Source organism: Oncorhynchus masou, chromosome 9 (genome assembly GCF_036934945.1).
Source record: "Oncorhynchus masou masou isolate Uvic2021 chromosome 9, UVic_Omas_1.1, whole genome shotgun sequence".
Lineage (NCBI taxonomy): Eukaryota > Metazoa > Chordata > Actinopteri > Salmoniformes > Salmonidae > Oncorhynchus > Oncorhynchus masou.
The window spans coordinates 53084579-53372936 of NC_088220.1; the positions used below are offsets into that span (position 1 = coordinate 53084579).

At 43.8% G+C, this 288358-nt stretch overlaps 5 protein-coding genes and 2 long non-coding RNA genes across 10 annotated transcripts; 5 read left to right on the forward strand and 2 right to left on the reverse strand.

The window, feature by feature from the left end:
• Nucleotides 1-3629: 3629 nt before the first annotated feature.
• LOC135545250 (ankyrin repeat domain-containing protein 13B-like) lies at nt 3630-43537 on the reverse strand. The gene is made up of 15 exons (XM_064972880.1): nt 43168-43537; nt 32712-32847; nt 29617-29741; nt 22907-22952; nt 22467-22610; nt 20271-20487; nt 19771-19837; nt 19395-19476; nt 18606-18670; nt 18046-18182; nt 7908-8065; nt 6793-6987; nt 6327-6496; nt 5726-5802; nt 3630-4940 (listed from the first exon to the last, which is right to left on the reverse strand). The coding sequence occupies exons 1-15, from the start codon at nt 43273-43275 to the stop codon at nt 4739-4741; spliced, it is 1929 nt and encodes a 642-aa protein (XP_064828952.1). The 5' UTR covers nt 43276-43537; the 3' UTR covers nt 3630-4738.
• Nucleotides 43538-44363: 826 nt separating this feature from the next.
• LOC135546199 (ARF GTPase-activating protein GIT1-like) lies at nt 44364-70541 on the forward strand. Its single transcript, XM_064974429.1, is given in 22 exon segments — nt 44364-44746; nt 47789-47922; nt 48821-48933; nt 49716-49821; nt 50088-50174; nt 51338-51468; nt 51774-51868; nt 52279-52321; nt 53348-53374; nt 54607-54655; nt 55185-55257; nt 57513-57610; nt 58553-58664; nt 59487-59614; nt 61383-61535; nt 64050-64355; nt 66530-66610; nt 66934-67010; nt 67263-67324; nt 67327-67438; nt 67565-67628; nt 67876-70541. Coding segments are annotated over 22 exon segments (2319 nt in total). The 5' UTR covers nt 44364-44694; the 3' UTR covers nt 68092-70541.
• LOC135546200 (uncharacterized) lies at nt 70422-79306 on the reverse strand. Of its 3 annotated transcripts, none has more exons than XM_064974431.1 (9): nt 78920-79306; nt 78601-78678; nt 78330-78362; nt 77956-78014; nt 77160-77238; nt 76909-77037; nt 76212-76391; nt 74914-75784; nt 70422-74090 (listed from the first exon to the last, which is right to left on the reverse strand). In XM_064974431.1, exons 1-9 carry the CDS (start codon nt 79016-79018, stop codon nt 73975-73977), a joined length of 1644 nt encoding a protein of 547 aa, XP_064830503.1. In that variant the 5' UTR covers nt 79019-79306; the 3' UTR covers nt 70422-73974. The 3 variants fall into 3 exon arrangements, with proteins under 3 accessions (XP_064830503.1, XP_064830502.1, XP_064830504.1); XM_064974430.1 differs by having other exon boundaries at nt 78330-78365; XM_064974432.1 differs by lacking the exon at nt 78330-78362.
• Nucleotides 79307-87356: 8050 nt separating this feature from the next.
• On the forward strand, nt 87357-90600 carry LOC135546202 (uncharacterized). Its single transcript, XR_010456553.1, has 4 exons — nt 87357-87430; nt 88176-88363; nt 88615-88712; nt 89197-90600. It is a non-coding gene; the product is annotated as an uncharacterized LOC135546202 (long non-coding RNA).
• A 5-nt stretch (nt 90601-90605) lies between these two features.
• Nucleotides 90606-95805, forward strand: LOC135546201 (uncharacterized). Its single transcript, XR_010456552.1, has 2 exons — nt 90606-90861; nt 91778-95805. It is a non-coding gene; the product is annotated as an uncharacterized LOC135546201 (long non-coding RNA).
• Nucleotides 95806-98088: 2283 nt separating this feature from the next.
• On the forward strand, nt 98089-100189 carry LOC135546203 (putative uncharacterized protein DDB_G0292636). Its single transcript, XM_064974433.1, has 4 exons — nt 98089-98219; nt 98632-98732; nt 98886-99110; nt 99757-100189. The coding sequence occupies exons 1-4, from the start codon at nt 98198-98200 to the stop codon at nt 99781-99783; spliced, it is 375 nt and encodes a 124-aa protein (XP_064830505.1). The 5' UTR covers nt 98089-98197; the 3' UTR covers nt 99784-100189.
• Nucleotides 100190-103584: 3395 nt separating this feature from the next.
• On the forward strand, nt 103585-218745 carry LOC135546204 (immunoglobulin superfamily member 11-like). 2 transcript variants are annotated; one of them, XM_064974435.1, is made up of 7 exons: nt 103585-104208; nt 193772-193935; nt 203713-203920; nt 204348-204503; nt 205639-205761; nt 209869-210016; nt 212684-218745. In XM_064974435.1, exons 1-7 carry the CDS (start codon nt 104148-104150, stop codon nt 213207-213209), a joined length of 1386 nt encoding a protein of 461 aa, XP_064830507.1. In that variant the 5' UTR covers nt 103585-104147; the 3' UTR covers nt 213210-218745. The 2 variants fall into 2 exon arrangements, with proteins under 2 accessions (XP_064830507.1, XP_064830508.1); XM_064974436.1 differs by having other exon boundaries at nt 103585-103802.
• The last annotated feature ends 69613 nt before the right edge of the window (nt 218746-288358 follow it).

Consider the following 288358-nt stretch of genomic DNA (forward strand, 5'->3'; position numbering starts at 1 on the left):
TTAACACCCCTACAATAAGTGCCATGGGATCTTTAGTGACCATAGAGGGTCAGAAGGACACCCGTTTAACATCACATCTGAAAGACAGCAGCCTATGATGGGCAATGTTCCCAATCACTGCTGTGGGATTTGTTTTTTTAGACAAAAGAGTGCTTCATATTGGCCATCCAATACCACTTCAAGCAGCATCTGCTCTCTCATCCAGGGACCAAAGCTGCTTAGTTTCAGAGGCAAGTCAGCAGTGGGTTGCAGGGTGGTATGTCGCTGGCACGAAGTCCAGTATATTCAGAGATCAGCCAAGGTACTGGGTTGTCATAAACTGCAGTGAAGATTACGCTGGTTTATACATGTTATTGTATTTCCTGTTCTATGATGGCATCTGGAGTAATTCTTAATACTTTTTCTCATCGTACAACTTTAACAGAATGTTTAAGTTAGACACTGGTTTGGTGCTGGAGATAAGTCATCTGATGTTGAAAAGCTGTGAATTTGTCCTTTAATGAAAGAAATGGGAATACCACCAATGTTTTGCTTTTATTGACTTCCATACATACGCCACATTGTTCCATTACCTCTAGGTCCGACTTCGTGAAAACCAGCCACTTAAAATAAAAATAATCTGGCAAGCTAAACAATAAATAGGAGTATGAACCAGACTCCTAACTTGTGCTGATGTTCTAATAATATTTAAAAAATGTTTGTACTAAAAACCAAGCAACTTGTGACACCTGCCCATATATAACCTCCCCCCTCCCTCAGAGTTTGGCTCAGGTCAGAAATGAAAACCCACACACACGTGTAGGCTATGCTGGAATGTCATACAAATACCACAACTCCACACAGACAAACACATCACAACTCCATTCATGTCAGGTACAGATGCTTTTTCATTAGAATGTCAAATTCACAAAGCTCACCATGAAACGCGTCTCCACCAGTCCCCATTTGTCATCTCTATTCTCTCCATATCTCACCTCTCCCTTGATAACAGAAACCTACACTATCTGTGCTCCCTGTAATAACCTCCATGAAAAAGATGGATCTACACTGAACACAAATATAAATGCACCATGTAAAGTGTTTGGTGCCATCTGTTCAAATAAAAGCTCCCAGAAATTTTCCATTTGCTCAAATTTGTTTGTTTTTTACATCCGTTAGTGAGCATTTCTCCAAGATAATCCATCCACCTGACAGGTGTGGCATATCTAGAAGCTGACTAAACAGCATGATCATTACACCGGTGCACCTTGTGCTGGGGACAATAAAAGGCCACTCTAAAATGTGCAGTTTTGTGACACAGATGTCACACGTTTTGAGGGAGATTGCAATTGACATGCTGACTGGAGGAATGTCCACCAGATAACTTGCCAGAGAATTGAATGTTAATTTCACTACCATAAGCTTCCTTCAACGTCGTTTTAGAACATTTAGCAGTAAGTCCAACCGGCCTCACAACCGCTGACCACATGTAACCACGCCAGTCCAGGACCTCCATCCGGTTTCTTCACCTGCGGGATCGTCTGAGACCAACCACCAGGTCAGCTGATGAAACTGGGTTTGTACAACTGAAGAATTTCTGCTTAAACTGTCAGAAACTGTCTCGTGGAAGCTCACCTGCATGCTCGTCGTCCTCTCAAGGGTCTTGACCTGACTGCAGTTTGGGGTTGTAACTGACTTCAGTAGGCAAATGCTCACCTTCGATAGACACTGGCATGCTGGAGAAGTGTGCTCTTCACGGATGAATTCCGGTTTCAACAGTACCGGGCAGATGGAAGTGTATGGCGTTGTGTTGGCGAGCGGTTTGCTGATGTCAATGTTGTGAACAGAGTGCCCCATGGTGGCGGTGAGGTTATGGTTTGGGCAGGCATAAGCTACAGACAACGAACACAATTGCATTTTATCCGAATGCACAGAGATACCGTGATGAGATCCTGAGGCCAATTGTCGTGCCATTCATCTGCCGCCATAACCTCACGTTGCAGCATGATAATGCACGGCCCCATGTCGCAAGGATCTGTACACAATTCCTGGAAGCTGAAAATGTCCCAGTTCTTCCATGGCCTGCATACTCACCAGACATGTCACCCATTGAGCATGTTTGGGATGCTCTGGATCGAAGTATACGATATCCAGCAACTTCGCACAGCCATTGAAGAGGAGTGGGACAACATTCTACAGGTCACAATAAAAAGCTTGATCAACTCTATGCAAAGGAGATGTGTCCTGCTGCATGAGGCAAATGGTGGTCACACCAAATACTGACTGGTTTTCTGATCCCCTCCCCTACTTTTATGTTATCTGTGAGCAACAGATGCATATCAGTATTCCCAATCATGTGAAATCCATAGATTATGGCCTAATGCATATATTTCAATTAACAATTTCCTTATATGAACTGTAACTCAGTAAAATGTTTGAAATTGTTGCATGTGCATTTATGTTTTTCTTCAGTATATATTCATTTATGTGAAGCCATATAGTATGGCTTCACATAAAAGGTTATTTCAGCCCCTACGGAGTCCAAAGGGTGAGCAACAGCAGCTGCATGATGGTCGTACACATTGAAAGGTTTAGGATGCTGTAACTGTTTAGGATGCTGTAACTGTGAGCAGACGAGCTGCCAACGAACCAGTCTCCTGTCATAGGTTTATCATATTAACAATAACTTCTGACATTGTGTTGTCATGTTATAACTCCTGACATAACATATTAACATAACTCCTGACATTGTGTTATCATATTAACATTAACTCCTGACATAGTGTTATCATATTAACATTAACTAACATGAACTCCTGTCATGTGTTATCATATTAACATTAACTCCTATCATATTAGCATGAACTCCAGTCATAGGGTTATCATATCAACATTAAGTCCTGTCATAGTGTTATCATATTAACATGAACTCCTGTCATAGTGTTATCATATTAACATGAACTCCTGTCATAGTGTTAACATAATAACATGAACTCCTGTCATAGTGTTAACATATTATCATGAACTCCTGTCATAGTGTTATCACATTAACATTAACTCCTGTCATAGTGTTATCATATTAACATTAACTTCTGTCATAGTGTTATCATATTAGCATTAACTCCTGTCATAGTGTTATGTTAACATATTAACATGAATAACATACTCCTGTCATAGGGTTATCATATTAACATGAACTCTGTCATAGTGTTATCATATTAACTCCTGTATAGTGTTATCATATTAACTGAACCTGTCATAGTGTTATCATATTAACATGAACTACTGTCATGGTGTTATCATATTAACATGAACTCCTGTCATAGTGTTATCATATTAACATTAACTCCTGTCATAGTGTTATCATATTAACATTAACTCCTGTCATAGTGTTATCATATTAACATGAACTCTGTCTGTCATGAACTCCTGTCATAGTGTTATCATATTTGAACTCCTGTCATAGTGTTATCATATTAACATGAACTCCTGTCATAGTGTTATCCATTATTAACATGAACTCCTGTCATAGTGTTATCATATTAATACTAACTCCTGTCATAGTGTTATCATATTAACATGAACTACTGTCATGGTGTTATCATATTAACATGAACTCGTATCATATTAGAATTAACTCCTGTCATAGTGTTATCATATTAACATGAACTCCTGTCATAGTGTTATCATATTAACATTAACTCCTGTCATAGTGTTATCATATTAACATGAACTACTGTCATGGTGTTATCATATTAACATTAACTCCTATCATATTAACATTAACTTCTGTCATAGTGTTATCATATTAACATGAACTCGTATCATATTAGAATTAACTCCTGTCATAGTGTTATCATATTAACATGAACTCCTGTCATAGTGTTATCATATTAACATTAACTCCTGTCATAGTGTTATCATATTAACATTAACTCCTGTCATAGGGTTATCATATTAACATGAACTCCTGTCATAGGGTTATCATATTAACATGAACTCCTGTCATAGTGTTAACATATTAACATGAACTCCTGTCATAGTGTTATCATATTAACATGAACTCCTGTCATAGTGTTAACATATTAACATGAACTCTATCTGGTTATTATTGTATCTCTCTACTTATTAGAACCATTAACAGTCATCAAGTGTCCATCCACAGTCTAATTACAGTACTTTCAATTTTGTGCAAATCAGGGGGGGCAGCACACAGAGGGCAGTATTCACTAGGGCACAGCAGAATGATTTGCAATGGTAAACAAAAACAAGTGTTTCTATTGGACAATTTCAGGTAGTCCATCCCTGTTTCATTACATTTTCTTTCATTGGTGCCCAATGAATAAGACCCAGGTCTGTGAAGTGGACACAAACCCTATACCCCAATCACAGGGCCATTTATTAAAGAGTGGCCTTCACAAACACAATTTGTATTACCCTAGCCCACTGATGTGGTCGGGCAATGTAGCATTCCATTAAAAGTGTTTCTTCTTGTTTCTTGTTGTAAACTTGCACTGACTGCGAGTGCAGAGTGGCACCAGAGAGTAGTTGTACTGTAGCTGTATCAGCACTGTAGAGCCCTGTTGTGCCACACAGACAGGCTCTTATTGAAGGAGTGCAGTGTGAAAGGGGATATGGGATGGTCGGAGGAGCAAGGCTGTCACAGCCAGGAGTAGAGTGAACTTATTGACTACCCTCTCTGGACCTCCACCCTCCTCCTCTCCCATACCTCCTAGAGCCCATCTGGCCAATCAGGCTGTCATTTCTCCAAGAGTGACAGTTGGATGATCCGCTGCAGCTCCTCCTCCTCTTGCCGTCGCCGTAGCTCGGCCTCTGCCAGCTCCCGCGCCGACATTTCCATTGCCAGGCGGAGCTGCTGGTCGTAGCTGCAGGTTGTGGGGGGCTTATTGGCGGGCGTGTTGCAGAGGCTGGCTGGAGGGCAAGGCCTGTGCTGGGGAGTCCTGGAGCAAGAGTGCGGGTGGGTGGGTTGGAGACAATGAGGTTGGAAACCTGGTTATTGTATAAGGAGAATAGAGGAATTGACAGTGACAGTGGAAATGGTTGACAAATATGGTGGACCTAGATTCATTTTGACAGGACATAATTTGAGTAGGAAAGAGGGGTTGTCATGTGCATGCACACACGTACATGCAAACACACACACCAACACCGACACCGACACACACACACACTTTTGTTTTACTATCCTTGTGGGGACCAAACAATTGATTCCCATTCAAAAATCATAATTGTCCCTAACCTTAACCCCAAACCCCTAAACCTAACCACTAATTCTAACCCTAAACCTAACCCAAGACTAGAATAGCCCTTTTCCTTTTGGAGAATGGCGAAATGTCCCTACGTATCCTTATACTCTCCTTGTGAGGACCTCTGGTAAAAACCAAGGATAGTAAAACCAAAACACACACACACACATAATTGTGCTAGTTTGAGTTGATGTAACATGCAGTGTATTGTTCCCAGAGAGGGCATACAGGAGAGAGGCAGAGTTACTGTATATCAGTGGGGGCCAGTCACTCAGAGTGTATCTACTGTATGAGGTGCAGGGAATGCAGACAAAGACAACAGTGTGTGCATGACTGGGAGTGAGTCAACAGTGACATTGTGTGCTGTGAACGCAGCCAGGAAGCTCCCTGGCCTCCAGTGTGCTGGAGAAGGACGAGCCAAGGCTTTGGCAAACAAAGGCTGAGAAGGGTAGCGAGTCGAGCGCGGAGAAAGTACATACCTTTGCAGGCGACTGGGGTCACAGGGAAGAGTACGTGTGCTGGGCTTGCTGTTGGTCAGCGCCTCCCAGATAGTCACCTATACACAGACCAGGAAGTCGACAGACAGAGTCAGAGAGATAGTCCAAGTCAACAAGAAGACTCACCAAACTTTCCTGTCATTTCAATGTTTCAATCTCAGTGTTGACACTGGATTATGCCCTAGGATACTGAGTCAGCTGTTTGTCTAGCTAGCGGATTAGGACAGTCGTACACAAGTCTTTACAGTGTATATGGAATTTGTAGCTCTTTGCACAACTGTACACACTACTAATACAATGTGCATGTAGTTGATTAACATCCCGAATGAGCCCCCAAAATACAGTATTACTTCAGAGTTAAGGTTACAAAACAACCATACGATGCTTTATGTTCCACTGAGGAATGAAGAGGACTACCATCATACCATACTTTGTGTTCATTAGGCACCAAGTGGCAGGAAACAAACAAAACATGTAGGGACAACCTGGACGCTCATTTCCATTTTCCTTTGTGTTCTTTAATGGAGACGAGCCAGGTTTTGAGATGGCAGTTATCCCTATGAGGGGCCAGAGTGAGTCTGACCTGGTCGTACTCCGAGCCAGCCTCCAGCAGACTCTGTTGGATGGCAAACTGCAGCAGATCCTCCTCCTCATCACCACGCATGTTGTTGTCCCTCTGGTTGCCTCCCAGCACAGTGTAACCCTGAGGGGGCTCGAACACACATGGGGGGATCTCCCCTCCACGACATGATGCTGCATGGAGGAGAGACACAGGACAGGAGTGATGGGATGTTATGGGTCATTCTTGAATTTTCTTAGATTAAAAGAAAAATAACTTTGTCCTGAGCAAGTCATAAGGTTGGGAAACACTCCTGGCCCCAATTGTAGAGTAAATATGGATTGTGTGTGTGTGTGGGTGGTTGGGTGGGTGGTTGGGTGGGTGGGTGGGTGGGTGAGTGTGAGTGTGAATGTGAGTGTGAGTGTGAATGTGAGTGTGAGTGTGAGTGTGTGAGTGTCTGTGTGTATGTGTCCATGTGTGTGTTTCTCACTTGTGGAGCTGGAGCTGGAGACACTAGAAGAGTCACTGCCTGGGGAGGGGGTGTCTGTGTCAGTCCTGGGGCTGCTGTCCTTCTGTCCATCCACCTCCCCCTCCACCCTGCCCGGCCCTGTCACCGACCCCTCCTCACACCCGTTCAGGTTCCCAAAGGTGATCCGGGCATTCAGGATGTGATAGATGGGAATTTCTGAGAAGATGAAGAGATGACAGAGACAGTGACAGAGATGTTTAGGATTTATGATTATCACTGGATTCATAATTAATGTGCAATAGGTGTAAATCTTCCATACATGTTAAGAGCTCAAATTTCCACATTTTGGCATATCCCAATTAACCATATTTGAGGAAGAATCTGAATGAATTTAAGGAGTAGCCAGAATGTCCAACATGGCATAAGGACAGGTGGGTCTGCTTCAGTGGTGGAAAAGTCATTAAATTGTCATACTTGAGTAAAAGTAAAGATACCTTAATAGAAAATGCTTTAAGTAAAAGTGTAAGTCACCCAGGAAAAAACTACTTGAGTTAAAGTAGAAAAGTATTTGGTTTTAAATATACTTAAGTATCAAAAGTAAATGTCATTCCTAAAATACATTTAAGAGTCAAATGTAAAAGTATAAATCACATTCCTTATATTAACCATGTTATAATGTTATTGTTTTTTTAAATTGACGAATAGCCAGGGGCACACTCCAACACTCAGACATCATTTAGAAATTACGCATTTGTGTTTAGCGAATGAGCCAGATCAGAAACAGTAGGAATGAACCGGGATGTCCTTTTGATAAGTATGTGGATTGGACCACTTTCCTAAACATGTAGGAGTACTTTTGGGTGTCAGGGAAAATGTATGGAGTAAAAAGTACATTATTATCTTTAGAAATGTAGTGAAGTAAAAGCAAAAGTTGTCAAAAATGTAAATAGTAAAGTATAGATACACCCAAAAATGAATTAAGTAGTACTTTAAAGTATTTTTACTTAAGTACTTTACACCACTAGTCTACTTTTGATAATCCCCCACTCCCGGTTTTTTCCACTTTAACTACCATGATGTGCCATCTCTTTAGGATGCAGACTATCTGGTTACAGGAGTGTACTCTACTCTCTCACCGATCTTGACAGGGAATCCAGGTGGCAGTCGCAGGGTAATGAAATCCCTGAGCTTGGCGAAGAGAGCATTGGAGATGGCCATGAGGTCAATGATGGGTGCCACCTGCTCCGCGAGGGACAGAGGATGGGCCTCACACAGCCACAGCTTAGCCTTGAACCTGAGGAAACCGGGAAACATGTACAGTGCATTCGGAAAGTATTCAGACCCCCAAGAATTTTCCACATTTTACGTTACAGCCTTATTCTAAAATGTATTAAATACAAACAAATTGCCTCAACAATCTACACCCCATAATGACAAAGCAAAAACAGGTTTTTAGAAATTTGTCGAGGCACAGATCTGTGGAAGGGTACCAAAATATTTCTGCAGCATTGAAGGTCCCAAAGAATACACTGTCCTCCATCATTCCTAAATGGAAGAAGTTTGGAACCACCAAGATTCTTCCTAGAGCTGGCCGCTCAGCCAAACTGAGCAATTGGGGGAGAGGGGCCTTGGTCAGGGAGGTGACCAAAAACCTGATGGTCACTCTGACAAAGCTTTAGAGTTCCTCTGTGGAGATGGGAGAACCTTCCAGAAGGACAACCATCTCTGCAGCACTCCACCAATCAGGACTTTATGGTAGAGGGGCCACTTCTCAGTAAAAAGGCACATGACAGCCCACTTTGAGTTTGCCAAAAGTTTGCCATTGTTTCTCACACGATGAGAAACAATATTCTCTGGTCTGATGAAACCAAGATTGAACACTTTGGCCTGAATGCCAAGCATCACGTCTCGGGGAATCCTGGCACCATCCTTACGGTGAAGCATGGTGGTGGCAGCATCATGCTGTGGGGATGTTTTTCAGCAGCAGGGACTGGGAGACTAGTCAGGATCGAGGCAAAGATGAACGGAGCTAAGTACAGAGAGATCCTTGATAAAAACCTGCTCTAGAGCACTCAGGACCTCAGACTGGGTTCACCTTACAACAGGACAATGACCCCAAGCACACAGCCAAGACAACGCAGGAGTGGCTTCGGGACAAGTCTCTGAATGTCATAGAGTGGTCCAGCCAGTGCCCGGACTTGAAACCGATCAAACATCTCTAGAGAGACCTGAAATTAACTGTGCAGCGACGATCCACATCGACTCTGACAGAGCTTGAGAGGATCTGCAGAGAAGAATTGGAGAAACTCCCCCAAATACAGGTGTGCCAAGCTTGTAGCGTGATACCCAAGAAGACTCAGTGCTGTAATCGCTACCAAAGGTGCTTCAACAAAGTACTGAGTAAAGTGTCTGAATACTTACAGTGCCTTGCGAAAGTATTCGGCCCCCTTGAACTTTGCGACCTTTTGCCACATTTCAGGCTTCAAACATAAAGATATAAAACTATATTTTTTTGTGAAGAATCAACAACAAGTGGGACACAATTATGAAGTTGAATGACATTTATTGGATATTTCAAACTTTAACAAATCAAAAACTGAAAAATTGGGCGTGCAAAATTATTCAGCCCCCTTAAGTTAATACTTTGTAGCGCCACCTTTTGCTGCGATTACAGCTGTAAGTCGCTTGGGGTATGTCTCTATCAGTTTTGCACATCGAGAGACTGAATTTTTTTCCCATTCCTCCTTGCAAAACAGCTCGAGCTCAGTGAGGTTGGATGGAGAGCATTTGTGAACAGCAGTTTTCAGTTCTTTCCACAGATTCTCGATTGGATTCAGGTCTGGACTTTGACTTGGCCATTCTAACACCTGGATATGTTTATTTTTGAACCATTCCATTGTAGATTTTGCTTTATGTTTTGGATCATTGTCTTGTTGGAAGACAAATCCCTGTCCCAGTCTCAGGTCTTTTGCAGACTCCATGTTTTCTTCGCGAATGGTCCTGTATTTGGCTCCATCCATCTTCCCATCAATTTTAACCATCTTCCCTGTCCCTGCTGAAGAAAAGCAGGCCCAAACCATGATGCTGCCACCACCATGTTTGACAGTGGGTATGGTGTGGTCAGGGTGATGAGCTGTGTTGCTTTTACGCCAAACATAACGTTTTGCATTGTTGCCAAAAAGTTCAATTTTGGTTTCATCTGACCAGAGCACCTTCTTCCACATGTTTGGTGTGTCTCCCAGGTGGCTTGTGGCAAACTTTAAACGACACGTTTAATGGATATCTTTAAGAAATGGCTTTCTTCTTGCCACTCTTCCATAAAGGCCAGATTTGTGCAATATACGACTGATTGTTGTCCTATGGACAGAGTCTCCCACCTCAGCTGTAGATCTCTGCAGTTCATCCAGAGTGATCATGGGCCTCTTGGCTACATCTCTGATCAGTCTTCTCCTTGTATGAGCTGAAAGTTTAGAGGGACGGCCAGGTCTTGGTAGATTTGCAGTGGTCTGATACTCCTTCCATTTCAATATTATCGCTTGCACAGTGCTCCTTGGGATGTTTAAAGCTTGGGAAATCTTTTTGTATCCAAATCCGGCTTTAAACTTCTTCACAACAGTATCTTGGACCTGCCTGGTGGGTTCCTTGTTCTTCATGATGCTCTCTGCGCTTTTAACGGACCTCTGATACTATCACAGTGCAGGTGCATTTATACGGAGACTTGATTACACACAGGTGGATTGTATTTATCATCATTAGTCATTTCGGTCAACATTGGATCATTCAGAGATCCTCACTGAACTTCTGGAGAGAGTTTGCTGCACTGAAAGTAAAGGGGCTGAATAATTTTGCACACCCAATTTTTCAGTTTTTGATTTGTTAAAAAAGTTTGAAATATCCAATAAATGTCGTTCCACTTCATGATTGTGTCCCACTTGTTGTTGATTCTTCACAAAAAAATTCAGTTTTATATCTTTATGTTTGAAGCCTGAAATGTGGCAAAAGGTCACAAAGTTCAAGGGGGCCGAATACTTTCGCAAGGCACCGTATGTAAATGTGATATTTCCGTTTTTTTTTTCATTTCATACATTTGAAAACATTTTAAAAAAATTGTTATGGGGTATTATGTGTAGATTGATGAAGGAAAAAAAACAATTTCTTCCATTTTAGAATAAGGCTGTAACTTAAAAATTGTAGAAAATGTCAAGGGTTCTGAATATTTTCCGAATGCACTGTATGTACAGTACCAGTCAAAAGTTTGGACACACCCACTCATTCAATGGTTTGTATTTTCTACATTGTAGAATAATAGTGAAGACATCAAAACTTTGAAATAACACATATGGAATCATTTTGTCACCAAAAAGTGTTAAAGTGTTAAACAAATCAAAATATATTTTCTATTTAAGATTCTTCTAAGTACACACCTTTTGCCTTGATGACAGTTTTGCACACTCTTGGCATTTTCTCAACCAGCTCCATGAGGAAGTCACCTGGAATGGATTTCAATTGACAGGCGTGCCTTGTTAAAAGCAATGTGGAATTTCTTTCCTTCTTAATGCGTTTGAGCCAATCAGTTGTGTTGTGACAAGGTAGAGGTGGTATACAGAAGATAGCCCTATTTGGTAAAAAACCAAGTCCATATTATGGCAAGAACATCTAAAATAAGCAAAGAGAAACGAAGGTCAGTCAATCTGAAAGATGTCAAGAACTTTCTTCAAGTGCAGTTGTAAAAAACCATCAAGCTCTATGATGAAACTGGCTCTCATGAGGACAGCCACAGGAAAGGAAGACCCAGAGTTACCTCTGTTGCAGAGGATAAGTTCATTAGAGTTACCAGCCTAAGAAATTGCAGCCCAAATAAATGCTTCACAGAGTTCAAGTAATAGACACATCTCAACATCAACTGTTCAGAGGAGACGGTGTGAATCAGGCCTTCATGGTCGAATTGCTGCAAAGAAACCACTACTAAAGGACACCAATAAGAAAAAGAGACTTGCTTGGACCAAGAAACACGAGCAGTGGACATTAGACCGGTGGAAATCTATCCTTTGGTCTGAATTTTAGATTTTTGGTTCCAACCGGAATGTCTTTGTGAGACGCAGAGTAGGTGAACGGATGATCTCTGCATGTGTGATTCCCACCATGAAGCATGGAGGAGGTGTGATGGTGTGGAGGTGCTTTTCTGCTGACACTGTCAGTGATTTATTTAGAATTCAAGGCACACTTAACCAGCATGGCTACCACAGCATTCTGCAGTGATACTCCATCCCATCTGGTTTGCGCTTAGTGGGACTATCATTTGTTTTTCAACAGGACAATGACCCAACACCTCTCGGCTGTGTAAGGGCTTTTGACCAAGAAGGAGAGTGATAGAATGCTGCATCAGATAACCTGGCCTCCATAATCACCCAACCTCAATCCAATTGAGATGGTTTGGGATGAATTGGACTGCAGAGTGAAGGAAAGCAGCCAACAAGTGCTCAACATATTTGGGAACTCCTTCAAGACTGTTGGAAAAGTATTCCAGGTGAAGCTGGTTGAGAGAATACCAAGAGCGTGCAAAGCTGTCATTAAGACAATGGGGGACTACTTTGAAGAATCTCAAATATATAACGTACTCTACATTTTGATTTGTTTAACACTTTTTTGGTTACTACATGTTTCCATATGTGTTATTTCATAGTTTTGATATCTTCACTATTATTCTACGTAGAAAAATAAACAATGTATGTAGAAAAATAAACAAAAACCCTTGAATGACTAGGTGTGTCCAAACTTTTGACTGGATATCTACCATTCAAAAGTTTGGGGTCACTTAGAAATGTCCTTGTTTTCCATGAAAACATACATGAAATTAGTTGAAAAATGAATAGGAAATATAGTCAAGACGTTGACAAGGTTATAAATAATGATTTTTAATTAAAATAATAATTTTGTCCTTCAAACTTTGCTTTCGTCAAAGAATCCTCAATTTGCAGCAATTACAGCCATGCAGACCATTGGCATTCCAGTTGTCAATTTGTTGAGGTAATCTGAAGAGATTTCACCCCATACTTCCTGAATCACCTCCCACAAGTTGGATTGGCTTGATGGGCACTTTTTATGTACCATACGATCAAGCTGCTCCCACAACAGCTCAATAGATTTGAGAGCCGGTGGCTGTGCTGGCCACTCCATTATAGACAGAATACCAACTGACTGCTTCTTCCCTAAATAGTTCTTGCATAGTTTGGAGCTGTGCTTTGGGTCATTGTCCTGTTGTAACAGGAAATTGGCTCCAATTAAGCACTGTCCACAGGGTATGGCATGGTGTTGCAAAATGGAGTGATCGCCTTCCTTTTTCAAGATCCCTTTTACCCTGTACAAATCTCCCACTTTACCGCCACCAAAACACTCCCAGACCATCGCCTTGCCTCCAGCATGCTTGAGATGGCGTCAATCATTCTTCCAGCATCTTAATTTTTTTCTGCGTCTCACGAATATTCTTCTTTGTGATCCGAACAGCTCAAACTTAGATTCATCTGTCCATAACACTTTTCCAACCTTCCTCTGTCCAGTGTCTTCGTTCTTTTGCCCATATTAATCTTTTATTTTTATTGGCTAGTCTGAGATATGGCTTTTTCTTTGCAACTCTGCCTAGAAGGCCAGCATCCCAGAGTCGCTTCTTCACTGTTAACGTTGAGACTGGTGTTTTGCGGGTACTATTTAAAGAAGCTGCCCGTTGAGGACTTGTGAAGCATCTGTTTCTTAAACTAGACACTCTAATGTACTTGTCCTCTTGCTCAGGTGTGCACCGGGGCCTCCCACACATCTTTCTATTCTGGTTAGGGCCAGTTTGTGCTGTTCTGTGAAGGGACTAGTACACAGCGTTGTACGAGATTTTCAGTTTCTTGGCAATTTCTGGCATGGAATAGCCTTCATTTCTCAGAACAAGAATAGACTGACGAGTTTCAGAAGAAAGGTCTTTGTTTCTGGCCATTTTGAGCCAGTAATCAAATCCACAAATGCTGATGTCACGCCCTGGTCGTATTATATTGTGTTTGTCTTTATTTATTTGGTCAGGCCGGGGTGTGACATGGGTTTATTGTGGTGTGTTTTGTCTTGGGGTGTTGTTGGGTGTGTGGCTTAGTGGGGGTATCTAGCATAGTCTATGGCTGTCTGGAGTGGTTCCCAATCAGAGGCAGGTGTTTATCGTTGTCTCTGATTGGGAACCATATTTAGGCAGACATATTCTTTGAGTATTTCGTGGGTGATTGTTCCTGTCTCTGTATTTATGTTCACCAGATAGGCTGTATAGGTTTTCACACAGTTATTGTTTTGTTTAGTTATTTCATGTCGAGTTTGTTTATTAAAGAACATGAATAACCACCACGCTGCATTTTGGTCCGCTTCTCTTCCACCAGACGAAAGCCGTTACAGAATCACCCACCACAACAGGACCAAGCGGCGTGGTAACAGGCAACAGCAACAGCAGGAGAAACAAAGAGAGGAATGGACATGGGAGGACGAATTGGATGGAGAAGGACCCTGGGCTCAGCCTGGAGAATATCGCCGCCCCAAAGTAGAACTGGAGGCGGTGAAAGCGGAGAGGCGCCGGTATGAGGAGGCAGCACGGCGACGCGGATGGAAGCGCGAGAGTCAGCCCCAAACATTTCTTGGGGGGGCTCAGGGAGAGTGTGGCAGAGTCAGGAGTCAAACCTGAGCCAACTCTCCCTGTTTATCGTGAGGAGCCAAGGAGGAGACCAGAACCAGAGCCGGTGTTGGAGGTGAGCAAAGCAGAGACTGTGAAGGAGTTAATAGGGAAATTGGAGGAGAGAGAAATGAGGGAGTTGCTGTGTTGGTGCTTTAAGCATGGAATTCGCCCGACGGAGCGTGTCAGGATTTGATGGCACCTGGGTCAGCGCTCCATACTCGTCCTGAGGTGCGTGTTAGTCAGCTGGTGAAGATGGTGCCAGCCTCACGCACCAGGCCTCCTGTGCACCTCGCTAGCCTTGCACGTACTGTGCCAGCACTGCTCTCAAGATCTCCAGTACGCCTTCACGGTCTAGCCCATCCTGTGCCACCTCCACACACCTGCCCTCCGGTGGCAGTTCCCCGCACCAGGCTTCCTGTGCGTGTCCTCGGCCCAGTACCACCAGTGCCAGCACCACGCATCAGGCCTACAGTGCGACTCGCCTCTCCAGCGCTGCCGGAGCCTTCCTCCTCTCCTGCGCTGCCGGAGTCTCCCGCCTGTTCAGCGCTGCCCGAGCCTTCCTCCTCTCCTGCACTGCCGGAGTCTCCCGCCTGTTCAGCGCTGCCGGAGCCTTTCTCCTCTCCTGCGCTGCCGGAGTCTCCCGCCTGTTCAGTGCAGCCAGAGCCTTCCTCCTCTACAGCGCTGCCGGAGTCTCCCACCTATTCAGCGCAGCCAGAGCCTTCCTCCTCTCCTGCGCTGCTGGAGTCTCCTGCCTGTTTAGCGCTGCCAGAGCCTTCCGCCTCTACAGCGCTGCCGGAGTCTCCTGCATGTTTAGCGCAGCCAGAGCTGCCAGTCTGCATGGAGCAGCCAGAGCTGCCAGTCTTCATGGAACAGCCAGAGCTGCCAGTCTGCAAGGAGCTGCCAGTCTGCAAGGAGCTGCCAGTCTGCAAGGAGCTGCCAGTCTGCATGGAGCTGCCAGAGCTGCCAGTCTGCATGGAGCAGCCAGAGCCGCCAGTCTGCATGGAGCAGCCAGAGCCGCCAGTCTGCATGGAGCAGCCAGAGCCGCCAGTCTGCATGGAGCAGCCAGAGCCGCCAGTCTGCATGGAGCAGCCAGAGCCGCCAGTCTGCATGGAGCAGCCAGAGCCGCCAGTCAGCATGGAGCAGCCAGAGCTGTCAGTCTGCCAGGATCCGCCAGTCAGCCAGACTCTTCCAGATCCGCCAGTCAGCCAGACTCTTCCAGATCCGCCAGTCAGCCAGACTCTTCCAGATCCGCCAGTCAGCCAGACTCTTCCAGATCTGCCAGTCAGCCAGGATCCGCCAGTCAGCCAGACTCTTCCAGATCTGCCAGTCAGCCAGACTCTTCCAGATCCACCAGACTCTTCCAGATCCTCCAGTCAGCCAGACTCTTCCAGATCCGCCAGTCAGCCAGTCTCTTCCAGATCCGCCAGTCTCTTCCAGATCCGCCAGACTCTTCCAGACTCTTCCAGATCCGCCAGTCAGCCAGACTCTTCCAGATCTGCCAGTCAGCCAGACTCTTCCAGATCTGCCAGTCAGCCAGGATCCGCCAGTCAGCCAGACTCTTCCAGATCTGCCAGTCAGCCAGACTCTTCCAGATCTGCCAGTCAACCAGACTCTTCCAGATCTGCCAGTCAACCAGACTCTTCCAGATCCGCCAGTCAGCCAGGATCTGCCAGAACCGCCAGCCGGCCAGGATCTGCCGGATCCAACTACCTGCCTGAGCTTCCTCTGAGTGCTGAGCTTCCCCTCAGTGCCGAGCTTCCCCTCAGTGCCGAGCTTCCCCTCAGTGCCGAGCTTCCCCTCAGTCCCGAGCTTCCCCTCAGTCCCGAGCTTCCCCTCAGTCCCGAGCTGCCCCTCAGTCCCGAGCTGCCCCTCAGTCCCGAGCTGCCCCTCAGTCCCGAGCTGCCCCTCAGTCCCGAGCTGCCCCTCAGTCCAGTGGGGTTCTGGGTGAGGACTACTAGGCCATGGTCGGTGGCGAGGGTGGACTATCCAAGGACGCGAGGAGGAGGGACTAAGACATTGATAGAGTGGGGTCCACGTCCTGCGCCGGAGCCGCCACCATGGACAGACGCCCACCCGGACCCCCCCCTATGGTTTTTGGTGTGCGTCCGGGAGTCCACACCTTAGGGGGGTTCTGTCACGCCCTGGTCGTAGTATATTGTGTTTGTCTTTATTTATTTGGTCAGGCCGGGGTGTGACATGGGTTTATTGTGGTGTGTCTTGTCTTGGGGTGTTGTTAAGTGTTGGGTGTGTGGCTTAGTGGGGGTATCTAGCATAGTCTATGGCTGTCTGGAGTGGTTCTCAATCAGAGGCAGGTGTTTATCGTTGTCTCTGATTGGGAACCATATTTAGGCAGCCATATTCTTTGAGTATTTCGTGGGTGATTGTTCCTGTCTCTGTGTTTATGTTCACCAGATAGGCTGTATAGGTTTTCACACATTTATTGTTTTGTTTAGTTATTTAATGTCGAGTTCGTTTATTAAAGAACATGAATAACCACCACATTGCATTTTGGTCCGCTTCTCTTCCACCAGACGAAAGCCGTTCCAGCTGAATCTCCAGATACTCAACTAGTCTAAAGAAGGACAGTTTTATTGCTTCTTTAATCAGCACAACAGTTTTCAGCTGTGCTAACATAATTGCAAAAGGGGTTTCTAATGATCAATTAGCCTTTTAAAATGATAAACTTGCATTTGCTAACACAACGTGCAATTGGAACACAGGAGTGATGGTTGCTTATAATGGGCCTCTGTACGGCTATGTAGATATTCCCTTAAAAATCAGCCGTTTCCAGCTACAATAGTCGTTTACAACATTAACAATGTCTACACTGTATTTCTGATCAATTTGATGTTATTTTAATGGACAAAAAAAGTGCTTTTCTTTCAAAAACAAGGACATTGTGACCCCAACTTTTTGAATGGTGGTGTGCATATTATACAATACTCCTGACTCTTGTTTTGTAGGGCTCAAATTGTTTGGAAACGTAAAATGAAGGAACGTGTCCCACAGAACGAGTCTTTGTTGGTCATGCAGGCATATTGAAATACAGTGAGAGACTGGAGTTCTCTAGTTCTGTCTCATCCTAGAACATTGATCACATTTTGTCATTTGTTGCACTGGTTTCTGTTCAGACCAATCAATGTTTATGTTCAACTGATGAGATCATGTACTTGCAGCCTAGTGATCGGGCTGGGACACCATCTCACTGTTGTCTTGTCACAATCTATCCAATAACCAGCAGAATTCTAAATGGCTATTGATGTGATCTCAATTTTCATAGTAATTTATCAGATCACACAGCCTACATACTGTAGATTGGATAGAAAGAAAACATGTACATGCATGGGACAGAGCCAAAACACTTGACAGGATCAGAGACCTACAGTAGATTGCATCCAAAATTGCACCCTATTCCCTACATAATGCATTACTTTGGGCCCTGGTTAAATGAAATGCACTATAAAGGGAATAGGGTGCCATTTGGGATCCAGACATGTTGTATGGTTCTGGATAGGGCTATTATAGCCAAGGGCCCCAGGCATAGAGGGTGTTATACGGGCTTGGATGGCTGTCGCTGTCACCTCTGAGTCTTGGTGGTGAGTTGACAGGGGTGGCCAATATCTCGGGTGCCCAGGGGCAGGTTGGGATTGAAGTACTCCTCGGCTGTCAGGGCTGTGGGGTTGGTCACGGCAGGACATGACATCTGAGTCACTAGGGCCTGTTGAGAGAAGGGGAGGGAGGGGGATGGGGAGAGAGAGAGGGAGGGAGATATAGAGTAAGAGAGACAGAGTGAAAGAGATTGAGACAGAGTGAAAGAGATCGAGAGAGAGAGAGAGAGAGAGGGATGAAAGGAGGGAGGGTTAAGAGAGAGAAAGAAAGAGAGGGAGAGGATGAGAGAGGGGAATAAAGATTGTTCAAAGACAATTCAAATGGTGATCAATATTTGAGAGAGAAGAGATGCTCAGGGACCTCTTTACTTATGTCAAAATTGACAGCCACTCTGGCTATAAGGTAAAATCCCTATACAATGATGAGGATGAGGATGATGATTAGGATTGATGATGGTGATGAGGAGGATGAGGATGATAAGGAGGATCATGGTTTGGATAAAATGATGATAATGATGACTATGACCACTAACCCCATTGTTGGGCCCCATGTGTTGCTCGGCGATCCCTAGGAAGTTTTGCAGGGGCGTCTTACCGACTGAGAAAAAGGTCACATCAGTGGAACATTCATGAGAGGAACTCAGAACAAGTCTGTGACCATAGAAATAGGGTTAGTAGAACCTACCTGGTAGTGGGAGTGGGAATCTCTGTTCTACTAATACTATTTCTATGTCTGCAAACACTAACCTAAGAATTATCGACTGCTGTCTCTTGTCAATTTTGGAGGGATGGAGATGAGGCAAGGGACTGGAGGAGTTGGGTTCTTGGAGGGAGGGCTATGAGAGAGACGGGCCAGTGATCAGACAATAGCAAGGACAATAGTCTTCTCTGGCCTAGGAAATTACTGTGGAAAATGCTTTAGGGGCCATTTATTGGGGCTCCTGTGCAATTATCACCATCAGAGCTTCTTTATTAGGTCAAACCATAGCTAAATGTTTTGCAACCAAAACAAGCAGTTCCTATTGGACAAGTTCAGGTTAGTCCTTCCCCCTTCCAGCCTATTTTCTTCCGTTTGATTCCTCGTGAATACACTCCAGTTTATTTAGGGCCTGACTTGAGATCAGCACGCTCAACTCAAATCTTTGCACAATTCTCCCAATGACGTCAATGAATGACTTACATCAAAGTTTGTGTTGCACACGCTTGTCTCAGCTCTGAATTGCAACACTTTCACTGCATCGAAGCCAAGACGTGGAAGATTACCAGTATTGATGCAAGGGGATTTTTAAACTAATATGTAGAACTTCAGGAAAAAGAGACACCTTTGGGCTTCGCCTTGAGTGGCTCACTGAGATGGTCCGTTCGGGTTCGAGTGATCAGTTCCACATTGGAGGCGCCATACACCTAACAGAGAAGACAAAGGACAAGAAGAACGGTTATGGTTATGAGACTCTGGTTCCTAGTGCCAATTGGGACGCACATTCTGTGACTGCTTTAGGTTAGAGATGTCGTCGGGAGGTGGGCTAACTACTGAGTCTATGTATATCTGTATATTAATAGTGCCTTACCTAGAACCAGCGCTCAGGGAACAGATGACATTATATACTGTACATCTTGAACTTTAGAGTGTTTTAGGTCATTCGGGCAAAACCAAATTGAAAGCCAGGGATATAAGGATTAACGACTATATGTCTGTACCTTAGCCTCATACCCGTTCACCATCTCGGTCTTCTCACTGCGCCAGCCTAGGATGCCAGTCTTATTCCTGCCAGACAGACAGAGCCAAACACAAAACAACAGGTCTGACTTAGAGGTGGTGTTCTCCCTCCCTTCAATTCATATTCATAAATGGATTATTGGCATGTCGAGCATCCCCCCTGGCGCTGCCAAAACGACAGAGGTGACACTCAGCAAGCAATAAATGATGATTACACTCTCCCTCCATCTCACCTCTCACTCTCTCTCATTCTCCTCCCTTACTTTTTCATACTATCTGACCTGCATGAGAGATTTGTCTGGTCTTGCCCTTAGTGACCCCCTCCCTGCCTCTCCTCTTCCTCTCTTCATCTCCTCTCTCTCCTCTCCTCATTCCCTTATCCCTTTCTCACTATATCATTATTCTACTCCTCTTCATTTCCTACCTATCTCTGCTCCTGCTCAATGCTAACACTCCTTCTCTCGTTCCCTCCGACTCTCACCTCTCGAAGGTGATATTTTTGGTGTCGAGCTGGGTGGTGACCACGGGGGCAGAGAGGCGGGCTACCACCTGCTCCCCGCTGGGCTGTAGTGCCCCCAGGAGGCCCAGGCCGGCAGTGCCCTGCTGCGAGGTGGGTGACGTCAGAGAGGACACACACAGAGTCTCACAGAACACCAGCTGTCTGTCGTGGTCCACCTCCATCACCACCGCACTGGAGTCTGACGGATAGACAGAGAGGAGGAGTAGTTAGAGAGAGAGAGAGAGAGAGAAAAAAGTGAGAGTAAGAATAAAATTGAGAGAGCGAGAGGGTGAGAGGGATGGATTACAGAGAAAGAAAGACAGAGAGAAAGATGGGTGGGATAGAGAGAGAGGTGGGGAGAGGGTGGATTAAAGACACTGATAAATAGACAGAAATGGATTTAGACAGGGCTTGAGAGAGAGAGAAAGCAGGCTTAGAGAGAGAGAGAAGGAGAGGAGGAGGACGGGATAGGGAGCTGCAACAGACAGAGAAAGGAATATGGATTTAGAGAGCGATAGACTGAGAGATGGACAAAGAGAAGGATGGAGAAGAGAGAGAGATGGGAAAGGAGACAGGACAATAACCTCACACTCAACGTCAACAAAACTAAGGAGATGATTGTGGACTTCAGGAAACAGCAGAGGGAACACCCCCATATCCACATCGATGGAACAGTAGTGGAGAGGGTAGTAAGTTTTAAGTTCCTCGGCATACACATCACAGAAAAACTAAATTGGTCCACTCACACAGACAGCATCGTGAAGAAGGTGCAGCAGCGCCTCTTCAACCTCAAGAGGCTGAAGAAATTCGGCTTGTCACCAAAAACACTCACAAACTTCTACAGATGCACAATCGAGAGCATCCTGGCGGGCTGTATCACCGCCTGGTACGGCAACTGCTCCGCCCACAACCATAAGGCTCTCCAGAGGGTAGTGAGGTCTGCACAACGTATCACCGGGGGCAAACTACCTGCCCTACAGGACACCTACACCACCCGATGTTACAGGAAGGCCATAAAGATCATTAAGGACAACACCCACCCGAGCCACTGCCTGTTCACCCCGCTATCATCCAGAAGGCGAGGTCAGTACAGGTGCATCAAAGCTGGGACCGAGAGACTGAAAAACAGCTTCTATCTCAAGGCCATCAGACTGTTAAACAGCAACCACTAACATTGAGTGGCTGCTGCCAACACACTGAATCAACACTAGCCACTTCAATAATGGGAATTGATAGGAAAGGATGTAAAATATATCACTAGCCACTTTAAACAATGCTACCTAATATAATGTTTACATACCCTACATTATTCATCTCATATGTATACGTATATACTGTACTCTATCATCTACTGCATCCTTATGTAATACATGTATCACTAGCCACTTTAACTATGCCACTTTGTTTACATACTCATCTCATATGTATATACTGTACTCGATGCCATCTACTGTATCTTGCCTATGCTGCTCTGCACCATCACTCATTCATATCTTTATGTACATATTCTTTATCCCCTTACACTGTGTATAAGATATTAGTTTTGGAATTGTTAGTTAGATTACTTGTTGGTTATTACTGCATTGTCGGAACTGGAAGCACAAGCATTTCGCTACACTCACATTAACATCTCCTAACCATGTGTGTGTGACAAATAAAATTTGATTTGATTTGATTTGAGAGGAAGACAGGTTAGAGAGAGATAGAGAGAAAGGAGGAGGAACAGTTCAACCAAAGAGAGAGCTATAGAGGTGGGGAAGAGGAGGCTCAGACTGACTTACGTAGGAGGAGAGTCGAGAGAGAGTGAAGAGAAAGGTCACATAGACAGAGATGGAGTGAAACAGAAAGACGGAGGAGGAGGAGGAGGAGGAGGAGGAGGAGGAGGAGGGAGGATTTAAAAAGCTGGAGGAGTCAATAAAAGACAGTGAGAGGAAGTAATATCAAAACAGGATACAGTCCTGAGTTGGAGAGATTTGTCAGCCAGTGACTAACATAATGATGGCAGTGATAGGGGAGAAGAAGGAAGGAAGGAAGTCCTGTGACAATAGAAAAAAGGATTCGACCATACACACACACACACACACACACACACACACACACACACACACACACACACACACACACACACACACACACACACACACACACACACACACACACACACACTGGACCCCTGACCTTGACCCCGGAATATGAAGCTTCGGTTTCCTCTCTGCCAGGTCATCTGATCAAAGCCCATGAGAGTGGTGTCTACACGCAGACACTGGCCACTCTTCCACACGCGGTATGTGTCACTGGGACAGATACGAGACACCAGCGGCACTAGGAAAGAGGGAGAGATATAGACAGCCATAGAAATATAATTCCTAGAACAGGCGTCACTCCCACTCTAGTCAATTGCCCTGTGATGGTTGGCCTGGCGGCTATTTTGAGTGTAACTTTTTTATTGCCGTGATTTGGGGGTCTTTACCCATTTTAGTGATTCTATTTCTATGGAGACAATGCAGACCCACAGAGAAAGGAAGTCTGTCACCAAGCTCATATACAGTCAGGCAGGAAGCCATCATCCATGCAGATAAAAATCTGAGAGGCAGATAACATTATTTATTATGACTTACCCCAGCTTGTAAACTCCCATTTCATCTCCACGTAAAAGTCCTGAGCCTTGGGAGAGAGAGAGACAGAGAGAGAGAAAGAGAAAGAGACACACAGAGAGAGAGAGAGAGAGAGACAGAAAGAGAGAGACAGAGAGAGAAAGAGACACAGAGAGAGGGAGAGAGAGACAGAGAGAGAGAAAGAGACACAGAGAGAGAGAGAGAGAGAAAGAGACAAACAGAGAGCAAGAGAGAGAGAGAGAGATGGAAAGAGAGATGGAAAGAGAGACAGAGTGAGAGAGGAAGGGGGACACACGCACACGCACACACACACACACACACACACACACACACACACACACACACACACACACACACACACACACACACACACACACACACACACACACACACACACACACACACACACACACACGCACAGAGCGAACAGGGACAAGAGAGGGAGAAAGGAAAACACCACAGGAAAAAAGAGAGTAATTTGGTTAGGGTGGCCAGGAACAAAGAACTGTCGCTGTTTCAATCCCATCCCAGGGCTGATGGTGAGACAGAGACATATGGAGGGGGTGGGATTAATAATAGAATTAGTGGGGGGATTGCAGCGTTTTGGACTTGGGAGAGATGAAGAAAGGGGTGCACATCAATCATGAACTGTAACCATACACATTTTATAGCTGTATCCGTACACATTTATAGCTGTATCCGTACACATTTATAACTGTATCCGTACACATTTATTACTGTATCCGTACACATTTATAGCTGTATCCGTACACATTCATAGCTGTATCCATACACATTTATAGCTGTATCCGTACACATTTATAACTGTATCCGTACACATTTATAGCTGTATCCGTACACATTTATATCTGTAACTGTACACATTTATATCTGTATCCGTACACATTTATAACTGTATCTGTACATATTTATAGGTGTATCCGTACACATTTATATCTGTAACTGTACATATTTATAAAGTTCCAAAAGCTGGACCTACAATAGTATATCAAATATTTTGTTGTGGCTCTTGATGTGGACGATGTGAAAAATATTTGTTGGTTTGATGTGATTAATGAGGAGCATCCAGACGCTGCACTTGATTAATTTCTGAAATTGCTTACAATTATTGATGAACATGCACCTGTTAAGAAACTGACTGTTAGAACTGTTAAGGCTCCATGGATTGATGGGGAATTGAAAATAAGTATGGTTGTAAGAGATGGGGCAAAAGGAGTGGCTCATGAGTCTGGCTGCACATATGACTGGCTGACTTACTGCAAATTGAGAAAAGAAGAAGAAGCTGCATTATGAAGCCAAGATCAATGATATAAAAGAATGATGGAGAAAAAAAAGTGCAAATAAAAGATGGCCAGAAAGACAAAAAAATCTTTCATCGAATCAACAAAGAGTGAGCCATTGCATTCATGCAAAAAAATAAAGAAATAACTAAATAAAATTGTAAGTTTGGATTTTGTAACGTGAGTGTGGGAACTAACCTCCTGGAATTGACAACATAGACGGAAGGCTACTGAAGATGGTAGCTGACTCACTGGCCACTCCTCTCTGTCATATCTTTAATCTAGAATCTAGAGGAAGGTGTTTGTCCTCAGGCCTGGTGGGAAGCCAAAGTAATTCATAAAGCAGCCTTTCCTGGTTCTAACAGCAGACCTATCATCCTGCTGCCAGTTCTTAGCAAACTGTTAGAGAAAATTGCGTTTGACCAAATACAATGCTATTTCTCTGTCAACAAACTGACAACAGATTTTTCAGCATGCTTATAGAGAAGGGCACTCAACATGTACTGCAATGACACAAATGACTGATGATTGTTTGAAAGAAATTGATAATAAGAAGATTGTGGGAGCTGTACCGTTAGATTTCATTGCACCTTAGATATTATTGACCATAACCTGCTGTTGAGAAAACATGTTTTATGGCTTTTCAACCTCTGTCATATCATGGATTCAGAGCGACAGTTGAAGTGGGAAGTTTACATACACCTTAGCCAAATACATTTAAACTCAGTTTTCACAATTCCTGACATTTAAACCCAGTAAAGTTTCCCTGTTTTAGGTCAGCTAGGATCACCACTTTATTTTAAGAATGTGAAATGTCAGAAAAATAGTTGAGAGAATAATTTATTTCAGCTTTTATTTCTTTCATCACATTCCCAGTGGGTCAGAAGTTCACATACACTCAATTAGTATTTGCCTTTAAATTGTTTAACTTGGGTCAAAAGCTTCGGGTAGCCTTCCACAAGTTTCCCATAATAAATTGGGGGAATTTTGGCCCCACCAGAGCTGGTGTAACCGAGTCAGGTTTGTAGGCCTCGCTTGCACAAGCTTTTTCAGTTCTGCACATTTTCTATTGGATTGAGGTCAAGGCTTTGTGATGGCCACTCCAATACCTTGACTTTGTTGTCCTTAAGCCATTTTGCCACAACTTTGGAAGTATGCTTGGGGTCATTTGGAAGACCCATTTGCGACCAAGTTTTAACTTCCTGACTGATGTCTTGAGACGTTGCTTCAATATATCCACATAATTTTCTTAACTCGTGATTCCATCTATTTTGTGAAGTGCACCAGTCCCTCCTGCAGCAAAGCACCCCCACAACATGATGCTGCCACCCCCGTGCTTCATGGTTGGGATGGTGTTCTCCGGCTTGCAAGCATCCCCCTTTTCCTCCAAACACAATGATGGTCATTATGTCCAAACAGTTCTATTTTTGTTTCATCAGACCAGAGGACATTTCTCCAAAAAACATGATCTTTGTCCCCATGTGCAGTTGCAAACCGTAGTCTGGCTTTTCTTATGGCGGTTTTGGAGCAGTGGCTTCCTTGCTGAGTGGCCTTTCAGGTTATGTCGATATAGACTCGTTTTATAGATACTTTTGTACTCGTTTCCTCCAGCATCTTCATCTTGTACTCGTTTCCTCCAGCATCTTCACAAGGTCCTTTGCTGTTGTTCTGGGATTGGTTTGCACCTTTCGCACCAAAGTACGTTCATCTCTAGGAGACAGAACGTGTCTCCTTCCTAAGTTGCATGACAGCTGCTTGGTCCCTTGGTGTTTATACTTGCGTACTATTGTTTGTACAGATGAACATGGTACCTTCAGGCGTTTGGAAATTGCTCCCAAGGATGAACCAGGCTTGTGGAAGTCTACAATAATTTTTCTGAGGTCTTGGCTGATTTCTTTTGATTATCCCATGAGTTCGAAGGCCTTGAAATACATCCACAGGTACACCTCCAATTGATTCAAATTATGTCAATTAGCCTATCAGAAGCTTCTAAAGCCATGACATTGTTTTCTGGAATGTCCCAAGCTGTTTAAAGGCACTGTCAACTTAGTGTATGTAAACTTATGACCCACTGGAATTATGATACAGTGAATTATAAGTGAAATAAAACAAACAAAAATGACTTGTGTCATGCACAAAGTAGATGTGCTAACCGACATGCCAAAACTATAGTTTGTTAAACAAGAAATTTGTGGAGTAGTTGAAAAACAAGTTTTAATGACTCCAACCTAAGTGTATGTAAACTTTCAACTTCAACTGTATAAATCTAATATAACTAAGATGGTTTTCTTTAATGGAAGCCTCTCTAATGTCAAACATGTAGGGTGTGGTGTACCGCAGGGCAGCTCTCTAGGCCCTCTACTCTTTTCTATTTTTACCAATACCCTGCCACTTGCATTAAACAAAGACTGTGTACATGTATGCTGATGATTCAACAATATTTGTGTCAGCAACCACAGCTAATGAAATCACTAAACCCTTAACAAGGAGTTGCAGTCAGTTTCGGGAATGGGTGGCCAGTAATAAACTGGTTCTGAACATCTCTAAAACTAAGAGCATTGTACTTGGTACAAATCATTCCCCAGGCTCTAGACCTCAGCTGAATCTGGCATTGAATGGTTTGGCGTTTGAACAAGCTTAGGAAACTCAATTATTTGGTGTTGCCTTAGATTGTAAACTGTCATGGTCAAAACATATAGATTCAATGGTGGTAAAAATGTTCTGTTTTTTGACACAACTCTCCAAAAAGCAAATCCTGCAGGCTCTAGTTTTGTCTTATCTTGATTTTTGTCCAGTCATATGTTCTGCAAAGAAATACCTAGTTAACCTGAAGCTGGCCCAGAAAAGAGTGGCACATCTTTCTTTTCATTGTTACTAGAGGGCTAATACTAATACTATGCATGCTTGTCTCTCTTGGCTAAGAGTTGAGGAGAGACTGACTGATTCACTTCTTCGTTTTATAAGAAACATTCATGTGTTGAAAATGCCATATTGTTTGCATCGTCAACTTACACACAGCTCTGACACACACACTTACCCCGCTAGACATGACACCAGGCATCTTTTCACAGTTCCCAAATCCACAACTAATTCAAGAAAGTGTACAGTATTATATAGAGCAATGGTTCCCAAATGTTTTATAGTCCCATACCCCTTCAAACATTCTACCTCCAGCTGCATACCCCCTCTAGCACCAGGGTCAGCTCACTCTCAAATGTTGTGTTTTGCCATCACTGTAAGCCTGCCACACATACACTATACAATACATTTATTAAACATAAGAATGAGTGTGAATTTTTGTCACAGCCTGGCTCGTGGGAAGTGACAAAGAGCTCTTATAGGACCAGGGCACAAATAATAATAATATAATAATTTTGCTCTTTATTTAGCCATCTTATATATAAAACCTTATTTGTTCATCAAAAATTGTGAATAACTCACCACAGGTTAATAAGGGTGTGCTTGAAAGGATGCACACAACTCTGCAATGTTGGGTTGTATTGGAGAGAGTCTCAGTCTTAAATAATTTTCCACGCACAGTCTATGCCTGTATTTAGTATTCATGCTAGTGAGGGCCGAGAATCCACTCTCACATAGGTATGTGGTTGCAAAGGGCATCAGTGTCTTAACAGCGCGATTTGCCAAGGCAAGAAACTCTGAGCGCAGCCCTATCCAGAAATCTGGCAGTGGCTTATGATTAAATTCAATTTTCACAGAACCGCTTCCTACAATTTCGATGAGGCTCTCTTGTTCAGATATCGGGAAGTGGACTGGAGGCAGGGCGTGGAAGGGATAACGAATCCAGTTGTTTATGTTGTCCGTTTCAGGAAAGTACTTGTTTAATTGCGCACCCAGCTCACTCAGTTGCTTCGCTATATCACATTTGACATTGTCCATGAGCTCGAGTTCATTTGCACACAAACAAATCGATGGAAAGACCTGTGTGTTGTCCTTGTTAATGCAGACAGAAAAGAGCTCCAACTTCTTAATCATAGCCTCAATTTTGTCCCGCACATTGAATATAGTTGCGGAGAGTCCCTGTAATCATTGATTCAAATCATTAATGTGAGAAAAAACATCATCCATATATAATTTGTCATCATGCAAGCGGTCAGACAAGTGAAAATTATGGTCAGTAAAGAAAGCTCATCTCTCAATTCAAAAACACTTGATAACCAGCACACGTCTGTATGTTGTAAAAGCGTTACATGGTCGCTGCCCATATCATTGCATAATGCAGAAAATACACGAGAGTTCAAGGGCCTTGCTTTAACAAAGTTAACCATTTTCACTGTAGTGTCCAAAACGTCTTTCAAGCTGTCAGGCATTCTCTTGGCAGCAAGAGCCTCTCGGTGGATGCTGCAGTGTACCCAAGTGGTGTTGGGAGCAACTCTTTGCACGAACATTACCACTCCACTATGTCTCCCTGTCATGGCTTTTCGCCATCAGTACAGATACCAACATGAGCAGCAGCTACGTTTGGCTACATACGGACCTTTAGTGGAATTCCCACGAGAGAGTAACTGTTAATGTGATTGGATGTTAATTATTTGACTAGGCTACCTGTATTTGACATTGTGTTGTTATTTCGCTCAACACTAGATGGTTTACTTTTATTTTTGGCAGTGAAACGAGGCTACTCAGGCGAGAAAAAAACCTCACCTAAATGTATAGCCCCATTGGAAAAAAATAAATAAATGTGAATTACATTTTTATTTGACATACCCCTGACGGCATTGCATGTACCCCTGTTGGTGGGACATATTACTCTGTTTTAATGTTACTCCTTAATCGTTACGATAAATAAAGTGTTTTTTCTTGAGGGTACTTTTAACAAAGCTGAGATCTACTTTGCTCTGTAGCAATATAGGTGAAATCAGTTATTGACACAGACATAGTGGCGTAGCAGGAATTCTGTGAATCAAGAGGTTGTGAGTTCAAATCCCAGGTGAGGAAATGTTGAATATTAATTACTGTATAAGTGAACATGCACATTGTCAAACATGTAAGTTGAATACAATGTATGTTGAAAGCACTGTGTGCGTGTGACTAGTTCCACAGCCTTTTTTAAAGTAAAATGCCCAAATAGGAATTTCTAGTTGAATGAACATATATGAGACAATTTGAGCAAACACATCATTTTAAGTTGACTGAAATTTTGGGCCATCTAAAAGTTTGGGCCAACTAAAAATGTTAAGTTCTGGGTATCACTTTGACCGAATAGTTGAGTAAACAAAAAAAGGAACCAGTTAATTAATAATATTTCATTTAAACAACAATAAAACTTTTTTTACAGTGTTGTTCAACAAGATAAGTGCTCACGCAAAATATATCTACAAGTGTTTCCTAAATGCCTGTATTCTGACGTTGCTATTGTGCTCTGTACTTGTGTTCAGTGTCAGTGCCTCTCACCTGGTGCAGTCTCTCCAGGAGGACAGGGATTCCCGCCAGTCTCTTAGTGGTCCGCTGGTAGTCACGGTAATGCAGAACTAGACGCACCAGCTCCGGGTCTCGTGTACTGACTGCCTCCTGAAGCACTATGGGAGAGAGGAAGACAATCTTCACCATATGTATAGACACACACTCATGGGCCAGTTAATGGTTTGCAACTACTACTACTAACATTTGTTTTTCCTGCTCTAATTACGCTGGTAACCAGTTTATAATAGCAATAAAGCACCTCAGGGGTTCATGGTATATGGCCAATATACCACGGCTAAGGGCTGTTCTTAAGCCCAACGTAAAGCAGAGTATATTATTGGCCATATACCATGAACCCCTGAGGTGTCTTATTGCTTAAGTATACTTGTCACGCCTGCTCCCGCTCTCCCTCTCTCTCTCTCTGCATATCTTTACGCACACCTGTCCCCTTCATTACGCGCACCAGCGCCTCATTGGCCCCATGTGCCTGCTTCCTGTCTCCAGTGTCGTGCTTTAGAGAATGCTGACACCAAAATTGGAAGCATCGGGAGTGCTGGCGTTCCGGTTGGTGGTGACGTCTGTCCGGGGCCCGCCACCGATGGAACCATGGGTGCCTAGCCAGCTCGTCGGGCTTCCACACCCTAGCTGGCTCGAGAGGTTTCCTTGCACCGGTTGGCTCGGAAGGAGCCCATCCTACGTCGGGCCTCAGCCAGATCATCAGGTTTTTTACGCCCAGCTGGCTCCTCAGGCCACTACGTCTCCGCCGGATCATCGGGCTTCCACGCCGCAGCGGAATCGACGGGCTTTCACGCCTCAACCGGATCTTCAGGCTCCCACGCCTCTGCCGGTTCGTCGGGCTTCTGTCACGCCTGTTCCCGCTCCCCCTCTCTCGCTCGAGGGTGCCAGACTGTCTATCTTTACGCACACCTGTCCCCTTCGTTACGCGCACCAGCGCCTCATTGGCCCCACCTGAACTCTGTTATTATTTGATTGCCTTGCCTTTATCTGTCTGTTCCTCACGTTATTCCCTATCAGCATTGATTTGTTACTTTGTACCATCCAGATGCTGGTCCTGTCCTGTTTTATTTCCGTAGTTGATTAAATGTTCTCCATGTACCTGCTTCCTGTCGCCAGCGTCGTGCCTTACAATACTATACAGGTCCCTTCCCAGTGCCACAGTCCTAAATCAACTCTCTGAGAAAACTCTGACGAACCAACTCTCTGAGGAAACTCTGACTAGCCTACCCAATCAATTTCTATTTCATTTAAATCATCAATAAGTGCATTTAAAAGCAATTGTGCCTAATTACTTAATTAGATCCATCCATAGCGGCCATTTGGCTCACCATCAATCCACAAACAAATGGTTCCTATTCGTAGAATCCAATCACCTCAATCTATTTCTATAGAGATTCCATACAGTACATCCTACCAGCCTTTAATTGTGAGTCACTATTAGACTTATCCTAGTCAATTTATCTATGCTTTCACAGTACACATGCCTGTTGTGTTTTATGGATAATTCTGCTGAAAAACAATTTCCCCTTGAAGGTAGATAAAGTACTACTACTACTACTACTACTCCAACTCCTCCTCCTCCTACTACTCCTATTACTCCTACTACTCCTACTACTACTATTACTCCATCTACTCTTATTACTCCTACTACTCCTACTACTACTATTACTCCTACTACTCCTATTACTACTCCTCCTCCTCCTACTATTACTCCTACTACTCCTCCTACTATTACTCCTACTTCTACTACTCCTACTACTCCTATTACTTCTACTACTACTCCTCCTCCTACTACTACTCCTACTCCTGCTACTCCTCCTCCTACTCCTCCTCCTACTACTACTACTCCTACTCCTCCTACTACTCCTCCTCCTATTACTCCTACTACTACTACTCCTACTACTTCTACAACTCCTCCTCCTATTACTACTACTCCTACTCCTGCTACTCCTCTTCCTACTATTATTCCTCCTACTCCTCCTACTATTACTCCAACTACTCCTATTACTTCTACTACTCCTCCTCCTACTACTACTCCTACTCCTCCTACTCTTCCTACTACTCCTCCTCCCACTACTACTCCTCCTACTCCTCATCTTATTACTCCTACTACTACTACTCCTACTACTCCTATAACTGCTATTACTCCCCCTCCTACTACTACTACTCCTCTTCCTACTATTACTCCTCCTACTCCTCCTACTACTCCTCCTACTATTACTCCTCCTACTATCACTCCTACTACTACTCCTACTACTCATATTACTCCTACTACTCCTATTACTCCTCCTACTATTACTCCTGCTAATCATCCTACTATTACTCCTACTACTCCTACTACTCCTACTACTACTCCTCCTACTACTCCTCCTACTACTCCTACTACTCCTATGACTTCTACTACTCCTCCTATTCCTCCTCTTCCTACTACTCCTCCTACTACTCCTACTCCTGCTACTCCTCTTCGTACTATTAATCCTCCTACTACTCCTCCTCCTACTATTACTCCTACTACTCCTCCTACTATTACTCCTCCTTCTCTTCCTACTATTACTCCTACTACTCCTACGGTTACCCCTCCTCCTACTCCTCATATTACTACTCCTACTACTCCTATTACTTCTACTACTCCTCCTACTACTACTCCTACTCCTCCTATTACTCCTTCTACTACTCCTATTACTTCTACTACTCTTCTTACTACTACTACTACTACTACTATTACTCCTACTACTCCTATTACTTCTACTACTCTTCCTACTACTACTACTCCTACTACTCCTATTACTTCTACTACTCTTCCTACTACTACTACTACTATTACTCCTACTACTCTTATTACTTCTACTACTCTTCCTACTACTACTACTACTACTCCTACTACTCTTCCTACTATTACTCCTACTACTCCTACTACAAGTATTACTCCTACCACTACTACTACTACTACAACTACTCTTACTACACCAATGAAATCACATTTTATTGGTTACATACACGTGTTCAGCAGATGTTATTGCAGGTGGAGCGAAATGCCACCGTACTATTACAACCCCTCCCTGTCTCACCCGTCCAGCCGTTGCGGTTCTCCTTGCTGACGTCAGCACCATGTTGGAGGAGCAGACGGGCACAGTCCAGGTGACCCAGAGTGACAGCCAGATGGAGGGGAGTCCGACCCCGGGGGTCCAGGGTCTCCACGTCCACCTGAGAGAGAAGAGGAGAGAATTGGGGTCATTGCAATGTATGGTGTGCAGGGCTCATCTGGCAAGGAGAGAGATAGGGTGGAGGAAGTGTGGAGGAGAGAGTGATGGAAGGAGAAGAGACAGGTGATAATTGAGCTATCACATCCTCACATGAACGGAGCGCCAGTGTTCTAGACGGGTCAGCTTTATATAGTGAGTTACGCTGTAAGTGTCTAGATGTAACGTCTCTGTCATTCTCTAGAGTTAATTTCTCTCTCTCGCTGTCTCAATTTCAATTCAAGGGCGATATTGGCATGGGAAACATATGTTAACATTGCCATAGTGAAGTAGATAATAAACAAAAGTGAAATAAACAATACAAATTAACAGTAAATATTACACTCACAAAAGTTCCAAAAGAATAAAGACATTTCAAATGTCATATTATTTGCAAATAGTTAAAGTACAAAAGGAGAAATAAATAAACATGGGTTGTATTTACACTTGGTGTTGGTTCTTCACTAGTTGCCCTTTTCTTGTGGCATCAGGTCACAAATCTTGCTGCTGTGATGGCACACTGTGGTATTTCACCCAATAAATATGGGAGTTTATCCAAATTGGTTTTTTTTAGAATTCTTTGTGGATCTGTGTAATCCGAGGGAAATATTTGTCTCTAATATGGTCATACATTTGGCAGGAGGTTAGGAAGTGCAGCTCAGTTTCCACCTCATTTTGTGGGCATTGTGCACATAGCCTGTCTTCTCCTGAGAGCCAGGCCTGCCTATTTCGGCCTTTCTCAATAACAAGGCTAGGCACACTGTACATTTGTTATGGAAGGTTTGGGAATTGCTTCCTTTTAGGTGGTTGTAGAATTTAACGACTCTTTTCTGGATTTTTATAATTAGCGGGTATCGGCCTTAATTCTGCTCTGCATGCATTACTTGGTGTTGCATGTTGTACACTGAGGATATTTTTGCAGAATTCTGCATGCGGAGTCTTAATTTGGTGTTTGTCCCATTTTGTGAATTCTTGCTTGGTGAGCGGACCCCAGACCTCACAACCATAAAGGGCAATGGTTTCTATAACTGATTCAAATATTTTTTAGCAAAATCCTAATTGGTATGTCGAATGTTATGTTCCTTTTGATGGCATAGAAGGCCCTTCTTGCCTTGTCTCTCAGATCGTTCACAGCTTTGTGGAAGTTACCTTTGGCACTGATGTTTTGGCTGAGGTATGTATCGTTTTTGGTGTGCTCAAGGGCAACGGTGTCTAGATGGAATTTGTATTTGTGGTCCTGGCAACTGGACCTTTTTTGGAACACCATCTCTCTCTGTCTGTCTCAGCTTCTTCCTGCCTCCGTTTTGATACAGTAGCTACATCAGTCTAGGAGACTACTGCAGTGTGTTTGATGTAGGCTCTCTGCTCTGCAGTCTAGTTGGTCTAAATCAGCAAGTCTCTATGTCTAGAAATATGGTCTCTGGCTTGTGATTAAACAAAGTTCATTAGAGCACCTGGCAGGTTCCAAGGTCAAGAATAAACCAACCACACGCTGACATCCTAATGAGGGAGGCTGATAGAAGGCGACTGGGGTGCGTCCCAAATGGCACTTTATTCCCTCTTTAGTGCTCTACTTTTGACCAGAGCTCTGTGGGGGCCCTGGTTAAAAGTATATATAAAGGGAATATGGTGCCATTTGGGATGTACACAAGGAGATGCTCTGAGGAATCTGAATCTGCCTTACTGGTGGATGTGGAAAATGTATTGAAGAAATGACAACGCATGGAAATGGATGGATGGATGGATGCTGCTGTTGTGAGGGGAGGAGCAGTTGAAACAGGAAATAAGGGCAATAGCGTTATGGTACACTTCCATCCGAGCTTTGCATCTATTCATATTCGCATTGGAAATGTTTCAAATCACAAAGTACACACACTGTTGAGTTGTGTTGTGTGAGGGCTTGCGTTTTGGTTCACGTGTGCCCTAGTGCAGGTCAGTGCAGCCCCGACGGTTGGTGTGCTGAGTGTACTTTGCAGTGTGTTATTGTGGAGTGTGTTGTACAGTACATCAGAGGGATGAGGCTGGGTTGTTTTTCACCAGGAGCAGCCTCCCTCCTCCCACGTGGAGCCTCCTCATCTCCCCCGCTGCTCTCCCCCTCCTTCCAGGGGCCTCCCTGGGGGCCACGCCCTGTTCTGTAATTAGCAAGCCCAGCGTTAGTGCTAGTGACGCCACCGCTTGATCGTAAGCAACAACCAGGTCTCCTAATCCCAAAGAGGAGGTCGGGGGACGTCGGAGAGGAGAGGAGGAATGGAACGGCAGAAAAACAGGAGGAGGAATCCACACAGGCACTGTCAGAGGTGAAGGACGAGGTGTGGAGGGAATAGAGGGAGAGAATAGAGGTGTATCGCTATAGCAACCAAGAGAAGAAGAGGCGGGAGAGAGGGAGAAGGAGGAAGGTGTGCTATGCGTTGGAGCTGACTGGTTGAGTGGCGGCGGCTGCACTGTGAGATAGAGAGGGTGGTGATGGCGTAGGCTGTGGGCGTACTGAATAAGGGGTAGTGAGCGATTGATGTCAGTGTGGCTTTGTAGGGCCCTCCAAGTGGCCCTGGGGAGGACTCTGAGGAAAGAGAGAGAGAGAGAGAGAGAGAGAGAGAGAGAGAGAGAGAGAGAGAGAGAGAGAGAGAGAGAATAAATAGATAGATAGATAGATAGATAGATAGATAGATAGATAGATAGATAGATTTAAAAAAGGTACATAAACAGCAAGAGCAGAGCAGCAAAAGATTGTGGTAGTATTCTGATGGTTGGTCGATCGTTCTATCGGTTGCCAGAGACACGACCCAGTTGCTAATTATTTTTGTTCTGTATCTATGGACAGAACAAGTCGTTTGTTCTAAATGTTTTATTGCCATACTGGCTGGCAACATTCTTATCCCTTGCTTGCTAGCTAGCCAACTACGGCTAACTTACAGTCACGTCAAACAGTGCAGCCAGAATAACAGCAAAGTAGCTCCATTTGCATTTGTTTAAGCTGTTTTCTAGTGACATTTATTTGGGTACATCCATAATAATGAGCAAATGATCCGATTTCACCTAGCATAGGAAATGTGCTCTCTGTTGTTCAGAGGAGCTAGCCAACAACACAGCTAACTCAATCACTTCAAACTGAAGCTGAAAAGACTGCAACTAACTGCACTTAATTTAGTTTTACCTGTTTTCTACTGATATTTCTTTGTATATACAGTGCATTTGGAAAGTATTCAGACCCCTTCCCTTTTTCCACATTTTGTTACGTTACAGCCTTATTCTAAAATTGATTAAATAACTTTTTTTCCTAATCAATCTACACACACTACCCCATTTTGACAAAACAAAAACAGGTTTTTTGAATTTTTGAAAATGTATTACAAATAAAAACACGCTTGCTATGAGACTCGAAATTGAACTCAGGTGCATCCTGTTTCCATTGAACATTGAGATTTTTCTACAACTTGATTGGAGTCCACCTGTGGTAATTTAAATTGATTGGACATGATTTGGAAAGGCACACACCTGTCTATATAAGGTCCCACAGATGACAGTGAATTTCAGAGCTATAACCAAGCCAGGAGGTTGAAGGAAATTTTTCGTAGAGCTCCGAGACAGGATTGTATCGAGGCACAGATCTGGGAAAGGATACCAAAGAATTCCTGCAGCATTGAAGGTCCCCAAGAACACAGTGGCCTCCATCGTTCTTAAATGGAAGAAGTGTGGAACCGCCTGGCCAAACTGAGCAATCGGGGAAGAAGGGCCTTGGTCAGGGAGATGACCAAGAACCTGATGGTCACTCTGACAGAGCTCTAGAGTTATTCTGTGGAGAAGGGAGAAACTTCCAGAATGACACCAATCTCTGCAGCACTCCACCAAGCATGCCTTTTTGGTAGAGTGGCTCGGCAGAAGCCACTCCTTAGTAAAAGGCACATGACAAGCCCGTTGAAGTTTGCCAAAAGCCACCAAAAGGACTTTCAGACCATGAGAAACAAGATTCTCTGGTCTGATGAAACCAAGACTGAACCAAGGAAACCTGGCACTCTCCCTATGGCGAAGCATTGTGGCAGCAGCCTCATGTTGTGGCAATATTTTACGTGCATTATGTGTAGATTGATGAGGGGAAAAACAGTTTAATCCATTTTAAAATAATGCTATAACATTACAAAATGTGGGAAAATGGTTTTTGGTTTGCTGGATAAATTATTCAATTATTTATTATTCTGAATCAAAATGTTATGTTGCCTGTTTCTCTTTTTTTGCCAGGATAACACATACTGTAGATGGTGGACAATCTACTCTTACTGTAGTACTGACTAAATGTCTGAGACAGACAGACTGCCAGGTTTATACAAACTACACTGTTGAAAACGAAATGTTAGTCTAAAAAGAAATGTGAGATAACGTCTAGATGCTTTTTATAGCGGAGATCAAGTTTGTAAATTGCCTGGCTGGGCTGATGAGACAGTGGACTGCACAGTCAGATGGAACAGAGTAAATAGGCATGTTAACGTCATAGAGTTAGTCGGTGGTAACTTGTGGCATAGACACCGGCTGGAATGCGGTTTTAACCAATTCAGGATTAGACCCACCCGTTGTAAGAAGCTAATTAAGTATAAGAGCATAGAGCCTTCTAAGAAGTCTTGACTATGAAGTGGAGAGGTGAGGTAACTAAGGGGGAGAATAGAGAGGGAGTGTTCAGGAAACTCCTATTGTTTAAGACAAGTGGCCCCCATTGACCCAGTCTGATGTTATTTTTACACCATTGAGACACTCAAATAAAAACACGACAGCAGCAACTTTCTCACACAAACAAACATGCAATCACGCACAGACACAAGTCCTCTCTCTCTCTATCTGTTCAGTAAAATTAGATTAAAAAAATATATGTATATATTAAATAAGGAAACCACTCTTGACAAAAACACTCTGATAACATTATTGGTCAGTTACGGTATAGAACTGTCACGCTAAACCAATACACTCAAATGTAACACTTTTCTGCTGTGGTACAAAGACACACGGCACCTCTTAGTCCACACCTCCTCATCCTCACGTCTTCACACTAGTGCACACATTAACCCTGAAACACAGTGGCACACTTACTCATTCGCATGTGAACAATGTTGTTCTGACCAACAAACAGCGCACAAATAGAGCCATACTATCTAGCACACAAACTGGTTTTAGACCCACACCCACACACACAGGCCAGACATTAGCTGGAGTCTCAGTATAGACACTGATTTAATGTAGGATCAGTTTTGCCTTTTAGATCATAATGAATAAGATTGGGGGGACCTTATCCCAGATCAGCACTCGTACTCTGAGGCACTTACAGAATCGACTGGCCCAGGTGGTTACAGTAAGGATATTATGTCATACTGGGTCTCCCCATTCTCTCTGCTCATCCTAATCATCCACTGACTGACTCGTAGTGCCTGCTCACTCTCTTTCTCTTCCTCATTGGGTCCATCCGTGGCTCAATCCACCCTTCATTCTTCCATCCACCCTTGGTCCTCCGCTATCTCCCTCTCCACCTCCACCCTTCCTTCCATCCCTCCCTTGGTCCTCCCTTCTCTCCCTCTCCTCCTCCACCCTTCCTTCCATCCCTCCTTTGGTCCTCCCTTCTCTCCCTCTCCTCCTCCACCCTTCCTTCCATCCCTCCCTTGGTCCTCCCTTCTCTCCCTCTCCGTGGAAACTGCATAATTGATAGACATCTCTGTCTACTCCTGCACTCTCTCTGCTTTGCCTTAATGTTCTCTGGCAGCTACTTAAACCAACATCAATCATTTATTGTGAGACCAAAATATGTTTGTGGTGGGCGGAGAGGGCATGCACGAGAATCATGTGTGTGCTCATTGGGAGGGGTTAAAAGAATCAACCTGTACCCCTTATTTTCATTGTTACCCTTTTTAAATTCGGTAGTCACTATGCACAACTGTGATTGATCCATTTCCAACATGTGTTGGAGAGTTATAGCCTAGTTATAGCCAAACGTTGTATATGAAAACATGACAGCGCTTGGGATGTCTCTTTATGCAGTCCTTCTCTGTGCGAGTGTATGGTGTAAGTGGGGCGTATGCAAATGAGACCACACCATGAGATGCATGTGTGTGATCGGCTTATAGATATCTCGAAATAACTTCGATCATTACCATCCTTCTATCACCAAATCCAGGTCAGAGAAAGAAAATGAGGCCAGAGCGGGAATTAGTAGATGGAGCCTGACAGTCTGAGCCCAGTAAATTTGAGCGAGAGGGACGGCTGGGCAGAGGTGAGAGCAGCAGAGGGACTGATGGAGGATGGAGGAGGATGGAGCTGCGTGAACTAACTCTGCCATGGTCAGTGAACCTGTCACAGGCAGGGTAGGGAGAGATATGTGAGTCTCTCCCTCCTCCTCGATAACAGATGTGACAGCACTCGTCTCTGATACAACTGAAGAGACTCTAAGAGACTCTAAGCTCTCTCATACTTGCGGATGAGGGTGAAAATGATCACCTATACATTTATATTTGGGATAATATTCAAACCAATGGCAAACCATTAGGCTACAGCCTTTAGTGTTTAATCTGAATAACCACTAAACCTCACAATCAGCTACACTTGTGTTAGTGTTTTAAACCAAAGTCAAACCTTCATTATGCTACAGGTTTTACTGTTAAATCACTAAAACTTTTAAGACGCATTATATTGGCAACATGCCTTGTAACCATTGTTGTCACTTGTCAGACCACCACAAGACTAATGTAATAACATGTATTACCTTGCTCAGTGATAGGAGACAACAGGTGGTATTATGTGTGAAGGGAGGAGGAAGTTGTGAATAGAGAAACACTGGATAGAGGAAAGTCCCCCACAATGCAAAGCGAGGAGGAACCTACTCCTCTCTCTAAGGTAGTAACCTCACATTTGATCTCCTGCATGGAATAGAAGCTGAAAATACCCTGGATTTGCATAATCAAATGACAACAAGATACCATGGTTAAGCAAACATCAGTACAAAATGTCGGAACGGAAACTGGAATTGCTTTGGGGCGGTTTGTTCCAGGAAACAATAACATGACTATTGTGGAACAACTCTTTCCATGTCTGATCGTTGATATAGGTTAGGATATCACAAACAATGTCTGTGAACTGATGGAGAATTGGAGGTTGAATTCAGTACTAACCTCAGAGAGTTTTATGCATAGCTATTTACAACCGGTGTATGTGTGTGCACGCGTTTGAGCGTGTGCATGTGTGGTGTGTGTGTGTGTGTGTGTGTGTGTGTGTGTGTGTGTGTGTATGCGCATGCAAATATACAGTAAGTCTGTCCCTACGTTATGGTTTGCAAAGGCAGATATGGGCCACAAAGTACCATTCATTTCCTCCATGCCTTTTCAGGCACACAAATGCAACCCAATATTAGCAGGGACATCTTTTCAAGCTTTAAGGAGTACTGCTGTCTGTTTCTGTCCTCTCTCTCGGTTAAAAGCTTTCCGCAATTGAACTAAATGTAGACGAATCACACCCCTATCCCTAGTGACACTGCACTGCTGCAATTAGCATAGAGTTTCACTGCACTGTAGGGGTAAGTAGAGGGGAGAGGAGATGGAGGTATGGAGCACCATAGAGGGGAGTCAGGTGGAAACTAAGATACGTTGGGTGCGGGAGCGAGAAACTGACAGAGGGGAGGATGGATGTTGTGTATAACGGGTCAGGGTAATTTACTGTAGATTACAGGCAGGGATAGACAGATGGTACAGCAGGGACAAACTAGGAAGGAGGACAATGTAATTTGTGAGGCCTACACCCAGTATGATATCATTAGACTTCAAGACTGCTGAGTTGACATGAGCGCCCAGCTGAGACTGTGAGCATCGTACACATTAGAGTGAGGGTGGCTCCTCTTCACCTCTTTGGTAGAAGGTTAGGGCAGTTATTTTTTAGAAAAGGATCCTGTTCCATTTCAAACATATCATTTTTAGTGCTTGGATCACGATATAGTGATATGTTGCTGCACACTGCTGTTATTCATCCCTCCCTTCCTTCCAATCCTCCAACGTTTCTTCCTTTCACTATCCCACTTGCATCCTCATGTTACTTTACAACCTCTGGCTATTCCTCTCTGTATCTACCTTGTTGTCAGGTCTCTCTATTCCAAGAATCCCTCTGCTTTGTTTGATGACACTGCTTAAAGAAGCTGCATTGAGCTCTCCCTCGTCACTCTCCTCCCCGCTCAATTTATCTTAAAAAAAACAACTTTTGCTCTTTTATGTGCTTCTTCTTCTCCTTCCCGGATACCAATACCAATAACATTTTCTCTCTCTGCTGGCGCAGCACTTCTCTGTTCTTTCATCAGTGAGGCGCAGGCCTTGCTTACCCTGTGTGCACTCGCTCCCTACACCCTACACCCTACACCCTGTGCATTTCTTGTGTCCGGCACTCCTTTAGATACCATTGATCCTTGACACATATGCAACCACCGCCAGCCTTATCCAATCCACTCATGTGCACACTTGACCGTCCATACATCCAGCCAGTCAGTCTGGGAGTTCCAGACAGACAGTTGGCCAGCCAGTGTAACTCTTCCCCCGATGGAGCCATAAACACACCTCTATAAAGCCTGCAGGCTTTGCCAAGAGAGGCCAGGATTTATCTGTCAGCGCCCTGTAAATGACACCAACTGGGGGTGCGTTATATAGTTATAATCAATGGGGCTCAGACTTGAATCATCACCAGCATCACAGTGCGCTGCACAGCATTGCATCTGAGCCAAGAGGTGCTAAGGTCTGAGCGTTTACCATACGCTTTAACAGTGTGTACGGTCAAATAAAGTTATTCGAATGGAATTGAATTTGGATTAGTATATAAATATGACTGACAGGGTATGACATTCGAGTCAGGTTCGCAGATGCGAGTGAGAGTAAACTAGTCTTATAAAACTCCTAAAAAAAAATCTAAACGTAAATAAGGTGTCAATCACAGTGACCGGACATATGAAGGACATATTCCCCTTTAAACTCTTTTTTTTGTGCTCACATTCAGAGTGGAAAAACAACCACAGCCCTTATGTTGATGTGACAGTGTTACAGTAGGGAAGCCAAGCCTGTACTGCACATCAACCTGGTGTATAATAGGCAGCAGAACAGGGAACTGGCATTTCAGTCTACTGTCATTTACAACCTGCACTCTCGCAATTGCTTACCATTTCTTATCAATATTAAATGCATTGCATTATATGCTTTTTATTGTAAACACATGGGATTAATCTTACTTGAAATAATAAGGCACTGAAATTATGCAGATCCTCATGAGAAATTGAAATTAAATCTCCGCATAGTGTGCAGGTTTTGAGGTTTTTCGTTCAGTCGTATTCATCCTACTGAATTGTCCGTGTGCCTGGGAAACTGCAGGGAACCTGTGTTAGATATTCCATATTCCTGCAGAGGTGCACTGACTGTTCATTTAAGAGAGTATTTTCAGGTGTCTGTCTGTTATGCCTTGTGTCCATCAGTCTGTCCTGTAGTATCTATTTCCATTGTATGCATGCACCGTGTTCTAGATATTTATGGGTTCAAATAAATGGACTGACAGGCTAAAATGTTCCGACAGTACATCCCAGAAAGAATACATGAACACCTATGCAATCTAGTTCTGTAGGTATGGACATATCATAGAAATAGTATACATGGCATAGCCACACATCCTCTTCTGACAGCCGAGTCAAGACTGGTATTATTTCCATCACTGTGCATGTGCATCTATTCGCCCACATTATATCTGCATTGTCTCCCACGGTTTCCTCCTCTTCCTTTAGGTGGTGGGGAGGTACAATATTGGACACAACACGAAATAGTATTACTAGCAGCTTTAAACACGCACAGCTATAGCTTGCGAAAATGTAACAAATAGCAAGGAGATAGTAATGAAATGGATTAGGCTAGAGGTGATTTCAAGAATGATACAATTTTGCAAGTTCATGATGTGGTCGCTAAATGCAATGACATCATTATATGGAATTGTAGCAAAGCCTAGACACATTTTCTGACTCCCACTGAACGACAACGATGGAAACACATTTCAAACGAGGTTTACGGTATTTCATGGAATGGGCTAATTTGCAATCTCGAGGTAAACTCGTGGCAGGTAGCCACCTATTGAAACAAATGCAACTTCCACCCCCTCTTACCGTTCAATTCATTCTATGAGCCCACGGTTCGTGAACTGTGGTCACACTAGATGGCACACCTAACCTAAACCTATCCAAATTATATTGGCACGGCCCACGCTTTTTTTTATCAGATAGACGAGGACGTGTGGCCCGAAGACTCACCTGCTCGTTCCCGGATAGCGCTTTCTCTAGTTGCCGATGTTTGTCGTGCCACACCATGTAGTGAATAGGATAACGACTCTTTTCCGGAGTTTTCTTAGCAGAAATCATCTTCGGTCATAGTTCGCCTTCTCTCCACTGTTTTTTTTGTTCCGTATAAAAACCTGTCTTAATACTTCGCTTTTGACTGACTATTAGCTCATATTCTCGCTCTGTCGTGACATGTCACTTTACAAGACATGCCTTCCGCATTATAAAATGAAAGTATGAATACAATGTTTCAATGATTTCCCTTGCAGTCTGTTGGTTAAGGACAAAGACTAGTCAACAGCCCTAGATCTAAGAAGAATCTGCAAGAGAACCCTTACTTGTATTTAATCTAGCCTACCTCTGTTCTCCATGCCCTGCCCCTCTCATACCTTTCTCTTCCTCCTTGAATAAACTAGCGAGGCAGACGCCCATCTATTCTCCGCTCCCTCCCATCACAGCGAATGGTGACTGTGAGATGCCCTCTGCACTGTTGCGAGACAGTGATGACAGCCCGCAATAAAATGTAAGCAGCCAATCAAATAGAAGGGATGCTGATGAGAGTGATGTATAAGGTGCACGCGAGTAAAGTGGCTAGTGTGGCTACATACTGTACGCCCCCTGCCAGTCATTATGAGTTAGTCATTCACTTTTCACTTGATGTGAATAAACGAAAGAATCAGCCTATATAGCTTAGCCTATAACATTATCACATACAAATAGCCCGAAAGCCTACACCTTTGATGCGGTCTATTGGCTCATTGGCTAGGCTATAGCACGGCAATGTTTTTGCAACCTGAAGCTCTCTGAACATTTATTTTGGCTATTTGTAAACCTGCTTTTATCCCCATATTATTACAGATTAGTCACGGTCTAAAACATCAGAATTGCATTTCCAGCCACCAATATTTTCATTCGACAGCCTCGCCTGTAATATAAGCTAGCCTAAGCCACTATAAAGCTTTACAAAAGATAATCAAATAAATAATATCTAGAGACCTAGCTAAATGTGAACATTTATAGGTGGAGGCCTACATGAATGGGTATCGATGAGATTCCAAGCTTTGAGCGAATACGAGATGATTTTAGAGCTATCTCTATTCCCATTGGCATTGGTGAGAGAGAGAGAGAGAGAGAGAGAGAGAGTGGTGATGAGAGCAAGTGGTGGGAGAGCGAGTCGAGTGACAGGTAGGACGGAGCGCAGTTATCCTAGGTCTCGACATTGGCAATGCAGTGTGTGCTAGTGTCTTATATCCCTCTAGATATGAGCCAGCCAGTGATAACCATCCCACCGACGAGGACTGCGACTCACTGAATCCGGAGTTTAGGACTGAAACCGGTTAGGAAGAAAAGGGAAAGCTTCGAGAGAGCCAAAGACCACAACGCCGGCTTCCGGGGATTCAGGGCAGCATATAGAAACAGCATAAGGAGGTCTTCGGAAGGGGCGAGCATCCATTAGATATCATTTGGATATACAACCACTGCTGTAGTGGAACCCTAAACATGTCAAGAAAGGTCCACAGAACCGAAGTATGCGCCGACTGCAGTGCACCAGGTACGATGAAAACTGAAACAATGTGTTGTTTTAGTCTTTGATATGTGTGCTAGCTGGCGACATTTAGATGGGACGGCGGAGGCCTGTGCCCGCTGTCAAGTAGTACAATAAAACGGCGCAGGTTCACAGGCAGTTAGTTAGTCAGGCCTTTAAACAGAGTGAAATTTTCATTTTCAGTGCATGTGAATAAATGAAGTGACTAGAAAGTTACTTTGGTTTATTTGACAAGAACCATATTCTGTAGATGAATTTGAGTGTCGGATTTGTTTCGCCTACTTGACTTGCCAGCGCAGCTAGCTAAGCAACGTATAACGTTTGCTTTTATTTCTCGTGTTAACCGCCACATATATCTGGTAGCTAACTACGTACCTAGTTTGCTAACAAATGAGAAAGGGTGTCTAACTTGAATAGCTTGCTATCACATATGTCTGTAAAGTTGACTCTGTAGCCTCACGGGCTAACTAGCTAGCTGGCTAGGTAGCTAGTTACATTTGAAGACGACAGGCTAGCTAGTTTGGCATGTCTTCCTCCAGAGTACTTTTATGAATGTGACCAATTTCACGTTGTAATTTGTGTAACGTTAGATAGCTAGCTAGTGTGCTAACGTTTAGAGTCTAGAAGATTAGCTGAACGTTGTTACTTAGTTAGTTAGCTAGCTAGCTAGTTAAATGATCATAAAATAGTAGTTGAAGCTAGTTGGCTAGCTAGCTGCCTGCAACTAGCCAATGTTAGCAAGCAGTGCGGCGCAGAGTAGGGGCGTTGATAGTATATGTTGTGAATAGTGATTGAGTGAGTGCCTGTAATCTGGACCCCTGACCTGTCTAGACTGCTCCATCTGTAGGCATAAAACCTTTTTTTTAGCTTAATCCTTCATGTCATTTTTTAGTAGTTACTCATAAAATCATGAATACATTCTCCAACTCTGTTTTTCTACAACATTATTGTGCACCCACAACTCTGATGTGATGCCAATCTTGGCATCCTGGCCCTCCCTGCCCACATAGCCTTGGCCTTGCACATTTAACCCCACCTGCCCCAATGTTTTGGGGAGGAGGAGAGTTTGGGATGGGGGTTGGTTGGAGTGGGGTGCATGGCAGCTGCTCTCTCCTTCACAGCTGCTCTCCCTTCAGGAATGTGTTTCTGCTATCCCAGCTGATTGATGACACTCCTGACCATCACTCCTCTGCAGTTACCTGCGTTAGCCTGGCTTGCTTGTATACCTACTCTGTGTGTGCACTGTGCCGTTTCTTTTTCTTACTTACATTTTACTGTCAGCTTTCTGCTGCCTGGGCAGCCCGTCCCCTTCTGGGCAAAGGCAGCTCTGGAATAGCTACTGGACTCATGAACAACCTCCATATTTTGGAAGAAGTCATATAGCAACTATAGGCTATTAAATGTTGTTACTGCCAGTATGCTTGTAAGGCCTATTTGTTTTTCTATCATAATATGGTCAGTTTTATGGGCAGCACAGCATGTGGTAGAATGCTAGACTGAAGAGAGGGCTATAGCCTTCAGTAGTGTTGACTGTAGATATAGTGGTACAAGAGACTAGAGTGGCCCCATATGTGCTGTGTAGCCTAGGTCAGTGTCTGTGCGAGTGCATGCGTATGAAATCACATTAGGCGCTGCACACACTAAGTGGAAGGAAGTGTGGACATGGAGAGGAAGAGCAATGGGGTTGTTCTGTGAAGCATGAATTATGACGAGATTTAACGTTTAGTGTCAACGATTGGAATCTATACCAATGAAGAGTCCTGCTCCCCGCTCTTAACTTTTGATTTTGCGCTCTGCTTTGTCCTGTTCTGCCATGGGTACAAACCCAACAATTTTATTTATTTATTTAACCCTTATTTTTACGAGGTAAGTTGACTGAGAACACATTCTAATTTACAGTAATGACCTGAAGAATAGTTACAGAGGATGAATGAGCCAATTGTAAGCTGGGGATGATTAGGTGGCCATGATGGTATGAAGGCCAGATTGGGAATATAGGCAGGACACCAGGGTTAACACCCTCTACTCTTAAGATAAGTGCCATGGGATTTTTAGTGACCACAGAGAGTCAGGACACCCGTTTAACGTCCCATCCGAATGACAGCACCCTACAGGGCAATGTCCCCAATCACTGCCCTGGGGTATTGAGATATTTTTTTTAGACCAGAGGAAAGGGGACCTCCTACTGACCTTCCAACACCCCTTCCAGCAGCTTCTGGTCTCCCATCCAGGGACAACCCTGCTTAGCTTTATAAGCAAGCCAGCAGTGGGATGCAGGGTGGTATGCTGTTGGCTAAAGAGTTGCTGCTTTTCATAGATTATAATCTTTGAAAACAGTAGGCATGCTTTGTTGAGTATTGCCAATAGCTATTTGTTTCAGAATTGTCCCTCAAGAATAGATCTCTCTCTCTCTCTCGCTCTCTCTCTGCATGTATTCGCTCCTCCCCAGCCCAATCTGTAAGCTCGTAGGCCTACCAATTGAGAATAAATGCTCCATCTAGCTCCTGGGATAAAATAGGCCCTTTGCATGTCGTACACAGTTAGCTTAGCCTAATTGTAGCAGGATCCTGAGGGTGTAGACTAACCTTGCCCCGGCCAGACTTAATGACTAGACTGTGTGGCCCATGGTTCTGTCTGTGCCCACTGAACCCTGGACTTGTCTAGTATGATGATCTCATTACCACCTAAAGGCACAATTGGATGGTTCTGGAATTTATAAGGTCAGACTTGTATTTAGGCTATACAGTATGATGCTAATAATAAGTGTTTTGTTGATATGTATGGTCTCGAGAACTCCTCATTGTGAACTCCCACATGTCAGGCAAACTGTCAGTATATTCATCACTCTCACATTAGGCTATTTGATTATTTTAAATGTGTGCAGTAAACAATAATGTCAAATATTAGGCCTAACTGTATCACCGGTAAGAAACAGTAAAACAAAGCTATAGGCCTAACGATGAACCTGAGATGAAATAGCCTAAGTTGTACACACCTGACCCCCACCCATACCCTTCTCTCACTTTATGTCTTTCTCTGTGTTTTCAGATCCGGGCTGGACCAGCATCAACAGGGGCGTTCTGATCTGTGACGAGTGCTGCTCGGTGCACCGTAGCCTGGGACGCCACATCTCCATCGTCAAGCACCTGCGGCACAGCGGCTGGCCCCCTGCACTGCTGCAGGTACCTGGGGGGACAAGATAGGGGGCTGGGCATTGGGGATCATTACTGATGGGTGTACAAGTAGCCCAGTATTTGGCAAGCAGCTAAATGACAAGTAACCCAATTCAACCAATGTATTAGGCCTTTACCTGTTTATTATAGATTTCTAACATGTAAATCCATACGGATAAAAAACAGTTTATAAACTATATATAAATTAGGGCCAGGGACCTCACAATACGATATTACAATATTTAGGTGCCAATATGATATGTATTGCGATTCTCCCGATTTCTATATGTATTGCGATTCGATTGCGAATTGATGTCCCAAACATACTGCTCACTATATGTCTGCTGCAGAGAGACGAGTGAGCATGGAAGTGAACATGCTGTAAATATGTTGGCTCACTATTTAAAAAGATGATGGAGATCAAGCTATAGGATGAAAAATACAGGTCGTTTTGGCACATGCACAGCCAACAAACACTAGCTAACGCTACCTAGAAAAACTATTAAATACATTTTAAATAATGTTGCAATATTTAACAATCAATTGGTTTTTTTCCCTCCATCGCTAATATAACGTAAATGTTACCTGGCTGCTGGACAGAAAAGATTTGAGAAGACTTTTGTTAGGAACTGGATTTAAATGTATTCTTTTTTTTTTTTGTATTTTCGCTTTATTCAGACAGGAAGGAAATTAGTGGGGAGGGAGATGCAGAGAGTGGCTCTGGGGTCTGGATTCACACCCACGCTTGGTGGTGTATAGGTGCTGCAGGCGGTGACTTTACCCACTAGACCAGCCTTAGGCACTGGAAGAGGCTTTGATTTGCTCTACGAGGACATTCCACCCCAACATTAGATAATTTCATGTTAGGAATGTGTTGTCGTGTGTCTCATTAGTGTGTGTGTTTTAGATGGTGCAGACCCTGGCCAGTAATGGGGCTAACTCGATTTGGGAGCACTCCCTGCTTGACCCAGCACAGGTGCAGAGCGGCCGCAGGAAACCCAACCCACAGGACAAAGTCCAGTAAGTTTATTTTTTATTTCACAACATATATTTTCACGATACGTCAGATGAGAACCAATTGTCATTTACATTGATGACCTGGGTGGGGACATTCCCCGCTGACGTATAGTCTCTGTTTGTGGAACTCACTCTCCCCCACCAAGATCTCAAGAGATTCTTTTCACTCGGTCAATTGTTATAGTCCGATCAGGCTAATAAGCTTATGTGTTAGATGCAGCTCAGCCTTTGCTCATTAACTAGTATCAGACTATTATGGGATCAGAGAGGATTTTCCCCTCAGCATCTCATGCTGCAATAATTCATACATACAGCTGATGAGGGCCTCCCGAGTGGTCTAAGGCACTGCATCGCAGTGCAAGCTGTGCCACGAGAGATTCTGGGTTCGAGTCCAGCCTCTGTCGCAGCCGGCCACGACCGGGAGACCCATGGGGCGGCGCACAATTGGCCCAGCGTTGTCCGGGTTAGGGGACGGTTTGGTCGCCAGGGATGTCGTTGTCCCATTCGCGCACTAGCGACTCCTGTGGTGGTCGCAAGGTCTATGGCGTTTCCTCCGACACATTGGTGCGGCTGGCTTCCGGGTTCAGCGGGCATTGTGTCAAGAAGCAGTGCGGCTTGGTTGGGTTGGTTGGGTTGTTCAGAGGATGCACGACTCTCGACCTTCGCCTCTCCCGAGTCCATATGGGAGTTGCAGCGATGGGACAAGACTGTAACTACCAATTGGATACCATGAAAAAGGGTTAAAAAATCCATACAGCTGATGTCTTACCTTATGTCTTACACAGCCCCACCAAGTCCGAGTTCATCCGCTCCAAGTACCAGATGCTATCCTTCGTCCACAAGCTGCCGTGCCGTGATGACGACGGTGTTACCACCAAGGATCTCAGTAAGGTGAGGCCCGCCCCCTCAGGTCAGGGGTCAGAGGTTGACGTCCTTCACAGGCTGGGCTCATCCACTCAAGGCCATGGCTGGTGGGCCGGGGTGCCTCCCACTGAGGCCACACACACACACACACACAGAGCCTGCCTTTCTTCTTCTCTCCCCTGTAGGCAGGAAGGAAGCACCTTAATGACACCACAGGAATAACTAATGGAAGCCGCTGTGTGGAGCCACTAATGAGGGCATTCACAGGGTCTCTCGCTCTCTTTCTGTCTCAGCAACTGCACTCCAGTGTGAGGACAGGGAGTCTGGAGACATGTCTACGGCTGCTGTCCCTGGGAGCACAGGCCAACTTCTTCCACCCGGTGAGACCCATACCACCCCCACCCTGCCACCCCCGGTTACTACAAATTACCCACTTTCTCATCACTCACCCTCCCATCCCCTGTTACTGCAAATTACCCACTTTCTCACCACTCACCCTCCCACCCCCTGTTACTGCATATTGACCACTTTCTCACCACTCACCCTCCTAGCCCCTGTTACTGCAAATTACCCACTTTCTCACCACTCACCCTCCTAGCCCCTATTACTGTAAATTACCCACTTTCTCACCACTCACCCTCCTAGCCCCTGTTACTGCAAATTACCCACTTTCTCACCACTCACCCTCCTAGCCCCTATTACTGCAAATTACCCACTTTCTCACCACTCACCCTCCTAGCCCCTGTTACTGTAAATTACCCACTTTCTCACCACTCACCCTCCTAGCCCCTATTACTGCAAATTACCCACTTTCTCACCACTCACCCTCCTAGCCCCTATTACTGCAAATTACCCACTTTCTCACCACTCACCCTCCTAGCCCCTGTTACTGTAAATTACCCACTTTCTCACCACTCACCCTCCTAGCCCCTGTTACTGTAAATTACCCACTTTCTCACCACTCACCCTCCTAGCCCCTGTTACTGTAAATTACCCACTTTCTCACCACTCACCCTCCTAGCCCCTGTTACTGTAAATTACCCACTTTCTCACCACTCACCCTCCTAGCCCCTGTTACTGTAAATTACCCACTTTCTCACCACTCACCCTCCTAGCCCCTGTTACTGTAAATTACCCACTTTCTCACCACTCACCCTCCTAGCCCCTGTTACTGTAAATTACCCACTTTCTCACCACTCACCCTCCTAGCCCCTGTTACTGTAAATTACCCACTTTCTCACCACTCACCCTCCTAGCCCCTGTTACTGTAAATTACCCACTTTCTCACCACTCACCCTCCTAGCCCCTGTTACTGTAAATTACCCACTTTCTCACCACTCACCCTCCCACCCCCTGTTACTGCATATTGACCACTTTCTCACCACTCACCCTCCTACCCCCTATTACTGCAAATTACACACTTTCTCACCACACTCACAACTTCCCTATAGAGCATCGGTCCAATCTGTCTATGCTGTGTCCATGCTCCCTAATTTGAAGTTATGATGTGTGTGTGTGTGTGTGTGTGCGGTTGTCCTCTCAGGAGAAGGGCACCACTCCACTCCATGTGGCAGCCAAGGCAGGCCAGGTTCTGCAGGCAGAGCTACTGGTCGTGTACGGAGCCGACCCCGGAGCCCTGGACATCAACGGACGCACACCCATGGACTACGCCAGGTAGGCTACACCAGGGGTATATTCATTAGTGTACACTGTTCCAAAACATGTTCCAAAGGAAAACAAGGGTCTGTTATTGGACAAGTTCAGGTAGTCCCTTCCCGTTTTGCCCTGTTTGCTTTTGTTACTAGTGAATACAACCCTGGCTCACTCTTTTTAAACATAGTATTCATACACATACAGTTTTGTGTGTGACTCTATCATAAGGTATTCAGTTTGTTTGTTATTTTTTTCTGCCTTATTGTGTCAGTAAGCTGTGTCATATACAGTTATAGGATCTGATCGTTGTACTGTGTGTGTGGCAGGCAAGCGGGCCAGGTGGAGCTGGCAGAGCGGCTGGTTGAGTGTCAGTACGAGCTCACAGACAGGCTGGCTTTCTACCTGTGTGGCCGACGCCCTGGTAGGTGACCTTTTTACCCCTGCCAAGGACCTTACAGAGGGCTCCGAGTTGAAGCGATAATCAGCAACCAAGTCATTGAGATCTCGCTTGGTGGGTGTATCCTTCAAACAGCTAGCATGACAGCAGTTTTGTTGTTCGCTAATGCCAGAGCTTGCTAACAAGAGCCCTCTCCCTAAATTTGCATAATATTGGGACATTTTCAATTCTGGTCACGAGTTCTCTCCTCGCCGACCGCTAAGTCGCTGTGTGTCTCTTTGTGTCTCCTTCCATTGAACATGACTGGTTGATAGTTCGCTGATTATCGCTCCAAGTATGGACCCACTGTTAGGCTTAACTAGTAGGGCGGTTTTCCACCCAATGACTGTTTTGCACTATACAATGATTTCACTCCGTTGTACTCTATCCTGTAGATCACAAGAATGGGCATTATATCATTCCTCAGATGGCTGACAGGTAAGTGTCAAAGGGTTGTGTTCAGGGTCTGAATGGGTGGGAGGGTGTGGGGACTATATTTAGAAATCTGCATGTTAGGTTGATATTTATTATAAACTGGGTGGTTCGAGCCCTGAATGCTGATTGGCTGACAGCCGTGGTATATCAGACCGTATACCACGGGTATGACATAATATTTATTTTTAATGCTATAATTACACTGGTAACCAGTTTATAGTAGCAGTAAGGCAGTTCAGGGGGTTTGTGATATATGGCAAATATACCACGGCTAAGGGCTGTATTCAGGCACTCTGCGTTGCATCGTGCACAAGACCCTTAGCCGTGGTATATTGGCCATAGGCCACACCCCCTCTGGTCTTATTGCTCAAGTATACATAGGGTGTTTTTTCAGGCACGGATTAAGGCTAATTCTGGACTAAAACTTATTTTCAAATGAGATTCTCTATTGAGCATTTTTGTCTTTGACGTGACATGATATCCTGGCAATGCCTTTGATTTTCTGGACTCTACAATGAAATGTTATGAATACCATGTAATATTCTGGCATAAGTGAAGTGGCTAGGTGTATTGCAGTGTTTTGACCAGTAGGTTGTGCCCTGTCGTTAGTCAGTCTGTACTGCTAGATGGGAGAGGAAGGCCCCTATTACACTGATGCAGACTGCATGTCTGTCTGCTGAGCTACAACAGACTTCTACAACACTGCTATTACTGTACTGTACTATACTCTGTACTATACTGTACTATACTCTGTGGAGAACTCGTGGGCGGTATTCACAAAGCGTCTGAGTAGCTGATCTAGGATCAGTTTTACCTTCGATAATAATTCAGCTGGTTATATAGACAGACGGGGACCTGATCCTACATCAGCACCCCTACTCTGAGAGACTTTGTGAATATGGGCCCTGGTGTTGATATGGAGTGTATCCCCCCCCCCTCCCTCTCTCTCTCTTACTTTCCACCTGTCTCTTTCTTGTCTCGCTCACTCGTTTTCTGTTCTCTCCATCTTTGCTGCGCTTGTGGAGGCAGAGCTCGCCCTAAGTGCCCGACACAGAGGTATCTCTCTCTTTTCTCTTACTCACTCACTCACTCAACACCCCCCCCCCCGTCTTTTCCCCCCCGTCTTTTATCCCATGCGCTCATCATCTTCTCGCTGTTGTTAGGGAAGGAGGGAGGGATTCCTGTCATATTTTGTCTGCCTTTTTTATTTTTTATATATTAGCATTACTTTTATGATGTCTTGATTCAATAAACATTGACGGGAGCCCTTTTGCTTTTAAATGTTAGGTTGGCTACCGTATCTAGACAACCAGTACTCATTGTCGATCATACAAGTACAAGGCCTGTAGTTTTGAATGTCGCCAAACTGAAATGGAAGGAGCTACAGGTAACTGCCAAAAATAAAGGAAACACCATCGCCAAGTGTCTTCGTATGGCGTTGTGCCACCACAAGCCAGAACAGCTTCAATGCACTGTGGCATGGATAAGGGGTAGGTAACCCTGGTTCTGTTGTTCATTTACCTGACCTGGAAGACCAGGTGTGTTGAAATTTGGCAATCAACGAACTGATCAATTAGCTTAGTTGGTTCGGTGTGGTGCCTATTTGGAACAAACTCCAGCAGTAACTGCAGATCTCCTGGGACAGAGTTGTCTACCCCCTGGCATAGATTCTACAAGTGTCTGCAACTCTATTGGAGGGATGTGACACCATTCTGCCCCAAGAAATTCCCCAAATGTTGGTGTTTTGTTGATAGAAAGGTGGAAAACGCGGCCTCGGGCTCCGCTTCAGAATCTCCCATAAGTGTTCAAATGGGTTGAGATCTGGTGACAGGCGGCCATGGCATCTGGTTTACATCGTTTTCATGCTCATCTAACCATTCGGTGACCACAATGTGCCCTGTGGGATGGGGGCATTGTCATCCTACAGGCGCATAGCCATGGTAGCCAAAATAATGGCCTGCCCAGCATTTTTATACATGACCCTCAGCATGATGGGATGTTAATTGCTTCATTAACTCAGGAATCACACTTTGCATCCCTAAGTGTTTCCATGATTTTGGCAGTTACCTGTATATGTCACCTGATTATGTGCCATGGCCCTCGCTCCATGACCGAACACCCCTCTTGTCTCACCCCTCCCACCCACCACCCTGAGAAAACCCCCAGTTCCATGTCCTCCACCTCACTTACCTTTCTGTCCTCTCTTCTTTCTCTCCTCACCCCTCTCTCTCTCTGTTGGTGTCTGTGGTTGTTTCATTGTGGCATTTTGTCTCTGTGTCTCTGCGTAGCCTGGACCTCTCAGAACTGGCCAAGGCAGCTAAGAAGAAGCTCCAAGCGGTGAGTAGTGCTGGGTGGTCAAAGGGTAGGGGTCATGGGTTAGACTTCCTGGTAGACTTCCTGGTTCATGGTGTTCATTATGACACGCAAGGGAAAACATTTTGAAACGTTTTCAAAGGAAAACAAAAACGAGGTATCCTCCCTGTTTTTTTCTTTCCATTTGGTGCCTAATGCAAACGACCCAGAAAATGAGCTAATCTGATAATAAACTGAAGCAGTGAGCCATGTCTGTATCAGTGACTCTAATTGTCTATGACAGAGGACTATGACTTTCTCCATTTCCTGTGTATGGTATAATCAATTCTCCTTTGGCCCAGGCAGTAAAAGGACAGAGCCTTTTAGTGTAGTGCTACTGTTTGTGTTGACAGTATTGCTGTACATGGTTGTCCTATTATTTTAACCATGTGTGTGTGTGTGTTTTATATATATTTTTCCCTCGTTGGTATTTGCTGTTTTGGCGTGCATTGCTTATTTTTGTCTTGGTCTTGTGTACACTGTCTGCGTCCCGTACATTTCCTGTGTGTGACAGCTGAACAATCGATTGTTTGAGGAGCTGGCCATGGACGTGTATGACGAAGTGGACCGCAGGGAGAACGATGCAGGTGAGACACCCCCCCCCTCCTCTTCTTCTCCCTCTCCTGTGTAACCCATCCCCTGCTTCTCTCCCTCTCCTGTGTAACCCATCCCCTGCTTCTCTCCCTCTCCTGTGTAACCCATCCCCTGCTTCTCTCCCTCTCCTGTGTAACCCATCCCCTGCTTCTCTCCCTCTCCTGTATAACCCATCCCCTGCTTCTCTCCATCTCCTGTGTAACCCATCCCCTGCTTCTCTCCCTCTCCTGTGTAACCCATCCCCTGCTTCTCTCCCTCTCCTGTGTAACCCATCCCCTGCTTCTCTCCCTCTCCTGTATAACCCATCCCCTGCTTCTCTCCATCTCCTGTGTAACCCATCCCCTGCTTCTCTCCCTCTCCTGTGTAACCCATCCCCTGCTTCTCTCCATCTCCTGTGTAACCCATCCCCTGCTTCTCTCCCTCTCCTGTGTAACCCATCCCCTGCTTCTCCCTCTCCTGTGTAACCCATCCCCTGCTTCTCTCCATCTCCTGTGTAACCCATCCCCTGCTTCTCTCTCTCTCTCCTGTGTAACCCATCCCCTGCTTCTCTCTCTCTCTCCTGTGTAACCCATCTCCTGCTTCTCCCTCTCCTGTGTAACCCATCCCCTGCTTCTCTCCATCTCCTGTGTAACCCATCCCCTGCTTCTCTCCCTCTCCTGTGTAACCCATCCCCTGCTTCTCTCCATCTCCTGTGTAACCCATCCCCTGCTTCTCTCTCTCCTGTGTAACCCATCCCCTGCTTCTCCCTTCCCCTGCTTCTCTCCCTCTCCTATGTAACCCATCCCCTGCTTCTCCCTCTCCTGTGTAACCCATCCCCTGCTTCTCCCTCTCCTGTGTAACCCATCCCCTGCTTCTCTCCCTCTCCTGTGTAACCCATCCCCTGCTTCTCCCTCTCCTGTGTAACCCATCCCCTGCTTCTCCCTCTCCTGTGTAACCCATCCCCTGCTTCTCCCTCTCCTGTGTAACCCATCCCCTGCTTCTCTCCCTCTCCTGTGTAACCCATCCCCTGCTTCTCTCCCTCTCCTGTGTAACCCATCCCCTGCTTCTCTCCATCTCCTGTGTAACCCATCCCCTGCTTCTCCCTCACCTGTGTAACCCATCCCCTGCTTCTCCCTCTCCTGTGTAACCCATCCCCTGCTTCTCCCTCTCCTGTGTAACCCATCCCCTGCTTCTCTCCCTCTCCTGTGTAACCCATCCCCTGCTTCTCTCCCTCTCCTGTGTAACCCATCCCCTGCTTCCCCCTCTCCTGTGTAACCCATCCCCTGCTTCTCCCTCTCCTGTGTAACCCATCCCCTGCTTCTCCCTCTCCTGTGTAACCCATCCCCTGCTTCTCTCCCTCTCCTGTGTAACCCATCCCCTGCTTCTCCCCCTCTCCTGTGTAACCCATCCCCTGCTTCTCCCCCTCTCCTGTGTAACCCATCCCCTGCTTCTCCCTCTCCTGTGTAACCCATCCCCTGCTTCTCTCCCTCTCCTGTGTAACCCATCCCCTGCTTCTCCTCCACCTCTCTCCATCCTGCTCCTCTTTCTGTCTTTGCCTTTTTGAGTCATGCAATCTGTTTGGGCCACTCTGGGGTCCACGTCCCAAATAGCATCCTATTCCCTATATAGTGTACTACTTTTCACCAATCCCCGATAAAAAAAGTTGTGCACTATAAAGGGAATAGGGTGTTAATGTGGGACGTAGCCCCTAGTGTAGGCTGTTTCCCCGGGGAAGGAGTCACTGTTTAGAAAGGAAACCTAAAAAAACCGCATAAACAAAGTCTGTAAAAGGGCACTGGGTGAGGTCTAAGAGAGAGGGGAGAGAGAGAGAGAGAGAGAGCGAGGCAATTTAGAGGGACGGAGAGAGCGCGTTGGTGAGCAAAGTGCCTCAGGAATCCTGGAGTCTCTCTCTTTCATTCTCCTCGCTCTCTCTCTCTCGGAAGCAGGAGCAGTCGCAGACTGCGTTGTCTGACAGAGACTCTCCGCAGGTAAGCAGGATGGGGTAGAGACCGAGAGCCGGACACGCTCAAGCACACACTCACAGCTCTAAGTATAGCAGGACATTCTCGGAGGAGTGAATGTGTGTAAGTCTGGAACTGTTCTGTGGTCTGTTCCAGTGGAGCTGTGCACTGTGTGTATGTGTGGGCGGCAGGCAGGGTGTGTTGCTGTGCGTGTTCCAACTTCCAGCTGAAATGACCTTGTTTCTCTCTCACTCGCACATCAGTGTATAATATCTCTCTCTTTCTGTCCTTCCTCCCCCTTTCCCCAGTGTGGCTGACGACTCAGAACCACAGCACTCTGGTGACGGAGCGCAGCGCGGTGCCCTTCCTGCCTGTCAACCCCGAATACTCAGCCACACGCAACCAGGTACCACCACCACCACCACTACTGCTATCAGACACACGCGCGCAAAAACAACGTTGGATGACTGCCAGCAAATGCTTGAATATCTTCGTATGTATCCTTCTCCAACCTCTGCGTAGGCTTAGTGATGACAGCAGGCTGAAGACGATGCTAGACACTGACACAGGCAGGCAGTAGAAGGGACTATGGAGAAGTCCTCCGAGAGCACGACAGATTTTAAAACGGGAACAAAAGAGGAGAACAGAAGGGCGAGAGAGAGAGAGAGAGAGAGAGAGAGATGAAAGATCACATTCTATTAATAGTTTTGTGGCTGCACCGGGATGTCTGAGCTTCTGCACTGGCCAGTGGGATGTAGAGACGGCGAGAGAGACATTTTCCAGCTGTGGGTGAGGGGAAACGAAAGGGGCTGTGTGTGATCGTGGGTCCTCCCTCAGTTGGCTAGCTCGTTAGTGTAAACATAGGCCTTAACACATCAGCACCCTCACCACAGTGAGCTCCGCAGCTAGGATTGGATTGAATAGGGTTGGAGCCATCTGACTGGTCAGCGGTAGTGTTTATGTTTCATGCAAGAGAGACTGGGAGAGAGAATACACACACACACGACAGTGTGCTCACGGTCGGACCGTGTTTAGAATTGAAACCACATGGATACGAAGCCTGCATTTTTGTCCCCTTATGCAAACACAAAAGTGAATTGCTAGGTGCAATGTTTAGTGTGTGTGTTACTATGATCAACTGTAGCCCCTATGACTGTGTTTTTCCACCCCACATGACCAGTGACCACAGCAATACCAGAGACTGTGGCTTCAATTAGTGTTTTCTTTAATAATTCACCAAAAAATGTCTGAATACATTTTTCTCCTGTAAACCTACGTCTCTGCATAGGAGGGTTTTTCAGTACTCAAGAATGAATGCGTGTGTCCCCTGCCTATTTTTCTCTTTCAGGGTAGACAGAAGTTAGCCCGTTTCAACGCTCGTGAGTTCGCAACGCTCATCATCGACATCCTGAGTGACGCCAAGAGGAGGCAACAGGGGAAAGGCCTGAGCAGCCCTACCGGTGAGAGAGGGAGAGGTGTGGAGGAGGAGGGGAGGGGAGCAGAGGGGAGAGGTGTGGAGAAGGAGGGGAGGAGGGAGGGGAGGGTGGAGGGGGAGGGGAGGGTGGGAGGTGTGGAGGAGGAGGGGGAGGGGAGCAGAGGGGAGAGGTGTGGGAGGAGGGGAGGGGAGGAGGAGGGGAGAGGTGTGGGAGGAGGGGAGGGGAGCAGAGGGGAGAGGTGTGGAGGAGGAGGAGAGGACTGAGGAGGGGAGGGGAGCAGAGGGGAGAGTTGTGGAGGAGGAGAGGACTGAGGAAGGGAGGGGAGCAGAGGGGAGAGTTGTGGAGGAGAGGACTGAGGAAGGGAGGGGAGCAGAGGGGAGAGGTGTGGAGGAGGAGGAGAGGACTGAGGAGGGGAAAGGAGAAGGCAGGGACTGAGGCCAGTTCAAACAAGGTCTTTTATGAATTAAGTATGCTCTGGAATTTAGGCTGTTTTGGCACACTTCAGTCAATCCATCCATTGTGATGTATGAGTGAAAAGGAGAAGTTACTGAGATGTATTTTAAATGTCGGGGTTGCCTGGTTGTGTTATGGTTAAGTTGTCACTAGTTAAATTGAGCTGTAGTTTTTCCTGATTTTTTTTTTTTCTTCTGTGGCTTAATCTCAAAACGTCTTTCTTCACTTCCTCACATCCTGTCTCCTCGCCTCCTTCTCAACCGTATTCAAGGAAAAGGTCCAAGTTTCATCCCCTCGCACTTTCTTCTCCAATGCATTTTCGGAAGGAATCAAGGAAAGACGAATTGAGATTGAGCCAGGGCCTATGTTGTTGCTCTGATCCATCCCTTTTAGACTCTAGTCTGGACCTGGGGGCCGACGACGACCAGCATGACTACGACAGTGTAGCATCGGATGAGGACACGGACAGCGAGCTGACCACTCAGAACAACAACAACACGCAGCGCAACAACCGGGCCAAGGTGAGGAGAGAAGGGCACAGAAGGACTGCAGGGTTGTGTTCATTAAGCATCAAACGGAAGCAAACATGTCCAAATGAGGAGGGACCTACCTGAATTTGTCCAATGGGAAACATTTTTCACCGGTTTGCACTAATGAATACACTGTGTTCACTAGGCACCAAGCAGCCTGAAGCATAGTGAAAGGGGGAGGTACTATTCGGAACTGACCTAATAGGAAGCTCTTGTTTTCTTTTTCCATTGCAAACCGTTGTGCTATTTCTTTCTCTGCAGGCCAACATTAGAGTACCAGAGAACAGCCAAAGTATTCCCCTTAAACCCAGTAAATAGATGGATAAAATGTGTACTGAGAGAAATGGAGGTGGAGCAAAGTGACCAGGAAGTGGTCCTATGCTCCCAGCCCTGCTTTGAGTTAAGGGTCCATGCGTATCAAGCGTCTCAAAATAGGAGTGCTAGGATCAGGTCCCCCCCTGTCCATGTAGTCATGTTGATTGTGATCTAAAAAGGCAAAACTGATCGTAAATCAGCACATAGTTCTTCTTTGCTTCTTCTAGTGATTGCAGTGTTATCCCCAGCAGCCAGCAGTATCTTCCTCCCCGCCTGTCCCAGCATGCCTTGCGGGAGTGGCAGTGCTGCTGCTGCCACATACTTCCACAGTGACATCACAGCTATTCTGGGTCTTCAATCAGAGGAGCATTGTTCTTCAAGCAGGGGAGGAGAGGGAGTGGGAGAGGGGGCGGGTGAGAGAGGGAGGGAAGAAGGGGTGGGTAAGAGGAGAGGCGGGGGAAGGGTAATGGGAGGGAGGGGGGGGGGTGAGAGGGGGTGGGTGAGTGGAGAGGGGGTGGGTGGGAGAGGGAGGGGGTGGGTGAGTGGAGAGGAGGGGGTGGGTGAGTGGAGGGGAGGGGGTGGGTGAGTGGAGAGGGAGGGGGCGGTTGAGGGGTGGGGGGCGGCTGAGAGGTGGAGAGGGGTGGGTGAGAGGGAGGAGGGGGTGGGTGAGAGGAGAGGTGGGAGGGGGCGGGTGAGAGGTGGAGAGGAGGGGAGAGGGGGGGCTGAGAGGTGGAGAGAGGTGGGAGGGGGCTGAGAGGTGGAGAGGGCGGCTGAGAGGTGGGAGGGGCGGCTGAGAGGTGGAGAGGGGCGGCTGAGAGGTGGAGAGGGGGGCTGGAGGTGGGGGCGGGTGAGAGGTGGAGAGGGGGCGGCTGAGAGGTGGAGAGGGGGCGGCTGAGAGGTGGAGAGGGGCGGCTGAGAGGTGGAGAGGGGGCGGCTGAGAGGTGGAGAGGGGGCGGCTGAGAGGTGGAGAGGGGCGGCTGAGAGGTGGAGAGGGGCGGCTGAGAGGTGGAGAGGGGCGGCTGAGAGATGGAGAGGGGCGGCTGAGAGGGGGGTGGAAACCCTGTTAAAACACGCTCCCACAGCCACAGGACGTGGTGGAAAAGCTGCTGTAAAATGAGAATTTCATGTTCACTGTGTGAAGAAGCTCTGTTCTGGTGTCATACAGACAGAAGCTCTGTGCTTCTCAGATATTGTAGAGCTGTGAATGGTGAAGGCTGTTCAAAGTCATTTCCAGTTAAGAGATTTCTCAAATATGGTTTCAATGTTGATTGTGAAAAGATTGTTATTTTAAGCTGTGCTCAAACTTCTCCATTTACTGCTAAGAGGGATGATGAAACCGAGTCCCGCTTATTGCTTAGACAATATCCCACATAAATGACTCCCACATGCTTGTGTTTGTGTATTTTAGATTTTTATTTCTATGTTGTGTGTGTGTCCCCCTCAGAGCATGGACTCATCAGACCTGTCAGACGGGCCCATCACTCTGCAGGAGTACCTGGAGGTTAAGAAGGCCCTGGCCTCCTCCGAGGCTAAAGTCCAGCAGCTGATGAAGGTCAACAACAACCTGAGTGAAGAGCTGCGCCGGCTGCAGAAAGAGGTAAGGAGAGGGAGGATGAAAAAAATGTGAGGGAGGGATGATGGCAGGGAGAGGAGGGGAGGTATGGACGGGAGGAATGGATAGAGTGATGGAGGGAGTGGAGAGGGGAGGGTGGAGGGCAGGGTGCACGGAAGAAAGATGGGAGGAATTTTTCAATTATATTGTTAGTTAATGGAAGACGTATCCTTTCTGCCTCAGTATGTTAGTGTGTTGTCACTATCAGTGTTGATCTAGTCTGTTCCCAGAGCTGTCCTTACACTGTAGTAAGCAAATTGTGCAGCTCAGAACAGTATCTGTTAGTTTTGGTGTAAGCACTGCAGTTTGTTCTTCAGTGTGTCAAAGTATCAGGTTTCGTTCCCATCTGTTGTTACGCCATATTTAGTCACTTTGTTTCTGTTCCGTCTCTCCATGGTGGTATTGTTGTTTTGTTCTCATGAATGCCCGAGCTGTTGTCCCATGTCTGTCCCATCACTCATGTCTAACGCCAGGAGAAATACCAGCCCCTAGGCACACACACGTCAGCCCCTGCACACACACCTGGGGAAATGCCCAGCAGTTCTCTTCCAGTGTTGATAGGTTGACAGGTACATACAGATAAAACAATAACACAGTGTCAGTGAGAGTAGCCCCCCCCCCCAAGATACTAAAGATCCACCCCCAGTACTGCCAATATGTATATTTATTGGTTAAGATACAGTGCATTCGGAAAGTATTCAGACCCCTTGACTTTTTCCACATTTTGTTACGTTAGAGACTTATTCTAAAATGGATTACATTGTTTTTTCCCCCTTAATCTATCTACACACAATACCCCATAATAACAAATCAAACAGGTTTTTAGATATTTTTGCAAATGTATATAATAAAATAAAAAATAGATCACATTTACATAAGTATTCAGACCCTTTACTCAGTACTTTGTTGAAGCACCTTTGGCAGCGATTACAGCCTTGAGTCTTCTTGGATATGACACTATAAGCGTTGCACACCTGTATTTGGAGAGTTTCTCCCATTCTTCTCAAGCTCTGTCAGGTTGAATGGGGAGCGTCGCTGCACAGCGATTTTCAGGTCTCCAGTGATATTTGATCGGATTCCGGACATTCAGAGACTTGTCCCGTGTTGCGTTGTCTTGGCTGTGTGCTTAGGGTCGTTGTCCTGTTGGAATGTGAACCTTGGCCCCCAGTCTGAGGTCCTGAGTGCTCTGGAGCAGGTGTTCATCAAGGATCTCTCTGTGCTTTGCTCTGTTCATCTTGCCCTTGATCCTGACTAGTCTCCCAGTCTCTGCTGCTGAATAACACCCCCACAACGTTATGATGCTGCCCCCACTATTCTTCACCGTAGGGATGGTGCCAGGTTCCTTCCAGAGGTGACGCTTGGCATTCGGGCCAAAGAGCTCAATCTTGGTTTCATCAGACCAGAGAATCTTGTTTCTCATGGTCAGAGTCCTTTAGGTTCCTTTTTGGAGAACTCCATGCGGGTTGTCATGTGCCTTTTACTGAGGAGTGGCTTCCGTCTGCCCACTACCAGAAAGGCCTTATTTAGTGGAGTGCTGCAGAGATGGGAGAACCTTCCAGAAGGACAACCATCTCCACAGAGGAACTCTGGAGCTCTGTCAGAGTGACCATTGGGTTCTTGGTCACCTCCCTGACCAAGGCCCTTCTTCCCCAATTGCTCAGTTTGACCGGACGGCCAGCTCTTGGAAGAATCTTGGTGGTTCCAAACGTCTTCCATTTAAGAATGATGGAGGTCACTGTGTTCTCGGGGATCTTCAATGCTGCAGGAATTTTTTGGTTCCTTCCCCAGATCTGTGCCTCGAACACAATCGTGTCTCGGAGCTCTTCGGACAATACCTTCGACCCCATGGCCTGGTTTTTGCTCTGACATGCACTGTCAACTGTGGGACCTTTCCAAATGAAATCCAATCAATTGAATTTACCACAGGTGGACTCCAATCAAATTGTAATAATAATAATAATATATCCCATTTAGCAGACAGAAACATCTCAAGGATAATCAATGGAAACAGGATGCACCTGAGCTCAATTTCGAGTCTCATAGCAAAGGGTCTGAATACTTATATAAATAAGGTATTTCAGTTTTTTATTTGTAATACATTTGCAATAATTCTAAAAACCTGTTTTTGCATTGTCATTATGGGGTATTCTATGGAGATTGATTGATTGGATTTTTTTCCATTTTTTTATCCATTTTAGAATAAGGCTGTAACTTCATAATGTGGAAAAAGAGAAGGGGTCTGAATACATTTGGAATGCACTGTAGTTATACCCATCCACAGACTAGCCAGTTTACCCCCTTATATCCACCCATCAGTATAGACTATAGATGGCCTATAGACTCCCTTGATTCCCCTTTATAACCTTCCTCCATCCATATCTAGTATGTGGTTAGCTAAATGAAGCTCCCTGTACAGTACCTGTGTATGTGGATGGTTGTCCATGTGACCTTTGACACATTAAGGTGACCCTCCTCCCCCGTCCCCACCTCTCCCCGTAGATCTCGCGGATGCAGACGGAGAACAGTGCGTTGCGGGGCGGCCAGGTCGTCGGAGGAGGGGGAGCTGGCGGTTTGGGAGGCGGGGGAGGAGGCAGCCCGGCACATTGGCATGGGGGGGTGAGAGGCGGCGGAGGGGGAGGTAGGGGAGGGGACCACTCCAGCCTAGCCATGTCCTCGGCGCCCGCCCACCGGAGGGACAGACAGGCTTTCTCTATGTACGAGCCGGGGCCCGCCACCCCCAAGCCCCACTCCCACTCCCCGGGCCTGGACTCCCTGACGGGCCGCCTGCAGCCTCTGCACCCCAGTGTAAGTGTGAGCAACGCGCTACGGCCCGCAGGTGGCCGTGGTCATGGTGATATACACCACCTGCCGTCTCTGTCGCTACTGCTGCCTACCTTCTCTACTGCTGTCTGGCATGCACACACCGCTTACCAGTGGAGTGCGCCTCTACTTTAACCCCTAACCTTTGACCCCCAGCCTCTACTGCTGGCGCAAAGCTTTCTGGTCCAGATGCTGCACGCACGCACCTGCCCCAAATACACACAAATACAGAGACTTTGACACTGTGACAAATCACTCTTCTCCTCCACTCACTTTACATGAGTTTATGTCTCAGATTGAGGTTTCTTTTGAGTGTAGAATGTCATCATTTTTTAAGCTAAGATGGCAGGTATCTTTCCCACCATTGAGTGTCTATCATAGCTTTCCCATTCCCTATCTCTAGTGTGAGTAGCTCAAACACGAGGAGTGTCAGTGGTTTGTCCTGCACCGTTAGCCAATAGCCATACGCTCTTCTCAATGGATCCTTCAAGGCACTGACCCACTCGGTCACAGTGGAGCCTAAGGCAGGCTGACTTACACGAGTGTGGGTCAACTGCTGGGTGTGTTGAAAAACAGTGGCAATTCAACATGTGGAAATGATCATAAAATGACGGCCGATGATCTGTGGTCCGAGGCGCTCTAAGCTAATGCACTACCTACACACCTACACACTCACACACTCACCCCTGCTTCCAGACACTTCGACTGGTGTGGAACTTGAATAGGAAGCCAGGAGGTAAAGTCAGTCTGTGTCTCTCTATCTGTCCTGACTCCTGTCTGTCTATCTGTTGCTCATATTCTGGGCATTTCCATCTGTCTGTCCTGTCTGTCTTTTGTTGTGCTCATTGTTGCCTTCAAACCTTACATTCCATTATTCATGCGGGTGATGCAAAATCCCAATTCAGTTTGGTTTGTCTGTGCATTTTTCCGTGTTTCTTTTTAGTTTGTATTTTGTAGGGCATTACAGCGTAGCAATTAGCAAATGCACAATTTCTTATTGTGTAGTTTGAAAGACATTTATTTTTTATTTTGTATAGAATTTAGAGTTCTATATGCTAGGATATATCTAGATAAGTTTTTTTTTTCAATGTTATGTCTTGTTGCTCATACTGTATTTATAAGTCATTTTAAAATGGCTATACTGTATATCATTTTAATATAAAAGTTTTTTTTTTTTTTTAAATCGATGTACCAATCCCAGATTGCACCTTTTTAAAGTTGTACAATTTGGACCCCATCATAGATATTGGACCACATGGTGGTAAAACCCAGTGCTCTTTTGAAAAGCACTGATGATGATGACTTCATTTTATGGACATTATTTGTGTATCATATGCCAGCATACAAGTATTCACAGATGTTCAGTCTACATCAAGTTAGCTCTCCGCTAGGGAACAGTGAGAGCAAGAGTGGCCTACTGGCCATACTGCCTGGGATAACTCACAGCATAGCCCCTTATGTCAGCCAGATGTATCTAAAGAAGTGTCTATAATCGTGCTGACTGTCTGGGCCTGCATACAGTGTCTCGGGGGAGGGCTGATCCAAGATCAGGGACCCCCCCCACCTTATTTCTTCTAATTTTAAAAGCCTAAACTGATCCTAGATCAGCACTTCTACCCAGAGATGCTTTATGAATACATCTGTTGTGAATGTGACTAGCGAGGAGACGTTATTTGAGGCAAGCTAATGAAAGTTAACCGGCTCCTCTGTCTTCTCCTGTGTATGTCAGACAGTATGTTTGTGTGTCTGGTAATGTTAATGATGTACTCCGTGTGTGAGCTGTTCTGGGTTAGTGACTCACTAACTACTTGGCAGGACCTAGCTCAAGACTCACATATTTCCTTTTGAATTCCAGTCAACTTGGGCCGTACACATTTTCAGTATAAACCTGTCCTCGGGAAAGTTGCTCGGCAGTTTGGCTGTTGAGTTTCAGTCAAAAGTTATTTGACAAAAAGAATCGAATTTGATCTTGACGTATAGGCTACTGTCTCCCCGGACAGAGCTGAGCTGACTCTACTCAAGCATGTATAGCGCATCCCAGTGTCGGATTGGAATCTTCCTACTAAAACTCAAAAATTCTGTCAGGCAGTGTTCCTTCTGCAGTTCCTCTGTTGCTTTTCGTTCTCTTGAGATCCTGTCCCGTTCTGTCTATCCTTCAGGTGAGGAAGGGGGGTCCTGGCGGTCCGACACCCTATGGAGGACAGCACCTCTCTAGCTCCATGGAGATGGGGAGATACATGGTAAGGCTGGCTGGCTGGCTGTTGGTCGGCTCATCTGTGACTTCCAGTGTTATTAGACGACTTTGCGACCAACCCCAGACCGTGACGGCTGAAACCTTCAGTGGCGTCTTATGAAAGCTGATACTGACTGACACTGTTTTATAGACCAATATGAGCTGATGCATTGCATTGAGGATTATATATTGCGGCTTAGTGTAAATGTTTGTGTGAATGGCTTGCTTTTGATTGGTTAATAAAGGCCTTGCCATACTCTCACTGATGTCTGCCTTTGGAATCACTACTGCTACCTTTTGATGCTGATAAGGTGTTCTGTTTGTCTACAGGTCCCAAAAGGAGAGAAGCACGGCAGTGGCACTGATAGTGACTATGACAACACTCAGCTGTATGAGCTGTCGCTAAGGTAAGGCTGGGGGGGGGGAGATATCTGGAGCAGGTGGCTGGGCAGTGAATGAGTCATTCTGGGGTCTCCACCAACACGTAGCAGGGGCAGACAGGCCCGGCTCTAGGGTCTACCTAGACATAGAGCAGACTGGCGGACTGTCTTTGTCAAGGACATATTTACTGTGGGTGATTACTTCAGAGATGCTTACCTCTTTGCTCAATGTGGGAATTGCAGGCGAATGAGAGTGTACTGATTGAATGTGTCCTACAGTAGGGGGCGCAGCAGTGAAGAGGAGAGCCGGGGAGAGTCGGAGGAGTGGGGTGGGGGCGAGGGGGTGAGCCGGATCCTACCCTGCCCTGCACCGAAGACGTCATCCTCAAGACGGAGCAGGTGACCAAAAACATCCAGGAGCTTCTGAGGGCCGCACAGGAGTTCAAACACGACAGGTATGGCCCCGACTACAAGACTCACTCCATGACACAGTCAGACTGAGGCTTACGTTGTATCTACGACGGTAACAAGAATGTGTTTTTATCTATGGTTGTAACAAGAGGTTGTCTTATATTCCCTAGTTTCGTTCCATGCTCTGAGAAGATCCACTCTGCTGTCACTGAAATGGCCTCTCTCTTTCCCAAGGTAAGGTTTTGCGCTCCCTCTTTCTAGAATTTCCTTAAAGATTCCGTATTGTGTGAAACTGCCACCAACACTGATTATTATTACCAAAGAGGTTGCTTCAAACAACAAACGTGTTATTTTATTTTTGGCTGCCTGGTAGAACAGCAGAATATATACTGCACATTTCTTGGGACCAAATACAGATTCCAGCTGTAAGCAGTAAGTGTTGTCTCCTCTGTGTCTAACTGTTCTCTCCGTCTCCCCTCAGCGGCCCGCCCTAGACGCCGTGCACTGCTCCCTGCGCCTCCTGGCGTCCAGCGCCTCCCGCCTCCAGGTGGAGTGTCGCAAGGCGGCACCCCCGGACCCCTCAGCGCCCGCCGTCGACTACCAGCTGCTCACCCAGCAGGTCATCCAGTGCGCCTATGACATCGCCAAGGCCGCCAAGCAGCTGGTCACCATCACCACCCGCGAGAAGAAACAGTGACGGAGGTCGAGAGGGGACAGACAGGGGAGTGGCGAGGGGAGTTGCAAGACTGACAGAGGGAGGGAGCCTCGATTTCCAAGCTTTCTAGTCGAGTGACACTTGGAAGGTTGGCATCTCGAGGGAGAGGGAAATGCCAGCAAAGGGGAGAAGATATATTGGCTGCAGACCGAAAAGAAGATCTCTGAGGATGAATAAATAGAAAATGAAGAGTCGAAGGTAGGGAATGAAGAGCGGGAGAAGACCAGGTGGTAATATTATATGACAATAGAACAAAGCTGAGAATCCACTGCAGCCCTTGATTCTATACCTGAGTGGACTGAGTGCAGCTCTATGGGGGAGGGGACTCTAAGGAGGAAGAGGAGTGTGGACCATTGAGAGTGTAATTGCATGCGGGAGATGGGCACAGCGGCTCAGCTCTCATCTCAGTCTATCGTTCCTTTGGAGAGGGGGGGGTCCTTTTATTTCAACACCCCTCTCTGTGCAGCGCCTCAAACTCTGATGAGACTGAGGCAGGCTGGGCCCGGAGCTGGGGCCAGTCAGTGTGGCCTACAATGGGGCCAGGCCTTGGAAGAGATCCACCCTGCTCTACCCCTCTTGTCTCTCAGACAATGCCTCCACTATAGTCCCAGGCTCTGCTAAGGAGCGCCCTTGCTACTCCCTCAGACCCCCGGTACACTACAGCATGTCTTGGCATGGTGGACAAATGACTAGGGGATTTTTTTTTTTTGCCAATCCGTTGGCCTGTACCTCTGGGACAAGAATTACTGACTTAAGAAAAAAAACTTACACTGGAATTATTGTGATTTATTATTATTGTTTTGTATTTTTACTGTCATGAGTTACATTATCATGTATGTTTACTTTGACGTCGTCTCATGTATGATGGTTCCTGTTTAGGGACCAGGAAGAGCTGTGACAATACTCGCTCGCCCTTCTGTCTGACTGGGTCTTGACACGTGCGCACACACACACAAACACTTAACTTGTGAAATGGTCCTGGAGCAGTCCAATTCCTCCCAGATGACGTTTCACTTTTTCCTTCCTAGAGATTTTTTTCCCCCCCCTACCTGTCATGTTCTAATATGTCAGTAGCCAAGAGGTTGAACAGATGCCAAAGGGGTAGGGAAGGGGTCTAACATGCGATAGGTAGAAAAATCCCTGGAAGCTGCATGACGATATTATATTATGCAGCCATTGGCTGCTTCAGTCGCTAGGCAAAGCTTATCATCTCAATCGCACTACAGTGGGATGCATACGAAGCTCGCTCTTCAACATATGCCAACTCGAGGCAGACTAGCTAGATGGGGAACAAATGTTTTGTCAAAATGACCAACTGCACCTGCTGTAGGTTTGTGGGGGGGGGGCACTGGGGAAGCTGCCCTGTTTTTATACTTTACAAAAACAAGTGAACGGTCACACTTCGCTTGGTGACACACGCACTCCACGTGTTTAGTTTGATTTCTTAGCTTCAAGGACTTTAGTGATCGTTTTGTCGGATCTGGGTCATGTTAATTATGAACGAAACGGTTGAAAACGGACTGAAACAAGGAGACTACTTGGACCCCCGCCACACACACACACACAAGACTTGTGTGATCCTAGACACCTGAAAGCGCTTCCATGTCACCTTGACTCATGTTCTCTTAGCCACGGGGTCCCGCCGTTTCACTAATCTGCCTGACTGCGCTCGTGCTCACTACATTTAGTGAACCTGTAGGGGACGAGATCTTTATCATGTCCAAAATATTGTCAAATGTAACGTTCCAATCATGATTGCCTCTGCACATCTCCTGCTAGTCTGGCTTAATACTTAGTGATGTTGTAGCTGTTTGGGTTCCCTGAGTTGATTATCTATCTCCATCTCACACACTGGGACAGTATCTCATACTTTCTTCCCCATTACAATGTCCTCTGTTACCTCTCAGACAACCTGTTGTAGAATAGAGGCCTATATATAAACATATTTTCATGCTATTTTTTTATTAAGCTACATGTTTGTATTGTGTTTGGGAGATCTGATCTATTGATGCTTGTTGTGGTGGGTTCCAGGCCTGAGGGGTAAGTGAATAGGGTCTGAAGTCTGCCACTGGTTAGCACTAAACTCATCTCAAGTCTGAGGGGAAAGGGCTATTGCACAATGCTACGCCTTCCCTCTTCTTCTTAGTGGGCATGTCGGAAATGTCAGTCTGCCTCCATGTTGTGCACATGTTCACATGTGCATCCCGAACACACACACACACACACACACTCGTCATCATGTGGTTCAGACAGTGGCACTGCTCTGTGCCCAGTACTGTTTTCTGTGTATCACAAACCTGGGAGATCAGTGATGGGAGAATATATTTTAACAGAAGTAAAAACTGTAAAAAGTAGAACATTGAAAAAAGGTCAATTGTAATGGAAACTCATAAGCTGTACATTTCTAATAAAATAAAAAAAACTAAAACAAATTGCCTTAAAATGTATGTATTTTTTGTTTAGCTTGAGATGCTTGAAACATTCATCAGGAGGTAAGCCAAAGGCCATATCATAGGAGCGTCTCTGGGTAAGCTGTACAAACTACAATCTCTCTCACTTTCTCTCTCTGGTTCATGTAGTCACACTTTAACTGTCCTCTTGGTGTGAATGATTTCACAGGTTGTTAGCTTTTATGTCTGAAGTCTTTAACATTTAAATCACAGCTCATTACATAGTAATGGCATATGTGTCCCAAATGGCACCCTATTCCCTTTCCAATGCAGTACTTTTGACCAGAACCCTATGGGCCATGATCTCGGTAAACCCTGAACTAAAGTGTCACATTTGTCAGCTGCTCGATTAAATGCTGGGCCCATACGTGTTAAGAGATGCTAGAGAGGGGAGCAGAACCCTCTCTCTTCGCATGTTAAAGGCCAAATGTCCCCCCCCACATACCAAAATATGAAAGATGCGAACACCTGAGAAATCAGGATTTGTACAAATGACCAGCGCCAGAACCACTGCTGCTCATTATCCTCCGCATTCAGTCCTGACAGATTCTCTCGGTTTACATGAAGAATCTTTCCAGCAGAGGTTATATGGGCCACACTAAAAAGTAGTGCACTACTTGGTACGCGTACACACTAACGGTCTCGAGGACGTGATGTTGGACATGCTGAAGCCTATTAGGGAGAGACATTTACCATTTTCAATGGTTACGTCCACAATGACACACTATTCCCTATGTGGTGCACCTTTTTTATTTTTTATGATTACGATCTTGTCTCATCGTTGCAACTCCCTAACGGGCTCGGGAGAGGCGAAGGTCGATTTCATGCGACCTGTCAAGCCCTGCTTCTTAACACCCGGCCTTGCTTAACCCGGAAGCCAGCTGCAGCAATGTGTCGGAGGAAACGCCGTTCAAAGTGCCTTAGACCGCTGCGCCAAGCAGGAGGCCAGTGCACTATTTTTGACCAGGGCATAAGGGAGCCCTAAAGTTTCTATTGACAGATACACTGAGTCTACAAAACATTAAGAAACACCTGCTCTTTCCATGACAGACTGCCCAGGTGAAGACCATGATCCCTAATTGATGTCACTTAGTTAAATCCACTTCAATCAGTGTAGATGAAGAGGAAGAGACGGGTTAAAGAAGGATTTTTAAGCCTTGAGACAATTGCGACATGGATTGTGTTTGTGTGCCTTTGAACGGGGTATGGTGGTAGGTGCACGTTGCAACGGTTTGTGTCAAGAACTGCAACGCTGCTGGGTTTTTCACGCTCAACAGTTTCCCATGTGTATTAAGAATGGTCCACCACCCAAAGGACAACTTGGCAACTGTGGGAAGCATTGGGCCAGCATCCCGGTGGGAACGCTTTCGACACCTTTGCTTCAGGGCATGGACTTTACAGAGGCAGTTCTGAGAGCAAAAAGGTGTGCAACTCAGTATTTGGAAGGTTTTCCTAATGTTTTGTACACTGTATATGGCTACAGCTGCTCCATTATGGTAACCGCATCTATGGTGATTTTTGTTTTCACTGTTGTAATTCCATTACTTAGTAGGATATGACTGAAGATCATTATTCTATGTATACATTAGTATTGTAAATAAGAGTATACACATCTACATCTGGTACAGGGTTACTAGTAAACATCACACAGTAGTTAAAAACAAATAAAAAGCCCTCACAGGGTATCGCTGCTCCCAAGTGTTTTCATTATCATGCATAGCAACATCATGTTCAATCGTTTTCTCGCACAATTGCGAGGGAACGGGGAATTCATATCCTGTGGTTGTTCAAAGCATAGAAACAGAATCTCTCTAATTCTGTGGTTGAAACGGTTAGCTTCCAACCAATAGCTTCATAGGAGTACACTGGCTGTGTAGTAGGAGACGAGCAATAATCCACATACAAATCCTCTCTGTCCATGTCCTGATTCACTGCAGCCATCATATATTAAATAACTCACAAAACATGATTTAACCCCCCCCCCCCCCGATTTGTTACTATCACACAACAGCATTTGATGGACTCGTACCCACTACTGCAACTGACAGCCCGTTGCTTACAACAGCAACTACGCTCCCGTCCAGATTTATTTGGACAGTGAAGCTAAACCTTGTCATTGGGCTCCAGCATTTAGGATTTTAGATCACATGATTCATGAGGTGACAGTACAGAATGTCAGCTCGAGGGTATTTTCATATGTTTAAACATTTAGAAAGGAAAGCACTTCATCCCCCCTGCTGAAGAATTCACTTAGTTACATAATCAAAAGTTGAGTATTTGGCTACATATTCCTTGAACTCCGTGACTACATCAAGCTTCTGGCTCTACAATTTGTTGGATATATTTGCAGATAGTTTCTTTGTTGTTTCAGATTATATTTTGCCCAATGGGAAATGAAGGATGACTGGAGTCCATTTCTTTCTGAACACTTCCAAATGAATCCTGATAATGCCATGATTAAGACAAATGGTGAATAACGATGAGTGAGAAGGTAACATAAGCTGCAACAAAACATGCTAACCTCTCACCATTTCCAATAACAGGAGAGGTTAGTATTCACTCATCATTATTCACGATCCATTCATGATTATCGATAATCATGGTAGCAGCCACATTAATGTAGAAGTGTTCAGAAACATATGCTCTTCCTACAATAAGGGCTTGTAGGGTCACAGGCTTGATGTGGTCATTGAGTGCAAAGGATTATGGGATCAAATACAAAACTTTTGACTACTTTAATACTTTAAAGTGAATTTGTCCAAATACTTCAAAATGGAGAAGTCATTTCCAAAAGGTAAAACAGATGAAAATACCCTCAAATTAAAAAGGTTGCCTCATGAAACATTTGACCTAAAATAAAAATTGTTAGCGTCACTGTCCAAATACATATTTAAAAGGGATTTACTTTAGAGAAATTAACAGAAAATGTATTGAACAAAAACTCCCTGGTCAATTCTGTCAGCTAACCAGTGGGTGTTTCCTGGTTTGAATTATATTTATTGTTGGCGCCACACCCGCAAATCTTGCTGCAAACCTTCATATGGCAAGCCTGAATACCAACTACTTAGGAAATGTATGCCTTTCCTGCGCACTTCTAAGTCTGAATCGGCCCCTACGAGAACAATTGAACGCGTAGTAAAATGGTATCATTGGTGGTGGTTGTGAATGAGATCTGATTGAATGGGGTTTTATACTATGGAGTGTTGTATGACAGTTAAAATACTAAAATATTCCTTAACTACCAACGATAGAAGATGAATCGGAGGTCTCCTTAAAAAAAAAATCCATAAAATGCTCAGTTTCTTCAACAGAGCAGTGTTATTAGGCAAATGGGAGTAGCCTGATTTTAGGTCCCATTGTCCTTCCTTCTCCCAGGGCTAAAGACAAGATGGGTGTAATAAACAGATGTCTGTTTCTACTCGTCGTCCTCTGTGCTGGAGCTGGGTGGTAGGAGGACACATTCCTTTCGTCGGCTCTTGGACACCCTCCTCTTCCTCCTCCCTGGCATCTTCAGCCTCCTGTGGATCACATCTAAGACAAAACACAACTAGACTTTTTAACCATTAAGGGCCTCTGAAAAATTTCCCCCAAAATTTTTTTTTTTTTTTAATTTAGGAAACTCGGGGTCTCAACTTCAAAGTTCAATTTTGAAATGTGGTTGTCCAACTTTTTTGCTCTGTCAGTCACTGATAGTGAGTCAATTAGCCCATGTCAGCTAACATTTTTTAGATTGCCAAGTTAGCTAGCCACTAAACTATCTAAACATGATATCATGTTCCAATTACCAGCCAGTGGGCCCCCATAGATTGTGTTAGTTTCACTCAGATATCATATTCAAAACTGCAAACATTTCTCTCCACCCCATGGCAAAATGTGTTGATTTACCCGAAATGAACACCAAAACTACCTCCACTGTCAAGTGGGGGGTCATTAAAATGTTTTGTTCAGTGTGTGTGTGTGTGTGTGTGTGGGCGGGGGGGTATATGGATGTCGATATGCAAACCTGTGAGCAACTATGGCCCCTCGTGATGAGTTCATATTTTTGGTGTAGACATATTGTACATGCGCACAATACCCCCCCCCACACACACACAGACACACACACAGTCCTGTGCCGTTTCAGGAAGTTGCAGGTAAATACGAATCACTGATATATTATGTTGTTGTATTATGTTAATCTTAGGCAAATGAATAAACGCTCTAAGTTCAATCCATTTTTTATATGGTTGAATTCCGTTTTAATGTCTGCATTCTGTACTTCCGTCCACATTCTATGCAATGCGGATTTTATAGGGCCCAAAGAAGTGTGTGTTGGGGAGGGGAGGGGGGGATGTTTAAGTCCAAATGAACCCACCTGCCACCCTGTCGTAGTCCTGCTTGGGGTCATGCCAGTACATGCTGGGCGTTGTGCGCCACTGGCGGTAAAGGCGGGTGTGCAGCATGGAGAGTGCCAGTAGCACCAGGAGGAAGCCCAACGCCGCCGCCGCCCACACCGCCTCGTCTGTCCGCGGAGTGGGCAGCATCCTGTCACCGGGTCCAGCCGCGGCGCCCCCAAGCGGAGCTACGGTCTCAGTGCACTCGCTGTGGCCCACCCTACCATCACAGTCTGCTCTCCTGTCCCGGCTGTTCGCCTGTGTGACACCCAACTGCTTACGCCGACTCTGAGACAGAGCCTTTTCCCTCTCGGTTGGAGACTTGCGAGGGAGAGAGACGGCCCCGTGTCTGCTGCTCTTCACCCCTCTCCCCTGGATGTCTCGCGGTTTCCCGCTCTGCCTCTTGTCCTCTGCTTCGTTCTGGTTCAGCCAGTCTGTTTCTCTCACTTTCCCGCGGGGCTCTTTGTCATCCGTGTTATTTTCTCTGCGGCGAGGTTGGGTCACTTTGAGTCCTTGGTACGTATCTCTCTGTGTAGCCCTCACTATGGCTGGGCCCTGTGCTTCAGGTCTGTTCAGGGTAGTCCTGTTGGTCTTGGTGACTGCTAGAGGGTCCGTATCTCTCTGTGTAGCCCTCACTATTGCTGGGCCCTGTGCTTCTGGTCTGTCCAGGGTAGTCCTGTTGGTCTTGGTGACTGCTAGAGGCGGCAACACGGTGGTCCGGCTCTCTTTCTCCCTCCCATCGTTCCCGAGTGCAGCTCGGCTCTTGCGGACCCTCCCTCTCCTCCAGTCTGTCACCTCCAACCGTCCATCCAGCAGCAGAGCGAGGGTCTCCTCACAGCACTGCTTCCGAGACTGGTGATGATCAACAAATAGGCACACTCAGTAGATCATGCAATCATCGAACGACAGCGTCGGGACATCATGTTACTTTACACCAGTGCTATTCAAAGTCGGGGTCGTGACCCTGGTTGTGGGAAAATTCTAGTGGGTTCGCCAAATACCTAAAATGTATATATTTTCAGTGTATTTTTATGTACATTGGTTCTTTTAATATGGATAAGAGAGATAAATGTAATGAAGGTCATTTGTGGATGTGAAAATCAAAATGTACAGATTTGACGGTTGTTTCATTAGATTTGGGGTGGAATGGGATCCCCAGAAATTCTGGCCCAAAAAAGTGTGGTCCCCACTAAAAAAAAGTTTGAATACCACTGCATTACACTGTCTTTCAAATGTTCAAACATGCAGTGCCCTCTCCTCTCTCTGTCTTCTGGCTCACCTTCTTTGGGTATGCGTGTTTGTGATCCGCAGGATGGGTCAACAGCAAGTTATACTTCCTGTTTGGACCCACATCGCCACTGTTACCATGTGCCGCTGTCAACTGCAGCCAATCACAGACCTCCGGAGTGGTCACCTGGGACAGCTCCAGAGTGCGACCCCAGGACACCAGCGCTAACGGCTTCAACAGGAGAGAGATTCAGTCCCCACAGGGTCATGTTCAGTAGGCACCAAATGGAAAAGAAACTGATGTGCTTATCCAATAAGAAAAGCTTGTTTTCCTCCTTGTTTTGTAACTGTGTGCCCTACTGAACACAACCCTCATTTCAATGGCATGCCACTGAATGTGTTCTACTGTGTTCCCCATTGTTAGAAGGAACATTCTGGTCTCTTGTTTCACCGTCACGACTTTGTCTATGCATCTGTTGGGATGTCAATTGAATGCCCTGCTGTCACAGTAGACATGTTGTCGTCCGTTTTCAGTGTAATCTATAATCAGGTTCAACTAAGCCACTACGGAGGTGCCATTATGCGTTTTCTAGAATCCTATTGGTAAGGAGATGGGTCTATTGGGATATCAGTCAATTCACAAGCTAGTACAAAGTAGATGGTAAATTACTTCTACTGATATCTTAGAGTAAGTAAAGGTAATGTCTTTAGTGTGTGTGTGTGTGTGTGTGTGTTTGTGTGTGACTCACTCTGTGTTTGCTGAGGTCAGGGTGTGGCGTTATGATGTAGTCAGACAGACAGCAGTGGCCCAGGACAGACAGCAGGTCACGCTGACGAACAGGAGCACACGGATGGTACAGCAACACTGTTGCTCCATGCTGCAAACACACACACCAGTAGAGGCTGATTAGAGTTGGACAATCAGATATGGCAATACTAGACTAATGAAAAATATTAGCTATCTCTGAGGTTGGTTGGTTGTGTGTGTGTGTGTGGTTACCTGCAGGTTGTTGAGCCAGCGTTGAGGGGGGCAGTACAGGTACTCTCCACTCTCTGCCCCTACAGTCCAGTGAGCGCCACTACACAAACCACCCACATCATGACAGGATAGTAAATGGAACGCAACACAGGAATCGACATTCATCTTTTTTCTTTTACTACAATCTTGTCTCATCGCTACAACTCCCGTACGGGCTCGGGGAGACGAAGGTTGAAAGTCATGCGTCCTCCGATACACAACCCAACCAAGCCGCACTGCTTCTTAACACAGCGCCATCCAACCCGCAAGCCAGCCGCACCAATGTGTCGGAGGAAACACCGTGCACCTGGCGACCTTAGTTAGCTCGCACTGCTCCCGGCCCGCCACAGGAGTCGCTGGTGCGCGATGAGACAAGGATATCCCTACTGGCCAAACCCTCCCTAACCCGGAAGACGCTAGGCCAATTGTGCGTCCACCCACGGACCTCCCGGTCGTGGCCAGTTACGACAGAGCCTGGGCGCGAACCCAGAGTCTCTGATGGCACAGCTGGCGCTGCAGTACAGCGCCCTTAACCACTGCGCCACCAGGGAGGCCCCGACATTAAGCTCTCAGAGGCACTTGTCCATCATGCAAGTCAGGAACTGTTTCTATTTATGGTTGTCACTTGCACAGAAAATGTATTTGGCTGTTTACATACATTTATTACAAAGTCACATTTAACTGACAATGGGATTTCACACAGGTTCCCAGGTGAGTGTGTATTTTGTGTACTTGGTGATGTAACACTTCCTGTGTGTGTGTGTCTACAGCATCTTACCTGTTGGGGATAGTGTGATTGTAGGTGATGGGTGTGTCCATGCAGATGTGCTCAATCGGCTGAGGTCAGACAGGAAAAAGAGGGCACACATATGTATCAGATACAAATGTCACGAAGAGAACAGGCGTGATTTCCCATTCTACATGTCAGAGAGGCACGTTGAGTTCTACACAATACATCTCTACGTGAACGTTCTGCAACGCTGTGCCCTGCAGAACGGGGCCCGGGAGTAGTATTTTTGTGTAAAGAATCAGTCGCTTCAAATACTTACCACTATCAGTAATAGCTACACTAAGGGTTTGGAAAGAATGTGTTCACAACGAAAGATAATGCTAGCTCATTGTGCTTTCTGTTTGACAAGTTGATTGATTTACCTGTGGGGGATACTCTGTCTCAATGCTAGGAATCTTCTGCAAACAGAGGATAGAGACCTGGTTTGCACTGTGTTCCAGCAACGGATTTGCTCGGGGAAATGCACTCAACAAACGCACAATATGAAGCCAAGTGCAAAAGATAAATAGGCGACATAATCAGAAATGCTCAAGTTTACATGTAAACTCATGCTTACAGTAGTTTACTACCAGTCTTTATGTATGTTATGTGGAACAGTGGTTCAATAGGTCAAGTGGTTCGCTCCATGGTTACCTGGGTCGTGGACTCTGGCCAGGAAATCACAGGACAGCTCCATACAACTGACAGGGGCAGGTCTCTCCCCAGCAAGAGCTGTCAGTCACAGAAAACACATTATACAGACACAAAACTGCCACAGTTTGCTTGCTGTCTGGAGTGGTAACATACAATCGATGGCACATATATTAAATCATGCCATTGCATTGTGTTAGCTATGGTTTTTCTTCGTGGTCGTTGTTCAGATCGTCTAACAATTATACTTGAAGCAGGCAATACAAAGTCAAGTGAAGTGACATGTCAATATAAAATAGTCTTAGAATGATTCACAGTGTACCTTCCCATTGTCACAGGCTTGCCACATCGACCTAGCAGCACAAGACAGAACCAAGAACAGCCACAGTCCGGACAGCAGAGTCGCCACCCTTGGAGACATTCTGCTGCACACAATGGAGAGTGCGCTAGTCACCGCGCTGTGATGATCTTCTGGGATGTATCATTTGATTTCATCTCTTTAGCTAAATACATTTTGTTTTTCAGAACAGCCATTAGTCAACATGTGGATCATCCCATCCATGTACCTCCCACGGCTAGGACCATCAGCGCGAGCTACTGCAAGCCCTCTCCAGTGCAAAGCGAGGCACTGATGCTGTTTAAAGCTGGTTTCCGACAAAATACTATATTCCAAGCTCTCCTTTCCTACCATCGTGCCATTAACACTGGCTACGGCATCGCAAAGGGGTCAGAAAATGTAGGTTCTTTGTCTATGGGCTCTACTAATTTCTTCCACATGGTGGCGCCAGATTATCACGAAACCATCTGAACGCTGAACACTTGAGGGCAGCAAGAACACAACACAGAACACTGTCCGCAAATGTTAATGTAGAAATCCCTATGGGAAATCCGCACCTCAAAATTCATCTTTAAAATGCGATTGATAAGATGAACAAATACTTTCAATTACAATTACATGTAGTGAGTAGGCTTATAGAATGTGGTGTCCTCTCACCATTCCCCAAATGTTTGACCAGAAAGGTTATGCCTAAATGTAGGCAACCTTGCAACGAAAATTAGCTTATTTTGGACAAATTCAGGTAGGTTCCTCCCGTTTAATTTGCTTCTGTTTGGTTCCTAGTTTTACACCCCAGTGTAAAATGGACTACATTTGATCCCTTCAATACTATACCACAATGAATTTGATTGATTAGAAATGATTTACCCATTTTAAAGCGCCAGGCAGCTACTGGCATTCTGTGCTTTTATACCACACAGTCCTACTCAATTCCGCATTTTATTTTATTATTTTATTTGTCACCCCTCAGACATTTACTATTTTGGTTGGGCCCGGTCTTGAGGCAGCAGTTTGTGTTTTGTGAATGGAAAAAAAGTTGAGCAAGGGTTGAATCATAATAATAATACATTTAATTTGTAAAGCACTTTTCTCACAAGGCGCATAAAAAAACAATAAAACAATCCAAAACACAGAACACAGACAACATTCAAAGCTACACTACATTACCAAAAGTATGTGGACACCTGCTCATTCCAAAATCATTAGGCATTAATATAGAGTTGGTCCCCCCACTTTGCTGCTGTAACGGCCTCCACTCTTCTGGGAAGACGTTCCACTAGATGTTGGAACATTGCTGTGGAGACTTGCTTCCATTTGGCCACAAGAGCATTAGTGAGGTCGGGCACTGATGTTGGGTATTTAGGCCTGGTTGGGTTGGGGTTCCTGAGTTGGGGTTCCAATTCATCCCAAAGGTGTTCGATGGGGTTGAGGTCAGGGCTCTGTGCAGGCCAGTCAAGTTCTTCCACACCGATCTTGACAAACCCTTTCTGTATGAACCTCACTTTGTGCATAGAGCATTGTCATGCTGAAACAGAAAAGGGCCTAGCTCAAACTGTTGACACAAAGTTGGAAGCACAGAATTGTCTTGAATGTCATTGTATGCTGTAGGGTTAAGACTTCCCTTCACTGGAACTAAGGGGCCTAGCCCAAACCATGAAAAACAGCCTCAGACCATTATTACTCCTCCACCAAACTTTACAGTTGGCACTATGCATTTGGGCAGGTAGCGTTCTCCTGTCATCCACCAAACCCAGATTAGTCCGTTGGACTGCCAGATGATGAAGCTTGATTCATCACGCGAGATAACAGATTTTCATTGCTCCAGAGTCCAATGGCGGCAAACTTAACACCACTCCAGCCAATGCTTGGCATTGGGCATGGTGATCAGCTGCTCAGCCATGGAAACCCATTCAATGAGCTCCCGACAAACAGTTATTGTGCTGACATTGCTTCCAGAGGCAGGAAGTCAGTACTGAGTGTTGCAACCGAGGACAGACGATTTTTACACGCTTCAGCGTTGGCAATCCCGTTCTGTGAGCTTGTATGGCATACCACTTTGCAGCTGAGCCATTGTTGCTCCTAGATGTTTCCACTTCACAATAACATCACTTACAGTTAACTGGGCTGCTCTACCAGGGCCGAAATTTGACCAACTGACTTGTTGGAAAGGAGGCATCCTATGATGGTTTCATGTTGAAAGTCACTGAGTTCTTCAGTACGGGCCATTCTACTGCCAATGTTTGTCTATGGAGATTGCATGGCCATGTGCTCAATTTTATACATCTGTCAGCCACGGGTAGTGGCTGAAATAGGCAAATCCACTAATTTGAAGGGGTGTCCACATACTTTATTCCATGGTCATGCGTAACTTTATTCAATGCATTAATTTGGTCAGGGCGTCCTCGTGCATTTAATTGTTGAATCTTATCATCGCATATTTATGCCCATGCTTCAGCCTATTTATGTATAGCCACTATGCTGCATCAGTTGGGCTACAGGTGATAATGCTTATTACTAAATAGCACACCTGCCTGATAATATGGACTAATATATGATGTTGGGCTCATTTATAGAGGGAAAGTGTTTATTTTAAATGGTGTCATTATCATTTACATTTGTATTCATTTTGGAGTAGAAAAATCTATGTCAGAAAAGTCCAAAGTAATCAGCCTCTCTGATTCCAGGTTGTCCAACACAAGACTTGAATAAATGTATTCATGATATAAACTTCAGCCTAATTAGACCTGATTTCCTATAAGACCCCATTTGCGACGATGTCTTGTCTATATATCGTTGTCAAAACAAGTCTGCGGCGCTGCGTGCTAATGGTTAGTTCTGGTGAGCGATTGGATAGCATGCACTGCAGCACACTGGGCAGCTGTGCTTCAGATCATTTGATTACTGCCAGGGGTGATTAGACTGCGCCAGGCAATGGTCTCATGTGGGCATGAATGTAATCCAAACCCCACCTTCATGTAAATCGTGACGATCTCAGTTACACAAATCTCACAGAAATTAGCCTACTTACACTTTTTAGTCAATTTTGGCATTGGAATAAATGTTTCTGACGAATATCAATGCCACATAGGCCGTTTTCAACCAGAGAAGTTGATTTTTGCCTTCAGTTGTTGCTATTTAAAGTAATACATAAAAATATTGATATTTGAGCTTTGATTGGGCTATATTGACTAAAATATCAGCAAAGTGTTGGATGTATTATTTCTTTTAAAATGCCCCAGATCCCCTTACAGGGTGTTGACCTTGGAACCCACATCCATACCCACACATACAGTCAAATTGTGCAATCGGCCCCAGGGTTTTGGGAACCCTAAGCGAGATTTGGTTGGTAGGCACCTGTACTTTGCAGACAAAACATTTGACTGGCCCCGTGTCTTGATGGCAGAAAGAAACATTTTCGTTTTACAGTTCATTTTCTGCAGTTCTACACATTTTGTCATGTGGCGGAAGAGAAGGTTTTACAATTCTTTTTACTAATTTCCTGCAATTCTACACGTTTTGCCATTACTTGTGCCATGTCAATATAATGTCTGAGTGAGGGGGACTAACAAAATCAATGGGGTCCCCCTAGAGGTCAAGCCCCCTTGACACGCCTGGTCGGGTTAATTGAGTGACTGACATAAGAGAAAAACTGCTGCTAGACAACCAAATTTCGAAATCGCACCTTGTGTATTCTACTTTTCCAACTCTCAACAGTATATTTATTTATATTTTTGGCCGTGGGCCCCGTTTTTGGAAATTGATCATCAGGCCTACAAAAGGAGGGCCAACCCTGCTTTATGGACAGAGTGGGATCTCTGGTACTTTTAGAGAAATGGTCCAATTTGTAGGCATTACCACAGAGCTAGGTGTTGTGGTGGAGAAAAAACCCAGCAAGGCTTATCCATTTCCTCAGGTCTTTTTAATCAATTCTCTCAGATTTTTTATCTGTTACCTCAGATTTTAATATCCATTTCCTCACTTTTTAGTCGTGCCCTTATTCGTGCACTTTTTATTTGTGCCCTCTTCTTCTTATGTAGGCTACCATGACATTCCAACTTGGCCATAGCATATTGTAGCCTGTTTCAAATGGTGATGAGCCTTTTTCCAGTTTGTGTTTCATTCCCTCAAGTTCCCTCATTCTGTCAAGTTCCCATGAAGCTACAGTTGTAGTCTGAAGTTTACATACACCTTAGCCAACTACATTTAAACTCAGTTTTTCAAAATTCATGACATTTAATCAAAGTAAGAATTCCCTGTCTTAGGTCAGTTAGGATCACCACTTTATTTTAAGAATGTGAAATGTCAGAATAATAGTAGAGAGAATGATATATGTAAGCTTTTATTTCTTTCATCACATTCCCAGTGGGTCAGAAGTTTCCATACACTCAATTAGTATTTGGTAGCATAGCCTTTAAATTGTTTAACTTGGGTCAAATGTTTTGGATAGCCTTCCACAAGCTTCCCACAATAAGTTGGGTGAATTTTGGCCTATTCCTCCTGACAGAGCTGGTGTAACTGAGTCAGGTTTGTAGGCCTCCTTGCTCGCACACGCTTTTTCAGTTCTGCCCAGACATTTTCTATGGGATTGAGGTCAGGGTTTTGTGATGGCCACTCTAATACCTTGACTTTGTTATCCTGAAGCCATTTTGCCACAACTTTGGAAGTATGCTTGGGGAAGACCCATTTGCACCAAGCTTTAACTTCCTGACTGATGTCTTGAGATGTTGCTTCAATATATCCATATCATTTTACTTCCTCGTGATGCCATCTATTTTGTGAAGTGCACCACTGCAGCAAAGCACCCCCACATCATGATGCTGCCACCCCTGTGCTTCACAGTTGGGATGATGTTCTTCGGCTTGCAAGTCCCCCCCTTTTTCCGCCAAACAAAACAATGGTCATTATGGCCAAACAGTTCTATTTTTGTTTCATCAGACCAGAGGACATTTCTCCAAAAAGTACGATCTTTGTCCCCATGTGCAGTTGCAAACCGTAGTCTGGCTTTTTTATGGTGGTTTTGGAGCATTGGCTTCTTCTTGCTAAGCGGCCTTTCAGGTTATGTTGATATAGGACTTGTTTTACTGTGGATATAGATAATTTTTTACCTGTTTCCTCCAGCATCTTCACAAGGTCCTTTGCTGTTGTTCTGGGATTGGTTTGAACTTTTCGCACCAAAGTACGTTCATCTCTAGGAGACAGGACACGTCTTCTTACTGGGCGATATGACGTCTGGTCCCATGGTGTTTGCGTACTGTTGTTTGTACAGATGAACGTGGTACCTGCAGGCATTTGGAAATTGCTCCCAAGGATGAACCAGACTTGTGGAGATCTACAATTGTTTTTCTGATGTCTTGGCTGATTTCTTCTTGATTTTCCCATGATGTCAAGCAAAGATAGGCCTTAAAATACATCCACAGGTACACCTCCAATTGACTCAAATTATGTCAATTAGCCTATCAGAAGCTTCTAAAGCCATGACATCATTTTCTGGAATTTTCCAAGCTGTTGAAATACACCGTCAAGTTAATGTATGTAAACCTCTAACCCACTGGAATTGGGATACAGTGAATCATAAGTGAAATAATCTGTCTGTAAACAATTTTTGGGAAAATTACTTGTGTCATGCACAAGGTAGATGTCCTAACCGACTTGCCAAAACTATAGTTTGTTAACAAGAAATTTATGAAGTGGTTGAAAAACAAGTTTTAATGACTCCAACCTAAGTGTATGTAAACTTCCGACTTCATCTGTATAGGGGAAAACTGGGCTAAAATGTAACACGAGTTAGTTGTAACAGATAAGCTTACATTATTCAGTCTGTATCAAATCAATAGACATTCTCATTGTCTATTACCGGAGTGTACTTCTGTCTGGCAGTGTTTCACAGCAAATCATGCTGCAAAACATGTTGAGGCGAGACACAAGAAAGGAGTTTCGAATTTTGGAATATTGACAAGTAGCAGTTGGGATGCATGTGTGCGCCATCTCAATCCTCATTTTGCCCCAAACAGTAGCAGACTTGAGTGATCACTATCAAACACATCAACAAGTGACCACTCAATAAAGGGTTTAGGGTCCAAGTGTGCTTTCAACATAACAGAACATTGGTGAAGTATTGTCTTGTGTAAACAAGTCCGAGACTGCGTAATGTGGGCAGGTCTGTCTCACTGTCTGTAGGTTCTGTTACTACATTTGAATAGAGCGCAATCAGCGCAGCTGTTTCTCTGTGCATTACAATTCTCTCTAGGTGTTCCCATCCCGTGTTGGTGGGCATGATTGAAATCAAAACCCAATCCTCAAATGGATCTAGGAAAGTAATAGCTTCTGGAAATTTCACAAATCTCAGTTTTGGAAGACACTTACTTTGACCAAAATGATGCTATTTACACTTGGTAGTCACTTTAAAAGAACATGTGAATCAATGTTTCTGACTAATATCGATGCAACAGACCATTTTCAACCAGAGAAGTTGTTTTTGGACTTCAGCTGCCTTTTAAGTTAATCCCAGGTATTATAAATTAGTCATTTCAAAACCATGTATCTATCTCTGCTGCATCCCTAGTTGTAAATGATGTGGTTAACTGTATGGATAAAAGGCAACATTCTGCTGCTCTTTTCATTGACATGTCAAAGGCTTTCGATACTGTTGATCACTCACTGCTAATTCAGACGCTTTCCTCAATTGGCCGAGACCAGGCTGAATTTAACTGGTTGAAAAATGACCTGACAGATAGAACTCAATGTGTATCTATTGATGGTGTTTAATTAGGTTTCCTGGATGTTACAAAAGATATCCCGCAGGGGCTGATTCTGTGTCCTGCACTGTTTACATAAAAAATATTTACTTGTCTGTGAAACACTGTAGCCTGCACTTGTATGCCGATGATACTGTTATGTATACTATTGCCCCAATAGTTGACCAGGCTCTGTCTGAGCTGCAGTCTGCCTTTTTTGTATTACAGAAAAACTTTATTGACCTGGAATTAGTATTGAATACAGATAAAACTAAGTATATGTTGTTCTCTAGAGCGCATACAAATAAGCTTATGTACTTTGGATGGTGTCCATATTGATCATGTCCCTGCTTATCGATATCTGGGCATCTGCATAGATGAAAAGCTGTCTTTTAAAAAGCATATTGATGAGTTAGTAAAGACGCTGAGAATTAAAAATGGGCTTCTTCTATAGAAATAGGTCCTGCCTCTCGCTAAACTTAACTAAAGCTGTTAGATGCAGTTTATCACTGCATTCTCCAGCAGAAAGTTGGTTGGCCCTCTGATGTCACGTAGGTTGATACGTTGCTATTTTTTCCATTTGACAAAAAGTCCCACTGTACCTAAAATTCTTTACTTTAGACATACGAGTTACCGCCGCCGGTCTCAGGGATGGCTAACTCAGCTTATATTTGTTGAACGATCTTCAACATGTTCTTGAATGTGATGTTTGAGTGCCTCTCAGGCAATTCAGAAAGCTGATTGAGGACCTTATTGAGGACCTTATTACTGATGATTGTGACAAATGTTTTTCTTTCTACTTGCATTTTGTGGTCATATTAATGTGTATATTTTCTGTAATTCATGTAATTTAGGGCTCATCTGTAAAAGAGACCTTGGTCTCAGTATGACTCCCTGATAAAATACAGGTTAAATGAAATTAAAATAAATGTAGCCTACTAGCCAAGTGTTGTGAAATGTAGACTACACAAATAGAATAATATGTTTTAACATTTACTGTACATTAAGAAGGGGTGGTGGCTTACTGAACTGTTAGAGATAGACCAATGGTTTTAAAGTAATACAGAAAAATATTGGTATTTGAGTTGTGATTGGGGTATATTGACCGAAATATCAGGTGTTGTATTTTCCCTGTAACATTCACCAGAAAACCATTTCACAGCTACGAAAGGCTATTTCTTTAAATAAATGCCCCAGGATCCCTCATTGACCCTGACCCCAAGTTACACCCTTGGTTGACCTACATAACCCTTTAAATTCTAACCAAACATAATTTGCCCTGTGGCTGTAGTTGAGAGATCAATTTTAGCACTCCAAGATATCAAAATAAAATATTCTATTCAGCGCAATACTGTGCCTTATTTTGCGCAAGGAACACTTGACCATACTGACAGTGTAATGTTTTGACAATTATATGTTTATACACCTATTGTTTGTTTTTGTTTTTCGTACCTCCATGTACTGTGAGAAGAGATAATACATTTGGACAAACTTACAAAAACGTATTATATAGATCATACATAAACAATATATATATTTTTTTAGATATTAGGCTTATGTTCTACATGCAAGGTGAAAGGTCAGCCCGTTACTGTGAAAAACGGATTTACCGGTTCTGCACAACACAACACTCGCACCTTGGCCGATGGCCATAGAGAAGGAATTACTATCCTTGTAACTCAGTCAGCTCATCATTTCACAGCAAACGAGGAGGTGTAACTGGAGTGGCTGTTGAGTTGAATGGAGTTCAACAGACCCAAAGGTATTGTGATCTAAGCACTTTTAGTGACTTTTATAGATTTGATAGATGACCGACATATGTTTAAAGCTTTATGTGGTGTAATGGTCTCGTTCTTTAAGTATATTCCCTGGTAAAAGTAACAATCATTTCTCATTATCACCAACTGTATAATCTACTCCATTCTACTTTATGTGTACATTGGAAACATGTAGATATATGACATTTGAAGTGGTGCACTGTTGTGTAAAGCTCGACAAATATTTGTATTTTTTGGGGTCATGCAGGGGCGTGGTCAAAATAAACCTGAAGTAAAAGTCATGCAATTCTGTGCTGTTGTTGTCACTCAACATGCATAATTGCGTTATCTGTCAGTTATTCTACTTATAACATACAATGTATAGATAGTCAATTTGTTTTGTGCGTTATGGCTACAAATGTACTCTGAGGTGAATGCATCATTACATGGGATGGAGTACAGTGTGAGAAATAAGGAAGTGCATTAGATAATGTTTTATCCATAATATGAATAGACTTTTATGCCATTCACACATGAACAGTAGGCCTAAACATTTTTGACACTCTGGTTCTCGTTTTTGTATTGTATTTAATATTGTTTGCACTGCAAAAGCCTCCGTCTATAGGTGATTGGTACAATAGGATACAAGTCTAAGACAACTGAACAAATATTGTAACTCATGCAATACAATAAACATTGATTTGTGAATGGAAAATATAATTGTGTATTCATCTGTGCTGGCTTGTGTAGTTCCAGGGCCTGGAGATGGAGCGGGGGGAGAGGGTGGACGAGTGGTCCTGAGCCTGCTGGATCAGATCCAGCCTGGGAGGAGTGAATGGGTGCTTGCAGAGCATGGAGGGTTAGGAGGGCTGTCTGCAACAGACACCACTAACGCAGCCAAGACAGAGCCCAAAGACCCTCCAGGAGGACCTGGAAAGGTATGTCGGAGAGGGTTAGGTTCAGTGGGAGGGCTGGGGAGACAATGAAAGTAGGCCAAAAATGTTGTGATAAGGGGAGAATATAGTGCACGTTTATATTTATGGTTTAGTCAAAGACTCTACAAGGAAAGCAACAACGGGTCACTAGTGCATGCGTGCAGTAAGAAAGCAATAGTATATTTAACATCTATTTTTACCCCGTCATATCCATCTGTCAGTTGTAACAATTACAGTCTCTCTCTCTCCTTCAGGTTGCCCTGTACTCATTTGACAGCTCCCAGACAGTGAGGATGAGGACAAAGCCAAGAAGGAAAAGAAAAAGGAGAAGCTAAAGAAGAGGGAAAAGAAGGTAAGTCGCCTAAGTGGTTCCAGTTTTAACATTCCTTACTTGGAATCTATTGCTTACTAGAGCCTCTCAAATTTGGTAAAAGAGACCCGAACGTAAATGCAGTGTCATGTCAGTGTGCAGTTTCAGAACTGTACGCTCTATACTACTCGTTTAGGGTGTAGTCGCTCCACAGCTGAGGGTGGCGCTACAAAGTATTAACTTAAGGGGGCTGAATAATTTTGCACGCCCAATTTTTCAGTTTTTGATTTGTTAAAAAAGTTTGAAATATCCAATAAATGTCGTTCCACTTCATGATTGTGTCCCACTTGTTGTTGATTCTTCACAAAAAAAATACAGTTTTATATCTTTATGTTTGAAGCCTGAAATGTGGCAAAAGGTCGCAAAGTTCAAGGGGGCCGAATACTTTCGCAAGGCACTGTATCTACTGACATGTACTTTACTGGTGTCAATTATGCAATACCATCTTTGTTTTTCTTGTACACAGGATCCCAGTTCATCCTCCTCCTCCTCTGACAGCAGCTCTTCAGACAGTGAAGTAAGCTAGGCAAATCTCTTAACATGTGACCTAATGTTCATCAGCATCACATCAAGATCCGGGCTTGATTGAGCGTGTATTATGCAATGGAACAAATAGAAAAATCACAGAAGTGTGAACCCTGCCCATCTGGCAGTCCAGTCTAAAGCTGCCTGTTTGGAATGAGTCACTGAACAAACAGAGAGAGAGTACGTTTTGGTTGGATTGAGCCGTGCGTTTAGTCTTAGAAAAATATCTTGTTCATGCGAAGCCAAAAGGAGACTTGAATCCCCCAATGAAACCATTAAAGTGAAAGGAAGCCAAATTGCTTTATAGAGAGTGTTTTGACAAAGCTGGTATCTAACCTGAAACCAATCCAATGTTGCTTTAATCCTGGGAATACTCTTGTCAAGCGTATCCAAATGAGGTTCCTTGCCATGACACACAGCTTTATAAAGTGGATGTAATATCGTCTTACTACATTGGGCTGGGCAGTTTTTATTTGATAAAAATGTGACTAATGAAATTGTGTTATTTAATCTTACTCTTCACACTTTTAGATGTCTAATCATTTAGATTTGTCTTTCATACAAGGATAAAAATGTGAAACACATTTTTGGGAAATTTGTCTTGGGAAATGAGTGCACCTGTTTATTTGAATATGAAATCAGTTAATTTGTTAAGATTTGCTTTGATTATCGATGGCAGGTACTTTGACGCCACAATAGAAACTCAACCGCCAGCACTGTATGCTGGTCTGGAACAACGGCACTATGTTCTGTCGGCGTTAGTAAGCAGGAGAAACAGGTTTGCATGCTTGAGATATGTGGGGTTGAAAGACTAGCTGAAAGACTAAAAGCCACAATGAAACCCATACGGTAGGCATGCTGTGACCCTCGGGACCCAGATCTAAGATAGGCATAGGACACCCAGTCATAACCTGTGGAGCTGGTGCCCACATGATCAGGGATCAGAGAGGTCCCTTACCGCTCTTGTACTTACTCTCTGGAATATGCACCGATATGATCTGTCAAAACACTCAAACTAACAATTATGCATGAATAATAAAACGAGCATGGATACCCCTGGGCTGGTTGGAGAACCCATTCTTGTAGATGCTGACTTGTCATGCTTGTTTATTTCTGTTGAATGACCCTTTTTTTGTCACGGCAGGTCCTGGAATAAATCTGTGTTAACTACCCAATATGCCTTGAAAGGAAAGTACACCCAGTGATCTAAAAGGAGATGTAGCCAATGTTCCTGCAGGCACTTTTGTCCAACCTGTCAGGGTATTTTTTTGTTCTGATATGTTAACGTTAGGTGAAGGAGTCAAACTCGCTAGTGTAGTAACTTCTGTCTGCAGGAAGAGAAGAAGAAAAGAAGAAACTGGGGATTTTTTTTATACCTTTATTTTACTAGGCAAGTCAGTTAAGAACAAATTCTTATTTTCAATGACAGCCTAGGAACAGTGGGTTAACTGCCTGTTCAGGGGCAGAACGACAGATTTTGTACCTTGTCAGCTCAGGGATTTGAACTTGCAACCTTTTGGTTACTAGTCCAATGCTCTAACCACTAGGCTACACTGCCGCCCCAGTGATATCATAGTACACGGTGTAACCTTCATATCTGAGCCTGGTGAGTGACGCCTGTGTTTATTTTTGATTTATTTCACATTTTATTTAACTAGGCAAGACAGTTAAGAACAAATTCTTATTTTCAATGACGGTCTAGAGAACAGTGGGTTATCTGCCTTGTTCAGAGGCAGAACAACAGATTTTTACCTTGTCAGCTTGGGGATTCGAAGTCCAACGCTCTAACCACTAGGTTACCTGCCGCCCCATGTGTGTTGGTGATTGTGTACTGAAAGCTACGCACTGTAGTAAATGACTGTCTTTATACACAAATGACCCACCTTGTAACCAGTGGTGGAAAAAGTACTCAATTCTCATACTTGAGTAAAAGTCAAGATACCTTAACAGAAAATGACTCAAGTAAAAGTCACCCAGTAAAATACTACTTGAGTAAAAGTATTTGGTTTTAAATATACTTAAGTATTAAAAGTAAATGTAGTTGCTGAAATATACTTAAGTATCAAAAATAAAAGTATGAATATTTAAAAATGCCTTATTAAGCAAACCAGACGGCATAATCTTATTTATATATTTTATTTACGGATAGCCAGAGTCACACTCCAACAGTCAGACATCATTTAAAAACAAAGCATTTGTGTTTAGTGAGTCTGCTAGATCAGAGGCAGTAGGGATGACCAGGGATGTTATCTTGGTAAGTGCGTGAATTGGACCATTTTCCTGTCCTGCTAGCCATTCAAAATGTAACGAGTACTTTTGGGTGTCAGGGATAATGTATGGAGTGAAAAGTACATTGTTTTTAGGAATTTAGTAAAGTAAAAGTTGTCAAAAATATAAATAGTAAAGTAAAGTACAGACACCCCCAAAAACAACTTAAGTAGTACTTTAAAGTATTTTTTTTCTTTAAAGTATTTTCCTTACCTTTATCTTTTGCTTTTTCGTGCCATGGATCATCACTGCAGGCTTCGTGCCATGGATCATCACTGCAGGCTTCGTGCCATGGATCATCACTGCAGGCTTCGTGCCATGGATCATCACTGCAGGCTTCGTGCCATGGATCATCACTGCAGGCTTCGTACCATGGGTCAACACTGCAGGCTTCGTGCCATGGGTCATCACTGGAGGCTTTGTGCGTGGAGCAGGCACAGGACATACGAGGCTGGAGACACGCACTGGAGGCCGGGTGCATGGAGCTGGCACAGGATATACTGGGCCGTGAAGGCGCACTGGATGTCTAGAGCGTAGAGCTGGCACAACCCATCCTGGCTGGATGCTCACTTTTGCACGGCAAGTGCGAGGAGCTGGCACGGAGCGCACAGGGCTGTGAATGTGCACTGGAGACACAGTGCGTATCAACGCATAACATGGTGCCTGAACGGTCACACACTCCTGAAAGCGAGTGCGGGGAGTTGGCTCTGGTCTGAAACCTGGCTCCGCCAACTAACCTGTGTGCCCCCCCAAAAAATGTTTTGGGGCTGCCTCTCGTGCTTGCGTCGTGGTTGCGACCCCCAGAGTCGTCGTTGATGCTCCTTCGCTGCTTCCGCCTGCTTCCCCGGTAGGCTTTCGTATCTCTCCAATACTTCCTCCCAAGTCCAGGCTATTCTCTCCTCAACCTCCTCTGTAGACCAGGATGCCATCTCCTCCCAGGCACGCTGCTTGGTCCAGTTGAGGTGGGATCTTCTGTCACGTTCGTCGATGGAAGGAGTAGACAAAGGTGCAGCGTGGTAGGCGTACATTTTTCTTTTATTGATGACACCGAAAAAAAAATACACCATGAAACGCACAGTTCTGTAGGGCTGGAAAGCAACAGTACAAAAACAAGATCCCACAATCTAATGTAGGAAAAGGGGCTGCTTAAGTATGATCCCCAATCAGAGACAAAGATACACAGCTGCCTCTGATTGGGAACCATACTAGGCCAACAAAAAATAGAAACATAGATTTGCCCACCCAAGTCACACCCTGACCAAACCAAATAGAGAATAAAAAAGTCTCTCTAAGGTCAGGGCGTGACCGGTAGTGTATATACCCTATTCCATTCTGCCTCATTTTAGTTTATGCCACACCAACATTGCTCATCCTAATATTTATATATTCCTTAATTAAGTTTTACTTTTAGGTTGTGTATTTTGTGAATTGTTAGATATTACTGCACTGATGGAGCTAGAAACACAAACATTTCGCTACACCCACAATAACATCGGCTAAACGTGTATGTGACAAATAAAATGTGATTTCATTTAATTTAAATGTTAATCAAATGTATTTTGTGTGTTAAGAATTGTCACGTTAAAATACCTTACACATTTAGTAATGACAAATGCATTTGATACTAAGCATAGTAAAACATTTATTGATAAGAGTGGGGGGAAAAGGTGCCGTGCATTTATAAGCACACCAAAGGCGGCATTAACGATAAGTAGGAAAATAAAGACAACACTTCTTAAAACCCATTTCACACCATAACCTGTTGAATTTGAAAGATACATTTTGTTTCATTTTGATTTCAGCACAAATGAAAATGTGGCACATGGGATTGATGTTTCAGTGTTGTCTCAATGAAGAGTTCGCCGTTCGCCAAGCCACATGCGACATGCACGTGCAGTTACAAGCCTGCCAGAGTTTGCGGCAGGCAGAGGAGCAATATCCACCATCGTACTACGGATAAACTCTGAACTGGAATGGGAAACTAACTGAAGCTTGCTAGCTTTAGAAAACCTTGAGTAGATCTAGCTTGCTTCGTAGTATACCCCTTTGGTCAAATAGTTTCTTAGCCAACCCAGCTCATTTAACAATGAAGTACCTTACTGTGATTGTTTTCAATTAGAATGGTCAAAAATAAACAAAAATAGCTTCTTAGCAAAAAGCAATTTCTCAAGCAAGAATTCTGCTACGACTGTCTGGGAGTGGTCTGAGTGGGGAGGGGAAAACTGAACATTAGCTGTTATTGGCAAAAGGTTGGGAACTCTCTTTCTTATTGGTCTATTAACCCCCAGGTTTGTTAAACATACTTCCATGGTTGGTTTCATTGACTCTTCCCTTTAACTGCCCCTTATTGACCCATTTTTTAGCTACAACTTCCAATTATGTTGGAGAGGATCAGCTTGAGCAAAGTGAAGTGTAGAATCACTGATCTACAAATAGTATTCCCTGCCAAAATAATATGCTTTGTGCAATTAAGAAACCTAGAGGTATGCCTCCCCTGGCTTAGGCAATACACCCACCGACTGTCACGTCTTGGGGCCCTCAGATCCTCAAATGGTATACAGCTGAACCATTGAGAGTATCTTGACTGGCTGCATTCCTGCTTGTTATGGCAACTGCTTGGCATCCGACTGTAAGGCTCTACAGAGTGTAGAGTGTATGGCCCAGTACATCACTGGGGCCGAGCTCCCTGTCATCCAGGACCTCTAGATCTTTGTGGGCTACACTCGGCCTTGTCTCAGGGTAATAAGTTGGTGGTTTGAAGATATCCCTCTAGTGGTGTGAGGGCTGTGCTTTGGCAAAGTGGGTGGGGTTATATCCTGCCTGGTTGGCCCTGTCCGGGTGTATCGTCGGACAGGGCCACAGTGTCTCCCGAACCCCTCCTGTCTCAGCCTCCAGTAATTAGGCTGCAATAGTTTATGTGTCGGGGGGCTACGGTCAGTCTGTTATATCTGGAGTATTTCTCCTGTCTTATCCGGTGTCCTGTGTGAATTTAAGTATGCTCCCTCTAACTCTTTCTCTCTCTCTTCTCTCTGAGAACCTGAGCCCTAGGACCATGCCTCAGCCTCAACCATACCTGGCCTGATGACTCCTTGCTGTCCCCAGTCCACCTGGTTATGCTACTGCTCCAGTTTCAACTGTTCTGCCTGTGGCTATGGAATCCTGACCTGTTCACCGGACGTGCTACCTTGTCCCGGACCTGCTGTTTTGGACTCTACCGCACCTGCTGTCTCTAACTCTGAATGATCGGCGAAGCAAAGCCAACTGACATTTATTCCTGAGGTGCTGACCTGTTGCACCCTCTACAACCACTGTGATTATTATTATTTGACCCTGCTGGTCATCTATGAACATTTTGGCCATGTACTGTTATAATCTCCACCTGGCAGAGCCAGAAGAGGACTGGCCACCCCTCAGAGCCTGGTTCCTCTCTAGGTTTTCTTCCCAGGTTCCTACCTTTCTAGGGAGATTTTCCAAGCCACTGTGCTTCTACATTTGCATTGCTTGCTGTTTGGGGTTTTAGGCTGGGTTTCTGTATAGCACTTTATGACATTGGCTGATGTAAAAAGGGCTTTCTAAATACATTTGATTGACTGAAATTTGATTGATATACCAGGCGGTGTCAGAGGAAGGTACTCAAATTGTCAAAGACTTTAGCCATCCAAGTCATAGACTGTTCTCTCTGCTACCGCACAGCAAGCGGTACCAGAGTGCCAAGTCTGGGACCAAAAGGCTCCTTAACAGCTTCTACCCCCAAGCCATAAGACTGCTGAACAGTTCATCAAATGGCTACCCAAACTATTTACATTGACCCCCTTTTTTTTGCACTGACTCTCTTGCACTGGCTCTATGCACACTCACTAAATTCTACCCACACATTCACACATGCTACGCTGACACTCCCAACACACACATACACACACTACATATGCTCACATACACAAAACACACACACACGTGCATATTGATGCAACGCTCACACATAGACACACGTGCTGCTGCTACTCTGTTTATCTTCTATCCTGATTGTCTTTTATTTTAACCCTACCTGTACACATTGCCTAAATTACCTCAACTACCTCGTACCCCTGCACATGACTGGTACTCTTTGTAAATAGCATCGTTATTGTTATTTTACTGTGTTACTATTTTCCTTTTTTTATTTAGCTTTTTTTCCACTTTAACTCTGCATTGTTGGCAAAGGGGTCCTAAGTAAGCATCTCATGGGAAAGTCTACACCAATTGTATTCAGTGCATGTGACAAATAAAATGTGATTTGATTGGAGATTGCATCCCAGCCGGCCAGATGGCCTCCTCCCATCGCACTGCGCATACACGCTGACTTCGGTTGTATGGTGTTTACTGGTCCTGTTTTAGCAGACCAATATAGACATCTTCAGGTTTGGCTTTTTTATTTATTTCTGCATGCTCTGGCCAAACGCTACCTTATGTAGGCCCACGGACGTCACATCATTGGGCTCAAATCATGCGGTCAATAAGGTAGCATGGTCCATCATCCAGAAAGAAAAAAAAATATATACAGTGGGGCAAAAAAGTATTTAGTCAGCCACAAATTGTGCAAGTTCTCCCACTTAAAAAGATGAGAGAGGCCTGTAATTTTCATCATAGGTACACTTCAACTATGACAGACAAAATGAGGGGAAAAAAATCCAGAAATATCACGTTGTAGGATTTGTAATGAATTTATTTGCAAATTATGGTGGAAAATAAGTATTTGGTCAATAACAAAAGTTTATCTCAATACTTTGTTATATACCCTTTGTTGGCAATGACAGAGGTCAAACGTTTTCTGTAAGTCTTCACAAGGTTTTCACACACTGTTGCTGGTATTTTGGCCCATTCCTCCATGCAGATCTCCTCTAGAGCAGTGATGTTTTGGGGCTGTTGCTGGGCAACACGGACTTTCAACTCCCTCCAAAGATTTTTTATGGGGTTGAGATCTGGAGACTGGCTAGGCCACTCCAGGACCTTCAAATGCTTCTTACGAAGCCACACCTTCGTTGCCCGGGCGGTGTGTTTGGGATCATTGTCATGCTGAAAGACCCAGCCACATTTCATCTTCAATGCCCTTGCTGAAGGAAGGAGGTTTTCACTCAAAATCTCACGATACATGGCCCCATTCATTCTTTCCTTTACACGGATCAGTCGTCCTGGTCCCTTTACAGAAAAACAGCCCCAAAGCATGATGTTTCCACCCCCATGCTTCACAATAGGTATGGTGTTCTTTGGATGCAACTCAGCATTCTTTGTCCTCCAAACACGACGAGTTGAGTTTTTACCAAAAAGGTATATTTTGGTATCATCTGACCATATGACATTCTCCCAATCTTCTTCTGGATCATCCAAATGCTCTCTAGCAAACTTCAGACGGGCCTGGACATGTACTGGTTTAAGCAGGGGGACACGTCTGGCACTGCAGGATTTGAGTCCCTGGCGGCGTAGTGTGTTACTGATGGTAGGCTTTGTTACTTTGGTCCCAGCTCTCTGCAGGTCATTCACTAGGTCCCTCCGTGTGGTTCTGGGATTTTTGCCCACCGTTCTTGTGATCATTTTGACCCACAGGGTGAGACCTTGCGTGGAGCCCCAGATCGAGGGAGATTATCAGTGGTTCCTAATAATTGCTCCCACAGTTGATTTCTTCAAACCAAGCTGCTTACCTATTGCATATTCAGTCTTCCCAGCCTGGTGCAGGTCTACAATTTTGTTTCTGGTGTCCTTTGACAGCTCTTTGGTCTTGGCCATAGTGGAGTTTGGAGTGTGACTGTTTGAGGGTGTGGACAGGTGTCTTTTATACTGATAACAAGTTCAAACAGGTGCCATTAATACAGGTAACGAGTGAAGGACATAGGAGCCTCTTAAAGGAGTTACAAGTCTGTGAGAGCCATAAAACTTGCTTGTTTGTAGGTGACCAAATACTTATTTTCCACCATAATTTGCAAATAAATTCATTAAAAATCCCTACAATGTGATTTTCTTTCTCATTTTGTCTGTCATAGTTGAAGTGTACCTGGCTGACTAAATACTTTTTTTGCCCCACTGTATATATTCTCCATAAAATAAATGTTTGAATTTACAAAACTAGATTTCATTGGGAAGGCACATAATGCATTGTTATAAAAAGCCATTATCTTTGAATGTGAAAACCCATAATCCTACTCATTACTACACGTGCTTGACCACGTCACGTTTGTTTTGGCCAGTGTTCGCGGTCGGCCAGAGCTGGGCCCCGGAGGCAGCCCTGTTCCAGAACGAAAGCAATCACGTTTCCCCCGGTTCAAACTCTTCGGGACAGATAAGCGAACCCCCTCCGCGATTGCAGTCTCAGACCAATTTGCCTACGTAGCGGACGACACACTAGCCGAATAATTTAGTTTTAATCGTCATGCCAACGGACTAATGCTCCACCAGGTAAATTCCACACTGGCACTATAAAGGTGTCTCTTTCAAAACCGTTAAATCGTCCACCTATCACATAGTCCCTCCTCCATTAAAAACTCCTTTTCCATTTTTTTGCCTCCTGACCAACACGAACGTGTTTTGGTCACGTGGTTGCGGGGTGGGGTTAACAGGTAGGCGCGATGCATGAGTTTTTCCGTTTATAAAGTGCAACATTGCACTTGCTGGTTATCACTACTGCTGTGTGCTCTCAAGACAAGATGGATTTCGATTTGGCTTCAGGTAAATCTTGATTTCTTGAATCATAATTGCATTGAACTCTAAAATATTGTCTGAAATACAGAAACTACATTGTATGCATTTCTCAATTGATTTGTGTGTTATTAGTCTGTAATGCAGCCTAATATTTTCCTATTATTTGAGCTGATTGAATGCACTTCACACCTATTAAGCATTTATTTATTCCAAAGACTGCCTTAGTTGAGACTATGCTTACATTATTAATGGCAAATGGACAGGTGGAGTAGGCCTTATGTCCTTTCAGTTGAAGAACGCATAGTGCCACTGTCTATTTATTGCTATTGAGGATGGTAACCTATAATTTTAATGAAAAATGTTCTGGTTAGTTTATTAGGCTGTGATTGTTCATGTAATGTTAACTAAGCCTACATGTCCTGTCTCTTATTTTCCACAGCTGTATGTAAAGATGATCAGGTGAAAAAGGATGATGCTGCTGGCCAGGAACAGAATGCCCTATTTGGGTGGGGGAAGAAGAAGGACAAAGATGGGGATAAGGTAAGAAACATACTGTTGCCATTACCTAAACCAGTTGCTTGATGAGTGTGTCAATTGTATATTCAGCCATGAATGGCAATTTGTGTGCAATTTAATGTTGACAATCATACACACACTCCATGCAACGTATTCTGACTGTATGCCAACTTCCAGAGTGTGTCCAAGGACAAATCAAAGGACCATGACAAATCGAAGGACTGTAACAAATCAAAGGACCGTAAGGACCATGACAAATCAAAGGACCATAAGGAGGACAAAGACAAGTCTAAGAAACATGGTGACAAGAAGGACAAAGGTCACAAGAAGAAAGACAAGAAGCCCAAGGAGCATAAGGACAAAGATGATGGGTCATCATCTTCCTCTTCCAGCAGCGACGAGGTAGTGCACATTAGCCTTGATTTGTTATTTTTGTTGTGACTATTCCAAAGAATGTTAATATATGACTGCTATAGAATGGGGTCCAACCAGTCGTGTTGACAACCACTCCTTTGGTTCAAGGGTTACTTACTATCAAGATGGGTAAGGCCATAGAGGCTGTGCAGGTTATACTAGTTGTGGCAGTTTTTTTTATCATGTTAAACGCCCTAGTTATGTAGGTGTGGTTGTTGCCATTTACAACACTTGAGACTCAGAACTTTTACTGTCACACTATCAGCTAGTAAAACATCCTTTTAGAAACACATCTCCTTTTGCAGTCTGTATTCATGCTACCTCTTACTGTAATGGTTCTGTTGTCGCTAGGTATATTGGTAAGACCCATAACCTTGGCCGTGCCTTACTTCAATGTAAAAGAGGAAATGGACAAGAATGCTCTGAGTTACTAGGTGTGTCTGTGAAAACAGATCCGATAGGAGAGCCATAAAAAGGTGTTCCCTGCCCTACAGTCACATCAGGGCCTGGCTGCATATTTCACCCAAGACAAGAGTTTATTATTAGTACATGTAATGGTTCATACTGGCACTTTAATGTGGCACATAATCACCAGGGTTAGTTTTTATTAAATGTATGTCTTTTGTCATTTTAGGATGAAGGCAAGAAGAAGCATCACTGATTCTGGTGCTGTGAGGTGCTACTGCCAGTGAACTCTTACAATGTTTTGTACTGCAGTGTTGCCTGCATGATATTTACTCTGTACTGTTTCCTTGTTGATCCTGATCATGTTTTGATGTGCCAGACTGTAAAGTAGTGGTTTTACAACGGCACATTAAATAACACAACAACTAGGATATATGGTGGATTGTCAGACTTCTTTCCTGCCTAGTAAACAGTCTAATGTCCACCAGAAGGGGGAGGTGTTCTTCATTGAATGTTTATTTAATATATTGAATTCAATTGCTTTTAATTTTTTTTTTTATAACTTGTCCAGTTCAAAAGATTGAATTGCATTCACTTTTATTTTAACACAACTTATGGGGAAAGCTCAATGTTCTTAGTTTGAAATAAAAAGCATAAGGGTGCATATAGCCAAAGGTTTTCTCAACTGGGGATAGTGTTGGTAGTGGGACATGGGTACCGTGCATGTTACTTTAGTAAATACGTATTGTATTCCAACTACGCAGAGTTAAGATGGCAGTCCATTCCTTGACCTGAATGGACTTAGTGAGCAGGTGCACTGGCCTTGAGTAAATTCATTCTACAAAAAAATAACTAGGAAAAGCAACGCTGCACAAGACTGGGGTACACGAAATGCATGACATCGCTAAGCCAGGTAGTGTTTCCTTGAACACTGGCATCAATATTGAAGTGGACCTGAACTCTAACGTGGGTTGTCAGGAAAGAGGAATTAAAACATTTAACATACGGAACTTGTTCACATACTTAATCTTTTATACCGGGCGGAAAAAGAAAAATGGAGCGATTGCAAAATGTATCAATAAATAAATAGTGTGTGGATGCTGCTATTGCTGTACGATAATTTCTATCACACTAGGCTATATCCCTGTTGGGATGCAGAGGAGGGGAACTGAACAGATATACACCCTGTCTTTCTAGTTGATCTAGTAAACTTGTCAGCAGAACTAGATGGTCACTTTTCATTGATGTTTTCATGGTTTATGAAATGAAACAAATGTTATGGTGTATTGGCTTCTAAACTCAGCAAAAAAAGAAACGTCCTCTCACTGTCAACTGTTAATTTTCACCAAACTTAACATGTAAATATTTGTATGAACATAAGATTCAACAACTGAGACATAAACTGAACAGGTTTAACAGACATGTGACTAACAGAAATGGAATAATGTGTCCCTGAACCAAGGGGGAGTCAAAATGAAAAGAATCTGGTGTGGCCACCAGCTGCATTAAGTTCTGCTGTGCATCTCCTCATGGGCTGCACCAGATTAGCCCGTTCTTGCTGTGAGATGTTACCCCACTCTTCCAACAAAGCACCTACAAGTTCCTGAACATTTCTGGGGGAATGGACCTAGCCCTCACCTCTGATCCAACAGGTCCCAGACGTGCTCAAAGGGATTGAGATCCGGGCTCTTCGTTGGCCATGGCTGGTGGCATTGTCATGCTGGAGGGTCATGTCAGGATGAGCTTGCAGGAAGGGTACCACATAAGGGAGGGGATGTCTTCCCTGTAACGCACAGCGTTGATATTGCCTGCAACAACAACAAGCTCAGTCCGATGATGCTGTGACACACCGCTCCAGACCATTTCATTTTTATGTATTTATTTTTTTACGAGGCAAGTCAGTTAAGAACAAATTCTTATTTTCAATGACGGCCTAGGAACAGTGGGTTAACTGCCTGTTCAGGCGCAGAACAACAGATTTGTACCTTGTCAGCTCGGGGGTTTGAACTTGCAACCTTTCTGTTACTAGTCCAACGCTCTAACCACAAGGCTACCCTGCCGCCACCATGATGGACCCTCCACCTCCAAATCACTCCCACTCCAGAGTACAGGCCTCGGTGTAACACTCATTCCTTCGATGATAAACGCAAATCCGACCATCACCCCTGGTGAGACAAAACCGTGACTCATCAGTGAAGAGCACTTTTTGCCAGTCCTGTCTGGTCCATCGACGGTGGGTTTGTGCCCATAGGCAACGTTGTTGCCGGTGATGTCTGATGAGTACCTGCCTTACAACAAACCTACAAGCCCTCAGTCCAGCCTCTCTCAGCATATTGCGGACAGTCTGAGCACTGATGGAGGTATTGTGCGTTCCTGGTGTAACCCGGGCAGTTGTTGTTGTCATCCTGTACCTGTCCCACAGATGTGATGTTCGGATGTACCGATCCTGTGCAGGTGTTGTTACACGTGGTCTGCCACTGCGAGGACGATCAGCTGTCCGTCCTGTCTCCCTGTAGCGCTGTCTTAGGCGTCTCACAGTCTGGACATTGCAATTTATTGCCCTGGCCACATCTGCATTCCTCATGCCTCCTTGCAGTATGCCTAAGACACGTTCACACAGATGAGCAGGGACCCTGGGCATCTTTCTTTTGATGTTTTTCAGTCAGTAGAAAGGCCTCTTTAGTGTCCTCAGTTTTCATAACTGTGACCTTAACTGCCTACTGTCTGTAAGCTGTTAGTGTCTTAATGACCGTGCCACAGGTGCATGTTCATTAATTGTTTATGGTTCATTGAACAAGCATGGAAAACAGTGTTAAACCCTTTACAATGAACATCAGTGAAGTTATTTGGATTTTTACAAATTATCTTTGAAAGACAGGGTCCTGAAAAAGGGACGTTTCTTTTTTTGCTGAGTTTATATATATTTTTTTTTATTTTTTATTTAACCTTTATTTAACCAGGTAGGCTAGTTGAAAACAAGTTCTCATTTACAACTGTGACCTGGTCAAGATAAAGCAACGCAGTGCGACACAATCACAGAGATACACATGGAACAAACAAACATGCAGTCAATAACACAGTAGAAAAAGTCTATATACAGTGTGTGCAAATGAGGTAGGATAAGGGAGGTAAGGCAATAAATAGGCCATAGTGGTGAAATAATTACAATATTGCAATTAAACACTGGAGTGATAAATGTACAGATGTACATTCTCACACTTATGTCAAATGAATTTAAGAATAACTCAAGGATTAGATATCTGTACCTAAAGTCAGGAGTGACATACATATTCTTTGGAAACGCTGCCAACAACCCCAGGCAGTACGGAAGAGCTGGTTGAAACACTGGCCCTTGTCACACTTCTCCTCTTCTCTCATCCATTTTGAATTTCTAAAAGTCTAAAAAGTTGAATAAGAGAAAAAGTTTTCATCAAATGTTTGTCTACTAAGCCTTGACAGATTAAAACATATAAAAGTAATGTAAATCTATATTTGGACCAGAAGTGCTCAGGCTCTATGCATGCAGTGTTTAGTGAGACACAGGGAGTATTTTGTGCTGAGCTTGTGGTGAGATCACATTTTGTTCAAGAGAACACATTGACAGTAGCCTCCCTTTGAGAGCTGTTGTTCTGTGTTGCTGGCTCTCTAATATGGGTGGTGGTGACAAAGACAACTGTGTTGGGCTTGAAAAATAACTAAACAGTGTTGGTTTGCTGTTACATGCATGCAGAAGACAACTTTTTGAAATTAAATTTGGCTTAAACTTTCTGAAAAGCTTGTCACTTCTGCAGAATTAAGATGTGCATGAAAGCTGGAGCATTCAATCAAACAAAACTTGCAATAAAACAGATAAATGGTAACCTGGCAAGTCCATTGACTTTATTTACTTGATATCAGCTTTGATTCAGCACGTGCATTGCATTGTATGCATAATACATTACATCCGTACACATTGGAGCTGGTTTGGAGCTGGCAGCCATACAGTTGCTTTTTTTTTTTTTTTTTTTTACACCAGAGGGGGGCATTACTACCTCGAGTCTAGACCGGCGTCACTGGTCTCCTGGCAACAGCCCGGGCGAGTTCTCGATCAACGTTCCAAATAGAATGCTGTACAGAAAAGGAGTGCATGTTTCGCGTTGAGAAACATGGGCCAGCCTTGTACAAGAAGAAACAACTACCTTCCAAGAAAGTGTACTGTTTCATGTCTTCTATAAATGTGTATCTACAACAACAAGACTGCCGACAATTTTCAGAACGTGCGTAAATTAATTTAAGGTAAAATACCAAGTGCTGTCAGCAGGCAAAATAGTGCAAGAGTGTGCGACCAACAACAAACAAATAACAGTGAACTACGAAAAGATAGGACGACCAAGAAGAAGCAAAGGTTTGGGGTGGTGGTAGGCTATGAGGAGATGCAACATTTTGTTACTCTTTCGACTTTTAGAAAATTAAACATTTTGTTTTGCGACGTTAAACGCATCTGATTATTGCGTAAACCATTGGGACTGTATTCATGTATGCTGTTTCGAGAGACCGTCACTTTCCATCAAATAAACTGTGAAATAACGATTTATTTAATCAAGAAGGCACACAAAACGACTTGCCAAGTAGTTACGAACCATGATGAAATTCCATAATTCGGACCTATGGATTGCTTGGTTGGTTTTATTTTGCCTGGAAGGTAAGACATTTATTTATTACTTGAAAAAGTTTTTAGGCCTAGCTACTTGAGTGACATTAAACTGTCCCTGTCAGTCTAACACCATGACAAAATGTGATGGAAAAAATAATTTACCACTATTGACATTCATTTGAACAAACATAAAACCGGACTACACAACATTTTTTTTTACATGAGATGTTGTATTATATCAATGTGGTCATAAGTAAGTGATTGGGATACAATATTGAATTTATGTAATCTATGATTGCAATATAGGCGACTTTGGAATTACTATTGTGCCATGGAAGCACCCTCGCCAAGAGCGCATGCCATGCTTACGTTTGATCCTTCCCTTAATATATTTGAATCTCTCTGTAAATCCCCTCAATTTCAGCACATTCTAAAGCAATGATTTAGAATTACTTTGCTTAAATAGTTTTTCCAATATCGCATGAAAATCACGTTTGATTGTTTTCATATGCATACGATGTGCGTTGTTTTGAAACATCGGACAGGGAGCCCAAATCTTTATTCTCTGTTATTGCCAATGCCATGGATACGGACTGAAACATGTAGTAGAATATTCAGTGTTTGTCTGAGATAGAAACGAAGATCCGTCCAGACGACAAAGGGTTGCATCAGATAATCCGCGCGATTAAGAGCACTCGATTCCCCGTGACGACGCGCCCTGGCCGCCTTGTCGTTGTAGCTGTGCAACCTCATAAGAAGTTTTCAGAATATATAGATGGGAACTAGGCGGGGGTAGACGACAATAATATACAAAGTAATCTTTATATTACAACAAAATATGTGCAGAACCAGTTGAAATGGCCAATGCTTGTGTAATATATTCCCAATATGAACCTTCTCCCTCACATGGTTGTGTATCACAGAGAAGTGTCACTTTGAATTCTGGTTTGATCCAATTGAGTGCTAGTTATTTAACATAACACTATACTTTGCTATATGTTGTGTGTGATGTCTGATGTCATCCCTATTCAATAGTGGACAGAGACAGAGCATCCTTCTCCCCATCCCATCCAAGTCTACTGTAATCAGGGTCTCACTTTATCTGCTCTGTACTTAAAGTGATCCAGTGGAAAATGCTAGAGTTCAAAGGGTGGGCTGCAGCAGTTCTCCCTTGTACTCCAAAGAGATGACCGTGAGTGGTACGTACTGTACAATGTATCCAAAGAAGACACATGACTGAACACAAGTTGTTGATTTACTTTTCAAATATGTCCTCTTTCTATCTTTGTGTTTGTCTCTAAATACAGTGAACTGGCAATAGATGTCTTCTTTTTTCTGCTGTATATTGATATTGACCTCCCTTGGGTGCAATGTGCATCTCAGGCATCATCACTCAGTTATATGAATTGATCTGATCACCTCATTATCAACTCCCTGAGTTAACTCTCTAGTATGGTGAAGCTAGCTCTGTTGATATGGTACTACTGGTTTGTTGGGGAAAGTGTTTGGGTGAAGAGGAGAGATACAGTGCACTCTATTGGCCCGTGTTACTTCAGCGTCACTTCCCACTGGGCACAAACTGGTTGAATCAACATTGTTTCCATGTCATTTCAATGAAATTATGTTGAACCAATGTGGAATAGACATTGAATTGATGTCTGTGCCCAGTGGGTTGTCTCCCGTGCTGTGCTGTGCTGTGCTGTGCTGTGCTGTGGTCTCTCTAGCTGACTGTGGCCGTTAGTTTCCGCTAGATCTCCCCTGTGTCTGGGAGAACCCGTGTCACAAGGGAACTCTCTCCACACAAGTGACGCCGGACATAGTCCCCTTCACACTGTCGAGTTCACTGAAAATCCCTTCAAACTGTCAGCCTTAGTTGGAAAAGTAGCCTGTCCTCAAGCCTTCCAACATAAATGTTGCATTCCTGTCAATTAGCTAAGGCCAGAGAGACAGAGTACATACATTCAGATACATGCAGAGCACAAAGTGATGCAGAAAAAGTTTTATGTTAAAACATTTTTTTTTCAGAGCTGGTTCAAGGGACTTTTAAAAGGACAGAATAAATGGCGGATTGGTTCTGCTTGTGAAATGATGCCCAGGGCCATACCCAGAGTGTGTCTCTCCGTGGCTGGCTCTAAAGATTTCACTGGATAGCTGGAGGGCTGGAGAACCAATCCGGCATGCTGATCAATTCTGCAAATTAAATGTATCTGAAGTGGTGTCCCTGAACTTTTCAACTAGTTGTTGTTGAATATAATGCATTTTAAATTGCCCGGTTCCACCAGTGCCCCGATGTAGTGGCATCTTGTTTGAAGTTCTCCGCACCCCATGAGTTAAATGCTGTGTTGGGAAGATGAAGAGGCGGCCAAGGCGAGACGTAAAAAAAAAAAAAGCAGCAATGGAAAAACTCATAATAGCAGTAATGTACTTTACCTGCATCAATTTAACACCGATTTCTTGGCAATAAGAGTGTCTATGCAGAGGGACTGTAAGCTTTAACCCTCCAGACATCAACAGGCATCCTGAAATACCATAACCCGGGCAAAAAGTAGGGGTGTTAACCGGGTGTCTTGGCTGAATTTACTATCCTGGATACTCATAATGCCATGGCCAGTTTCCTCTACACTGGTAGTTTAGAATAAGTTCAATCAATTTACCTGCCAAAATCGAGGTAAACGAATAGAACGGAATTGAACAGATAAATACGACTGACATGGCAGAGGAATCTCTGGAAAGAGAAGCACTCGGGTGAGAGAGCTGGGAAAGCCGTGCTCAATACAAAACACACCATCTCTGTAATCATCTGTGGTCCTTCATGATGAGTCTCCCTTCTCAATGATATTGAATAAAATGATTTCAATAATCGATTATTCTTTAAAAACACATTAGAGTAGGATTTATACATTAAATACGTGCTCAAATCATTTGTGTTCGTTTTCTCTGGAAAATGTATGCGGAAATAAGAATGTTCATCACTAAAAAGGAGCAGCTGGAATGTGTGTAGGACAGATGGATGTTTCCACCTCGGTTATTTTAAAGCTAAAAATATCTTCTCAAAAATTAAAAGACCTTTGGGACTACTTGCAAAGTGCATGAGCGACAGAGATGAGCTAGGAGGACAAGCCTTCAAAAGACGACTGTGATAGCTGGTTTTGGGGAAATGTATAAATTAATGACGGAGATATTTGAGAGAGCGAGAGATACCACTCGCAGACAGTTGACTGCTCAGGACACACTAACAGTACCCAAAAGAGAAGCTTGAGGCGATTTGAGCCGAGGTCATGCCAAAACACCTCAATGCAATGTTTGGTTATGGCTGTTTGGATTTGGCGGTTTGGTAGCCTAGCTGTTCAGGGGATGGTGCCACCAACCGAAAGGTCGCTGGTTCGAATCCCCAAGCTGACAAGGTGAAAAAAATCTGTCGATGTGCCCTTGAGAAAGGAACTTAACCGTAATTGCTCCTGTAAGTCATCCTGGATAAGAGTGTCTGCTAAATGACTAAAATGTCAATCTCATTAGTGTCATCAAACTAAGCTGTGAGAATACACACATTTTAATTGAATAGAGATCGGAGAGAGTTTGTGTCAGAAGGGAAGTGGATTCGAACCCTGAGACGGTATATGTGTTCTGAAGGTTGTGGCTCTAACCACTAGACTGCACGTATACGGTATGAGCAGGGTTGGGGAGTAACGTAATCCGTAACATGTAAGGGATTACAAAAAAAGGTAACTGTTACATTACCAGCAAAAATATTGTAATCAGATTACAGATACTTTTGAAAAACTAGATGATTACTTCAAGCATTACTTTTCAATTCAGAAAGGAGTTTTGCTAAATCAAATCTTTGACACTTCTCTGTTTTCTCAATGACATTCAAATCAGCATTGAAAAAAGGCACACGTTTAAATTTATTCCACCTGAGAGTCTGACCACAAGTCAGAAAACCACACCAAATGAGTTTGATGGATTGTGGGAAAGAGCAGGAATAGGCTTTTTACAGTCCAAGCTATGTCTCCCAATGGTGCTGCTGTCAGCATCCAAAGATTATCCAATTTGAAAATACGCTTGGAGCTAAGGATGACTGCAGTGGTGTAGTCTACGGCGATATGCATATCACTCATTATTGATATCTACATAGCGCATTGATGTGAATCACACTGCTGCTTTCTCATTTAGCTATTTGCACCTCATGGATTGTGGTTGTTGTGGATGGTCGTTCACAAATCTAAATGTGTATCTGAACCCAATAATGGTTGAATTCAAGAAGTTTAAGCTGCCTATCAATCATTGTTTTTGAAACCAGTGGACAGAAAATGAAAAATGCGCTCTTGCAATAGCTGCATAGCGCGGATCTCAGCCGATAGAATAAAAGTTTGTTTTTTATTGCTCACTCTAATTCAACTACAGATCGCCCCTTTAAGTCTATCACCATGAATTATATATTATATATACACACACAATTGAAGTCAGAAGTTTATATACACCTTAACCTTAGACAAATACATTAATCTCAGTTTTTCACTATTCCTGACATTTAATTCCAGTAAAAATTCCCTGTCTTAGGTCAGTTAGGATCACCACTTTACTTTCGGAATGTGAAATGTCAGAATAATAGTAGAGAGAATGATTTATTTCAGCTTTAATTTATTTAATCACTTTCCCAGTGGGTCAGAAGTTTACATACACTCAATAAGTATTTGGTAGCATTGCCTTTAAATTGTTTAACTTGGGTCAAACGTTTCGGGTAGCCTTCCACAAGCTTCCCACAATAAGTTGGGTGAATTTTGGTCATTCCTCCTGACAGAGCTGGTGTAACTGAGTCAGGTTTGTAGGCCTCCTTGCTCGCACAACCTTTTTCAATTCCACCATCAAATAAATTTTCTATAGGTTTGAGGTCAGGGCTTTGTGATGGCCACTCCAAAACCTTGACTTTGTTGTCCTTAAGCTATTTTGCCACAACTTTGGAAGTATGCTTGGGGTCATTATCCATCTGGAAGACCCATTTGCGACCAAGCTTTAACTTCTGACATCTGGCAGTCTCTATGGGGGTGCCACAGAGTTCTCGGGCTGACTCTTTTCTCAGGATATATATCAATGATGTTGTTCTTGCTGCGGGTGATTCTTTGATCCACCTCTACGCAGATCATACCATTCTGTATACATCTGGCCCTTCTTTGGACACTGTGTTAACAAACCTCCAAACGAGATTCAATGCCATACAACACTCCTTCCGTGGTTTCCAACTGCACTTAAACACTAGTAAAACTAAATGCATGCTCTTCAACCGATCACTGCCCGCACCTGCCCGCCCGCCTAGCATCACTACTCTGGACGGTTCTGATTTATGTGAGTATGTGGACAGCTTTCAATACCTCTTTGGCTGCCTTTCCTTCCCGCTCTCTGCTGCCAATGGCTGGAACAAATTGCAAAAATAACTGAAGTTGGAGACTTAAATTTGAAGTCGGAAGTTTATGTACACCTTAGCCAAATACATTTAAACTCAGTTTTTCACAATTCCTGACTTTTAATTCCAGTAAAAATTCCCTGTCTTAGGTCAGTCAGGATCACCACTTTATTTTGAGAATGTGAAATGTCAGAATAATAGTAGAGAGAATAATTTCTTTCATCTTGTATTTCTTTCATCAAATTGCCAGTGGCTCCGAAGTTTACATACACTCAATTAGTATTTGGTAGCATTGCCTTTAAATTGTTTAACTTGGGTCAAACGTTTTGGGTAGCCTTCCACAAGCTTTCCACAATAAGCTGGGTGAATTTTGGTCCATTGAGAGATGGTGATGGTGACAGAGATGGTGTAACTGAGTCAGGTTTGGAGGCCTCCTTGCTCGCACATGCTTTTTCAGTTCTGCCCACACATTGTCAATGGGATTGAGGTCAGGCCTTTGTGATGGCCACTCCAATACCTTGACTTTGTTGTCCTTAAGCCATTTTGCCACAACTTTGGAAGTATGCTTGGGGTCATTGTCCACTTGGAAGACCTATTTGCGACCAAGCTTTAACTTCCTGACTGATGTCTTGAGATGTTGCTTCAATATATCCACATAATTTTCCTCCCTCATGATGCCATCAATTTTGTGAAGAGCAATAGTCCCTCCTGCAGCAAAGCACCCCCACAACATGATGTTGCCACCCCCCTGCTTCACAGCTGGGATGGTGTTCTTTGGCTTGCAAGCCTCCCCCTTTTACCTCCAAACATAACGATGGCCAGTATGGCCAAACAGTTCTATTTTTGTATCATCAGACCAGAGGACATTTTTCCAAAAAGTACGATCTTTGTCCCCATGTTCAGTTGCAAACTGTAGTTTGGCTTTTTTATGGAGGTTTTGGAGCAGTGGCTTCTTCCTTGCTGAGGTGCCTTTCAGGTTATGTCGATATAGGATTAGTTTTACTGTGGATATAGATACTTTTGTACCTGTTTCCTCCAGCATCTTCACAAGGTCCTTTGCTGTTATTATGTGATTGATTTTTACTTTTCGCACCAAAATACGTTCATCTCTAGGAGACAGAATGCGTCTCCTTCCTGAGCGGTATGACGGCTGCGTGGTCCCATGGTGTTTATCCTTGCGTACTGTTGTTTGTACAGATGAACGTGGTACCTGCAGGCATTTGGAAATTGCTCCCAAGGATGAACCAGACTTGTGGAGATCTACAATAATTTTTCTGAGGTCTTGGCTGATTTCTTTTGATTTTCCCATGATGTCAAGCAAAGAAGCACTGAGGTTGAAGGTAGGCCTTGAAATACATCCACAGGTACACTTCCAATGACTCAAATCATGTCAATTAGTCTATCAGAGGCTTCTAAAGCCATGACATAATGTTCTGGAATTTTCCAAGCTGTTAAAAGGCACAGTCAACTTAGTGTATGTAAAGTTTTTAACCCACTGGAATTGTGATACAGTGAATTATAAGTGAAATAATCTGTCTGTAAACAATTGTTGGAAAAATGACTTGTGTCATGCACAAGGTAGATGTCCTAACCGACATGCCAAAACTATAGTTTGTTAACAAGAAAATTGTGGTGGTTGAAACACTTAGTTTGGAGTCATTAAAACTAGTTTATGTAAACTTCCGACTTCAACTGTATTTATTGATTCTTGAAGAATATAAGTTATACATCCTTCATGAGCGTAGTTCTACTGTCACACTCCATGAGAACCCAAAGTATTAGTTTGTTTTTCTCCAATGTTTGTAAACTTTGTAAATGTAAACAAACGCTATATCACCTCATAACATGGTTCAAACAATACTTTTGATACCATGGACGGTCAGTCCTTGCATCCATAGCTCTGTCTATTAATCTGAGAGTGGTTACATTTCTCCAGACCCATCCCTCAGTTTATTACCAAAACAGAGGCGGGGCAACTGTTTTGTTATTGTTTCATCTGTGGAATTGCCCTTTAAACAGCCTCATATTACCAAGATAAAAAAGTGACGCCAACGAAAAGGTAGACAATAGGCCTATAGCAAATGCAGCATATGGCATTCATTTTTCTCATGAAAATGGCACTTTTCATTAGTGCTTAAAGCATGTCATTCCATGAGCGCAGCATTTATTTTTTGACTCGAATCAGTGAGCCCAGTCAGTCCTAAATAACAACAAAATCATAAACAACAGAGTAGGGCTGGCTAATAAGGCTAATAAGTCCTTAGTTTTGGGGTTATGCTCAGATAAAACAATTTGGCTAATCAATACTTCCATGTTTCCTATTCTTGAAGATCAAGGGGTATAACATTTATTGGAATGACTGGAATTCTGATAGACTTTGGGTTCTAATGTAAAGATATAATTTATGTATATGTAGTATGTAGTAGAAAGCGATGGGTTAGAAGATGCCTACTTAACAAACCCATAAAGTAAAAGGTAACATATGGCCAGCTATGTAAACTTTAACATGGATTTATCCTGCAATAGATGTCGTTCAATTGGTAAAATGCATTTGTTGTCCTCTTTTAATGCCTCTTAAGGAGAAAGTAATCTAAAAGTAACTTAATGTAATCAGATTACGTTTGGGTAATCCAAAAGTTACATTACCAATTACAATTTTGGACATGTAACTGTAACGGATTACATTGAGAAAGTAACCTACCCAACCCTGGGTATGATTGTACTGCCACAACTTCCTGTTGTGAAACTGTTGGGAGTAACTTTCTGTTGTGACACTGTTGTGAGTGAGGAGAGGGACACATCTGTGGTTCACAGACTAACCTGTCTTTAATGTGGATTTCCTGTCCCAGTGCGTTGCTCCCAGGGTTTATGCATCTTTTAGGCGGATGTTGCCCTGCTGTAGTAGCATCCTGAGAATGGCCTCAACTTGCAGTTTTTTAATTTTCGGCTTCAGTGGCTTGAAATTTGATGGCATTGCAGGGGAGGGTTTAGAAATGTTCCTTGTCTATCTATCTGTAATACAGAAAAAGTATTGTATCGTGCTTTATGAAGATGGCTAATTTAGTGCTGTACCTTGGTTCTCCATTTTAACACCAATGTAAAATGTAAAGCTTGCATGGCAAGCATTTTAAAGCTATCATTAAACCTCCCAGGTGCAGTTATTATTCGTAAGCCACATTCTATTACATTTTAACCTACAACACCCATAAGACACCTTGCCTCCTTGTGCGTTAGCCTATTATAATCCTCCAACAGTGTCTGATAGAGGATTATTATGTATCAGGGCATTAGCAAGGATTGTTTGTTTATAAACCGACGGGTCAGGGGAATCAATGGGTCAGAAGGTATAGTGTGCTCTAATTCCCTTGGCATGGCAGTGAGTGAGCATCCCAGAGGTTTAATGCTCTCCGGCCCTGGTATGACCACATAGCTGCTGTAATCCACCTCACATACTGGCCACCAACTAGCATCACTTTATGTTTGTATAGTGTTTGCATGTGAGCTTTTTCTCAGGTACAAGGATTTATTCAAACTCAGCTTTTGTTGTATAGTGACATATAAGTAATATATTATGTTTGTATAGTGTTTGCATGTGAGCTTTTTCTCAGGTACAAGGATTTATTCAAACTCAGCTTTTGTTGTATAGTGACATATAAGTAATATATCACCATAGTGCCAAAAAAAGTAATATATCACCTCAAGTGACATGTAATTAATATGTCAGCATAAGTGACATACAGGTAACTGCCAAAATAATAGTAACACTTGAATAAATGAGTCATATAAAGTATATTGAAAGCAGGCGCTTTCACACAGGTGTACTTCCCGAGTTAGGGAATTAACATCCCATCATGCTTAGGGTCATGTATAAATATGCTGGGCAGGCCATTATTTTGGCTACCATGGCTATGCTCGCATAGCATGACAATGCCCCCATCCACAGGGCACGAGTGGTCACTGAAGGGTTTGATGAGCATGAAAACGATGTGAACCATATGCCATGGCCTTATCGGTCACCAGATCTCAACCCAATTGAACACTTATGGGAGATTCTGGAGTGGCGCCTGAGACAGTGTTTTCCACCACCATCCACGAAACAAAAAATTATGTAATTTCTTGTGGAAGAATGGTGTTGAATCCCTCCAATAGAGTTCCAGACTCCAAGCATGCGTGACCAACTGGCAAGTGACTGAGTCTGAGTCTGTAATACCAACTTGTTTCAAGCAGACCACCATAGTCCCTGTGCCCAAGAACACTAAGGTAACCTGCCTAAATGACTACCGACCCGTAGCACTCACGTCTGTAGCCATGAAGTCCTTTGAAAGGCTGGTCATGGCTCACATCAAAACCATTTCCCCAGAAACCCTAGACCCACTACAATTTGCATTCCGCCACAACAGATCCACATATGGTGCAATCTCTATTGCACTCCACACTGCCCTTTCCCACCTGGACAAAAGGAACACCTACGTGAGAATGCTATTCATTGACTACAGCTCAGAGTTCAACACCATAGTGCCCACAAAGCTAATCACTTAGCTAAGGACCCTGGGACGAAACACCTCCCTCTGCAACTGGATCCTGAACTTCCTGACGGGCCGCCACCATGCTGATCCTCAAACCTGGGGCCCCTCAGGGGTGTGTACTTAGTCCCCTCCTGTACTTCATGTTCACCCACAACTGCTTGGCCAAACACAACTCCAACACCATCATTAAGTTTGCTGACGACGCAACAGTGGTAAGCCTGGTTACTGACAACGATGAGACTACAGTATAGGGAGGAGGTCAGAGACCTGGCAGTGTGGTGCCAGGATAACAACCTCTGCCTCAACGTGATCAAGACAAAGGAGATGATTGTGGACTACAGGAAAAGGAGGACCGAGAACGCCCCCATTCTCATCGAAGGGGGTTTTATGCAGCAGGTTGAGAGCTTCAAGTTCCTTGATGTCCACATCACCAACAAACTATCATCGTCCAAACACACTAAGAAATTCGTGAAGATGGCACGACAAAGCCTATCCCCCCTCAGAAGACTGAAAAGATTTGGCATGGGTCCTCAGATCCTCAAAAAGTTCTACAGCTGCACCATCGAGAGCTGGCTGCATCTCTGCCTGGTATGGCAATTGCCCGGCCTCTGACCGCAAGGCACTACAGAGGATAGTGCGTGTGGCCCAGTACATCACTGGGGCCAAGCTTCCTGCCATCCAGGACCTCTATACCAGGCGATGCACAGCAGGCGGTACCAGAGAGCCAAGTCTAGGCCCAAAAGGCTTCTTAACAGCTTCAACCCCTAAGCCATAAGACTCCTGAACAGCTAATCAAATGGCTACTCTGAATATTTACATTGTCCTACCCCCCACCCCCTCTTTTACGCTGCTGCTGCTCTCTGTTTATTATCTATACATAGTCCCTTTACCGATACCTACATGTACATATTACCTCAATTACTTTGACTAACCTGTGCCCCCGCACATTGACTTTGTACCGGTACCATTTTTTTATTAACATATCTATTTATTTTTTTACTTAACACTTATTTTTCTGAAAACTGCATTGTTGGTTAAGGGCTTGTAAGTAAGCATTTCACTGTTGTATTCGGCACATGTGACAAATACAATTTGATTTGATTCGACACTTGTAGAATCCATGCCAAGGTGCATCGTGGCGGCCCACCGCCCTATTAAAGAACTATGTTGGTGTTCCCTTTATTTTGACAGTTTCCTTTACTTTGGTTAAATGTCACTATTTTGGCATATTCAAATGGGACCATGTTGCTTTTGTATACTGTAGGCAGAGGAAATTCCAACATAAGCACTGTGAGTGCATTCTTGTTACCATAAATTCCCCTATAGACTAGAAAGAATAGAGACATGACCTCTTGAAACTAGTAGAGCTGACAATTGGAGGTTATGCCCCTGGCCATAGTAATGGCTTCCAATTCCGAGATATTATGTGGTTGAAGACTATTATGTCTGTTATGTTTGTGACAAAATCACTGAATATTACACTGCTCTAGAGAAAACAGGTAGACCAGGAAAGTGTCTTGACCAGATAATTACGATTCTCTAAAAATACATGGAGGATAATTCATATTATTCTGAATGTAATTTAGAAAAATTGCACATATTTGCACCCAGCGTGTCGTCTGGCGCTCTGTAATGGTGACTTCCGCATTTCCTCCCTCGAGGTACGGCTACAGACCTCTGCTTTCATGTGCCTGGGAATTCTTTCACTTTGATGTATTTAGTGTGCCAGCGTGAGGTGTGCGAAATTGAAATGCTTTGAAAAGGTTTTTCTGCTTACTGGCATTTCAATGTTAGAAGCTTTTAAATGTGAAGGGAGGTGGTGTGCTCTCAACTGATGGCTGTTTAGATGTATGTGACGCAGCCAGTGGCTAGTGTTTGTTTTCTTTTTAACCCAGAAAACCCAACTCGGGGGACACTGTAGTACAACGTCAACCAATCGCCACTGTACTACACAATTCCTTGTTTGTCTAGATTCTCATCCTCTGGAACAGGTCGTTCTATTGAAATGTCATGCTGTTCCTCTGACATTAAGCACAATGAATAGATATTTAAACCACCATTCAAGTGTTTGGGGTCACTTAGAAATGTCCTTGTTTTTGAAAGTAAAGCATTTTTTGCCCATTTTTAAAATGACATCAAATTGATCGGAAGGAAATACAGTGTAGACATTTTAATGTTGTAAATGACTATTGTAGCTGGAAACTGACATTTTTTAAAATAGAATATCTACATGGGCGTACAGAGGCCCATTTTCAGCAACCATCACTCCTGTGTTCCATTGGCACGTTGTTTTAGCTAATCCACGTTTATCATTTTAAAAGGTTAATTGATCATTAGAAAACCCTATTGCAATTATGTTAGTACAGCTGAAAACTGTTGTCCAGATTTAAAGAAGCAATAAAACTGGCCTTTAGACTAGTTGAGTATCTGGAGCATCAGCATTTGTAGGTTCGATTACAGGCTCAAAAATGGCCAGAAACAAATAACTTTCTTCTGAAACTCGTCAGTCTATTCTTGTTCTGAGAGATGAAGGCTGTTCCATGCCAGGAACTGCCAAAAAACTGAAGATCTCGTACAACGCTGTGTACTACTCCCTTCACAGAACATCGCAAACTGTCTCTAACCAGAATAGAAAGAGTGGGAGGCCCCGGTGCATACCTGAGCAAGAGGACAGGTACATTAGAGTGTCTAGTTTGAGAAACAGATGCCTCAAAAGTTTTCATCTGGCAGCTTCATTAAATAGTACCCGCAAAACACCAGTCTCAACGTCAACAGTGAAGAGGCGACTCCGGGATGCTGACCTTCTCTGCAGAGTTCCTCTGTCCAGTGTCTGTGTTCTTTTTCCCATCTTAATCTTTTTTTTTTTTTTTTAAGTCATTTAGCAGACGCTCTTATCCAGAGCGACTTACACATTTTCTTTTTATTGGCCAGTCTGAGGTATGGCTTTTTCTTTGCAACGTTGCCTAGAAGGCCAGCATCCCGGAGTCGCTTCTTCACTGTTGAAGTTGAGACTGGTGTTTTTTTCTGTTGCTGTGATTTTCTGATACTTAGTTTGAATGAAATCTGTAAAGGAATCATCCAAAGAGATCTTCAGAGAAGCAGCGGAATATAGAGACACTACTGCATTAAACATGCCACAAGTTTTTTTTTTTACAGCCATAGGTAATTCATAACCAGACAGGGTGTTATTTCTCCATCTTTCCATCTCCATATCTCTCTCTGTCTCTCTCTCTCTGTCGTTTTTGATGACGTGCTTCATAGAGCCATCGATTCGCTTCCACCTAAGAAGATGTATGCAGCACAGGTTCAGTCGGGCAAAAATGTGTTTCAACTAAACACGAATAAGGTTGTAGCTAAGTGATGGACAGCCACTAGCAACGGTATATTTAACATACAGTAGAAGTTTATTACATGATATTTTACTTCTCCACCAGAGGACAGCCAGGTTAATGTGTGCTGAGTGTCTGAATGGATCCCTAATGGTTTGTTGTCTACACAAAGTTTTCAACCGTGTTCCCTTTCCTCTCCAACTTAAACAAGAGCCAAATCGCTTTCCAAAGTCGTGCAACATTACTTGAGTATGAATGAGCACGTCAGGTCTGATGCGTGTAAGAACTGCAGAGTGATGCTTGTAAGCATGAACAGTGAGCATGCAGGAGATCCCATCGGTACATGGTTACAGCAGATTTCACTGGCCTCATAGCCGGGGCCCCTGTCATAGAAGGGAGAAGGGCCACTGCAATGTGCGTATTCTGGGGGGGATATAGCCTACTACATTTAATTGGTCATATGTGCAGAGCAGGTCATACGTGGAGAGCAGCCACACACAAACCTAAGATGCAATGCCAAGAGTCAGCTGGAGTGGTGTAAAGCTCTCCACCATTGGACTCCGGAGCAGTGGAAACGCGTTCTCTGGAGTGATGAATCACACTTCCTCATCTGGCAGTCCGACCGACAAATCTGGGTTTGGCAGATGTCAGGAGAACGCTACTTGCCCCAATGCATAGTGCCAACTGTACAGAGCCCTGACCTCAAAACCATTGAACACCTTTGGGATGAATTGGAACACTGACTGTGAGCCAGGCCTAATCGCCCAACATCAGTGCTCTACCTCACTAATGTTCGTGGCTGACTAGATGTGGGTCCCCTCAGCAATGTTCCTACATCTAGTGGAAAGCCTTCCCAGAAGAGTGGAGGCTGTTATAGCAGTAAAGGGGGGACCGACTCCATATAAACGTCCATGATTTTAGAATGAGATATTCAAACGAGCAGGTGTCCACATACTTTTGTCCAGATGGTGTATCTATCAGCCCTGATATTAGTTGTGTCCCAGATCCCTGGTCCAGTGGTGTGTTACCTATTAGTGTGTGTTATCCCACAGCAGAAAGGATTTGAAGTAGATTCAGGCTATTGAGGGGCTTTAAGCTAGCGTGGGGCGTAATTTAACAGCCACGATTCGCAAGTACCACATGGACGCTAGACAATGTGTAAAATATTAAAGTGCTCCTCTGTTTATTTGCCCCAAATCGTTCGCTAAGACAGGCTTTTCGGCAGATTACAACCCTCAGTTCCCTATGCAGTGATTTATAGATTATAGATAGCTTTGGGTTTATGTATTCACGAGACTCAGTGGACAGCAAGCCTCTTTGGCCCTACCTCACATCAACAAATTCTCTCCTCTCTCTACTTCCCTTGTTCTCCTCTTTCCCTCCATCTCTCTTCTTCTATCTCCAGCCTCTCATCATCCCTCGGTCTGCTCTGCCCTCATCCCACCACCATCATTTCTTCTTTTTCCTCCCTGTATGGTCACACTTCCTGCTCCTCTTCCCTCTGAGCCATGCTTCACTCTTCTTCTGTGGATCTTGAGTAAAAATACAGCACAGTGTTATGGCCATGGGAATGATCTAATGACTAGAGTTGAAAAGGTCTTTGGTTTGAAACCGTGGTCCTGCGTGCTGTCTGTTTAGGTCCCCTGTGGTTGTTTTTCAGATGTCCAATATGCAATACACAGTGCTAACAATGCAATTAACATCAATCTAGTCAATATGGGTAATTAGCCATGCACAATTAATTATTAATTCATTAATCCCTGCATGTTATCACAGCTGTAATTAGCCCAAACCAACAATAACCATGCAATTGCCATGTTGTCCCATCTCTCAATGCCAACACGAATATTAATTCCTGTGTTGATAGATACTGGAGGTAGTGTATGTCATGCATAACAACTGAGATATTCCATTTTTTAAAAGAGAAAAGGCATGTCTCAATAATCTCTCCTTCCTAAAGTGTGCACCACAGGAGGTTGGTGGCAGGTTAATTGGGGAGAACGGGCTCATGGTACTTGACTGGAGAGAAATGAGTGGAACGGTAACAAATACATCAAACACATGGTTTCCAGGTGTTTAATGCCATTCCATTTGCTCTGTTCCGGCAATTATTATGAGCTGTCCTCCCATCTGCAGCCTCCTGTGGTGTGCACTCATTCACATCTTCCCACAAACTTAAAAGCATCGGGTTGGTGTTGGAATTGGCTAGGTAGAGTACCTCATGATAAACTGTAGACACCACTATCTACCAAGAGTTTTCATCTATATTTTTTGTAGCCAGTTTTTCGTAGCCATCTATTTACCACCACAAACCGATGCTGGCACGAAGACTGCCCTCAAATAGCTGTATAAGGCCATAGGTAAACAAGAAAATGCTCATCCAGATGTGGCGCTCCTACTGGCCAGGGACTTTAATGCAGGAAAACTTTTACCTAATTTCTACCAGAATGTCACATGCACAACCAGAGGGGAAAAAACCTATAGACCACCTTTACTCCACACACAAAGCTCTCCCTCACCCTCCATTTGGCAAATCTGACCGGAATTCTATCCTCCTGATTCCTGCTTACAAGCGAAAACTAAATCGCTCAATAACTCAAATGACGCGGATGCTACGCTACAGGACTGTTTTGCTAGCACAGACTGGAATATGTTCTGGGATTCAACCATTGGCATTGAGGAGTATACCACCTCAGTCACCGGCTTCATAAATAAGTGTATGTATGGAGTAAAACTTACATTATTTTAGTTAGGAATGTAGTGAAGTAAAAGTAAAAATTGTCAAAATTATAAATAGTAAAGTACATATACCCCAAAAAACAACTTCAGAAGTACTTTAAATGTTTTTTTTTACTTAAGTACTTTACACCACTGGTCGTGAAGAGCGCACAACACCTTTTCTCCTTCAGGAGACTGATTTCCACCTGTCTAATGTCCATTGCTCATGTTTCTTGGCCCAAGCAAGTCTCTTCTTCTTATTGGTGTCATTTTGTAGTGGTTTCTTTGCAGCAATTCAACCACGCAATTTCTGAGGGCTGCAATTTCTGAAGCTGGTAACTCTAATGATATCTTCTGCAGCATAGGTAACTCTGGGTCTTTCTTTCCAGTGCCAGTCCTCGTGAGAGCCAGTTCCATCATATCACTTGATGGTTTTTCCGACTGCACTTGAAGAAACGTTCAAAGTTCTTGAAATTTTCCACATTGACATTCATGTTTTAAAGTAATGATGGACTGTCATTTCTCTTTGCTTATTTGAACTGTTCTTACCATAATATGGACTTGGTCTTTTACCAAATAGGGCTATCTTCTGTATACCACCCCTACCTTGTCACAACACAACTGATTGACTCATTAAGAAGGAAATAAATTCCACAAATTAACTTTTAACAAGGCACACCTGTTAATTGAAATGCATTCCAGGTGACTACCTCATGAAGCTGGTTGAGAGAATGCCAAGAGTGTGCAAAGCTGTCATCAAGGCAAAGGGTGGCTACTTTGAAGAATCTATAATTGTTTAACACTTTTTTGGTTACTACATGATTCCATATGTGTTATTTCATAGTTTACTTCAATGTAGAAATAGTAAAAAATAAAGAAAAACTTTTGAATGAGTAGGTGTGTCCAAACTTTTGACTGGTACTGTATACTAGGCGATGTTAGAGGAAATATTATTATAAAAATATTTTTAGCCCATTTTCATGGTATCCAATTGGTAGTTGCAGTCTTGCCTCATTGCTGCAACTCCCGTACGGACTTGGGAGAGGCAAAGGTCGAGAGCCGTGCCTCCTCTGAAACACAACCCAACCAAGACACACTGCTTTTTGACGCTATTCCCACTTAACCCGGAAGCCAGCCACACCAATGTGTTTGAGGAAACACTGTACAGCTGGTGACCGTGTCAGCATGCACTGCACCCAACCCGCCACAGGAGATGCTAGTGCGCGATGAGACAAGGACATCACTGCCGGCCAAACCCTCCCCTAACCTGGACAACACTGGGCCAATTGTGCGCCGCCCCATGGGTCTCCTGGTCACTGCCAGCTGCGACAGAGCCTGGACTCAAACCTAGAATCTCTAGTGGCACAGCTAGCACTGCGATGCAGTGCTTTAGACCAATGCACCACTCGGGAGGCCAGTAAATATTTTCTTAACTCTATTTCTTGAACTGCATTGTTGGTTAAGGGCTCGTATGTAAGATCTACACCTGTTGTATTCGGCGCATATGACAAATAGTGGCCTACCACTTTGACTCTGAGCCGCTGTTGCGCTTAGATGTTTCCACTTCACAATAACAGCACTTACAGTTGACCGGGGCAGCTTTAGCAGTGCGGGCTTTTGACAAACTGATTTGACAAAGATGGCATCCTATGACGGCCATGTTGAAAGTCACTGAGCTCTTCAGTACGGGCCATTCTACAGCTCATGTTTTTCTATGGCGATTCCATGGCTGTGTGCTCGATTTTATACACCTCCAGACAAAAAGAAAGGTCTGAGGTTGTTTTGAACAGAGGTTTCAATACATTGGAGGTATGCTTCAGCTGTCTTGTTGAAATTGCATATTGACTTTTAGCTGTGACTAAAGCTTTAGGAGAGTGGAAGAGGGACTGTAATATGGTGGTGGGTGCAGAAAGCGATGGCTTCGCTATTAGAGGGAACACAATAGAAAATTGAGGGTGGTTGAAAATGACAGAGAGCCCCATTGAGGCAACCACCCCTTTGCTCACACAGCCACAGGAGATGCTATTTTCAATTGTTAAAAATGGTGTCTAGACAAAAGGGTAAACGCCCGCTCGACCCAGCTATAACTGATTATATGGCTATGCATGGCAAAATGAGCGCAATTTTAATTAATCCTTGTTTAACAGTAGGGTGAAAAATTCATTGCACATTGGTATGCAGATGAGCCTGTGTGAGACTGTGCTGTAGTCATAGTTAATAAACCGTTAAAGGGAGTTGCTTTTAGCTGTGCCGTTAAAGTGTGAGTTCAGGAATAAACTGCATACTTCCCTTTAGATATCTGACAGACACTCCTCAGGAGAGACCAGTTGACTGTAGATGGAGAGGTCAAAGTGAAGCTTTTAGAAATGCATACATGGTTGAGAGAGTCACCCACCGAAGCACATTTCACACACGACTGCACAGCGGGTAAGGGCTGTACTGCCTCTATCTTGAGGAGAGTCAGTCAGTCAGTGTACTGGCTGGCACAGTGCAGCAAGATTACAAAGGAAAGGACTACAACACTTTGCTTGAGCTTCTTCTACCCATTCTACTTTCCTCCTTTGTGGTAACAGACCTGTGTTCAAATACTATCTGAAATCATTTAAAATACTTTAGCTGGGCGTCATTGAGCTTGCCTGTTGCAAAGGAACCAATAGAATAGCTTTGAAATGGCAAAACCTGACCATTTGGCACTCCAGGCAAATATTGGAATTTTTTCAAATAGTATTTGAATCCAGATCTGCCATGGTATCTGAAAAAATTCTAAGTTAACATCTGGAGCATACCACCATGTCTTAAAGCCCTGCTCTAACACCATTACCACTTGTTTGCATGTAGTCAGCTGTAATTTTGGGCAGAGGGTTCGAATCCAAAGGCTTGATTGTTTTTGTTGTTGCTGTAAGGTTCTGTATTTATTTTCTTAGTCAACCTTGTGTTCTGTTTCGTTGTGTTCTTGAACGTAACCCTGTCTTACATTTTTGTTCATTGATTTCACCTGTGTGAGTTACTCACCTGGTCTCATCAGCTCCTTATTTAGTTCAGTACATTCTGTTTGTGCTTTTGTGAGGTATTGTTCGTTTTGACTCTACTAAGCCTTTTCCTAGCTCGTTTGTGAGAACCAGTTATAGCCTTCAGTCCTAGTTTTGATTCACCTGCCTGTTTGCCTACCTGTGTATGACCATTGCCTGCCTGTGTATGACCATTGCCTGCCTGTGTATGACCATTGCCTACCTGTGTATGACCATTGCCTACCTGTGTATGACCATTGCCTGCCTGTGTATGACCATTGCCTGCCTGTGTATGACCATTGCCTACCTGTGTATGACCATTGCCTGCCTGTATATGACCATTGCCTACCTGTGTATGACCATTGCCTACCTGTGTATGACCATTACCCTTCTGTGACCAAGATTCCTGCCATCTGCGAAGGCGAATTAAACACCTGCATGTGAATCTACACATTTTTCTCCCTGAGTATTCAATACAGTTGCCTGGGGAGCAGTAAAATACTTTATTTGACATTTTATTTGGTTGTCTTACACCCTGCCTACAGTGCCGAGGACTCAGGTGGACTGTGTGTATAAAATAGAAACTAACAGCGATGACGTGTTTTGGAGAAAATCACACAGGCCACAGATGATATTCAAAACAGCATTCCAACACAGCCTTTTACAATAGAAAATATACCAAGGGGTACTGTGTGTTTTTCTTTGCTGAAAGACAGTCCTCTGGAAAGCCTCAGTTAGTTCAGAGCTTTGTGGAATCCTTAATGCCCTCACTGTCCCTAGGCACTGTCAGGGTCCCGTTTCCAACTGGTCTCCTTGGCGATGGGTCTTTGAGAGAGGGCTAGCTGGTGCCAGGACACTGGGGGTTTTGATTGTCCTGCTGCATGGCTCATTATCATCTGAATACATCATGTTTCCTGCCACCATGTCACGGGAACAAGAGGCCCCCTGTTCCACTGGCCAGAGCCTGGGTGAAGCCTGGGCCCAGTGTGGTTGGTTGGTTGGTTTCTTGGCTGCTTGGCTTTTCACTGGCACTTCTTACCAGACGTTTGTGAGCTGCTGCTGTATCCCGTCTCCTCCATATTCCGATCTGTAGATCTGGGGCACAATATTAAAGGGATAATTTGCTGTTTTGAAGATTGAGCTTTTTTGACTTTCCTAAAGTGAACTATCCACTTTAACCTGGCTCGGTGGTGTTTCTCTGCCAAAGTGATGGTGTAAGTGCTAAAACACTTCACAACCTTAACTGAAGCCTTATTAACTTATCGTGCCCAGGGCCGGCTCCAGGATAAGTAAGAGCCCCCGGCCCAAAGCGACCACTTTCTTTTTTTTTAAGGAACTCAGATGGGGTTTCTACTTACTGTTGAGAGTTAGAATAGTAGAATACACAGAATGTAAGTTACAAATGTGGTTGTGCATCAGCAGTTTCTCTCGTGTCAGTCACTGACAGTCACTCAATTAGTCATGTCAGCTAACAATTGTTAGATTGTTAAGTTAATCGAGCCGGTTATCTAAACTTGTAGTAATCATGGCCAAATACCAACCTCCAGAGCCCCCATTGATTTTGTTAGTCACTCTCAGTCAGATATCATTAACATGGCATAAACCATGGCAAAATGAGTAGAATTGCATTAAAGTTGTTATAAAATTGCAACAAAATAAATCGTCCCATGGCATACAGTGCATTGGGAAAGTATTCAGACCCCTTGACATTTTACACATTTTGTTATGTTAGTCTTATTCTAAAATGGATTAAATTGTTTCCCCCCCTCATCAATCAACACACAATACCACATAATGACAAAGCAAAAACAGTTTTTTAGAAATCTTGCAAATGTGTATATATATATATATATTTAAAAGAAAACATAATTTACATAAATATTCAGACCCTTTGCTATCAGACTCGAAATTAGGTGCATCCTGTTTCCATTGATCTTCCTTGAGATGTTTCTTGATAAGAGTCCACCTTTTGGTAAATTCAATTGATTGGACATGATTTGGAAAGACACACACCTGTCTATATAAGGTCCCACAGTTGACCTTGCATGTCAGAGCAAAAACCAAGCCATGAGGTCGAAGGAATTGTCCGTATATCTGGGGAAGGGTACCGAACAATTTCTGTAGCATTGAAGGTCCCCAAGAACACAGTGGCCTCCATCATTCTTAAATGGAAGAAGTTTGGAACCACCAAGACTCTTCCTAGACCTGGCCACCACGGGCCAAACTGAGCAATCGGGGGAGAAGGGCCTTGGTCAAGGACAACCATCTCTGCAGCACTCCACCAATCAGGCCTTTCTGGTAGAGTGGCCAGACAGAAGCCACTCCTCAGTAAAAGGCACATGACCGCCCGCTTGGAGTTTGCCAAAAGGTACCTAAAAGACTCTCAGACCATGAGAAACAAGATTCTCTGGTCTGATGAAACCAACAATGAACACTTTGGCCTGAATGCCAAGAGTCACGTCTGGAGGACACCTGGCACCATTCCTACGGTGAAGCATGGTGGTGGCAGCATCATGATGTGGGGATGTTTTTCAGCGGCAGGGACTGGGAGACTAGTCAGGATCGAGGCAAAGATGAATGGACCAAAGTACAGAGAGATCCTGGATGAAAACCTGCTTCAGAGCGCTCAGGACCTTAGTACGGGGCGAAGCTTCACCTTCCGACAGGACAACAACCTGAAGCCAAGTGGCTTCAGGAAAGTCTCATTGAGTGGCCCAGCCTGAGCCCAGACTTAAACCCGATCGAACATCTCTGGAGAGACCTGAAATTCCCCATCCAACCTGACAGAGCTTGAGAGGATCTGCAGAGAAAAATGGGAGAAACTCCCCAATACAGGTGTGTCAAGCTTGTACCGTCATACCCAAGAAGTCTCAAGGCTGTAATCGCTGCCAAAGGTGCTTCAACAAAGTACTGAGTAAAGGGTCTGAATACTTATGTAAATGTGATATTTCAGTTTATTTATTTTTTGTTGCAAGAATGTATAAAACACTGTTTTTGCTTTGTTATTGTGGGATATTGATGAGGGGAAAAAAATATTTAATCAATTTTAGAATAAGGCTGTACCATAACAAAATGTTGAAAAAGTCAAGGGGACTGAATATTTCCTAATGCACTGTAATGTGTAGAACTGCAACATTGTCTCTAAGCTCCTTGGCAAAATGTGTAGAATTGCAGGGAATTAACTTTGAAACTAAAATGTTTCTCTTCGCCGTCAATGCAGCCGCTACATTTTTAGCTGCTTGATGAGGGGGGCCCCAACCAAATCTCACTTAGGGCCCACAGAAGGCTAGCGCCGGCCCTGATCGTGCTGACAGCGACTAGTTCTCTTGTACATAAGACAACAGCAAAGGTCATGCCTCAGCCACAGCGGAGGGATTTTACTGCGACCAATTTAAAGTGTAATAGGTGGATGGTGTTATGCCCAGGGCCTCAGGGGCTCCTGTGTACTGTGTGCTTTCCCATCCTCCATAACACTGTTCTATACATGAGGCTATGGATGTGTAGCAGATTGAAATGTTACATATGCAGATCCTCCAAGCAGATCTAGAGGAGATCTGCATGGAGGAATGGGCCAAAATACCAGCAACAGTGTGTGAAGACCTTGTGAAGACTTACAGAAAATGTTTGACCTCTGTCATTGCCAACAAAGGGTATATAACAAAGTATTGAGATAAACTTTTGTTATTGACCAAATACTTATTTTCTAACCATAATTTGCAAATAAATTCATTAAAAATCCTACAATGTGATTTTCTGGATTTTTCATAGTTGTCATAGTTGAAGTGTACCTATGATGAAAATTACAGGCCTCTCTCATCTTTTTAAGTGGGAGAACTTGCACAATTGGTGGCTGACTAAATACTTTTTTGCCCCTCTGTATGTGTTTTGCACTGTCTAGGGTTTTTTGTAGGTTTATGGGGTTGTCTACCATCTAGGTGTTTATGTATGTCTATGGTTGCCTAGATGGGTTCTCAATTAGAGGCAGCTGTTTATCGTTGTCTCTGATTGGGAACCATATTTAGGCAGCCATCCTCTTTGGGTATTTGGTGGGTTATTGTATATGTGATGTTGCATGTTCGCACTCTGTTTCTATAGCGATCACATTTGTCTGGTTAGTTTGTTTGTTTTAGTGTTTTTTCCTTTTTTCGTTAAATCATGCATTCACACCATGCTGCGCTCTGGTCTACTCCATACAATGATCGTGACAGCGCCAGAAAAATGGTGGGTTCCGTACACTTAGGGAGCAAGTGGGGGGGCTTCATGTATAATTGAAAATGGTGTAGAATCGTTTTATATTAACTGCAGATCTAGCACACTAGAGATAGAGGGTGGAGATGGTGCTGAAACCTACAAGAGCCAGTAGGCACTGTGCATAAGCATGTATCATACACCACCCTGTAGGTTTCCTCTGTAAGCTTCCTCTCCTGTGTGTGTGTGTGTGTGTGTGTGCGTGTGTGCGTTTTTGTGTACAGCCAAAGGATTTAAAGCCCAAGGCTCTCTCATCTCATCCTGTAATTAATGTTAACCTCTGATTAAGACAAATGTAATCAGTCAATCTGACTGTTATTGTAGACTTTTGGAACCAGGCTCCTCATCACTAGTCTTGGCAGATGACTTGGGTCCCGTCTTCTCAATATTTTCCTGGCTGTGTCCAAGTGGGGGTCTCACCTTGTGGGGGACTCATCATTGACCTTTTGACACCCTTTTCCTTTTAGAATCCCTGTTGCTGATGATCAATATCTTTTGATATTGGCCGACGATATATGGGTATTTAATTGCAGTGATAAGGGGTTACACATACTGTACAGTGATTGGTTTGTCGATTGTTCACAAAGCAGAGTAAGCAGTGACAGTAGTTAATTAATACTGTCAATTGGCCTATGGGTTTATCTTATTTTGCTATTTATGATGCTTTTTATATACTGAAGCATTGGCATTATGATTTTGCAGGGAATACCAGTCTGGGTGAAAATACATCTGGGGTGTGTTTTGGATTAAATTATTGGTGGTGCTGCTGGTCCACACAAAATAAAGGGAATATTGCACAATATGTGTTCATTTAGGTGCAAATGTATTATATTTGAGCAATATTTAAAGGTCTGATCATCAATGATTAATAGTTGTCGTGCTGTAATCTAGGTTAGGGCCCAAGAGGGAGTGGGGATGCAAAATAAAACAAACAAATCATTCTGTATAAAGAAAACAACATGTTTTACTATCTGGCCCAGATCCTGTTAATTATACAATATAAATGGACATTTGCATGACAAAATGATCAGTAACACGTTTCCTGAGAGTTTCTGCATCAGACTGTCATTATTATTGTAAGACATATTTGCACACACACACACACACACACACACACACACACACACACACACACACACACACACACACACACACACACACACACACACACACACACACACACACACACACACACACAATTAAACAAACAAGTTAATACTTACTCCTGAAATAAACAGCTTAAATTTTGACTCCTGAAAGAAGACCAGGTGCAAACACCTTGGGTCATGAATTAATGTGTGAAACTACAATCAAGTTGTGCTAATCTTCAAACGCTGTTGTTATTCTCAAAATATCTCCTAAGACTACAGGGAAGCTTAGCACACAGGACTGTGTTTTACAGGATTCGGGAGCTTAGTCTGAGCAGAACTTGAAAAGAACTGGAGGAATCAAATGGCAGAATCCCACACAGTAACAAGCGGACCATGGCCCAATAGCCGCTCGTGCTCGTGAGAAGATAGCTTTTTAAACCAAACCAATGGGACTTGGTCATGTGCTGAACCTACAGACTTATTGTGGCAGCATATGGGATGTGCTTGCAGATGAGGGATGTGTGGTCAGATCGGTCTCATTCATTGCACCCAGTTATGAGGAGGTCAGTCTGAATGCTGAGAGAATTGACAATAGGAGAGAGAGCATATAGGCTCTTGGAAGCATGAGAATGGTCTGTTTTTAGAAATAAAGGCTGCATGGACGGAGGGCATTAGGGCAGGGCTACCAATTCTGTGTTTGTGACCTGCTTTAAGCTTGCAGGTCACTATCTGGTCTTGAGAAGCATCTTACTGAATCAATTTATATTAACTGTACTACCACACTCCGCTGAATCCTGCCACTGCAGTTGTAACATGTTTAAGTCCACTGCCAAGCTAAGATTTAACATGGTTTACCTGGCGATTCGACCGACAAATACCAGTAACTTTTAAACCAACTACCAAAGTACACTAAAGCCAGTGTCCTCTACCTCTCAAATGATGTCTTTCTGTGCTGCCATTTGTCTACAATGCCTTGATTCATATGTTTTAATCTCCTTTGAGTATCTTTGTGAACCAAAAAATCAGGGGAATATTAGCAAAGGGATACTTGTGCTACTTGTGTTGGTAAATATGAAAACAGATTCTCAAAATGAAAACAAATGATGATATCATCAGTTTTGACAATTCTTCGTACTTGTAGTGTGGCGAGGAGGTTAGAGCCAGGGTTGGTTCTACAGTAGCAGCCGTCTCCGTAGCAACAGACATTCTCTTTAAGGTGCTTGGCTGTTAGCGGACAGTCGTTTGCCTGGGTAATTGCTTGGAATTCTCACCAACGTGCTTCAAAGGTCGGAATTAAATTCAAAGGGGAACTTCAATGAAAGTTGCCTTGTTCGGTTGGTATTTCTATCTACAAAGGCTTCTGTTACAGCCTGTGATTGTCAACTGTTTTCAAATATTCATGTTTGCCTCCCTGTTTGGGTTTAACCCAGTGAAAAAGCACTTTTATACATGCTACATGTAAGGCGTCAAGGTGTAGCAGATAAGGTGGAGTCAGTCGCAGGACACAGAGATGAGTAATAAATGTAACTTTACTAAAAAAAAAATATATTCCAAGAAGGAACATAATCAAGCTCACAAACACGCACAAAACCATGGGGGACACAGAGGGTTAAATAAGGAACATATAATTATGGGAATGGAAACCAGGTGGGTACAATGAAGACAAAACAAATGGAAAATGAAAAGTGGATCGGTGGAGGCTAGAAAACCGGTGACGTCGACCGCCGAACGCCGCCCGAACAAGGAGAGGGTCCAACTTTGGCGGAAGTCGTGACACTACAGTAAGCATAAGACTGACTCACATTAAGCATAAGACTGACACACCTGAAATAGAACATGATGTGTATGCTGGAGTGAGATTTACACAAAACTTATTATTGAACATTAAATCAGAATTTGTGGTCTAATTCTGTCAGTCATACGATCACATCTCTAAATATCCAAACGACAGTGATTTCTTATGTTTCCTGGCAGTTATCATTCATGGTAGAGGACAGCTTAGCTACTGTATTTGCCTGATTTGCACCCGGTAATCTACCGAGATTCCTTCTTTCCCCAGCAGCCAATGCTCTTGAAGATCAGTCAGAGCACTCTGGCCCAGCATGACAGCTGATTAAATGATTGCCCCTTCGTCTCTGAAATGAGAGCACTTTAGCGATACAGCAGGTACTATTAAAATCAACGGTGATAGCCTGTGAACGTTCTCAGTATAGGAGCAGTGAGGCAAAACGTCAGCTTCACATCTCGTTGCCAGTTCATGCAGAAAATATAGAAGATTATTAACGGAGTCCGCCGTGCTTTGGGTGCATGTCCCTCTCCTGAAGCCATGGGGGTTTCAAAATGCTCATTTACATCAACTGGGGAATTTCTGACGGGCATCAATTGAACACTTGAAGATGCCAATGTCCAGAATATCAAACTCCAACCTTTCTCCAATGGTAGACTATATTGCGTTTCACATTGTGTGTGCAATGGCATTTAAAGTGAGCGGGGAGCGTATTGCGCATTTGAGAACAATAACTTTATCTGAAATGCAGTGTATTGTTTACATTGATAACGGTTTATTTGGCTGTCGACGTGGAAAAGGGGGATGGGGAAGTTGTATGTATGATGTTCCCTCCCTTACACGATACAGTAAGAGTGGAACATTTCCCGTAAAAAAAACAAACAACTCAAGTATGACACCCACAATGGTCCTCTCACCCCATGCAGTGTTTTAATGGCATGCCTAATGAGCTCTAGTGCTGTTATTGGTATGCTGGTGCTCACTCCAGTTTCTAAGGATTCTACTCTAGGACTGTACGTTTCGGCTCGGCAGAGAATCAAAGGTTCTGTATACTGTCCCCCAGAGCAGGGTTCATGAAAGCCAGTTTTTCACATGATTCTCTTCAGTTTATCGAGGCTGCCTGGGTTAGAGCCAGCCATAGAGACGCTGTGTGTTCTTCTGGGCCGTTGGATCTATGGGAGGGCACTGAGAGAGGTCCATTTAACACCAGTGGAGAGAGCAGTGAAGACGCCACCATATTGCAATATCTAGTTAGAAACATTCTAGTGTATCAGAGGAGAAGAGCCTGTTATTGGCCAGATATATCAAGCAGCATGCAAAGCTTGAAAAGATTTATCACAGAAGAGCTCCATCTCTCTCTTCAGCAGTTACTGTAACTACAAGTAACATGCTGTTTGTTATAATGTATCTCTAGATTAGGGAAATGTTAATTCCAGGAAAATAGGATAAAGGGGAATGAGAAATGGGATTTATGGAAAGATCCTCCTTTGACAACATAGGTGATATTGCTTTAGCTTGAATTCCTCAGCGATGCATATTCAATTAATTGCTTATATGCAGATGCTGTGTATGTAATACATATTTGTTATCATGCACTTTGTATACACAAGCTATGGGGTAGATAGACCCCCACACATTGACTCGGTACCGGTACCCCCTGTATATAGCCTTGTTATTTTTCTCTGTTCCTTACATTTTTTAAAACTTTAGTTTATTTAGTAAATATTTTCTTGACTCTTATTTTTCTTAAAACTGCATTGTTGGTTAAGGACCTGTAAGTAAGCATTCACTGTAAGGTCTACCTACACCTGTTGTATTCGGGGCATGTGACAAATAAAAATAGATTTGATGTCAATACATATTATTATGATTATGAGAGCCCTCCAGGACTTCTATAAACTAGACTTAATATCCCTGTATCATGACGCCTGATTTATGCCTGTAAGGTTAACTCACAATGTGGTCAATTATAGCCAATCGTAATGGCGACAGCGCTGCTGATTGTATTGGCACATTGTGGAAAACCAGTCAGCGGTGCCATCGAGTCATTTGATCTGTTTGGCATATAATTCATTCAGTGGGGCGATGATGCAAAGCTTGTTCCCCATTTGCAATGTGAGCTCTAGGGGATAATGGGGTTGATGGGGGCAGATCTATGAACTGTAATTACATTACCTACTGTACCGGGGGACCTTTTTAATTAAGTGTCCCATGTCAAACAGTATATGGAAAATAAATCGATGTATTCTGACACGCTGCAACAAATAGAGCAGGGTGCATTGAGTTTGCCATCAATGAGTGTTTCTTTCTTTTTTCCAGGGATCTAAAATCACACGCCCTTGACAACATGAGCTCTATAGAGCAAGACCAATTACACTTGACAAGGTGCCCTACCAGGAATTCACTGTAGACGGGGGTGGATTGCCTTTTGAAAACCAACAGCTGTTTATGTTCTTGAAATGCACATTTGCATGACTTTATCTTTACTATGTATAGGCCTAAGCTATTTTACATGCAAGCTTTTCGCTTCAATACTTAGCATTGTTTTCTTATTCTCTTTTCTCACATTCAAGATTTGACCTACACACAGGAACAGGTACCTTTTCAACACAGTTTTTGATTATTCAAGAAATAAATACAATGGTGATCGTTGATGGTGCAGAATCCATCCACCAAGAGTAGGGTGAAGTGGTGGAGATGAGAACGTCGCTCGGATGTTCAGGTGTGACACTAGTAGTGTCAATGGCACTGTTTCAATTAATCCCTTTTTTTAGGAATGGTAACTCATTAATTTGATTAGAAATGAGTCACATTCTTCCCCTATGTACTGTTAAAGCACTGCACTTAATATAGTCAGGTCCATGATTATTGGCACTTGATGAGGATGAACAAAAAAGACTGTATAAATAAATAATAGAAATACTGAGCTATTATGCTACATTTATTTGGGAAATTATATTTTATACAAGAAGCAAACAAAAACTGGTCCCGGGGCACTTGTTAAGGTAAACGGCATCACAAACTTTACCTAGTACTAGCACATTTTACCCCAAAACCTGACACTTGGCCACAAGTGGATCTCTTCCAACAAGAAATTGTATATTGGTTAATTGACCACAAAAGCTCCCTGTGAGGAGTCAAAGAAAATCAAATCAAATGTATTTATATAGCCCTTCGTACATCAGCTGATATCTCAAAGTGCTGTACAGAAACCCAGCCTAAAACCCCAAACAGCAAGCAATGCAGGTGTAGAAGCACGGTGGTTAGGAAAAACTCCCTAGAAAGGCCAAAACCTAGGAAGAAACCTAGAGAGGAACCAGGCTGTGTGGGGTGGCCAGTCCTCTTCTGGCTGTGCCGGGTGGAGATTATAACAGAACATGGCCAAGATGTTCAAATGTTCATAAATGACCAGCATGGTCGAATAATAATAAGGCAGACCAGTTGAAACTGGAGCAGCAGCACGGCCAGGTGGACTGGGGACAGCAAGGAGTCATCATGTCAGGTAATCCTGGGGCATGGTCCTAGTGCTCAGGTCCTCCGAGAGAGAGAGAGAAAGAAAGAGAATTAGAGAGAGCATATGCGGGGTGGCCAGTCCTCTTCTGGCTGTGCGGGATGGAGATTATAACAGAACATGGCCAAGATGTTCAAATGTTCATAAATGACCAGCATGGTCGAATAATAATAAGGCAGAACAGTTGAAACTTGAGCAGCAGCACGGCCAGGTGGACTGGGGACAGCAAGGAGTCATCATGTCAGGTAATCCTGGGGCATGGTCCTAGGGCTCAGGTCCTCCGAGAGAGAGAAAGAGAGAGAGAAGGAGAGAATTAGAGAACGTACACTTAGATTCACACAGGACACCGAATTGGACAGGAGAAGTACTCCAGATATAACAAACTGACCCAGCCCCCCGACACATAAACTACTGCAGCATAAATACTGGAGGCTGAGACAGGAGGGGTCAGGAGACACTGTGGCCCCATCTGAGGACACCCCCGGACAGGGCCAAACAGGAAGGATATAACCCCACCCACTTTGCCAAAGCACAGCCCCCACACCACTAGAGGGATATCTTCAACCACCATCAACCACCAAAAATCAAAGATCTGGAAAGATTCTTTATGGAGGAATGGTCTAAGATCCCTCCCAACATGTTCTCCAATCTCATATATACAGTACCAGTCAAAGGTTTGGACACGCCTAATCATTCAAGGGTTTTTCCCTTTGCCTCCTTGACAGGTTTGCACACTCTTGGCATTCTCTCAACCAGCTTCACCTGGAATGCTTTTCCAACAGTCTTGAAGGTGTTCCCACATATGCTGAGCACTTATTGGTTGCTTTTCCTTCACGCTGCGGTCCAACTTATCCCAAACCATCTCAATTGGATTGAGGTCGGGTGATCGTGGAGGCCAGGTCATCTGATGCAGCACTCCATCACTCTCCTTCTTGGTCAAATATCCCTTACACAGCCTGGAGGTGTGTTTTGGGTCATTGTCCTGTTGAAAAACAAATTGAAAAACAAAAAAGCAAGTTTGCGACTGTACTTGAAGAGACGTTGAAAGTTCTTGAAATGTTTCGGATTGACTGCTCTTTGCTTATTTGAGCTGTTCTTGCCATAATATGGACTTGGTCTTTTACCAAATAGGGCTATCTTTTGTATACCACCCATACCTTGTCACAACACAACTGATTGGCTCAAATGCATTAAGAAGGGAATGAATTACACAAATTAACTTTTAAAAAGGCACACATGTTAATTGAAATGCATTCCAGGTGACTACTTCATGAAGCTGGTTGAGAGAATGTCAAGAGTGTGCAAAGCTGTCATCAAGGCAAAGTGTGGCTACTTTGAAGAATCTCAAATATAAAATGCAGTTTTTTGGTTACTACGTGTTTCCATATGTATTATTTCATAGTTTAGATGTCTTCACTATTATTAGTAGAAATGAAGAAAACCCCTTGAATGAGTAGGTGTGACCAAACTGTTGACTGGTACTGTATATATTCTTTAAATCAAAGGCTCATTGTCATTATCCTCGCAAGGGGAGGATGCTAGAGTATTGAAAACAAGAGTGCCAATAATTTTGACCTATCATTTTGAGTTTTGTTTTTATTACTTGTTAAACAAAATCTCATTCTCTGAGCAATTGTTTTATAATGAAATAATGTAATTTCCCTTTTTTTGCGTACAATTTAGCTCAATATTTGTATTATTTATTTTATACAGTCTTTTTTGCTCATATTCTGTCATCAAGGCAAAGTGTGGCTACTTTGAAGAATCTCAAATATAAAATGCAGTTTTTTGGTTACTACGTGTTTCCATATGTATTATTTCATAGTTTAGATGTCTTCACTATTATTAGTAGAAATGAAGAAAACCCCTTGAATGAGTAGGTGTGACCAAACTGTTGACTGGTACTGTATATATTCTTTAAATCAAAGGCTCATTGTCATTATCCTCGCAAGGGGAGGATGCTAGAGTATTGAAAACAAGAGTGCCAATAATTTTGACCTATCATTTTGAGTTTTGTTTTTATTACTTGTTAAACAAAATCTCATTCTCTGAGCAATTGTTTTATAATGAAATAATGTAATTTCCCTTTTTTTGCGTACAATTTAGCTCAATATTTGTATTATTTATTTTATACAGTCTTTTTTGCTCATATTCATCAAGGGTGCCAATAATAAAGGACCTTGCTGTACATATTCAGTGTGCAAACAGCCATAATCAGTTTAATCACATTGACTACATAGTGTTTACTATGGTGACGTTGGCTTTAGCATAGAGCTGGTCCTAATCACGGTAAATGGAGAGTGTGTTTGTGTGGACACTAGTAATAGTGCTCTAATAATCTGTAGTGACAGTCCAAATGACACTGTTTGGAATTCCCTTCCCCTTTCGGGCCTTTAGTTCCCCTGGACACGGCTGTTATTCTCATATTATTACTTCTAGTATTTATTGTTGTAATGAGTCAGCACGGACGGTGTGAAGCAAAAAACAACAACAACAACAACAGGGATATCTATAGACACAGAGGCATGCTAGTCGATTGAACGGTTCGTCCTGCCTTTATGGGTATTTCTAGCAGATGGAGTCTTGTTGCGATTTATGTCTCTGGCCTCCCTCAGTGGATCGCTGAGTATTTTAGTCCCGAATAATCCCCACCATCTGCTGTCTCCTCTACTATGGGTTTTCTCCCTCCTTCTCTCTCTCTGCCTCTCTCCCTCTCTCCCTCTCTGCCTCTCTCTCTGCCTCTCTCTATGCATCCATCCATCCATCCATCCATCACTATTGCAGATCCAGTCTGGCAAATGTAATCTGGACTCTGGTCAGGGTAGTGTTTCCTCCTGCCAACCCTATAGGCCTCTTACTGTTGGCTATTGACCAGTAGCATATTCATGTGCCTGGTGCTTTAGCCTAACTAATGGCTGATGTCTGTTACTGTTTTACCAGTAGCTAGATTTGAATTTATTGTTTGCTTAGTTTACTATCAAGTAAACATTGTTATGGCTGTCAATGAGGAACAAAACGGTCAGCCATATGACCTTATGTGTACTGCTGCAGTGCAGTTTGCATATAAACATTCTCGGCTCAAAATATCAAGAGTCTGTACCAAATGCCAGACAGCACTCTAGCATCATAAACAATGGCTGACCATGCACAGGATTGAGTGATTTCAAACAACCAGGCATCCAGGCCTACTGTATACACACTATACCTTACATGTTCGTCCGCCATGTTCATGTTCTATGAATTACTAATGGTTGTGAATGGATTATGGAGGAACGACAAATGAACTAGTGGTGACTAGTGGGGGCATGTGAGTATTTGATAAAGCCATCTATACCTCAACAGAGATAGACGTCTCATCATCAGGCACAGCTCTGCTAATGATCGATAGACACCCTCTTGAGTGAATAGGATTCACATTTTCCACCCAAACCTATTATCCATTACCAGGACACAGTCTCTCTGCTCCGTTTCACATTGGCTTTTCTCCGGATAATTAGTTTTTTCCTGAAACGATATGATAAGCCAGAGACTGTCAAAGAAAAACATTAGGGCCTATAAGCTTTTGCAGTGCGGTGTGGATTGTGGATTCCAACTGCCTACAGTAGCTAGCTATCCAGTGAACCCATTGCAGTTTAACAAAGGCCAATATCCAAATGATGTAATTCCGCTTGCCATACAGCAACCACGAGTTAATTATCCTTACAGTCATTTGAATGCTGGATTATTGTAATAGTCATTAATCTATTGGTTATTGAAAAATACGCTCCTTATTGAATGCTGAAAGGCACTTTGGGTAATCAGCTTTCATCTTGGATATGTAATAGTTTGGAGATTCCTAGTACACGGAAACCACTAAATCTTTATTAGAACTCAATTCGACCACATTTCATTGTGCTAATCTGCTGGAACAATGGGCACTGCTGCCAAAGTGAAGCAGTGTTGCGATAATGAGGTGATGAATCCTCTATTCATAACATTGAAGTCAGAGGTGTCCGACAGCCGCTCCAATTAACACATTGCATAAATTGCAAATGCTCTCTGTTATACAGTTTGTATAAGCACATAAGCACATTGGTAGAGAACAGGGGAAAGCTCCGCACAACAGGATTTAATGGAAATTATACAACGGGTGGGTTTAATCCTGAGTGCTGATTGGTTAAAACCGCTTTCCAGCCGGTGTCTATTACACAACTTACCACCGGCTAAATCTATGATGTCAAAATGCTTATTAACTCTGTTCCATCTGACTGTGCAATCCACTGTCTCATCAGCCCAGCCAGGTAATGTATAAACTTGATCTCCACTATAAAAAGCATCTACACATAATCTCACATTTCTTTTACACTAACATGTAGCTTTCAACAGTGGAGGTTTCTATAAACCTTGCTGTCTGTCTCTCCGACATTTGCGACATTGTTTCAATATTCAAATTCTATCTCCAGCTGTCCAGTAGTAATGAATGTGTTGGGAGTCGGAAAGAGACAGACAGGCAGGCAAGCAGCGTTTCTCAGCCAGTCATCTGGCATCATTTTTATGGATACATACAAAGAAACAAAAAACGAAATGAAGTGCAGCTAGTTTGCAGTCTTTCCAGCTTCAGTTTGAAGTGATTGTGTTAGCTGTGTGGTTGGCTATCTCCTTTCCACAACAGTGTCCTGACAAGTGAGCAAATTTTCTATGCCAGGCGAAATCACGCCTCATTAGCTCATTGTTATGGTTGTACCCAAATAAATGTCGCTAGAAAACAGCTTAAACTAATGAAAATGCCTCTACTTTTCTGTTATTCTGGCTGCACTTTTTGACGTGACTGTAAGTTAGCCGTAGTTGGCTAGCTAGCAAACAAGGGATAAGAACGTTGTCAGCCAGTATTGCAATGGAACGTTTGGAAAGAACGACTGGGTCGCTTCCATAGATACAGAACAAAAAGACTGAACGACTGGGTCGTGTCTCTAGCAACTCGACTTCGTCTCGGGCCTAACAACACCCGTGCTAATATATCTTCCAAACACCGATTTCTTGGGCATTATCACTTAAATAAAAGGTTGAAATCAGATCCTTCAGTTGTCAGAGGAAGTGGATGATGACTTCTTAGTTCAATTCATTCCTTGGTAGCTACAAGCCCCATAAATTCCTTAGCACACCATAGGTTTGTGGAACAGTGTAAAGTATTTGCTGCCATCTCCCATATGAGTCATTGGTAGTCTAGCAGACTGTTAGCAGAGGTGCTACTTGGCCGCGTCTCATACCACTCATTCCTCACAACTCCGACCCATATCTGTTAGTCCAGCCTCTGGAGAGAAGAAGTGTAGAGCAAGACCACATGATCCAACACACTACACAGCTGGACTTGGACTCCTGGGAGACACTAAAGAAAACGAACATACCACCCAACCAACCCTGATTACATGCAGTTACTTTTAGATTACTTTCCGCTTAAGAGGCGTTAGAAGAAGATAAAAATGTGTGTTACCAATTGAACGACATCTATTGCAGGATAAATCAATGTTAAAATGTACATAGCTGGCCATACATGGATGTTAAATTTTACTTTATGGGTTGGTTATGTAGGCTTCTTTTAACCCATCGCTTTCTACTACACATGATAATACAATTAAGGGGCTCCCGGGTGGCGCAGTGGTTACACTGGTTACTGCAGAGACTCTGGGTTCGCGCCCAGGATCTGTCATGACCGGGAGGTCCGTGGGGCAATGCACAATTGGCCTAGCATCGTCCGGGTTAGGGAGGGTTTGGCCGGTAAGGAAATCCTTGTCTCATCGCGCACCAGCGCCTCCTGTGGCGGGGCTGGCACAGTGCGCGCTAACCATGGTTGCCAGGTGCATGGTGTTTCCTCCGACACATTGGTGCGGATGGCTTCTGGGTTGGATGGCGCTGTGTTAAGAAGCAGTGCGGCTTGGTTGGGTTGTGTATCAGAGGACGCATGACTTTCGTCTCTCCCGAGCCCGTATGGGAGTTGTAGCGTTGAGACAGCTACTAAACAATTGGATACCACGAAAAAGGGGTAATTTAAAAATATAATTTAACCGTATTATTATTTTTTTATCTTTACATTAATACATGTATTTTATAAGTCCAAAAATGGATGGAGCAACTTCAGAGTGCCCCTTAAAGTCTATCAAAAGTGTGCGAGTTTGAGCGTGTGTCCATTAGGCCTATGGGTGTATTTCTTTTATCAGCGTGAATTATATTGAGCAATAAAAGCCCTACTTTTATTCGATAGGCTGGGATCCTCACTATGCAGCTTCAAAGGCTGTCCACTGGTTTCTAATCAATGGGCAGCTTAAACTTCCTGAATTCAACAATTATTGGGCTCAAATATACATTTAGATTTGTAAACAGCCATCCACAACAACCAAAATCCGTAAAGCACAAATAGCTAGATGAGAGAGCAGCATTGTGATTCACATCAATGCGCTATGTAGATACCAATAATAAGTGATATCCGCATTGCTGTAGACTACATCACTGCTGTCATCCTTACCTCCAAGCGTTTATTCAAGTTGGATAATCTTTGGATGCCGACAACAGTCGCACCACTGGAAAACATAGCTTGGACTGTAGCCTACAAAAGCCTATTCCTTCTCTTTTCCCGCATCCATCAAACCCATTTGGTGTGTCATCATAGTAGACTCTGACTTGTGGTCAGACTTACTCAGGTGGAACACACTTAAACTTGTGCCTTTTTTCAATGCTGATTTTAATGTCATTGAGAAAACAGAGAAGTGTCAAAGATGTTTTTCGCAGACATACTTTTTGAATTTGAAAGTAGTCCTCGGAAGTAATCATCTAGTTTTTCAAAAGTATCTGTAATCTGATTACAATATTTTTTGTTCGTAACGGATTACAGTTACCATTTTTTTAATCATCCCTTACATGTAACGGATGACATGTAATCCGTTACTCCCCAACCCTGCTGCTAGTGGATACCAAGATCAGATGCAAAGATCTGGATACAAAGATCAGAGAGAAAATTGATCCAGGATGGATAGTGTGTGTGAAAAGGAATCACTATGGTGCTTGTCCTCCCAGATGAATCAGTTGGATGTACACTCATAGATCTCTGTTAGATCTCATAGATCTCTGTTCACTTGAGTATATGTCTACAGTGCATACTTTTACATTTGCTTCATTTAGCAGACACTCCTATTTAGAGTGACTTACAATCAATGCATTCAACTAAAGTAGGTACAAACAACCACATATGACAATATGTGATTTGCATACCACGCATACCACTTACAGTTCACATATTGAAGTTGTCTGATAGCATTATCCCATGAAACCAAAAATGGGCAGTGCGAGCTAGCCATAGACCCTCTAGGCAGTGCTAATTAGCGCAGGCAGATGCCAACGATGGCAGAGAAGAACAAAAGAAGATCCTGATTCTCATTCTTCATAACACCTAAGTGTGTGTTCCCACCCGGTTCAAATCCGAAGACCCGGGCCCCACTCATTAATGAGTCACAATTGGGGTGATATTTTTGCCATAGGCAACACATCATGTGCACTGTTGGAAATACACATCTGTCTTCTGATGAGTAGACGAACAGTAGCTTCTTAATCCACCCTTGTATTTGGTTTTTAGAAAAACAGATAGCAAGTTGGCCTATGTTTGTGCTTTTAGATTATATATTATGTACACTATATATACACACAAGTATGTGGACAGCCCTTCAAATTTGTTGATTTGGCTATTTCAACCCACAACTGTTGATGATAGCTGTATAAAATTGAGCGCACAGCCATGCAACTTCCATAGACAGTAGAATGGCTTTGTCATAGAATGCCACGTTTCCAACAAGTCTGTTCATCAAATTTCTGCCCCGCTAGAGCTGCCCCGGTCAACTGTAAGTGCAGTTATTGTGAAGCATCTAGGAGCAACAACGGCTCAACCGCAAAGTGGTAAGCCACACAAGCTCTCAGAATGGGACCGCCGAGTGCTGATGCGCGTAGCACGTTTTAATCATCTGTCCTCGGTTTCAACGCTCACTACTGACTTCCAAACTGCCTCTGGAAGCAACATCAGCACAAAAAAACATCAGCCACACACAAGCCTAAGGTCACCATGCGCAAAGCCAGCATCGGCTGGTTATGTGAAGCTCGCCACCGTTTTACTCTGGAGCAGTGGAAATGTTTACTCTGGAGTGATGACTCACGCTTCACCATCTGGCAATCTGGGTTTGGCAGATGCCAGAAGAATGCTACCTGCTTAAATGCATAGTGCCAACTGTAAATTTTGGTGGAGGAGGTATAATGGTCTGGGTTTGTTTTTCATGATTCGGGCTAGGCCCCTTAGTTCCAGTGAAGGGAAACCTAATGCTACAGCATACAATGGCATTCTACACAATTCTGTGCTTCCAACTTCGTGGCAACAGTTTGGGTAAGGCCCTTTCCTGTTTCAGCAGGACAATGCCCCTGAGCACAAAGCGAATTCCATACAGAAATGGTTTGTCGAGATCGGTGTGGAAGAACTTGACTGGCCTGCACAGAGCCCTGACCTCAACCCCATCGAACACCTTTGGAATGAATTGGAATGCCGACTGTGAGCCAGGCCTTATCGCCCCAACATCACTGCTCGACCTCACTAATGCTCTTGTGGCTGAATGGAAGCAAATCCACGCAGCAATGTTCCAACGTCTAGTGGAAAGCCTTCCCAGAAGAGTGGAGGCTGTTATAGCAGCAAAGTGGGGACCAACTCCATATTAATGCCCATTACTTTGGAAATAGATTTTTGCCGAGCAGTTGTGCACATAATTTTGGTCATGTAGTGTACATTATCAAATGATGACATAATGATGACATTATCAAAGACCCGGAGATGGGGTTATGCATGGGGTTCACTGGGGTGAAGGTGTAACAGCTAACTATCCGGCTTGCGCTCTGCCCTCCTGCCCTGACCCCCTTTACCCCTCACCCATCCTTCCCTTCTCCCCGTGGGCCCCACCTGCTGTTGGTGCTGGCGGTACAGCCAGGGCTCAGAGACGATTAGCGTCGCGCTAAGGGACAGCTAATTTAGAGCCTGCCGCGTCAGAGTAATAGGATCTGTAAACAAACTGCCTCCACACGTCCCTGGCCGGCACCATTTAACTGAAGCACCTCCTCCCTCCTAGGGGAAGGAGAGGAGGGGGGGGGGGGATCTCTGGAGGCGTCTGTCTCCTCCAGTGCCTCTGTGGAGAGGCCTGGTAATGATGTGTTGCAGATCACAACTCCTTTAGTTCCTACGTGCCTCTTCCCCCTCAGGAGGTTGAACAAGTTTGGCATGGGCCCTCTAAACCTCAAAAAGTTAAACAGCTGCACCGTTGAAAGCATCTTGATTGGCTGCATCACTGCTTGGTATGGCAACAGCACCGCCCTCGATTGCATAGCACTTCAGAGGGTGGTGCTGACAGCCCAGTACATCACTGGGACTGAGCTACTATACCAGGACTTCTATATATCAGGTGGTGTGAAAGGCCCAGAAAATCGTTAAGACTCCAGCCTCTATGCTTCCGCACGGCAAGCGGTACCGATGCAAGTGTGACACCAACAGGTTCCTGATCATCTTCTATCCCCAAGCCATAAACCTTCTAAATAGCTAACAAAATGGCTTCATGGACTATCTGAGTTGACCCTTGTATTTTTTTGTTGCACTCTCTCTATGCACACTATATGGACTATAAACGCTCACTCACACTGAAACTCCAACACACACATAACATGCACACACATTTATACTGACTCTCCACACACACACACACACACACACACACACCCTTACATACGATCTTCATTTACGCTGCTGCTTCTCTGTTTATCATATATCCTGATGCCTAGTCACCATCCCCTATACATATGTAACTCTATCACTCCAATATCCATGCACATTGTAAATATTGTATTGTTGGATTTTGATCTTGCAAGAAAGGCATTTCACTGTACCTTGAAACCTTGGTCATACCGTTGTAAACCCTTCTGGAATCAGAGAGCAGTTAGTGGTAAGCTAATAGCGGTGTTTTGTTACTGGGCAGGCGGCTTAGTCCCTGGTTCTTGATACCAATGTGTCGGTGATGGATATGAATCATAGGCCACTTTACGGAGAGATCTCTGTCAGATCAAGTACAGGTGAATGGGGTTGTGTTAAACCCTGAGCCATTAAGTGAATCATTTTCTTAGGTCAGTAAGAGTCACTCAGCTTTGTATCCGAGTCAGCGAACTCACTAAATGTTCTTACACAGACACACACGCACATAGACATTTTTGCACTCCAATGCATTCCTACAAATCTTTCATAAATCATATAATTCCAATTGTTTACATGCTTCCTACATAAATTACCAGGCCCCATAGGAAACACTGTTGTGCCACAGCATAGGTAAAACATACAGAGTGTTGGTGGTTGTGGTATAGCCCATTAAGTGCCTTGCTGTAATTTCAGAAACCCAGCCAGTAACATAAATCTACCATGTGCTTTAAGTCTTCATGATCTGTCATATCTTATCTGGGAGGGAATGAATGATGTCAGGCAACACATTGATATACTAAGTAATTATGAAGCGATTTGTTTTGGGGATGATTTGGACCACACCATGCCATAGTGGAATCTGTGAATAATGTAGGTCCTCTGCTGTACAGGAGGAGAAAAGCAATAAACATTTGTATCATCTGTTATTCTTGATGGGAAATTAAAGAATATTCCCTTTGAAGCACAAACCCATGGATCATGTTTTACAGTCATTGTTTGCATGCTTTAATATCTGCTCAAGGCAGGGATTACATATGTCAAAGTCGCTGTATAGCGAGATAGCAATATTCTATTTAAAATGAGACTATCCTCCTGCGGAATATAAATTGTACAGAGATTTGTTTTATGGATTCGTTTGGATTAGGGTTGAATATTTTCCCGGTATTTTACAAATGTTCCATCCTGAGAATAAATCACTTTTCGTCAAGGTAACCTGGTGTTTCCAAGCCAGAAGTTTAATTCAAGCGCATTATAAAGCATATAAATAGGCCTATGTCTACAGTAGATTTGATTAGAGCTTTGACAGACAATTCAAGCCCGATGCTACCTAAGCTTGATGGGCCATACATTAAAGACATTTAATGAGACCAAGCCCAAAAAAGCCCAAATGATTGTGCTGTTATCCAATACATACAGTGCCAATCAAAAGTTTGGACACACCTACTCATTCAAGGGTTTTTCTTTATTTTTACTATTTCCTACATTGTAGAATAATAGTGAAGACATCAAAACTATGAAATAACACATATGGAATCATGTAACCAAAAAAGTGTGAAACAAATCAAAATATATTTTATATTTGAGATTCTTCAAAGTAGCTACCCTTTGCCTTGATGACACCCCAAAAACATTTCCACTGCATTTCACCCCTGACACAAAAAGACCAGCTGACATCATGTCAGTGATTCTCTCGTTAACACAGGTGTGAGTGTTGACGAGGACAGGGCTGGAGATCACTCTGTCATGCTGATTGAGTTCGAATAACAGACTGGAAGCTTCAAAAGGAGGGTGGTGCTTGGAATCATAGTTCTTCCGTTGTCAACCATGGTTACCTGCAAGGAAACACGTGTCGTCATCATTGCTTTGCACAAAAAGGGCTTCACAGGCAAGGATATTGCTGACAGTAAGATTGCACCTAAATCAACCATTTATCCGATCATCATGAACTTCGAGGAGAGCGGTTCAATTGTTGTGAACAAGGCTTCAGGGCACCCAAGAAAGTCCAGCAAGCGCCAAGACCGTCTCCTAAAGTTGATTCAGCTGTGGGATCGGGGCACCATCAGTACAGAGCTTGCTCAGGGATGGCAGCAGGCAGGTGTGAGTGCATCTGCACGCACAATGAGGCAAAGGCTTTTGGAGGATGGCCTGGTGTCAAGAAGGGCAGCAAAGAAGCCACTTCTCTCCGGGAAAAACATCAGGGACAGACTAATATTCTGCAACAGGTACAGGGATTGGACTGCTGAGGACTGGGGTAAAGTCATTTTCTCTGATGAATCCCCTCTACAATTGTTTGGGGAATCCAGAAAAAAGCTTGTCTGGAGAAGACAAGGTGAGCGCTACCATCAGTCCTGTGTCATGCCAACAGTAAAGCATCCTGAGACCATTCATGTGTGGGGTTGCTTCTCAGCCAAGGGAGTGGGCTCACTCACAATTTTGCCTAAGAACACACCCATGAATAAAGAATGGTACCAACACATCCTCCGAGAGCAACTTCTCCAAACCATCCAGGAAGAGTTTGGTGACGGACAATGCCTGTTCCAGCATGATGGAGTACCTTGCCGTAAGGCAAAAGTGATAACTAAGTGGCTCGGGGAACAAAACATCGATATTTTGGGTCCATGGCCAGGAAACTCCCCAGACCTTAATCCCATTGAGAACTTGTGGTCAATCCTCAAGAGGCGGGTGGACAAACACAAACACAAAAATTCTGACAAACTCCAAGCATTGATTATGCAAGAATGGGCTGCCATCAGTCAGGATGTGGCCCAGACGTTTATTGACAGCATGCAAGCGTGGATTGCAGAGGTCTTGAAAAAGAAGGGTCAACACTGCAAATATTGACTCTTTGCATCAACTTCATGTAATTATCAATAAAAGTCTTTGACACTTATGAAATGCTTGTAATTATACTTCAGTATTCCATAGTAACATCTGACAAAGTTTGCTGAAGCAACAAACTTTGTGGAAATTCGTATTCGACTAGATGGAGACTGCTATCATCTATGAATGTTTGAGAAATTATGAGGATCAGGTTGAAACATTTCCAGTCATCTCACATGGAATGTATCGAGAGAGAGATGGTGTGATTCAGTCGCTTAAGTATAGATGGCTGATTTGGCTCCTTTGGACTTTTCTGTTCCAGCCAGGCCTGAGCCGTGCTGTGGGGTCCCCAGCCTCTCTCTGTCACTCTCACTTTATTAATTTACATTTTCTTCATATCCTCTTTACTCTCCTTTCTGCCTTACCCATATTGAAACAATCTGTCTCTGTCATATTTCTCTTATTCTGTCTCTCACTCCCTTTTTCCATCTCTCCACTTTCACCTCTCATCTCTCAATCCCCTCTTTTACTCCTCTCTCCCTCCACGTTTCTCTATCTCTTTGATCCCTCTCTCCACATTTCATTTCACAGTGAGACCTCATGCACCAATGAGATCTTGTCGAAGGGCTGGTTTCTAGTTGTCGAGTAAGTAAGATTTAGCATAGGAAGCCTTGATTCATGCATTTGCGGTGTAGCATGCATAATGGAGCAACTTAGTTTGCCAAACTCACGTTTATTGTGATACATCCTTCAGCAGTTTTTTTGTATCTTAACTTTATTGAGTATGTTGAATTCTGATCAAGCAAACGCACCTCTTATCATCAATACCTTAACCCCCTCAGACACTGAACTGGTTCGATCTTCAGATGCAGTCTCTCCTCTTTATCAAACCCTCCTGCCTCTCTCCTCTCATCTGTCTGATCCTCCCATTATCAAGTTCCTCGATTGTCACACATTGAAAACAGAAATATGACAGATTACCTGCTATTTTTAGGGAGTCTCATACAGTGCATCATGCCATGCATCTCTCTGTGCCCCGAGCCACTGTACGCGCTTTATGGTTGGGATGCAATCTCAGTTTAACCCAAATGCAAAACCCAGAAGTTTTCTGCTTTTGCCTAGCTGTCTGTAGGAATGCAATATCTCTTAATAGAGAAATACAGACAGTAAGAGATTCATACCATGTTTCTCAGAATGACACCCTTTATAGAAGTCCATGGAGAATAAGAGCACCTCCTCTCAGCTGCCCACTACACTGAGGCTAGGAAACACTGTCACCACCGATAAATCCACGATAATCAAGAATTTCAATAAGCATTTCTCTACGGCTGGCCACACTTTCCACCTGGTCACCCCAACCCCGGCCAACAGCTCTGCACAACCCACAGCAACTGGCCCAAGCCTCTCCCGCTTCTCCTTCACCCAAATACAGGCAGCTGATGTCCTGAAAGAGCTGCAGAATCTGGATCCCTACAAATGAGCTGGGCTAGACAATCTGGGCCCTCTCTTCCTAAAATTATTTGCCGTCATTGTCGCAACCCCTATTACTAGTCTGTTCAACCTCTCTTTCGTATCGTCTGAGATTCCTAAAGATTGGAAAGCGGCCGCGGTCATCCCCCTCTTCAAAGGGGGAGACACTCTAGACCCAAACAGTTACAGACCTATATCCATCCTGCCGTGCCTTTCTAAAGTCTTCAAAAGCCAAGTGAACAAACAGATCACCGACCATCCCTCATCCCGTCATACCTTCTCCGCTATGCAGTCCGGTTTCCGAGCTGGTCATGGGTGCACCTCAGCCACGCTCAAGGTCCTAAACGATATCATAACTACCATCGCTAAACAAAAGTACTGTGCAGCCGTCTTCATCGACCTGGCCAAAGCTTTCGACTCTGTCAATCACCGTATTCTTATCAGCAGACTCAACAGCCTTGGTTTCTCTAATGACTGCCTCGCCTGGTTCACTAACTACTTCTCAGATAGAGTGCAGTGTGTCAAATCAGAGGGCCTGTTGTCCGGACCTCTGGCAGTCTCTATGGGGGTGCCACAGAGTTCAATTCTCGGGCCGACTCTTTTCTCAGGATATATATCAATGATGTCGTTCTTGCTGCGGGTGATTCTTTGATCCACCTCTACGCGGATGATACCATTCTGTATACATCTGGCCCTTCTTTGGACACTGTGTTAACAAACCTCCAAACGAGATTCAATGCCATACAACACTCCTTCCGTGGTTTCCAACTGCACTTAAACACTAGTAAAACTAAATGCATGCTCTTCAACCGATCACTGCCCGCACCTGCCCGCCCGCCTAGCATCACTACTCTGGACGGTTATGATTTATGTGAGTATGTGGACAACTATAGATACCTAGGTGTCTGGCTAGACTGTAAACTCTCTCCTTTCAGGCTCATATTAAAAATCTCCAATCCAAAATTAAATCGAGAATCGGCTTCCTATTTCGCAACAAAGCATCATGCTGCCAAATATACTTTCGTAAAACTGACTATCCTGCCGATCCTTGACTTCGGCGATGTCATTTACAAAATAGCCAGGTATATTTCACTGGTCATCCCCAAAGCCAGCACCTCTTTGGCCGCCTTTCCTTCCCACTCTCTAACTGAATAAATCCAATTACCTCCTAATAAATAACTGAAGTTGGACACTTAAAGTTGAAGTCGGAAGTTTATGTACACCTTAGCCAAGTACATTTAAACTCAGTTTTTCACAATTCCTGACTTTTAATTCCAGTAAAAATTCCCTGTCTTAGGTCAGTCAGGATCACCACTTTATTTTGAGAATGTGAAATGTCAGAATAATAGTAGAGAATTATTTCTTTCATCTTTTATTTCTTTCATCAAATTGCCAGTGGCTCCGAAGTTTACATACACTCAATTAGTATTTGGTAGCATTGCCTTTAAATTGTTTAACTTTGGTCCTATTTGCGACCAAGCTTTAACTTCCTGACTGATGTCTTGAGATGTTGCTTCAATATATCCACATAAGTTTCCTGCCTCATGATGCCATCAATTTTGTGAAGAGCAATAGTCCCTCCTGCAGCAAAGCACCCCCACAACTGATGCTGCCACCCCCGTGCTTCGCTGAGGTCTGTCCAACGCTGGTCCGACCAATCTGATTCCACACTGCTTCCATCACGTGGACTGGGATATGTTTCGTATTGCGTCAGACAACAACATTGACGAATACGCTGATTCGGTGTGCCAGTTCATTAGAAAGTGCGTTGAAGATGACGTTCCCATAGCAACGATTAAAACATCCCCAAACCAGAAACCGTGGATTGATGGCAGCATTCGCATGAAACTGAAAGCGTGAACCACTGCTTTTAATCAGGGCAAGGTGACCGGAAACATGACCGAATACAAACAGTGCAGCTATTCCCTCCGCAAGGCAATCAAACAAGCTAAGCGTCAGTATAGAGACAAAGTAGAATCTCAATTCAATGGCTCAGACACAAGAGGTATGTGGCAGGGTCTACAGTCAATCACAGATTACAAAAAGAAAACCAGCCCCGTCACGGACCAGGATGTCTTGCTCCCAGGCAGACTAAATAACTTTTTTGCCCGCTTTGAGGACAATACAGTGCCACTGACACGGCCCGCAACGAAAACATGCGGACTCTCCTTCACTGCAGCCGAGGTGAGTAAAACATAAACGTGTTAACCCTCGCAAGGCTGAAGGCCCAGACGGCATCCCCAGCTGCGCCCTCAGAGCATGCGCAGACCAGCTGGCTGGTGTGTTTACGGACATATTCAATCAATCCCTATCCCAGTCTGCTGTTCCCACATGCTTCAAGAGGGCCACCATTGTTCCTGTTCCCAAGAAAGCTAAGGTAACTGAGCTAAACGACTACCGCCCCGTAGCACTCACTTCCGTCATCATGAAGTGCTTTGAGAGACTAGTCAAGGACCATATCACCTCCACCCTACCTGACACCCTAGACCCACTCCAATTTGTTTACCGCCCAAATAGGTCCACAGACGATGCAATCTCAACCACACTGCACACTGCCCCAACCCATCTGGACAAGAGGAATACCTATGTGAGAATGCTGTTCATCGACTACTGCTCAGCATTTAACACCATAGTACCCTCCAAGCTCGTCATCAAGCTCGAGACCCTGGGTCTCGACCCCGCCCTGTGCAACTGGGTACTGGACTTCCTGATGGGCCGCCCCCAGGTGGTGAGAGTAGGCAACAACATCTCCACCCCGCTGATCCTCAACACTGGGGCCCCACAAGGGTGCGTTCTGAGCCCTCTCCTGTACTCCCTGTTCACCCACGACTGCGTGGCCACACACGCCTCCAACTCAATCATCAAGTATGCGGAGGACACAAAAGTGGTAGGCTTGATTACCAACAACGGCGAGACGGCCTACAGGGAGGAGGTGAGGGCCCTCGGAGTGTGGTGTCAGGAAAATAACCTCACACTCAACGTCAACAAAACTAAGGAGATGATTGTGGACTTCAGGAAACAGCAGAGGGAACACAACCTCAGGAGGCTTAAGAAATTCGGCTTGTCACCAAAAGCACTCACAAACTTCTACAGATGCACAATCGAGAGCATCCTGGCGGGCTGTATCACCGCCTGGTATGGCAACTGCTCCGCCCACAACCGTAAGGCTCTCCAGAGGGTAGTGAGGTCTGCACAACGCATCACCGGGGGCAAACTACCTGCCCTTCAGGACACCTACACCACCCGATATTACAGGAAGGCCATAAAGATCATCAAGGACAACAACCACCCGAGCCACTGCCTGTTCACCCCGCTATCATCCAGAAGGTGAGGTCAGTACAGGTGCATCAAAGCTGGGACCGAGAGACTGAAAAACAGCTTCTATCTCAAGGCCATCAGACTGTTAAACAGCCACCACTAACATTGAGTGGCTGCTGCCAACACACTGACTCAACTCCAGCCACTTTAATAATGGGAATTGATGGGAAATGATGTAAAATATATCACTAGCCACTTTAAACAATGCTACCTAATATAATGTTTACATACCCTACATTATTCATCTCATATGTATACGTATATACTGTACCCTATATCATCTATTGCATCTTTATGTAATACATGTATCACTTGCCACTTTAACTATGCCACTTTGTTTACATACTCATCTCATATGTTTATACTGTACTCGATACCATCTACTGTATCTTGCCTATGCTGCTCTCTACCATCACTCATTCATATATCTTTATGTACATATTCTTTATCCCCTTACACTTGTGTGTATAAGACAGAAGTTTTGGAATTGTTAGTTAGATTACTTGTTGGTTATTACTGTATTGTCGGAACTAGAAGCACAAGCATTTCGCTACTCTCGCATTAACATCTGCTAACCATGTGGATGTGACAAATAAAATTTGATTTGATTTGATTTGGATGGTGTTCTTTGACTTGCAAGCCCCTCCATTTTTCCTCCAAACATAACAATGGTCATTATGGCCAAACATTTCTATTTTTGTTTCATCAGACATTCATCATTCATCTTTGTCCCCATGTGCAGTTGCAAACCATCGTCTGGCTTTTTTATGGCGGTTTCGGAGCAGTGGCTTCTTCCTTGCTGAAATGCCTTTCAGGTTATGTCAAAATAGGACTCATTTTACTGTGGATGTAGATACTTTTGTACCTGTTTCCTCCAGCATCTTTACAAGGTCCTTTGCTGTTGTTCTGGGATTGATTTGCACTTTTCTCACCAAAGTACATTCATCCCTAGGAGACAGAATGCATCTTCTTCCTGATTGGTATGACGACTGTGTGGTACCATGGGGTTTATACTCGTGTACTATTGTTTGTACAGATTAATGTGGTACCTTCAAGCGCTTGGAAATTGCTCCCAAGAAGTGGAGGTCCACAATTTTTTTTCTGAGGTCTGGGCTGATTTCTTATGATTTTCCCATGATGTCAAGCAAAGAGGCACTGCGTTTGAAGGTAGGCCTTGAAATACATCCACAGGTACACCTGCAATTGACTCAAATGATGTCAATTAGCCTATCAGAAGCTTCTAAAGCCATAACATAATTTTCTCAGTCAATAAACTTTTACAAGGCAAAATAGCTTAAAAATATTTGCCCCCCCCCTCACCAGAACAGGAGGGATCTTTTCTGTCAAAAACAGCCTCTATTTAAGCTATCATAAAATGAGGAACATATGTTGGTAATAAAAATAACATTTTAAAAAAGCTTAACAAATGTAAAATGGGCCATTATGGCCTCATAAACTACTTAAATCTCCAAAGACATTGGAGTGACACAACTGCTCACATCATCACATCTGTTTTTTCCTCTTTAGTGGAGGAGAGGACAGAGCTTTTAGGAAATGATCTGTCCTGATACATTTGTGTACGTGCAGGCCATTTGGCAGAGAGCGCACTGCGCAGCTTTTTCTGAATACGGATGATTACTTTACATTACACATGGTTTTACTGTAATGTCTGTTGTTTTACAATCTCCCGTGTCTGTCCCCTATGGTCAGTCAATATGAAGACAGTCAAGAGTCAGAGCTCGCTCATAACAGATGAGGATACAGATGTAGGATCTTAATTCGTTCACCCTGTTGCAGGAGAACTTCCCTACAGTACAGGACAGTGTGAAACTTGTTGTCATACCCTGACCATAGTTTGCTTTGTATGTTTCTATGTTTTGTTTGGTCAGGGTGTGATCTGAGTGGGCATTCTATGTTGGATGTCTAGTTTGTCTGTTTCTGTGTTTGGCCTGATATGGTTCTCAATCAGAGGCAGGTGTTAGTCATTGTCTCTGATTGGGAGCCATATTTAGGTAGCCTGTTTTGTCATTGTGGGTTGTGGGTCATTGTCTATGTTAGTTGCTTGTGTCAGCACAGTTCTCGTTATAGCGTCAAGGTTGTTATTCGTTTATTGTTTTGTATAGTTTGTATTCAGTGTTCTCTTTAATAAAAAAATCATCATGAACACATACCACGCTGCATTTTGGTCCGCTCCTTACGATGATCGTGACACTTGTAGTGTATTTAAGGTTTAAAAAGGCTTCTGAAGTTTGTAATTTCCCATTTGAAATGTGACTTTATTTTCCTTTACGAAAAATGAATGATCCCCTACAAAACATTGAAATGTCCATGAATTATAATCCACACAATAATTCACATTTCCTGTTGCTGCAGGAATATTTTCCCACTGTAGCAAACTGACTCAAATGTAGATCTTACATGTGTACTCATATTGCTCTCTCTCTATTTACTTGTTAATGGTGAGGCAGCCTGTGATATTTTCTATCCTTCTTTCTATTCAGCCCACATTTAGAAAACGGGGATGGCTGGAATTTCAGGAGTTATTCCCCCATATTACTCAGAGAAAGTATCACTCTGCACATCATCTTATATGCATTCTAATCCTCAAAGGAGTGTGTTAGAGGCACAGGCCAGACTGAAAAGGAGAACCTCCCCGAGGAGGTAATTGATGTTATCGCATACGTTTTCATCAAACCAAGATACGGTACCGCACGCTACCCCTCTCTTGGAATCCTAGAGATTAATACAATTTCTACATTTCAAATTAGATTTTCTTTCTTTGCCAGAAGCAGTTTTTTCTTCTTCTTCCCCCCGACAGGCTTTTGTTAGAGTGCAAGAATATGTGAGGGGCCTGGAGACAAATTGAAGGCATAAAACTATTCCTTTTCATGCAACGCAAGAAAGGGAGCTCTGTTAGCCCTTGACATTCCACTTAATTTGATACATTATGGGATGCTGCACATGCACAGTAGTTCCAGCTGGATACAGGCAACGTCTACTTTTAGAATAAGGTTCCTCAGTTCTCCATATAGGCTAGTGGTCAGCAGAGAGATAGTGAGCTGGGGATCCATATTCCAAATAAAAGCATGGCGTATTTCAGTAAATCTGTTCACTGTAGTAGTCATTTTCTATCTGAGGGCAGAATCAGGGTGATGGATATTACTGGTGGTACAGTACATTGGCACCAACCACCGTCTATTTGTCTGCTTGGTGTCTCATGACTCATGAACGCACTCGTTTGCATGCGGAGGCTGCCAAACAGTGTCAGTTCATTTACCAGGCAGTGGAGATACAGAGAGAAACCCCTCACGGAAAATGAAAGATCTTAGGGAGGTCCATGCAGTATGATATGAAATTGGATGGAGTGTGATTGAACATTTTATTTGAATATTCGCTCCCCTGACTTTGATGACCAGACAATCCATGAAATGTACCTGTATAAATGTCCTTTATGTCAGTTTGGAAGGAAGAGCCAGAACGCAGAGTGTCTTTAGGCTTCATATTGGTCAGCAGTGTCAATGGAATCAGTAAACAGGCTATTCTCTGACAAAAAACCCGTAGTGGACAATGAAGAATACAGCTTTTCAGCAGCCAGTCCATTTTTCACTGTCAATATCAAACGACTTCCTGTCACTGGCATCCCAAAGAGTTAGGGATGGAGAGTTTGCTACTTTTCTCCATGACAACCCACAAATCCATGTCATACCCAAGCAGAGATAATCGGAAATAGGACTTTAGTGTGACTCTGTCTACTCTGAACCTCGTTTTTTTTCTTCATTTTGTATGTTGAATGTAATAACAAGCCTAGTTTCTCTCTGTGTTCAACATACCTTATCCAATCTTACCCAGAATGCTGATGGTCCACTGTCCTTCTGTACTGTAGTACTCTATTTAAATACCATACAGTATCACTACTGCTGCTGCTCTCCACCATCACCACTTTAAAGTCATTTGATTTCTACCACCTCCTCGGGTGTGCCATAAATCACCCTATACAATAAATCATCCTATAACGTAGGCCACCGAGGCACCAGAAAGGTGACACATATCCACCTGGCACAAACCCAGAAACACTGTCAGCACACCACCGCACTGGAGGTAGGAAGATCATTACCCGTAGAGGAGTGTAGAACCCCTTCCCAATCCGTCTCAGTGGGTGGGTTGTCTTTCAAACAAACTCGATTCACATGTGAACATCAGAGAGATAGAGACATGGAGTAGACTTTATTAGATCCCACTGGGATTTATCTACCTTTTTAGGAAAATGACTTGTTTTCAGTTGTTGAATTGCAGGCTTCCTATGGGCATTAAGTGCACTGGTGCACAATAGAAGCCCGTTGTCGTGTGTTAATCAACTCTGATCTTGTGATTCTCACATCATTTAACCAGTGTGAGCTACTGAACCATACAGTGTATGGCCTGTGAGGCAGGACTGTCTCTTTGCAGTATAGTTCATGTCTATCACCCATGTACACCAGTCAGTCTCGGTTCCACTTATTTAATCACTGGGACTTGAGAAATATGCTAGTTTAACCTGTTTTTTTTTTTTTATTGACAAGTGAATTTTAGGTCAGTATTTCAATGTACATGAATAGCCTACTGTACAACTTGCATCACATTCACAACATAATCATATCACTCTTTTGACTGTATTTTGGTCTTGTGAGCTATTGCATCCTTTATACAATCCAAAGCAGGGTTCTACAACTGGTGCCCCGCGGGCAGAATTTTGCCTACAGTTGATTTCATTTTTTTGCTGTTGGACATAACAAGACTTAAAACATCACTAAATCACCTACAAGTGATTTTAATTTTGGAAATCTTTTCCCAGGTATTCCCAAGCATAATAGAGAGAGATGTGATTGTATAAAAATTTATGCAAGGCTTGAAATGGTTATGTTTTAGTCAAATGTTATATCTGTTTGGGATCCTTGCAGTCAATTTGCAGTCTACAAATTATTACACAAATAGAAATATAACATGCAATCATTTCAATGATTTTATTGAATTACAGTTCATATAGGAAATCAGTCAATTGAAATAAATTCATTTGGCCCGAATCTATGGACTTCACATGACTGGGCAGTGGCGCTGCCAATCAGAATGAGTTTTTCCCCACAAAAGGGCTTTATTACAGACAAATATTCCTCAGTTTCATCAGCTGTCCAGATGGCTGGTCTCAGACAGGTAAAGAAGCTGGATGTGGAGGTCCTGGGCTGGCGGGGTAATATGTGGTGTGCAGTTGTGAGACTGGTTGGACGTACTGCCAAATTCTCTAAAATGACGTTGGAGGCGGCTTATGGTAGAGAAATTAACATTACATTCTTTGGCAACAGTTCTGGTGGACATTCCTGCAGTCAGCATGCCAATTGCACACGTTCTCAAAACTTGAGACATCTGTGGATTTGTGTTGTGTGACAGTACTACACATTTTAGAATGGCCTTTTATTGTCCCCAGCGCAAGGTGCACCTGTGTAATGATCATGCTGTTGAATTAGCTTTTTGATATGCCACACCTGTCAGGTGGATGGATTATCTTAACAAAGGGGAAATACTCACTAACAGGAATTTAAATAAATGTGATAGACATTTTTGGAATGTTTCTGGAATGTTTTTTTCTGGAATGTTTTATTGCAGCTCATGAAACATGGGACCAACACTTTACATGTTGTGTTAATATTGTTTCTTAAAAGTGTCTCTCCCCCCTTTCACCTTCACTCAATCTGTATCTGTGCATAGTGTGTATCTCACACAAAGTGTATATCAGAGTCAGACAATGGGAGTACAGAAACCAGCTTTCACAGTGCTACATTCAACACCTTGAAGTGTAATGAACTCAGCCCAGTAAAGGAGGGAAGGTTATGAGAATAGCTCAGCAGTAGGTAGCTATGCAATCACCACCACCTCCACAGAGGGTATTATAGTACCATTTTCACACTACTGAGCCAAACGGAGCTGAGCCAAGCCAAGCTGTAGTAGGATGGCCTGGTTACGCATCCAACATAGTTGCTGAAGAGGGCGTAAAGAAAAGAAAATATCTGAGCCAGCACAGTACAGTTCGGGTCAGCCCTGTATTATTATTATATTAGTGGGAACCAAGCACAGGATGGATGTTAAAAATAAACTGCAGACTTTTCTCTGTAGTTGATGGTTGAGGGTCAGGTGGGGACTCCAGCTGGTTCTCCAGTTCTCGATGAAAGGCATCGTAGATGACAGGATATGCACAGCTGATTAAGCCTCCAAGTTTTTTCTGTTGGTGTCAGCTTGACATCAGCTCACGCATGGCTTCCTCTCAACAAGTAACCCCCCCCCCCCGAACTGGAACACAGCACAAAGAGCAACGCAAGTTCTTAAAACCATTCCTCTAAAACCATTCCCATTCCTCTGTGAAGCTTTTATTTTTTTATCTCATTGTGTTTTTTTGTTATACAGTACCAGTCAAAAGTTTGGACACACCTACTCATTCCAGGCTTTTTCTTTATATTTACTATTTTCTACATTGTAGAATAATAGTGAAGACATCAAAACTATTAAATAACACATATGGAATCATGTAATAACCAAAAAAGTGTTTAAAGAATTCTTTTAAATTAGTCAACCTTTGCACACGCTTGGCATTCTCTCAACCAGCTTCATGAGGTAGTCACCTGGAATACATTTCAATTAACAGGTGTGCCTTGTTAAAAGTTAATTTGTGAAATTTCTTTCCATAATGCGTTTGAGCCAATCAGTTGTGTTGTGACAAGGAAGGGGTAGTATACAGAAGATAGCACTATTTGGTAAACTACGAAGTCCATATTATGGCAAGAACAGCTCAAATAAGCAAAGAGAAATGACAGTCCATCATTACTTTAAGACATGAAGCTCAGTCAATATGGAAAATTTCAAGAACTTTGAAAGTTTATTCAAGTGCAGTCACATAAAACATCAAGAGCTATGATGAAAGTGACTCTCATGAGGACCGCCACAGGAAAGGAAGACCCAGAGTTACCTCTGCTGCAGAGGAATAGTTAATTAGAGCCTCAGAAATTGCTGCCCAAATAAATGCTTCACAGAGTTCAAGTAACAGACACATTTCAACATCAACTGTTCAGAGGAGACTGTGTGAATTAGGCCTTCATGGTCGAATTGCTGCAAAGAAACCACTACTAAAGGACACTAATAAGAAAAAGAGACTTGCTTGGGCCAAGAAACACGAGCAATGGACATTAGACCGATGGAAATCTGGTCTGATGAGTCCAAAGTTGAGATTTTTGGTTCCAACAGCAATGTCTTTGTGAGACATGGAGTATGTGAATTAATGATGGTTCCCACTGTGAAGCATGGAGGAGGAGGTGTGGGGGGTGCTTGCTGGTGACACTGTCTGTGATTTATTTAGAATTCAAGGCACACTTAACCAGCATGGCTACCACAGCATTCAGCAGCGGTATGTCATCCCATCTGGTTTGCGCTTCGTGGGACTATGAATTGATTTTCAACAGGACCATGACCCAAAACACACCTCCAGGCTGTGTAAGGGCTATTTGACCAAGGAGGAGAGTGATGGAGTGCTGCATCAGATGACCTTGCCTCCACAATCATCCGACTTCAACCCAATTGAGATGGTCTGGGATGAGCTGGATCGCAGAGGGAAGGAAAAGCAGCCAATAAGTGCTCAGCATATATGGGAACTCAAGGCAAAGGGCAAAGGGTAAGGCAAAGGGTTGCTACTTTGAAGAATCTCAAATATGTTTTAATTTGTTGAACACTTTTTTTGGTTAATACATGATTCCATATGTGTTATTTCATAGTTTACGTCTTCACTATTATTCTACAAATGTAGAAAATAGTATAAATAATGAAAAGCCCTTGAATGATTAGATGTGTTCAAAATTTTGACTGGTACTGTATATTTCCTGTTTATGTCAGCCCTTGCTCATGGCTGTTATTTAGTGGGCTATGGAATGGAGTGATGCCCAGCTCTGTCAGGATGTATTGGGTAAAGCACACACACACACACACACACACACACACACACACACACACACACACACACACACACACACACACACACACACACACACACACACACACACACACACACACACACACACACACACACACACACACACACACAGTCGTCTTTCTTGCTGTAGTCATTTCTTCTGCATGGCTTGAAGTGCTTCTTGCTTGCTCGATGGAGACATGTCGTTTTACAAATTCATTCTATGTACAATAACCCTGTATACTCAACCTCTCCTTCAAGTGAGACAGACTCTAACCCAATCCAATACAGAACTCTAAATAGATCTGAACAAAGCAATTCTCTCTCTGGTTGTCTGCAGTGAGTCTGTTCTCTTCATACCACTTTTGAAGTACTACTTTTGTGTTTACATTTGATCAGAATTCTAAATGTAAAAATAGAAAATGAAAATATCAAAATAGCCACTAGCTCGAGACGCATGGACACTCTCACGTACACACACACACACACTCACGCATGCACGCCCATGCACACATACCTTGACTGACTGTTCTGACCAATTACATCCTTGCTCGTTGCCTTGCTGTGTTGTGCCAGACAAATATCATTGAGAGTTTCAAACCTAGGCATTTCATGACTTTTGCTCGACAAGTGGTTCTGTTTATAGCCTTATCCCCACTTGATCACACATGTGTAGCCTAGTTGACAATATTTCAAAGCAGTTTGGTTCTGCCAAGTTATTAACCAAGGCAGAATTGTAAATATTTTGCCTGATGATAGTGCACAATAATAAAGTGCCCAGAATTGGAAATGTTAGATTGAAAATGAACTCATATTTCCTGGGCATATTCTCCTGGGCTATTTAATACACACATTAAAGTTTGCACTTAAGCTGCAAGTTGTCTTCACTTCATACTTAGTTTTTCCTCAGGCAGATGCTAGACTCTATATACAGACTGTTTCTCCTCAACCCTCAGATGCTAGACTCTATATACAGACTGTTTCTCCTCAACCCTCAGATGCTAGACTCTATTTGCAGGTTTTCTCATCCATCCTCAGGTGCTAGACTATTTGCAGACTGCTTCTCATCAATCTTCAAACTGGGTTGTCAGTGAATTCTGTATGTGGCACGTGGTGCTCCAAAATACACTGTGGAGCTCCAAAATACACTGTGGAGCTCCAAAATACACTGTGGAGCTCCAAAATACACTGTGGTGCTCCAAAATACACTGTGGTGCTCCAAAATACACTGTGGAGCTCCAAAATACACTGTGGAGCTCCAAAATACACTGTGGTGCTCCAAAATACACTGTGGAGCTCCAAAATACATTTCTGCATACAGAGGATAGTCTAAAACCACTAATTTGCACCGATGAGGCCCTACAGCTACGAGACTAGTGTGTACGATATTGTAGAGTACATCAAAAGTACAACTGAATCTTACTCATGAAAAGCCTTCGTGGCTGTGTACAGCTCTGCCAAAGATGTCCGGGGAGGGGAGTGGAACAAATATTAATTAATTGGCAAGTGTTCCATTCCAACTTTGGAATGCACTTCAAAGACTAGGGCTCATGTGTTAAACAATTAGGGCCTAAAGTGAAATAGGTTGAGAGAGCACATACTTGAGGATGACTGCTGCGCTTCTAGGAGAACGGCAGCACACACATGGCTGTTGTTGTTATTGTTGTCGGAAAAGCCTTCAGGAGGCATGAATGTTCTCGCTGCACGGATCATTTAACGCTACTGAGGCGGGAGCGACTTATTAAAGCACTTATATTGACTTATTGGTTAACCAAATATGCATGTGGGTAATGGAATGTTTTGAGCGGAATGGTTTGTTTTAGAGCTTACTGTTTTGCATAGTTTTGTAGTGGAATTTGAAAAGGAGGTCAACGTTGAGGAAAGTTTGTATACCGGTGTAACAGCTGCCCTATGCTATTTGACAAAGAACAACATCCCAAATATACAAAATATTTAAAAGGTCAAAACATTTAGGATACCAATGCATGCTATGATTTACATTGATTCCCGAAAATGTAGTGAGGGAGAAATGATCTACTGCACTGTACAGAGAGAACAGCTTAGCTATAGCCTATTTTTCAGCAAGACCCAGTTCCATCTTTCGGACAGTCGAGAGGTTTCTCCAATTTCCCCACCAATAGCCTACTGTTTCTGTTTCGTGTTTCCCTGGCTGTATCTCTGACCCAGCTATCCCATGTTCCTGGCCTCGCTCTCTGACTGTGGCTCATGGTGGCTGTGTGTTACCATCACACCTGGGTTCAAATATAATTAGAAATAATTAGAAATACTACATCTGTGCTTGTTTGAGCATGCCTGAGGCAATGACACCAATAGAAAAGTCTCAAAAATGCAAACCCCACCCACATTGCATTCCAGGCAGGGTTAAGCAAATGCTCAAAGCATTTGAAAGATTTTGAATAGTATTTGAAACCAGGTGTTGTTACCATAGAACCCTTTTTTGCTGGGCATTGGTGTACATCTATTCCAGGGATCTGAAGAAAAAGGTCAGCCACGTAATCTACAGTCTGGGCAACCAACGTGGGTCACATAATTGGTCACATGATCCCTCCTCGGTCTACTCCCCATCCAGTGGTGCCAGCTGTCGCTTTAGTGTGAAATAGAAACAGGCCAAAACAAAAAAATCTCTCTCCCTCTCTCTCTCTCAATCCTCAGTGCACGCTCTTCTTCATAACTCACTCTCATTTCACTCTCTATTTCTCTCTCTTTCGCTCTCTCTAAAACCTCAGCGCACACTCTTCTTCATAACTCACTCTCATTTCACTCTCTCTCTCTCTCTCTCTCTCTCTGTATAGACTCTCCACTCTGATCTCAATCTCCTCTTACCCATGCCTGACAGACCCTCTCTAGACTCACTGGCTTCTCAGATGATTCTTGGTCCTCTCCCTTCTGCTCAATGCAAACGCTTTCCCTGAAACCTAATCACAGCAGAGAATGATAACTACTCAAGGGCTGGAGGGACTATTGCGAAACATGACAACATGGTTTATTTTCAAATATATTCATCTGTTCAACACACCCCAATCAAGTAAGAACCTTAAATAACAGGTTTTAACTGCATATGTTTCTAACAGTTTAATATTTAAGCCATAAATATATATTTGGACCTTTTCGGTGGTTTGTAGAGCTGACAGATAAGCTCCAACTGATTTAGGCAGCCTTCAGGAAATGACCAAATATATCTTCCTCCATTTGTAATGGACATCCCAGGAAAACTATCAGTATGTCTGGTTTTAGGTAGCCATTTGATTTAGTCCACATTTGTCAAACTCTACAGGTTTGCGTTACTCCCTTGTACTTGATTGATGAATTAAGGTCACTAATTATTAAGGAACTCCCCACACCTGGTTGTCTAAGACTTAATTGAAAGGAAAAAAACTAAAACAAGCAGACACGCGGCCCTCCATGGAATGAGTTTGACACCCCTGATTTAACAACAACAACAACAACTATTCCAAAACAACTGGAACTGAGGATCATGAAGCATGTTGATCCATTATATTTATACACATTATATTTCTATTAAAACAAATCTATACATTCTACTTCCACACATTCTATGCTGGTGACTAGGGTTGTACATTTTGGGGAATATTCAGAGGTGGAAACTTTCCGTGGGAATTAACGGGAATATAGGGGAATTAAAGGGGAATATATGGGGATTAATGGAAATATATGCAAATTAATATTAATACCATTTAAATATAGATGTTTTTGCATTGGATATATTTACCATATCATATGGAGACAGAAACATAAACCTTTTATCTTATCATAGGTAGACATAATTGCAAATGATTAATCCTTCCAATAGAAATTTAAAAAACAATTTGAACTTTAATTATATTAGTTGACTCTTCACATGGGATGATTTAACTGAACAACAAAAGAAAGGGAATATTGAATGATCCCCAATGATCCATCGCATCTCCCAAAAACTGTTTTCAACATACATCTGTAAAATGATAGTCTAGAAACTACAGCTTTGTTTGTCTTCCATGTCTTCTCCCTGGACCTCCTCAATATCCACCTCTTGAAAATCAGACTCTGAGGCCTCATCGTCACTGTCACTTTCCAACCTTGTTGAGGATGGCTTGTTGTAAAGCCTCAAATTTACACTTGTATTGGTCAGCCTGTTGCGTGCTTTTGTTTGTGTGTTCCCAAATAAGGACCAGCTGCGCTCTGAGGCGGCTGATGTTGGTGGGATTTGGAGGATGATGGAGGCAACAGGGGAAAGAGCCTCAGATGCACAAAGTCCCTTCCACCAGGTGACTGATGAGATATGTTGGCACGACTGCAATATTGCATCTCAATCCCAAAGCCCTTGCTTGGAAGTGTTTTTCGCCAGACTGCCAAGAACCTTACCCTCATCCAGGCCAATGTGTCGAGACACGGTAGTGATGACACCATAGACCTTGTTGATCTCTGCACCAGACAGGATGCTCTTGCCAGCATACTTGTGGTTCAACATGTACGCTGTGGCATGTATGAGCTTCAGGCAGAAGGCTTCATGCTTTTTCATGTATTGCAGAACTGCAGTTTCCTCTGCTTGGAGCAACTGTGAAGTGGGCAGGGCAGTACAGATTTCTTGGAGACTCCTTCCCCTCCAGGAGACTGTCAAACATGATGACAACACCACCCCAACGGGTGTTGCTGGGCAGCTTCAATGTGGTGCTCTTATTCTTCTCACTTTGCTTGGTGAGGTAGATTGCTTCTATAACTTGATGACCCTGGACATACCTAACCATTTCCTTGGCTCTCTTGTAGAGTGTATCCATTGTTTTCAGTGCCATGATTTTCTCTGAGGAGCAGATTCAATGCATGAGCAGCACAGCCAATGGGTGTGATGTGAGGTTAGGATTCCTCCACTTTAGACCAAGCAGCCTTCATGTTCACAGCATTGTCTGTCACCAGTTCAAATGCCTTCTGTGGTCCAAGGTCATTGATGAATGCCTTCAGCTCATCTGCAATGTAGAGACCAGTGTGTATGTTGTCCCTTGTGTCTGTGCTCTTGTAGAATACTGGTTGAGGGGTGGAGATGATGTAGTTAATTATTCCTTGACCACGAACATTCAACCACCCATCAGAGATGATTGCAATACAGTCTGCTTTCTCTATGATTTGCTTGACCTTCATTTAAACTCTGTTGAACTCTGCATCAAGCAAATTAGTAGACAAAGCATGTCTGGTTGGAGGGATGTATGCTGGGTGTCACGGCTGGCTGAAGGACTGGACCAAGGTGCAGCATGGTAAGCGTACATTTTCTCTTTATTAAAAATGATGCCTACAAAACAAAGAACAAAACCAAACCGTGAAGCTTTGGGCTATGTGCCTTGAACAAGTCAAAGTTAACTTCCCACAAAACAGGTGGGGGAATAGGGTACCTAAGTATGGTTCTCAATCAGAGACAACGATAGACAGCTGCCTCTGATTGAGAACCACACCCGGCCAAACACATAGAAATAGAAAATCATAGAACATAGACTGCCCACCCAAATCTCACCCTGACCAAACCAAAATAGAGACATAAAACGCACTCTACGGGCAGGGCGTGACACTGGAGGAAGAACATTCAGAAATCTCTTCCAATACACATTGCCTGTGAGCATCAGAGGTGAACAAGTTGCATACACAGCTCGAGCAAGACATTCATCAGAATTTCTCTGACTACGTTCCTCCATTGAGTTAAAAAAAAACTTGATTCCAGGAGGACCATGAGCTGTTGCTATCAATAAGGTGTTCGATTCATCCTTTTAACCTTCAATAGAAGTAGAGGACATAGTCAATCAATCCTTATCCCAGTCTGCTGTTCCCAAATGCTTCAAGAGGGCCACCATTGTTCCTGTTCCCAAGAAAGCTAAGGTAACTAAGCTAAACGACTACCGCCCCATAGCACTCACTTCCGTCATCATGAAGTGCTTTGAGAGACTAGTCAAGGACCATATCACCTCCACCCTACCTGACACCCTAGACCCACTCCAATTGTCCTTCCACATTAGCTGCAGTTAAAATGCCTCCACACATCAGATAGTGCCCGTGGCATTTCCTGTAAAGATTAGAAGAAAATCTGTAAAAAAAACTCATAAAATTCCATATACAGATAAATAGTCCTCCTTTGTAAGATAAATGTTATAAAATGAAACATGTATGGAAACAGGTGAATTAACTAACACTCCTCAGTTAGCAGGCTCAAGCAAGCTAAAACCCACATGGTAGCAAAAACTAACTAGTAGAAATTGTTAACAAGTTAGAAATGTTTTAAACACACGTTGCTCTAGGTTACTATTTACTAGTTAACAAAAAATGATGTATGTCATATAAAATATATTCACCCCACCCAGTATTGTAATCAAAACTTACCAGAAAGCATATAGTCATTGGTTCAGACAGTGTAGTAGTGTGGGCTCAATAGCATCTCATTAGTGTGCAAGATCTTGAGAATCAGCTGTACATGTGATGGAAGAGTGGACTGCACATGTGATGCATGCAGAGGGATGCAATTCCATTGAATTGGGGATAGTTTAACCAAAATATGCTACAAGACCTAGCATTGCCTTATGTGTATCCCACCAAAAAGGTTCACTGTTATAAGCTAACTTTTTTAATGAATTGAAGCAAAATTACACAAATTCCAGGGCTTAACCTCCCTTGGAAATTTACCAGAAAGTTTCCGACCCTTTGCAACCCTAGTGGTGACCTCTCGATTGCTCCGTGGTGCAAATGCTTGTCTTTGGGAAAGCACAGAGTTGCACTAACAGGAATAAGCTTCATATAGCAGACAGGGTATCTACTGGTTTCATGCGAGTATACACTGCAAAAACAGCAAAGGGTTTAATGGAGAAAGCCAGTATGGTCCTGTGCATGGATTGTCTTTCCCGGCAAGCTAAGTTACCGTACGTAGCATTGCCTTTCAACTGTAATTCACAGAGTAAGTTTCACAAGATAACAGAGGACAGAGAAAGATGATCAAACACATCTCATGTCAACTAGATACTAGCCCAAAAAGAGATCAGATATTTTGGGATTTTAACTATGCCCTCTCTACTTGTCTGTGGACTTTCACCATGCATTTCCCAGCAAATGAAGTAGCGTTCTATCATTGATCATCTCCTTATGAGTGACTTAGCCTAACATTTCTTTTGAGACACCTCTAGACTGTTTTTTTTGTAAGTCCCAACAGCTGTGGCACTTGAAAGATTGAGAAATTGTGTAAACAGTTATTTACAGCAAAGGCAACCAGGAAGGCAGGGATCAGACTTTGAAGGCCTGGCCAAACCACTGGGGTAGGACCAATGACTCCCCAGCCCGGCCTGTTATGTGAAGCCAGGGAAGATAGAGTTTCACATGTCGCTGAGTGAGGTGGTTATTCCAAGGATACGGTTTAATCTTTGCGATGTTCAAATACCAAGGCTGTGACTGTCTCAAGAAGTGAGTTCTAATTCGGAGCCCCTTCTCAGATAGTGTCACATGCCGTTGGATGTGTGTCTCTTTCCTGGACTTGCACTTTATGAGAGCCAGTCCGAGTGGGGGAATTGAGGGTGTCAATCAGAGTGTCAAGGTGCTCTTGGTTGGTAAATATTGCAACTTAATGTCCCGTTTTTGTCAATTACTGGATCATTGCCTTGATGATTCCTCCTTGTAATGGATAGGAGACTTTTGACATGATCCGTTCTGTTGATTGATCATTATGACAAAGCTGTGAGAATTGTTTTCTTGGGTTGATCCTCTCTTTAGGTCTTTGAGAACTGCGGTGCATATGATACGATTTGCAAGCGATCGCTTTTAACCATTCGCGCTGCATAGAGAGAGGTAATGTTATGCACCTCACGTCAGCGCCAATTAAGCCAGTGCAAACCGGAGCCCCTTAAGTGTGATTTTTCACAGAGGGAGCGTGAAATCCCGAGGATGAGATCCAAATGACACAAAATCTATATTCAGACCCTAAACCTAGCTGCTGCCCTTATACCTCCCCATGCCTATGAGTCAATATTTCCCACACGTCCTTGTTGAGGCCCCTCACTACCATACAAGTATATCTGCTCTGCTCTCTGGTGACACTCTGGATGAAATGTCTGACAGGTTCTATGGATAGTTTTCCAGCAGAATCACTGGATGGATATTCTCAAGTCTGTTCATGCTGGTAACTCTGTATGTAGTGTGGTTAGCTACGGTGTGAGCTGACAGTGTTTTTAGTTATCTGATTGCACTAATGGAGTTCACACGTGTCGTATCACACTCCGAGGTGTGAATGTCTGAGCCAGGTGTGTAGACAGTGCATGGTTCCAGCGAGAGACGGGACTCAACATGTGATTAGGAAATATAGTGTCTTGAATGATTTCTGTACCATTGAGTGATCGTAAAAGGCTCTTTAAATTGCGAGGAGACACGATGCCCTATTTGAAGTAGTATTAATAGCAAACAGTCTTTTAATAGTTCACCGTTGCCAGAAATAAAAATGGCCATTTGTCTCAATGTTCTGTCTGGGGTAGAGGAGGTCATATAGGATGCAGTCTTGTCTTCTTCCTGCCCAGAGATGTAGTCATTACTGCAAACCATAGAAAATAGTTTTGTGTTGCAAAATTAGAGTTTCTATTGGGCAAATTCTGACAGGTCCCTCCCCGTTTCATCCTGTTTGGGTTCCTTTGTCCAAGGGAGTACATCCCAGGACTGTGTTCTTTAATAAGACAGCATAGCCCTGTCGAATAGACTGAATCATAGGACAGTCACGACCCAGTCTGGCTCCATGAATGAAGACTACAGAACTACTAACAGAAGAAGACAGTGGGACTGTCATGTAGAAAGAGAAAGGACTTTCTGTGTTCATTCTTCAATTAGGTTAGAGCTTTCTTCGTAATATTTGTCTGGTTTGGAAGGGCTCAGATTTCAAACCAGTGAACAGGCTGTTGAGGGCTTGTCACAGACGTGTGGTATGATGGAGTATCCAATAAGCAACAGAAACCCTTGGAAATGTGTAACTCTAATCTGCCTTATGTTGATCAAGATAGCAGTGCAGCTGATGTTCTGTTTACATAAATACATATTACAACTGTTGATCCTTTGGTCTGCCTCCTTCTCACGGTGAAGTATGTGTTGGCCATGTTTACTTCCGGCGCTGACAGAGATGGCCGCCTCGCTTCGCGTTCCTAGGAAACTATGCAGTTTTTTATTTTTTTTACGTGTTATTTCTTACATTAGTACCCCAGGTCATCTTAGGTTTCATTACATACAGTCGAGAAGAACTACTGAATATAAGAGCAGCGTCAACTCACCATCAGTACGACCAAAAATACTGCCCAGGACAACGGAATGGATCCCAGCCGGCGACCCAAAAAAACGACTTCGTAAAAGAGTGAAACGAGGCGGTCTTCTGGTCAGACTCCGGAGACGGGCACATCGTGCACCACTCCCTAGTATACTTCTCGCCAATGTCCAGTCTCTTGACAACAAGGTTGATGAAATCCGAGCAAGGGTGGCATTCCAGAGGGACATCAGAGACTGTAACATTCTTTGCTTCATGGAAACATGGCTCACTGGAGAGACGCTATCAGAGTCGGTGCAGCCAGCTGGTTTCTCCACGCATCGCACCGACAGAAACAAACATCTTTCTGGTAAGAAGAGGGGCGGGGACGTATGCCTTATGGCTAACGAGACGTGGTGTGATCACAACAACATACAGGAACTCAAGTCCTTCTGTTCACCTGATTTAGAATTCCTCACAATCAAGTGTCGACCGCATTATCTACCAAGGGAATTCTTTTCGATTATAATCACAGCCGTATATATTCCCCCCCAAGCAGACACATCGATGGCTCTGAACTAACTTGATTTGACTCTTTGCAAACTGGAATCCATACATCCTGAGGCTACATTCATTGTAGCTGGGGATTTTAACAAGGCTAATCTGAAAACAAGACTCCCTAAATTGTATCAGCATATCGATTGCGCAACCAGGGCTGGCAAAAACTTGGATCATTGCTATTCTAACTTCCGCGACGCATATAAGGCCCTGCCCCGCCCTCTTTTCGGAAAAGCTGACCACGACTCCATTTTGTTGATCCCTGCCTACAGACAGAAACTGAAACAAGAAGCTCCCACGCTGAGGTCTGTCCAACGCTGGTCCGACCAATCTGATTCCACACTCGAAGACTGCTTCCATCACGTGGACTGGGATATGTTTCGTATTGCGTCAGACAACAACATTGACGAATACGCTGATTCGGTGTGCAGGTTCATTAGAACGTGCGTTGAAGATGTCGTTCCCATAGCAACGATTAAAACATTCCCACACCAGAAACCGTGGATTGATGGCAGCATTCGCGTGAAACTGAAAGCGCGAACCACTGCTTTTAATCAGGGCAAGGTGACCGGAAACATGACCGAATACAAACAGTGCAGATTTTCCCTCCGCAAGGCAATCAAACAAGCTAAGCGTCAGTATAGAGACAAAGTAGAATCTCAATTCAACGGCTCAGACACAAGAGGTATGTGGCAGGGTCTACAGTCAATCACGGATTACAAAAAGAAAACCAGCCCCGTCACGGACCAGGATGTCTTGCTCCCAGGCAGACTAAATAACTTTTTTGCCCGCTTTGAGGACAATACGGTGCCACTGACACGGCCCGCAACGAAAACATGCGTACTCTCCTTCACTGCAGCCGAGGTGAGTAAAACATTTAAACGTGTTAACCCTCGCAAGGCTGCAGGCCCAGACGGCATCCCCAGCCGCGCCCTCAGAGCATTCGCAGACCAGCTGGCTGGTGTGTTTACGGACATATTCAATCAATCCCTATTCCAGTCTGCTGTTCCCACATGCTTCAAGAGGGCCACCATTGTTCCTGTTCCCAAGAAAGCTAAGGTAACTGAGCTAAACGACTACCGCCCCGTAGCACTCACTTCCGTCATCATGAAGTGCTTTGAGAGACTAGTCAAGGACCATATCACCTCCACCCTACCTGACACCCTAGACCCACTTCAATTTGCTTACCGCCCAAATAGGTCCACAGACGATGCAATCTCAACCACACTGCACACTGCCCGAACCCATCTGGACAAGAGGAATACCTATGTGAGAATGCTGTTCATCGACTACAGCTCGGCATTTAACACCATAGTACCCTCCAAGCTCGTCATCAAGCTCGAGACCCTGGGTCTCGACCCCGCCCTGTACAACTGGGTACTGGACTTCTTGACGGGCCGCCCCCAGGTGGTGAGGGTAGGCAACAACATCTCCACCCCGCTGATCGTCAACACTGGGGCCCCACAAGGGTGCGTTCTGAGCCCTCTCCTGTACTCCCTGTTCACCCACAACTGCGTGGCCACACACGCCTCCAACTCAATCATCAAGTTTGCGGACGACACAACAGTGGTAGGCTTGATTACCAACAACGATGAGACGGCCTACAGGGAGGAGGTGAGGGCCCTCGGAGTGTGGTGTCAGGAAAATAACCTCACACTCAACGTCAACAAAACTAAGGAGATGATTGTGGACTTCAGGAAACAGCAGAGGGAACACCCCCCTATCCACATCGATGGAACAGTAGTGGAGAGGGTAGTAAGTTTTAAGTTCCTCGGCATACACATCACAGACAAACTGAATTGGTCCACCCACACAGACAGCATCGTGAAGAAGGCGCAGCATCACCTCTTCAACCTCAGGAGGCTGAAGAAATTTGGCTCGTCACCAAAAGCACTCACAAACTTCTACAGATGCACAATCGAGAGCATCCTGGCGGGCTGCATCACCGCCTGGTACGGCAACTGCTCCGCCCACAACCGTAAGGCTCTCCAGATGGTAGTGAGGTCTACACAACGCAAACTACCTGCCCTCCAGGACACCTACACCACCCGATGTTACAGGAAGGCCATAAAGATCATCAAGGACAACAACCACCCAAGCCACTGCCTGTTCACCCCGCTATCATCCAGAAGGCGAGGTCAGTACAGGTGCATCAAAGCTGGGACCGAGAGACTGAAAAACAGCTTCTATCTCAAGGCCATCAGACTGTTAAACAGCCACCACTAACATTGAGTGGCTGCTGCCAACACACTGACTCAACTCCAGCCACTTTAATAATGGGAATTGATGGGAAATGATGTAAAATATATCACTAGCCACTTTAAACAATGCTACCTAATATAATGTTTACATACCCTACATTATTCATCTCATATGTATACGTATATACTGTACTCTATATCATCTACCGCATCTTTATGTAATACATGTATCACTAGCCACTTTAACTATGCCACTTTGCTTACATACTCATCTCATATGTATATACTGTACTCGATACCATCTACTGTATCTTGCCTATGCTGCTCTGTACCATCACTCATTCATATATCTTTATGTACATATTCTTTATCCCCTTACACTTGTGTGTATAAGACAGTGGTTTTGGAATTGTTCGTTAGATTACTTGTTGCTTATTACTGCATTGTCGGAACTAGAAGCACAAGCATTTCGCTTCACTCGCATTAACATCTGCTAACCATGTGTATGTGACAAATAAGATTTGATTTGATTTGATTTGATTCATAATCCTCACTGTTAGTAGCAGAACTGCGACGTCCTTGAAACAGCCCATGGGTCAATCATGTGAATTTTCTTTCATTTAAGAAGAGTGGCCTTATTGTCCGACACCCACACATCCAAAATACATTAGTTACAGTCCACAGTCTCAAATACTTTTTTCTTAAAATGAGAAAAAGACTCTCAAACCCTATTTTTTTATATATTTTTTTTAAATGGGCGGGGGAGAGAATTTAAGAGAATCAGATTATGCTAATTGATATTCTAAACTTGCACATCCCATGCCGTTGGCAAGACCAATTTCTATTTAATTATATAGGATAACTAACAAAACTTTTTTTGGTCTATCTAAGCATAACTTTTTAGCAGAAAATCTCCAGAGGACAAACTTCACTTATTTCTCTCAAGAGTGTTATCATCAAGTTTTAGGAAACGATCTTGAAAATAGTCACTCAGCAGACAAGTTACCTTACAACTGGCAAAAGCATGGCGAACAGCCAGATAAATGCTCCAGTATTGTAATATGACTTCACCTCAACATAGCCCACATGCAGTAAACAACTTACTGTCGTTGAAGAAAACAATATATTTTCCTAGTACTCTAATGTTGTTTCCTGAAGTCTGAGAAAGACCTTCTGGCATGTCTAGAATCTTGGCTGTAGCTGTCGGCCAATCTGTGCCATTATAGTGATTTCCAACATGATCAGGAGCAAGGTACAATGGAAAGGTAGCTATTTTGGTAAGACAATATAGCCATATGGGGACAGTCCTCTTCCTAGGACTATCCCCAAGACAAGACCTCTCCAGCAGAGTCTTTCTGGAACTATCCCCAAGACAAGACCTCTCTCACAACTGTTCCAAGGTCATCCATTTTTATTTCTGCCTTGACAGCTCCGTGGTAATAATGTGGGTCAGGGTGTTCGAGCACGTGCTCAGTTTCACCTTCGTTCACTCATCTGGAAATGTCATTGGTTTCGATAATGAACCTCGTTTCATTGACGTATTATGGTGTCAAGACATGCCCTTTACCGTAGACATTCTAATTCAACGTGTCCCTCTAGATTTCCTACATGTCATTGTCAATCATCCCTCAAATCTGTCTTTACTAATGGCATCTCTCATTTAGCCACACTCATTGTGGTTATTATTCATCAATGAAGTAATACACGCAGAACGGTGAGCTCAACACTAGACTGTAGTGTTGATTCGTCTTCTGTCTTACCACATAATAGACATAATAGTACCCATGAGTCCGTTATTAGAGAGCAGTGAATGGACATGATATAGCCACACACATTCCAGCTTGCTTGTTTAGTCATTTAGTCATTGTTCAAAGCCGTAGATACCCGTGTGTTTACAGTAATTCAGTGAATATTATCTGTTTGTTTGTATGTTATTAACAAGTAGTGTACTTGGAGGAACGTGAATACACTATTATGGTAGTCTATTACATAACCATTAGGCTCAAAGGGAAGAGTCATTTCATGTTTTCATGTGTATGTGAGCTATTGCCATTCAATCAGGCAGAAATTTGTCCGGTATGTTGAGACCTTCGATAAAGCCCCTCTCACTATACTGGAAGAGACATGACTTTAAGATTGCGAAAACTCCACTCTGTGAGGCACATTGATCTGCAAGTTGAACATGGTGAGACATTTGTTCCGACATATACACTTCTTGTGTGTATGGAACATTTCTGGGATCAAACATGGGACCGACACTTTACATAATGTGTTTATATTTTTGTTCAGTGTATTTTGTCATTTTAAAAATGTATTTTGAAGTTTGAGGTGGCATATACAAGATTTTGTTCTCTAGGCATATTTGACAGCATACTGCACTTTCATGTGATCCTAACTTACGAAGCATGTTCAGAGTTACGTAACCTAGAGTTAACCATATCAATTTGCAGCCTCATCCATAATCCAAAGGAAAAACATTAGCTAGCTCTCTCATGTCCAACTAGTCTATGTTCAGGCTCTCTGACTGCCTCTGCACTGTCCCAGGCAGTGGTGATTCAGAGGAGGAAACACAGGAGTAGGATGGGGAGTTACACTGAGAATACAAAACATTAAGAACACTACCTCAGTTCATGACATAGGCTGACCAGGTGAATCCAGGGGAAAGCTATGATCCTGTATTGATGTCACTTGTTAAATCCACTTAACGAAGGGGAGCAGACAGGTTAAAGAAGGATGTTTAAGCCTTGAGACAATTGAGACATGGGTTGTGTATGTGTGTCATTCAGAGGGTGAATGGGCAAGACGAAAAAATATATTTAAGTGCCTTTGAAAGAGGTATGGTAGTAGGTGCTAGGCACACCGGTTTGTGTCAAGAACTGCAACACTGCTGGGTTTTTCACACTCAACAGTTTCCCGTGTGTATCAAGAATGGTCCACCACTCAAAGGACATCCAGCCAACTTTACACAATTGTGGGAAGCATTGGCGTCAACATGGGCCAGCATCCCTGTGGAATGCTTTCGACACCTTGTTGAGTCCATGTCCCGATGAATTGAGGCTGTTTTGAGGGCAAAAGGGGGGGGGGGGGGGGGGGGTGCAACTCAATATTAGGATGGTGCTCCTAATGTTTGGTATACTCCGCGTAGGTGTTCACTATGTCAGTGATTAAACCTCTGTGTGTGTGTGTGTGTGTCTGTGGATCTGGGTCGATCAGGCATCCCCCCTACACACTCCAGGGTGACGGCACGTTCTCAGCGATGATGAGATTACGTAACAACAATGTTGCGGAACCTTGATAGTTGATAAACCCAGCTTATCGTGGATTATTTTCTACCCCCTCCACCGTTCCTCCCCTCTCTGTGGTCCTCTGTGTGGGGAAGGGGGGGGGCAGTGGTGAATGACGCCGTAAACGCTAAAGCCAGATGGGACAGGCCTAAGCTGCTTAGAGTCACATTAATCATGGGGCTAAGTTGCCATCAACGGTGTGGCATCTCATGCTAGAAGGGGTACACAATGCACACACCCCCATATCAGTGAAAAGCTAGAGAGAGTGAGAGGGAGCAGAGCGGTAGGAAGCACAATTAACATATTAGTGTGTTAAAGAGAGCTAGAGAATGAGAAAAGAGACAGTATTACGCTCATCCTCATGCTACCAAGCTATTAGACACGAGAGTGTGGGAATTACATGGTGAATGGTGAAGAATGATGAAGAATGATGAAGGCCTTAGGAAATGGAGAAAATCAATATTGTTTTGTCACCAGCAATCTGTTTGGAATTGTTTTAAATTGTTTGGAATTGTTTTGTTTTTTTTAATTAAGGAGAAAGAGATGCAGTGAAATGTTCAGTGACTCTCGTCTTCCGTCCATTCCACAAATACACAGCGGACATGGAGCATCAAATCACAAGGCATGTGTTTTGGCGTGCTGACTTCGTTCCGTAAACACATGAACCGTACCCATTGTTATGAAATGTTCTCTTTCAAACATTTTATTTTTTATCTGCACACCCACTCTGAGGGAGAGCCTTCACCATAGAAAAGCTGCAATACCCACGAGAGTGTGTTGCATGAATGTTTTTACCTCCATCAATATTCAATAACGAGGCAGTAGCACTTCACAAAGGGAAGTAATCACTCGTTTATTTATTAGTGTTTTTGATATGCCGTACAATCACACATCCCTGTTCACAAGCTCCCCAAAAGTAGTATAGGAAATACTGTGGTTCACAGTAAAACTGACCGACGTAGAGAGCACTATCAATTCTACTGTAGCCCGCTAGATCAATGATGGACATTAGAATAAGGTTTTTATAGCGACTGAGCTGCCGGAGAGTATCGTAGTCTTTGAAGGTAGAGTGATGACAACCAGTCCACTCTCCCCTCATTAAATATGCAGCTTGCTTTTGATGGTTTTCATTTGAATTCAAATGTCCTCCTGATGAAAAGCACTCATTGCCTGGGTTAAAACGTTACCATAGTAATAGTAACGCACTCATTATCCTGGAGCTATTGGAGGTGTAATCTCACATTCGTTAGGAATGTCCTCAAGCTGTCACGCCCTGGCCATGGAGAGGCTTTTATTCTCTATTTTGGTTAGGCCAGGGTGTGACTAGGGTGGGCATTCTAGTTTCTTTATTTCTACGTTTTCTATTTCTTTGTTTTTTGCTGAGTGTGGTTCCCAATCAGAGGCAGCTGTTTATCGTTGTCTCTGATTGGGGATCACATATAATTTGTCATTCTGCTTTTGGTGTTTGTGTGATCTTGTTTTTTTTTGTTAGTTCTGTGAAGCCTGCAGAACGTGATGGTTGTTATTCGTTATTCGCTTTTCGTTTGTTGTTTTTGTTTGGTGTTCTGAGTACACTTACCACGCTGCACCTTGTGGTCTCCTCCCGACGACAAAAGTTACACAAGCAGACATTTTGATTTAAAATCAAGAATCTATTGGAATTGGGGAACCCATTAACACACTAGCGTAATGAAATTCCTTATCAGTCTATAGAATTGATCAATTAATTCATCAATAAATGTTTTATTTCTAAATTGTCAATAGAAAGCCAAAGGATCTAGATGACATTGTGTGTGTATCAACATCCACAGGGCTAAATAGTGGAAAGGTTGAAGTAGGTGTTCTCTAAATATAGTTACAGTTAGATTTGAGGGAATGGCTTTGTCTGTGTTCAGTACGTTCCAATCTTTGTCTAAAACGACTACTGTACTCCTGGAGGTTTTCGAAGTCTGTCAGTTGACTCCTGAATTCAAACTCTATTTTCTGTACCTTTCACCCTATGGCTTTATCCCCCCTTCTCCACCTCCCTTCATGTCCTATCTAGCCCTCAGGACTTCACTTCCCAGCCTTGTCTTCTTCTTTTCCTCATGCCTTTTCCCCTCTTTCACTCTTTCCTTAACTTGCTGCTTCGTAGAGTCATTTTCTTATTGCGTTTAGGGTGCATGCTAACTTGCATTTCAACCCTTCCTCTCCTCTCTTCTCTCACTCTCTAGGGTCTCCTTCCAGATGATATTGTGGTGATATAAAATTCCATCATATACAACGTATATTTGAAGAAGTGTAACCACAATGAATCACTATGCATGTTTGATTGTAGGAGTCATCTACAATCTACATTGTAGGAGTCATCTACAATCTACATTGTAGGAGTCATCTACATCTACATTTGATTGCAGGAGTCATCTTCCAACCAGCTGGTGCTCCATCCAACAGGATATAAGGACTGTCCTGTAGTCTGCTGCACCCAAGGCTTATCTCTGACCTATATTGATACCACCTATCATCGGGTGGTGAACGCACTCCCGTGTTCACCCCACCCTCATATACTGTATGACCTGGCATTTATCCTTCACAGCTCATATCTCCTCCATTATGTCACCTGGGCCTCAGAACGATGGGCCCTTCCCTTTTTACCTCCATATTTCATGTTACTGTAGCACTCTTCCTGAATCTACCCTTCTTAGTCTGTCCAAGAGCGAAAGTTATTGAGCATAACCGATTTTATAGTCCATTCAACATGATAGTCTTACATCTCTTGTTATTTTTTTAACATTTGCAACACTATGGATTTCCATTAGATTAATAGATGAGGGGAAATGGCAAATGAATGAAATTGGACTGAGTACTCAAAGTTGATACTCAGATTTGCTACTGAATAGGCTCCGTCCTTGATATCGTAAAGACCATGGACCGTTAATTGGATTTTTTTTATTTCTGGAGCGGATGGTAGGTAGGCTGGAACATATTCATTTGAAGACCTTAAGAAGCCAAAACAGATACAATATTTGACAAAAACATAATAATTTCAAACCTTGCATACATTTGTACACGATCACATATTTCTCTGCTATGCATGGGAATACTTGGGATCATATTTCCAGAATTAAAATCATTTGCAGCTCATTTTTACAGTCTTTTATGTCCCCCAAAAATGATAAAATAGAAAATAGTTAGGCCCAGATAACCCTGCTATAGACATTTATTTAAGCATATTGCGTTTAATGTCCTCTTTGGCATACGAGACAACAATAGAGTATGGAGGGTAACTGTTTGTATGGTAATTAGAGTCGGAATATGTTCACTCCTGCAGGAGATGGGTGTGAACAGCTCAAGTGGTTATTGAAGACTAGGTGATTGAAAGAAAGAAAAACAAGGATTCGGAGAGATTTAAGAGCAGTCAGCCACAGCAGTGTTAGCAACCACGGCTAACACAGTAATTGTGTCGGACATCATACGGTCAACCATCAATGCTCTGCAGTTATAAAGTGTCATAGATGTCTTATGAGTGGTCATAGAACCCTCTCACTTTAATATCCCACCACAGTGCAGTTTATATATATTGAAACAGAAGCATGATTTGTAGCAGCACTTGTAAAAGGGTGGAACATATCACGCCTTCAACATTTAACCCCCAGATTGGATTGACTCTGGTTGAAGGCTTGGAGTCTGGCCTCATAGGGGCCTATATAATGGGATTCTCTCTGCTCTGACTGGTGTGTTTGGCAGGTGATAATCTATCTGCCTGTGGAGGCTATGAATGCTGGGTAGGGGGGTTTAAGAGACAGATCCTGCTTTCTGGGACCCCCAGGGTCCTAATAGCTTAAAACCTCCATGCCGTACGTCAGCACTCCTAGCACCCGTCTCTCGTCTCCCTCATTCCCCAAGCTCTCAGTCCAACAAGCTCTCACAGTCTCACTGCAGAATTAGAAGTTTATCCATGTTTCTTCAAATGTCAAATTTCAAAATGATTTTGAGATCTTGGGTTCCCCCTGCTGCTCTGTATCATTCCTTTTCTCCAAACATAAATGTTACTAAATGGATTGTTCTACTGTTCATAGGGTTCTTTGAGGGGGGGGGGTGGATGGATGGATGGCTGGATGTAATTTACACCACCTTTGTGATTAATCTGGGCTACAAATTACAGGAAATCGGAGGAACGTTTGTCTCTTTCAGAGTGGATACAGCAGCTGTTGTGATGTTTGCAGCCGGCCATCATGATGCACCTGGATTGTGGCTCGGGTTCCTGTTCTTCTCGCTCTCTCTTATCCCCCTTTCTCTTTCTCTTCTCCCCCCTCTCTCTTATGCGGAAGAGGAGCGCTTACCAGCCCATATGGTTTTGCCACAGGCTCCGGAGCAGATGTGCTTGGCATAGGGCTCCGCAACCCTGTGCTGCACGCCTGTTACCGACTGTAGAGGTCACACACTTACAAAAGCGCATACTACCCCCACTGCACTTGCTGTCATGTACATGCAGAGCAAAGCACAAAGAGCGGCTCACACTCATTAGCTAGCTTTGTAACAGGAAGCGTTTTACCCCTCTAATAGAAGGCTATACACTGAAAAGAAAAGACAGTCAGATGCAGAAAATTCACAAGCGTGCCGTTGAGTGAGTGGTTTATGATGTACTGTAACCGGAAAATGAAAGTCTGTGTGGTACTCTATGGGGGCTCCATACAGTGTTTTCTCATTCAGTTTGGGTTGTAGGCTAACAGGCTAACCCACTGCTGGTGGGTATGTTTTAAAAACCATCCAAAGAAAGTGTTGGTTGTTTCTGTGTACTTAGACAAGCAACCCGCCGAGTCAGCTTATTTGTGTTGATTTTCATCCCTGTTTTTTGCTGAATACTGGGAGAGAAGGAATGCCAATTTTGACACACTGGTATGAGAAAGTTTCCTTGAGCCGTTTGCTGAGGCAGCGTTTGGCCTGCAGACCTCCAGAGCATGCAAGGTGCTGAAAACCTTAAAAACCTCCTCATGGTCAACACTTAGACATACAGAATATCACATGGAAATCCAGGCCTCAATCTAACATCACTTGCTGTACAATGCCTTCGGAAAGTATTCAGACCCCTTGTGTCAAGGCTGTGGGTAACTGGTAAAAGGAGTCCGGCGCAGGAGAGCTGAGATGCGTGGCGAACGCCGCTCGCCGAACGCCGCTCGCCGAACGCCGCTCGCCGAACGCCGCTCGCCGAACGCCGCTCGCCGAACGCCGCTCGCCGAACGCCGCTCGAACAAGGAGAGGGACCGACTCCGGCGGAAGTTGTGACACCTTGACTTTTTCCACATTTTGTTACGTTACAGCCTTATTCCGAATTTGAATAAATTAATCTACACACAATACTACATAATGACAAAGCAAAAACAGGTTTTTCAATTTTTTTTCAGATTTATTCAAATAAAAAACTGAAATAACCATTTATATAATTTTTACATAATCAGACCCTTTACTCAGTACTTTGTTGAAGCACCATTGGTAGCAATTTCAGCCTTGAGTCTTCTTGGCTATGACACTGCAAGCTTGGCACCTGGGCTCCCGAGTGGTGCAGTGGTCTAAGGCACTGCATCTCAGTGCAAGATGCGTCACTGCAGTCCCTGGTTTGAATCCAGGCTGCATCACATCCGGCCGTGATTGGGAGTTCCAAAGGGTGGTGCACAATTGGCCCGGGGTAGGCCATCATTGTAAATAAGAATTTGTTCTCTATTGGGGAGTTTCTCCCATTCTTCTTTTCAAGCTCTGCACAGCTATTTTCAGGTCTCTCCAGATATGTTTGATCGGGTTCAAGTCTGGGCTCTGTCTGGGCCACTCAAAGACAATCAGAGTCTTGTCCCGAAGCCTGTGTTGTTTTGGCTGTGTGCTTAGGGTCGTTGTCCTGTTGGAAGGTGAACCTTCACCCCCAGTCTGAGGTCTTGAGCACTCTGGAGCAGGTTTTGATCAAAGACCTCCCTGTGCTTTGCTCCGTTCATCTTTCCCTTGATCCTGACTCGTCTCCCAGTCCCTGCCGCTGAAAAACATCTTCACAGCATGATGCTGCCACCACCATGCTTCACCGTAGGGATGTTGTCAGGTTCCTCCAGATATGACTCTTTGCATTCAGGCCAAAGAGTTCAATCTTGGTAATCAGACAAGAGAATCTCGTTTCTCATGGTCTGAGTGTCCTTTAGGTGCCTTTTGGCAAAGTCCAAGCTGGCTGTCATGTGCCTTTTACTGAGGAGTGGCTTCCGTCTGGCCACTCTACTATAAAGGCCTGATTGGTGGAGTGCTGTATGTACCGATTGATATTTGAAGAATATCACTTATAAATGCCTCATGAGCTTAGTTTAACTGTCGTACCCCATCAGAACCAAAAGTATATGCTCAAATCAAATCAAACTTTATTGGACAAATGCTAATGTGAGTGTAGCAAAATGCTTGCGCTTCTAGTTCTGACAGTGCAGTAATATCTAACTAGTAATCTAACAATTCCCCAACAACTACCTAATACACACAAATCTAAAGGGGTGAATGAGAATATGTACATGTAAACATGGATAAGCGATGGCCGGGCGGCATTGGCAGGGTGAAATAGATGTTATAAAATACAGTATATACATATGACATGAGTAACGTAAGATATGTAAACATTATTAAAGTGGCATTATTTAAAGTGGCATTGTTTTATTAAAGTTACGAGTGATCCATTTATTAAAGTGGCCAGTGATTGGGTCTCAGTGTAGGCAGCAGCCTCTCTCATTTAGTTATTGCTATTTAGTAGTCTGATGGCCTTGATAGGAGCTGTTTTTCAGTCTTTCGGTCCCAGCTTTGATGCACCTGTACTGACCTCGCCTTCTGGATGTTGTGAACAGGCAGTGGTTGTTGTCATTGATGATATTTTTTGGCCTTCCTGTGATATCAGGTGCTGTATGTGTCATGGAGGGCAGGTAGTTTGCCCTGGTGATGCGGTCTGCACACCACCCTCTGGAGAGCCCTGCGGTTGAGGGCGGTGCAGTTGCCGTACCAGGCTGTGATACAGCCCGACAGGATGCTCTCGATTGTACATCTGTAAAAGTTTGTCAGGGTTTTGGGTGACAAGCCAAATTTCTTCAGCCTCCTGAGGTTGAAGAGACGCTGTTGCGCCTTCTTCATCACACTGTCGGTGTGGGTGGACCATTTCAGATTGTCTGTGATGTGTATGCCGAGGAGCTTAAAACTTTCCACTGCTGTCCCTTCGATGTGAATAAGGGGGTTCTCCCTCTGCTGTTTCCTGAAATCCACGATCATCTCCTTTGTTTTGTTGACATTGAGAGGTTGTTTTCCTGACACCACACTCTGAGTGCCCTCACCTCCTCCCCGTAGGCTGTCTCGTCGTTTTTGATAATCAAGCCCACTCCTGTTGTGTCATCTGCACACTTGATGATTGAGTTGGAGGTGTGCATGAACGCGCAGTTGTGGGTGAACAGGGAGTACAGGAGGGGGCTGAGCATGCACCCTTGTGGGGCACCGTTGTTGAGGGTCAGCGGGGTGGAGATGTTGTTTGCTACTTTCACCACCTTGGGGGCGGCCAGTCAGGAAGGACGGGACCCAATTGCACAGGGCGGGGTTGAGACCCAGGGCCTCAAGCTTGATGATGAGCTTGGAGGGTGCTATGGTGTTGAATGCTGAGCTGTAGTCAATGAACAACATTCTTACATAGGTATTCCTCTTGTCCAGATGGGATAGGGCAGTGTGCAGTGTGATGGCGATTGCATTGTCTGTGGACCTGTTTAGGTGGTATACAAACTGAAGTGGGTCTAGAGTGGCCGGTAAGTTGGAGGCGGTATAATCCTTGACTAGTCTCCCAAAGCACTTGACAGAAGTGAGTGCTACAGGGCGGTAGTCATTTAGTTATCTTTGCCTTCTTGGGTACAGGAACAATGGTGGCCATCTTGAAGCATGTGGGGAGAGCAGACTGGGATAGGGAGTGATTGAATATGTCCGCTAACACACTACACACGCCAGCTGGTTTGCACATGCTCTGAGGACGCAGCTAGGGATGCCATCTGGGCCAGCAGCCTTGCGAGGATTAACACATTTAAATGTTTTACTCAAGTTGAACATGGAGAAGGGAGGTGGGCGCAAACCTTGATAGTGGGATGCGACGGTGGCACGGTATTATCCTCAGAGCGAACAAAGAAGGTGTTTAGTTCATCTGGTAGCGTGACATGACTGGTTGGTGTCCGTGACATGGCTGGTTTTCTTTTTGTAGTCCGTGATTTCCTGTAGACCCTGCCACATATGTCTCGTGTCTTAGCCGTTGAATTGCGACTCCTTTGTCCCTGTCCCAGGATTTTGCTTGTTTCATTGCCTTGAGGTGGGAATAACTAGACGGTTTATTTTCAGCCATATTCCCAGACCTCTTTCCATGGTTAAATGTAGTGATTCGCGCTTTCAGTTTTGCACGAATGCCACCATCCACAGTTTCTGATTAGGGTAGGTTTCAATAGTCACAGTGGGTACAACATCTGCAATGTACTTTCTTATGAACTCACTCACCGAGTCAGCGAATAGATTGATGTTGTTCTCTGAGGCTGACCAGAACATATCCCAGACAGTGTGATCAAAACAATCTTGAAGCGTGGATTCCGATTGGTCAGACCAGCATTGAATGGATCTAGTCACTGGTACATCCTGTTTGAGTTTCTGCCTATAAGACGGTAGGAGCAAGATGGTGGCATGGTCAGATTTGCTGAAGGGAGGGTGAGGGAGGGCTTTGTATGCATCGCGGAAGTTAGAATAGCAGGGATCGAGTGTATTACCCCCGCGAGTACTACAATCAATATGATGATAGAATTTAGGTAGCCTTGTTCTCAAATTTGCTTTGTTAAAATCCTCAGCTACAATAAATGCAGCCTCAGGATATATGGTTTCCAGTTTATATAGAGTCCAGTGAAGTTCCTTGAGGACCATCGTGGTGTCTGCTTGAGGGGGAATGCACACATCTGTGACGATAACTGACGAGAATTCTCTTTGGAGGTAATATGGCCGGCATTTGATTATAAGGAATTCTCAGTTGGGTGAGCAGAAGGACTTGAATTAGTGTATGTTGTTATGATTACACCATGAATCGTTAATCATGAAGCATAGACAACCGCCCTTCCTCTTCCCAGAGAGGTGTTTAACTCTGTCTGCACGATGCATGGAGAGGCCCGGAAGCCCGGTGGCCGAACCGATTCCGACAACATATCCCGAGAGAGCCATGTTTCTGTGAAACAGAGGATGTTACAATCCCTGATGTCTCTCTGGAAGGCAACCCTTGCTCGAATTTTGTCTACCATGTCAATATACTGGACATTGGCGAGTAGTATACTCAGGAGTGGTGGGCGATGTGCACGTCTACGGAGCCTGACCAGAAGGCCGCTCCTGGTCATAATGTTGGTAATTTGACTTCGCTCTTATATCCAATAGTTCTTCCCAGCTATATGTAATAAGACTTAAGTTTCCTGGAGTAACAATGTAAGAAATAATACATACAAACACTGTATAGCCTCAAAATATGGTTTAAACTATACATTTGATATCATGGCTGGTCAGTACTTGCATCCATAGCTCTGTCTATGAATTTGCGAGTGGTTACATTTCTCCAGCCCCATACCTCAGTTTTTTTGTTAAACAGTGGTGGGTTAGTGTGGGTGTGTAGAGCTTTGGAAAATAATCTGTCCATTTGCAAACGCACGCACGCGCACGCACGCACGCACGCACGCACACACACACACACACACACACACACACACACACACACACACACACATACATACATACATACATACATACATACATACATACATACATACATACATACATACATACATACATACACACACACATACATACATACATACATACATACATACATACATACAAAATATACACTACCAATTGGTCTACCAACCAAGGAAACGCTTATTACTCACATAACCATGGGCTTGTTTCCTTCCTCTCTGCTGTAGTGCGTTCAGAATAAGGCAAATCAACCTGGAACCTTAATGCTGAATTATTTTGGGATTTCATAAGAACTACTGCCCATTATATACACTATTTTTTGGGAGTGTATTTTTTTAACCAGATTTCATCAGAACTAAACCGGATCACATCCATTGTCTGATGCTAGACCACTAGCAATGCACAATCTAAATGAGATTATTAAAATAGCTTGACAGGAAACCCCCAAACAATAACATTGCATTGCATGGTTATTTATCATCAGGATTTCTGTATTCAGTGGAACCAGTTGTCCATAGGGTCTCATGACCTTTGCCCTCTGTACATTTGACCTGCTGTGGACGAAGGTCACAGGGGTCGTGTGTGTGGCTATGCCTGTCAACTCTTAGAGGACTAGAGGGCAGTCAGAGACGCAGTCAGCCTTCTGCTTTCTCTGCTAACTACCTTGTAATGACCACTGATCTGACTTAATTGAGCGAGGTTACTACAATACCAAATTACTTTGACTAGTTCAGTCAAGTCAGATCAGTGGTTATTACCACAATGAACGAATGAAGGGAGAAGGGTTTGTAATAGTATCTGAACAGGGCCGGTGACTTCCTTTCTGGAGTTGAATAGTGATGACCGTTGGGATTAAATGGTAATGTCCATTGTCAGATCCTTTGGTTGGTGGCGTTGCCCTTGTCTGATCAACAGTCCCTGTGCACTTTTCAGTCCTTTGACTCTCTTCTGATTGACACTGATCTTGTCCTGTAAAGTACGCACTCAGCCTCTTTTCTACCCTCTCTGTCAATTTCTCTGTCACTCAGTCAACTTCTCTTTCTCTGTAAAAAAAATTCAAAGCTACAACCTTCGGTACAGGCATTTTCTCCCCCACTTCTCCCCTCGGTCCTGCTTTTTACATTCAGTGCATTTGGAGGCTCAGTCTAAGTTTTCCCCGTTTGACAGAGCCTGGGGAGAAGATTGCTACTCCTCCTGACTTATAAAGTAGTTTCCTCTTGTCTTACTCATGTATTTCATGCCATTGCTTTAGGCGTTCGGTAGCTAGATCACTAGCGGTTTACCTGTCACTGAAGTGAAAGCAAACAATTTCATCATGCATGCTAGGCTATGATTAATCCATGAATGTGCTATTACAATGCATAGAATAAGTAGGAGTTGAGGTTGAGATTGAGTTCATCGACGAGTTAAAGTAAGACTCTGATAAATACTGTTGGGCCTGACGACTTGAGCACTTCTGACCAACTCGCCTGCAGACAGACAGACATTGCTGTGAGGCTTGGCCAGCCCAGGCAGGCAGAGCTCTTTATCGGCAGGCAGTGAGAAGGAGAGCCAAGAGGTATTTTACAGGAGAGGCTATTATCTACAGGCAGTATGGAGGCCAGCCAGAAAGGGAGGGAGGGTTTACCTGCAGCCACAGTAAGGAAGGAGGTCGTTCCTGGAATAACCCCTTATCTGCAGGTGATGTGAGGGCATGCCAGGCCGAGAGGCGAGAAGAAGCGGCTTACCTGTCCTGTCCTGCAGATAGACAGTGTGGAGGGGAGGTCCTATCAATACCCAATGGCAGCAGCCCCAGTCATGGAGTGGTTGGCTTGGCAGGGATACTGTCTGCCAGTCTCTGTAGCAGTACAAAGAATGGGGAAGTCCCTATACCGACCAGCCACTGGAGGAGGAGACGGAGCTACTTTAGTCACGTCGCGGATGATGCAAAAGCCGTGCTGACCACTGCTAGCTGCGAGGATAATGCTGTGCTTATTCAAGCATTGCCTCTAGAGACCCAGGAGCACATGACAACAACACATTTGTTTTTCTATTGTTGGGTTGCCTCACTATTCTGATCCAGTGGTTGTATGCAGGCCAGTTGGTTGTATGTATTAGTTGTATTACAGTATGTATTACTCTACCCTGTTTGTCTTCTGCAGGTGAGGCTGAATCTTGGCGACAAATGTGGTGGTCCTATAGCGTTAAAACCTGTACACTGCACTACTGCACAAAGGCAACGTAGTCAAGACAATAATGCTCATGCACACAGGCAATTTGTGGCTGTGCTCTGTCCAAACTGCGCTCCCTGTGTTAACAGTGGTGCTAAATAGCACTAGCCTACTGCTGTGTGTGTAAAGCCACAGACACTCTCTGGCCAGGCTGCATGTGCGGGAGACCAAGCCATCTGTCTGCAGCTTTAGCAGTCTTCTCTTCCAGCACTAGCTAGCTGGGGTTAATCTGGCCATGAGGGGCCCTGGCCTACTTTAATGTTCTGCTCCACTCACTGTCGCTGGCCACTCACTGTCCCTCGCTGCAAGGCTCTTGTGTTCACAGTCTCACCGGTCTGGAGTGCTGAGAAAGACCAGGATAGAGTGGATGGCTGGATGCAGTCCCCTGAGATAGATACAGTTTACAGCGAGCTCTGTCTCCTTCCACCGGGGCCTGTGTTTACACATAAACAACATCTCTCACAAAAGCCCCTCTTGTCACTGATTGTCAATAATATCAGTGAAAGGGGACATCATGGCCAAGCCCTGCACTAGAAGGCTACGTTTAACTGCAGTGATGCTTCACTGTGCATGTTGTTAGAGTGCAATTGCTTGTTAGAGCATGGCTACCAGCCTTTTCTCACCAACCACCACTCTCTCTGACCTGTGTGGAGACTGGGGATGATAGCCTTCTCAGCCCTATGAGGGCTAGCACAGTAGTGTGTGGGCTACTGTGGGGCGGGCTACTTTCAGTGTAGGTGGAGCAGTGTGTGTGTGTTAAAGACTGGTTGGTCAGTTGGTGCTGAGTAGTAGTAGTAGTAGTAGTAGTAGTAGTACAGTACACTGCAGTGACAGTGTTTACAGTAGTAGTGTAGGGCATTATTAGTTATATTAGTTATGTTGAGCAGAATACTTCAGCATGTGTGGGCTGGTGAGAGGGGTGGCTGTGGCTGGAGGTCCCGCGGGCTGGGGCCAGGCTGGGGCCGGGCGGGGGAGGGTGAAGGGGAGAGAGGAGATGGTTTATGGTTCTTTCATTGGGCTAGGCATAGCGGGAAGAGGGTGGATTAGGCCTGGACAGTCATGTGAAAAGTTCTGGCTGACATCATCCGGTGACCAGCTGAATTCCCCAGCCAATCAGCATTGCCATTGTGCAGGGCAGACTAAAGACACCAGGCTGAGCCCCGTTGTTTTGCGCCAGCCCAGCCGCGGTTGTGTGCAGCACACCTGTGTGGGGGCACCTTGATAAAATATGAATTAGTTTATTTAATGTCGTCCCTCAGGTGGCTTCAATGTGAGCGACTCGAGTCTCACAGCCCCCCCCCCTCCCCCACACTGTTCTGTTCCACACATCATGCAAGGAGCTGCATGTTCCTCAGAAACAGCTTTTAGAACACTGTTTATACATTTTGTTTTGTTCATGTCAAACATGTATGCCACTGTGCTTGTTGAGTCCAATGAGGGATTCTGTGATGAGGAATTCACAGGTTTCAAAATCAGAGACGAGATGGGTAGTCATAGTCCATTCACGGAGAAGTTCCTTGATATATAGGACATCTTAAAAGGTTAGCAAGTTAAAAAGTGAGCTTGAAAGATGTCAGCTAAAGCAGAGACAAGGCAAACATTGTTGCTTGTTCGAGCGCTTGCCCCCCCCCCCCCCTCTGCGACGCTTTGAGCGGAGTCATCTGTAAGGTGCCAAGAAGCAGCTGGGCCCAGCTACCACCTGAGTTTCACACGGTAGGGCCTCGCGGGGCCCACACAGGCCCTCTCTGTGAAAGCACCGCACTGTGAAGCCCCTGGGCCCCAACAAGGCCAGGGACAAATAACCCTTTGTTTGTGTGTGTGTGGGGGGGGGGGGGAGATGTGTGGCTCCATGTTTCTACCTCCTGCCGACTTTTTTTTGTCTTTGAGGACTCTCTGGTCTGGTTCCTGTCATTCTGTTGCTGTCCAGAGGTTCAACAGTCATGGTAAGGTCAGAATGGTGTATATGTGAGAAGAGATTGGGGAAGCAGGGATGTGCCCAACACAAGCAACTTGGTGCCATTCACATCACATCAGCTTTCCTTCCTTTCAAGAGCAGTAGAATAGCACTCAATTTTGGGTGCTGGTAAAGAAATCCCAAAAGGAACTATTTTTCATAGATGAATAAGAAAGGGTCTACATTTCCGTAGTGACCCAGCTGAGTGATGAGGTCAGATCTTTCCACCATCCTCGAGTGCTGTGTTTGTTTTAGCCTCAGGCCACCCAATGATGGTACAGCAGCAGTGTACGCCAGCCCAGCAGCAGGGCATCTGTTGGAAACAGAAATGAAAGTAGCAACATGAATAAAAGAAACCCATGAATAAAAGCATGGGCCTGTGATGAAAATGAGCTGGCTGGGAGAGAGATGAATTTAGAGTGAGGCTGACTCGCCCATGGCAGAGGTGCTACTGTGATGGCATGGAGAGCTGTACACAGAGCGAGAGAGAGAGATAAAATGACGTGTTTTCACTTCCACCCCCTATGCTCATTTGTAGCATGGCAGGCTTCCTATAGGCATCAAGGGCAATGGCGCACAATAGAAGATGGTTGTCATGTCTTAATCAACTCTGATCCAATGACTCCGTGTGGATCTCAGTAGGATATTCTCACATCATTTAACCACTGTGTGTGTAAGAGAGAGAGAGAGAGAGACAGATCTCTCCTCTCAGTGGTATAGCTCCCATGCATTAATAAACAAGAATTCTTAACACTCGGCTCCTGGATGAAAAGAGGAATCTGTTTGAAGCGAGATGTCCGCTGCAGGCTCTTTTAGGACTGCCTAAGGTGACTTTTTCCATTAGAGTTCCCTAGGAACACAAGCACAGCCTCACTCCCATTGTCAGTGAATGGACATATATACAGTACAGTAGAGTCGGCCTCCAGAGAAGAGGGGTAGTGCATAGTAAAGCCCAGTTAGCGGTACTAGTGGTGTACTCCACATCCTTCCAGGCTGGCTCCGGGGGCTTCAGCGGTGGAATGGAAGACAGGATGTCTATTAAAAAGTCATGGGACGAGTGGGGTAAACAAAATGGGTGTGACATTTAGCTCATTAGCGTTACACACTGTCCTACACAAGCCGAGAGAGGGGGAACACATCGATGTACAGTACCTAGCACTCAAGCGTGAGTGGTTCAACTCCAAACTACAAGACGAGGTTTGAGCAAATATTTTTCATAAAATGGACGGTTCCCTTACTCTTTCTGTGGACACTTAATTTATGCATGAGCATTTCATTTTTCAGAGCTTCCCCACTGGGTACAGACATCCCTTAAATGTCTAGTTTTGGTAGAGTTGTCAGCTGATGTGAAATCAACAAAAAATGTCACCATGTCAGTGGATTTAGGTTTAAAAAAAAGACTGAAAGACTCAATTCTCTTGGGTTAATGACTTTTTGCAATTTCCAATCAGTTTTCCAAGTTGATTCAACATCCCCACATGTAATTTTTGTTGTTGAAATTACATGGAAACAATGCTGATTCAACCAATTTTTGCCAAGTAGAGCCAGGATGTATCACAACCAGCCATGATTGGGAGACCCATAGGGCGGCGCACAATTGGCCCAACGTCGTTTGGTGTAGGCCGTCATTGTAAATAAGGATTTGTTCTTAACCGAATAGTTAAATAAAGGTTAAATACATTTAAAAAAATAAAGTAGGGCTGGTGCAGCTCTCTCTCACAGAAAAGAGATACATGAAACAACTAAAACATGTGAAGTGGTCAACTGATTATTCATGTAGTTTTTCGAACAAACATTCACATTCTGGTGACCTTATGAGGGTTTAATAAAATGGGCCTACAGGAATCCATTGCCAAACCATAAATTAACATTTTTTCAGGTGGTACTGTACATTTCTCCTTGAGGCCTCTTATCTAAGGATGGCGGGGGAATGGGTGTGGGAGTGGATTCTGGCTGGTATGCTGGGGCTGTTCTGACTCCTCATCAGCCCATTACATTTTAAGATACATCACTAAGTACTTTTAGTAGTCCATTATCCACCATGAAGTACTCACAAGTTTGGGTATACCATTTAACAGTCCTGGGCATGGCCATTTTCACTTTTCCACCAACAGGTTAAGCACTGCAACACTATCAGGCATGGCAGCCGATCACTTTTCCACCAACAGGTTAAGCACTGCAACACTATCAGGCATGGCAGCCGATCACTTTTCCACCAACAGGTTAAGCACTGCAACACTATCAGGCATGGCAGCCGATCACTTTTCCACCAACAGGTTAAGCACTGCAACACTATCAGGCATGGCAGCCGAGCACTTTTCCTTTCTTTGGCGTTAGATAATGTCTATCTCGCAACTCAAATGTCACTCAGTTTCCCCAATGCTTTGTGTGTTCCCAAGGGATGGCCGGGCCATGTGCATACATCTCTCCAGGCAGTAAGATTTGAGTGTGGTGCATTCTGCAGTCATGAGGGCTTAGGCTCTTGAGCACTTGTCCCCATAATCCAGTGTGTTGAAAATGAGACTCCAGCTGTTCGGGGCAGAAAGCTGCAGCCTTGGAGGAGTTTGGAAAAGATAAGCGCTTGTGTCTTCCATTTTGCCTCAAGGTCCTTTTTCTTCTCGCGCGACTGGCTTTCTTTCTTTCTTTGCACTGCTTTATCTACTTTGTAGAATACACTTATTATAGGGCGGAGAAAGTATTAAAAATGTATGCTTGGCCTCCCGAATGGCGCAGTGGTCTAAGGCACTGCATCACAGTGCTAGCCGTGTCACTATCCTGTTTCGAGTCCAGGCTCTGTCTCAGCCAGCCGCGACAGGGAGAGCCATGGGGCGGTGCACAATTGGCCCAGCGTCGTCCGGGTTAGGGGACGGCTTGGCCGGCAGGGATGTTTTTGTCCAATCGTGCACTAGCGACTCCTGTGGCGGGCCGAGTGCACTATGCACGCTGACACGGTCGTCAGGTGTACAGTGTTTCCTCTGACACATTGGTGTGGCTGACTTCCGGGTTAAGCGCATTGTGTCAAGAAGCAGTGCGGTCTGGCTGGGTTGTATTTCAGAGGATGCACGACTCTCGACCTTCGCCTCTCTCGAGTCTGAATATGTGAGTTCAGCGATGAGACAAGACTGTAATTACCAATTGGATACCATGAAAAAGGGGTAAAAAAATAATAATAAAACATATGTTCATGTCTTTTGGGTTCAGAACAGACCTGGGTTCAGATATGATTTGAAATCGTTTAAATACTTTGAACGTTTCATTGTGGCGGCCTGGAGTGCCAAATGGGCTGGGTGGATCACCGTCACCTAATGCCTTCGTTATATTCATTTATATTCCTTTCTTGTTGTATTAACTTCCTTCATTTCTCACTAATCTGAGATAAATATAGAGATTGATTTAGAAACAGATCATTGGAGTTTCTCAGTATTATGGGGACACTGCCCTGTGTAGGGTGCCGTCTTTCGGATGGGACGTTAAAAGGGTGTCCTGTCTCTCTGAGGTCATTAAAGATTCCCTCCATGGCACTTATCGTAAGAGTAGGGGTGTTAACCCCGGTGTCCTGGCTAATTTCCCAATCTGGCCCTCTAATAATCCCCAGTTTACAATTGGCTCATTCATCCCCCCCTCCTCTCCCCTGTAACTATTCCCCAGGTCGTTGCTGCAAATAAGAACGTGTTTTCAGTCAAATAACGGATAAATAAATAAATAAAATATTTGAGATGAATAGACTGACCATTACAATTACTGACAGTGACTTTTTTTTAGATTATCTATAAACTTTCTCAGATTTGACCTGAAAGACAATAACAGCCTGACAGCCACATTGTAAAGTAGAAGCAAAGCTTGAGAGCAATTGAGTGGCCACAACATCTTAATATAGTTTGTAATATTGCAGAGAAGTGTTTCAACCAGTCCTACCTTTAAATGCTTTAGTCTCTATTCCATTGGGTTTAAAGGCCCAATGCAGGCATTTTTATCTAAATATCAAATCATTTCTGGGTAACAATTTAATACCTTTCTCTCATAGTTTTCCCTTAAAATGGTCAAAAATAAACAAAAATAAGAAAAAATAATTTCTCAAGCAGAACTTTTGCTGGAACTGGTGTGAGTGGGGAGGGGAAAATTAAAAACTAGCTGTTACTGGCAGAGAGGATTGGAACTCTTTGTTATTGGTCTATTCAAACTTATACCAGGCAAGCAAAAATCCTTTCAGTACATGAAAACCTGCTGATTATAACGTCCTGTGTAGAGGATCTTTTCAACCAGAAATGATCAGGAAATAACTCTGATACACATTTTTACAGTGTTAGTTTCAGCAGATGTACTATATGATACAAAACAAAGAAAAACACTTTTTACTGCAATGAGCCTTTAAAACTCTGTTGCCAGCCTGTGTGGTACACTGTCTCTCAAGAAGTGCTCACTGAGATTCTCGTGTTTCTCTCCTTCTGGAGCTTGGGCTCCAGGCTGAAGTGTGCTTGCCAGAGGAACAACGCGTAGGAAGTGATTTTAGTCAGACAAGGAAGGCGCAACGTGTCAGTGAAAATAACGTGGCAGCTGGCTACATGCATATTCCTACCTATACAATTGGTTCATGTCAGCATCATCATCCTGCATTATGGTAGACAAGGACTCAGGACATGCTAAGTTTCTCTAAGTTGATTATGGGCATTGTGTTCCTCACTATGTCCAGATAAGATTACTCCCACCGGGCCTTGAACATAGATAGATACATTTTACGGTAGGATGTAACCCAATTGAGGCTTTAATATGTTTAGCGGCTCCAGAAATAGGTTGTTGTACATTCTTTCCCCCCCATCTATCTATTTCATGACAGCTATACAGGATACCGATTGGTGCATTTGGGATGATAGGAAACCGATCCTACTGTTCGTATAGATAGAAAGTTGGTGGCCTATAGAGGGTCGGCAAAAGTACACATGATATAGTCATTAGTATTCCTGCTTTTCTTGTATATATTTAGTTTGTACATATTTTTTTGTGATATTTCAAAATCGACTTGGAGAACATTTTAAAAGAGTAGCTTTGATATTACATTGTGTTTATTTTGCTGTGCAGATGGAAATGTTGAGATAGGGTTGAGTATAACATTGTGCCATTAGATTAAACGTGACCTTTCAGGTTTGAAATATACTGCATATACATTTAGAGGTACATTATACTGGAACTTTACTCTTCAACCATAGGAGATTTGAGAAACAATTATTGGACTGATAGAGTGACTGAAGTACTTTCTGCCCATGATTCACCAATAACTCCAAGAGCAGGGATCTCAGTGATCTCTAGTCTAAATGAGTTAACCTTACTTTTAGGCTATATAAAAAACAAAAGCATATTAAATGTTTTTCGAGTATGACTTGCTGTTAAATATTTCAGATACAGGAAATGTCTCCAGAAGTCTTTCTCTCCACCCACTAAATCTCTCTCTGTATGTTTTTCTCTGTAGTGAGCGTGAGGGCGTTGGATGTCACAGTGACCCAGAGCAGCATCCAGGTAGCCCGCGGCCAGGCGGCCATCTTGCCCTGCTCCTTCTCCACCAGCGCTGCCCTCAACAACCTCAACATTATCTGGATGGTCATCCCGCTGTCCAATGCCAATCAGCCCGAACAGGTAAACCTCCTCTAAACATGTTTATGTGATCTGCGTAGACTGTGTGCCTCAAAACCGTGTTATCCCTCTGAGCTAAAGCCTAGGCATCAGCTGTAGAAAGCTAAAACGTCTTCAGGACTCAGGCAAGGTTACCAGCCCATACACCACCATCACATCCTTCTCCACAGTCCCATACACCTACGCACTCCCTAACCAACAAAATCTCTCAACACAACTTTATTGACACGCCCGACTTTTCACCTCAATGAGGATTTGTGAATATACTGTACTGTTTTCCCATGGGACCCACATGCGTCACACTCGAGACAACAATCACACTGCATGCATCTGTGCCAGGCCACCCGGGTATTGTAGTGTTTGGAGCGTGGTGTATGGCACAAACAGCACACGCCTGGCACACCAGACTAGTCCCTGTGAACATGAAGCACGTGCAGACTTTATCTAAAGCCAAGCCAGAACCGATGTAATCGGCTGCTCCTATATGCCCAAAGAAGGTCGCTGTTGTGTTGTAAGGCCATGAAACAAAGCACGCAGGTTTCTCCTGGCCCTTTGATTCAGTCTGATTTCCTCTCATCTGCAGCTGCAGGCGTCACAACCTCACCTGCCTCCAACACGTTTAACCTCATCCACATAACATAATAATCTTATGCACTAATTAACCTGGAGCAGCTGTTCTCGCCACACACACAGGCACACATGTACACACGCACTCAGATAAACACACGGTTGAGTGGGAGCACGCACACTCACACTCACACAATCAGGCAGACAAGCACACACATGCGTGGACACACACCACACACACACACACACGCACAATAGATAGACATACATAGAGACATATGAATGAGTGATGGTACAGAACGGCATATGCAAGATGCAGTAGATGGTATCGAGTACATTATATACATATGAGATGAGTAATGTAGGGTATGTAAACAAAGTGGCATAGTTTATTGTGGCTAGTGTTACATGTATTACATAGGGTACAGTTTATACATATACATATGAGATGAGTAATGTAGGGTATGTAAACATTATATTAAGTAGTATTGTTTAAAGTGGCTAACGATATATTTTACATCAACTTCCATCAATTCCCATTATTAAAGTAGCTGGAGTTGAGCCAGTGTGTTGGCAGCAGCCACTCAATGTTAGTGGTGGCTGTTTAACAGTCTGATGGCCTTGAGATAGAAGCTGTTTTTCAGTCTCTCGGTCCCTGCTTTGATGCACCTGTACTGACCTCGCCTTCTGGATGATAGCAGGGTGAACAGGCAGTGGCTCGAGTGGTTGTTGTCCTTGATGATCTTTATGGCCTTCCTGTGACATCGGGTGGTGTAGGTGTCCTGGAGGGCAGGTAGTTTGCCCCTGGTGATGCGTTGTGCAGACCTCACTACCCTCTGGAGAGCCTTACAGTTGTGGGCGGAGCAGTTGCCGTACCAGGCAGTGATACAGCCCGACAGGATGCTCTCGATTGTGCATTTGTAGAATGTTTGTGAGTGCTTTTGGTGACAAGCCAAATTTCTTCAGCCTCCTGAGGTTGAAGAGGCGCTGCTGCGCCTTCTTCACGACGCTGTCTGTGTGGGTGGACCAATTCAGTTTGTCTGTGATGTGTATGCCGAGGAACTTAAAACTTATTACCCTCTCCACTACTGTTCCATCGATGTGGATAGGGGGGTGTTCCCTCTGCTGTTTCCTGAAGTCCACAATCATCTCCTTAGTTTTGTTGACGTTGAGTGTGAGGTTATTTTCCTGACACCACACTCCGAGGGCCCTCACCCTGTAGGCCGTCTCGTCGTTGTTGGTAATCAAGCCTACCACTGTAGTGTTGTCCGCAAACTTGATGATTGAGTTGGAGGCGTGCATGGCCACGCAGTCATGGGTGAACAGGTAGTACAGGAGAGGGCTCAGAACACACCCATGTGGGGCCCCAGTGTTGAGGATCAGCGGGGTGGAGATGTTGTTACCTACCCTCACCACCTGGGGGCAGGGTCTCGAGCTTGATGACAAGTTTGGAGGGTACTATGGTGTTAAATGCTGAGCTGTAGTCGATGAACAGCATTCTCACATAGGTATTCCTCTTGTCCAGATGGGTTAGGGCAGTGTGCATTGTATTTGAGATTGCATCGTCTGTGGACCTATTTGGGCGGTAAGCAAATTGGAGTGGGTCTAGGGTGTCAGGTAGGGTGGAGGTGATATGGTCCTTGACTAGTCTCTCAAAGCACTTCATGATGACGGACGTGAATGCTACAAGGCAGTAGTCGTTTAGCTCAGTTACCTTAGCTTTCTTGGGAACAGGGACAATGGTGGCCCTCTTGAAGCATGTGGGAACAGCAGACTGGGATACGGATTGATTGAATATGTCCGTAAACACACCAGCCAGCTGGTCTGCGCATGCTCTGAGGACGCGGCTACAGATGCCGTCTTGGTCTGTAGCCTTGCGAGGGTTAACACGTTTAAATGTTTTCCTCACGTCGGCTGCAGTGAAGGAGAGTCCGCAAGTTTTGGTTTCGGGCTGTGTCAGTGGCACTGTATTGTCCTCAAAGCGGGCAAAAAAGTTATTTAGTCTGCCTGGGAGCAAGACATCCTGGTCCGTGACGGGGCTGGTTTTCTTTTTGTAATCCGTGATTGACTGTAGACCCTGCCACATACCTCTTGTGTCTGAGCCGTTGAATTGTGACTCTACTTTGTCTCTATACTGACGCTTAGCTTGTTTGATTGCCTTGCAGAGGGAATAGCTACACTGTTTGTATTCGGTCACCTTTCCCTGGTGAAAAGCAGGGGTTCGCTCTTTCAGTTTCACGCGAATGCTGCCATCAATCCACGGTTTCTGGTTTGGGAATGTTTTAATCATTGCAATGGGAACGACATCATCAACGCACTTTCTAATGAACTCGCTCACCGAATCAGCGTATTCGTCAATGTTGTTGTTGGATGCAATGCGGAACATATCCCAGTCCGCGTGATTGAAGCAGTCTTTTAGCGTGGAATCAGATTGGTCGGACCAGCGTTGAACAGACCTGAGCGCGGGAGCTTCTTGTTTTAGTTTCTGTTTGTAGGCAGGGAGCAACGAAATGGAGTCGTGGTCAGCTTTTCCGAAAGGAGGGCGGGGGAGGGCCTTATTTGCATCGGGAAGTTAGAATAGCAATGATCCAAGGTTTTACCAGCCCTGGTTGCGCAATCGATATGCTGATACAATTTAGGGAGTCTTGTTTTCAGATTCGACCTTGTTTAAATCCCCAGCTACATTGAATGTAGCCTCAGGATATGTGGTCTCCAGTTTGCAAAGAGTCAAATCAAGTTCATTCAGGGCCATCAATGTGTCTGCTTGGGGGGAATATATACAGCTGTGATTATAATCAAAGAGAATTCCTTTGGTAGATAATGCGGACGACATTTGATTGTGAGGAATTCTAAGTCGGGTGAACAGAAGGACTTGAGTTCCTGTATGTTGTTGTGATCACACCACGTCTCGTTAATCATAAGGCATACGCCCCCGCCCCTCTTCTTACCAGAAAAATGTTTGTTTCTGTCGGCGCGAGGCGTGAAGAAACCAGCTGGCTACACCGATTCCGTTAGCGTCTCTCGAGTGAGCCATGTTTCCGTGAAGCAAAGAACGTTACAGTCTCTGATGTCCCTCTGGAATGCCACCCATTCTCGGATTTCATCAACCTTGTTGTCAAGAGACTGGACATTGGCGAGTAGTATGCTAGGGAGTGGTGCGTGATGTGCCCGTCTCCGGAGCCTGACCAGAAGACCGCTACATTTCCCTCTTTTACGACGTCTTTGTTTTGGGTCGCAGGCTGGGATCCATTCTGTTGTCCTGGGTGGAAGGCAGAACACAGGATCCGCTTCGGGAAAGTCATATTCCTGGTCGTACTGATGGTGAGGTGACGTTGTTCTTACATTCAGTAGTTCTTCCCGACTGTATGTAATGAAACCTAAGATGACCTGGGGTACCAATGTAAGAAATAACACGTAAAAAAACAAAAAACTGCATAGTTTCCTAGGAACGCGAAGCGAGGCGGCCATCTCTGTCGGCGCCGGAAGTAGAATGTGAAAGTTGCGCCCTTGAGTAATAAATACACACACACACAGAGTAACCACACTCAGAAAAACATACATACTGTACTTCGAGGTGCATTCAACTGAAAAATACTTATCCAAATGTGCACATGTGCACACACATGCACCATGCTCACACACCACACCTACACACAAGGTTGCACTGCACAGGTATCTACATGCAAACACACACACACGCAGAGGCTGTTTTGACACTGTCAAACGCACAGATGGAGAGTGAATTGCTAACGTCGAGCAATTGGCTGCCTTAACCTCCTTCACGCCTGTCTGAGCACCCTTTTGGTGTAAACGGCGAGGCTCGGGAAACATTGTGTGTGGATGATTCTAGCAGGAAGGAATTATTCCACCACATTCATTTGGTGACGTAGTCTCAGAGGAGTACAGATGTGCCGTGTGTGTATATGTGTGTGTGCGCGCCACTTCAGGCTTTCAGGCACCACTACACCAGGATGAAGACAGAGTCAGCTCTAGGCTAGAACGACAACAGCTCATCAGAGCTACAGTACAGTACATTATAGAAGGCACCTACACTCATCAACTTGGGTGAAGTAGTTTGAGTGCAGCACAAGCGTGTACAATTGTCCACCTGTTACAATAGATTGGTTCAAAACATGGGTCAATGCCAGTAGAATAACCAGTTGTAATTACCCGGTAACATGCTAATAAATACATACAATTATGACCTAATGTACTTACCACTTCACTTTGGTAAGTACTGGGTCAGTGTCTGTAGTTGACATGCATATTAAAGTGTAGTTACAGAAGTTATTCCCGAAGAGTAATCGTGGAATAGTACCAGTAATATAAAGTAATGCCGTTAACCATAACAACATTTCGTACGGGTGCAAGTTCAGTGAATGCTTCAAAATAGAGAAACTTTGCCATTGTTTCCAGTTCTATCACAAGCGTGCTAGTACTGCTTCTTCCTGTTGTCTGGTGGGCTGTCTGAAAAGTTCACTGTGGTTTGAGTGTACACCGCTGCCAGTGTTGCGACAGCACAAGGCTACTCTGTAGGAAATGGCTGTCGTGAATGATTATGGTTCGAGCCGTACACACCGTGGATCATTTCTGAAATGATCTCATGAATGTAAGTTTATGATGCACGCATCATTTTTAAAATCGAAAATAGGCCATCATGAAAAGTGCACAGTCATTTAAAATCCAAAGTTATGTCACATGTGAAGTTTGATCACAGTATTCCATTTTATGATTTTATATGATATAAAAATGAAATGATTTATATTCATTTATTTGATAACTCTTTCTAAAAGAACCACAGGAGTGTTATCACTGGAAATGTCAGGCCTCGTGGGACCCCAAAATTGAGCAAATGACGAGTCTTTTGGGCGCCAGTATTCTAATGTTGGGACCGGTATCCATTGTATGGACTGAAAGGAAGCCTTTACAATGCACACTAGCTCTTCCTTTCCTCACGTACCAGGCATAAGCCTATGCATAATGTTTGTTTATTAGTGCAGACTCTCTCTGACTGCTTCGTGTATTTGGTATCTTCAAGACCATCTCTGAGGTCATGAATAAGATGTAAATAAGTTGTTGATAGAGTTTCGTTCACCAAGCTTTAGATTAAACGTGAGAACATCAGCCGGGCTCCTCAAAGACTCAACACGTAGCAACCATCAACCTTTTAGGCTGACTGACGATCATATCCCTCTGCTCACTTCGCAAAGAGAGCTCTTCTAATTCTTCTTGTTTGTTTACTCTAATCTTCCATGTTTAGCCTCAGATCAAAAGGGCAGTCTGCAGTAGCTACATATACTTTGGGACGGATACAGTGGATATAGACCCTTTGCCTTTTTTCCACATTTTGTTAGGTTACAGCCTTACTCTGAAAGTGATTTACATTTTTTCCTCATCAACCTACAGTGGATTGTACTTTAAAAGATGCAGTGTACTGCAGCACAACTTGCATGGTGCCGCAGAATTCTGTGGCACGTTATTTAAGTGTCAGACATTTTTACCATGAATGCTAGTTAGTGCTAGTTTGACCACCAGAGGACATAATTGAGAAGGCATATGATAGCCTTCAATAGTGGCTGTACTAGGGAATTTAAAAAACTTTTTTTGTAAGAACATAGTAAATGGGTCGGATTTTAAGAAATGTTGTACACACAATACCCCATAAGCAAATACTAGTTTTTAGATTGTTTTTGCTAATTTATTAATAATAGAAAACTGAAATATCACATTTACATAAGTATTCAGACCCTTTACTCAGTACTTTTGTTGAAGCACCTTTGTCAGCGATTACAGCCTCGAGTCTTCCTGGGTATGACGCTACTAGCTTGGCATACCTGCATTTGGGGAGTTTCTCCCATTCTTCTTTGCAGATCCTCTCAAGCTTTGTCAGGTTGGATGGGGAGCGTGGCTGAACAGCTATTTTTAGGTCTCTCCAGAGATGTTAGATTGGGTTCAAGTCCGGGCTCTGGCTGGGCCACTCAAGGACATTCAGAGATTTGTTTGCGAAGTCACTCCTGTGTTGTCTTGGCTGTGTGCTTAGGATCATTGTCACGTTGGAAGGTGAACCTTCGCCCCAGTCTGAGGTCCTGTTCGCTCTGGAGCAGATTTTCATCAATGATCTCTCTGTACTTTGCTCAGTTCGTCTTTGCATCAATCCTGACTCCCAGTCCCTGCCGCTGAAAAATATCCCCACAACATGATGCTGCCACCACCATTCTTCACTGTAGGGGTGGTGCCAGGTTTCCTCCAGAAGGGACGCTTGACATTCAGGCCAAAGAGTTCAATCTTGGTTTCCTCAGACCAGAGAATCTTGTTTCTCATGTTCTGAGAGTCTTTAGGTGCCTTTTGACAAACTCCAAGCAGGCTGTCATGTGCTTTTACTGAGGAGTGGCTTCTGTCTGACCACTCTACAATAAAGGCCTAATTGGTGGAGTGCTGCAGAGATGGATGTCCTTCTGAAAGGGTCTCCCATCCTCACAGAGGAACTCTAGAGCTCTGTCAGAGAGACATTCGGGTTCTTGGTCACCTCCCTGACCAAGGCCCTTCTCCCCTGATTGCTCAGTTTGGCCGAGCGGCCAGCTGTAGGAAGTGACTTGGTGGTTCCAAACTTATTCCATTTAAGAATGGAGGCCGGTGTGTTCTTGCGGGTCTTCAATGCTGCAGAAGTGTTATGGTACCCTTCTCCAGATCTGTGCCTTGGCACAATCCTGTCTCTACGGACATGCACTGTCATCTGTGGGACCTTATAAAGACCGGCATGTGCCTTTCCAAATCATTTACCACAGGTGGACTCCAATCAAGTTTTATAAACATCTCAAGGATGATCAATGGAAACAGGATGCACCTGAGCTCAATTTCGAGTCTCATACTGTAGCAAAGGGTCTGAATACTTATGTAAATATGGTATTTCTGGTTTTAATACATTTGCAAAATTTCTAAAAACCCGTTTTCGCTTTGAATTATGGGGTACTGTGTGTAGATTGCTAAGGAAATTGTTTTATTTAATCTATTTGAGAATAAGGCTGTAACGTAACAAAATGTGGAAAATGTCTTTCCGAAGTCACTGTATATACCTACCGATTGATTCTTGTAGAAAATAACTTAAATGCCTCATGAGCTTAGTTCAACTGTTGTACTTCATCGCGACACAAAATACATTAGAAGCTTGCTTTACTCCAATGTTTGTAAACAAATTAAATGTCAACAAACACTATATAGCCTCAAAATATGGTTTAAAACTATACATTTGATATCATGGATGGTCAGTCCTTGCATCTATAGCTCTGTCTATGAATTTGAGAGTGGTTACATTTCTTTAGCCCCATCCCTCAGTTTTTATGCGAAACAGTGGTGGGGAGGGCGCTTTGTTATTGTTTCAACTGCTGCTTCCCGCTTTAAGCCCGATTGAGTGCAGACGGTGAGGCCTGGTGGGTAGAGCCTTGGAAATTAAGCTGTCCATTCTCCTTTACTCCCTAATAAACCACTGCTGTATCCTGATGCTGGGTGTTATAGGGGGTATAGGAGACGATCCAGACCAGGGTCGTACACCAGGATCCTGTTCACTAGGCACGAAATGGACGAAAATGTGCCAGTACTATCTGAACTTGCCCAATGAGAAACGCTTGTTTTCAACATTTTGCAACGTTTTGCCCGAATGAATACAACCCATGTCATGGCTGATGAGAATGGTGGGAGGGGGGGTTGTTCATTGGTTTACAGGGAGAGGGGATGGGATAGCAAGAGGAATATGGCAGTGGACATGGTCTTTGGGTCAGTTCTTACTAGGGATCACTGCCATTTGCACACTGGAGCGTACAGCGCTCAGGAAACTGCGCCGCCGCAATTTACATGCAGTTAAGCAGCCGGTTGGAGGGAGGGATACAGGAAGGGATGGAGGGAGGAAGGGAGAGGACATCACGCAGCGTTACTGAGATGGTTCTGTGAATCCCTGGGTCCTTTGAACAGGACAGTTCAATGGGTGTTCTTTCAAACACAGCTGAATAGCCTCCCTGATTCCCCAGCATGCTTTTGTGTGCCTGGCTGAAGGGTTAGGTGTTTTTTTTATTTAGAAGGTGCGCACAAATGGCTGCTTCTATCAGAGTTCAAAGCAACAAAAAGCTTTTGAACACCTCCGACTCTCAAACCTGCAGCTTGGAAGAGCTCAAATCAACAGGAGGTTTCATTTCAATAGTACTTGTGTTTTTCTGGATGTTTTTCCACTTTGGCATCACTTTACTGAGGAGAAATTGCATTGCAGATGAATTGACCATGTCAATGGGGCTAGGCTTCTTCATAGTATTACCATAGTTACCATAGTTTGGTGTTTTAGTTCCTTGTTGTGTGTGATGTTAACAGTATGTTGACTATTGAGCTGTGTGTGTGTGCCCCTCTTTTTGCTCACAATTTTAAAGCTTGTAAGCTGCTCTTGAATTCATGCTTGTTGTAATGTTAACATACTTGTATAGTTCAGGATATTTTTAAATGATCATATTCTGTGTGTTATCATTCAAGAACATCTATTTTATCCATGGATGGACCACCTTTCATCCTTTCAGTTGTCAAGTGATGCTTCAGTATTTACTACAACACTAGGTCGCCCTCTTGTGACTGTTTGTTGCACCTGCACCCTTCAGTAATCCAGAATCCTCATCCACTCACTTGCCTGGCTGTTGATTCTCTGTTGTTTGGTTTTTATTTAACTGTGGGATGAAGTATTGCATTTTAATTAACTTAATTAAACATTGCTTGTTGAATTATCTCTAGTGTGTAGCAGAGAAAGGTTTGTGATTAACTTTCTACAATTACATTTAACCTCAGTGATTGTTTTTCCATTCACATTTAAGATATCGTCATTCCCTTTATTTCCTCAAAATTAATCAATTCATTATGTTTGTACCCCAATATAAAGCTCTGCATCAATTGACATCTAGGTAATGCACTTTTCCCTACTGACCCAGGATGGACACAGTTGGCCACAGTTTCACGAACTCGCATCCGGATGTACAGTGGACAGAAAATCTCTGATGTTCCATTGAAATAGAAGTGGTCATTCGCACATGCTAGAAAAATAACAGAAAGGCCTGCACACTGTACGTTCCTAATGACCACCTAATGACCAACATTTCGATCCATAGGATCTTTGTTAAGTCAAACTAATGATATTCCATAGAAACGGTGTGAGTGAATCTCTGCCTTTTGTCTCTCTCATCTCAGGTGATCATCTACCAAGGTGGACAAGTGTTCAGTCTAGCCAACCACTTAAACGGCCGGGTGGGTTTCGTGGCCACCATGCCGAGTACAAGTGCCTCTATCTTCATCAACAACACCCAGCTGTCAGACACGGGGACCTACCAGTGCCTGGTCAACAACCTCCCCGACAGAGGGGGGCGCAATATCGGGGTCATCGGCCTCACCGTGCTGGGTAAAACACACTCTGCTGCATTAGAATTACAATTAAGGGGTTGCATACTATGCACATATAGCCTGACAACTCTACCTTGACTACAGACCAGGCTACGGTGCAGAGCCTACTGTGATAAAATGGATGCATTAAAACTAGGAAGTGTAAACGCATTGCATATTGTAAGAATTCTATTGTATGAAATTTATTTTGACAAATGAGTGTGCTAAGCTGGTTTTAAAGATGACTCTTTATAGCATGTTGGGACACCACAGTTCTGTATGTGTATACTATAAGGACAAGACCTGCTTTAGGTAGGAGCATCTGTTAACTTACTCAAATGTAACGTAACATGCAAGACCCGATGCCTCTTCAAGAGGATAGGACCTGTCTCTGCTGACTGCTAAGGTACTAACTATACCCCTCTATCTCCTTTCTGTCTCTCCAGTGCCCCCGTCGGTGCCCTCATGCCGTGTCCAGGGCACGCTGGACGTGGGCGCTGACATCATGCTGATGTGCAGCAGCGAGGAGGGGATCCCCACGCCCAGCTACTCCTGGGTGAAACTGGAGTCGCTGCCCAAGCTGCCCCACACCGCCATGCAAGGTATTAAACCCCTGGCCGTGGGCGTGCCCTTTTGCCCCACCTTCGCTGGTAAATCAAAATCTTTGGTAACGTCACCGTGGCTTCCGCCCACCCGCCCCCCAACTCTGCCCCTCAGGGTGCCACCACCCACCCTGGTCCAGTTCAGGGCTTGCATTCACAAAGCATCTCAGAGTAGGAGTGCTGATATAGGATCAGCTGGTCAACAGTTCCAGTCATTTTATTCATTATGATCTACAAGGCAAACTGATCCTAGATCACCACTCTACTCGGAGACTTTTTGTCTGAATACGGACCCAGTTTTGTGTGTGTGTGAGCCGTGCAGTGGCCTCTCCTCTCTCTCTCCAGCTGTGTCATCACAGCACAGTGTGATTCTTACCGTACTACACTACTGCTCACTTCAACACAAGGCTACCCTCCACAAGGACTAATCGGCTTAGGTTTCCTTCATCACTCCTCCTCCTGCCTACCTGTGTTGTTTTACACAGTAGATATCAACTGTACCAACACTGCCACCATGATATCTGTCTGCAAAACAGCCCATGTTGCAGAGAAGAGGTTAGGGGTAAAATCTAGGCCAGGAATCTGGATTAAGTGCTTATGTGGTTTGTTCCAAGCTCCTATGGTAGCCTTTTCTGAAAGGCAGTAGTGTAATACAACGTAAATACTCCATGAATTATCAGACATATGAACAACGGCGCTGTAATTCAGTTTATATCAGCAAGGCACAGAAATAGAATGTGTATATATAATGTACACCAGCCATTTTACGGTAAGTGATTTGGTGCCCTCTATTGGGTTTTTGCCAGTAGTCCCAGTTACATTACCATATCCTAAAGCAAGTTGCATATCTGCATAATACTAAATAAGATGTGCTCAACAATCATTTCAACTGCCTAAATGATTTTGAAATGATTTTGGTTATTTAAATGATGTAAGTAATGTATGAGTGTTTTGGAACACGTTACAAGCAAATGGTTACATGAATTATTAGTCCTAAAGGAATTTCATTTATATTTAATCCCACTGTATTTTAATGAGATGTTTTTGTGTCTTGTCTATTTGTTCTGGGGTTGTGGATGGTGTTCCCCAGTGATGTTTTAACCCTAGACTGGCATGGTTTGTGTTTCAACCCCAGACCAGATGCAAGGGACCGTAACACTAAGGAACATCAGTACCAGTACCTCTGGTCTGTACCAGTGTACAGCCTCCAACGCCATCGCCAAGAGCACCTGTCTACTCAACCTGCAGGTTGTGGCACGTAAGTACCCAACATAATGATGACATAAGCAGGGCTTTGTGCAGTACCACTCTAAATAAAACATTTAAAAAAAACACTAATCGGAACTTATCAATGTTAAATCCTTGGACCTCACCTTAAAAATATAGATTTTATTGTTCAAAATGATTTCCCTCTGGATATACTCCTCAAGGATTTATTTTTTTCTTTTTTAATTTGTAATTTTTTTGAAGGTGTAGATCAGCTTTGATATTGCAGATAGACTGTGGCTTCTATCAACGTAATTGTCTGCATCATTTCCAATACCCCATATATATTTTTTGTAAATATATACAGTACAAGTCAAAAGTTTGGACACACCTACTCATTCAAGGGTTTTTTTATTTTTTTTCTACATTGTAGAATAATAGTGAAGACATCAAAACTATGAAATAACATATGAAATCATGTACACTACCGTTCAAAAGTTTGGTGTCACTTAGAAATGTCCTTGTTGTTGAAATAAAAGCACATTTTTTTTGTCCATTAAAATAACATAAAATTGATCCAGAAATACAATGTAGACATTGTTAATGTTGTAAATGTCTATTGTAGCTAATTACATAAGCGTACAGAGGCCCACTTTCAACAACCATCATTCCTGTGTTCCAATGGCACGTTGTGTTAGCTAATCCAAGTTAATCATTTTAAAAGGCTAATTGATCAATAGAAAACCCAATAAAACGGGCTTCTTTAGACTAGTTGAGTATCTGGAGCATCAGCATTTGTGGGTTCGATTACAGGCTCAAAATGGCCAGAAACAAAAAACTTTCTTCTGAAACTGGTCCTCTGTACCCCTATGTAGATATTCCATTAGAAATCAGCCGTTTCCAGCTACAATACTCATTTACAACATTAACAATGTCTACACTGTATTTCTGATTAATTTGATGTTATTTTAAATGGACAAAAATAAAGTGCTTTTCTTACAAAAACAAGGACATTTCTAAGTGACCCCAAACAATTGAACGGTATTGTAGTAACCAAAAAAAGTGTTAAATAAATCAAATCAAAATATATTTTAGATTCTAGATTCTTCAAAGTAGCCAAACTTTGCCTTGATGACAGCTTTGCACATTCTTGGCATTCTCTCAACAAGCTTCATCTGGAAGGCTTTTCCAACAGTCTTGAAGGGGTTCCCACATATTGGCTGCTTGTCCTTCACTTCCCGGTCCAACTCATCCCAAACCATCTCAATTTGGTTGAGGTCGGGGGATTGTGGAGGCCAGGTCATCTGATGCAGCACTCCAACACTCTCCTTCTTGGTCAAATAGCCCTTACACAGCCTGGAGGTGTGTTGTGTCATTGTCCTGTTGAAAAACAAATGATAGTGGGACTAAGTGCAAACCAGATGGGATGGCATGTTGCTGCAGAATCCTGTGGTAGCCATGCTGGTTAAGTATGCCTTAAATTCTAAATAAATCACTGAGTGTCACCAGCAAAGCACCACCGCACCATTACACCTCCTCCTCCATGCTTCAAGGTGGGAACTACACACGCAGAGATCATCCATTCACCTACTCTGCGTCTCACAAAGACAGCGGTTGGAACCAAAAATCTCAAATTTGGATTCATCAGACCACAGGACAGATTTCCGCCGGTCTAATGTCCATTGCTCGTGTTTCTTGACCCAAGCAAGTGTCGTCGTCTTATTGGTGTCCTTTAGTAGTGGTTTCTTTGCAGCCTTTTGACCATGAAGGCCTGATTCATGCAGTCTCTTCTGAACAGCTGCTGTTGAGATGTATCTGCTACTTGAACTCTATTAAGCATTTATTTGGGATGCAATATGAGGTAGAGTTCACTTTAAGGAACGTATCCTCTGCAGCAGAGATAACTCTGGGTCTTGCTTTCCTGTGGTTTTCATCATGAGAGCCATTTTTGCCATAGCGCTTGATGGTTTTTGCGACTGCACTGCAAATCTTCCGTATTGACTGATCTGTCTTTAGGTAATGATGGACTGTCTTTTCTCTTTGCTTATTTGAGCTGTTCTTGCCATAATATGGACTTGGTCTTTTACCAAATAGGGCTATCTTCTGTATATTACCCCTACCTCATCACATCACAACTGATTGGCTCAAACAAGACACGCCTGCTAATTGAAATGCATTCCATGAAGCTGGCTGAGAGAATGCCAAGAGTGTGCAAAGCTGTCATCAAGGCAAAGGGTGGCTAATTTGAATTATCTAAAATATATTTTGATTTGTTTAACACTTTTTTGGTTACTACATGATTCCATATGTGTTATTTCATAGGTTTGATGTCTTCACTATTAATCTTCTGTAATGATGTGCACTGAGAGTCGGGAAGCAAGTTCAGGGAGTGAGTGTTTTAATAAAATAAACAGAGCATAATACAAAACAAAATCCTCAAACAACGCACAGACATGAAACAGAAACAATGACGACTGGGGAAGGAGCCACAGGGAGTGACATATATAGGGCAGGTAATCAAGGAAGTGATGGAGTCCAGGTGAGTCTGACGACGTGCAGGTGTGTGTAATGATGGTGACAGGTGTGCGCCATAACGAGCAGCCTGGTGACCTAGAGGCCTGAGAGGGAGCACACGTGACATCCACAATGTAGAAAATAGTAAATATAACGAAAACCCTTGAATGAGTAGGTGTGTCCAAACTTTTGACTGGTTCTGTATATTTTTTTGTAAATGTTCTCACAATACCACCCCTCCACTAATTGGAGTAAATTAATGGACAACAATAATTTGTCTTACACTTCCAGCTTATACATACTACATACATTTCATGGACAGTCAATTTTACAATACGTTATATTTTGTTTGTTTTTTAGTCCTATCCTTCAGCGACTCCAGGGAAACGTTGTTCCCACGCTCCCCCTCTCCCAATTCCACCCCTGCCAGTGGGTAGTAACACTGTCACCTGAGTTATGATGCTGCTACTGCACTCGCCTGACCCTGCCTTAGAGTAGTCAGTCGCTGACACCAGTGGAAAATTTAGTGAGTGGCTCATTTGGGGTTTGTGACTGTCAAGGAGTAAATGGCATGCCACCGGTTGTCACCGTTTGTCACCCGCGGGGCAGCTGTGGCTGTGGTGAGTGCTCTGACAGAGGCACGGGGGGCTGTCTGTCAGGGAGGGGACCCACTGTTAGATCAGTAGAGTGATCCTATAAAATCTTTATCGCCAATCAGCAATCTGTTCAGCTGTCAACAACAACAGCATCATTCTCCCAGCGTATGTTGCAGCATGTATGGTTAAACACCTTTCACTGTACTACTCTCTCTGATCTGTAGAACAAAATACTGACCTAAACAGCCCTCATAGTGGAAATGGCTAGTATTAATACACATCTGTTGTGATTTTTAAAACTCACTAACACATCGTTTTCTGATAAAAGCACAATGGTACAGGTATCATAGATATTATGGTTCAGATATTATGCTAAAATTCAAACATCATAATAGACATCCAAATGAAATCCCACTTCAGTCCAAGTAAATCTTTCCTCCAATTCACTATGGTAGCATAATAGAGCCATTTGCATCCATGGATATATTCAATGTACTGTATTAACATATTAGTGCATGTAGCTTTGTTGTCACAAATGAAAAGTTGCCTGATCAAATAGACAGGGACCGCTGTGTGTATTTAACTCATTAAGAAATATTCACAGACAGCACAAACTCCCTGTGAACACAGCTTTTCTTCTCCATCCCTCCCTCCGTGCTTCCCTCTTCAAAGTGTTTACCTGGGGGGGATGAGTGAGGACATCATTACAGGTCCTGGAGAACCACGGGGCATTTTGTTGGCGTTCAACCAAAGCTCCTCAATGTTTTATTCATGTCATAATGCAGGGCTTACTCGAGTGGCTTCATGCCATGGATGAATAGGTGTTTGTGCTGAGTTTCAGGAGCTAGCAGTAGCTGTTGTAGAGGCATGACCGATCGTGTGTGATCTAGGTCCCGTTCATTAGGGAAAACCCAACAAAACGTTATGTATTGTTAAACAAGCGTTTCATATTTGAGAGGTTCAGGTAGTTCATTTTTTTTCTGTTTTGTACTTAATGAACATGACCCCAGGACTTAGTCTCTCTATCTCTCCCTCCCCTGGTCCTTCAGCCCAGCCCCAGAGTGTGGGTCTCATAGCTGGCACCATTGCCACGGGCGTGTTGGCTGTCATCATCTGCTCTCTACTGGTGCTGGTGACACTCTTCTACTGGAAGAACAAGAACAAATACGAGGAGGAGGAGATACCCAACGAGATCAGGTGGGTTTTCTATTGACTTCCTGCTTTCTTCCATTTCCCGCACCTCTCTGTCCATCTATAGCAACACACTAGTCTAAACATTAGACTTTGAACTCACCGTATCTGTTCTGGTGCCGTGCATTTGATAGACTATGTAGTCGACAAGTGTTGAAAACGGAGATATACTGTATCTTTGAAATTGGATGATTACCCTTTTGAAGTTAGTTTTATCCAGTTCTATCCATTTGTTAAAGGTGTTCAAACTTTTCTTCATCGCACCCCAATTTGTCATTTCAAATACTATGTGAATTCTCTGTCGCTTGTATTAATGGCCTGCTATTCTTCCTCTAAATGACTTCATAAATCAATTTGAAGATAAATCATTGTTGAAATGTTTCAGCTCTGAGCGAGTGGGATAACATCTGCCTCATTTGGGTGTTGATAATGTCCCTGAATTTAAATGTGGTCTCAGTGTGGTGCCTCTGCACTTAATACCACTGACAATTAAAACAAAATGGAAACACAATGTATCAGGACCAAGCTGTGGAAGTGAATGTCACTCCTCATAGTGATAATAAGTTTAAACCATATATTGTGTTTTAAATTCCAGTTTGAACCACTTGTCTTTATTTTATTTTTTTGCCATTCCAATCATGACAAGCACTATTCCCGACTAATAGGATACCAAGTATTGCATTTATAATATATCATCATAAAACACAACAGACCACTGTGGCTCATCTGAAGCCAGAAGTAAATATTATCCCTCTGGCTAATGTAGGTGTGCCAAAAAGGTGCCCCATACTGTAGCTGTTTAACTATACATTTGTAAGATAAGTCATGCACATTGCATGTTCATTTAATAGACTGTCTGACTTAAATCCCTTTTGATATCAGAGACATCCACATCGGTATCAGGTCCACTAAGTTTTATCTGCAACGAAAGAGTGTTCAAAACAGTGTTCTATCTAATTAGTGGACACAAAACCTTCTTGGAAATGTTTTTACATTAAACATTTGCAGTAAGGAACACTGACTGCTCAGACTGGTGGTGCAAATGGATTTGCTTATTTAAATGTTCATAACCTTGAAAGAAACTTTTTTTTTTTAAACCAATCCCACTATTTGCAATTATGAGTCCATTTCCGACTAGAGTTTTCATTGACAGCACAGTCAAACATGAAGAAGACAAAAAAGAAAACCCAGTAGAACGTAAGCTGCAGATGACTTCATAGGGCAATGACTGAACAGTCAGAATTAGAAGGGAAACCTAATTGTGTATTAAGATGATATTTGGATGGTGCAACACACTTGTTAACGTAAAAGCACCAAATACGTACACTACTGTTCAAAAGTTTGGGGTCACTTAGAAATGTCCTCGTTTTTGAAAGAAAATTACGTTTTCTTTTGTCCATTAAAATAACATCACATTGATCAGAAATACAGTGTAGACATTGTTAATGTTGTAAATTACTATTGTAGTTGGAAACAGCAGATTTTTTTAATGGAATATCTACATAAGCGTACAGAGGCCCATTATCAGCAACCATCACTCCTGTGTTCCAATGGCACGTTGTGTTAGCTAAAAAAAAACAATTTTGCAATTATGTTAATACAGCTGAAAGTCCTCAACTGGCAGCTTCATTAAATAGTACCTGCAAAACACCAGTCTCAACGTCAACAGTGAATTGGCAACTCCAGGATGCTGGCCTTCTAGGCAAGTTGCAAAGAAAAAGCCATATCTCAGACTGGCCAATAAAAATAAAAGACTAAGATGGGCAAAATAACACAGACACTGGACAGAGGAACTCTGCCAAGAAGGCCAGCATCCCGGAGTCGCCTCTTCATTGTTGATGTTGAGACTGGTGTTTTGCGGGTACTATTTAATGAAGCTACCAGTTGAGGACTTGTGAGGTGTCTGTTTCTCCAACTAGACACTCTAATGTACTTGTCCTCTTGCTCAGTTGCACACCTGGGCTTCCCACTCCTCTTTGTATTCTGGTTAGAGCCAGTTTGCTCTGTTCTGTGAAGGGTGTAGTTCACAGCGTTGTACGAGAGCTACAGTTTCTTGGCAATTTCTCGCATGGAATAGTCTTCATTTCCAAGAACAAGAATAGACTGACGAGTTTCAGAAGAAAGTTCTTTGTTTCTGGCCATTTTGAGCCTGTATTTGAACCCACAAATGCTGATGCTCCAGATACTCAAATAGTCTAATGCCGGACAGTTTTATTGCTTCTTTAAATCAGAACAGTTTTTAGCTGTGCTAACATAATTGCAAAAGGGTTTTCTAATGATCAATTTGCCTTTTAAAATTATTCACTTGGATTAGCTAACACAACATGCCATTGGAACACAGGAGTGATAGTTGCTGAAAGTGGGCCTCTGTACACTTATGTAGATATTCCATTCACAATCTGTCGTTTCCAGCTACAATAGTCATTTAATACATTAACAATGTCTACACTGTATTTCTGATCAATTTGATGTCATTTTATTGGTCAAAAAATGTATTTTCTTTCACAAACAAGGACATTTATAAGTGACCCTAAACTTTTGAACGGTAGTGTACGTCACATATGATGTTGATGGAAATACGATAAAGAGTGACATATTACTTAAGAGATTGAATTGGATATGAAAAACTGTTAAACCCTATAGTGACCTCCCCGTGCCCTTTGTGCTTTACAGGGAGGACGACCTGCCCCCTAAGAGGTCGTCTTCAGTGAAAGCGTTTCACGCCGATGCCTCATCCTCTGAGAACGACACCCTGACGTCCACCAACACGTACAACAGCCGCTATTGGCACAACCCCAAGCCCAACTACGACACCAACTCCTACACCCGCTACAACGGTGACACGCGCCAGACGTTCTCTACGGGGCAGGCGGGTCACACAGGTCAAACGGGGGGACATGCAGCGCACACAGGACACGGGACGCTAGCTCCGCCAGGCTCTGCACCCCTGGCCCGCCAGGCCTACTCTAATGGTAGCCACACACTCCCCCCGCCCAAGACTCTGGTGGTCACCACCAACTCTGCCCCGTCCCCTCCCACCATGGTGCGCAGCAATGGCTCGGTGAGCCTGAAGCCCGTGACGGTGGCATCGCATGGCGGGTACACACACTCGTACGCCGTAAGCCAGGCCACGCTGGAGCGCATGGGCGCCGTGCCCGTCATGGTGCCAGCCCAGAGCAGAGCAGGCTCTCTGGTCTAAAGTAAACTGTTACTGGGCTGAACCAGCCTGCCTCCCCACTTCTCTGATTCTCCCTTTTTAACTCATAAACAGGATTTTACAATACCGACTTCATCTAATGCCAACGTCTCCAAGTACAGGACCCCGATTAAAAACAGCTCCAGGTGTTCTATTCCTATTGGTTGGTTTTGTATCTCTTCTTGGGTGTGGTTGTCTCGCACTGGTTCCTTGGATTAAATGGCTGTAACCAATGGGATTATCGCACAAAAATTACACATAATCTTCGGACTTTTCATGTGATTGTGGCTGTGGGTTATGGACTCATCACGACAGTGAGCATTAACCGTTTAATGTCTGTTTTAACCACATCTAGACACTCCGAATCCTGCAAGTCCCCAGGGAGAGACATCCGATCGTGCATGTATATTCTATTGAAAACTAACAGCCAGATTCTTGCTATTATTTCATATCACTCAGCTAATTGCGGTGATAATAATTGTTTTGTATCTTTAAAAATTGACAGAGATGTTCTTTGATTCACTGCAGTGGTCTTACATGAACAGAACCATGGCGGTGGGAATGGCCTTAGAAGAGCAGAGAGTTACAGAAGGGATTTCTGCTGAAGTACCAAATAGCAGAGACACAGAATGGCACAACACAGTAGGCCGGTCCCGTAATTGGACAGAGGTTTTCGGATTCTGTCCGTTAGTTCCAACTTCAACATGTTCATTTGTTGTTGTTTTTGTTTTTGCACAGCAGCACACTTTCATCACCAACTCCTCTGAAGAAATGTCTTATTATGGAACGGTCTTAATGAATGCGTCCCCTGACCTCTACAGTGTTACGAATGGGAGAGAAATACCGTAGCCGCTCTAGCGCAAACTTGTAAGGGTTCAGCATTTATCTTGATTTGATCCAGTATTGATAATTATGGTTTTACCTCAAGATTCTAATATATATAAAAATATAAAAATAAACTTTCCCTGAAACTTGAATCTGCAGTTTGAGATATACTGACAGTGTCTATGGAAGTATGTGCTATCGTAAACATGCTGCCGATTCGTGTTTTTTTTAAAACAAAATCCAAATCTCACATCGGTGCTGCTTTGACAATAAAACATCTTATTTCATACATCCTTTCTAAGAAAAATGCTATTTAAAGGGGATTTCCCTTGAGAATGCTAACAATCACTGTTCTGTACCTACTGTCAATGTTGCAACTACTGGTAGGCGTTTGAAAATTGAAAAGAAATACTTTTATTCCCAATGGATGCATATTTTACAACTCGTGTGTCTTAACTCAAGGTCTTTTCATTTCTGTCAACAGACACTGAACTGGGTTTTGTAGACGGTTGTCTTGCGTTTGTTAAGAAGGGACGTCTGTAGGAGCCCTCTGAGGGTGGAGCTGCAAGTTTGGGCGGTGCAATTCATACAAAATGTATCGCAGAAACCTGTATACTAAAACGACTGTCTGCGTCTCTTGATAGTAATAATAATACTATTAATAATGTAACCCTAGTGGAAACAAACGTATACTCTACCAATTGTTTTCCAGGGCAGTTGGATTTTTTTTTACAGCTCCAAAATCCCAGCTCTAATTATCCACAATGATAGTTGACAATAAAGGGAATACCACCTGTATGAAATATCTAGGTTTGTTCCAGCAGTGTTGTAAAGTGTTGCTATTGAGGTAAGAATCAGAACGCTTCGGAGGGCCATATTTTTTGGGGGGACAGCTTTTAGACCTGAAAACGGACGATTTTATGTTTTATGTGAATTTTACAATATTATCGATCCTGCTCTTTGCATCGAAAGTCCTAGTAATATTCAACTTGATCTTTCACTTGAAAGACAATATTGATATTGTGTGATATTAAATAAAATAAAATGTTACTGTTCATTTTCGGGTAACCTTAAAAACACTTCACTCTTGAGAAAAAGCGCCTCCTGTATTTGGTGTCAGGATCTTTCTCCGTTCAGTCTACATAGACTATACTCAATGATAGCTGTGTTCTCTACAGTATGAATTTGGCCATTCAGTGTGCTCAAAGCTGAGTGTTATTGAAGTTCATTGAAATACGCTCCAGTAAGAATCCATTAGATGCATTCAATTGAACCTCCTCAAGTAAATCAACGAGGATGGTGAGCGCAACTTTCCGTCCTGAAGCAATAAACACCAACCAGGTGAACCACATTAGGAGGACTTGTTGATGTACAAGATCTTTATCAAACGGTTCCTTTTCTCTCACACTTTGCTCATTGGCTGAGGTCCCTGCTCATTGGCTTATGTGTTATGTCTCATTCCATCTGTCAGGGAACCAAGATTATATTCATCACTTAATCATTCAAAAGATATTGTTTGATTTGAACTCAAATTGGCTATGACTAAAACACTGTTGGGTATGATCAGGTAATACTCACAACTTTAGAGAGTATTCTTTGCGTATGTTTGGCGTTCGGGAGACTTGTTTCAACATCAGAGTGCATCCATATGATTTATGTGTGTACTCTTATGTACAGGGCCTTCAGAAAGTATTCATACCCCTTGACTTATTCCACATGTTGTTGTGTTACAGCCTGAATTTTTTGAAAAGGAAATACAGAAATATCTCATTTACATACTGTATGTATTCACACCCCTGAGTTAATACATGTTAGAATCACCTTTGGCAGTGATGACAGCTGTCAGGCTTTCTGGGTAAGTCTCCAAGAGATTTGCACACCTGGATTGTACAATACATGAACATTATTATTTTCAAAGTTCTTCAAGCTGGTTGTAGATCATTGCTAGACAGCCATTTTCAAGTCTTTCCATAGACTTGAAAGCATACCACTGCATACCAACCTGCATACTACTGCTAGCTTGCTTCTGAAGCTATGCAGAGTTGGTCCTGGTCAGTTCTTGGATGGGAGGCCAGATGCTGCTGGAAGTGGTGTTGGAGGGCCAGTAGGATGCACTCTTTCCTCTGGTCTAAAGAATATATCCCAATGCCCCAGGGCAGTGATTGGGTGCGCTTGTGTAGGGTGCTGTCTTTCGGATGGGACATTAAACAGGTGTCCTGACTCTCTGAGGTCATTAAAGATCCCATGACTCTTATCGTAAGATTAAGGGTGTTAACCCTGGTGTCCTGGCTAAATTCCCAATCTGGCCCTCAAACCATGTCACCTAATAATCCCCAGTTTAAATTGGCTCATTAATCCCCCTCCTCTCCCCTGTAACTATTCCCCAGGTTGTTTCTGCAAATGAGAATGTGTTCCCGGGCAATTTACCTGGTAAAATAACAGATAAATAAAAAGATGTTCAAGCTGATTTGCTGTCAGCTGTCAGAACTATAACTTGGCCACTCAGGAACATTCACTGTGTTCTTGGTAAACAACTCCAGTGTAGATTTGGCCTTGTGTTTTAGGTTATTGTCCTGCTGAAAGTTGAATTAATCTTCCAGTGTCTGGTGGAAAGCAGACTGAACCAGGGTTTCCTCTAGGATTTTGCTTGTGCTTGGCTGAAAAACTCACTAACCCTTAATGATTGCAAACATACCCATAACATGATGCAGCCACCACTATGCTTGAAAATATGGAGAGTAGTACTCAGTAATGTGTTGTATTAAATGTGCTCCAAACATAACACTTTGTATTCAGGACAAAAATGACATTGCTTTGCCACATTGCAGTGTTAATTTAGTGCTTTGTTGCAAACAGGATGCATGTTTGGAGTATTTGTATTCTGTACAGGCTTCCTTCTTTTCACTCAGCCAATTAGGGTAGTATTGTGGAGTAACTAAAATGTTGTTGATCCACCCTCAGGTTTCTCCTATCACACTAACTCTTAAAGTCACCATTGGCCTCATGGTGAAATCCCTGAGAGTTTTCCTTCCTCTCTGGCAACTGAGTTAGGAAGGACACCTGTATCTTTGAAGTGACTTGGGTGTATTGATCCACCACCCAAAGTGTAATTAATAACTCCACCATGCTCAAAGGGATATTTAATATCTGCTTTGTTGTCACACATTTACCATTAGGTGCCCTTGTTTGCGAGGCATTGGAAAACCTCCCTGGTCTTTGTGGTTGAATCTGTGTTTAAAATTCACTGCTCGACTGATTGTATGTGTGGGGTAAAGGGATGAGGTAGCCATTAAAAAATCATGCTAAACACTATTATTGCACACAGAGTGAATCCATGCAACTTATTGTTGGTATTGGTATTTTATTAGGATCCCCATTAGCTGTTGCAAAATCAGCAGCTACTCTTCCTGGGGTCCACACAAAACATGAAACATTACATAATACATAATATATGTGAGCACATTTTTACTCCTCAACTTATTTATGCTTGCCATAACAAAGGGGTTGAATAGTTATTGACTCAAGACACTCCTAATTTTCAGTTAATTAATTTGCGAACTTTTCTAAAAACACAATTCCACTTCATGGAGCATTGTGTGTCGGCGAGTGACAAAAAAAAAAATATCAAAATTGAATACATTTTAAATTCAGGCTGTAACACAACAAAACAGGGGAAAAGTCAAGGGGTGTGAATACTTTCTGAGAAGGCAGTGCGTATGTTCACTAGCTTGTTGTGTCTGGTCAGACAGACAGACACATCTGCTCGTTATCTCTGAAAACGATTTTTAAAGAGCCACAGGTTCATGTCAGATGAGGTATGGGTATCTGTTTCCTCGGTTAGACATCTCTTGGGGCGAATCCTAACTTCCACTTAAATGTTTACTTAGTCAAGCATTGATGTCAATGAGAGAAGAAGTCAAAATTCAACTTAAAAGTTAGGATTTGTCCCTTAATGAACCTGGCCTGAAACACAACTACTTGAACTAAACCCAGACAAGTGATGGTGGATTGTCTGCTGTGGCCAAAAGTTCATGTGTATATAGATATATTGCCAATAGTAAACATTGTAAATATGTAAAATATATATTGTGTTTAAAAGTGGGATTGATATGAAATATGACATTAACACTGGAAGTTGTAATTAATAAATATTGTTAATACATTCTAACTGTAGTTGTGTTAATTGACTTAGTCATTTTAAGACTTATTATTATAGGAATACAGCTGATCTTATTGGTAGTATACACCGAGTATGCCAAACATTGGGAGTGTAACAGTATAGCTTCCGTCCCTCTCCCCACCCCTACCTGGGCTTGAACCAGGGACCCTCTGCACACATCAACAGTCACCCTCGAAGCATCGTTACCCATCGCTCCACAAAAGCCACGGCTCTTGTGGAGCAAGAGCGAGTGACGTCACCGATCGAAACGCTATTAGCGCACACCACCGCTAACTAGCTAGCCATTTCACATCGGTTACAGAAGCACCTTCCCATTTTGCCCTCAGAACAGCCTCAATTCGGCAGGGTATGGACTCGAAAAGGTGTCAAGTGTTCAATAGGGATGCTGGCCCATGTTGACTTCAAAGCTTCCCAAAGTTGGGTCAAGTTGGTTGGATGTCCATGCCATGAGACAATTGAGACTGAATTGAATGGATTGTGGATGTCTGCCATTCAGAGGGTGAATGGGCATGACAAAAGATTTAAGTGCATTTAAATGGGATATGGTAGTAGGTACCAGGCTTGTTATTTATTGGGGACTTGGATAGCATGAAGCACAACATATGATCAACGTCCACACAACATTACAACCTTCACACTGGGCCATAGCTCTTAAAGGGTTGGTTATGGCTGTGTTTTTATCCTCCCTGATCTACCTGCTCTCTTCTTCTTCACCCTTATAAATGTACTTACAGCCAGGAATGACAATCTGGAGTATAATTTAAGCACCTGCCACTGTTGATCACTGCAGAAACCTTTTAACTTTATTAAACTGTCAGAGCATGGCCTGTATTTTATGCCTGGCCATGGACATACAGAGTTTTACATGAGATGACATAAATGTGGCCTTGCTGCTGCTGTAAATGAGACTGATGGGACACTGCATATGGGGCTTTTCTACATTGGCTGGATAAGACCCTTTTTTTACAGGTCTCAGTGTATCATATCATATTTAAATATATAGCTCAGGATTTACAAGTAAATGACAGACTTTCTTGATATTTTCAAAAGGCTCAAAGTATGTTTTGCTTATCAATGTTGATCTAGAACCTTTCCTCACGTTGAATGAACGTTTAGACGACATTCTCAGAACTCAGAACTAAAGGCCCTATTGAATAGATTTTCTATGTATTTCTTTCTCAAAGAGAAAAGTTGTGTTTATGTTTGATTTGGGTTAAATGTAAATGTCATCCATCCTGAGGGCATTGGAAAGCGATGGCTGAACAAATGGAAAATCTCTTTAATCCGTTTTGCCAAATGTTAATTCTAGTATAACTTTCACCAATATTTGAATAACATTAGAATAACTTTCCCAAACACTACCCCCAAAGTGACACACCTCACCTTCATCCATCACATGATCTCAAAAACAAATGGGTAACCAGGGACGAGGTGAGCAAATTGAGACCATCAAAGGGCCTCGCATTTCAATTTGAATACACTGTGGTTCTCTCAGGGAAGCACTTGAACATCCATTACATGCCCAAATCCGAATTTCTGCTAGCAGCAGTGGTGTATCTACAGAACACCCAGCATGTAATAGCCTCCATTTTTATTCTCCTGGCTGGCTGGCTGGCTGGCTGGCTATGGCCCTATTTAGGCTTTTGTTATTCATGACTTGGGGATGCAGAGGAAGACTGCTGCCCGGTGCTTGGTGATGCAGGGGCCAAATAATTGGCCTCTAAATGAAATTGCCATATAAGAATGCACTCTCTGAATACCTCATCAACCCATGATGCAACCCACATACATTAAACAGTAAGGTGCATACAAAGTATAAATTGTTTGCTTGGGTGAAAAATATATTTCTTCAGTATAAGTGCCAGCTGGCATATCATAATATGTGATAATACAATGTTGTATACAAATGTGACTAGTTACAAGATCCTAAGGTTATTGTAATTTTTTTGAACAAAAACTGTTCTTTACAGTTTATAAAAGTACAGACTCAGACATTCAAAATGGCATATCATACACTGCACTGAAAAACTGCTTCTAAATCAAGACCATCAGGCTGTTAAATAACCGGCATCCACCCAGTAACCTGCCCTGAACTTACTCACTGTCATTAGCCCGCTACCACCCGGTTACTCAACCCTACAACTTAGTGGCTGCTCCCCAATATACATAGACATGGAATCACTGATCACTTTAATAATGTATACATACTGTCATTTCTAATAATAATGTGCATATACTGTATTCTAGCCAATGCCGCCCTATTCAACTATTGCTGTATACACACACGCACACACACAATATTCTAACCTACGTATTCTACAGATATACTAAATACTCTATCCACATACTGCCCATAATGTCTATAATGTCGACACTTCATGTCGCATATATATACAGTTGAAGTCTGAAGTTTACAAACACTTAGGTTGGAGTCATTAAAAATCATTTTTCAACCACTCCACAAATTTCTTGTTAACAAACTAGTTTTGGCAAGTCGGTTAGGACATCTACGTTGTCATTTTTCCAACAATTGTTTACAGACAGATTATTTCACTTGTAATTCACTGTATCACAATTCCAGTGGGTCAGACATTTACATACACTAAGTTGACTGTGCCTTTAATTTAAACAGCTTGGAAAATTCCAGAAAATTATGTTATGGCTTTAGAAGCTTCTGATAGGCTAATTGACATATTTTGAGTCAATTGGAGGTGTACCTGTGGATGTATTTCAAGGCCTATCTTCAGACTCAGTGCCTCTTTGCTTGACATCATGGGAAAATCAAAAGAAATCAGCCAAGACCTAAATAAATTGTAGACCTCCACAAGTCTGGTTCATCCTTGGGAGCAATTTCCAAACACCTGAAGGTACCACGTTCATCTGTACAAACAATAGTACGCAAGTATAAACACCAAGGGACCACGCACCTGTCATACCTCTCAGGAAAGTGACGCGTTCTGTCTCTAAGAGATGAACGTACTTTGGTGCGAAAAGTGTGAAGATGCTGGTGGAAACAGGTGTAAAAGTATCTATTTCCATATTAAAACGAGTCCCATATATCGGCATAACCTGAATGGCCGCTCAGCAAGGAAGAAGCCACTGCTCCATAACCGCCATAAGAAAGCCCGACTACGATTGTGCAACTGCACATGGGGACAACGATTGAACTTTTTCTGGTCTGATGAAACAAAAATAGAACTGTTTGGCCATAATAACCATCGTTATGTTTGGAGGAAAAGGGGGAGGCCTGCAAGCCGAAGAACACCATCCCAACCGTGAAGCACGGGGGTGGCAGCATCATGTTGTGGGGGTCCTTTGCTGCAGGAGAGACTGGTGCACTTCACAAAATAGATGGTCTCATGAGGTAGGAAAATTATATGGATATATTGAAGCAACATCTCAAGACATCAGTCAGGAAGTTAAAGCTTGGTCGCAAATGGGTCTTCCAAATGGACAATGACCCCAAGCATACATCCAAAGTTGTGGCAAAACGGCTTAAGGACAACAAAGTCAAGGTATTGGACTGGCCATCACAAAGCCCTGACCTCAATGCTATAGAGCATTTGTGGGCAGAACTGAAAAAGCATGTGCGAGCAAGGAATCCTACAAACCTGATTCAGTTACACCAGCTCTGCCAGGAGGAATGGGCCAAAATTCACCCTAATTGTGGGAAGCTTGTGGAAGGAACTCCGCTTACCTCGTCCTGAGCATTATGTTGTGGACCCTGGAACCTGCCAGGTGTTTCTTTCCCAGTGCTCCTTCATCTTTGAGCTGCAGCCCCTTCGGACCATTCGAGAATAGTGTATCTTATAATGCTCATGTCTGGTAGGGCTCTCTCCTGGGCTACGGCAGTTTGGCAACAACAGTCCGTCATTTTCCTTCGTTTGGAGGATTTCATGGCGGAAGTGAGGAAGGTTACGAAAGCTACTTTAATTACGTCAACAACCCCGTAGTGTGACAGACTACACAGTAGACTTTCACACGTTGTGAGTACCTAGAACCCAGTGTCTCTGTTCGATATCTTTCTTCATGGATTATCCGAGGAGATTAAAGACTAGCTTTCTGCTCGGGAGTTACCCCTGGATCTCAACTCCCTCATAGCCTTAACCATAAGGATTGATGGACATCTATGGGAGCGCAGGAGGGAGAGGTCTGTTTTCGGCCCCACTCATTTGTCCACGGCTGCCGGCTTGCCCCCGAAGAGTGATTTGTTTTCTACAGTGCTTACGCAACGGGGCAGAGCTAGATTATTGCCTCAGGAACGACTACAGAGGCTTAACTTCAACAGTTGCCTATATTGTGGTGCTACAGGGCATTACAAATCTACCTGTCCAGCAAAAGACCAGATTCAGTTTTATGGACGCTGTGCTGGTATCGGAGTTTGGTATCTCCACACAACACCTCTCCATTCCCAGGGATGCCAGAGCACTGGACAGACGCACCATAGGCGGTGTCACTCATAGTACGGTGCCCATTAACCTGCATTTGTCAGGCAATCACAGTGAGTTCATATAGCTTCTTCTCATTGAATCTCCCAATATTCCTGTTTTGGGATTTTCATGGCTCCAGAGGCACAACCCTGTGAATGACTGGACCACTTGTTCTATCCTGGGTTGGAGCCCACTTTGCCACTCACAGTGCCCCAAGACGTCCACCCGCAGGCTTTGGTAAAGCCTCAGATTTCTCTGCTATTCCTGTAGAATACCAGGACCTCTTGGAGGTTTTCAGCAAGATTCGCACAACCTACTTTCTCTCCACATTATCACTACAATTGCACTATTGATCTCCCCTCGGGTACAACACCGCCTTGTGGGTGGCTATATTCCCTGTCTGGCCCTGAGACCAAGGCCATGGAGGAGCTGCTGGGAGCATCTGTCCTTCCTCCTCCCCTGCTGGCGCAGGGTTTTTCTTTGTAGAAAAAAATGACAAGACCCTGCGTCCATGTAGCGACTATCGGGCCTCAAGACATCACGGTGAAGAATCCTTACCCTTTACCACTCCTCTTCTCGGCTCTCGAACCTCTCCAGGGGGCTACCATCTTTTTCAAGTTGGACCATTGGAATGCCTATCACCTAGTTCAAATACGCAAAGGAGACGAGTGGAAGATGGCCTTCAACACAGCTAGGGGATACTATTAGTACATGGTCATGCCGTTTGGACTCACCAACGCTCACGCAGTGTTCCAGGTCCTGGTCAACGGTGTGCTCAGTGACATGTTGAATAGATTTGTGTTTGTCTACCTCGACGACATCCTTGTTTTCTCCCGTTCTGCTCCCATTCTGCTCAAGGACACATCCTCCATTTTCACCAAGTCCTTCAGTGCCTCCTAGAGAACCAGTTGTTCGTGAAAGCTGAGAAGTGCAAATTCCACCGCTCCACTATCTCCTTTCTGGGATACGTCATCACTGAAGGGAATGTTCAGATGGATCCTGAAAAGGTGAGAGCGGTGGTGGATTGGCCTCTTGGGATTTGCTCATTTCTACAGCCGATTTAATTCAGGGCTACAGCACCCTGGAGGCTCTCTTCTCTGCACTCACTTCTTCCAAGGTGCCGTTCACATGGTCCCCAGCTGTTGACAGGCCGTTTTTGGACCTCAAGCATAATTTTACTACAACCCCCACCCTCATCCATCCGGATCCGTCCCGTCAGTTCGTGGTTGAGGTTGACGCTTCTGATGTTGGAGTGGGGGCCAACCTGTCCCAGCGGTTTGCCCAGGACCAAATGCTGCATCCCTGTGCCTTCCTGTCCCATCGTCTCAACCCCGCTGAGAGAAACTATGATGTAGGAAATTGGGAACTTCTCGCAGTCAAGATGGTGTTGGAGGAATGGAGGCACTGGCTGGAAGCGGCGGAACATCCATTTTTTTGTGTGGACTGATCATAAGAATCTAGAATATCCCCACACCGCCAAACACCTTAATTATAGGCAGACCCGTTGGGCCCTGTTATTCACCAGGTTCAACTTTACCATTTCCTACTGCCCAAGGTCCAAGAATGTTATGCTGGACACCCTCTCTCACCTGTATCGCTCCGCTGCCACACCGCCTGACTCTAATACCATCCGCCCTACCTCATGTCTGGCAGCTCCAGTTGTCTGTGGAATCGAGAGCCTGGATAGCAAGGCACAACGTTCCCAGTCAGACCCTGGGGGGGCCTGGCTAACTGAATATTTGCCGCTGATTAAGTCCGAGTTCAGGTCCTGGAATGGGCTCATTCCTCCTAGCTCACCTGCAATCCCGGCTCCCGTCGAACCCTGGCCTTCCTCCGACAACGCTTCTGGAGGCCCACTAGGGTTCCTGACGTCTCAGCCTTTGTCGCTGCATGCACTGTATGTGCTCAGAACACGACTCTGTGGCATGCTTCGGCTGGCTTCCTTCAGCCACCCCATGTTCCTCATCGCCCTTGGTCCCATATATCCTTGGATTTTGTCACTGGGCTTCCTCCGTCTGATGGCAACACCACTATCCTGACAGTAGTGGATAGGTTCTCTAAAGCCGCCCATTCTATCCTTCTCCCCAAGTTACTTTCAGCCAAGGAGACGGCCCAGCTCATGGTGCAGCATGTTTCCCAAATCCATAAACTCCCTTAGGACTCGCTTAGGTGCCTCGTCTCAACCAACCCCACCACCTGGAGCCGGCACGTGGAGTACGCCCGGAACACTCTTCCCTGCTCGGGCCATTGGGTTTTCGCCCTTCGAGTTCTCATGGGATATCAGCATCCGCTCTTCCCAGAGTAAGAAGAAGTCAACATACCCTTGGCCCAAATGTTTGTCTGTCGCTGTCGGAGTACCTGGAAGAGAGCTCGGTCTGCTCTTAAGGCCACCTTCAGGTATCGTTGACAAGCGGACCGCCACCGGACTCCGGCTCCCCGCTATTGTCTCAGACAGAGGTTATGGCTATCTACGTGGGACCGGCCCCTCTGGGTGTAATCCAACCCAACTTTATCCCCGCTTTGTTGGTCCTTTACCCATCTCTAAAGATCTTAGTCCCACTGCTGTTCATCTTCTGTTGCCACGTACCCTCCGTATAGATCCCACTTTTAATGTGTCCAGGATTAAGCCCTTGTCTCACTGTCCTTTGTCTCCTGTTTCCAGGCCCACCCCTCCTCCCCGTCTTATGGACGGCCATCTGGCGTACACAGTGAGCGCCTTCTGGCAGCTTCATTAAATAGTAACCACAAAACACCAGTCTCAACGTCAACAGTGAAGAGGCGACTCCGAGATGCTGGCCTTCTAGGCAGAGTTGCAAAGAAAAAGCCATATCTCAGACTGGCCAATAAAAATAAAAGATTAAGATGGGCAAAATAGCACAGACACTAGACAGAGGAACTCTGCCTAGAAGGCCAGCATCCTGGAGTTGCCTCTTCACTGTTCACGTTGAGACTGTTGTTTTGCAGGTACTATTCAATGAAGCTGCCAGTTGAGGACTTGTGAGGTGTCTGTTTCTCAAACTAGACACTCTAATGTACTTGTCCTCTTGCTCATTTGTGCACGGGGGCCTCCCACTCTTTCTATTCTGTTTAGAGACAGTTTGCGCTGTTCTGTGAAAGGAGTAGTACACAGCGCTGCACGAGATCTTCAGTTTCTTGGCAATTTCAGAAGAACTTTCAGAAGGAAGTTCTTTGTTTCTGGCTATTTTGAGCCTATATTCGAATCTACAAGTGCTGATGCACCAGATACTCAACTAGTCTAAAGAAGGCCAGTTTTATTGCTTCTTTAATCAGAACAACAGTTTTCAGCTGTTCTAAAAATTTCAAAAGTGTTTTCTAATGATCAATTAGCCTTTTAAAATGCACTTGGATTAGCTAACACAATGTGCCATTGGAATCACAGGAGTGATGGTTGCTGATAATGGGCCTCTGTAGATTTTCCATTAAAAAGCAGCCCCTTCCAGCTGCAATACAACATTAACAATGTCTACACTGTATTTCTGATCAATTTGATGTTATTTTAATGGACTAAATGTTTTATTTACTTTCAAAAACAAGGACATTTCTAAGTGACCCCAAACTTTTGAACAGTAGTGTACGTATTTGGTGCTTTTACGTTAACAAGTGTGTTGCACCATCCAAATATCATCTTAATACACAATTAGGTTTCCCTTCTAATTCTGACTGTTCAGTCATTGCCCTATGAAGTCATCTGCAGCTTACGTTCTAATGGGTTTTCTTTTTTGTCTTCTTCATGTTCGACTGTGCTGTCAATGAAAACGCTAGTCGGAAATGGACTCATAATTGCAAATAGTGGGGTGGGTTTAAAAAAACAACAGTTTCTTTCAAGGTTATGAACATTCAAATAAGCAAATCCATTTGCAACACCAGTCTGAGCAGTCAGTGTTCCTTACTGCAAATGTTTAATGTAATTTAATGTAATGTAGTGTGCGTGTATTTAAATACAGTGCCTTGCGAAAGTATTCGGCCCCCTTGAACTTTGCGACCTTTTGCCACATTTCAGGCTTCAAACATAAAGATATAAGACTGTATTTTTTTGTGAATCAGCAACAAGTGGGACACAATCATGAAGTGGAACAACATTTATTGGATATTTCAAACTTTTTTAACAAATCAAAAACTAAAAAAATGGGCGTGCAAAATTATTCAGCCCCTTTACTTTCAGTGCAGCAAACTCTCTCCAGAAGTTCAGTGAGGATCTCTGAATGATCCAATGTTGACCTAAATGACTAATGATGATAAATACAATCCACCTGTGTGTAATCAAGTCTCCGTATAAATGCACCTGCACTGTGATAGTCTCAGAGGTCCGTTAAAAGCGCAGACAGCATCATGAAGAACAAGGAAAACACCAGGCAGGTCCGAGATACTGTTGTGAAGAAGTTTAAAGCCGGATTTGGATACAAAAAGATTTCCCAAGCTTTAAACATCCCAAGGAGCACTGTGCAAGCAATAATATTGACATGGAAGGAGTATCAGACCACTGCAAATCTACCAAGACCTGGCCGTCCCTCTAAACTTTCAACTCATACAAGGAGAAGACTGATCAGAGATGCAGCCAAGAGGCCCGTGATCACTCTGGATGAACTGCAGAGATCTACAGCTGAGGTGGGAGACTCTGTCCATAGGACAACAATCAGTCGTATATTGCACAAATCTGGCCTTTATGGAAGAGTGGCAAGAAGAAAGCCATTTCTTAAAGATATCCATAAAAAGTGTTGTTTAAAGTTTGCCACACGCCACCTGGGAGACACACCAAACATGTGGAAGAAGGTGCTCTGGTCAGATGAAACCAAAATTGAACTTTTTGGCAACAATGCAAAACGTTATGTTTGGCGTAAAAGCAACACAGCTCATCACCCTGATCACACCATACCCACTGTCAAACATGGTGGTGGCAGCATCATGGTTTGGGCCTGCTTGTCTTCAGCAGGGACAGGGAAGATGGTTAAAATTGATGGGAAGATGGATGGAGCCAAATACAGGACCATTCTGGAAGAAAACCTGATGGAGTCTGCAAAAGACCTGAGACTGGGACGGAGATTTGTCTTCCAACAAGACAATGATCCAAAACATAAAGCAAAATCTACAATGGAATGGTTCAAAAAGAAACATATCCAGGTGTTAGAATGGCCAAGTCAAAGTCCAGACCTGAATCCAATAGAGAATCTGTGGAAAGAACTGAAAACTGCTGTTCACAAATGCTCTCCATCCAACCTCACTGAGCTCGAGCTGTTTTGCAAGGATGGAAATGGGGAAAAAAACTTCAGTCTCTCGATGTGCAAAACTGATAGAGACATCCACTTACAGCTGTAATCGCAGCAAAAGGTGGCGCTAGAAAGTATTAACTTAAGGGGGCTGAATAATTTTACACGCCCAATTTTTCAGTTTTTGATTTGTTAAAAGAGTTTGAAATATCCAATAAATGTCATTCCACTTCATGATTGTGTCCCACTTGTTGTTGATTCTTCACAAAAAAATACAGTTTTATATCTTTATGTTTGAAGCCTGAAATGTGCCAAAAGGTCGCAAAGTTCAAGGGGGCCGAATACTTTCGCAAGGCACTGTATATATTTCAAACAGCCCTACTGTGAAATAGGAACTCGCATCAAATTTCCACCTTCCCGAATCCGTTCTCAAGGGTTTTCTTTGAAGGCAGCATTGGGAGAACCATGCTTTTATATACAGTATGCAATATATGCATTCCGAGGATCCTGGAAAGAGACATCACAGTCTACTCTTTAACTCACAGTTGATCAATTCTTCATTACCTTGTGCCTGCTTTATGAATATGGATTCTAGCTGCAATTATTCAGCGAAACGTAACACTATTCTGTAGTGAAAAATCAGTGGAGCAGAAAGAGCGTTTTGTAATTACTCTTCTTGAACTAACTTGTAATTCTCCCTCCCTCTCTGGCTTGTTTCTTCCCCTTAGCCTGATTGCTTCTCAGTCCAGGCGGGAGAAGAGCAGACAAATCCCTATAGTCTAAAGCTCGGTGACAGGAAGCACAGCTCTGTGACTTCAATTGAAACAGGGAGCCGAAATGGCCGCCTAATAGTGTTCTCTGTGTATTGGGGCATTGACTGAGCCTCAGCCCTCTGGAGAGCTGTGTGAAACTGTTGGAGCTGCTGCATTGTACCGTTGCTGTGACCAGAGGCGAAGTGGTGCAAAGTGTCCAAGTATAACAAGAGCAAAACACTCATTAATCAAATGCTCTCAACAGAGTCGGAAATAATCAACTGTGGGGGCCATGTGACCGAGCCCACGGGGTAGTTTCACTGAAAATAGACAAAGGAATGATTTATCAAGAGTTTCAATTGAAACTGGAGTTTCAACACTCATTAGTGTTATGCTCTAACTACTGTGCATCTCCGAGATGAAGATGCAGAGTCTCCACTTTTGTCGTAAATTACACATTGTCAGGGTCAGCACATATGCTGAATGTATAAGTATAAATCTAGGTCATGTGTTTCTCAGGCTTTAAAAGTTCCCAAGGAACATTTGTTCAATCTTTGTGATACAATTTAAAGATGACTTGTGTTTATTGATGAGATTGCTATATTAGCAATGCATTTCACAGACGCGGTATGTAAATCGCGGTATGTAAATCGCGGTATGTAAATCAAAGTCGAGCTGTACAATGACGAAGAGGAGGATCTAGAGATCCACCAGCTAGACAAGAGACTTACAGCCAAAGCCAAACCAAAAGGCGGCTGAAGCCTACTTTCAGGGCATCGAGCTGAAGCATTTTATGTTGCCTTCTAAGTCTGACTGACACAATGAATAAAGTGATTTAATATCAATTCACAAGCATTGTTTACATGAGGTCCTGCACCTCCAATCTGAATCTTTAATTGCTAACAGGAAGTGGAAGACAGCCATCTTTAAAAGAGGAAATCTATTTTTCATTGATAGTGGAGGAAAGATGATGAAACAAAAAAGAGTGGGATTTAAAGAAAGCGACATCATTGAAGTCTTTAGGTGAGCTTTCCCTTGAGTTGGCAAAAAAAGGAGTATGTCTTGTCCTAATAGCACTGGCTTTGCTGATTGTTGTTGAGGGAAATGTACTTTCTACGATTGTCTCACCTAGCTATCTTAAGATGAATTCCGGGTTGGAGCGAGCGGTCGCATCTACACTTCGGTCCGCAGGTAGTATAACTTTTCATTACATTTCATTATAGTACAACGGTTTGATTTGTCTAATCTTAGCAATTTCTTCTTAGCTAGCTACATAGCCGTCTCTGTATCAAAGATAATTGCATAATTATCGTATTTCGTCGTCCTAACGTAGTCTACACTGCTATCTGCCCAGCAGCTAGCTAAGCAGCTAGCTAACATCCACTGTCCACCAGCACTGTAGAAACTATTACACTCAACTGAACGACTCGATTAGCGTAGTGTCAGCTAGCTACATAGTTGTCTTCGCTGTCTTCGTTTCCAAGATAATTGTGTAGTTTAGAGTGTGTAGACTTAGAGTGATTATCTTAATTTACCGAGGTTAGCTAGCCAGCTATTTGTCGTCCTTAACGTAGGAGATGCTGCTAGCTAGCTAGCCAACAGCTAGCCAACCTCTACCGAATTGAACTTCAACTACCCGGTCAACATTCCGCGTCGCTCCACAGGTAGTATCACATTTTCATTTCACTTCATTACAGTACAACGGTTTGATTTGTTTGATCGTAGCTAGCCAGCTACATAGCCGTCTTTGTATCTAAGACAATTGTGTAGTCTAGAGCGATTTTCTAGGTTAGCTGGCCAGCTATTGTCGTTCTTTTAACGTAGCTAGCCAGCTAGCCCCCGAATAGCAGCACTGTAGAAACTATTACAGTACAACGGTTTGATTTGTTTGATCGTAGCTAGCTAGCTACATAGCCGTCTTTGTATCTAAGACAATTGTGTAGCCTAGAGCGATTTTCTAGGTTAGCTAGCCAGCTATTGTCGTTCTTTTAAGGTAACGTAACGCAATCAACCTGCTAGCTAGCCAGCTAGCCCCGAATAGCAGCACTGTAGAAACTATTACACTCGACGGAACGACTTGATTAGTGTAGTGTCAACATCGCAGCCACTACCAGCTAGCCTACAAAGTCAACAACGCAGCCACTGCCAGTTAGCCTACTCCAGCAGTACTGTATCATTTCAATCATTTTAGTCAATAAGATTCTTGCTACGTAAGCTTAACTTTCTGAACATTCGAGACGTGTAGTCCACTTGTCATTCCAATCTCCTTTGCATTAGCGTAGCCTCTTCTGTAGCCTGTCAACTATGTGTCTATCTATCCCTGTTCTCTCCTCTCTGCACAGACCATACAAACGCTCCACACCGCGTGGCCGCGGCCACCCTAATCTGGTGGTCCCAGCGCGCACGACCCACGTGGAGTTCCAGGTCTCCGGTAGCCTCTGGAACTGCCGATCTGCGGCCAACAAGGCAGAGTTCATCTCAGCCTATGCCCCCCTCCAGTCCCTCGACTTCTTGGCACTGACGGAAACATGGATCACCACAGATAACACTGCTACTCCTACTGCTCTCTCTTCGTCCGCCCACGTGTTCTCGCACACCCCGAGAGCTTCTGGTCAGCGGGGTGGTGGCACTGGGATCCTCATCTCTCCCAAGTGGTCATTCTCTCTCTCTCCCCTTACCCATCTGCCTATCGCCTCCTTTGAATTCCATGCTGTCACAGTTACCAGCCCTTTCAAGCTTAACATCCTCATCATTTATCGCCCTCCAGGTTCCCTCGGAGAGTTCATCAATGAGCTTGATGCCTTGATAAGCTCCTTTCCTGAGGACGGCTCACCTCTCACAGTCCTGGGTGACTTTAACCTCCCCACGTCTACCTTTGACTCATTCCTCTCTGCCTCCTTCTTTCCACTCCTCTCCTCTTTTGACCTCACCCTCTCACCTTCCCCTCCTACTCACAAGGCAGGCAATACGCTCGACCTCATCTTTACTAGATGCTGTTCTTCCACTAACCTCATTGCAACTCCCCTCCAAGTCTCCGACCACTACCTTGTATCCTTTTCCCTCTCGCTCTCATCCAACACTTCCCACACTGCCCCTACTCGGATGGTATCGCGCCGTCCCAACCTTCACTCTCTCTCCCCCGCTACTCTCTCCTCTTCCATCCTATCATCTCTTCCCTCTGCTCATACCTTCTCCAACCTATCTCCTGATTCTGCCTCCTCAACCCTCCTCTCTTCCCTTTCTGCATCCTTTGACTCTCTATGTCCCCTATCCTCCAGGCCGGCTCGGTCCTCCCCTCCCGCTCCGTGGCTCGATGACTCATTGCGAGCTCACAGAACAGAGCTCCGGGCAGCCGAGCGGAAATGGAGGAAAACTCGCCTCCCTGCGGACCTGGCATCCTTTCACTCCCTCCTCTCTACATTTTCCTCCTCTGTCTCTGCTGCTAAAGCCACTTTCTACCACTCTAAATTCCAAGCATCTGCCTCTAACCCTAGGAAGCTCTTTGCCACCTTCTCCTCCCTCCTGAATCCTCCTCCCCCTCCCCCCTCCTCCCTCTCTGCAGATGACTTCGTCAACCATTTTGAAAAGAAGGTCGACAACATCCGATCCTCGTTTGCTAAGTCAAACGACACCGCTGGTTCTGCTCACACTGCCCTACCCTGTGCTCTGACCTCTTTCTCCCCTCTCTCTCCAGATGAAATCTCGCTTCTTGTGACGGCCGGCCGCCCAACAACCTGCCCGCTTGACCCTATCCCCTCCTCTCTTCTCCAGACCATTTCCGGAGACCTTCTCCCTTACCTCACCTCGCTCATCAACTCATCCCTGACCGCTGGCTACGTCCCTTCCGTCTTCAAGAGAGCGAGAGTTGCACCCCTTCTGAAAAAACCTACACTCGATCCCTCCGATGTCAACAACTACAGACCAGTATCCCTTCTTTTCTCTCTAAAACTCTTGAACGTGCCGTCCTTGGCCAGCTCTCCCGCTATCTCTCTCAGAATGACCTTCTTGATCCAAATCAGTCAGGTTTCAAGACTAGTCATTCAACTGAGACTGCTCTTCTCTGTATCACGGAGGCACTCCGCACTGCTAAAGCTAACTCTCTCTCCTCTGCTCTCATCCTTCTAGACCTATCGGCTGCCTTCGATACTGTGAACCATCAGATCCTCCTCTCCACCCTCTCCGAGTTGGGCATCTCCGGCGCGGCCCACGCTTGGATTGTGTCCTACCTGACAGGTCGCTCCTACCAGGTGGCGTGGCGAGAATCTGTCTCCTCGCCACGCGCTCTCACCACTGGTGTCCCCCAGGGCTCTGTTCTAGGCCCTCTCCTATTCTCGCTATACACCAAGTCACTTGGCTCTGTCATAACCTCACATGGTCTCTCCTATCATTGCTATGCAGACGACACACAATTAATCTTCTCCTTTCCCCCTTCTGATGACCAGGTGGCGAATCGCATCTCTGCATGTCTGGCAGACATATCAGTGTGGATGACGGATCACCACCTCAAGCTGAACCTCGGCAAGACGGAGCTGCTCTTCCTCCCGGGGAAGGACTGCCCGTTCCATGATCTCGCCATCACGGTTGACAACTCCATTGTGTCCTCCTCCCAGAGCGCTAAGAACCTTGGCGTGATCCTGGACAACACCCTGTCGTTCTCAACCAACATCATGGCGGTGGCCCGTTCCTGTAGGTTCATGCTCTACAACATCCGCAGAGTACGACCCTGCCTCACACAGGAAGCGGCGCAGGTCCTAATCCAGGCACTTGTCATCTCCCGTCTGGATTACTGCAACTCGCTGTTGGCTGGGCTCCCTGCCTGTGCCATTAAACCCCTACAACTCATCCAGAACGCCGCAGCCCGTCTGGTGTTCAACCTTCCCAAGTTCTCTCACGTCACCCCTCTCCTCCTCCGCTCTCTCCACTGGCTTCCAGTTAAAGCTCGCATCCGCTACAAGACCATGGTGCTTGCCTACGGAGCTGTGAGGGGAACGGCACCGCAGTACCTCCAGGCTCTGATCAGGCCCTACACCCAAACAAGGGCACTGCGTTCATCCACCTCTGGCCTGCTCGCCTCCCTACCACTGAGGAAGTACAGTTCCCGCTCAGCCCAGTCAAAACTGTTCGCTGCTCTGGCCCCCAATGGTGGAACAAACTCCCTCACGACGCCAGGACAGCGGAGTCAATCACCACCTTCCGGAGACACCTGAAACCCCACCTCTTCAAGGAATACCTAGGATAGGATAAGTAATCCTTCTCACCCCCCCCCTTAATGATTTAGATGCACTATTGTAAAGTGGCTGTTCCACTGGATGTCAGAAGGTGAATTCACCAATTTGTAAGTCGCTCTGGATAAGAGCGTCTGCTAAATGACTTAAATGTAATGTAAATGTAAATGAATCCACCAATTGTACGTCGCTCTGGATAAGAACATCTGCTAAACTACTAAAATGTCAAATGAACTATTAACAACCAGGAAGTCTTGAGAGAGAAAAAGAATCACCATTACAGCAGGCGCAACAGTAGTTAGTGAAATAAAAGAGAAGCTACCTTCTGGCTGATTTTAAAATTTCAGGCCCATGAATGCCTTGTCTCTCAGAAGAGAAAGGGTATAAAACATGCACAATGACATCGACTTGACAACAACAACAACAAAAATGATTTTTCAGTGATTTGATTATACGATTACGAGCAGGAGACGGATGAGTTCATGTTTTTGATTTGGAAACTGTGATTGATTGTAATGCCCAGACGGGTTTCTAGGTTTCTACTCAGAGTAAGGCAGCCAAACAACCTCCCTATAATGCCGACATACAAATGAATGTTACATCAACCAACCGCACAGGCAGCCCAGCATAAGGCCCATACCCACTCAAGTTGTACATCTGATGTACAATGCATTTGGCACAACGGTTGTGATACTACATAGTTTTTCTGCAGAAACAATATTACAGAAGAGTTCTGGAGACACAGCACAATTGTAAAAATGTTTGTGTGGACTAACTCTCCATTAGAAAAAAGCAGTTGCATCACAACCATTGTGTCAAATACGTGGTACATCAGTTGAACAAGCTGAGTGTGTACGGTGCCACAGTGAAAAACTCCATTTGGTTTCATTATATTATATATAAAGTCCTTTTTCCTTGATACATGTGCAGAAATTAGCAGTAGATTCATACATGGACAGTAGTTCATCTCAACTTTGTATTTAATGCCGACTTGCACGTCTCAAATATATTCTAATGGCTATTCAAGATGTCTGTGGGCTTTTAGGAGTTTCTGCTCATCTGTGACATTTGAATACATCACAACTCTCAAGTGGTCTGCGCTGGCTTGATTTTTAGATAGCGACTGGAACATGAGTGCAAAAGAGAGGTGCTTCATTATACACAGTCTGCTCCAGAAGCTTTAAAGCCGAGTAACACATTAATAGCCGATTTCAAAGACAGTGGCTGACCTGTTGATGAATCAGTATCGTTTCATCTTGCCATGAGTCAGCGTTCCATAATGAGGACTAATAACAAGCAATGCGCAGACAAAATAGTTATTAACAAGATCTTCTGGCTTTAGAAATGATTATGGTGAGACAAAAAGTGTAATATCTGTATGTTCTCACCCCAGAAGATGAGTTGAAAATGAATTTGTACTGTAGAACATTGTGGAACTTTCAATACATGCGGTAAAGAGAGCAACGATGCCGTCATTGGTACACAGTGAATATTTATCAAATCCGTCATTATGATTATTTTTCTAAAGTTTTGTTCATACTATAGGCCTTAATGTTCAAATCAGTTTTGTTTTTCAAATCCATTTTGGAATAGTGACTGTCCAAACCTAAAGTTACAAGTGACCAAATGGGATTTGTGTCACAGTCATTTGCTGACATGGCTACACTAGTTTTCATAGTAATGTCGCGTGAGTGCGCAGTGGTATAAGTTGTTTGGTGGTGGTGCTTGTGGTTCCTATCACTCAGAACTTATGTAGCAAGCTAGGGTGAAAACAATACCTGTCATGGATGTTTCCCAGTTGCTTTGAATGTTCAAAATCATAGTGTAAGAACACTTTTAGGGCATCCAGCGAGTCCTTTTTGGCTAGCCACAGCTAGCTAGCTGTTTAGCTTTCTATCTCATTCACTAATGTGTTTGTAAACACTTAACAAGCTAGTTAGCTACCACATGTTCTTGTCAAACATTCAACAGAGGCATCTACTGTTACATCTGCTCCTGCCATGCCCTCTTGTGCTCATCCTGTATCTCCTTGACCTGCTTCCTCTCCCCCAGTGCTCTCTCCCCGTGTCTGTCTGTCTGTCTGTCTGTCTGTGCCTGTGCCTGTGTGTCTCTGTGTGGGCAAGACAGGTGTGCTGGAGTCAGAGCAGATCCCTACCAGCACAGGTGTGCTATCTTAATTTGATCAGATTCTCACAGTAGGAATATAATCCTGCGGCAACAGGAAATGTAAATTATTATGTGGCTTGTAATTATTGGACATTTTTGTAGGGGTTGATAACATTTTTGTTAGGGCAAATTTAGTCTGCCATTTTTTTTATGGTAAATTACAAAATTTAGAAGCTTTAAAAAAAACTTGAATAAGTTTGCATTTCCTAAGAACATTCTCTCTGACAACAGGGCGATGAAATTAAGATACCCGAGGGGTATAATACCAAGCAAGATCAAGGAGTTAGCCAGCTAACTTGCCTGAATATTCTGAAATAACGTTTTCATTTTTTGAATGATGCGCTTGTAATGGGCATGGTCTAATTGACTCAACAACCAAACCCACGTAACCATGTTTAGCTTTCATAATGAACAGGAAAATGAACTGTAATTTCTGGTTGTTTATCAAAGTTAACTGGTTAACTCATTGATCCTGCTTTGTAGTATACAAACCTACCAAAACCAGAAACCATGGACAGATGGCAGCATGCGTGCAAAACTGAAAGCGAGAACTGCATTTAACCTTGGGAAGGTGACTGAGAATATGGTTGAATACAAACAGTGTAGTTATTCCCTCCGTATGGCAATCAAACATGCAAAAAGTCAGTACAGAGACAAAGTGGAGCCGCAATTCAACAGCTCAGATACTAGACGAATGTGGCAGGGTCTACAGACAATCATGGATTACAAAGGGAAAACCAGCCACGTCAGGGACACTGTCTTCATGCTTCCAGACAAGCTAAACATCTTCTTCGCCCGCTTTGAGGGTAACACGGTGCCACCTACGCGGCCTGCTCCTAAGGACTGTGGTCTCTCGTGCTCCATGGCCGACATGAGCATTTAAGACATTTAAGCATGTTAACCCTCGCAAGGCTGCCAGCCAAAAAGGCATCCCTAGCCGTGTCCTTAGAGCATGCGCAGGCCAGCTAACTGGAGTGTTTACGGACATATTCAATCTCTCCCTATCCCAGTCTGCTGTCAAGATTTCCACCATTGCTTTCTTGGGTACAGGAACAAAAGTAATTTAACTAAATTACTATCGTCCCGTAGCACTCATTTCTGCCATCATGAAGCGCTTTGAGAGGCTAGTTAAGGATTAATTTGCTTACCGCCCCAATAGATCCACAGACAAATAAGTTTAATTAAAGGTTACACATCCACAGATAATGCAATCGCCATCGCAATGCACACTGCACTATCCCATCTGGATAAGAGGAATACCTACATCAGAATGCTGTTCATTGACTTTAGCTCAGCCTTCAATACCATAGTACCCTCCAAGCTCATCATTAAGCTTGGGGCCCTGGGTATGAATCCCACTCTGTGCAACTGGGTCTTGGACTTCCTGACAGGTTGCCCTCAATTGGTGAAGGTAGGAAGCAACACCTCCACTTCGCTGATCCTCAACACACGGGCCCCACAAGGCTGCATGCTCAGCCCCTTCCTGTACTCCCTGTTCACCCATAACTGTGTGGCCATGCACGCCTGCAACCTAATCATCAAGTTTGCAGATGACACAACAGTAGTAGGCCTGATTACCAACAATGACGACACAGCCTATAGGGAGGAGGTGAGGCCGCTGGTGGAGTGGTGCCAGGAAAATAACTTATTCCTCAATGTCAGAAAAATGAAGGAGCTTATCGTACGACTTCAGGAAACAGCAGAGCGAGCACGTCCCTATCCACATCGATGGGACCACAGTGGAGAAGGTGGAAAGCTTCAAGCTCATCGGCGTACACATCACTGACAAACTGTAATGGTCCACCCACACATATAATGTGGTCAACAGCACCTCTTCAACCTCAGGAGGCTGATCAAATTTTACTTGGCCCCTAAGACCATCACAAATTTCTACAGATGCAAAATTGAAAGCATCCTGTTGGGCTGTATCACCTGCACCACCCGCAACCGCAGGGCTCTCCAGAGGGTAGGGTGGTCTGCCCAATGCATCAGTCTATTCTTGTTCTGAAGCAGTCCATTCTTGTTTTGAGAAATGAAGGCTATTCCATGTGAGAAATTGCAAAGAAACTGAAGATCTCGTACAATGCTGTGTACTACTCCCTTCACAGAACAGAGCAAGCTGGCTCTAACCAGAATAGAAGGAGTGGGAGGTCCCGGTCCACAACTGAGCAAGAGGACAAGTACATTAGAGTGTCTAGTTTGAGAAACAGACACCTCACAAGTCCTCAACTGGCAGCTTCATCAAATAGTACCTGCAAAAAAAACAGTCTCAATGTCAACAGTGAAGAGGCGACTCCGGGATGCTGGCCTTCTAGGCAGAGTTGCAAAGAAAAAGCTATATCTCAGACTGGCCAATAAAAATAAAATATTAAGATGGGCAAAAGAACACAGACACTGGACAGAGGAATTGTACACAACACATGTTCAATTAATTGGTCAGTGAGAGGCCCAAACAGAAAGTAAACCATTTGCAGGACAATTACATGAGTCAGGGCATTTTTTCAGTTGAAAGAAGTGCTTCTTACCATAACATGAACAATGTGGAGTATGGGTTGGTGGACTGCCAATGTGATGTTTGAGCTTCCCATGACCATGCCGGTGGGTACGACCTCTAGTGACATGGGATTGCCATCTGTCATACCCTCTAAACCAGGCCTGGGCAAAGTCCGGCCCGGGGGCCGTATGCGGCCTGCGGAATCATGCTCAGATCGCATATAGAATTTGCGATAGTAAAGTTCTGAAAAACCTATTTGTTTTTGAAATTAAAGCCCAATGAATTCTCGTCTTTGTGTAATGAATTAACTCCCACCGCTTGTGGGACATTTATTTTGAAAGCACATAAATAACAACTGCACGAGGACAGACAGTGACTGACAGGCTGACACACACATCACAGTTACAAATAGTAGCTCGCTAGAAATTGTGTAAAAAAAAATGTTTTTCAAATATTTAAAATAAAAGGAAAGTAGACAATGAATGTAGGGTGTTCCAGCAAGAGTGGACAAAATATTTCTTCATTGAGGTATCAGGGAAAGCTGTGTGCTTAGTGAGCAAAGAGAACATCGCTGTCTTGAAGGACGACAACTTGTTCCGATACTTCCAGACGAAGCATGTAGAGAAATATAGGAATGTCTTCTGAGCAGAGGGCAAGTGCATCGAAAGAGTTGCTTTCTCAGTTGCAAAAGCAGCAAGGACATTTCACAAAACTGCATTCAGCAAACGATGGAATTGTGAGAGCTAGCTATGTACTGTCCCACGCTATGTACTGCCATTCCCTGAAGGCGAATTCATTGAAAAATGTTTATTTGACTCTTCAGCAATACTTTGCTACTACAAGGAAGAGCTGTTTGAACATGTTTCACTGTCAAGACGAACAGTGACACGGCGTGTTGAGGATCTCGCAGAGCATGTGCAACAACAGTTGAAAGACAAGGGAAGGGATTTCACCTGTTTCTCCTTGGCCCTGGATGAGAGCAGTGACACACCAGACACGGCGCAGTTGTTGATGTTCTTACGAGGCATAACCCCAGACGTTGAAATTACAGAGGAGCTTGCTTCAGTGCAGTCAATAACGAGCACAACCACAGGGAAGGATTTATTGCATGAGGTTAATAAATGTGTGGCAATGTTGGGACTGAGTTTTGAAAAGTTATCCAGTGTGACCCCTGATGGTGCCCAAACTTGACAGGAAAAAATGTTGGCCTTTTGAGAAGGATAAAAGATCAAGTAGCTGAGCTGAACCCAGATCAGAAAATTATTTTCCTGCATTGTATTATTCAGCAAGAGGTGCTCTATAAATGTGTTCTGAAAATGAGCCATGTTGTGGATACAATCCCTACAGTGGTAAACATCATAAGAGCAAAATCTTTAAACAACAAACAGTTTGTCTCGCTGTTGGAAGAGACAGAGTCGGGTCATGCAGATCTCCCCTATCACACAAACGTGAGATGGCTGAGTTTGGGGAAGGTGCTTAAAAGGGTGTGGGACCTGAAGTTGGAGATTGTTTTTGAAAATGAAAGGAAAGTATGTGGATTTCCCTCAACTAAAAGATAAAGAATAGTTGGCTGATTTTTCCTTCACCGTGGACATCATGGCCTTCATGAATGAACTGAATTCCAAACTGGAAGGGAAGGGCCTTTTTGCGCACCAGATGTACAGCCTTGTCAAAGCCTTCAAGGGAAAATTACTCCTCCTGACCCGACAAGTAGAAGCCAACAATCTCACCCAACTTCCGACACCACTAGTCTGTTCTCTATCAGATGACCATCGGAGACGTATCTTCGCTGCTGTGTGCTTTGAATGGCGAGTTTTCTCATCGTTTTGAGGATTTCAAAGTGTTGGAAAATGACATGCTGTTGGTTTCACCTTCAATGTGGATAACGCTCCCATTGACCTGCAACTTGAGCTTATCGATCTTCAGTCTGATGCAATGATTGGAGAGCTGTCCAAAACAATGTCACTGATGAGGTTCTATGCATCTCTTGATTAACAAAACTTTCCAAAGATTCGGAGTCATGCTCAAAAGATGTTTGTACTGTTTGGGTCAACTTATGTATGTGAACAGATATTTTCCGTTATGAAATATACCAAGTCGGAACTAGAAGCACAAGCATTTTGCTACACTCGCATTAACATCTGCTAACCATGTGTATGTGACAAATAAAGTTTGATTTGAAGTCAAGGCACAGATCTCTCACTGACTCTCACCTCTCAGCAATCCTGTGCATAGCGACGTCAGAAACTATCTCTGTCTTCACTGCTCTTGTCAAAGCCCATCAGAGACTTCACTCCTCACACAAATTGAGTAGTTTAAAATGTAATGTCGAGCTTGTGCTCTCCTTCTTGTGTTTTTGTGCATACCCGTTAAGTTCTGTCCGTGGTGCTGAATGTACTTTTCCCTCCGTGTAGTTCATTGAATAGCAAGCCGTTCCCAAGGGGCGGTAAGTAGCCTAGTGGTTAGAACGTTGGACTAGTAACCGCAAGGTTATAAAATTGAATCCCTGAGCTAACAAGGTAAAAATCTATTGTTCTGCCCCCGAACAAGGCAGTTAACCCACTGTTCCTATGTCATTAAAAATAACAATTTGTTCTTCACTGACTTGCCTAGTTAAATAAAGGTAAAATTGCATGTTTTAATAATGAAGATACCAAAAGGAGAACATGGATGTGGTTTATTTCTGTGCATGTTAAAAAAGTCAAATGAGTACCATATCAGGATGTGATTTACAGTAGATATATCTGTCAACACAGTCATACACATGATGTATAATCTTGTAACATGATTCTGGCCCGCGATGGCAAAGATATACTCTAATTCGCCCCCCATGGAAAGTAATTGCACAGGCCTGCTCTCAACTCAGTGACAATCTCAAAACCAACATGAAGCAGTTAAAAGGGGAAGTTAAGGATTTTACAACTTAGTCTATGGGCCAGGACAAAACTATAATCAATGTTTTGGTTTTCTTTCATTTGGACTGCTCATGAATTGCATTGTTTTATTACTCTGACAGTTGTGGGTGGAGTGTCTAGACACACTTGACTCTGTGGCTCGTTTTTACTTAGATCCCTTTCATGTCCATCCTAACCCTGGTTTGGCTTTCTCTAAACAGCCACTACAAACATTAGCTAACATTAGCCACCACTACGGGCCTCCTGGGTGGCGCAGTGGTTAAGGGCTGTGCCACCAGAGACGCTGGGTTCGCGCCCAGACTCTGTTGTAACCGGCTGCGACCGGGAGGTCCGTGGGGCGACCCACAATTGGCATAGCGTGGTCCGGGTTAGGGAGGGATTGGCCGGTAGGGATATCCTTGTCTCATTGCGCACCAGCGACTCCTGTGGCGGGCTGGGCGCAGTGCACGCTAACCAAGGTTGCACAGTGTTTCCTCCGACACATTGGTGCGGCTGGCTTCCGGGTTGGATGCTCGCTGTGTTAAGAAGCAGTGCGGCTTGGTTGGGTTGTGTATCGGAGGACGCTTGACTTTCAACCTTTGTCTCTCCTGAGTCCGTACGGGAGTTGTAGCGATGAGACAAGATAGTAGCTACAAAAAATTGGATACCATGAAATTGGGGAGAAAAAAGGGGGTATAATTAAAAATTAACTAAAAAACATTAGCCGCCACTAGATAACAATTAATGTGCGCATGTTTTTCTGTTATGAACTTGAGTGAAGACCCAAACGCGGTTTTAACAGAAAACAGAGTTCTTTAATAAAAAACAGGAATGGCATAAATCCTCTTCCAACGTAGTCAATGGAACAAAAGAACGTAGTATAATGCAGGTTGCACCTGCCATGCAGACTCCGACAGGACAGGACAAGGTGGAAGCAAACGAGACGACAGCTTGCTTCTGGCATCAAAAAACACAAACAAGAATCAGACACTGAAAGTAGCAGGAACAGAGAAAGAAATAAAGACCTAATCAGAGGGGGAAGAGAGAACAGGTGGGGAAAGAGAGAATGAGCTAGTTAGGGGAAATGTAGAGCAGCTGAGGGATGAGAGACAGAGAAGGTAACCTAAAAAGACCAGCAGAGAGAGAGAATGAAGAGAAAGGACAGGAACAGACATAACAAGACATGACAGTACCCCCCCCCCACTCACCGAGCGCCTCCTGGCGCACTCGAGGAGGAAACCTGGCGGCAACGGAGGAAATCATCGATCAGCGAACGGTCCAGCACGTCCCGAGAGGGAACCCAACTCCTCTCCTCAGGACCGTACCCCTCCCAATCCACTAGGTACTGATGACCACGGCCCCGAGGGCGCATGTCCAAAATCTTACGAACCCTGTAGATGGGTGCGCCCTCGACAAGGATGGGGGGGAGGGACGGCGGGGGCGCGAAGAACGGGCTTAACACAGGAGACATGGAAGACCGGGTGAACGCGACGAAGATAGCGCGGGAGAAGAAGTCGCACTGCGACAGGATTAATGACCTGGGAAATACGGAACGGACCAATGAACCGCGGGGCCAACTTGTAGAAGCTGTCTTAAGGGGAAGGTTCTGAGTGGAGAGCCATACTCTCTGACCGCAACAATATCTAGGACTCTTGGTCCTACGCTTATTAGCGGCCCTCACAGTCTGCGCCCTATTACGGCAAAGTGCCGACCTGACCCCCTTCCAGGTGCGCTCGCAACGCTGGACAAAAGCCTGAGCGGAGGGGACGCAGGACTCGGCGAGCTGAGATGAGAACAGCGGAGGCTGGTACCCGAGGCTACACTGAAAAGGGGATAGACCGGTAGCAGACGAGGGGGAAGCGAGTTGTGGGCGTACTCTGCCCAGGGGAGCTGTTCTGACCAAGACGCAGGGTTACGAAAAGAAAGACTGCGTAAAAAATGCGACCAACAGTCTGATTGGCCCGTTCGGCTTGACCGTTAGACTGGGGATGAAAGCCGGACGAGAGACTGACGGAAGCCCCAATCAAACGGCAAAACTCCCTCCAAAATTGAGACGCGAACTGCGGGCCTCTGTCGGAAACGACGTCAGACGGAAGGCCATGAATTCGGAAAACATTCTCGATAATGATCTGAGCCGTCTCCTTAGCAGAAGGGAGCTTATCGAGAGGAATGAAATGAGCCGCCTTAGAGAATCTATCGACAACCGTAAGAATAACTGTCTTCCCCGCTGATGAAGGCAGTCCGGTGATAAAATCTAAAGCGATGTGAGACCACGGTCGAGAGGGAATGGGAAGCGGTCTGAGACGGCCGGCAGGAGGAGAGTTCCCAGATTTAGTCTGCGCGCAGACCGAACAAGCGGCGACAAATCGGCGCGCGTCACGTTCCCGAGTGGGCCACCAGAAACGCTGGCGAATGGAAGCGAGCGTACCCCGAAGGCCGGGGTGGCCGGCTAACTTGGCAGAGTGGGCCCACTGAAGAACGGCCGGACGAGTAGGAACGGGAACGAACAGAAGGTTCCTAGGACAAGCTCGCGGCGACGGAGTGTGAGCGAGTGCTTGCTTTACCTGCCTCTCAATTCCCAGACAGTCAACCCGACAACACGCCCCTCAGGGAGAATCCCATCGGGGTCGGTGGAGACCTCAGAAGAACTGAAGAGACGAGATAAAGCATCAGGTTTGGTGTTTTAGAGCCCGGACGATAAGAAATAACAAACTCGAAACGAGCGAAAAACAGAGCCCAACGAGCCTGACGCGCATTAAGTCGTTTGGCTGAACGGATGTACTCAAGGTTCCTATGGTCAGTCCAAACGACAAAAGGAACGGTCGCCCCCTCCAACCACTGTCGCCATTCGCCTAGGGCTAAGCGGATGGCGAGCAGTTCGCGATTACCAACATCATAGTTACGTTCTGACGGCGATAGCGATGAGAGAAAAACGCGCAAGGATGGACCTTGCCGTCAGAGAGAGAGCGCTGAGAAAGAATGGCTCCCACGCCCACCTCTGACGCGTCAACCTCAACAACAAACTGTCTAGAGATGTCAGGTGTAACAAGAATAGGTGCGGATGTAAAACGATTCTTAAGAAGATCAAAAGCTCCCTGGGCGGAAACGGACCACTTAAAGCACGTCTTAACAGAAGTAAGGGCTGTGAGAGGAGCTGCCACCTGACCGAAATTACGGATGAAACGACGGTAGAAATTAGCGAAGCCCAGAAAGCGCTGCAGCTCGACGCGTGACTTAGGAACGGGCCAATCAATGACAGCCTGGACCTTAGCGGGATCCATCTTAATGCCCTCAGCGGAAATAACGGAACCGAGAAAAGGGACAGAGGCGGCATGAAAAGTGCACTTCTCAGCCTTCACATAAAGACAGTTCTCCAAAAGGCGCTGGAGGACGCGTCGCACGTGCTGAACATGAATCGAGAGAGACGGTGAAAAAATCAGGATATCATCCATGTAAACGAAAACAAAAATGTTCAGCATGTCTCTCAGGACGTCGTTAACTAGTGCCTGAAAGACAGCTGGAGCGTTAACGAGGCCGAAAGGAAGAACCCGGTATTCAAAGTGCCCTAACGGAGTGTTAAACGCCGTCTTCCACTCGTCCCCCTCCCTGATGCGCACGAGATGGTAGGCGTTACGAAGGTCCAATTTGGTGAAAAACCTGGCTCCCTGCAGGATCTCGAAGGCTGAAGACATAAGAGGAAGCGGATAACGATTCTTAACTGTTATGTCATTCAGCCCTCGATAATCCACGCATGGGCGCAGGGACCCGTCCTTCTTCTGAACAAAAAAAGAACCCCGCGCCGGCGGGGGGAGGAGGAGGAGACTATGGTACCGGCGTCGAGCGAAACCGACAAATAATCCTCGAGAGCCTTACGTTCGGGGAGCCGACAGAGAGTATAATCTACCCCGGGGGGAGTAGTTCCCGGAAGGAGATCAATACTACAGTCATACGACCGGTGTGGAGGAGAGAAGTGGCCTTGGAACGACTGAACACCGTGCGCAGATCGTGATACTCCTCCGGCACCCCTGTCAAATCGCCAGGCTCCTCCTGTGAAGAAGAGACAGAGGAAACAGGAGGGATAGCAGACATTAAACAGGTTACATGACAAGAAACATTCCAGGATAGGATAGTATTACTAGACCAATTAATAGAAGGGTTATGGCGCACTAGCCAGGGATGACCCAAAACAACAGGTGTAAAAGGTGAACGAAAAATTAAAAAAGAAATGGTTTCGCTATGATTACCAGAGACAGTGAGGGTTAAAGGCAGCGTCTCACGCTGAATCTTGGGGAGAGAACTACCATCTAAAGCGAACAAGGCCCTGGGCACCCCTAACTGTCTGAGAGGAATGTCATGTTCCCGAGCCCAGGTCTCGTCCATAAAACAGCCCTCCGCCCCAGAGTCTATCAAGGCACTGCAGGAAGCAGATGAACCGGGCCAGCGGAGATGGACCGGAAAGGTAGTGCGTGATCCAGAAGGAGAGGCCTGAGTAGTTGCGCTCACCAGTAGCCCTCCTCTTACTGATGAGCTCTGGCTTTTACTGGACATGAGGTGACAAAATGACCAGCGGAGCCGCAGTAGAGACAGAGGCGATTGGTGATTCTCCGTTCCCTCTCCTTGGCCGAGATGCGAATACCCCCAGCTGCATAGGCTCAGCATCCGAGCCGGCGGGGAGGGTGGCAGTGATGCGGCAGGTGGCAGTGATGTGGAGAGGGAGCAACGGAGAACGTGAGCTCCTTTCCACGAGCTCGGCGACGAAGATCAAACCGTCGCTCTATGCGAATAGCGAGAGCTATTAAGGAGTCCAGACTGGAAGGAACCTCCCGGGAGAGGATCTCATCCTTAACCTCGACGTGGAGACCCTCCAGAAAACGAGCGAGCAAAGCCGGCTCGTTCCAGTCACTAGAGGCAGCGAGAGTGCGAAACTCAATAGAATAATCCGTTATGGATCTATTCCTCTGACATAGGGAAGACAGGGCCCTGGAAGCCTCCTCGCCAAAAACAGAACGGTCAAAAACCCGTATCATCTCCTCCTTAAAGTCCTGATACTGGTTAATACACTCAGCCCTCGCCTCCCAGACTGCCGTGCCCCACTCACGCGCCCGTCCGGTAAGGAGAGAAATGCGTAGGCGATGCGGGCTGCGCTCCTGGAGTAAGTGTTGGGCTGGAGAGAGAACACCACATCACACTGAGTGAGGAATGAGCGGCACTCAGTGGGCTCCCAGAGTAACACGGCGGGTTGTTGATCCTGGGCTCCGGAGACTCGGAAACCCTGGAAGTGGGCGGTGGATCGAGGTGGAGTTGGTGAACCCGTCTTGTGAGGTCGGAGACTTGGACGGCCAGGGTCTCAACGGCATGTTGAGCAGCAGACAATTCCTCCTCGTGTCTGCCTAGCATCGCTCCCTGGATCTTGACGGCGGAGTGAAAAGGGTCCGGAGCCGCTGGGTCCATTCTTGGTCTGATTCTTCTGTTATGAACTTGAGTGAAGACCCAAACGCGGTTTTAACAGAAAACAGAGTTCTTTAATAAAAAACAGGAATGGCATAAATCCTCTTCCAACGTAGTCAATGGAACAAAAGAACGTAGTATAATGCAGGTTGCACCTGCCATGCAGACTCCGACAGGACAGGACAAGGTGGAAGCAAACGAGACGACAGCTTGCTTCTGGCATCAAAAAACACAAACAAGAATCAGACACTGAAAGTAGCAGGAACAGAGAAAGAAATAAAGACCTAATCAGAGGGGGAAGAGAGAACAGGTGGGGAAAGAGAGAATGAGCTAGTTAGGGGAAATGTAGAGCAGCTGAGGGATGAGAGACAGAGAAGGTAACCTAAAAAGACCAGCAGAGAGAGAGAATGAAGAGAAAGGACAGGAACAGACATAACAAGACATGACATTTTTCCATATAACATCCAACCAAAAAGGGAGATGATTTCAGCTGAGATATTGACAATTGCACACATGCCTCTATCACTCCAGTTGATGTTTAGCTAACGGTGACTAAAGTTAGCTGAAGTTTGTAGAGGCTGTTTAGAGAAAGCAGGGTTAGGATGTAAAAACAAGCTATACAGTCAAGTGATCTGGATACGCAATACACAACTTGAAACGTATTGAAGAATGAACTATTCCTTTACTAATTCAATATGGTCTTAACCTGGTAAGAGCAGCCAGTGATCGTTATCCCCACCTCCCAGCCTCTCAAAATTAAATACTAAAGAAAACATGGTTAGTGTTGACTTAGGAGTACTCATATGTTGCAGAGTCGGTAAAGCTCAAAGTGTCTGTGAGAGGCCACAAACATTATGTTTCAAACCTGACTGGAAAATATTGGCTTGCCATTGTGTGGTGAACCAGAGCTAATTAACATCAGAATAATTGCAATACTCCTTCTGGAATGAGGATTTAATGGAGTGCTCAGCCGATTGATGACTGACAAACAAAGGTTCTCTCGTCATTAAGAGAAAAACAAACACCATCTACGGCTTCACAGAATACACAGTGACAAATTTAATGAAGACGCATTACAACTAATATTTGACAACAGGGTCGGTCCCGGTCTGTCATTTACATAAGCTTCCATATTAATAGGCTGTTAGTCAGCATACTGATTGAAGGAAGGTCGACTCCTGTCCGACTTTACAGAGCCTGAGAATAAACAGCAGGAGAGCGGAGAACAAGTTCAGCCAGGAGATGTTGAAGTTGAATGAAGAAAGGTGCTGGTGCAGGAGCTGGTAATCATAGCAGAGCAGCTGAGGGACACCACAGGCTTTAGAATAAATCTGGTGACAAGTGCCATCCCCAATTACAGTCCCCATACACAGCCTGCTAATTAGTGCTAGTGTGTGTGTGTGTGTGGATCCCAGAGAGGCTGATATGTGGGCTAGCCACCTCAGGGACGCTGATAAATTGTGACACCAGAATAGAGCTCCACTACCTGACAGGACCACATTTGCCACGGACCCCTCTGACAGTGCTAAGCGCTCCATTTTACATACATACACATAGGTATGCGGCTGGGCGTACACACAGTCTTGTACAGCTAACCATGTGGGGACACACAATTCAGTCCCATTCAAAATTATATTTTTCCTAACCCATATTCTTACCCTAAACCTAACCTTAACCCAAAAACCTAACCTAACCCAAGCTCCTAACCCTAACACTAACCCTAGCTCCTAACCCTTAATAACGTAATTCTAACCCTAACACTAATTCTAACCTGAACCCTAAACCCCCTAGAAATAGCATTTGACCGTGTGTGTGTGTGTAGGTCAAATGCTATTTCTAGGGGGTTTAGGGCTCAGGTTAGGAAAAATATAATTTGGAATGGGACTGAATTGTGTGTCCCCACATGGTTAGCTGTACAAGACTGTGTGTACGCCCAGCCGCATACCTATGTGTATGTATGTAAAATGTCCCCAGTTGGTCAAATTTTTGTTTGTTTCCTACTCTTTTGGGGACGTCTGGTCCCAACAAGAATAGTTACACACACACACACACACACACACACACACACACACACACACACACACACACACACACACACACACACACACACACACACACACACACACACACACACACACACACACACACACACACACACACACACACACACACACACTTTTGTACTCTCAGTATCTCCCATAATCAAACAGCCTATACACCCACAAACATCCTTTCAGATCTATACCTTCTCCCATTTGGGATGGCAGGTAGCCTAGTGGTTAGAGTGTTGGGCTAGTAACCAAAAGGTTGCTGGATCATATCCCTGAGCTAAAAACTAAAAAAGCTAAAAGCTGTTTTGCTGCTCAGGGGCAGAATGACCCCAGTAGGCTGTCATTGTAAATAAGAATTTGTTCTTAACTGACTTGTCTAGTTAAATAAAGGTTAAATATAAATAAATGTACACTAAAAAGCCCCAAACATATGTCACTCAGGGTTCTTTCCCCATCAGTTAGCCTTGACACTTTTGTTTACTGAGAGGAGACCTCAAACAAACCTGTCAGGATCCCAGGGAGGATATTAAGGGCCATCCGTCTTAACCAGGAGTCTTCCAGGAGAGAGACAGGCAATTAGCACTTCAGACGGTGCCCAGGCATGACTGTTGACACGGGCAGAAGAGACATGCTCAGCGGTGGCGGGTGCCATTCCTTCTGTGTGTGGTCAAAGAGAGCACGTTTCAGAAAGTCACATTGAGCGCTTGATGTAGGCAGTGACACGGCCGGCCTGCATCAATAAGGGGGACTTGAGGGAGGGCCTGGTGATGTGCTTGTCTGTTATCATTAGTCACTTGACTCTGGTGGCTCCTTCTCTCCCATACAGAGGGAGACTGACATCTGGCCTGTCTCCGAGGCTCAGTATGTGTCTGTGATAAACACACAGCTACTGTAGCATCAACACAAAGAATCAGGAGGACCATGTTGGCATTGACAGGAGGACCATGTCTGGGGCATTTGTTTACATCCTTAAACATGTGTGGACACACCTACACACACACTGCGTGGAGACGTGTCTTCCCTGAGGTGTAGATACTCTTTTACTAAGATTCTGAACACTGACACCCTGCTCCTGAGGATTTAGTTTGTCACACGATGCTTACAGTTGAAGGGATTTACAGTATTTTACACCTTGCTAATACTGCCCTATTATGTTCTGGCCATTTAGCCCCACCAAATAGTTGTACATTCAACCTGGTTGCAGAGTTAAGCCTAGTTTATCGATATTCTGCTTCTCTTTGCCTGCAGTCAAATCAGCCATGGCTAAAGTCAACGCGGCAGTGTGGGGAGACTGGAGAGACAGTCTTGTGAAGGTGGAGAGGTGACAATCTCCTCTCTCTCTCTCTCTCTCTTTGAGCGGCCCATGGTTTATGAGGTGTGACAAGAGGCAGACTGGGTCACTATTAGGGCCCTTGTCAGCTACTAAGATCTGGGGCTGAATGGCATGAAGGGTCTGTCATGGCAGCGGCCTAATGGCCATTCAACAGCCATGCATGCACAGGTTAACTAATTTAATAATGGGAATATGCTGGCAGCCAAAGCAGCCTCCTGCACAAATCAACATGGGCAGGAATGTTGTTCTGGCCATTTTAGCCCCACCAAATAGTTGTACATTCAACCCTGCAGAGTTGCAGTTTCCAGTTCGATATTCTGCTTCTCTGGCTAATGGCGATGGAGTTGGTCCAGACACGATATATTTGCCTGCAGTCAAATCAGCCATGGCTAAAGTCAACGCGGCAGTGTGGGGAGACTGGAGAGACAGTCTTGTGAAGGTGGAGGTGACAATCTCTCTCTCTCTCTCTCTCTCTTTGGAGCTGGCCCATGGTTTATGAGGTGTGACACGAGGCAGACTGGGTCACTATTAGGGCCCTTGTCAGCTACTAAGATCTGGGGCTGAATGGCATGAAGGGTCTGTCATGGCAGCGGCCTAATGGCCATTCAACAGCCATGCATGCACAGGTTAACTAATTTAATAATGGGAATATGCTGGCAGCCAAAGCAGCCTCCTGCACAAATCAACATGGGCAGGAATGTTGTTCTGGCCATTTTAGCCCCACCAAATAGTTGTACATTCAACCTGGTTGCAGAGTTAAGCTTTAGTTTCCAGTCGATATTCTGCTTCTCTGGCTAATGGCGATGGAGCTGGTCCAGGCCAGACACGCCTAATGGCCATTCAACAGCCATGCATGCACAGGTTAACTAATTTAATAATGGGAATATGCTGGCAGCCAAAGCAGCCTCCTGCACAAATCAACATGGGCAGGAATGGCAACCTGGTTGCAGAGTTAAGCTTTAGTTTCCAGTCGATATGCTTCTCTGGCTAATGGCGATGGAGCTGGTCCAGGCCAGACACTGGTTGCTGATAGGCTGCATAAGTCCTCGTTATAACATGACAGGGATCAAATTTGAGGACTGTGTTTGGGAGTTTATTCAGGTGTCAGGTGTCTGAATAGTGTGGGTCAATATGTATAATGGACACAATGACTGGGCAGCCTTGATGTGCCAGTCATGGTTGAATTATAAAGAGCCAATGGGATATCGGACAGCAATAGTTCTGGGTAAAATTTGAATCTTACAATTCAGCCAATGAGGCATGAGTCATTTAAATAACTGCTCTGTCGTCATCCAGCAAAAACAAATTCAATTGATTGATAACTTGGAAAGGCCAAACTTTTGTCTTTATCTCTGGCTGTTGAATTTAGTGAATTTTTCGTAACGTATTATCATAATCTACCTTCTTTACCACATTTAAGTAGTCCCCTCTGACTTGAGGGAGGGGTTTAAGGCAAGCTCTGCATAATGAAAGGTGAAATGAGTAAGGAGCTTGCATACCAGCTGACTGCACGGATTACACAGACGGCTTGTTGCTTGTCATAAAATATCTAATTGAAAATCTTGACTGTTGGGGATTGCGACAACCTGAGACACAATAAACGTGTTTGAAATTGGGTTGCAGACTTCTAGTGATTGCTTTGTCAGACAGGATTGGATTCCACCTCAAGCTGTGAGGGAAAATACACTGAAATGTACACAGAGGACTGTACTTAAATAACTCTTGAGGCAGTTGAAGCTTCATCACTGCATTTATAAGTTCTCTCCATTGGAGCAGGCAGCCATGCTTTATCACGAAATGACCCGAGAAGGGTTATAACGACACAGGGCGAGACCCAGATGCAGACACAGGAGGAAGATGGTTTGAGTGTCTGATATTTATTAAACAACAAGGGGCAGGCAAGAGGCAGGTCGAGGATAGGCAAAAGTTCAGGTCAGAGTTCCAAACGGTACAGGGAGGCAGGCAGGCTCAAGGTCAGGGCAGGCTGAACGGTTAGGCAGACGGGATCAGAGTCAGGGCAGGCAAAAGGTCAAAACCAGGAGGACTAGAAAATCAAAGACAAGGATAAAAGCAGGAGCGCGGAAAAACACGCTGGTTGACTTGACAAGACAAACTGGCAACAGACAAACAGAGAACGCAGGAATAAATACCCTGGGAATAATGGGGAAAATGATTGACACCTGGAGGTGGGTGAAGACAATCACAATGACAGGTGAAACAGATCGGGGTGTGACAAGGGTGCCCGTTGTCTCACAGTGTGTCACATTCTGAACTTTATTTCCTGTTTTTTGTATTATTTAGTATGGTCATGGTGTGAGTTGGGGTGGGCAGTCTATGTTTGTTTTTCTATGATTTGGGTATTTCTATGTTTCGGCCTTGTATGGTTCTCAATCAGAGGCAGGTGTCATTAGTTGTCTCTGATTGAGAATCATACTTAGGTAGCCTGGGTTTCAATGTGTGTTTTTGTGGGTGATTGTTCCTGTCTCTGTGTTTGCACCAGATAGGGCTGTTTAGGTTTTCATTTACATTACATTTAAGTCATTTAGCAGACGCTCTTATCCAGAGCGACTTACAAATTGGTGAATTCACCTTCTGACATCCAGTGGAACAGCCACTTTACAATAGTGCATCTAAATCATTAAGGGGGGGGGTGGTGAGAAGGATTACTTATCTTATCCTAGGTATTCCTTGAAGAGGTGGGGTTTCAGGTGTCTCCGGAAGGTGGTGATTGACTCCGCTGTCCTGGCGTCGTGAGGGAGTTTGTTCCACCATTGGGGGCCAGAGCAGCGAACAGTTTTGACTGGGCTGAGCGGGAACTGTACTTCCTCAATGGTAGGGAGGCGAGCAGGCCAGAGGTGGATGAACGCAGTGCCCTTGCTTGGGTGTAGGGCCTGATCAGAGCCTGGAGGTACTGCGGTGCCGTTCCCCTCACAGCTCCGTAGGCAAGCACCATGGTCTTGTAGCGGATGCGAGCTTCAACTGGAAGCCAGTGGAGAGAGCGGAGGAGCGGGGTGACGTGAGAGAACTTGGGAAGGTTGAACACCAGACGGGCTGCGGCGTTCTGGATGAGTTGTAGGGGTTTAATGGCACAGGCAGGGAGCCCAGCCAACAGCGAGTTGCAGTAATCCAGACGGGAGATGACAAGTGCCTGGATTAGGACCTGCGCCGCTTCCTGTGTGAGGCAGGGTCGTACTCTGCGGATGTTGTAGAGCATGAACCTACAGGAACGGGCCACCGCCATGATGTTGGTTGAGAACGACAGGGTGTTGTCCAGGATCACGCCAAGGTTCTTAGCGCTCTGGGAGGAGGACACAATGGAGTTGTCAACCGTGATGGCGAGATCATGGAACGGGCAGTCCTTCCCCGGGAGGAAGAGCAGCTCCGTCTTGCCGAGGTTCAGCTTGAGGTGGTGATCCGTCATCCACACTGATATGTCTGCCAGACATGCAGAGATGCGATTCGCCACCTGGTCATCAGAAGGGGGAAAGGAGAAGATTAATTGTGTGTCGTCTGCATAGCAATGATAGGAGAGACCATGTGAGGTTATGACAGAGCCAAGTGACTTGGTGTATAGCGAGAATAGGAGAGGGCCTAGAACAGAGCCCTGGGGGACACCAGTGGTGAGAGCGCGTGGCGAGGAGACAGATTCTCGCCACGCCACCTGGTAGGAGCGACCTGTCAGGTAGGACGCAATCCAAGCGTGGGCCGCGCCGGAGATGCCCAACTCAGAGAGGGTGGAGAGGAGGATCTGATGGTTCACAGTATCGAAGGCAGCCGATAGGTCTAGAAGGATGAGAGCAGAGGAGAGAGAGTTAGCTTTAGCAGTGCGGAGCGCCTCCATGATACAGAGAAGAGCAGTCTCAGTTGAATGACTAGTCTTGAAACCTGACTGATTTGGATCAAGAAGGTCATTCTGAGAGAGATAGTAGGAGAGCTGGCCAAGGACGGCACGTTCAAGAGTTTTGGAGAGAAAAGAAAGAAGGGATACTGGTCTGTAGTTGTTGACATCGGAGGGATCGAGTGTAGGTTTTTTCAGAAGGGGTGCAACTCTCGCTCTCTTGAAGACGGAAGGGACGTAGCCAGCGGTCAGGGATGAGTTGATGAGCGAGGTGAGGTAAGGAGAAGGTCCCCGGAAATGGTCTGGAGAAGAGAGGAGGGGATAGGGTCAAGCGGGCAGGTTGTTGGGCGGCCGGCCGTCACAAGAAGCGAGATTTCATCTGGAGAGAGAGGGGAGAAAGAGGTCAGAGCACAGGGTAGGGCAGTGTGAGCAGAACCAGCGGTGTCGTTTGACTTAGCAAACGAGGATCGGATGTCGTCGACCTTCTTTTCAAAATGGTTGACGAAGTCATCTGCAGAGAGGGAGGAGGGGGGAGGGGGAGGAGGATTCAGGAGGGAGGAGAAGGTGGCAAAGAGCTTCCTAGGGTTAGAGGCAGATGCTTGGAATTTAGAGTGGTAGAAAGTGGCTTTAGCAGCAGAGACAGAGGAGGAAAATGTAGAGAGGAGGGAGTGAAAGGATGCCAGGTCCGCAGGGAGGCGAGTTTTCCTCCATTTCCGCTCGGCTGCCCGGAGCTCTGTTCTGTGAGCTCGCAATGAGTCATCGAGCCACGGAGCGGGAGGGGAGGACCGAGCCGGCCTGGAGGATAGGGGACATAGAGAGTCAAAGGATGCAGAAAGGGAAGAGAGGAGGGTTGAGGAGGCAGACTCAGGAGAAAGGTTGGAGAAGGTATGAGCAGAGGGAAGAGATGATAGGATGGAAGAGGAGAGAGAGAGCGAAGGTTGGGACGGCGCGATACCATCCGAGTAGGGGCAGTGTGGGAAGTGTTGGATGAGAGCGAGAGGGAAAAGGATACAAGGTAGTGGTCGGAGACTTGGAGGGGAGTTGCAATGAGGTTAGTGGAAGAACAGCATCTAGTAAAGATGAGGTCGAGCGTATTGCCTGCCTTGTGAGTAGGGGGGGAAGGTGAGAGGGTGAGGTCAAAAGAGGAGAGGAGTGGAAAGAAGGAGGCAGAGAGGAATGAGTCAAAGGCAGACATGGGGAGGTTAAAGTCGCCCAGGACTGTGAGAGGTGAGCCGTCCTCAGGAAAGGAGCTTATCAAGGCATCAAGCTCATTGATGAACTCTCCGAGGGAACCTGGAGGGCGATAAATGATAAGGATGTTAAGCTTGAAAGGGCTGGTAACTGTGACAGCATGGAATTCAAAGGAGGCGATAGATAGATGGGTAAGGGGAGAGAGAGAATGACCACTTGGGAGAGATGAGGATCCCGGTGCCACCACCCCGCTGACCAGAAGCTCTCGGGGTGTGCGAGAACACGTGGGCGGACGAAGAGAGAGCAGTAGGAGTAGCAGTGTTATCTGTGGTGATCCATGTTTCCGTCAGTGCCAGGAAGTCGAGGGACTGGAGGGAGGCATAGGCTGAGATGAACTCTGCCTTGTTGGCCGCAGATCGGCAGTTCCAGAGGCTACCGGAGACCAGGAACTCCACGTGGGTCGTGCGCGCTGGGACCACCAGATTAGGGTGGCCGCGGCCACGCGGTGTGGAGCGTTTGTATGGTCTGTGCAGAGAGGAGAGAACAGGGATAGATAGACACATAGTTGACAGGGTACAGAAGAGGCTACGCTAATGCAAAGGAGATTGGAATGACAAGTGGACTACACGTCTCGAATGTTCAGAAAGTTAAGCTTACGTAGCAAGAATCTTATAGACTAAAATGATTGAAATGATACAGTACTGCTGGAGTAGGCTAGCTGGTAGTGGCTGCGATGTAGCTAACCTAGAAAATCGCTCTAGGCTAAACAATTGACTTAGATACAAAGACGGCTATGTAGCTAGCTAGCTACGATCAAACAAAACAAACCGTTGTACTGTAATAGTTACTACAGTGCTGCTATTCGGGGGCTAGCTGGCTAGCTACGTTAAGAGAACGACAATAGCTGGCCAGCTAACCTAGAAAATCGCTCTAGACTACACAATTGTCTTAGATACAAAGACGGCTATGTAGCTGGCTAGCTACGATCAAACAAATCAAACCGTTGTACTGTAATGAAGTGAAATGAAAAATGTGATACTACCTGTGGAGCGACGCGGAATGTTGACCGGGTAGTTGGAGTTCAATTCGGTAGAGGTTGGCTAGCTGTTGGCTAGCTAGCTAGCAGCATTTCCTACGTTAAGGACGACAAATAGCTGGCTAGCTAACCTCGGTAAATTAAGATAATCACTCTAAGTCTACACACTCTAAACTGCACAATTATCTTGGATACGAAGACAGCGAAGACAACTATGTAGCTAGCTGACACTACGCTAATCGAGTCGTTCAGTTGAGTGTAATAGTTTCTACAGTGCTAGTGGACAGTGGATGTTAGCTAGCTGCTTAGCTAGCTGCTGGGCAGATACGTTAGGACGACGAAATACGATAATATGCAATTGTCGTTGATACAAAGACGGCTATGTAGCTAGCTAAGAAGAAATTGCTAAGATAAGACAAATCAAACCGTTTCACACGTTTATTGTTTTTGTTAGTCTATTCATGTAGTTTTTTTCTTTATTAAAAAACCATGAATAGAAACCACGCTGCATTTTGGTCTGCCTCTCCTTCAAGTAAAGAAAACCGTTACAGAATCACCCACCACAACAGGACCAAGCGGCGTGGTAACGGGCAGCAGCAGGAGCAGCGCGATAAAAACTTCTGGACTTGGGAAGAAATCCTCGACGGGAGAGGACCCTGGGCAAAACCAGGGGAGTGTCGCCGTCCCAAGGTGCAGCAGGAGAAGTGGCAGCAGGAGCAGCGCAAGGAGGAATGGACATGGGAGGACGAATTGGACGGAAAGGGACCCTGGGCACAGCCAGGAGAATATTGCCGCCCCAAAGAAGAGCTGGAGGCGACAAAGGAGGAGAGGCGCTGGTATGAGGAGGCAGCACAGCGGCGTGGATGGAAGCCCGAGAGTCAGCCCCAAAAATGTCTTGGGGAAGGCACACAGGAAGTGTGGCGAAGCCAGGTAGGAGACCTGCGCCAACTTCCTGTGCTTACCGGGGGGCGAGAGAGACCGGGCAGGCACCGTGTTATGCGGTGGAGCGCACGGTGTCCCTAGTGCGGGTGCATAGCCCGGTGCGGTACATACCAGCTCCGCATATCGGCCGGGCAGAGTGAGCATCGAGCCAAGTGCCATGAAGCCGGCTCTACGCATCTGGTCCCCAGTGCGTCTCCTGGCAGGGGCCGGCATTCAACATGGCACCAGCCTTGCGCACAGTGTCCCCGGTGCGCCTGCATAGCCCAGTGCGGGCTATTCCACCTCGCACCGCACTGGCAGGGCGACCGGCTGCATTCATCCGCGTAAGGTTGGGCAGGCTCGGTGCTCAAGAGCTCCAGTGCGCCTGCACAGTCCGGTCTATCCGGTACCACCTCCGCGCACCAGCCCTCCGGTGGCAGCACCCTCACCAGGCTGTCTCTCCGTCTCATCCCTACAGGTGCTCCCGCCTCTCCAGCACTGCTAGAGCCTTCCTCCTCTCCAGCGCTGCCGGATTCTCCCGCCTATCCAGCACTGCTAGAGCCGTCCTCCTCTCCAGCGCTGCCAGGGCCTTCCTCTCCAGCGTTGCCGGAGCTTGCCGTCTGCCCAGCGCCATCAGAGCCCCGTCTGCCCAGCGCCATCTGAGCTACCCGTCTGCCCAGCGCCATCTGAGCTACCCGTCTGCCCAGCGCCATCTGCAAGCTACCCGTCTGCCCAGCGCCGCCTGCCGCCACCCAGGGTCTGCCCAGCGCCGCCTGACCCACCCGTCTGCCCAGCGCCGCCTGCCCCACCCGTCTGCCCAGCGCCGCCTGACCCACCCGTCAGCCCAGCGCCGCCTGAGCCACCCGTCTGCCCAGCGCCGCCAGTCTTCCCAGCGCCGCCAGTCTGCAAGGAGCCGCCAGTGCCGCCAGTCAGCAAGGGGCTGCCAGTGCCGCCAGTCTGCCCAGCGCCGCCAGTGCCGCCAGTCTGCCCAGCGCCATCTGAGGAGGCCACGGAAGCAGACAAGAAGGCGGACTAAGACGTTGGTGAAGTGGGGTCCGCGTCCTGCTCCAGAGCCACCAACGCAGACGCCCACCCAGACCCTCCCCTATAGGTTAAGGTTCTGACTTTTATTTCCTTTGTTTTGTCATTATTTAGTATGGACAGGGCGTGAGTTGAGGAGGGCAGTCTATGTTTGTTTTTCTATGAATTGGGTATTTCTATGTTCCGGCCTAGTATGGTTCTCAATCAGAGGCAGGTGTCTCTGTTGTCTCTGATTGAGAATCATACTTAGGTAGCCTGGGTTTCACTGTGTGTTTGTGGGTGATTGTTCCTGTCTCTGTGTTTGCACCAGATAGGGCTGTTTTTTTTCTTCTTCACATTTCTTGTTTTGTTAGTTTATTCATGTATAGTGTCTTTATAAATTAAAACATGTATAACCACCACACTGCGTTACACAGTGATTGTAATAATCTTGTGCAAACTTAAAAACTAGTAAGGAATAGTGATATTGATTGCAATATCTAGTCTTTAAACAAATGGGTAAGCCTATCAATGACAACAATGCACTAAATGTGTTGATTCATCGTCATTCTTATACCCTCTGGTAGCCCACGACCTTACAATAACAGTACTTACAATAGCTGCTGCATTTGTTGAACCACCTAGCAAATTGTCTTGAAAACTTCAACTCTAAGTCAGAACTACCTTTTTAAAATTGAATTTGTTTGACTACCTTTGTGCATATCAGAATGAGCTGAAGTCCTTGCAACAGGTATCAGTCATAGCACTACCCTAGATGCATTGAGACTAGAAACATTTAGAATATTTCCGACAGAGGTTTTTTGGCCACCAGACAATGGCACTGTTGTTGTCCCCAGGTTTCCCTTGTGTACAAAGGAGCTCATGCGAAGAGGGTTGAGCAGGTTGTTAACCTGAGAGCAGAGGTCGAGGAAGTCCATCTGAAGTCTGTCTGAGATGAAATGGAATGGAGTAAAATTAGATGGGATGAACACATTCAGCACAGGAATGAACAAGACTGTCGTTTTGGAGAGATTGCCTCTAAGATGTCCCTAGAACTATTCAACACTGTGCAACAAGGATCTTTGGAATAATTATATCATTGCTGTACATAGAGATTTGAATTGCAGATGACCGTTACGTGTAAGACTAGTTACTCAATAAATCATTCCATATCTACCACTGCTGACTACAGAGTGACCTAATAAACACTTGCTGTGTCTGAAATGGCACCTTTTGACCATTAGTATTGGGAATATCAACGGTCAAATATGAATTGGGAACACAAATGTTTTGGACACAAAGTGCACTGATTTCCTGAGCTGCATGATTACAATCTGTACATCAAGGGCAGCAGCTCTGTTGCCTTTTAGCTACACAGGGACTGAAAACGTGGGAGTGTCTTTTGTCTTGAATAGATACGTTAAAAGGGTTGATTGAGTTTATTATGAACATTTTACAAGATCGGTGATGAGATTAATGTGCCTTTTACCTTGGAGAAACGGAAGAATGTGACATGCATTCATATTACAGATTAAGATATCACTACAGTAACTCTTAGCCAACATGGTATCATTACAATAATGTCAAAATAGTGACATTTAACCATTGCAGTTATATCACCTGCATTGACATTATTTATAGTGAGATATTACATTATGCCTCAAGCTACACTGAGTGCACAAAACATTAGGAAGACCTGCTCTTTGCATAACAGACTGACCAGGTGAATCCAGGTGAAAGCTATGATCCCTTATTGATGTCATCTGTTAAGTCCACTTTAAATCAGTGCAGAAGGGAAGGATTTTTAAGCCTTGAGACTATTGAGACATTGGATTGTGTCTGAGGCCAGCAACTCAGAGAGGAGTGCCAATTACAGTAGCCTGTGAGGTAGGTAGTGTGTGTATGTTTGTGCTTGTGTGTGTGTGTGTGTGTGCATGCGCGTTCCTGTGTATGTGGAACATTCTCTCTCCACTATCTCCAAACACTTTTTGCTTATTGTAGTCATACTGCCAAACTTCCCTACTGAGCTCTCTACAAATAAACAGGGTGGTGACTGGATAGTGCTGTTCAAGCTCAAAGACTATGTCAGGGTTCCCTAACTGGCGGCTGATTTCATTTTCCCGCCCTATTGTTGGACTGTAAATGCACTAACAAATCTGCTCCAAGTGATTTTAATGGAGAGATGTATGTAAACGTATACAAATGCAAGGTTTGAAATGATGTTTTAGTCAAATATTATAGCGGTCAATTTGTAGTCTACTAATTATTTGTAATTCATGTTCCTGCCCCCTGACCATCCACTCAAGAAAAATCAGGCAGCAGATTAATCTAGTTGATGATCCCTGGCTTATATCATGGAAATCCACACTTTAAAAAAAAATATATATTTCACCTTTATTTAACCAAATCAAATCAAATCAAAATCAAATCAAATTTTATTTGTCACATACACATGGTTAGCAGATGTTAATGCGAGTGTACTGAAATGCTTGTGCTTCCAGTTCCGACAATGCAGAACAAGTTCCCATTTACAACTGCGACCTGGCCAAGATCAAGCAAAGCAGTTCGAAACATACAACAACACAAGTTACACATGGAATAAACAAACATACCATCAATAAAACAGTTGAAAAGTCTATATACAGCATGTGCAAATGAGGTAGGATAAGAGAAGTAAGGCAATAAATAGGCCATGGTGGCGAAGTAATTACAATATAGCAATTAAACACTGGAATGGTAGAATGTACAGAAGATGAATGTGCATGTAGAGATACTGGGGTGCAAAGGAGCAAGATAAATAAATAAATACAGTATGGGGATGATGTATATTGGATGGGCTATTTACAGATGAGCTATGTACAGGTGCAGTGATCTGTGAGCTGCTCTGCAGGTGGTGCTTAAAGCTAGTGAGGGAGGTAAGAGTCTCCAGCTTTAGTGATTTTTGCAGTTCGTTTCAGTCATTGGCAGCAGAGAACTGGAAGGAGAGGCGGGCCAAATGAAGAATTGGCTTTGGGGGTGACCAGTGAGATATACAGAGGGGGTGACCAGCTTTGGGGGTGATCAGTTATGATTGACAGAGTCGAAAGCCTTAGCCAGGTCGATGAATACGGCTGCACAGAAATGTCTCTTATCGATGGCAGTTATGATAACGTTTAGGACCTTGAGCGTGGCTGAGGTGCACCCATGACCAGCTCTGAAACCATATTGCATAGCGGAGAAGGTACGGTGGGATTCGAAATGGTCAGTGATCTGTTTGTTAACAAGCTTTCGAAGACCTTAGAAAGGAAGGGTAGAATAGATATAGGTCTGTAGCAGTTGGGTCAATCTATGGGAATCTCAGACCATACGAAAGAGGTTCAACAGGCTAGTAATAGGGGTTGCAACAATTTCGGCAGATAATTTTAGAAAGAGAGGGTCCAGATTTTCCTGCTTTCCAGAACATCAGCTATCTGGATTTGGGTGAAGGAGAAGTGGGGGAGGTTTGGGCGAGTTGCTGTGGGGAGCGCAGGACTGTTTACCTGGGTAGGGGTAGCCAGGTGGAAAGCATGGCCAGCCGTAGAAAAATGGTGGATTTATCGGTGGTAACAGTGTTTCCTAGCCTCAGTGCAGTGGGCAGCTGGGAGGAGGTGCTCTTATTCTCTATGGACTTTACAGTGTTCCATAACGTTTTGGAGTTTGTGCTACAGGATGCAAATTTCTATTTGAAAAAGCTAGCCTTAGCTTTCCTAACTGCCTGTGTATATTTGTTCCTAACTTCCCTGAACAGTTGCATATTACGGGGGCTGTCCGATGCTAATGCAGATTGCCACAGGATGTTTTTGTGCTGGTCAAGGGTAGTCAGGTCTGGTTCTACATTTTTTGAATGGGGCATGCTTATTTAAGATGGTGAGGAAGGCACTTTTAAAGAATAACCAGGCATCCTCTACTGACGGGATGAGGTCAATATCCTTCCAGGATACCCGGGCCAGGTCTATTAGAAAGGCCTGCTCGCTGAAGTGTTTTAGGGAGCGTTTGACAGTGATGAGGGGTGGTTGTTTGACAGCAGACCCATTACGGATGCAGGCAATGAGGCAGTGATCGCTGAGATCTTGGTTGAAAACAGCAGAGGTGTATATGGAGGGCAAGTCGGTTAGGATGATATCTATGAGGGTGCCCGTGTTTACGGATTTGGAGTTGTATCTGGTGGGTTCATTGATAATTTGTGTGAGATTGAGGGCATCAAGCTTAGATTGTAGGGTGGCCGGGGTGTTAAGAATGTCGCAGTTTAGGTCACCTAGCAGCACGTGCTCTGAAGATAGATAGGGGGGGGGCAATCAATTAAAATATGGTGTCCAGGGCACAGCTAGGGGCAGAGGCTGGTCTATAGCAAGTGGCAACAGTGAGAGACTTGTTTCTGGAAAGATGGATTTTTAAAAGTAGAAGTCCGAACTGTTTGGGTACAGACCTGGATAGTAAGACAGAATTCTGCAGGCTATCTCTGCAGAATAGATTGCAACACCACCCCCTTTGGCAGTTCTATCTTGTCAGAAAATGTTATAGTTAGGGATGGAAATTTCAGGGGTTTTGGTGGACTTCCTAAGCCAGGATTCAGACACGGCTAGGACATCTGGGTGGCAGAGTGTGCTTAAGCAGTGAATAAAACAAACTTATTGAGGAGGCTTTTAATGTTAACATGCATGAAACCAAGGCTTTTACAGTTACAGAAGTCAACAAATGAGAGCACCTGAAGAGTAGGAGTGGAGCTAGGCAATGCAGGGCCTGGATTAACCTCTACATCACCAGAGGAACAGAGGAGGAGTAGGATGAGGGTACGACTAAAGGCTATCAGGACTGGTCGCTTAGTGCGTTCAGAGCAGAGAGTAAAAGGAGCAGGTTTCTGAGCGTGAGAGAATAGATTCAAGGCATAATGTACAGACAGAGGTATGGTAGGATGTGAGTACATTGGAGGTAAACCTAGGCATTGAGTAATGATGAGAGCAATATTTCTCTAGAGACGTTTAAACCAGGTGATGTCACCGCATACGTGGGAGGTAGAACTAAATGGTAGGTTAAGGCATATTGAGCAGGGCTAGAGGCTCTACAGTGAAATAAGACAATAATCACTAACCAGGACAGTAGTGGACAAGGCATATTGATAATAGAGAGAAGCATGCGCAGCCGGGTGATCAATAGGGGTCCAGTGAGTGGTTGGGCAGGCAGGAGACATAGCGATTCAGACAGTTTGAAGGCCGGGCTTTCCCTCCAAACTTACAGTACCAGTCAAAAGTTTGGAAACACCTACTCATTCCAGGGTTCTTCTTTATTTGTAGTATAATAGTGAAGACATCAACACTATGAAATAACACATATGGAATAATTTAGTAACCAAAAAAGTGTTAAACAAATCATATTACATTTTATATGAGATTCTTCATGATGACAGCTTTGCACGCTCTTATCATGATGTAGCCCTATTTGGTAAAAGACTGAGTCCATATCATGGCAAGAACAGATCAAATAAGCAATGAAAATCAGTCAGTCTGTCACACCCTGACCATAGTTTACTTTGTATGTTTCTATGTTTTGGTTGGTCAGGGTGTGATCTGAGTGGGCATTCTATGTTGGATGTCTTGTTTGTCTAGTTCTATGTCTGGCCTGATATGGTTCTCAATCAGAGGCAGGTGTTAGTCATTGTCTCTGATTGGGAACCATATTTAGGTAGCCTGGGTTTCACTGTGTGTTTTTGGGTGATTGTTCCTGTCTCTGTGTTTTGCACCAGATAGGACTGTTTTAGGTTTTTGCACGTTTGTTGTTTTGTTAGTTTATTCGTGTACAGTTTTCTTTATTAAAGTACAATGAATAACAACCACGCTGCATTTTGGTCCAGCCTCTCCTTCTACAGACGAAAGCCATGACACAGTCAAAAGCCATCAAACGCTAAGCTAATTTATACAATTAAAAAACTGAAATATCACATTGACATAAGTATTCAGACCCTTTACTCAACACTTTGTTGAAGCACCTTTGGCAGTGATTATTGCCTAGAGTATTATTGGGTATGATGCTACAATCTTGGTACACCTGTATTTGGGGAGTTTATTCCATTCTTCTCTGCAGATCCTCTCAAGTTCTGTCAGGTTGGATGGGGAGTGTCACTGCACAGCTATTTTCAGGTCTCTCCAGAGATGTTCGATCAGGTTCAGGGTTCTGGCTGAGACACTCAAGAACATTCAGAGACTTGTCTGAAGCCACTACTGTGTTGTTTTGAGTGTTTACTTAGGGTCATTGTCCTGTGGGAAGGTGAACCTTTGCCCCTGTCGGAAGTCCTGAGTGCACTGGATCAGGTTCTCATCAAGGATCTCTCTTTACTTTGCTCTGTTAACTTTCCTTAAATCTTGACTAGTCTCCCAGTTCCTGCCACTGAAAACATCCCCACAGCATGATGCTGCTACCACCATGCTTCACTGTAGGGATGGTGCCAGGTTTCCTCCAGACATGACGCTTGGAATTCAGGCAAAGAGTTCAATCTTGGTTTCATCAGACCAGAGAATCTTGTTTCTCATAGTCTGAGAGTCCTACAGGTGCCTTTTGACAAACTCAAAGCGGGCTGTCATGTGCCTTTTATTCTTCCGTCTGACCACTCTACCATAAAGGCCTGATTGGTGGAGTGCTGCAGAGATGCTTGTCCTTCTGGAAGGAAATTCCATCTCCACTGAGGAACTCTGGGGCTCTGTCAGAGTGACCATCAGGTTCTCACATTTCTGACCAAGGCCCTTCTCAGTTTGGCCTGGTGGCCAGTTCTAGGAAGTGTCTTGGTGGTTCCAAACTTTTTACATTTAAGAATGATGGAGGCCACTGTGTTCTTGGGGACCTTCAATGCTGCAGAAATGTTTTGCTACCCTTCCCCAGATCTGTGCCTCGACACAATCCTGTCTCGGAGCTCTACAGACAATATCTTCGACCTTATGGCTTGGTTTTTGCTCTGACATGCACTGTCAACTGTGGGACCTTATATAGGCAGGTATGTGCCTTTCCAAATCATGTCCAATCAATTGAATTTACCACAGGTGGACTCTAATGAAGTTGTAGAAACATGTCAAGGATGATCAATGGATACAGGATGCACCAGAGCTCAATTTCGAGTCTCATAGCAAAGGGTCTGAATATTTCTGTAAATAAGGTATTTGTTTTTTATTTTTAGTATATTTACAAACATTTCTAAAAACCTGTATTTGGTTTGTCTTTATGGGGTATTGTGTGTAGTAGATTGATGAGGAAAAAATGTTTAATCGATTTAAGAATAAGGTTGTAACGTAACAAAATGTGGAAAAAGTCAAAGGTGTCGGAATAATTTCCAAGTGCACTGTATATCATATTGTTTGAGTTATGCTTGTTAAATTAAGTGTGTATAGGAAGATGAAAGTGTTCTGGATAGGAATCCCTGTACAAAGTCTTACCAAGTACAATCTTACAGATCCTGTCTGAGGTTCAGTGTTCATTGTTGTTTATCACTGAGGGGCAGACATGTAGCTGCTGTAAATTGCTGAATTGAACAGCTTTCACATGCATCAGACAGCAAACAGCATGTTTCCCAAACAGTTAGTTTAGAGTCCAGACTCACCAAGGTGTTGACTTTTCACTGTCAAAAAAAAAGACTACATGGAGTATTTTTTACCACCCCCTTTTCATCAGAAATAGTTAACTATTATACTCGTAGTACTTATTGAATCTTTCATTAATTGTCCACATTGTGCCAGTATAAGACGGCACATCCACATTCAGCCCAATGAAAATTACAGATCTTCAGAGGGTACACAAACGACGTTGAGAAGCTTTCCCCCCTGAGGAACATGATACTTTATATTAACTTCTTAAAGAAGTCTACTTGATTACCTTCAGCCCCTGACTGACATGGAGGGGAAATCATGTCTTTGGTAGAGCTAGAATCTAACTCCGAGAGGAAGTTCTCAGTCACAACCAGCCCAGGTACATTTGTCTATCTCTATCCATCAAGTCCACCACATTGCAGAGAGCTTAAACTCCGCTTTAGAGAGGTGATTTGGGCCAGGCCAATGACCCATGTCTTCATTCATTGTGCTGACTTCTTTACAGGCCCATTGTACCCGGCTCTTCCAATCAGTCAAACAGCAGTGTGGGACAATGGCATCGCTCAGTTGTATGGGAGCCACTCCAGCGCAGTTCCTTTCGTGTTCATGTTCACCAAGTTTCTTGAGATCACAAACTGTCAGGCTGAAATAGAAATGTGACATGTATAACCTTATACATCATAGCTGATGTTTAATTTCTCTTGCTGAGGATTTACCGTTAGTACTAGCCCTACAACAGTAAGGCCAATGCAATGGCACAATGGGGGAGGTGTAAGTGAAACGGTTCACCTATTGGGCCAGCAAAGGGCTCGCCTTCTGCCTGTATATTATAGTTTGTCTTAATATATCGTTAGTCGACAGAGGTGATGGCAATACACAATATAATTTTTCCATAATTGTATTTATCTCGGGACACTATGCATAGCAGGGTGAGGTAAGTAAGTGGGAATGTGTCACAATTTAGGTGTCACACCGTCGACAGGCTTGGGTTGTTTTAGCCTCTCATCTGGGGAGTGAGTAGAGGGGGGATACTAGCTCACACAGGTTGGGGAGATATAGGCATATATTCCAGTTATTGTACCTTTTCATGTGTTTAACATTTTTGTCCCCAATCAATATACTGTATATCTCATTTTAATATTCTCGAATTTAACCCCTAAACATGTATGCTACTAACACGCATAATCCCATCATTTGGAATGAAATTAAAGCAGCAGAAGGTGGATATTGCCCTTCTACTGGAGACCAAATTAACAGATGCTGAGCACAGCAAGTTTAGAAAGGAATGGATTGGTCAGGTAGTCATATGAGTCAAGCACTGTGCTTTTCAATTACAATCACAGGGTAGGTTTGTCATTATACAAGGCTATATTGATTCTGTGCCCATGTGCATTATCAATGTTTATGGATCAAACTATGATAACCCCACATTTTTATCAAGATTAATTTTTTAAATTAAATTGTCCATCGCCACAGCTTATCATTGGAGGAGACCTTAACCTAATCTCACACAAGCAGCTCAGATGTTGAAAAGAGAAATAAAATAATTTGGACTCAGACATATAGAGAAATCTCAACAAGTCTCCCAAAATCGCGACTTGAGAATAGACCTTTTTCTATTACCTGTGGGTAAAGGACACTTGATTCACGTTTGTGAATATGTAGCTAGACCCATATCGGACCATGTATCGTCGCTAATCTCTATATACCATCACTAAATTACACTCCCCTCGTAAACGTTGCAGGTTAGGCTCATATCTACTCAATGACACTACCTTTGTAACATTTATAAAATACACACATGTATATATTTTTTAAAGTACTAATACTAATTCTGCATCCCCTGCAATGGCATGGGAGGCCCTACAAGCATATTTAAAGGGAACAGATCATCTCGTGTACAGCCAGTGTGCGGAAGATACAGTATATACAGCCGAAGTAGAGTCCTTGAAAAGAGAAATTAAAGACCTTGAGAACGAACATAGCGCGACATTTCAGGACTCAACAAAACAAAAACTGATCTCAAAATAGCTAAAATACAACAACTTAATGACCCCTAAAGCAGAAAATGCGCTCTCTAGACTTTAACAGAACTATTGCGAACATGGGGATAAGGCAGGAAGTTACTTGCCTGGCAAATAAGAAGGGAGGAAGCTAAGAGAGCCATAGATTCAATTATATGGCCTGCTAACATTGTAGTCCAGAGTCCTGATGATATTAAATTGGCATTCAAGAGCTTTTATGAGAACCTATACATGTCTGAAGGAGGTTCGTTAGAAGTGATGCAGGGGTTTCTGGACAGAGTAAAATTAGAGTCCTTGCCTAATGAGGATAGAGAAAATCTGAAAGAGGATATTTAAATTTGATGAAATTCAGGAGGCCATTTTTAGAATTGCAGGGGGGAAGGCACTTGGGCTGTTAACCAAGCCTGGTACAAGACTTTCCTTTCCAAATTAATCGAGCCGCTCTGTAATGTGTTCAGCCATGCTATAGTGACAGGCAAACTCCAATAATCTATAGAGTAAGCCCTCATTACTTTTTTTATTTTTGTTGTATAAGCCAGGGAAATACTCTTCCCAGTGGAGCCCCTAGGCTTGGTTAATGTAGATCAGACAGGCGTTGTATGAAACTGACCGTCATCAGACTATTATGTATTGTGTGAAGAGTATACAGGACCTGTGGTGATGGTTGGATGCGGAAAAGCATTTGATCGGGTCGAATGGAGTTATCTTCTGGAAGTTTTAAAACATATGCATTCGGAAAGTATTCAGACCCTTTGACTTTTTCCAGTTTTGTTAAAAACCAAGCCATGAGGTCTTTGATTAAAAATAAGAAACAGATAATTTGTATTCAGACCCTTTGCATAGAGCTCCAAGACAGGATTGTGTCTTGATTAGGCACAGATCTGGACATGGGAAGGGTAGTGCATGTCAGAGCAAAACAAATGTCCGTAGCATTGAAGGTCCCCATTAAAACAGTGGCCTTAATCATTCTTAAATGGAAGAAGTTTGGAACCACCAAGACACTTCCTAGAACTGGCCACCCGGCCAAACGGAGCAATTGGGGTAGAAGGGCCTTGGTCAAGGAGGTGACGATGAACCCAATGGTCACTTTGACAGAACTCCAGAGTTCCTCTGTGGAGATGGGAGAACCTTCTAGAAGGACAACCATATCTGCAGCACTCCACCAATCTGCCAAAAGGCACCTAAAGACTCTCAGACCATGAGAAACAAGATTCTCTGGTCTGATGAAACCAAGATTGAACTCTTTGGCCTGAATGCCAAGAGTCACATCTGGAGGAAACCTGGCACGATCCCTACGGTGAAGTGGAAGGGAATGGGCGACTAGTCCGGATCGAGGGAAAGATAAACCGAGCAAAGTACAGAGAGAGCCTTGATGAAAACCTGCTCCAGAGCACTCAGGACCTCAGACTGGGGTGAAGGTTCACCTTCCAACAGGACAACATTCCAAAGAATACAGCCAAGACAATGCAGGAGTAGCTCCGGGACAAGTCTCTGAATGTCCTTGAGTGGCCCAGCCAGAGCCCAGACTTGAACCTTATCAAACATGGAGACACCTGAAAATAGCTGTGCAGCAACGCTACACATCCACCCTGATAGAGCTTGATAGGATCTGCAGAGAAGAATTGGAGAAACTCCCCTATTATATACAGGTGTGCCATGCTTCAGTTTGTTTTATTTTTTTGCTTTGTCATTATAGGGTATTCACCACTCCTTTTTGCCCTGGCTATTGAACCCTTAGCAGAAGCTATTAGGTCTCAGCCAGCTATCCATGGCATTATGGGTAAGTGAATGGGAACACACTATTTCTTTATACGCGGACAACATTTTGCTTTACTTATCCAAACCAGAACAATCACTCCAAGCACAAGTAGAAACTTTGAACGAATTCGGATCCTTTTCAGACTACAAGATTATTCTGACAAAAAGCATAATTATGCCACTCAATAAAGCTGTGACACAAAATCCAATCTTAAATTAACCCTTTTACCTGGAGGTCTCAGAGAATGACTTAGGCCTGCAAATTCCAACAGAAATACTGTTGAAATGCAGAAATGATGTACCATTACTTAAAATGTGCTGGGGAAGAACTTGGTAGGTGGCTTGATCTACCAATATACGTATTAATTGTGTCATAGCGTTTACTGTCATTAAATGTGAAAACTGTATATTATCAAGTCAATTCCATATGTGTAATTATTTCTTACGTGATTAAACAAATCATGGAACTTTAATTCATTAGGAAGTTGTGGCACCACGGGAAAATGTTTATAGAGTCTCTATTTCCCAAATTAACTCTTCAGATATTTTCCTATCTTACCGATTACTGTCTTCTATTAATGTATTATTACCTCACCATTCTCATTCCTGTACGTCACGAACCCTAACATCAAATCATGAATCATCAATATACAAATTGGCTTAATTATTTATTTACTAACAAACTAATCAATCACAGGATTACATAAGCACACACACACACACAATAGGTCATACATTGGTTCCTAACATGACACAAATTCAAGTCCCTAGTGGATGAAACCGATATGACGGCTTGGTAGACAAAGGAAAGGGGTGGGGACAGTTCAAGAGCGGGAAACTCAGAGTGGAACCACTGTAATGCAGTTCATAACTACACTCATGTAATGCTAATATTTTGAACATGAACAGCCACTCAATAGAAAATAAATAGCAATTTACATATTTACGAGTCTATGCCTTTGTTGTCCCTCTCGGTGATCGCCGGTCCATCCGCTGGATAATAGTCAGTCGACAGAAAGTCTCTGGTTTGTCCACCAGAGATCAAAGTCTGTCATAGATGTCGGTTGTTTTAATGGATAGATCAGAATACCATTCGGAAATGTTCTTAGATAGGATGCGTTTACCAGACTGAAGTATTTAAACAGCTGCAGCCTGAATAACAGGTCTTTAGTTTGTAAGTTTCTTCACCATTTCCGCTTGGGGATGATCTCCACCTTCTCTGGTCCTGCCCTTTTGTAGAGGTCTAATTTAAACCACTTCACACACCAGCATCACCCGGTGTGTTTTGGTCTAGAGTAGTAGCCATTTCAACGTGGGGACCATGTCCGGGCATTATCTTGACTAAATGTACATTTTGTCACTAGTCCTTTTATTCTGGAGTAGAAAAGGGGGCGTTCCACGACGCCGATGTAAATGTCTGCTAAACGGGGTGTGGTCACTCACTAGATATACTGGTCTGCTGCCTAACGTTACATGAAAAACCATACTCTCATTTAGAAGGCTAACATCACATTTCATCTTTCAAAAGTAGTCCCATATGCAATCATTCTTTTTTATAGAACATTCAGATGTAAATCTGGTAACTGGGAAATATGCACATTCAGAGAAACAGTTATGTTGTGCTGCTGTGGTAGTTACATAAAACATTTTAAGGAATTCGACATGATTGTTCTTTAAGTAGCCACAAACAGATTCAACTGGTTGAAATATTGTTACATTATTCAACCTTTTGAGGTTACCGTACTGCTAAGTCTTTCTCTGTGGTAACAAAGGGATTCTCAACCTTCATTTTGGCTGAGTGGAGTAATGAGTTTTAGGTATTTGTGACTGTGATAAACCTGTGGTGGGAGAGAGAGTGAGAGAGGGCTGTGAGGGCTATGCTAAAAAGGGTGCGTCGTGACAATTGTATCGAGATTAATATTTTGCCAAAAATGTTATATCTGTTCCAAACTCTACCCATGCCTCTGCCTAATTAAGACTCTGATTTCTACATTCTTATGAAAAAGGATGCTCCCCTGAGTTAAACTAACTACTTTGTGCAGACCTGATTCAAAGGGTGGTCTTTCTTTGCCCGATATTAGGATTTATTACTGGGTATCGCAACTGAAGGTAATATGGGTGTGGCAGGACACCAGAAAAATCATCTTCATTCCATATTACCTGGCAACATTGCCTTACATATCACCACCCATAGCATTTAGTATCTCCATAGATCATTCCTTTATAAAACATATATTTACAGAATGGAGGAAATATATCCGTATAAGCAAACTCCATTTTATGAAAATCCTACGTTACCAAAAGCCTTAAGAGATGTTATCACTCTTTTCTCGTTCAACAAAGGTATAATGTCATTTGGTCAATTGTATGAGGACGGGGTGATGCTCTCTTTTCAAGTAAATAACTTCCCCAATCTCACCTTTTCAACTATTTACAGTACAGATGCTACAGAGCTTTTCAACAGAGGTAGATCACAACCTCTGATCTCACCTGCAGCTGACAAACTATGGCAGGATAGAGTGGGGTGAAAGGCTTCATTTCCTGCATATAGTCTGGTCTACAGACCTTGACAGGAAACGAAGCCCTAAATGTATGTTCTGAATGGCAAGATGACCTTGGCCTCCTTATTGAAGAAGAGACGTGGGAGAAACTCTCCATAGATGCCCAACACTCTTTTAGCACTAGGCATAGAATGATGCAGTTTAATTTTCTGCACAGGGTGTACGTCACCCCGGTGAGGCTTCATACATACTGCCCTCGATGTGAGGCAAAGGTGGGGTGCATTTTGGGATCATACTGCATATCATACTTCAGATCATACTGCATCTCAAGTGATCTCTTTGACTATTCCAATAATTCCCTCCCTAGTATTTTTAGGAGATGAGTTTCGATTGCCAATTAGAAGTCAATATGAAGCTACATTTGTGAAATGAACAATTATATCTGCTAATAAATAATTCACCTCTGAGCAAATAAATGTGTTTTCTCAGAAAGGATAACTCACAAAAGATAATATAAACTATTCTGAAGAAACCTGTATTCAGGGAGGTTTTGGGAGACTTCATAGACTTACTAGATTATGCTGCATAGGGTGTGTGGAATGTGTGGAATTTGGGGTGACTTTGGATGTGGGGCTTTAAAACGGATCTATTTTTTCTCGTTTCTATACCGTGCATTTAGACCCCTTCCCTTTTGTTACATCACAGTCGTATTCAATAATGGATTAAATAAATGTTTTTCCTCATCAATCTACACACAATACCCCATAACGACAAGTATTGCAAGTATTCAGACTGAATGCACATAATTTTTTTATTTCACCAGGTAGGCCAGTTGAGAACAAGTTCTCATTTGCAACTGTGACCTGGCCAAGATAAAGCAAAGCAGTGCGACAAAAACATCAACACAGAGTTGCACTGTGATTTAGCTCGGTCGATTTGTGATAAGTATTAAGTGATGTATATAAGAAACGTATTCATGTGTAAATACAATCTGATCACTGTGTACATTTTACTATCTATTTTGTTTGATACATTTTTTTTTTCACTGCAATTCTTTTTATGTAGGCTTATCTGTTGAGCTCGTACTGGGGGAATATGGATGGGAGGGGACTGGGGAAGGGTTGGGAGGGAGCCCTACGTGCTGTTAAGATACTAGGGACTCTGGGACGGGGATATAGAAACTAGTTGTTCATGTTCTGGTTGTACGTCTACGTATGTTTATATTGGAAAACGTGGAATAAACCAAATGTTCAACAACAAAAGAGATAATGCTTCTGTATTATATTTTGTTGGTCTCCAAAGGTGGCTTTTCGGTTGCTGAAGGAATTCCATTGAAGGTACTGCATTATTGGATGTGCCTCTCCAATCTCCTTCTTCCATTCATTGAGGATGTTATATTGCTAGTTTGAGGTTTCTTGTAATTCAGCTCATTGAGAGAGCATGCTGTAATTCTGAGCACTACTGCTTAACAAAAGTATTATTGCAAATAATTCCCTTCTCTGAAAACCAATCAAATTTAAATTCATCATTAAGTCTGTCATCTTTTACAATTGATTGATTCATTTTCTATAGTATCATCATTTAACATGTGAACACGTACACTAGTCTAACAATGGGTAATTCTTTATAAGACAGGATATAACAGCTGGCGGCTTGTTAATGAAATAAAAAATGCTTCTGCAAGTATCTAATTACCAATACAGTAGGTCTATGTATGCAGAGTACGTTTCAAATCATTGTGATGTACTGGTCTGCTGCCTGTGTGCTTCTGAGCAACCCACAGATCTAGTCACAACCTTCTACACTCACTGCACTGTCAGTGGCAGATACCTCCCCACACGAGTCATTTTGAATTGGTAATGTACAGTCGTACTGTAGCAACCATCTCTTAGTGGCAGAACGTTATTCTATGAAGATCTGAGACTAATCTCCCTTTCTTCTCCTTGCTAATTAGAGATGTAACTGCACCAGTGTATGGATTCTACCCAAATCCCACGACACTACACTTACACATAATCCAATTCTCCAAGGACTAGTACTTCTGCATTCATTTACCGTACCACACATCTACATTGAATAGGAATACGTGTGCTCTTCCTCGCCTAGTGTGTAATATGCATAACAAGAGGAGAAAAATCCATCTGTATTGTACACAGCAAGGGGGAATCTCCTCATTGTGGCAAATTTCAGTTTTCAGGGGTCCTCTCCTGGGGGCCTTTCAGGGTCCTCTCCTGGGTGAGAAAGAGAGAGACTGAGATTGGGCTGGATTATACAAAGCCACAGCTACTAGGTGTCGGCCTGTGTACATTTTAGTATGCATAACTGTTCACACAGGGAGAATAATTGGTCCCAAAGAAATCAAGTTTAGATGGAGGCATTAATAAAGCATATACCTTCACATATTACAGACTTCAAATCCTAGAAATGTCCCCCAATATTAGACGAGTGGCCCGATGCTAAACCAAGCAGATGTTCCCAGCTTTCTTCGAAGTAATTCATATGTCGCAGTAACACATACCATCAACATTTAGGTAGTTTGTTTCTATATTGAGATGTTTTTCACATCTCTTGGTGACCTGATTTCAATTTGTTATTCTTTAGACATATCTATCTATGATGGTTAAATACCGATTTGAGATACAGACTAAAGCCCTTAGGAGTCTTCATCTGACTGACAGTAGATAATGGAAGGTCTCTGAGACCTGTGGTTGTTATGTTGTTAAGATTATAAAAAGCTGGAATATTTGCCCCCCACAATGAAGTCTGGTCTACCAGGATGGATTTTCTGCGATTTTTGAATTTAGTGAAAAATACTTAACACTACTCTTCTGGTACCGAATGACTGATCTGCACGGAACTTGATATGTGCCATCTATTGCCAAAGGTCTCTCAATGCAATATTTTCCAGACTAGTACCTAAATTGTGTGTGGGGTCTGGCACATAAATGCATATAAATCAGTCAAGGACATTTGTATTATGACACAATTTGGTACACATGTTGCAAACACTCAATACTCCACATATGCAAGAACAGTCATAATGAACACACGGTGGAAGGTGTTAAAATCTCTTGATCTGTTTGACGTAGACTGCTGAAATTTGGCACACATGCTCAGGGATGAGTCTAGCTAACCTACGCGATCACAGACACCACTGTCTCTGATTCTAATCAAACTTGATGTGTCTCGACATATATAGCCGTCATTTACAAAATTATACTGATTTGCCCAAGGACTGCATCATTCATGGGGGACAAAATGTTTACTGTTGACTGACACAGACACTGGTCACAAACAGACAATGAATCAATAGTTACAAAAAGATACAATTACTCTCAAGGATTTTTCATAAAGTTTTTGTGGATCAAGATGAACAGTTCAATGAGGTATGGTTTATGATTGAAAGCCACCATTGAACAACAATACTGTGGCACAGTCAGTGTAATTGTTTTTCACTATATATTGATGCTGTAATGCACTGTGTACAGACAAATAGCAGAAATGATATCTTTCGATAACCCAAGAATAGAGAATGAAATATGAACATTATAAAACCCATTATGATTGAAATGAGTCTCTTTTTTATGGCAAGTTTTTGGGGGGTTGCTCACTGCTGCAGCCAAGAAACATTATTTTCCTTCATTGTATTTTGTCTTTTTTTTGTCTGTTCAAAAATGTTTCTGCCTTCTCAGTCTATCTTTTCTCTCTGACAGGTCTGAGTGTTCCTCTCAAGGCTGGGCTCCCTAGTTCCCAGATACACTACTGGTCAAACATTTTAAAACACCTACACATTCAAGGGTTTTTCTTTATTTTTAAAATGTTATACATTGTAGAATAATAGTGGATATAACAAATGGAATAATGAAGTAACCAAAAAAGTGTTAAAACAAATCAAAACACATATAGATTCTACAAATAGCCACCCTTCCCATTGATGACAGCTTTGCACACTCTTGGCATTCTCTCAACCAGCTTCACCTTAGATGATTTTCCAACAGTCTTGAAGGAGTTCCCACATATGCGGAGCACTTCTTTGCCTGCTTTTCCTTCACTCTGTGGTTTGACTCGTCCCAAACCATCTCAATTTGGTTGAGGTCGGGGGATTGTGGAGGCAAGGTCATCTGATGTAGCAGTCCATCACTCTCCTTCTTGGTAAAATAGCCCTTACACAGCCTGGAGGTGTGTTGTGTCATTGTCCTGTTGAAAAACAAATTATAGTCCCAGTAAGCGCAAGATGGGATGGCGTATCGCTGCAGAATGCTGTGGCAGCCATGCTGGTTAAGCGTGACTTGAATTCTAAATAAATCACTGACGGCGTGGGGGTGCTTTGCTGGTGACACTATAACACCTCCTCCTCCATGCTTTACAGTGGGAATTACACATGCAGAGATCATCCGTTCACCCACACCACGTCTCACAAAGACATGGCGGTTGGACTCCAGACCAAAGTACAAATTTTCACTGGTCTAATGTTCAATGCTCGTGTTTCTTAGCCCAAGCAAGTCACTTCTTCTTATTGGTGTCCTTTAGTAGTGGTTACTTTGCTGCAATTTGGCCACAAAGGCCTGATTCACACTGTCTCATCTGCAGAGTTGATGTTGAGATGTGTCTGTTACTTGAACTCTGTGAAGCATTTATTTGGGCTGCAATTTGAGGTTGGTAAATCTAATGAACTTATCCTCTGCAGCAGTGGTAACTCTGTGTCTTCCTTTCCTGTGGTGGTCCTCACGAGAGCCAGTTTCATCATAGCGCTTGATGGTTTTTGCGACTGCACTTGAAGAAACTTTCAAAGTTCTTGAAATTTTCCGATTTGACAGACCTTCATGTCTTAAAGTAATGATGGACTGCCATTTCTCTTCGCTCATTTGAGCTGTTCTTGCCATAATATGGACTTGGTCTTTTACTAAATAGGGTTATATTCTGTAAACCCCCCCATACCTTGTCACAATACAACTGATTGGCTCAAACGCATTTTAACTTCTCTAGGGTAGGGGGCAGCATTACGAATTTTGGATGAAAAGCATGCCCAAATTAAACGGCCTGCTACTCGGGCCCAGAAGATATGATATGCATATAACTGGTAGATTTGGATAGAAAACACTCTAAAGTTTCCGGAACTGTTAAAATAGTGTCTGTGAGTATAACAGAACAGATTTGGCAGGCGAAAACCTGAGAAAAATCCATTCAGGAAGTATTTTTTGTTGGTTTTGTAGTTTTCTATTCAATGCCATTACAGTATCCATTGACTTAGGACGCAATTTGCAGTTCCTATGCCTTCCACTAGATGCCAACAGTCTTTAGAAATAGTTTTGAGTGGACCCTGAAGTGTCACAGAGCTTTTTCATGTGCAATCCCGAGAGAGTGCATTTCTTGTTTACCTTTTATATTGACGACCTTATTGTCTGGTTGAAATATTATAGATCATTTAGGCTAAAAACAACCTGAGGATTGAATATAAACATCGTTTGACATGTTTCTATGAACTTTACGGATACAAGTTGGATTTTTTTGTCTGTCCGTTTTGACTGTGTTTGAGCCTGTGGATTACTGAAGAAAACGCGCGAACAAAACTGAGGTTTTTAGATATAAAGAGACTTTATCGAACAAAGGGAACATTTATTGAGTAAATTAATGTCTTCTGAGTGCAAACATATGAAGATCATCAAAGGTAAGGGATTACTTTTATCTCTATTTCTGAGTTTTGTAACGCTTCTGCTTGGCGTTTGTAATAATTTGTCAACTGGGCTATGTTCTCAAATAATCGTAAGGTATGGTTTTGCCGCAAAGCATTTTTTTAAAATCTGACATCGTGGTTGGATTCACAAGAAGTTCATCTTTAAACCTATGCAAAATATGTTTTTTTCTGAATTTTTATAATGAGTATTTCTGTTTTCGAATTTGGCGCTCTGCAATCTCATTGGTTGTTGGCCAGATGGGACGCTAGCGTCCCACATACCCGGGAGAGGTTAAGGAAAGAAATTCCATGAATTATCCTTTAACAAGGTACATCTGTTAAATGAAATGCATTCCAGGTGACTACCTCATGAAGCTTGTTGAGAGAATGCCAAGATTGTGCAAAGCTGTCATCAAGGCAACGGGTGGCTACTTTGAAGAATCTCAAATATAAATTCTATTTTGATATGTTTAACACTTTTTTGGTTACTACATGATTCCATATGTGTTATTTCGTAGTTTTGATATCCACTATTATTCTACAATGTAGAAAATAGTCAAAATAAAGAAAAACCCTTGAATGAGTAGGTGTTCTAAAACCTTTGACCGGTAATGTAATTCCATATCTCTTTTGTATTTGTATCCTTCTTATGTTGAACAGTCATGCATTTTCCCTGCTTTGGTCTCAATTGCACATCTGCAAAAATGAGTTTCAGTGCTCAGCTGCCAATTCCTGAGTTTCAGTCACTCCATCCCAGAATCCAATTCCAAACCATATAGTATTAGGTTTGTGATCTTCCACTTATGGAGAGCGATTGTACTGAAAACATTTTTGAATAATGTCATGTTAGCTTTGCAATGTCAATAAAGTAAAGTGATATGACATTTTTGAAATGGTAACTATTCCTATCCATAGTATACCTTTCAAGAATGGCTATTACATGTGAAAATAACCGTAATTGAGCCAGGGAAATAATGTGGTAAAATGCTATAAAGTAGCTACCTTCCTTGTGAAATATGGTTACGCACACTGTTGAATTACATTTCATATTACACCCACCATCTTCTTTTCCTTTGAGTTGATATTCCGTATAGCTGTTATAAGTGGGAAGTCTCAATCTGACAAATCACAGGATGCACTCTTCCTTTAGAGGTTCATTTCAGAAGCCATTGACTTCCTTCCTGGCAGAGAACAAGGACAATGGGATGATTGAATAAAATGGCTACGAGCTGATCCTTTCTGACACCTTTTCAATTTACAGGCAACAGCATTTCATCTGTCGGCGAGGAAAAAGGTGTAGGCGGTGCTGTTACAGGGGGAGACTTCCAATAATGTTACCTCTATCTTTCACCTCAATGAATAACACAACGGATTGAGGGATGTGATGCCCTCTATTTCCATGTAAATTGTGCTTGTTAGGTTGATTGGCTGAGATACAGTCAGGTTATTGATCAATTGTTGTGGTGATAGAAATGTTTGTTGCTAGAACTCAAGTATATTTCACTACTGACTATGCATCTTACAGGGGCCCATACTAAAACATTCAACTGGATGGAGCAAGGGTTAGAGACAGCCAGGACAACCGTTTTAATGGGGGGAACCTGGTTTCTAACAATGGGAACACAGATTTGGGGGAAGCACTAAGGTTTGCTTGTTAGAACTTCTCTTCAACTTTGCCTTGCCACTCTTGGCTGGGGAATATGGTGCACATAGGGTCTGCTGTAACGGCAAGGCTGCTTGAGAGATGGAATGGCAAAGATGCTTGAGAGCTGTCCAGGGTCCTGACTTCTCTAGCCTCTGTCTTCTGGTGGTGCTGAACAGACAGGTTGACTTCTCTGCATGTTGATCAACACCCTCTACATATACAGAATCTGGACTAAGGTGGCGACTAGCAGTGGGGTCAAGGAGAGACTGTTTATAGTGGTAAAATACACCAGACTAAACTTTCATAAATGTTCAATAGCATAGGCAGCAGAGGAGGAAGTTCTGCCCTGGTTGTTAGCTTAGCCAGATATACATTCTACAGCCCATCAATGTTTGGCATTTGGCTTACAGAAGGAATCCATGGAAAGTAGCCTTGATTTTACCATTTTGTAATTGCATTGACGATTATCTATCAAATTGATTTTCTTTTACAAAACAACGCAACAAGTCTTATTCAATTGCTAAAAAAAATAAGGCAATAAGAAAGCAAAACTGTCATTGCTATACGTTGCATGTATTAGCCAACAAGCAAAACACCTAGAATGGATAGCTGGCTAAGATCACAACTGGATGGGACTTCTTCTGCTCCATATTTTAACCTGATTCAAGCAGTTGCTATTTGTGATACAATTATTTTGTATCATCCTGTGCAGATCAAGACAGGTTAACCCTGGTAGCCAGGCAACTGATATACTTTAATAGCCATTGCGCCTCTATTGACTACTGTATCCCAATAGGCACAAATTGACTAGAAGCACTAAGCAAAAACACCCTTGTCTCAGAACACTCCATAAGAGGTCACAGAGGAAACATCCTCCATAAGACATGACAGAATCAGAGCTGTGTGTCTCCAGCACGAGCATGACTGATCTGGAGACACAGCAGTTCAAAATGTGGGCTAGCATGCATCGTTCACTCTCTCCCTCGCTCTCTCTGATGAGGGGCCTCAGCCCCAATCTGGAGGAAACTAAAGTGTTCCAGTCCAGTGTCCCAACCCCTGAGTACAGCGTATTCTCAATGCATCGTGGCCATGATGAATTACCTGTCCAAATGCATCCCACTCTCACAGTCGAATGCATCTCCAAACTCTACAACCAAACCCTCAGATGATGGTTTTCTGTTAGGAAAGCTTCGTCTAATGGCTGGTTTAAACAGAAGGAGATCAAAAAGGGGATCAAAAGCAAGACCCAGATGCAGACACAGGAGGCGGATAGTACGAGTCTCAGAGTTCATTAAAGGGGCAGGCAAAAGGGAAGTCAAGGCAGGCAAAGGGTCGCAGTCCAAATCAGAGTCAGGCAGGTACAGGAACGGAAGGCATTTGGTTGGTCAAAGCAGGCAAAAAGGTCAGAACTGGGAAGACTAAGAGCTGGTAGGACTTGACGGGACGAGACGAACTGGCAACAGACAAACAGAAAACACAGGTATAAATACACAGGGGATAATGAGGGGAGGCAACTGGTTTTGGGGGTGGAGACAAGCACAAAGACAGCTGAAACAGACCAGGGTGTGACACTATTATACAAGTATTATACAACTATTTTGCATCCAAAAATGCTTTTAGAGTGATTAATAAAATGTTATGGAGGTTTTACAGCAGGTTTTATAATGGGATTAAAGATAGTATTATTGGACTGTACACAGGTGGCCTGGAGAACGTGAGCCCATTCCAGCCCTCTGTGGAGTATCCCGTCAATGTGTATGTCCAGATAACATGAACACTATCTTACACTGTACACACACCCCGTTGAGCAGTCTGCATATACAGTGCTCTTTCAGATACCAAGTCGACTCATGAATTGTTAATGAAAGCATATATGCCAGGCATGATTTACATTGAATTCACAAGACTTGCTCTTTGAATCTATTTTCTGCCTCAAAGAGAAACATACAATTTCTTTGGTCATGCAAATATTGCATCTTCTTGGCAATAGACATCACTTCTAAAACATGAGATGTTTTTTTTATCCTTGATTTGATGTGTAAACTGTACTCTCTTATCACCTCGTCATGGTAAACTGGGATTATTTTGAACCACAGAACATTCCTATATGCTCCTGTACGTTTGTGCCAAACATTTCTAGCTCTCTGTTCCTAACTAACAGAAAGTTAACAACTCCCCCGTACTATTCCCCTCTCTACCACCATAAGAAGTGAGTTTAACAGTCATTTGGTTCAATAATTGTCTCTCTAATGACCAGCTTTCCGCATCAGCCCAGTCTGCCGCCGTGACTCAGTGGAAAAGAGCAGATGATTGGTTTATATAAGGCACATTGTGCTTTTCCATACTGCCTTATTTGCACAGCAAGCTCCCTCTGTGTCTCGGTTACATTTGTGTCCACTGACAGTCACAGCAGACTGACAAACACGTTATAGCCTTGAATAATTCACCTGTCACACATCTTCCAGACTCCAACCAAATTTGACAAGCAAACTGTAAACATCGTGTGTATTTAGAGTGTACGTCCTTGAGAATGTATTTCTAAACTTCACATTATTTACTGTATGTCATAACTTAATTTTTTTTGACTTCGCTCGTCATCTCAAAGCAATCCCCGAGGGATTCACGAGTTAATGTAAGATTGACATTTTTGTAATTTAGGATACGCTTTTATCCAAAGCGACTTACAGGAGCAATTAAGGTCAAATGCCTTACTCAAGGGCACCGACAGATTTTTCACCTCGTCTGCCGTGGGATTCAAACCAGCAACCTTTCGGTTGGCCCAATGCTCTGCAACCTGTCAACCTTTTGATCAGCCCCACATGAACATTCTCCCTAAAATGAATCGCCAAATGTGGAGTTTGTTTTGTTATAATTTTTTACTTGTGTACAAAGTTACGTTTTGTCCTTACGCCAAGTGAAAAATGGGATCCTGGCCTGACATACCTAATATAATATTTACTGGTTTAAAACAGTTTGATGGTTTGAGACATGGATTATTGACCAACTGTCAGAGAGAAATTGAGGAATTTGGAAAATGAAGCCGAGGTCCTCTAGCCAACGAAAACGTTGCAACATTTGAGCATTTGATTATTCAAATGTGGTGAGTATTTGTTTCAATTGGAAAATGGGATGGATTTTGATTTCCTATGGGTACTGCATGCAACAACACACTATTGGGTACTGCGGAACAATATGGATGCCCTGGCCCCTGGTTGCAATTAGCTTGGTCTCAGATCGGTTTGTGCTATTATGTCAATTCCTTGTCATACCAAACAAGGGTACCAGTCTGATACGACAAACAGATCTGGGACCAAGCTAATGGCACCCACAGTATCTGTGACCTGCTTCAGGAAGCTAGGCCATGTCACTACTTCACAAAAACAAATGTTTTTTGGGGGGGCAGAAATGCATTCTGGAACGTGTGAACTTTCATGTGCCTTAATAACAAACTTGTATTATATCTGTAAATACAAAATAAAATTGTTAAATTATGAGCCTTGTTGGTTTAGCCATGGAAAAAGTCAGGAACCTTCCCGCTAGCCATGATTCGCTGAGATAAAGGATGGGCTGGACATGCCAGGAGATGAGTTTGAATTGGTCTGCCATGTTGCATGCTTCTGTCTATAACGTGAGTTGCTCAATATGTGTTGATAATCCTTTCTACCACAGCTTTTTGGAAAGATAAATGATTTACTACTTTTCTCTACAACATTGATGCCCTGAATTTAGCAGGCACTGTCAACAGATCAGTTGGAAAAAGTTGCGATGGGCAACTGACTTGACACAACGCTAGCTAAACAAGATATAGCTACGAACAAAACGGAGTTAAATGGTTCCAGTCTGCCGTGAAGCATTCATCCAAGTAATGTATATGGGTAAGTCTAGCTACATTTTCAGGTATTATAAGTTTCTAATTTTGTCAGGAAGTAATTTTCATTGCAAGTTACAGCATATTCTTCTTTAAAGTTATGTGTATGATCTGTGTAGTAATATTATTTGAATCAGAAATCCATTTGCATTGCTAGTTATAGCTTAATGTTAGCTAGCTAGCAACAAAAATATAAACACAACATGTAAAGTGCTGGTCCCATGTTTCATGAGCTAAAATAAGATCCCAGAAATGTTCCATACACACAAAGTGTATTTCTCTCAAATTTTGTTCACAAATTTGTTTACATCCCTGTTAGTGAGCATTTCTCATTTGCCAAAATAATCCATTCACCTGACAGGTGTGGCATTTCAAGAAGCTGATTAAACAGCGTGATCATTACACAGGTTCACCTTTTGCTGGGGACAATATAAGGCCACTGTAAAATATCCAGTTTTGCCACAGATGTCTCAAGTTTTGAGGGAGCGTGCAATTGGCATGGTGACTGCAGAAATGTTCACCAGAGTTGTTGAACTGAATGCTCATTTCTCTATCATAAGCCTCCCCCAACATCATTTTAGAGAATTTCGCAGTACGTCCAACGGGCCTCACAACCGCAGACCACGTGTAACGACACCAACCCAGGACCTCCACATTTGGCTTCTTCACCTGCGGGATTGTCTGAGTCCAGCCACCCGAACAGCTGATGAAATGGAGGAGTATTTTTGTCTGTCACTTGACCAGATGATTACATGACGCATCAAATATGCCAGGTGTGTCTGCGGGTGATTACGGCCACCTATTATATTTCATGAATACAGTATGTGTACATGTCTAAACAATAGTGACCCATTCACTTAGCTAGATGAGGTTGGGGGTGGTTATAGCACTTCTTTCTCATGAACCATCAATTTAGATAAGTGTATCTGAGTAAGCGTCAACTAATAATTATCTGGACACTTTCTGTTTTTGATATTGCTACTCTGCAAATACGCAAGTAAACATTTCACTGCACCGTTTCCACCTTCTGTATCCTGTGCATGTGACAACTTAGATTTTATTTGATAGAGTGGGTATTTACTAGAGACGGTAGACTCAAAAAATGAGGGGTTCAACAGGGGTTCTTCTAAGATCTTCAAAGTTCTTTGAAGAACCTTAGGGTTCTTGGCACTGGAAATTGCCCCCAAAAGTTTTTTTTCCCCAAGAATCCCATAGGTGGGGTTCATTGAGGAACCTCCTTAGTTGATGGGGGGTTTTGCAGGATCCTACAGTGCCTTGCGAAAGTATTCGGCCCCCTTGAACTTTGCAACCTTTTACCACATTTCAGGCTTCAAACATAAAGATATAAAACTGTATTTTTTTGTGAACAATCAACAACAAGTTGGACACAATCATGAAGTGGAACGACATTTATTGGATATTTCAAACTTTTTTAACAAATCAAAAACTGAAAAATTGGACGTGCAAAATTATTCAGCCCCTTTACTTTCAGTTCAGCAAACTCTCTCCAGAAGTTCAGTGAGGATCTCTGAATGATCCAATGTTGACCTAAATGACTAATGATGATAAATACAATCCACCTGTGTGTAATCAAGTCTCCGTATAAATGCACCTGCACTGTGATAGTCTCAGAGGTCCGTTAAAAGCGCAGAGAGAAATATGGTGTTATTGTCTATTATGCATATTAATAATAATAACAATGGGGGGTTAGTTCAAACAATTTACCCCAAAACATTCTTCAAAAGTTTATTTGAGGATCCATTGAAAGGGGTTCCCATGCAGTTTCAATTTGAAGAAACCCTAAAGGATACTGCAGGAACCTTTTCTTTTCAGAGTGCAGTGTGAAGAACAACATGGCCTGCACCAAAGTCAGATTAGGATTAGATAGTGAAATAGAGTTTTTCCTTATTGTAGGCTACTACTTTTACCACTTTTTAGTCTTAATATTTGGTTGTTTACAGTAGGCGTACTGAAACATTCAAGGGCAATTTTCTAAAAAGTGGGGCTAGAAGTTTATCAAAGCAGAATTACTTTCCCATTGTTCCTCAATTGCAGTGTATGATATACCATTTTGTAGCTCTGAGTCTCTACTTTTATCCAAAGTAAAAAACACAATTTAAAATGTTGCAACATAGGACTAAATCCAGGTGTTGGTCCAAATATTGTTCAGTAGTACCCAACATTAGTGTGATGCATTAGGGTGTTGTCGCATACAGCAATCCCGATTCATTATGAATATGACACATTTGTGACAACACTTTTAAAAGTGAATTGGAGCTGGCCCACGAGCATCAACCAATATACGACCAGGTAAAGTGGGAGTTGAGACACCATGTAGAGATTGGTAGAGGACAATCTAAATTCGAAATGATTCAGTCAGCCAATAACTGTAACAATCCCACTCTACAAGGTCTCATACAATAATCGCATGGATTAAGCTCCAGTCCAAAGTTTAAAAAAAATAAAACGCACAATAGAATTTGAAAAATTCACCAGACTGAAATGGCTCCTGCAAGTCTCTCATTTATTTGTCTATCGTCTCCTTCGTCTTTTGATTGAAAGCAGCATTCAGAAGCTATCAGGAGTGAAGTCCCGTATGTGTCGTGGCTAAATGTTGTTAATATTCTAATTTTGATCCATAACCTGTCAGAAAGGGTGTTTTGACATGATGGTAATTGGGGGAAACATTTAGTAATAGATTGTAGTAGAATAACTGGAGAGAATAATTTGTTCAACCCATTTTAATTCATTCATTGGTGCCTTCATTCATTTACAGTTTCTAAAAATGTATCCTCAAAACATACGTCTTGGCCAAAAACACTTTCCACACACACACACACAGCAGATCTACAGAGAAAACACATTCGGTAGAAAAAGTAGCAAAACTCCAACAGGCTCGAAACGGTATGGATGTTACTTACAGTAACTGACAGCCCTCCTAATTAATTTTCTCATTTTAATTTACTTGGCCATTTCCAAAGATTGATGATAGGATTACACTATCCCAGTCCTAGGAAGAACCAAAGTGTCTTTGAAAGAGCCTCAGACGACTTACATGTGTCTCTTCCTCATTGCTCTCTGAAGGGGTGTCGTTGGGAATTATTTTGTCTGATCACAGTAGCCTTTTATGTTTAGTGCCTCTAGTCCTAACAGAAGGAATGTGCTTAAAATGTACAGAAATCCAGTATCTGGTTTTTCCATATAGCTTTCAAAAAGCTCTGAATACTTAGCCATGATCAACTCTGTTTGGGTTATCGATCTACTCTAGACTTGAGTAACATATAGTGCTCGTCTGACTCCACAAACTTCTTAGGGCTTGGCGTCCCGCCAGCGGGACACCTGTCGACAACTTCTGATGAAATTGGAGGGTGCGCAATTCAAATAAATAATAAATAAAATTATGGATATTAAACATTTAGGTACATACAAGTGACTTATATCGGTTAAAAGCTTACATTTTTGTTAATCTAACTGCAATATCTGATTTACAATAACCTTTACAACGAAAGCATGCCATGCGATTGTTCGAGGACAGCGCATCACATCAACATTTTTCTACCAGCACAGGTTTCATAAATTCACAAATAGCGATGAAATATTCACTTACTTTTTGAAAATCTTCCTCTGATTTGCAATTCAAAGGGACCCAGCTACAACATGTGGTGTCGTTTTGTTAGACAAAATCCTTCTTTATATCCCAAAAAGTCAGTTTCGTTGGCGCCATCGATTTGAGTAATCCACTCGTTCAACATGCAGAGAAAGAAATCCAAAAAGCTACCGCTAGACTTTGCTAAAACAAGTCAAAATACATTTCTAGGTAATCCTCAGGTACCCTAAAATGTAATTAAACTATAATATTTCATACGGAAAGAAGTATGTTCAATAGGAAAGCGATATTAGCAGGTGCGCGTCCTCTTCATCACGCGCGTACAGACTGATTTTAGTACTGATTTCCCAGTACTAAAACTCATAATTCTTCCTCGTTTTGGAAGAAACCAGCCTGAAACCTTGATCAAAGACTGTTGACATCTAGTGGAAGCCATAGGAATTGCAATCTGGGAGCTGGATTTTGATATGCCCCTATACCTTCCATTGTAAGAGCATGGTCCCGCTCTCAAAAAAAAACCCCAATCTGGTTGGCTTTTCTTTGGATTTTCTCCTACCGTATCTATTGTGTTATAGTCTCATGCATTACTTTAACATTTCTACAAACTTCAAAGTATTTTCTATCCAATGGTACCAATTACATGCATATCCTGGCTTCTGGGCCTGAGTAACAGGCAGTTTACTTTGGGCCCGTCAGTCAGGTGGAAAAAAGGGACCCTAGCCTGAAGAATGAGTTTTTCCTTCATGGCTAACTTGATGGAATTGTCTGCATGCAGTTTCAGGCTATCCTTATTCCTTTGATTGAAGTAGGCCGTGAAGCAATCACTGCTGAAGGCAATTATCATAAGCTAAAATGAGGGGAGGAGGGCTCACAATAATGGCTGGAATGGAATGGAGTGAACGGAATCAAACACGAAAACCATGTTTGATACCGTTCCATCAGGTCATTATTATGAGCCGCCATCCCCTCAGCAGCAAACTGCAATTTGTCATTACTCGAAGATTAGTGCTTGGGGCGGGCAACCTGAAAGATCTCAGAGAAGCATAGTCAGTGAAAAAGTCTTAAGATAAATGGTCTTAAAGAAGGGGAAAAAAACCTGAACACTCTTTTGAGTGTTCCTTTGAGTAGACTCACTATGGCCATAAAATTCAAATCTGTACCTTCGAAAGCCAATTCCACTGCTTTTTAAACTCTTCACCTCCAATCGGGGACTGATTTAGACCTGGGACACCAGGTGTTTAAAATGAATTATCAGGTAGAATAGAAAACCAGTCGTACTCTGGACCTCCATGGTAAACTTTGAGTACCCCTGCAATTTGGGTGGTCTCCCACAATTCCTAAGCACTTTGTTCACACCCCCTCAAATAGATGCCACTCAAATTGCATTCACGTGTTTGTCACACTGAGCCTGTCTGTATGGTTGTGAACAGAGGGAAATGTAGATTGACCCCCCCCCCCAA

Excerpts from the sequence above, each read along its gene's own strand:
- LOC135545250 (XM_064972880.1), bottom strand. The coding sequence starts at position 43,275 with ATGATTTCTGCTAAGAAAACTCCGGAAAAGAGTCGTTATCCTATTCAC. Across the intron at positions 18,671-19,394 it reads ACTCAAGGCGAAGCCCAAAG|TCGGTAAGACGCCCCTGCAA; the intron begins GTGTCTCTTTTT and ends CCTTTTTCTCAG. Across the intron at positions 5,803-6,326 it reads CTGGCTCGGAGTACGACCAG|GTGACTATCTGGGAGGCGCT; the intron begins GTCAGACTCACT and ends GTCTGTGTATAG.
- LOC135546200 (XM_064974430.1), bottom strand. The coding sequence starts at position 79,018 with ATGTCTCCAAGGGTGGCGACTCTGCTGTCCGGACTGTGGCTGTTCTTG. Across the intron at positions 78,015-78,329 it reads AGACAGAGTATCCCCCACAG|CCGATTGAGCACATCTGCAT; the intron begins GTAAATCAATCA and ends GTCTGACCTCAG. Across the intron at positions 77,239-77,955 it reads AATCACACTATCCCCAACAG|TGGCGCTCACTGGACTGTAG; the intron begins GTAAGATGCTGT and ends TGGTTTGTGTAG.
- LOC135546203 (XM_064974433.1), top strand. The coding sequence starts at position 98,198 with ATGGATTTCGATTTGGCTTCAG. Across the intron at positions 98,220-98,631 it reads GGATTTCGATTTGGCTTCAG|CTGTATGTAAAGATGATCAG; the intron begins GTAAATCTTGAT and ends TATTTTCCACAG. Across the intron at positions 99,111-99,756 it reads CCTCTTCCAGCAGCGACGAG|GATGAAGGCAAGAAGAAGCA; the intron begins GTAGTGCACATT and ends TTGTCATTTTAG.
- LOC135546204 (XM_064974435.1), top strand. The coding sequence starts at position 104,148 with ATGATGAAATTCCATAATTCGGACCTATGGATTGCTTGGTTGGTTTTA. Across the intron at positions 193,936-203,712 it reads ATGCCAATCAGCCCGAACAG|GTGATCATCTACCAAGGTGG; the intron begins GTAAACCTCCTC and ends CTCTCATCTCAG. Across the intron at positions 210,017-212,683 it reads GAGATACCCAACGAGATCAG|GGAGGACGACCTGCCCCCTA; the intron begins GTGGGTTTTCTA and ends TGTGCTTTACAG.